At 34.9% G+C, this 280,840-nt stretch overlaps 7 protein-coding genes, 3 long non-coding RNA genes and 1 pseudogene across 11 annotated transcripts; 5 read left to right on the top strand and 6 right to left on the bottom strand.

Moving 5' to 3' along the window:
• The first annotated feature begins 438 nt into the window (after positions 1-438).
• On the top strand, positions 439-16,503 carry LOC149413159 (ubiquitin-conjugating enzyme E2 L3). Its single transcript, XM_089645476.1, has 4 exons — positions 439-688; positions 13,908-14,003; positions 14,207-14,393; positions 15,516-16,503. The coding sequence occupies exons 1-4, from the start codon at positions 662-664 to the stop codon at positions 15,668-15,670; spliced, it is 465 nt and encodes a 154-aa protein (XP_089501602.1). The 5' UTR covers positions 439-661; the 3' UTR covers positions 15,671-16,503.
• A 2,790-nt stretch (positions 16,504-19,293) lies between these two features.
• Sse (extra spindle pole bodies like 1, separase) lies at positions 19,294-41,257 on the top strand. Its single transcript, XM_089644929.1, has 13 exons — positions 19,294-19,461; positions 20,408-20,542; positions 21,313-21,394; positions 22,036-22,238; positions 25,429-25,602; positions 26,228-26,367; positions 28,639-28,766; positions 29,522-29,855; positions 30,753-30,921; positions 32,284-32,419; positions 35,199-35,366; positions 36,950-37,095; positions 39,822-41,257. Exons 1-13 carry the CDS (start codon positions 19,350-19,352, stop codon positions 39,974-39,976), a joined length of 2,082 nt encoding a protein of 693 aa, XP_089501055.1. The 5' UTR covers positions 19,294-19,349; the 3' UTR covers positions 39,977-41,257.
• Positions 41,258-56,066: 14,809 nt separating this feature from the next.
• Positions 56,067-60,447, bottom strand: egl (Egl_like_exo domain-containing protein). The gene has a single exon (XM_089644928.1). It carries the CDS (start codon positions 60,369-60,371, stop codon positions 57,729-57,731), a length of 2,643 nt encoding a protein of 880 aa, XP_089501054.1. The 5' UTR covers positions 60,372-60,447; the 3' UTR covers positions 56,067-57,728.
• Positions 60,448-61,373: 926 nt separating this feature from the next.
• LOC149413155 (uncharacterized) lies at positions 61,374-93,965 on the top strand. The gene is made up of 9 exons (XM_089645415.1): positions 61,374-61,652; positions 68,737-68,799; positions 69,485-69,651; positions 74,039-74,159; positions 76,394-76,515; positions 83,145-83,371; positions 84,476-84,734; positions 85,702-85,873; positions 86,737-93,965. Exons 1-9 carry the CDS (start codon positions 61,482-61,484, stop codon positions 86,914-86,916), a joined length of 1,482 nt encoding a protein of 493 aa, XP_089501541.1. The 5' UTR covers positions 61,374-61,481; the 3' UTR covers positions 86,917-93,965.
• LOC149413156 (uncharacterized) lies at positions 79,429-81,016 on the bottom strand. Its single transcript, XR_016304271.1, has 3 exons — positions 80,926-81,016; positions 79,995-80,064; positions 79,429-79,893 (listed from the first exon to the last, which is right to left on the bottom strand). It is a non-coding gene; the product is annotated as an uncharacterized LOC149413156 (long non-coding RNA).
• A 3,598-nt stretch (positions 93,966-97,563) lies between the features above and the next one.
• On the top strand, positions 97,564-101,369 carry LOC149413154 (GPN-loop GTPase 3). Its single transcript, XM_089645616.1, has 5 exons — positions 97,564-97,754; positions 98,676-98,872; positions 99,523-99,737; positions 100,352-100,457; positions 100,971-101,369. Exons 1-5 carry the CDS (start codon positions 97,710-97,712, stop codon positions 101,242-101,244), a joined length of 837 nt encoding a protein of 278 aa, XP_089501742.1. The 5' UTR covers positions 97,564-97,709; the 3' UTR covers positions 101,245-101,369.
• Positions 101,370-104,954: 3,585 nt separating this feature from the next.
• POLDIP2 (DNA polymerase delta interacting protein 2) lies at positions 104,955-126,112 on the bottom strand. Of its 2 annotated transcripts, XM_089645321.1 has the most exons (6): positions 125,946-126,112; positions 125,536-125,803; positions 111,389-111,566; positions 110,263-110,426; positions 109,503-109,708; positions 104,955-106,774 (listed from the first exon to the last, which is right to left on the bottom strand). In XM_089645321.1, the coding sequence occupies exons 1-6, from the start codon at positions 126,032-126,034 to the stop codon at positions 106,660-106,662; spliced, it is 1,020 nt and encodes a 339-aa protein (XP_089501447.1). In that variant the 5' UTR covers positions 126,035-126,112; the 3' UTR covers positions 104,955-106,659. The 2 variants fall into 2 exon arrangements, with proteins under 2 accessions (XP_089501447.1, XP_089501448.1); XM_089645322.1 differs by lacking the exons at positions 125,536-125,803; positions 125,946-126,112 and adding an exon at positions 123,556-123,585.
• On the top strand, positions 119,673-122,148 carry LOC149413153 (uncharacterized; annotated as a pseudogene).
• A 2,219-nt stretch (positions 126,113-128,331) lies between the features above and the next one.
• Positions 128,332-265,837, bottom strand: LOC149413150 (dynein axonemal heavy chain 1-like). Its single transcript, XM_089645421.1, has 78 exons — positions 265,754-265,837; positions 244,307-244,417; positions 242,861-242,983; positions 236,675-236,820; positions 235,158-235,311; positions 233,874-234,028; positions 232,552-232,696; positions 230,905-231,057; positions 227,660-227,739; positions 227,485-227,572; positions 224,477-224,696; positions 221,893-222,037; positions 221,667-221,777; positions 221,331-221,472; positions 219,485-219,712; positions 218,336-218,434; positions 206,827-206,970; positions 205,457-205,637; positions 204,687-204,847; positions 203,419-203,518; positions 202,381-202,572; positions 201,769-201,946; positions 193,212-193,344; positions 192,861-193,088; positions 191,768-191,906; positions 189,478-189,656; positions 188,489-188,652; positions 185,903-186,079; positions 183,613-183,736; positions 183,084-183,372; positions 181,740-181,918; positions 180,956-181,121; positions 180,566-180,676; positions 180,388-180,479; positions 174,149-174,303; positions 171,296-171,413; positions 170,502-170,705; positions 169,178-169,391; positions 168,050-168,212; positions 166,459-166,577; positions 165,751-165,956; positions 164,521-164,683; positions 164,246-164,406; positions 162,345-162,560; positions 162,015-162,109; positions 161,790-161,928; positions 161,063-161,225; positions 160,672-160,841; positions 160,155-160,376; positions 159,215-159,376; positions 158,947-159,124; positions 157,619-157,749; positions 156,367-156,472; positions 155,384-155,542; positions 154,646-154,830; positions 152,602-152,879; positions 151,531-151,634; positions 150,778-150,922; positions 150,360-150,489; positions 149,084-149,227; positions 148,590-148,756; positions 148,226-148,451; positions 145,846-146,041; positions 144,363-144,556; positions 143,290-143,444; positions 142,943-143,175; positions 142,577-142,710; positions 142,259-142,400; positions 141,277-141,401; positions 140,395-140,559; positions 138,845-138,997; positions 137,513-137,648; positions 136,621-136,753; positions 131,806-131,901; positions 130,849-130,979; positions 129,568-129,749; positions 128,969-129,098; positions 128,332-128,519 (listed from the first exon to the last, which is right to left on the bottom strand). The coding sequence occupies exons 1-78, from the start codon at positions 265,835-265,837 to the stop codon at positions 128,332-128,334; spliced, it is 12,237 nt and encodes a 4,078-aa protein (XP_089501547.1).
• On the bottom strand, positions 212,369-213,819 carry LOC149413151 (uncharacterized). The gene is made up of 3 exons (XR_016304291.1): positions 213,694-213,819; positions 213,345-213,532; positions 212,369-213,249 (listed from the first exon to the last, which is right to left on the bottom strand). It is a non-coding gene; the product is annotated as an uncharacterized LOC149413151 (long non-coding RNA).
• An 11,742-nt stretch (positions 265,838-277,579) lies between the features above and the next one.
• Positions 277,580-279,707, bottom strand: LOC149413149 (uncharacterized). Its single transcript, XR_016304267.1, has 2 exons — positions 279,488-279,707; positions 277,580-278,280 (listed from the first exon to the last, which is right to left on the bottom strand). It is a non-coding gene; the product is annotated as an uncharacterized LOC149413149 (long non-coding RNA).
• Positions 279,708-280,840: the final 1,133 nt, after the last annotated feature.

Genomic DNA, 280,840 nt, shown 5'->3' with positions numbered 1-280,840 from the left:
ATCGAAATATTTCAATTCATTGTCATTCTGTCGATTCTGTCAAAAATCATCACACAGTTTGAGACAATCGTTTTGAAACGTCATCGAACAAGGAATCGAGTCTGTCAAAAATCAGTCGCAACCACAGCCGTCAGGTCATTGGTCAGAATTCATCGATATATTCGATAATAAATTTAATCCTCTTAGATTTCCCCCTCCTCGCGAAGGCTTGCGAGCACACGAACATAAATGACGATTAGAGCGATGCCGGTGGGGTTTGCGCAAGGATTGACATGTGTTTAAAGGTAATGACATGTATGAAATTGCCTCTGTCCGCAGCTACTGTTTCCACTCCGAGCGATTAAATCGATTAATCACTCGATTCATTTTATGTTTCGATCCTGTCCATCACTAGTTCATGTTTCTTGTCAGCAAGTTATTCTATGGACTTCTACGAAATCCATGGCATTTCCATAAACAAATTATTTTCATTAGAGATTTTCTTGTAGTTTGTCGGCCGAGGCGTCGGTTTTTATTTTCACTGGTGAAAATTATAATACTAATTTACCACATCCGTTACATTAAACTGATTCGCCGATGAACATTTTATGAAATTGTAATTAAAAATTGGTGACTCGGAGGTGATTCATTTTTACCGAATAACGTGACAGTTAACTTCAAGATGGCAGCGACTAGAAGACTCCAGAAAGTAAAATATTTTTTATTACAAATAATAATTCTCGTGACTTATGTGATTTCAATATTGAGGAAATTAAACGCTATGTCCGAATTCCCTTAATTTTTTTGCTGGTAGTATTGAGCCTGCATTAACTTATGACGATTCATTCAATCTGGCTTTACAATTTGTGCAATTTCAGTCGAATGGGCGAATTGTGTTTTCCTCTATTGTTTCTTGCCGGTTCATGTTTTATCGTAAGAATTTCAAAATGTTCACCCAATCAATGTAATGCGTGCACAAATAATTGTGCACTTCTCATCATGACAATGTACATTCGTAATTTTCTGGAAATTATATTACGTTTTTACCAAATAATCAGGTTTTAAACATTTTGTAATTTGTGTTACACTACCCACAAAATAATGCTCGTTATCTTGTTTTCAACTGAAATTGCGTGATTTTAAAAGACAAAGACTGATATTGTTATAAATTAATGTAATTTAGTTTCTGATCTGTTAAATCTAATTGTTACACAAACAGAGATCTTCTTACTAGCGATGAGCCCTTCAAGAGTGAGCTGCACAATTGAGCTATCTAGCCCTATCCATACGATACCTGGACTGTCGGACATCGTTCCTACACCTACTAACTACCTAGCATATTATTTTTCTCGTGGTACGAGGCGGCTTACCGGTACTAAGAGTCGTACGATCATTCATACGCTAGGAGCCGTTTCTAGAGAGGCGTAGCGGGATAACCCTATCGGGCGAGTGCTGTATTCTCAATGTTCATACGCCTGAGCCTGCGGCTCCCGTTCAATTGTGTTTTCTTTGAGCAGAATGAAAATAATGAGCTGGTACCGTGGCTCCTGCTCTTAATAAAATGCGTCTTGATCTATAGCTACTTCTTACGTTATATTTAGTATTGGTTTCAATGATACAATAGAATAACTAACATGTAAATATTGACATAAACATCCCATTGAAGATTTAGCCAATTTTCGACGGATATTGATTAAGTACATGTAAACTGGTTGGTTAAGGCCATTCGTATTTTCTCGAGTTATGTTCGCCCTCGAGATTATCTGCCATACTATTTTGCTAGTGCTCATAAATAACGTGACTCGTTGACTACAGGTTTTATGTTGCACGCTACTCTTTTGACAGAAATGGCGTCCGTAAATGATTTGAATGTTTTTTTATTCCGAAGGTGGGAAAGTATCCATGTTTATATATATATATATATATATATATACTATAATTTACCAGAATGCGTAATAAAGGATTTAGCGGAGAAAGTGTGGATTGAGGTTGGAAAAAAAGGTAAAAGTGAAAAAATTAACAAGTTCAGTACGCTTCAGGAAGCGCCGTGTACTGAAACTAAGAGTAGCATATCAATAGGCGATTTGTCATCACCGTAAGGATCTTTGTGTATGAAGGGCTTAATCCTTTGCATTCAAAAAATATTTTAAATTACTTGAGATATTCAGGAAAAATTAAAGGTCTGGGTAATACTTGTCATTAACTGTTGTGTTGTAAGCCTAAGACAGATGCTATATTTGGGAGTGGCTTAAGCAGATTATATGTTGAGGTGTCACACTCTGCTATAATCTTCCTTAGGAGAGGGGGTCAGATCAACTGGGGAGGTACCGCGGAATATCATTTCTTAGTATCTGTCTGTGTGGCAGATGACAGCTGCATGATCATGGCACTCCGTAAATTGATCTGACCCTCTCTCCTGCTGTAGGTACAATAAATATATCGCCTGGCTAGCAGATCATGGCTTATTCTTGTCGCCATGTCCACACTTATAACATGTGTAAGGGATTGTACGGGATTGTATGGCGAGCGATATGGAGTTATATAAAACTCTTTTTTGTGTATAAAGTAATCTGTCCCCCCATGAACTTAATCTAATCTATAGCATCTAATATTTGGAGAGACAAAGGGATTAACTTATTTAAATTTAAAACAACTCAATTACTGTTAACTTATTGTGAAATCAGATATGAGTGCATCAGCAGAATGCTGCCTGCTCATTAAATGATAATAATAATGACCGTTTTTATCATTTTGTAACTTCTACCATTCAGACTATTTTCAAACGCTCAAACTGCTTGTTCAAATAGTATTGCTCGGAAGTAGATAAACTTCTTCTTTATTTTGTTTTATTTCTCACATTATTCAATGTAAATAGGTACTACATAATATTATTGTAAATAAGGCAAGGCCAGTGTCAACCTTAATATTATCTATTTTATTAAATTTATGTGACTAAGAGAAACTTGATCTTGGAAACGGCCTTCCAGTTGTTTTTAAGCTATTATGTATAATATGACCTCCATAGCATAATTGACTACACATTATTTTTTCACTAAAATAATAGACAGATAGTCAAAACTATAGTATTTTATTCTGATTGATAATATTATTAATATTGTAAAATATTTACCCAACCCTGCATTTTTAATGGGCACAGATTATAGAAATTACACTTCGTTTCAACTTAAAATAGTCAAAGTTAAAATCTAAATATGCACAAATAATTTAAGAAATCTAAACTAAAAACCTAATCTATGTTGTGCATGTAAATAGTTGTTTCTTGTGTAATTAAGTTGAAATGAAATGAAGTTGAAGTGTAATTTCCACAATCTGTGCCTAAAAGTTTGGCGGTTAGGTAAATATTTACCTTATTATTTTACATGTTTTGCTGATGTCATTATTTATATGTCGCAATTACGAAAATCATTTATTCTTGGCCAGTCATCTTAACCTAGATATTTTTATATTTTAATTTATTTACATTATAGCCTCCTTTTGTACTGAGTCCGTGACCTGAATCATCGGTGCGTGAATTGGTTGAACTTTCTGTTGAAATACAATATTATTGTTTAGGACTTCTTAATCTTTTGTTCTGAAAGATGGTGGGCGACATAAGTGCACTTATTCTTTATGCATGTGGGAATAAGTGCTTTCTTCACGCAGTCAAAATCTGCTCCATCTACCTAATCATCTGCTCCGTCTGCCTCTAGACATTTGCAATGGTGCACCCGCTATGTTATGATTTTCGGTCTTATGATGTCCTTTCATCTGTTATTCTTTCCCATTGAAGTCTTTGATAGTACATTACAATACTTTTATGCTTATCCCCTAAAGTGCGGCAGGCTACATTTGAAGTCCTGTAAAATAATGAATACCTTTAGGTGCACTGCAGTTTGCAGCTTGTAGAGATAGATTTTTAGAAGTTCTGATGTATTTTGTTACTGTTCATGAAAATTCCCAAATTAAAAAAGTTGATATTGTAGAATTATTTCAAATATAATTTAACTGGAGTTCATGGTTCGTATAAAAAAAATATAATGTAATACTTGACCAAAATTACGAAAAGATCTCGTTCGTTTCGGTATATATATCTGTAATGCACAATCTGCCGCTTAACTTAACGTAGACTGTTTTATCTCCTCTCCTGCAGGATTAAATTGCCAATGTCGTACTGGTGGAGAGATATCTTCCTGTTAAATATAAAATCACATTGGATATTGGGTCAATCCGCACCAAATCATCCAGAAAATTTTGGATTTGTCACCCACCATCTCAGATTTTGATGAAACTTTAAATTTTTAATCCTTCCATATAGATAAGAAAATATACCAAATTTTACCTTCCTACCTCAACTCGTTTTTTTTTTATGGGCAGTTGAAGTTTGGGCAAAATAAGCGTTTTTACATATTCCGAGCACTCCGGAAGAGCTTGTACCTTCAATGAAAAAAAATTGTATCTTTGTCATTTATAGTGCAAATGCAATGAAAATTTTCAATATTATCAAGAAAACTATGCTGATTGCAGAAAAAAATAAATAAACCCTTTACATTTATCTACTTGACTTTAAAAAATTACCAAAAGTAATTTTTTAAGTAATTTTTGGGACGGAAAAGGTAGTTTACAAAAAAGCAATATCTCGGGAAGGTACAGTGTTAATGAAGTAATTTTTTTTTTATTCATATCTACAAATAGCATAGAATCACATACAAAAATAAAATTCATGGCATTTTACTTGCTTCAATAAATAAAATCCATTTTAAACTTTTTTCAAACTTTTTGTAATTTTTTTTTTATTCTTATCTACAATAAACATAGTACAACCTAAAAAAATAAAACTCCTGGTATTTTGTGTGCTTCACAGTGTAGAAACGTTTTTAAAATGAGAAATCTTAATCATACAGAATTGTTCCAAGTTTTTTAAAATCTAGATACTGTATTTGCAAATAAAAAAAGTCAAACTTATTCGGTCCTTTACAACATGCTGGTAAGCTTGCAATGTAAGCTTAAGGCACCAACAAAATAATGTACAGTGAAACCTCTATCTATCGTTCCTCGAATAATCGTTTTCCCGGATGTATCATTTATTTCTTCTAGTCCGAATTCATTTCATACAAAAATAGATCGCATCGATCGTTTCTATGTCCACCATTTTCCCGCATTCATCGTAGGAATTACGCCGTGTATTTGATATATTTTGTCTGTGTTAAAACGCGTCGATATATCCAAGCGTTTAGGAATCGCGGGATCCATGTTAAATTCTATTTTCTTGAAAAAAAAACGAAATTCGGGAGCAAATTCAAAAGTGCGGAAAATCTTCGAAAACTAGAAAAACCAGTAAAGAATCAAAGTTTAGCGAACTGGAGAAAATTCTTATCTCTTGGTACCAAATTTGACAAATTTTAACAATTTTGTTACTTTCGACGACAATATTCCAACTTGTTGGATAGAAACTATCGAAAGCTTGTGTGACGCAAGATTGACGGAGACAACAAAAGAGGTCGATATTGATGAAGAGGAGCCGCTGCCTGTACCTTCATTTTCAGAAGCATGCACACTCTTTGAAAGATTGAAAACTTTCTACTTCGCACACTCAATATCTGATGCCGAAAACAATATCATTTGCAAAGCTGAAAATATACTGTTGCTGTAATAGACTTGCGGAAATAAAACTGTAAAAAAACAAATGTCCATGAAAAATTATGTATTTACAATGCAATAAACTTTTAAAAAAATTGATTCTGTTTAGCTTTGTATTTTTTAAAATAAATACATTTATTTACATCTAAAACTTATTTTCTTCTTATAATTTTAATCTACCAACGGTTATGCAGATTGGGAGGAAGGTATCTTTACTGGATCGTATCTCCTTGTGTTTTGTCCTCTTAATCCCGCATTCATTGTTTTCCCGCATTCATCGTTTATTTCAATAGGTCCCTTTAAAACCAATAGATAGAGGTTTCACTGTACCTTGTTCCTTACCCTGAATGCATACACCATAGCAATATTTTATAACAAGATCAACTTTTTAACTCTTTTCAATACAAAGTTAACTCTTTAAAAAATAAATACAATAAAAATAAAACAGGCAATGTAGGATTAGGTTAAATGAAAGTACATTACAATAATATTGTTTACAAATAAATGTTCAAGTTCATTTTTTACTTTTATTCTTGATCTGACCCATAAGATGGTTGAACTTTTGATCAGCATGATGAACGTCTTTTTCAAGAAAGTAGTAAGCTCTTCCTGAACCTTTTGTTGTGGGAGGGTCAACGATATTAAAAATATTTTGTAGTGGAACAAAACAAATATCTTCTTTTTGATGTGGCCAGTAAAAGGATGGAGCTGGGCCAAAAGGATGCATAAACTTGATTGATACATCACACTCGTCTTCATCTTTGGAAACCACAAGTCCAAAAAACCAATGGTTGTCATATACGCAAGCTACATAAGAGTTTGTACAAATTTGTACCATACTTAGTTGCTCAGAGCGATTTCGTTCCCCACTGAAGTTAAAAATCAAAGCATAATCTGAATCTGAACTTATCCTTTTTGTGCCAACTTCATTTTCAGACAGAGGAACAAAGCAGTGGAAACCTCGAGTGCCTGGTATTGTTTTAGCTTGTGAAAAACGCTGCTGTAATTGTTGCCTGCAAGTGAATAAGCTTTCTTTTCTCAGCAAGTAAAAATATATATTTTCTACTCTCGACTGACAAAACTTAAAAGTTTTGTCTACAGTTGTGATAGTATTGCCAGGGCCAAGTTGCAAACTTTCTCTAGTTAGAAGACGTTTTACTGTTCCACCTATTCCATCACAGGGAGATTTCCCATGACTCGTAGCAAAAAGCGACCAACATGCTTTCAAGTTGAAGTCTTTTTGATGGTGACACAGATTTAAAAAGTTTTTGCAGTTTTTATATTGCGCTGCGCAACCATCAGTAAAATAATGAACACTTTGAATTTCGGGAAATTTTTGATTTAAAAATTGAGCAACAATTTTTTGAGTTTCGTAAACGAAACTTACATCATGTTCCAAGTCATCTGAAATTACACACAAGCTTGACACTGTGAGATCTTTGCCAGGCTCTTCACAAGTGTAAATTACCACTGGGTGGAGTGAACAACTGTCTTGCGTCCAGTGGTAACCCTGGACTTCATTCTGGATAACATAGGAGAAGTTTTCACTGAAGTCTAATAACACAACAGCTTCATTTATCTGAAGCTGTGCTTTTAGGGACTCTTTGAGATATTTTGATTGAGACTTTGTTATAAAAGAATGAGGAAGAAGTTTTACAAGACTCTTCACAAGATGTTCTACATATTCATGAAAGGGAACTGTAACTGAAACCTGCTGTGTTCTATCAGTAGTTACCCATGCACTGTATGTAATTTCATCTTCTTGGTCCCATTCTTCAAATTTTTCTAACAAATGTTTCTTAAGATTTTCACTAGATGTTGAACACTTATCGCAATGTCGAAGCATACAGTCTCTATTGTTCTTTGAGCACACTAAGTAGTCCATTAAATCATTGTACGTTTCTTCACTGTCACAAGCATTAAGAAGCAACACTACATTTTGATGAATTGCACAAACGCAGACAGAATGAGAGCCTGGAGAACCTACTGGCACACACCATTTGGGACGCAACCAACAAAATTTCGAAATCCCAATTTTTGAAGCAGGGTATTCAAACTTGAAGGTAGCATAAAGTTCATTCAGGTTACAAAGCAATAGTCTTTTTTGTTCATAAACATTTTTGGTTATGCTAACTTTATCTTTTTCCCCTGGCATAACACGAGAAAATTCATCGTTTTGGTAGAAATTTTTAACCAAAGTAACTGTTCCTTGGTCTAATGGTTTTCCTTTTTTTGGATCAGGTAAAGCAATGATACCATTTTCATTTAGTAGCTCTCGTGCTTTACGAACTGAGTATTCACCAACACTGAATTCTTCAGCAAACTTTTTTCTACTCCACGAAGTTGGAGCGAGAGTTAGAAGCTGAATTCTCTCACGGCGTGTAACTTGTGTTTCCAATTTTTTTTTAACCAACTCAACAAGCCTGTCCATGTCATTAGCTTTTTCTTGAATACATCTTGGTATTTTTGCATCACATTTTACTGGGGAAAATTCTTTTTCTAAAACTTTACTTACTTTTTTCTTTAAGGTTGAACAAGCAGAATCTAACTTCCGTTTAGCGTAACTAGACTTACTGTAGGATGGTATTGCATGTAGTTTAAATGGAGATTCTCCAATGTCAGTTAAAGAAGTGTTGATTTCTTGTAAAAAAATTTCTTTGTTTAAAACATTTTCAACTTCACTTATGTCTTCTTGAAAAGTGTTAAGCTCTTCAATTTCATTGTTCAGGTTTTGGCTCTTACTAATTTTTGCTCTGCATGCATTACAAATTTTTTGTCCAGGGATTGCTTTATTAGTTACTTTTAGAATGGTATTAATGTTCTCTGAAAATTCCAAGGATACTGTTCTTAAAGTTTTTGTAATTTTCCTTTTGTGGCTTTGGAACGGGTCAAAACAAGCTTTTTGAAATGTTTCATATTTATTTAAGTTAAATATTCTGTGGTGCTCACAAATGTTGAAAACCAAGTCTGTAGATACAAAACTTCTTTGTTGAATAAGCTTTTTTTCAAATTCACTTAACAAATCCACACTCTTTAATTTCTCTGACTTAGTATAACTTTTTTTGTGACATTCAGTACCATTATGTTGTCCCACACTACATTTAACTAAACTTGTTTCGATTAGAGACATTTTAACAACGTACACCATAACATGAAACAACTACTGTATTTATATAGATGATCACTGCTTTGAAGCTGACTCAGAACTAAGCATGTCAGAGGAAACAAAGCATGTAGTATCCTGCAAACTTAGTGATGAGGCAGATAGTAATTTTCATGTTCTGTCTTGTTCTTGTTGCAGATACATCATTTCCATGTAGTGACTTGTCTCTAGGACTGTTTGTTTGATATTAGTCCATTCATTCAACCTATATTACTAGCTATATACCTAAACTATAACTTGCCCAATTACAAACTAAAAATAGATATATAAAAAAATCACAAAAAGTTTGAAAAAAGTTTAAAATGGATTTTATTTATTTTTGTATCTAGATTAAAAAAAACCTAGAACAATTCTGTATGATGAAGATTTCTTATTTTAAAAACGTTTCTACACTGTGAAGCACACAAAATACCAGGAGTTTTATTTTTTTAGGTTGTACTATGTTTATTGTAGATAAGAATAAAAAAAAATTACAAAAAGTTTGAAAAAAGTTTAAAATGGATTTTATTTATTGAAGCAAGTAAAATGCCATGAATTTTATTTTTGTATGTGATTCTATGCTATTTGTAGATATGAATAAAAAAAAAAATTACTTCATTAACACTGTACCTTCCCGAGATATTGCTTTTTTGTAAAGTACCTTTTCCGTCCCAAAAATTACTTAAAAAATTACTTTTGGTAATTTTTTAAAGTCAAGTAGATAAATGTAAAGGGTTTATTTTTTTTTTCTGCAATCAGCATAGTTTTCTTGATAATATTGAAAATTTTCATTGCATTTGCACTATAAATGACAAAGATACAATTTTTTTTCATTGAAGGTACAAGCTCTTCCGGAGTGCTCGGAATATGTAAAAACGCTTATTTTGCCCAAACTTCAACTGCCCATAAAAAAAAAACGAGTTGAGGTAGGAAGGTAAAATTTGGTATATTTTCTTATCTATATGGAAGGATTAAAAATTTAAAGTTTCATCAAAATCTGAGATGGTGGGTGACAAATCCAAAATTTTCTGGATGATTTGGTGCGGATTGACCCAATAAACTAATTTGTCAGGAACCCAAAATAATCTCTATTTTAAAGAATTTAAAATTTTTAATGAATTACCGACAGATATTAAAGAAGCTAAAAGCCTTGCTGCTTTTCATGGGTTATGCCTAAAAACTATAAAGAATAAGTTTGAAATGTTTTGTAAAGTATCCTTAATGTCGTAGAAATAAGTTGTTAAAAGGTTTATACAAGATAAAAAAAAAAAAACTTTTTATAACGAAATAAAAACATACAAAAAAAAATAACAACAGTATCTACCATGAGTACAAAAAAACCTAGAACTGTGATTGTGTTTATGTTTCAGAGTGATTGTTTTATTTATTGGAAATGGAGTGTATTAAATGCTTTAAGAGCCTTTTGTTTCAAGAAATCTATTTAATAGTCACCGACCTGCTCTAAATAAAAATATAATCGGTACATTTACAACAGTGCACATTTTAACATTTTGGACAGTAGTCAATTTGTGCATTTTCCCATTGTTACATTATTTGCAGCTGCAAGTGTATAAAATTGATTAGTATACATTGTTTTATGAATAGCTTCCGGGTAGAACTAATAACATGCGTATATCTTTAAATAGACTGCACCTGCACTTCAAGAAGTACCAAACCATTGTAGGAGCAAATCTCTTTGCGCTTTAAAAACTTTTGATATTTCATTTAGCAAAATGGGTCACAATTAATCCAATCAATATAATAATTTAAAAAACATTACAAAATACAATTTTATTATTTAATGAGCAGGCACCATACTGCTGATGCGCTCATATCTAATTTCACAATAAGTTTAACAGTAATTATTAGTCATATTTGTCGATGTCATTTTCCCCATATTTTTGGCATCTACCTTTTTAAATGAAAACAAAGTTTCTAATGAAATTGGTTTGTAACCTAGGTATTGTCTCGGAAAAACATATCTGATTTTTATTTATATTTTTGTTGGCGGTGAAGATTTCTTGGTTGCCAGGGCAACTATAATGTTCAGATAAAATTTTGAAAGTCTTAATCAAGTCACTAGTTTATCTTGATTCCTTTAACGTTGGTAATCCTAGTACCTTGAGACTATCTTCATATTGCCGGTCTTTCAAAGGTCTTGGAATATTGGAAATCATCCATACTCTCTCAATTAGATCTATATCTTTCGAAAATATGGACTCAATATTTGGAGAGTATATTCCAGGAGAGGTCACACTCCGGGGTTAGTTCAAGGAAGGCTTTTCTGATTAAATATGTTATTGAATTGATCAGTGTAAGTAAGAAAAACAAATAGACATATAAAAGCAAGTTTTATGCGAGCAGCAACAAATGCCGTCTACACTCTGCTTCTTTTTTTTATTTTTAATAAATTTAAAATAAATCAAATTTAATAATGTTATAGTAATTATTAAGTTTGATTTATTTTAAATTTATTTAAAAAAATTAAATGGAGTTCTACGAATTAAACACCAAAACAATAAATACACTCTGCTTCATTGATATAAAATATGTCAATAGGGTCAATCCGCACCAAATCATCCAGGCCATGTCACCCACCATCTCAGATTTTGATGAAACTTTAAATTTTTAATCCTTCCATATAGATAAGAAAATATACCAAATTTTACCTTCCTACCTCAACTCGTTTTTTTTTTATGGGCAGTTGAAGTTTGGGCAAAATAAGCGTTTTTACATATTCCGAGCACTCCGGAAGAGCTTGTACCTTCAATGAAAAAAAATTGTATCTTTGTCATTTATAGTGCAAATGCAATGAAAATTTTCAATATTATCAAGAAAACTATGCTGATTGCAGAAAAAAATAAATAAACCCTTTACATTTATCTACTTGACTTTAAAAAATTACCAAAAGTAATTTTTTAAGTAATTTTTGGGACGGAAAAGGTACTTTACAAAAAAGCAATATCTCGGGAAGGTACAGTGTTAATGAAGTAATTTTTTTTTTATTCATATCTACAAATAGCATAGAATCACATACAAAAATAAAATTCATGGCATTTTACTTGCTTCAATAAATAAAATCCATTTTAAACTTTTTTCAAACTTTTTGTAATTTTTTTTTTATTCTTATCTACAATAAACATAGTACAACCTAAAAAAATAAAACTCCTGGTATTTTGTGTGCTTCACAGTGTAGAAACGTTTTTAAAATGAGAAATCTTAATCATACAGAATTGTTCCAAGTTTTTTTAAATCTAGATACAAAAATAAATAAAATCCATTTTAAACTTTTTTCAAACTTTTTTTATATCTATTTTTAGTTTGTAATTGGGCAAGTTATAGTTTAGGTATATAGCTAGTAATATAGGTTGAATGAATGGACTAATATCAAAGAAACAGTCCTAGAGACAAGTCACTACATGGAAATGATGTATCCTTTTGGCCCAGCTCCATCCTTTTACTGGCCACATCAAAAAGAAGATATTTGTTTTGTTCCACTACAAAATATTTTTAATATCGTTGACCCTCCCACAACAAAAGGTTCAGGAAGAGCTTACTACTTTCTTGAAAAAGACGTTCATCATGCTGATCAAAAGTTCAACCATCTTATGGGTCAGATCAAGAATAAAAGTAAAAAATGAACTTGAATATTTATTTGTAAACAATATTATTGTAATGTACTTTCATTTAACCTAATCCTACATTGCCTGTTTTATTTTTATTGTATTTGTTTTTTAAAGAGTTAACTTTGTATTGAAAAGAGTTAAAAAGTTGATCTTGTTATAAAATATTGCTATGGTGTATGCATTCAGGGTAAGGAACAAGGTACATTATTTTGTTGGTGCCTTAAGCTTACATTGCAAGCTTACCAGCATGTTGTAAAGGACCGAATAAGTTTGACTTTTTTTATTTGCAAATACAGTATCTAGATTTTAAAAAACTTGGAACAATTCTGTATGATTAAGATTTCTCATTTTAAAAACGTTTCTACACTGTGAAGCACATAAAATACCAGGAGTTTTATTTTTTTAGGTTGTACTATGTTTATTGTAGATAAGAATAAAAAAAAAATTACAAAAAGTTTGAAAAAAGTTTAAAATGGATTTTATTTATTGAAGCAAGTAAAATGCCATGAATTTTATTTTTGTATGTGATTCTATGCTATTTGTAGATATGAATTAAAAAAAAAATTACTTCATTAACACTGTACCTTCCCGAGATATTGCTTTTTTGTAAAGTACCTTTTCCGTCCCAAAAATTACTTAAAAAATTACTTTTGGTAATTTTTTAAAGTCAAGTAGATAAATGTAAAGGGTTTATTTATTTTTTTCTGCAATCAGCATAGTTTTCTTGATAATATTGAAAATTTTCATTGCATTTGCACTATAAATGACAAAGATACAATTTTTTTTCATTGAAGGTACAAGCTCTTCCGGAGTGCTCGGAATATGTAAAAACGCTTATTTTGCCCAAACTTCAACTGCCCATAAAAAAAACGAGTTGAGGTAGGAAGGTAAAATTTGGTATATTTTCTTATCTATATGGAAGGATTAAAAATTTAAAGTTTCATCAAAATCTGAGATGGTGGGTGACATGGCCTGGATGATTTGGTGCGGATTGACCCTTTGTAAGTCTAAAATCTTCACAGCTTCTCGTGGGGTAGCCATGTATTCCGGAATTAAAATTTACATCCTTAAACATGTATTTCGGGAACATCTTATTTTTTAGGTTAAATATAAAAATTAGGGTATTGTAAATTATTCGCTGTCTCACACTTAACATTCCTAGTTTTTTCTGCATAATAATTATTTTAGAATTCCTAGGTATTAATTTTTAATAGGTATTGCTCTGGTGAAAGCCACCATTCGGAATCAAACATTGCGTGAAATGGCTTTAGCCGTGATTTGTGATCAAATCTGAACACCCAGGCACAGTCTCCACCTTCCTATTCCCAATCTCCTTTTCCGCTCTTCAATAAGCCTGATGACATACTCCAATTGGGGTTGCCACAATCCTAAAACATAATATGCACCAAATGAGTAATCGGGATGACTAGTTTCTGTGGGTCTGAAGGAGCTCAGTCGTTAAAGCAGCGGAAGAAGTATTACATGGTTAGTGTCTATAATCTCGTGTATTTTGTATTTTCCAGGAGCTGGGAGACATAAAACAATCTGGCCTGAAATCCTTTAGAGACATTCAAGTGGATGAGACGAATATTCTCACATGGCAAGGACTCATAGTACCAGTTAGTATAATTCTTAAACTACGGCCGATTAAGTTACCCTAAACTGGTCTTTTAGAAATCAAAAATTGCTACCGATTTACAACCTGGGCAAGTGTCCAAAGAAGAAAAAAACTATTAACAACTTATTAAAAAATCCTTATTTTTTTTGTATGATTGTAATTAATTTTAATTTGCACAAATAATAAGTAATTTATTGCTTTTAGGACAACCCTCCGTACAACAAAGGCGCCTTCCGCATTGAGATCAACTTTCCGGCCGAGTACCCCTTCAAGCCGCCCAAGATTAGCTTTAAGACCAAGATATACCACCCCAACATCGACGAGAAGGGCCAGGTGTGCCTGCCCATTATCAGCGCAGAGAACTGGAAGCCTGCCACTAAGACTGACCAAGGTTTGTACCAATTTCTTGCTGAGTCATGTGATCCCCACTTCAATTGCTTTGATGAACCAGACTCCTGCAATCCTCACAGTCCTGCGTTGCATGAATTGCCACAGACACAAAAATTCCAACTTATCATTTCCTTGCTTTCCCACTTTGCCAGAAATATATGAAAAATATATTTGAAAGCGACACTCAACAATCCAACTGCCTGTAGCCTGGAATGATGACCACCCCCCTTACTTCTTTTTTTATTTGGGTATGGTTCTGAGGGTTCAATGACAAAATTAACAGGGACAAAACAGAACATTGAAGAAAAAGAACAACCAAACAGCAAACCTATTCTTTTATCATGTTCTGTAACTATTATTTTTTTTAATCCGGCTGCCGGTTGTGAGTATGTTGAAATTGTTGGTAGAAGAAGGAAAAAGGGAAGTGGGGTGTTGCTATACAGATCTGGTCACTTTCTTCTTAACCCCCATTGTGCGGCAACATTAGCAGTCCAGTGAAATTGTGACTACCTTGGGGTGGACCGCAGGTCTATCTCATTACTGTCCATGAAAATTCCAAAGTAAAGAAGTTGATATTGTAGAAGCGTACATATTATTTCAATATTATATTTGGCTTTGATATATTTACTACATTTTACATTAGAAAAGATAGACTGAGATTCTTTACCCATTCAATGTTATCCGTCGTTGTTATGTACAGCATCCCTGGGGAACTGGTAGTGGACAGTATTCTACAATGTGCTCTGTGGTTTAATCTGTACATCTAGTCACTAAACAAAGCTAAAGCCATTTCAACCAACATTTCCATTCTGAATGGTGGTCTTTCACCAGGGCAGTACTAAAAGTTTCTTTCAATCTGAAACAAGGTGGAAATATACATAATTTTATTTGCTGTGTAATGTTTTTCTATTTGAGATTTACATAATATCAAATTATTACTATTTATTGACCACACAGAGATATAAACCCACAACCTTTGGTTCCAGAGGAAAAGAACTTACCGCTCTGCCACCGAGATCATTGCTTTCTCCTCTTATAAAGATAATTCACTCATTTCTAGCCTCAACCCAGTGTACATAACTCATGCGTGTGCCAAAACTTATTGATATTGTTTTATTTGCAGTTATTCAAGCGTTGGTTGCCCTCGTAAACGACCCCGAACCAGAGCATCCCCTCCGCGCAGACATAGCCGAAGAATACCAGAAGGACCGCAAAAAGTTCACAAAGAATGCCGAGGAGTTTACCAAGAAAAATAGCGAGAAGAGGCCCACAGATTAAAACTACTAGATCCTCCTTGCCCTCACATTATGCATATAAAATTCAAATCCAAAGCTAACTAGCTCTCCCTTGCACAGAGCTTATCTATATTCTTTATCTATTGTCTTTGTTCGAATCTATTCTATATTAATTATCTATGGTCTTTCTCAGAACTGAACCATATTATTTTCTATGGTCTATGTTCTATATCATTTGAAATGATTCGACTTTCATTTTTGCGGTAATATTAATAATATCTTTCAGCGACAGCATTTCGCATTGTGATGCATATTTGCTAAATGTTGTTGATAATCAGAATTTTTTTTGCGTGAAAAGACACCACACCATGTTATATTTGCCTTTATCATTTTTCTTGCACTTTTCTAAGGGAAGGAATGTGATATGTCATTGCAAGTCGGCCGATAAAATATTTATTTTATTATGTCTAGTATGCCTAGTAATATTATTGCAAAAAGTAGTTTGAATTGTGAGAATCTCTGATTTTCATTCACGAGTTCTGTATAAAAATTGCCTGTTTTACTTGTGGATTAACAATAAAATGTTGTTAAAATCCAATGTGATAATATAACAAGATGGAACTTTTTAACACCGTGATGAATAAACTCTAGTATGTATAGACTACAGTATAACCAAGTTTTTTTTTTAATATACTGTGTTATGGAGCTATCATATTTAAAATTGATTGCTATTAATACTTCAAGCCGATGTCATATTTTGAGGTTAAAAAATGAGATATTTTACAGTATTATTTTCAATTTGATTGCTTCCAAGTGAAGGGTTCATTGAATGTATTTTATATTGATGGATTATTATGATTTTTCTATGCAAATCCACCACCAAAAAAATTACCACATCCATGTTCCAATGAAAACTTTATTTTTGTTTCTTAGCTTTTTAATACTTAAATAGCCAATAAATTACGTAGACTTCCATTAAGGTCAGCACCGTTCATTGTCTAGAATTTGTTTTATCCGTGGAATAAGCGTTTTTTACCAAGTACTTTATTATGAATTCCATTTATAAAATGGGACTCACAGTTTATTTCAAGCGAGCTTTTTGCTACTTTTGAGTAAAAAATTTAAAAAAAGCAAAAAATATATTGGGCGCAATTGTTTTTAGTTGATTTGTATTTAAGGTTTTTTGAACAATTAGGGAAAATTGTTACAATAATGTTTTTGCTTTGCACTCGAGAAAATAGCCTCATCCTACCACCACAGAGTTCAGTTGGCCTCATTTTAAAACACACAACATATTTGTGAATTTGAAAAAATAATGGTAGATAAGCCAATTATTTTCACACCTACCCACAAAGTAAATAGCTGGTATTTCAGTTTTTGAAATGGCATCGAGTCCCAGTGGAAAGACTAATGGTGGGTGACTACTTTGCTGCAAATAGGAATAATCTGTGATCTCTCGTACTATCTAAATTTGGGATGCTTAGTTGACTATTTAATGTTTATATTATGATACCTACACCGGGAGTTAATGTTTAAACCAAGTTACTATAATAAAACTGTTTTTAAATGGAAAATATATGTTTTATTTATGTTTTTTTTAAATTTTTAATGTTGAATTACAGGATACTATGAACAAATCTAAATAAATATTTTGTGCCGGCAGGCGCCTCTAAATTTACAATTTGTACAGTGAAAAAAAAAAAAGTATGGTTTTCAAGCGTTCAGAAAAAACTTCCTAAGTGGGAACCGTATACTTTCACTGCAGCGATAAGTATGATTTACTTCTGTGAGTAAATATTAAATTACTAAGGATGGATTGTTTCATAGAATTTTAACAATTCATCAAATTTCATCGTTTATTTTTGGGTTTTGTGAATGTCCTATTCAAGTTCTGTTATTATATCATTATAGGCCAGTTTTTTGACAGAACTGAAATAATGGCAGAACTTGAAAATTAACTTTGAAATTTGAAGAATTGTTCAAATTAAAAAAGTATAAACTTAAACTAGGTGGTCGGCGAAGAAGTGTGTGTAACCCATGATAGTGCTTAAATGAAGTTGGCAATGATGGCCTTTTTTTAAACTTTTAACTTGGTTTTGTGGGTTAGACGGTTGCGCCACATCCATGCTGATCACCTAAAATACTGTCAGTCTTGACCAAGTGCGTGCCCCAGTGGAAGCGGGTTAGATGATAAGGTAAACTGTCTGGGTGGAAGAAGGTTGGAGTAGGGTGTGAAGGCCTGAAGACTGAAGAAGAATGGCTAGGTGGAAAACTGGTGAAAGTTTTTAAATGTTAATTTAATCTCATTCTGGCATTTAGCAGTTTGATGATGATGAAAATTTTGTACTTTCCTGTTGTACAAACACATTGTAATAAAATAAAAACATATTTTCCTAACCAAACACTTCATCTAACATGCGAATATATAAAAACATGTGCAAGAATTCATGGTTGGCTTGACTACACGAGCCCGGTCAACACACCCTGCGGCTCCCTTTTTGCGGTACCCAAGCATCAACCCCATTTAAACTTGTGGACATTGTCTTGATGGGACCATAACCCATGACCGCCAGTAGGAAACGATGCGTATTGGTGGTCACGGATCTCTTAACTAGATGGGTTGAAGCCTTTCCAATTCGATCGAGAAAGGCCCCGCAGCTAATAACGCTGTTAGAGATAGGTTTTCAATCGATTCGGCTACCCGCGAGCCATGATCATGGACAACGGCCCCCAGTACAGAAACACCTTGTGTGGAACACAAGTGGAGCCAAGTAATTGAGCGCTGGCGATGCCTTCATTGGACTACAGCGGTATACCACATCCAAGCTAACGTCACGGAATGACTCAATCAATAAATAAATAAAAGTTATGGATCTATCTTCAAGGTCAGGCTCATGTGCAATGGGACACCCATTTACCTACATTCCAGGATAACACCTCGCCAAGCCATTTTAGGTTACAACTGGTTACAACCTCCCCCGACCCAGAGATATGAGCACCATCCGAGTGGATGGTGCTCATGTCTCACGAATTTACGGACCCGGCCAGTACCGCACACGAACGCGCAGGACGAGACCAAGAAACATTGAAAAAAAAAACAAGTTAATTAAATTATTATTATTTTTTAATTAATGTAAGAGGTTTTTTATTGTAATATAATGGGCAGGGCCTGCCCTGACCCAAACGGCGCCTGGCGCTGTAAAACTTTAGGAGCAATGTGTTAGGTATTATTAGCGCCTTGGCTCTTTGGCATAAATTAACCACTCACCTCCTTGGCAAGTCGGCGCCTGGAGCGAATAGTTTCAATTGCACCTGCCCTGATGATGTGGCCATATAACAATAAAATGTCGAAAGTTTTGAATCACACCACATTTTGAGGGGAGAGCATCTAGATTTTAATATTATGACGTACCCAGAATAATTTAATTTTCTTTATTTATAAATAGTAGAATTTAAAATCAAGATTTATAACGTCTCCTGGGGAAACGATATTTGTTCATTCCGTGTGTGTAACCTTTTATATTTTGAAAATACTATTTGTTGTTTATGGTTTAAATGCATAGTTTAACGGTTATGTGAATTGCCTAATACAAAAAAAAAAAAACGTTGTCGTTGATATTTGAATTTTATTTCGAGGTTATGTATTTTGTTATTGTGACAGTTGTAATTTACAAATTTATAAAAAGTTTCTATTATTTACGTTCACTAAAATAATAAGCGAAATGTCATTAAAGAAGAAAGATTGTCTTGATTATGACTTGGATCGCCTCACGAAGGAGTTGAAGGAAGTTTTGCAAATAAAATACAGCGACCCGAATGGACCAACTTATCAAAGTTTGTTTACCTGTTTATTTTTTTAATTTGTGCAATAATATAATATAATAGTATCTAACCAGATATGAAATTCAGATTGTCTCTAACCCATCTGTTTGATAATAATATTTACAACAAATATAGAATAGACTAATTATTATTTCCAATGAAATATTATAAGTATGTTATCAATAATGGAAAAGTATGTAAGAATGTATCATCAAAAGTTTAGTTGTTCTTCTTTCACTTTCAAATCCGTTGAGCAAACTCGCATTAAAAGTGAAAAAAATATATTTTCAATTCTATGACCGGACTGATCACAGATATAATGCTGTTCCTAATCCCATTTCTAAACATGCATAATTGTCCTGGCCGTCTACATAGTAAACGCTTCGTCTCCTATTATTTCCCTTCCTTCAGTTTTATTGACAGCCCTTCAAACTATTTTTTTGGCTCATCCATCAGACATACATTTCTTTTATGGCTCCAAAGAACCATTCTAGGACCATGCACTTTGTGACTGTGGATAACAAAGAACCGTTCTGGGAACATGCAGCTCTATGACTGTGGATAGCAAAGAACCGTTCCAGGACCATGCACTCTATCACTGTGAATAGCAAAGAACTGTTCTAGAACCATGCACTCTTATGATAGTGGATCACAAACAATCGTTCTAGGAGTATGCACTCTATCACTGTGGATAACAAAGAACCGTTCTAGGACCATTCACTCTATGACTGGATAACAAAGAACCTTTCTAGGACCATGTACTCTATGACTATGGATAGCACGCTTTTAATCACAGACTATGAATTTATTAATCTTGAAAACAAATATTACAATGTTTTTTCTAATAAGATAAACGCTTAGGTTGCCGGCATTGAAATTGGAAAAAAAATAATTTTGCTATGCCGGGAGGGAGGAGTTCCCGTGTTTTGACAGACATTATTTATTTGTTTTATTGTAGGTTTGAGGAAGCTCCATGCCAAGTGCCTGCTGGCAGCGCACCGGGAATACGAAGCGGCTTTCAATCTGGTGGAGGCTCTGGGACCCTCCGTCAGGACTATGGCCACCTACCGGGCCGAGAGGAAACTATGCCAAAGTAAGAACTGTTACTTCTTTTTATTTATTGTTAATAAGGAGATGGTCCACATAATTTCTTTCACATAGCATTTGATCACTAAAATCAATGCATATATTATAGTATATTTGCGGCACGTTCCGGAGTGGTAGATACTTTCAGTATGGTACTGATGAAAGACCATCATTCAAAATCTTCAATGGCTTTAGCCATTTTTGGTGACCAGATCTGAATAGCTCTTTATTTCCCCTCCTTCACCTCCCCATCTCCTTCCCCTCCCCGCTACATTTGGCCTCCCAATATACCCCAATGATTGGGATACGTTGTGATTTTGATATCCCCAATTTTTGGGGACATTGTGTTGCCTGCGGTGGCAGTATCCTGTTGATTAATAGTAATACTACTTTCCTCAGCGAGATTCTATCCTTATTTGGATTCAATACAATGTGCACTCGCTAACTGTTATATCTCTGCCTTTACTTGCAGATTTAGTGTGTTGGGAACTCTTGATTAAGTAAAAGGTTCTTTACAATAATTTCGTGTATTTACGTTACAATAAATATAAGTCTGGATTTTACTATACTGTTCATTACCCGAGGGTTGGTAATTCTCTGTTTCTGCAAGCTTGAAGTCTGACAAGGATACCCCACAGGCAATTGCTACACACTAGCGACATCTGTCGGACTCTGGAGTAAGCTTTATGGCTGGTGCCATCTATCGTTTGAATATCCAACTTTTTACCATACATTACACTAACTAATTATAATAAGCTGTTAAAATCTTTTTTTTAGGTGACCCCAAGAAGAAACTGGAATTATTTTCATCCCAAAGCAAAGGAAGGATACCGTACGATAAAAAAGAAGACGTTCTTATGTAAGAAATAAATCTTGTAGAAGCTTACACTTCATAAATTCGTTGCCAATCCTCGTCATTCTTGAAAGACTGAGGTTTTAATGCTATCGCTAGACTTTTCCATCTCAATACAGTGCTCTTTCTCTAATTTGCCACCCCAAAAACCGGGCAAGTGTCCAACTAGTGAAAAAAATGAAAACAGGTATTTTGTATTGAAATGTCCTAAAAAAACAATAATTAATCCTGGCGGCTGATAAAATAGTCTGCAAGATCTGGACGTCGGTATAGTAACTGAGTGTGTGAGAATAAGATAACCCAACCCGTCTGTGAACAAGGCTTGGCGTTCGAGTATGGGCCCTCGTCGGACTATTGAATTTGAATACCGGCGAATTATGGAGCTTGATTTTGTGCTTTCAACTAGTAAAAATAACGATGGAATATAGTATGTAGTTGTCGAGTATTCGATTGGCAGATTACTGAGAGAATGCTTCACCGAGATATATTTTCTACTAATTAGGTCACTGCCTTGATGATAGACACTGCAAGTCTGTCCGAAATGTTGGCTCAAGAAAGAGCCATTTCCTGGAGGCAGTACTCCAAGAGTTGTAACACCGATGATGTATGTAAAATATTACTGATTTGAAATTAATCTCATTTTCCAGTGATGATTCGGACGGTTTACTAGATTACTTAGAAAGCTCCAACGATAAATTGATCGAGAGAATGAGCAAGGAAAAAGCCGACGAAGAAGTTAAAAATGATCCAGCTCCTTGTGAAGGATACTTGGACAAGAGTTATGTAAAGCACGTCAATGATAACGAGGAATTGCCAAGGATGAGGGAAAAGCTGAATGAACTGCCAGATGGTAAGACAATTCAATTATTTATTTTTATTGCCGCTTGACTGTTGAAACCTCCAACGTAAATAAATTGAAATGTGTGAGAACGAAATTAACTGAAATTTCGTTAGGAGATAAATTGCTAACGATCAAATTCATTTAAAAGTACTGTTATATCTCTGCTTTACTTGCAGATTTAGTGTTGGGAACTCTTGTGAAAAGTAAAAGGTTCTTTTACTAAAATTGCGTTTATTTACTTTACAATAATTAGGTCTGGATTTAGCTACACTATTCATTACCCGAGGGTTGGTAATTCTCTGTTGTTTCTAGAAGCTTGTTGTCTGGCAATAATATCCCACAGGCAATTGCTACACTCTAGCGACATCTGTTGGACTCTGGAGTAAGCTTAATGACTGGTGCCATCTATCGCTTGAAAACCCAACTTATTACCAAACATCACAGTTTCTAAATGAAGAGTAAGTTTTTATGGCCTCCGTGGTCGAGGAATAAGGTCCTCAAATACCAATCCGAAGGTCACGGGTTCAATCCAGGCGTGCGCAACAAAATTTTATTTAACTCAGTAAAATTATTAGAGACAACGAAGAAATGGAGAAAATAGAGGAAATCAAATACTTGGGCATTATAATAGACAATCGACTGAAATTTAACTCGATCTTAGAATTATTAGCTAATAAAATGGCAAAAAGGTAAATTTTTTAAGAATAATGAAATACAAGTAAATTAGTTTACAATAGTATAGTAGCATCGCATTCAAATTACTGTTCCAGTGTCCCTTTCTTGTGCAATCAAACACAGTTAAAGAAATCGCAAATAATTCAAAATAGAGGCATGCAAGCAGTATTGAACTGTAGTAGGTATTCTAAGATAATTACATATTATGCAGAAAAAACTAGGAATGAAGTGTGAGACAGCGAATAATTTACAATACCCTAATTTTTATATTTAAGCTAAAAAATAATAAATTCCAATTTTAATCCAACAATTCCATTATTTCTGGAGCCTCTTTTTTGGATCCCCGTTTTAAGCAAAAGGATTTCCTCGACACAGCTGCAATCACCAGAATTAAAGACCTGCTGACACCCTACGTGACAAAAATTATTGACCAAATCAGTGAGGAAATACCATCCGAACCCCTGTGCGCAAATTTGATGAAGAAGTTACTGCAGATGACGATATTTGGAAACATCTAGATTTCCTAACCTAAGCAATGGTAGAGTTGAGAAAGTGCACTGAAGAGGATTCAGTGTAATGAAGGAGTAATGTAATAAATAATCGTCCGTTATTTGTCATATAAACATAAAGAAAACTCTTCAAAACATTCGAAGTACCTATCTCAATCTAACCTAACCGATATTATATGTAGAATCCTAATAATTCATGATCGAAGTACCTAGTACACGTTAACAAAATAAACAAATGTCAAAATGTAACCAGTAACGATTTGTATCTATTACAAAAGTGTCCATCGGTACCCAGAACCGAAAGTAGTCAAATGTAATCAAAGTAACCAAAGTAAGCAAAGCATTCAATAACGATTTTTATTCTGGTAGTAGGTTCTCACTACCCGATAGCGATGTAACAAAAGTATCAAGTAACAATTATACGAGGGTGGGTCAATAAGTCCTTAGAAAAAAGCATTAAAACAGTTTGTATTTTTTTTTTATTTCTCAACATAATCTCCTTGGAGCTCAATACACTTGGTTAGACGTTTCTCAATTTTTTTTAAACCGTCAGAAAAATAAGTTTTCGGAAGGTCCTCAAAATAAGCATTTGTCCGATCGATGACTTCTTCATTTGAAAAAAAACGTTGTCCACTTAGCCATTTTTTTAAGTTTGGGAAAAGGAAAAAGTCACTGGGGGCTAAATCTGGCGAATACGGTGGGTGGTCGACCAATTCGAACTTCAATTCTTCAATTTTAGCCATTGATCGTAAACATGTGTGAACACGGGCATTGTCCTGATGAAAGAGGATTTTTTTCCTGTTTAAATGAGGCCGTTTTTCTTCAATTTTGTTTTTTAGCTGGTCCAATAAAGATGCATAATAATCCCCTGTTATTGTTTTTCCTTTTTCCAAATAGTCAACTATAGACAAAATACAGTAGCCATAACCTTACCAGCTGATTTTACGGTTTTCGCCTTCTTTGGACATGGTTCGCCTTTCGCAATCCACTGCTTTGACTGTTCTTTCGTCTCGGGAGTATAGTGGTGTATCCATGTTTCATCTACAGTCACAAAGCGACGAAAAAATTCATCCGGATTGCGTTGCACGAGCGACAACAGGGCTTTAGAGGCCACCACACTATTTCGTTTATTGTCGACTGTGAGCAAACGCGGCACCCATCTTGCAGAAATTTTTTTCATGCCCAATTTGTCATGTAAAATAGAAATGACGCTACCTTTTGAGATCCCTGTAACCTCAATTATCTCACTCAACTTTAATCTTCGGTCACTTAACACCATATCGTGGATTTTAATGATCATTTCTGGTGTAGTCACCTCTACAGGTTGTCCTGCGCGTGGTTCATCCTTTGTTGATGTACGACCACGTTTAAATTCATTTAACCTGTTATAAATAGTTGCAAGTGAAGGAGCAGATGTGCCGTGAACTAAATCCAACTCATTTTTTATTTCCTTTGCTGTTAACCCTTTTATATTAAAATGTTTAATAACAGCTCTAAACTCAATTTTCTCCATTTTTGTAAACAAGCAAATTTTTTTTTTTTAAATGTACGAGAAACACACAACAACCCGACCAATCTGCTTGAAACTTCGCAGCATACTGAATCGGTAGTGCCGCTGCATGAAAACAAACCGCTTACAGTACTAGTCGCATCACCTGTCGGCCTTTCCAAGGACTTATTGACCCACCCTCGTATATTAAGGACTACTTTATGTCAAAGTAATGATTGCCAACGGTTAGTAAATGTACCGATTATGGACACTACTACTCCGGACGGTTAGGAGCAATTAGGACTCTAGTGAGGTATTATGTAATAGAAAAAAAAATATCAGGAGAAAAATTACTATGTAATCATGTATTGATTATCTACATGAAGAGTAAGTATGTGTGGGCCAAGAAATAATGTAGCGTACACTCCTCTCTACTACCCTATGGAGAAATAGCATTATGTTTAGTTTTTATATGCTGATAAGTGTTAAACAAATTATGTATTGAAAATTATAAATTATTTTTCAGAGTGGACGATAATTCAGCTCACAGCGGGATACGAGCCCAGCGAGCAGTGGCAAAATCAGAAATACATCCGCTCTGCAGTAAAAGAGTATTACCTCACGGTGCTGAAGAATGAATTCCTTACATCTCAAAAGCAGGATCCCTTTACTATCAAAATTACTCCGGAGAAAGTTAAATGTAAGTCGTTTTCATCTTTTACTGTGTATTTGCATGTAAGTACTTAAATATTGTAGATTTTTTACTTTTTAAGAGAGAGGTCATCTTAAATGGTTGCTGACAGATTCTCTTCCTCACATTCAATTAATTCTGGAGTCGGTGGAGTCCCACAGGGACCGTTTTTGACTCCTCCATTATTTTTGGTATATATTTTTTATTAAATACATCTATTTGAATTTCACTTTTGTTTTCGTGAATGAATGCAAATCTTAAATCTTATCTCAAAGTGGAAATTAACCCACATCCCGACATCAGATCAAGCTAAAACTTTTGGTGGCAATCGTGCACGCACATGCTGACATTTTTCTCTGAAATTCAATGACATTACAGCATTACATTACGCAATAAATGTAACCAAATATGTCTTATCCAATTGGGATTTAAACCAAATTATTATTATTTTTAATTTTTAAAAGACATTTGAATTATAGATGAATAATATTTGATGTTAATAAAAACATTGTTTGTTTGCCATATTGGCAACTGTTTTAATTTCATTGAATTGAAAGAACTTAAGTATTCTTTTAGTTATTTCTATGGAGGATTTTCAGTAATTAATTAATAATAATTGTGACTTATTTTCAAGATGGAGAACGTCCCCTGTTTGAGGAACTGCATTCAACACTGGAGGAGAACTTATTTGTTATCGAAAATAATGTCAGACTTACTGATAATTGTATCAAGAAATATTGGGAGAAGAGAGCTGATTGTGATTTGAGAATGAAGGTAAAATTCTTTCCCCCTTACTAATAAATGTGTTTTAAATTTTACACAACTAATAAACAACCCTTACCCTACATTAATGGTTGGATAAATTTGTCGAATTCCGCTGCACGCTTAATATGCAAAAATATTATAAATAGCTCTTGTTTTCAACTTTATTACTACAATAAATAACTATTTATACTGTGGGAGATGGTAAAAGATGCATTAAAATTCTGTTTTTTCTCAATCAAAGTTAAGTTTGAAGGTTAGGAAATACGAATATATATACGGAAATACCAGAGCTATATTGCGCATCTCGATATATCGACGACACGCAATTTATCATAGATATTCGTTCGTCGAAATATCGACTGTACGCATTCAAACGGTTAAACCCCCCCACTTAAATAGTTGTCTCAATTAGATATTTAAGTTGAAATGAAGTGTTGTTTTTTTAAAGAGCCTTTGTATGCAGCAGAATTTACCAATGGTTTTTTTACCAGTTGTGTAAAACTTAAAACACATTTATTTGTAAGGCCCTTTTAATATTTTATATAACCATAACCATGAGACAGAAATTATAATCGGTCCTTCTTTGGATTAAATTTTTCTTGATAAACTAGCTGTACCCCGCCACGCGTTGCTGTGGCTCAGTCTGTCTGTGCAGATAGAGAAACAATAGCGTGTGTTGCTTTAAAGCCCTACAGATGGCGCTGTTTTTTTCATGTCACAGGTGACATCTATGTAGACAATGTAGGTATATAAAAACACATGCGTATTCGAATGCAACGTTGTGTCAAAATTTCAAACCAATCGCAGAAGAACTGTCGGATATTTAAGATTTTTAACAAACGAACAATTACATTTTTTTAAATAAATGCCGCCTACGGGAATTGAAACTGCACCTTCTGATGTTTTTACTTGGGAGATATTTTCAATTTGTATGGATATTTCAGGCGACTAATTATTGCTTGTAATAATTTGTTATCCTCTGTGCTATGCATAAGAAACCTTGTCTTATAAACATCAGTTTATCATTAAAAAATAATAATAATTATATTTGACAAGCCAAAATATTTCACCAACAAATGTAGATATAATGTGTCTCGACGCCATCTAGTGAGAAATTTAGCACTAACAAAGCCTTTCCTACAAAAATAAAGTTGGTTGTTTATAGGTGAAAAAATATAATAAGCAGTAATTGTTGATTGAAGTACTGCAAAAACTTTTTATTCTTTAGCCGAATGGAAGCACAGGGTTTTCCAATAAGAGGTGTTATTTTGATATTCAAAGAAAAATGCCATTTTTTTAAATATAAATGATCAAATGTTTATTTCATTATAAAGAGGAAGGTATGCCGTTAATAGTGAAAAATAACATCAGTCAAATGACCACCACGACCATGCCTATAGGACCATATCCTTTTCATGAAATTTTCTCACTCACGAATTTCATCTTTGAGGTCTTGAATCGACGCTGGGCTGTTGGCGTAGACCTTCTCTTTCACGTGGCCCCAAAGGAAGAAGTCGCAAGGTGTTAAATCACAAGATCTCATCTATCACCTCTTCGAGAGATAACACGGTCCGGAAACTTTTCCCGTAAAAGATTAATGGTTTTGTTGCTTGTGTGGCACGTAGCGCCGTCTTGTTGAAAGTAAACGTTGTTCAGATCAATACCATCAAATTCCGGCCATAAAAAATCATTAATCATCTCTCGATAGCGCAATCCATTCACCGTAACTGTTGCTCCAGCCTCATTTTCGAAAAAGTAAGGTTCAATGACTCCGCCGGACCATAAACTGCACCAAACAGGCACACGTTGAGGATAGAGAGGCTTTTCAACAATAACTCTTGGGTTTTCCGAGCCCCAGATGCGACAATTTTGCTTGTTGCCGAAGCCACCGACGTGGAAATGGGCCTCATCACTCAAGATGATTTGCATTTGATTCACTCAAGTGAATTTTAATAATTTCAATGCGTTGTTGAAGCGTGTATCTTTCCATTTTTATTAATGGCGTAGTTTCTACTTGTCAAATGTCAAAAAATGACAGCTTCAAATGTAACATCTACCGAAATAGCAGGCTATTAAAAATAACACCTCTTATTGGAAAACCCTTTAGTACATATTGAATTAAGCCGACGTAGCTCAGTGGTCCAGAGCACCTGACCAGACATCAGAAGGTACGGGTTCAATTCCCATCGGCGGCATTTATTTTTACTTGGGAGATATTTTCAATTTGGTTGAATATTTCAGGGGACTAATTATTGCTTATAAACTGATAAATTATTTCAGGGAATTATTAGCACAATGGACAAGAAGTGGCTTGGCGCATGGAGATCTTTATTTGCAGGGAATATTTTATCCAAAGATTTGAATGAGAAAGTAAAACAACATGTGGATCAAGCTTGCATCAAAATCAGGTAAGCAGCTGCAATTAATTTTATTATTATTAACCTGTGGATAGCCGGAACAGAACATTCACGGTATACAGTCGATTGCCGGACGAAAATATAGCGAAAATTACCTTGACGATTTTTGATCAAAAATATACAGAAAAAACTGAATTTTTTTCTTCCGGTTGTTTTCTGTTTACCAGATAACATATCTTATTATTAAAATATATTTCATCTTTATATCGTAACACATTTCCTCAGAATAGCTAACTTTATCTAAAAAAAGAAGCTCCCATTTAAAGACTGACGATTGTAATTATTTTTACACAAATATAAAGTGATTTTATTATTTCTACATAAACCTGAATACATATTCTACATGAAAACCATTAATCAAAAGGTGTATTAAAAGAAATAATGATCTTTATAATACTTTGAAAATTCAAATATTTCCATTTTTGCTACGCCGTTTTAAGTATAGAATTTTGTCAATCATAAACAATTTATTTCCTGAGCTTTCGTGGAGGCTACATTCATGAAATAAAAAGTAGAATCGACAGTGTTATTAGCGCAAACGATTTTCATTTTCTCCTCTACAGTTTTCAAAGCATAAAGGTCAAAATTGCATCTCAAAAAATACCCGCGTCGATGATGTTAGAACAGGTCTCTGGAGCACCATCGGCACTCCACTCTTTAAAGCAGAATGCATTTTTTCGTGTGCCGCCATTTTGAACAATATTTCATTGAAATCTAACAAGCTTTTGTTTTCTGTTTATATTTAGAATTACATTGTCGCCAATGCAGAAAGTTCTTCTATACAGTCTTGCCAGTGCATCGCATTACACTAGTCCCAGCGAAGTGTCTTTGTTGATACGCAAAATATACATGGAGTATTCTGAGTCTGCTGATATTTTGAAGCCTTGCAAAATGTGTAGAGAAACTAAAAAAATAACAAACCTCTGCATAAAATGCGAACAAGTTTCAATTGCATCAGCAGAAGAATTCAAATTGTTCCGGAGAACTTTTATCGATGTCATAGAAAAAGTAAAGTATGACGATACTATGAAGGATTTGAGACATGCGAAAAGGGGGCCAATTGTTCTCTTTATAGATGAGGTAAATTTTTTTGGCACTTACTCCTTTTATTGGAAAAACAATCAATAATTCAATAACTGACATAATGACCCCTTGAAATAACAAGGTTTCACCTATCATGCGATAATGGACTCTAGAGAAAGACATTTTAGAGTTTTTTTAAATTGTCAAATGGAATCTTGCAAGAAGTGATGAGTTAAGTCAAGTACTTTAAATGAGTTATTTCACATTTACCCCCTTAAATGCGGTGTAAATATTACACGGCGCGTAACTTCAGAACAGTGAAGAACTTGACTTATTACCATGGTGTTTTTAAAAAGGTCCTAAACCAGGCTCAAGGCCGTCTTTACCACACCAATGTTGAATGTGCGTGTAAGAATCTAATTAGTCAGACCGTTAGAATTTGATCGCCGATGCAAAATTTATGTCAGTTGATTCTATTTTCGTCATAACTTGCCTGTTGCGAAATTATGTTTTTCTAAATTGTACCGCCTTAAAACTGTAAAATAGTAGGTATATAATCTTCCTTAGTTTCCCCAGAATAGCTGTTATATTCAGAGAAATGATTTTTTAATCGTAACCTTAAGGATACTCTGGCGAACAAGAGGTTAATAGAGTTTCACTGTAGTTACAATCTGCACCACATTTCAGAGGGAAGATGGTCTCAGTATCGCCATGGTGAGAGTCCACCATTTAGAATCGAAACGTTGTTCAAAATAGTTTTACCTATGTTAAGTGACCAGATCTGATTACTAACCTCATCCCCTTCTCACTCCATTCCCTGCTATTCCAGCCTTACAGCATTCTCCAAATGGGGATGGCCTAGTTCCACTTATTCCGGGCAGTTGAAAATCTTAACAGTATAACATTGTTTAAATAAATTGATATATATTTATGTATTGCTTATTATTTATGTAGAAATTAGACACATTCCCCTGGGAAGTTTTGCCAGTGCTTTACAACCACCCTGTAACGCGAATGGAGTGCCTGAGCTTCACGTACGCCCTGTACAAGGCGCACGAGAAGGACATTGTGAACGGGCAGTATCTGCTTAGGCCGACCAAGGGGAGGTACCTGATCAATCCAGGTATCGTAGTGATTCAATATGTTGCGATTTTTACACACACTAACGAGGGGCTATTGTCAGACAATATTATCTATAAAAAAGGTGCTAAGAATTCTAGAGCTTAGAGTCAAACAACGTCATCTACAAAAAAAACATACTAGCAATTCGAGGACTTAAATAATAATAATAATTTGATGACTAAAAATGCAAGAATCAGTCATTTTAAATACATGTAGGATAACGAAAGATTTTTTAAATATTTATGCTGAGGGATCAGTAGGATTTATAGGCCCTGTTAGGAGTTCTACTGAGCCGAACCCTCTGATATGAAAATATCTGGAGTCGGTGAATTATTTTCCCATTTGATCTCTGGTGAGTTGACGTGTTGTTCTTGTATTGTTTTGTATTTATTTTGCTTATATAATGCACTTGCATAATGTTGATTGACTAGATGATCATTTGCGGAAAAGTGTGTGGAAGGGTTTAGTTTTTCCTATGGGGAAGATTTAACCCGAACATAAAATCGGAAAAAATAAGTCAAACAACGACATCAAAAAGACATACCGATTATTATTCCTATGTTTTATTGTTTCTATGTTTTAGTTGATAATGTTTTTGAACATTAAGCCCTTGAATTGGGATATACACGTTGAAAGATTGGTTATGAAAAAAAGATTAACTGAGCTTTTTTCACAAAATATTATGTGTGCTATAGAAATTTTCACAAATTTATTTTATGTCCCAAAATAGATTTAACTAGTGGAATGCCAAGCTCCCGCCAAATACAAACCTCCCTCGTGTGCCGGCGGTAAAATGATAATTTGCTCGCCGAGTACTAACTAACACTAATTTAGTAATTAATAACCGTTGCTTTGCAAAGTGATTTTTTTGTAAACTGTACTTTCTTACCAGATAAATACAAGGGTGTAAAATTTAAACCATGTTTATTAGTATGGGGGTTAATATATATATATATATATATATATATGTAAATCTAGTATATTATTTTATTTTCATCAAATTGAACATCTACCTAGAATTATTTTTAACTAGCCATTTCGAATAAGGGTGCCCGTTGACTGCCAATTCTCAGCCCGTGAGTGTTTGGTCAGATTTTACATTGGGATCTTTGATCAGCTATTAAGCAAAACGGTCGTGAACATTTGACCAAGGCTGACTTGAGCCAAGAATCGATAGTTAATGGGAACCGTTCAAATGTGAAAAATTCAATTTGTAATCCTAATTGCTTGTTCTTGCACCGTTTAAAGTCATTGAATAAAATAACATTGAATTCTGATACTTGATGAATGAAAAATAATCTGTCGTGATCATTTATACTTTTTATTATTAACTAAACATACTGTGATAATTTTACCTTTCAAGGCGGAGACTTGAACAGAATGGAGAAGAGGATGAGCGCCTTCATCGAGTACTGGTGCCCTGAGTGGGAGGGGGACAGAAACACCCAGCCGCCTCCCGACTTATTCCACAAATACCTGCAGGACTCTGATATCTTCCTGTGAGAACATAATTTTTTTTTTCTTTCGGTTTCAATAATGCTTGCATCCCCACAATGATGTCAATGGCAGATAAGGTGTCCTGGATAACATACTCTGGATGCCGGTAGAGCGACGTCCAGTTGTCTGCCCAAACTAAGTAGGGGAAAACTGTTGCAGAGGTTGCGCAAGGATATCCTGGGCCTGCACAGGCTGAGCACAGGATAGAGAAGAAATGTGAAGAGAATGATGAAGTGTCGACTCACCTATGGCGCAAATTTCTGTGATGATGGAAAGATACCTGGGAAGCAACGTTAATCGGAAACACCCTATGACAAACCTGGTTAATTTCATTAAAGAGACTAAGCTATGGTCAAGGGAATTAAACTTTGTGAAACTTTGGAGATCGCAGTAAAAAAATAATCCCGGTTAAAATGTTCCCAACTTAACCTTTTAATAACATTATTTATTGTTATGGTGTTATCTATTTGAGTTCTTTCCACTGTGTGACTATTAACTAGGAACATTTTGGCAGGGAACATTTTGACAGGGGACATTTTGACAGAGAACATTTTATTTATTGTGATTTAAATTCTTTAATACATTCAATAATACTATTATTCAATTTATAAAAATCATTTTATTTATAAACAAGTTCGGCTTTGTAATTATTATCACGCATGACAGCTGTTCCACCTTCTGAAAGCATTATCAAACTGTCTGGGAACATTTTGGGTAAACTTCAGTTTATGGGCGAAATTCCTAAAAAATAAAACTAGCTATTTTTATACTAACTTTGGGCCGGGGAATCCGAATCTGGAAGAATTAGGTTGCGGCAAGCAATATTAACTGAATTACACGACTTTAAAATTTCGACGCACAAACAATTTAACTGGCCATTTTGAACGCTTTCTGACAATAAAACTAGTTATCTTTATACATCTTTATACTAACTTTGGGCCGGGGAATCCGAATCCGAAAGAATTAGGTGGGGGTCGGTACTATTAACTGAGTTATAGGGTTTTGAAATTTTGTACGCGATACATAGAAACCATGTTTTATTTATCAACAATCAACTATGACTTAAGAAAATCAAATTAATAACTATTTTAATTTCAGTAGTGCCAACCAAAAAAAGAAAAGTGTTGAAAAGTGTCCAAACCAAAAACTAATTGAAAACTGGGATGTTTTTCTTGCCTTGACGCGAGCAGGCGGTATAAAAGGGACACTTTCTTTTGAATCACAAACCATGTTACACAAACCCAGCGTAGCCGCTAAACTAATTGAAAACTGGGATGTTTTTCTTGCCTTGACGCTAGCAGGCGGTATAAAGGGGGCATTTTCTTTTGTATTACAAACTTAGCGTAGCCGCTCAACATCGCAGAAATAGTTAACTTAAAAAAAATTTGAACGTATTTGACGGAATTATTTAACATTAAAAAAGACGCCCGCGCGATTGTCTCTAACTACTTCTAGCCGTTCGTTTCGTCCTATAGTAACAGAAATACCAACAAAACAAAATGACATTTGACAATAAACAAATAAAGTTTGAAAATGGACGGTCTCGTTTCACAAAACGAAAGCTAATTTTAATTTTACGTAATTGAAATTTTTATTGCAATATTTTCCACCGCCCCGAATGCAAAAAGTTGTGTCGTACAGTAATTAAGGTGAATCTAAAGGTTTTATCTAAAAAATATTCATAATAAGCGAGGCCAGCGGGATCGAAATTTTACCATAATAATTAAGTAATACTGTCTAAGTTTGCAATTTATTATTAATAAAACGGAGACGGTTTACGTAGTTCTCGTGAGCACTCCGGCCATGGGCCCATTTTGCTATTTCCCATTTCACCTCAATCCTTCATCCTTCAATAGACAGTAACCCGGTCTCTTTGATAAAGTTCACCAGGGTTGTCATTTCGTATTCGGCTATATTATGTCACCTGGTTCCACAATGTGTCTTCCTAGGTAGCTGAGTCTTGTTACATTTCCTGCATCTATTGGTGTTTTCCACTCTTAACAACTGCGTGTGTCTGCTGAGGTGGCATTGTCCCATAGTAGTCCTACCAGTGCACTTGTTTGACTTGTGCATTGAGTAGTTGCCTGGTTCATGTAGGGTCTGATCCGTTTATAAGCTTGCAATTTAGTTCGGCTTGAATCTTTGCTTGCAAAAGTAAAGATGGATGCCTCTCAAGAAACAATGTTAGCCCCAAAATACTTTGTTATGATTGACAATCCATTGTTGACAGACTGATTGCCATCTTTAATACACAGATGCAATGTAGGCACACTGAGTCTGTTCTACAGGCATTTTAAAGGATCCTTCTTGAAGGAGCTAATAGTATTGATTCCCTGTGCACCGGTGCATGTACGTACGACAGACACGAGCGAAACACCCGTTCACAATTGATGTTGGCTTCATGAGAACGGATCATTTTTATGCATATCGGCTCGTATGTGGAACAAGCTACCAGTATCTCTTTTCCTCTTTCTTATAAGCCTTTTCAAGACCCGCCTTAATAAATCCCCTACTTTGGACCCACCCCACAACTCTGCCTAATCGGGTGGCGATGTAGTTCCCCTATCTTTACACTGAGACAGGGGTGCTATTGTGAGGTGTCATATAAAAATAAAAAGTCATTTTCGAGCTTACGCCCGGCCACCAGAAAGTTTCTGAATTCAATTCTCAGTCACATACAAATCTATTTTCTTTTCGGTATATTTTTCTAAATCACATTGTTTGTATTTTATTAATATAGTTTCAATAATGAACATAATAAATGTTTTGTGTTATTTTCAGTTACTGTGGTCACAATGACGGCTCGCAGTACATCGGAGGAGGGGCGGAACGCTTGGAGAGGGCCCGTGCTGTGACCACCTTGAGCGGCTGCGGCAGTGTAAGGCTGCGCCCCCCGGGAACCCGGCTGCTGCCCCTACCCGTGCACTCCAACTACCACACAGCCACCTGGTGAGATCCGCAAACTTTTTATTAATCACAAAAATAGCTAGAAAGTCTAAAATTATAATGATATCCTCAGTGGGATCTTCAATGCTGAAAATTACATTTACATATTAAAATTTAATAGTATGAACAATATGAAGTATTTATAAATACAGGGTGCGGCAGAGAGGACGGACGGTTTTAAAAAAATCATAAAATAGTTAATTTTTACTCAAAAACAAATTTATTGATGGAATCAGGTTCGCGAGGAAATAGCATTTGAGACAGTCAAGTGTGGAAAATCACATATCAGGCATGTGGTGGCCGAAATCGTTGATGCAGTGCTGAAGGCGTTCTTGGAAGTTCGCGTAGACTCTCTCCAACATCGCTCTATATCATAGGGGTGAAAGCGGAGATCCATATGCAAAATTCGCCTTACCGAACGATCACTGAGGCGAAGTGCAGCAGCATGTTTCCGGGCAGATCGAGTCGGACTGCGAAGAAAGGCTTGTCGAACGCATTCAACATTTTCAGGAGTTTGAACTGTTCGCGGAGCTCCTCTTGGTCTTCTGTTGATCAGTTCACCACGCCTGCGAAGTGATTCAACCCAACGAAGGATGGTGTTTCGAGAGGGAACAGCTCTATTCCGATGAATATTGAAGTGGCGACGAAACTCACACTGACTCATTATTTCGGACGAAACAATCATAGGCGAAAACGCGGTGCTCCACCGTCCACGGCTCCATGACGACAACTGGTAAAACAATGCTAGGAACTAACGAGTCAAGCGGCACCCCCCCACCTCTCTCGTAGACGGAGGGGGAGAGTACTACCCATCTCAAAAACGTCCGTCCTTTCTGCCGCACCCTGTATATTTGTAGTGTTTTTTAGTGGAGTTGAGTGGTTTTAGTTTCATTCTGTATTTGGTGTCAGTATATTTTCTATTTCTGATCTCCCCATGTTTTGTATCTAGCTTTTTATTTGAGATTTAAATGTTATAATGGTGGGATTTTATTGTAGAGTTTAGTATCATAGTATAAGAAACTTTTTTTTGTCCAAATGTTGTACATATTTATGGTTGCTTGTTGGATATGTTTTTGACCGTACTTTTTACCATGCCTATATCGTGTTGAACTCAATGCACTTTACTGCTAGCCGGGTGTCCTCACTGGACTATCGACGACCTCAAATGCAAGTCTTGCTAATCCTCGTACACAAACCAATATTGCTGCCGTAATTTTGGGGGAGAATTTAAACCATTGGCTAATTTCTTTTCAAAATTATATTTATCCATGTAGAATCTTCCCTCATGGCCACAAACAAAATCAATATCAATCATTGTGTTCTAAAAAATCCTGCGACTTTCCATATTCCTTTCCAAAGAACCAACTTAACCTTCTCTCAACCTCTTGTGTAAATGTGTTGATTATATCGAGAGTTCAATGTCAAAAAATGTTATCTACAAACAACATTCCATTTATATTTGTGTTCACTAGTTTCTGCTTGTACTACGAGCATTTTCTCGAGATTGGATTATATTCATCTCGATAGAAGTCTGAAATAATGTCTTTGTATTATGTATATCATTTTTATTTTTTTTTTTTTTTCAGTCCCTCGGTAATTGGCATGCTGTGGGAGGTGACTGATCTGGAGGTGGACAAGGTGACCTCCATGCTTCTGGGCCTCTTCCTCCCCACCCAGGGCCGCCCCCACTGGGGGGATGTCAACAAGGCGCACTGGACACAGGGAAAGATAGGTGAGACACAACAGTGGAAACAAGGCCGTCATCATTCCTTGAATGACCAAAATGGTTGAAATTGCTCCAACATCTTAGTCACATCATGAGGAACAAGCACAAGATTATCCAAGTGATCCAGTAGAAGATTGATGGACGATGTAGTAAAGAAAGTTGTCACTTCATTGGGTTTGAGTAACTAGTGCGATTCCGCTCATTGTTCTAGGCTGCAGTCTAAAGGGTGAATGTTGTCCTGATGATAGCTAACTTCCGATAGGAGAAGACACCAGAAGATAAAGTGACCTGTAAAAAATAGGCCGTGGCAAATCAGTTCCAATTTTTAAAATATTATTATATTATTAGCTAGACTGAGATGAATTAAAAATGCCAAGAAATCCACCGTGGATTTGCTAGTAATTCACCGCACTTGCCCCAATTTTATGGTATTTTGAACCCTAAAAAATGCTCCTAGCATACTAAAATAAATTTTATTTGTTTGGCGATGAAATAATATATCTTACTTTTAGCTTGTCATTTCGTCACTTGCAAACATTGATTTTTTATTTGTGAAAAAGGTCATCGCAAATTCCATGTGAAATGTCACCTGGCACAGGGTGTGGCATTTTAGCTACTTGATAGAGTGAAGAAACGTTACTGAGACAATGTGCGTGGTTGCGTGGTTTCACTGAACCAGGTCCAGTGGACATTCTTTAGCTGGCCATTCATATAACTATTTTATTCGTACATACATATTCTTTGAATGGCTATCCTTTTCATAAGTGGTACTACATTTTATACAACATATTACTATTTTTTACATTTTTAAAATGACATTTGACCATTGACATAAATACAAAGATGCATTATGTTCAAATTAATCGAACAAAAAATATAGCACGTTCCAGTTTCTAGATTCATAGCGAATAACGAAACGCTTTATAAAAGAATAACCAATAACGATGTGTGAATAGATGAAATAGCTACATATAACAGCCTGCTTAGCATATAACTGAAAGCATTAGAAAGGGATAACCATTCAAAGATGTGTTTACAGGTTAAACAGCTATATTATTATGAACGCGTTTCTGTGTGTGTATCTCGACACAAGCTGCGAGCGTATGCTTGTGGTGAACATGATGTCACAGGCGAGCAAGGAGCATTTTTGTATGGATGTCCGCTGGACAATTGGTCATGTCATACTCGGACTGCTCGCCACGGACTTGTTCGCCCGTCCACTTTAAGCCGAACGAGAAGAGTAGTAGAATATGACGTACTGTCACTAGGCTATCCTTCATGCACTTTCTCTGTTTCTGCATTTGCTGTCTCACTTTATTTTATTCGATTTATTGAAGTAATAAGTCATTTTTAAGTACATATGAATGGAAATAAACCCCATTAGATTTGGTTTTTGCTTGAGAATGATTTGTGCACCTATCAATAGCGCAGGAAGTCATTTTTTTCACAAAAAAGAGCCTAGTGTGTGGTGTTTGTGGCAGCCGGTGACAGCTTGTTTGACCAACGAACTTATGTGCAATACTAAATGCAGTACATCTCAAGTATGTCGACTGGACCTAGTGACCTTTTCTCAGTGACCTATCTTCTCTTTTTATTCATCTAACCTTAGAACTAGTTGTTTCACAGAAATTGAACAAATTATCAAATTTCAAAGTCAATATTCAAGTTCTATTCAAGTACTGTGAAACAACTGTCCAATAATGTAATAATAACAGAACTTTCACAAAACTTAAATTTTTTATTTATTTATTAACAAACTAGAGTTACGCAGGATGCACAGACAACCGAAATTAGTATTTTTGATGATATGTACATGGTTGTGCCAAATTTAAACTTTTGTTCAAGGTAGGTATATTTTAGCCTGTATTAGAATGAACTTTTGCCACATAATTTAACCCCTCAAGGCCTCTGTTTAACACCAATAACACCAATTAATTAATATTTCTAACTATGACGGTAAGGAAGACAACAATTTCTATGAGACCATACAAGCTGTTCCTAAAAGCGAACAAATTGATGACTATGGTAATAGCTGTTTGTTCTCAAAACCTAACAGAGTAAAAATATTAATTAATGTTTGTGGAAGAAGTTCAGACTAAGGGGGTATTTCACTATCTCTGATTATGTTCTGACTAAGCACTAATCTGCGGATTAGTCATTTTTTCGTTTTCACTATATCTGAATAACGCTAACGCTCGGGTTAAAGTTCGAACTTCACGTTAGGCGCTATTCCTCGAATCAAAGATGGCGTCAAAACATTCCGAGTTTGACAGCTGAGAAGTGAGTCGAATTTTGTTGAATGAATTTGAATGCTTGTATGATCCATCCTGAATTATTTGATTGTGTTCAAAATAAGAAACAATGTATTAATTCGACACGAATCTATCTAAAATGACCTGATAATCAACATAACATAACCAAAAAAAATGCACACTTCGCGGTGTGCGGACTGTGACGCATGACAGCCGTGGCAGTAGATGGAGTAACTGCAAACATTTTGCGATGTTGCCAGACTATTTCGAGTGTTATCTATCCGGAAGCTCGAAACAATGGTGAAACGGTCGCCGTTGAATAACGAAGTTATTCTGATCTTTAAAGCCAGCCAACGGATAGCTAGTCAGATATTTAGCCCGACATAGTGAAATACCCCCTAATTATGGAGGAGGTCAAATCTCATTTTGAGATGTAGCGCCATGGTGATGAATAATAATTGATATTCCTATCTTCAACAGATGTGACAAACACGGAATCGGAGAAGTTCAAGTGGGAGCCAGACCTCCTCAGAGCCTTGGCTACAGCTCGGAGGTCCAGTTCCTATGTGATGATTGCAGCCAGCATCGTGGCCAGGGGAATACCAGTGCAGATACATCCTGAATACCAACAATAATAAAGGCATACTGCTGATAAATCTGCTGTAACCTGTCTCATACACAAAGCACACAAAAAACTAATAACAGAAAAAGAGCTGACAATAGAGTTCTCAGTGGCAGGACCATTCATACTGTTTGGCTTGTATTTAACTGAGCATCACATTAATAGTGACTTAATGTCCAATTATTTGCTTTTTTCCAAACAAATATTTAATACCTGGGCACCCAAAGTTGTTCGGTAATTAATAGTTTAGATTTACACAAAAAAATTGTTATAAATTTAGGGTGATTTAGGGCGGGGAAGTGAGAGAGATTTGGGAGATTGTTGGGAAATTCTTATATTTAAATCTAAAATCTATACAGAAAACACGGAAAGCGATTACCAAGCACCATTTCGATTTTGAACCGTGATGTTTCACCGAGGCGATACTGGGAGTTGTAATGAGAGGGAATGCTCGGATTTTTGTTATACTACATCAATGTATATAACATGGGAATATCTGGGAGACTATGTTACCCTTGGTTCGGCATACACAAGTATTATGTAAGATACTTGCATCTGAGGAAGTGATCAGTCTTCCAGCTTCGTCGGGCTACTTATCTTCGGCTACCATAAAAACAGAGCATGTGGGCACGGGGGATTGACTGGTTTTCTTAATGATATTTGTTACCATGTTACAAACAAAAGAGGGTATTAACTGGCCGGCCTCATGCGGGCGCAGTTGTAACAGTTTACTCCTGGCGCCGAATTGCCAAGGCGCTGATAATATCTGCCTAGTGTGAATGCCCTACTTTGGGATATCTCTTTGAAAACAATAGCAACAGAGTGGATGCCATTATTCGGCTCCAGCAACAGAGAAATGCCATACTACGGCTTCACAGGAACCAGAGGGTAACACTTGCCAGCTGGGTTTTTTGGTGCAACTTTTCGATTGTCGAATAAGACAACTTGGGCGGTGTCAAGCCATGTGCCAAACATTTTCAACGGCATCAATAATACAATAATACACAAACAGTCCACCGACAAAAGGCCTTCGTGCGGCTCGCAGCGGACGAAGCTGTTTACTATGTTTACCAAACGGCGATCGCTTGCTTTGCCGCAACTGCGTTCCATTTTAGGTGGTTCCGGTTCTGTTGTGGAAACGATTGCAGAGATTATAATTGCATAAGGACAAATCCCAACTATAACCGAGTATCTACCACTCTGGAATGTACCGCAAATATATTTGTATATATTATAGTGCTTTAATTATTTATAAAATGTCACACAAATAAATAAAATAAAAGTTATTCGCACAAGCCATGTTACGTGTGACTTCTGCTGAATAAATTATTTTTATATTATAATAAAGGGTGATCCAAAAATTTAAATGCATCCATTAGTTTTGTTATAACAATAATTTATTTACAATAACAATGTTACACTTGTGTAAAGAAAAGCTGTAAAAACATTTTTTGATTTTTATCCTTTTATTTTTACGAAAAGAAAACATTCCCATCAACGAAAAAAGATTTCCATATTCGATACAATAATACCAACCTTATATGCTAGATATATTTTTATCGTTAAATCGACTATGATAAGTTGATAATTATTATTATACTTAATATTAGTTTTGTTATGCGGAAAACCAGTTCTTGCTCCGATTAAATTTTAAAATGTCTGAAAACTATAATGGTCCCTACAATGATTCGGCAACACTAATAAAATTTGAAATTAGAATTTTATATGAAATAATCTACATTCTTAAAAAATTATAATTTGTCTCTAATATTTTTTTTTAGGCAGAGTAGGTACTTAATTGTAAAATAATAATGACTTCATAAATTGAATAACGAAATGTTAACTGTCAATTAATTTTAATTATATTTGCAACTAATTGAGATTTTCCCACAAAGCTGTAAGCAAAGATGTGTTGTGTGCATTTTGCTGCAGATTATTGTGAAATTATTATGTGGGAAATTAATAGACCATGTCATATTCCTACTGGTAGCATGCCCATTGTAATTAATTATGGAATAAATTAAGAATCTCGGTGGGATTCATAATAAATTTGAAAATTGTTTTGCAATTGTGAATGAGATAAAATATTTATAATTTTTTAATGTGAAGACAAACTTCATCTTAAATATTTATTGTAGTTTTTGGAATGCTAACTTCAAATTTTTATTTGTGTTGCCCTAGTCGATACTCAATTGACTATAAATTAATAAGTCTAAAATATTATGAATTTTAGTAAATAACTTACGTTTTATCGACTTTAAAATAATATCTACAAAATTTTCTCTTTTCAACATAAAATTAATATTTCCAGTCTTTTGAGACAAAAAATTATAACAATTTGATTTAATATTCTTTATCCGTACCTAATTTATTGCTGAGAATGTCCATTTCATGTAACATGTGTAAATAAATAATCATTTATGTAAAGTTAGTAATTATTGTACAATATTATGCTGTGAGATATAAGAATTAATAATATATTTATTATATCGGGGATTATTAAAAATCAAAGACTGTTGACTCAGACCTATGACGTTTATTGACACTCCGCACAATCGTTATAATCTCCCACGTGACGCATCAGGACTGCCAACATGGCCATACATAACATCCTTTCCTCCTTTATTTTTTTTTTATTTTCAAACAATTTACAATACCAAATAAAACTTAAACATAATCACTATGACTAAATCTGACAGGAGGTTTCACCAATCTGCCAGCCCTAGTTACTACATCAGTTTTCCCACTAGTGCTGGGTAAAGGCTCACTATCATTTTTATTTTCTTGACTTCCCAAGTCATACCATTTATCGGGATTTTCATAATTTGATTTTAACTTAATGCAACTTTTTTTCATTTGGTTAACATGGACCTTTTTTACCTCTCCTCCGATTAAAAGAATTAAATACACCCATGAACTTAATTTTAACTTAATAGTTCCCTGAACCCATTTCATAGGACCTTTCAAATGTCTTAAGTATACAAATACATTATCATTTTCCTCATACTCTGTCAATGCATTTTTACTTGATTGCTTACTTTTATTTACATTATTTTCTTCTGTCAAAACATGAAGAGGTGTACGTGGCTCATACGAAAATATTTTAGCCATAGGAGACAAACCCGTGACAGAAGTAGGGGTGGAACGATAAGTATACAAACAATCTATTAGACGTTGAGCTGGTGACAAAAATTTAGAATTTTTTGAAAACATAAATTTAATTAAAATCTTTTTGAATGTTTGAACAGATCGTTCTGCTAATCCATTTGACTCGGGATTATATGGTGGAGAAAATAATAATTTAATAGATTTTTCTTTACAAAAAATAGAAAATTCTTTACATGAAAATGGAGGACCGTTATCACAAACAATAGTTTTCGGAAACGCAAATCTGGAAAAAACTTCACTTAATTTTGATAACAAATCCGAATATTTATTATTTTTCATATAAAAACATTCTATCCACTTTGAATATGAATCACAAACTAACAAGTATTTGGAACCTTTTAAGTCAAAAAAATCCAAATGGACTCTTTCCCATGGACTTTCAGCAATAGGCCAATTATGACGCACATTTTTGTTAGCTTTTTGTACCGACTGACACATTTCACATCTAGAAATAATATCTTCAATATTTTGATTCATACCTAACCACCAAACATAAGAACGAGCAAGAATTTTTGATCTGACTATACCAGGATGACCATAATGTATTAAATTTAAGACTTTAGACTTAAGAGATTCTGGTATTACAATTCTGTCACCAAATAAAAGACATTTTCCCTTGACCGACAGTAAATTTTTGAACTTGAAATATTTTTTAATTTCTGGACTTGACAAGTTTTCAATCCAACCGATTGAAACATACTTAATGACTTTAGATAACATTTCATCTTTTTCAGAATGACTTTCAACTTCTGAAAATGGAATTAAGGGTGTTGACATGTATACAAAATTACATTCCTCTACATTAAATTGTTGTTCACTTGGCAAACGTGACATCACATCAGCTTGAGGAATTTTCAGTCCATTTTTAAAAACTAATTTATAATTGTACGCGGACAATATTATAGACCATCTTATGAGACGTGATGCAGCTAAAACGGGGACTTTTTATCTTCGGCAAATAAAGACAACAATGGAGCATGATCAGTATATATAGTAAAATGACGACCAATTAAATATTTATGAAATTTCTTGATTCCAAAAATAACAGCAAGGGCTTCCTTGTGCAATTGGCTATAATTTCTTTGAGCTGAATTTAACGTTGCAGACTCAAAAGCTATAGGAAATTCTTGATTCTTTACGACATGACTTAAGACACATCCGACACCGTATGCACTGGAGTCGACTGTAAGACACAATGGTTTTGACGGATCAAATAAAACTAACATAGTTTTATCTGACAAGAGAGACTTACTATTTATAAATGCTTTTTCGCATTCATCAGACCAACACTATTCTACATTATTTCTTAATAAATTATGGAGTGGTTCTAGTACAGTAGGACACATAGGAATAAAATTCCTATAAAAATTCAACATTGACAAATACGATTTTAGTTGAGTAACATTTTCTGGACACCCAGTAGACTTAATTTTCTCAACTTTCGACAAAGACGGACTTTTGCCTTGACCTGACAAAGTAAAACCTAAAAATTCAAAAGAAGATACAAAAAATTCACTTTTTGACACATTAATTTTTATATTAAACTCATTTAACTTTGACAAAACTTTTTCTAAAGTATTACAACACTCCGTTTCATCTTTACCACCTACACAAATATCATCAATGTATGCAGCACAGTTTTTTATGCCTCCCAAGACTGTATCAATGACCATTTGAAATGTGGCAGGAGCCGATGACAACCCAAAAGGTAAACGATTGTAAACATATAAACCATTACATGTATTAATTGTAAGTAATTCTTTACTAGAATCTGACACAGACAACTGTAAATATGCATTTGTTAAGTCTAATTTACAAAATACTTGACAACCTGAAAATTTATTAAAAATATCCTCTGGACGTGGAATAGGATATTGATCAATTCTCAATTGTGGATTGACTGTAGATTTTAAATCTGCACATAAACGTATTTTTCCATTTTGTTTTGGTACACAAACTATTGGAGAAGACCAAGTACTATATTTAACTTTAGAAATTATGCCTTCGCTTTCAAGACGATCTAGCTCTTGGCATACTTCTGCACGCAGTGCATAAGGGACCTCATATGCTTTGTGGAAAACAGGAGTTGAATTATTTTTTAAACTTAAATTTACCGAAAATTCTTTAATTGGTATGTCGTTATTCGTTTTAGAAAAAGAATTTAAATATTTTTGTGACAATTTTTCGACAATGTTTGATTTATTTTTTCCACTGACAGACACTGAATTTACAGTATTATCATTACCAATATTTGACATAAAAGAATTTATAAATGTATTTTCCCAAGACGGATTCAAAACATTTATCCAATTCCTACCAAGAATAGCTTCAGACGATAGATTTTTAATAACTAATACTGGTAAATCCACGACCAATTTAGAATCATCTTTTACACTTACTTTTGCAATAAAAAATCCAAAACAATATAAATTTTGACTATTTGCTGTAAACAAATTACCATAGAACTGACTTAATTTACAAGTTTTGAAAATTTTTATGTACATTTTGTGACTTATCAAGGTCGATGAACTCCCTGTGTCAATCATGAAGGACATTTTCCTACCGTTTACAAACAAATCAATATTAGCTGTTTCAGACACGGACATATTTAAAACATTTATATTACCCACACATTTTACATGATTAATAACAATTGATTTTACACTAGAACAAAATTTTGACGTATGACCGTATGTATTACACTTGTAACATTTCCAATTCCTTGACGGACATGACTCTGGTTGATGACTGATAAAACACCTCTCGCATCTTTTTCTGGGATTTCCACGTGATGGAGATGAAAGACGACTTGATGACATTGAACTCCTTTGACCTTGTTGCGGACTAGTACTCCTTTGACGTGACGTTTTCGGCTTTACTTCGAAAACTCCCGATGAAAGATCTTCTTTGTGTAATATTTCTGCAGAACAACTTACTGTCTCCATATTCTTCACAATTTTTTTTGCTTTTTCGAAACTCAGCGATTCATCTTCAGACAGTAATCTTATAGTCATGGCTTCATTTTTCACACCGCACACCAATTTATCCCTCAAGGCTTCATCCAGAAATGCTCCAAAATTACATGATATTGACAGACTTTTTATTTCTGAAATGTAATCATCAATTCCCTCGTTCGACTGTTGCTGACGATTATAAAATTTATATCTTTGGGCGATCGTACATTTTTTTTCTTCTTATTTATTTTGAAGTGTTGTTACAATCTCGTTATAAGTTAACTCTTCAATATTTTTCGGATGAACTGTTTCTTTTAAAATTTTATATTTTTCCGCACCAATAATCATACAAAGATATCCAATTTTCTCTTTGTCAGTAATATTAATTACTTTTAAATAAATTTGAACACGTTCTAAAAACATTCCGAAGGTTTCACAACTCGACTCGTATTGCGGCACTGGCAAAGTACTCGTAGACATGTTAAAATGATTGAAAAAACAAAGACGAAATCACTGTTTTACACTGGACTTAATATTACTCGTTATTAATTTAACTTTTTCGATTATCCTCGTCGCCAATTATTATATCGGGGATTATTAAAAATCAAAGACTGTTGACTCAGACCTATGACGTTTATTGACACTCCGCACAATCGTTATAATCTCCCACGTGACGCATCAGGACTGCCAACATGGCCATACATAACAATATTCTAAAATAATAATAAAATAAAGAAAAATCGAATATATATATATTTTATTTTATATAGGTGTAAAGATTGTGCATTGAAGCAGATTAATAATATTATGCGAGATGCTTTCTACGTCCTATTTTCTAAATGGAAGTTCGATTTGAGGTAGTGTATTGCCAATGTGCAATAAGAAAGATAATTAACAATATTTCCAAAAGAATAATGTGTAATATAAATATATTATGTGACCCGCCATTTTTATTTGTAACAGCTTATTATTTGATCCTTGAACTTACAATCCTTTTGCAAATTAATTAAAAATCAGACATTTTTAATTAATAAAAACGATCAGACTTCTACCAATTTAGCTGAAGATTTTTAATTTCAAATAATCAGATTCAAAGTATAAAAATGTTATTAATATGTAACCTTTTTGACTTCTATGTAATATTATTACAAATATAATTCCATGACAACATTAATTAAAACAAGGATAATTTGAATTAAAATTAGATGTGGTTATTATCGTACTAGTACCTACTCCTTACCACCAGGATTGCTATTTGACATCTTTAAGTCATGCTTCATGCAAATTGAAAATGTTTATTTTTATGTTACATTTCACAAGAACTCCCCTGGGCACATACAGGGTGTATCGGCACGTACCCGACAAACTTTAACCAGCTATTCCTTAGCATATTTGGAGTAAAAAATCTTATGTGCACTTTGCTGTCCGGTAACGTTTTTTTTTAATAAAAAAATTATTATTCATATTTTCACCACATGTCACCACTGTTTTATCCTTTGTCAAAGTTTGAAATCCCATCTGGCAAATATTTTATTCGAATTCCGTTGAATAATGCACGTGTGTACCTATATTGGCGCACACTTACAATCACAACGAAATGGCACGGCACCATTCGTCTCATTTTTAACTATTATTATTTAGTGTGTGCGAAAGAGCGAAGACGCTTTTCGACATACTTGCTTATAACAGCTGTTGAACACGAAACGCAATGCCAATGACAGTGATGTAGTGTGGAAATTTTAATTTTTTTTGTTTTTAATTGAAAAAAAAATGCTACCGGACAGCAAAGTGCCCATAACATTTTTTACTCCAAATGTGCTAAGGAATAGCTGGTTAAAGTTTGTCGGGTACGTGCCGATACACCCTGTATAGCAGACTGTATCACCACCCAGTTGGGAAACTTTGAGAGGCAGATAGAAGGGATTAAAATGTGGGACAAAGACAATAATAAAGCCGGTAGCTTATTTTTGCATGCTGTTTTAAATAAGAACTAGTCTGAGAAACATCTCATTCATATTGCCGACATTATCTCTAATTGCGTGGTATGATCTAATTTAATTTTTTCCAAAATTACTCATAGCAGCTTCTTTGCCGATGTATTGGAACCTAACAACGTTTAAGAAAAGGCAGTAGAATCATTTTAAATGCTTCAAGTCGCAATTAATTTACAAATTAGGATTTTATCAGACTTGAATTCATTAATCCAAGGCTGAAGCCAAAGAATGTCAATAAATAATTAGTATTCAGTCACCACTTTCATCAGCTGGTTTATTATGCTAATGAATTTTGTTCGTCCATTTGAAACAGCTGGTTGATCAGTTCTGGGTAAATATTTAAATTATGGTCTCCACAAATCTAAAAGGCACTTTTGATGTGAAGAATAATACATACAAAAACCTTTTAGTTAAATGTTTCAAAACTCAAATGATAATTTTTGTATCGAATGTCAAGTGAATACAAGGAGTCAAGGCCAAAGAAAAAGCTGTGGAAAAAAGATGCAGAAATAGTACGACGAGACAGTCTATAATAACTGCACATGAATGAAGACCATGGAAAAAGTGCAAGATAGATTTTTGTGATCGATGCCTAAAGATAATTCTATAATGGAGGACTGCAGTTGAGTTTAAATCAAAAAGATTTAAAAACCAAACTAAAACAAAGGATTTGTGAACTCATGTTTCTAGCAATAATTAATCACTTTCTGTAGTTGAAAAACTTGAATGCATTACATATTTGAGACATATTCGGTATAATATCGATTGTAGCTGTTAGATATAAATTACAAAGCCTTGTCCTTCAAAAAATATTGTAATTTTTTTTAACACTAAATAAAAAATACATTAGTAAATTAAGAGATTTACACACAGTATTGGGTTCAAGAACTGTTTTCCATTAGCTTAATATAAGATTAATTGGATTCATTTACAAGCTAGTGTTAATTTATTGATGATAATCTATGATTATTATGTTTGAGTACATTTTTTTCTTCTCTTTATTATTATATCAATTTAAGATGAATACAACTATATATTATACTATAAGCAAAAGGCTATTGGCTAAGGCATTATGTGCTGTACAGTTGCTTTGTGATTTGGGGTCCTAAAAATCAAAATGAACCAGTTCAATTTGAGAAAAAAAACACGAATTTTACATTGTAAAAAGGTTTTTGTCATCAAGTATGTTGATAGCATTGATATATCAAATGAACTAGCTAGCAGTGAACTAATTAATTTCCCCCATATGCAATATTTTAAATGTCCCTTCTTTTAGAGATGCTATTCTAGTGTAAATGTAGCACATTTATATCACAATGGCGCGTGTGGTGCAAAATTGTCAAGTTGGAACATATGCATATATACATTTGCAACAGTGTTGCCAGCAGAAAAAAATTAAAGGTAGGTACTATGATAGTAATTTTTCAGTCGTTTAATTTAATAGGTATCTTCCCACGTCAATTGAATGGTTGATTAGTGAATGAATTTGACAAGAAAAATTAATATTGCAGACTTTACTCTATATTACTTCTGAATTTATTATGATCTGTTGAAAAATCTAATTATTTACCCTTTGACTGCATATCCCAACTCAACTTTTTAAGGCTCTGGTAAAAACTTACTCGTTTCCCAGAGCCTTCAGTGCATAATACAAATTAATATAGTCCCAACATCGAAATCATTGCGAAGCAGACTAATAAATAGAAGCTTTTTACATTTGCTAATGAGTCAAAAATTACCTTCTACGCTTAACTTCATAAAAGTTAACTGATTAACGGATGATGTAAATATGTAATAATTATTGAGCAAACTTGTTATATCTTTGAATGTTTATTCACTGATAACGGTACTAAGAAAACGTACCAAATTAGCCAAACTCATTGCATCTTAAAACTGTATTCAAAACATCGTAATTTAACATAATTAGTTTTAAACTTCAGAATTGAAAATAAGATTGGAAGACTTTGAAGTTTTTTGAATTAACGCCATTTCAATAAATACATTTCATAAAAAAAATGAAAACAACACTATAAAGCCTTTTTACAAATGATGGCATTTCTTAAAAATCTATTTTCAAAATATAAATGTGAAAAAAAAAAATGTGTAAAATACAAAGCACATTTATTAATACTTGATATATTATTTTTTTATCAGACTGATTCTAAATATTTATATTATAGAACTCAACTACATTTCTATATTGCAATAAATAAGGCCAGAAGTTTTTAGATATTCAGTACTTACTTTCAAATTTAAGGCCATTTATTCCTTTTTTAAAAAACAACATATTTCCTACAATTTTCTCAGTCGTAGATATGTAAACAGATTCTCTACAAATTTCCATTGGGAAACACATTATCATAACCTTTTCGCAATATCGTTCTATTTACCAATGGACACCGGCCAACACTTCCTCGTCTAAATAGTGGATCAGATAATGTCAAAGAATTATTTATATCTTCCACCTTTGCAAAATGGTTACTTGAGATTGCAAATGGCGACACTGTTCTATGATTTTCATTACATTAATGTGCAGTTAATAAGTTATTAAAGACAATTTATTGATGTATATAATAATTATTAATGATTTAGAATTAATTAATGACTGGTCAACCTAGATTGAATGAAATGCTATCTCATAACTTATTATTGTATGTATTTAACATTATTTTGCTTTGCGGACAAAAGTGCGCCATTTTGATTAATTAGAAATGTTTATTATACAGATTAGAGTTTATAGGATTTAATTATGCATTGCATTGGTTTAAAGTTTATACTGAAAAATGAATATTTAAGAGGTTTAGAAAGTAGATGTTGTTTGGTTATTGTCAAAGAGAGAAAGAGTTATATATTATAGCTGCCGGCAAACTCTTAATTAAATACTACATAATCAATACTTGTTTTCATTTAAACTTTAAATTGAAAAAAGCAATAATATTTTTACAATAGTAATACAAATACAACCGCCATAAATAGAAACGCATTGATTCAATTCATCTAATTCCATCTCATGATAACTTTAATACAATTAAAGCGACAGAAATGTAAGACACTTTCACAACGTTGAAAAGCAATAGTTCCTAACTAACAAAAAAACCAATAGGAAATCTTTTCATACAGTCAATAAATAAAAAATATATTTCAATAAATAAACCACAACAGCTGGATTTTATTTGGAAATTATTCTAGAATCAACAAAATACTGCCAATGTTTTTACTGTATAATTTTTCTATCACAGCAAAATTTACACAGAACATAGAAAGCTATAGAAATATGTTTTTTCTTGCCTAAATATATAATGCTCCTCTACTAAGATGGTAAACAATAGAGCAATAATATGTTATGGTTATGACCACTTTCCAAAAAAATGACCTCTGTAAGCAATAAAACATTCCTGATAAAACTTGAAATAATTTTAAGAAAAACACCATATGTATTAGAGAAACATGGCAGGTCTAAAGGTTGGCGCGGAAGCCCAAATAGAGTAAGGTGGCGAGTTCAAACCCTGGTTAAGGCAATAATCTATTTTCTTTTGTGTTTTTCGAATACATCGGATTATTAATATTGTGGCAATATTTAATATAAACATTCAAAAAGTTTTGAATAACCAAACAGTATCATTAAAAAGGTGTAGCTTATGATATGATGGAGGACAGGGAATTGAACCCCCAACTCTTGGGTGCAAACTGAATGCTTTAAACCACTCGGCCATTAATCGGTCAGCATATAAACATGTAGGTACATAATAATATAACAATAGTTCTTTAACTATCAATGTTCTGTGGAAAAGATTGAATTTAAATATTTTTTATCATACTTCTTATTAGTTGTATATTTATGTAAATAGCAATGAACATTCAAATATCAAATACCATAAATATATATTTTAATCTAAGTAATACTGTAATTTTGAAAATGTTATTATTTTATTATTGTTGCAGCACTGCAATATTTTTTTTATGACACAAAGCAAAGGAAAAAATATCTTCAAAGATATTTGTATAAGTTGCACTACAAAAAAATTCAAATGCCTATCCACAACAGTCTATCAAAAACATATTTTTCAAAGCCATTTTGTCCAAAAGCAACAGACTCGAATTTTCAAGTAGTTCTAATAATAATAATAATGATTGGATTATTTATATAGCGCCGTTTTCGTGAGAAAATCACCTCAAGGGCCTAACAAACAATGTCCGATGTACATTAGTACTTTTGCATTAAAGTTTCATTTTAAGATGTTTAAAGTTGTACAATGGTCTACAATAGGGTATTTTCAAAAAAAATTACGATATTGAAGGTATTTATTTATGTTGATGAATAAATTTTGTGCAAAGATTAAAAAAGTGCCATTTTCAATTTGCTGCCAAAATGATATGTTCGTTTTATTTTGTGAATTCAGCGGGATCGACATTGGTGGCGTTTTCTAGGTCATAATGACGTTGTAGCCAGTTGGAACCGTTTCGGAATGTTCAGTTTTTAGATTGTTGAAAATACAGGGTTTTCCAATAAGAGGTGATTTTGATATTCAATCGTAAAAGATCAATGGTTTCGTTGCTTGTGTGACACGTAGCGCCGTCTTGTTGAAAGTAAACATTGTCCAGATCAATACCATCCAATTCCAGCCATAAAAAATCATTAATCATCTCTCGATAGCGTAATCCATTCACCGTAACTGTTGCTCCAGCATCATTTTCGAAAAAGTAAGGTCCAATGACTCCGCCGGACCATAAACCGCACCAAAAAATCACACGTTGAGGATAGAGAGGCTTTTAAACAATAACTCTTGGGTTTTCCGAGCCCCAGATGCGACAATTTTGCTTGTCGACGAAGCCACCGAGGTGGAAATGGGCCTCAAAACTCAAGATGATTTGCATTTGATTCACTCAAGTGAATTTTAATAATTTCAATGCGTTGTTGAAGCGTGTATCGTTCCATTTTTATTAATGGCGTAGTTTCTACTTGTCAAATGTCAAAAAATGACAGCTTCAAAAGTAACATCTACCGAAATAGCGGGCTATTCAAAATAACACCTCTTATTGGAAAACCCTGTATTAAAATTACACATTTTTAGTATAATGATCAGAATCATAAAAATACATTTATCTTCCACACATTTTTAACAGCATTTATAGTTTGTGAAAATACCCCATTTATATTGATTTTGAGAGTAAGAAATACATATAATTTCTTTTGATATTTGCATAAACCCTTATTTATTTCATCGGAAAAAACGTATTATGGCAAATTTAAAGAACCTTATGCAAAGTTACCAATTTGCACATTGTTTGTTGAGAATATCGATTTATTAGTTTAAAAAATACTTTTTTTTAAAACTAACAAGTTTAATTACGGTTGGGTGCAAATATTTAAATAACGTTACTTTTGAACAAAGGGTGTTTAGATAATAAGTTTTTAGATAAACAGTCTTGGAACTGAGCGTAAGTTTAATAAGTGAAAGTGTATAGAAAAACAGTATGATATTAGATTGTATTCTATTCTAGATTTAAGCTAGAGAAGGTTTGTATAGGTTCAAGGCGTTGATATCACATTGGATAAATACTGAATTCACATCTTACAACACTAATTTAAAAGCACACAGATAAAAGGCAAACCTAATTTTTTGCTCATAACATGCTTGGGAAGCATTTATTATAAGTTTAAATACGGGTTAGTGAAGATTCCGTTGCATGTATTTTAAATTTAAATATGGGTTGGTGCAAGATTCTATTGCATGTATTTTAAATACGGGTTGGTGCAAGATTCTATTGCATGTATTTTAAATACGGGTTGGTGCAAGATTCTATTGCATGTATTTTAAATACGGGTTGGTGCAAGATTCTATTGCATGTATTTTAAATACGGGTTGGTGCAAGATTCTATTGCATGTATTTTAAATATGGCTTGGTGCATGATTCTATTGCGTGTATTTTTTAATTTAAATATGGGTTGGTGCAAGATTTTATTGCATGTATTTTTAAATTTAAATACAGGTTGGATGAAGATTCTATTAATTATATTACTTTGCTCTCTATCTATTGGCTTTCTATAAAAGTGATATGCTTCTGTTGTTAAATGCTTTACCATTCCAAAAAAGTTATTGTCTGAATTGAGCAAAGGTTGAAATATCTACTGCGAGTTGTCTTAAATAATATAAATTAAGATCAACTGGTTTTTATCTAGAATGTTTAGTTAAAGATCGTCAGTTAAGAACTTTTTCATTTCTTCTTCAAAGTTGTATTTTTATAGCCAGAATTAAAATCCATAGATAATCGTTTGAATTGATTGAAAATCTTTGATAGAATAATAAAATGAACTTTACTCTTCTTGAAAGAAAAAAACAACCGTTCAACTTCTGTCTAGTCACCCATCGGAAGGGTCAATGCACCATTGTTGGCTTGAGTCAAAAAAGAGCTTTTTTTATGGCGGCAAAGATTTGACACAAATGATTGTCACTGAGAAGGAAACTATTTAAACCAATAGATTGTCAATTTATACGAATTTTCAAACATGTCGTGCGTAACATGTTTATGACACAAAGAAAAAGTGTTTTGTTTAGGGCAATATTTCATTTGGTAAAATTTCGATCGCGCTGGCCTCGCTTATTATGAATATTTTTTAGATAAAACCTTTAGATTCACCTTAATTACTGTACGACACAACTTTTAACCTTCGGGGAGGTGGAAAATATTGCAATAAAAATTTCAATTACGTAAAACTAAAATTAGCTTTCGTTTTGTGAAACGAGACCGTCCATTTTCAAACTTTTATTTGTTTATTGTCAAATGTCATTTTGTTTTGTTGGTATTTCTGTTACTATAGGACAAAACGAACGGCTAGAAGTAGCTAGAGACAATCGCGCGGGCGTTTTTTTTTAATGTTAAAAATTCCGTCAAATTAGTATTTACCTAATATGCATGCATTATGTGCGTTGTGATTGAAATTTATTAGCTGGATTTTATTTTTTTACGTTCAAATTTTATTTAAGTAAACTATATCTGCGATGTTGAGCGGCTACGCTAAGTTTGTAATACAAAAGAAAGTGCCCCTTTTATAGCGCCTGCTCGCGTCAAGGCAAGAAAAACATCCCAGTTTTCAAGTAGTTTAGCGGCTACGCTAGGTTTGTGTAACATGGTTTGTGATTCAAAAGAAAGTGTCCCCTTAATACCGCCTGCTCGCGTCAGGGCAAGAAAAACATCCCAGTTTTCAATTAGTTTAGCGGCTACGCTAGGTTTGTTGTAGTTTTATATATATATATAGATATATATTTTATATAGATATAGATATATATATATATCTCAAAAACCATGTTACACAAACCTAGCGTAGCCGCTAAACTATTTTAAAACTGGGATGTTTTTCTTGCCTTGACGCGAGCAGGCGGTATAAAAGGGACACTTTCTTTTGAATCACAAACCATGTTACACAAACCTAGCGTAGCCGCTAAACTAATTGAAAACTGGGATGTTTTTCTTGCATTGACGCGAGCAGGCGGTATAAAGGGGCATTTTCTTTTTCATCATAAACCATGTTACAAAAACTTAGCGTAGCCGCTCAACATCGCAGAAATAGTTTACTTAAATAAAATTTGAACGTAAAAAAATAAAATCCAGCTAATAAAATTCAATCACAACGCACACAATGCATGCATATTAGGTAAATACTAATTTGACGGAACTTTTTAACATAAAAAAAAACGCCCGCGCGATTATGTTTCTAGCCACTTCTAGCCGTTCGTTTCGTCCCATAGTAACAGAAATACCAACAAAACAAAATGACGTTTGACAGTAAAGTTTGAAAATGGACGGTCTCGTTTCACAAAACGAAAGCTAATTTTAATTTTACGTAATTGAAATTTTTATTGCAATATTTTCCACCTCCCCTAAGGTTAAAAGTTGTGTCGTACAGTAATTAAGGTGAATCTAAAGGTTTTATCTAAAAAATATTCATAATAAGCGAGGCCAGCGCGATCGAAATTTTACCTTTCATTTAAAGCATTCATTAAAAAAAGACAAAAGTTTAAAAAGGGCAAGTTAATTAATTTATAAGCTCAGTGGTCATTTACTGCCCAGAAAGCGGTAGGTTTGTAATATTTTAGCAAATTAGGACATTTTTAAAACAGCATTAGGTTTGTAATGAGTTTTTAAGTGTCAATTATTATTATTGGTTTGCGGTTGTCTGCAAGTTTTTAAATAGTATAGTGAAGTTAATAGTTAAGTAAACAGAATAATATATACATATAAGCAATAAATAATGTATGTAGTTTGTAAACAGTTGATTGCATATGAACGGAATATGAAAACAGTTGTCAGAGCTTGACAGAGTTGTTGATTTGACTTGTTAACTTGAGAACAGTTGTCAGAGTTGTTAGAGCAGTTGGTCAGAGCTGTCGACCGGAAATCGAAGGGACACGGGTTCGAGTCCCGTTGGCGTCATGTATCTTTCATCAGGAGATTTTTCAATGTGGATGAGTGTTTCAGGCGAATAATTATTGCTTGTAAAATAGTTTATAAACAGTTGATTGCATATGAACGGAATATGTAAACAGTTGATTGCATATGAACAGTGTAGTTTATAAACAGTTGATTGCATATGAACGGTCTATATGTAGATAGTAAACTTATTATGTATTGTAGATATAAAACAGTAATTAAAGGTAAATATCAAAGAGGTTATCATAGTTAAACATTGTTTGATTGAAGTCTTAGAAGATATGATTGCAGATGTAAATATTTAACTATAGTTTTAAGACAAATGGTTATTTAATAAGTATTAAATTATTTCAAACTGAAGCAAAAGAGATTGCTGACTAGGATCTTAGTTCACGTGTGAAAGAAATGAGCAGAGATTCCAATCATTGTACGAGACAAACATTAATCTGCCTATAGCTACTCTACTTATAATAATAATGTATAAATATAGATTTATTAAAAAAAATATGCTAAAATTTCTCAAAAAAAAAAAAACATCTAAATTAATTTTAGTAGCAACGCAAAATTTTTAAGGCACAATGTTTACTTTCGTGAAATTAATTATAAAACTTATCGACTCTTTGAAATATTATATGTATTAAAAACAGGAGTCAACGACACTTTAATGATTATTCCCCTTGTTCAATAAAAGTCGGCTCCTAATTATGTAGTTAAACGTCCAACAATTACGGATGAACGAGTAATACTACAATAGCAGAAATATTTGTGCGGGCAAAGAATTTATCATTCTTTCCTGCGGGGAATGTTTTAAAATTCAATTGAAACTGTTACACCTACGTAATGCTTTGGCAGCAATTTATTAATTTATGCAAAATCGAGCATATAATATAACAGCCGCCTGTTTCAATATCGCGTTTCGTTTACCGTTCCCAGTGGAAAATATAATGCTCGTCTAAAGCTTAATAAGTAATATAAAAAGCAAAAAAAACAATAAAAATGTACAAAAGAAATGGCTGTTTACCAAAGTAAACAATGTAAATACTAGAAAGTAAAAAAATCTTATATGTATTACTTACTGAACATGATTATACCATCACCGTGATGAAAATTACGATTAAATTTTAACGTATGGAACAACACAGCTTCAACTCTCGTAGCTTCGACAGTTCAACATCCTTCGTAGAAATTTAATGGCACTTGTTGATAAAGGAATCATGTATTATGTTTTGATAGTTTGAACCGGCCGCGGTCGTTTTGCTGCAGGAGAAGCTTCGAGAATTCTCTCCGATGCCTTATCCTCCTCCCTGAAGTGTATCCTCGTGATGACTATGTCTCCCGTACTCAGCGTCTGGGATCCGTTATTCACTTTATCCATAGCGCTGACTTCGTCCTTGACGTAATTCTTATCATTGACGCACAGTTTCTCTCTTTCAGACGGAGAACTTTGGTGATTGGAATCGTTGTGGCATTTGCAGGAGCAGCATGAACTTGCTGACTCCTTCTTGCTCAACTTCTCCGACAGATTCGAAAGATCTTTGGCCTCTAAGAGTGGAAGAGTTTTCTCCATGGTTTGCGAGAAGCGCATGTCAAGTTCACCGCTCAGGGGTGCCACAGAAGAGAGTATCTCCTCGAGTCTGTTTATCTTGGCAACACGATCCATGGTAGAGTCGGAAAGGATTTCATCCATCAGCTGCATGGATTCTGTGAGACTCGGGGGTTGTGTGGACTGCGGGGAAGAGATGCTATCAGATTGAATAGAATCCAAGGAAGTCATTTCTTTACCATCAGTATCATCTTCTGAATCACTCAAGTCTTTGTCCTGTCCGCTAGATTCTAGTTTCTCCAACTTCTTGCAAATCTTTTGAGACACTTTCAATTTCTCCTTTTCTTCCTCGGTCAATTCGATATAACGCAACAGGCGAATCTCTCTGTTCGACAAAACCACATTTTTGCTGCACTGCGACAACTTTTGTCGAAGCTCGTAAACTTCCGTGTTGATTTTTCGCTGACGTTTTCTCATTCTCACTTCTGTGGGCTGAATGTGCATAAAAATCTGTTCACTGCAAACGTCTTCAAAGAGTTGTTGGAATTCAACAGCAATAGCGCCGGAGATATATCCAAATAGAGAAGGGTGAATCAGGGAGAGAACGTCGGAAGCGGAGTAGAGAAGCATCTCTTTAGTCAGCGGTCTCCTGGCCCAGTAACGCTGGTCCTTGCGATACATGTTCTTCAGTTGTTCCTTCATGGGGTTCGTGGGGGCATTGTACAACTCACAGAGCGCATTTAGCGACACATTCTTCACTTTGTAAATGGGGATAGCGTGCACCTGTTGCTGCAGAACTGCGTGGGCAGCCTGCGTATCAAACACTGCTTTTAGCATGATGCCATACTGATTATACAAGTTAACGGAGTCGTTGCGACAATCGTGAATCACTTTAAGAACGTCACTTTCCAACAAGTCTTTTAACCCGCCCTCAGTGACCATGTTGGGACACGAAATTAGGTCAAACACAAACGCTTCATTGTTGAGAGTTCCGATCTGGAACATGGTGATCTGTCCTTTGAGTCCGAGGTTGATGCCCTCACAATCAAAGGAAATAGCTGCCGGTTTTCCGCCGCGCACTTTAGGGCTCATGATTCTATCAACAATGGTGGCACACTCTTTCACGCTTGTGATGACCACGGTGCTTTGCAGTATCCTCTGTCTCCAGGCTTCGCTCAAGTAATGAGAGTTGAGCGAACTCCTGGGGGTGGTTGCAGCCGGTGTCTCTTCAGCAATTTTCTGAGTAGTGTTTATTTTGTCCCTCACCATGTTCTCTGCCAAGTTCTTGATCACGATAGAATTAATTCTTTGCTTCAAGGTTTGGTTCACGATGCTCATCTGAGTGCGGGGGGAGTCGGAGGGACTGAGGACTCGTCCGGCCGGAGTGCGACCTCCGTCTGAAGTGGTGGGGCTGTTGTCTGTCGAAGAGATTTCTATCGGAGAGCCGTGATTCAATGACATTGGAGGAGTCAGCGTCGGACTAACACAATTTTTCTGATCCTGCTCAGAGAGGTAGGCGTTGGTGAACCTCGGCCGGCTGATTAGAGTCACCAGGTTCGACTGTACATGAAAACTATCCGAAAACATCTTTAAAAATGTGGTAAGATCATCCGGTGTCTTAAACATTTCGAACCAATACTCCTGAGGAAACTGCGCGATCACAAGATGGAAGAGCTGATCCACCAATACAGGCCCCTTGGCTTCGATGCACTGAGCGAAGTAATCCAATAACTGTTGGGTTTGCTGTGCGTCGATATTGGCATCGGGAAGATTGTGGAACTGTTCCATGTTATGAGACTTTAAGTATTCATCTTGCTTATCGGACATAAGAACAACATTGTCTTCTATAACTGTAAAAGTGTCGGGATGTTTGAGTAGAAAGTCCTTGAACTCTTTCATTCTCTGCCCGGAGATGTGCCTCACTTGGGGAGATGCCTGACTCCTATGGCCCAGGAGACTCTTGATGGGCACTTCGGTACCCTCGCCGTACTGAACCATCTTCATCGCGAAATATTGTTTTGCTTCTTCGATGTAATCACTGTTGCCCGCCATTCCGAGGCCGGACCCAGTTCGCAGCTGAAATGTGTTCATGTCTACATAGTCCCCGTCTATACTGAATAACGAAGGGTACTGCCCCAGGAACTTCTTGAGGCCCGACTGCGAGCCGCCAGCTATTTGACGCATCTCTTTGGTGAAGCCCTTGGCACCGAACTGGCAGGAAAGGTCGTGTAACGTCCGAGGCTCTCCCTTGTCCAGGAGGCGTTCTATGAAGAATAAAAGGGTCAAGTTACGCGTCAGTTCATATTCCATCGACTCCATTTCTCTGCAGCTGGTGCCAATTCGATGTTACACCCCGACTTTCGATATTTGTCTCCTATGTGTCAAAGAATCCCATTGGGACATCTGACAGAATAATAGACAATGTACACATTCCATAAATAACTTTTGGTGACGCAACAAAATGTACCAAATAATTTGATGCTGGCGTAGGGTTCATTAGGAAAAATATCTCGCTGGTTTCAAGATCAATTCACGGAATTTTAATTATGAATAGGTGATCACGTTCTTTCAATATTCAACACTACTCAAATTCATTGAAAGATTGTTAGTGGAATTATGACATTCCTACCAAATTTCTCATGTCGCGGGGTATGAGAAAAGGAAGTATGGGACATAAGAAGCTGTTCAAATCTAGTTACAAATCGTAATGCAAAATGGAGGTTACAGTAATATCTTTCATGGGACTCTTATCTAAATAATCCAACTAAATATAGGGGTTCGAACTCGTGGGCAAAGAGCCTCTTTGTATCGCAAATACAACTCGTCAAATAAAATAAAAAATTTAAAAACATTTTCATTTTTTTCATGAATTTTGTCAGTTTTTATATGAATGCCGTGCAAATAAATATTCAGCCTTTTTGGTGATCTTACGACTACGTCACTCATTTTTTTGGGTAAAAATATTATAGTAAGAGCGGTACCTGACAGAAGATTTTAATATTCAAATAACTTGAAGCAAATAGAAGTCAATCATTAAGCCCGAAACTAGTCATTTTTTTAGGAGTATCACGAGATGATATGGGTTTATAAAATATTTATTTATTCACATTTTCGCGAATAATTTATTCAACCCTGTTATCGAGAATTCAATTCAACGTTACTACTTTTCCCACATTCAATATAAAATTAAAAAACTAAACCAAACAACCCCGGTTTCTAACAATTAAAAGTTCCTACTGCCAAATAATACAATGCGCCCACTGTCCATATAAATTTAAAGACGACAATAATTTTGAAATCAGTATGTGTCATTTGATACGGAAATAACCCCCATTGTTCATAAATGTCATACGCTGTGTTTTTAAAAATAGTGAAGATTCAGAGTCGAAGCTTCGATAACATGTGTGTGGGATTTATTTAACAAAAACAATGGGCAACCACCACGGCCATCCTTCCTCGAGTGACGAGAAGTCACAAGCAGGCTCCGGGACCACAACTCCCCGCGGGGGCTCCAGGAAAGGATTGTCAACTTCTTCGTCTGGCGTCGATATCCAAGAGAAGCCAGTTACGCAGCTGATGCCGCTTGACAAACTCGCAAAAGTTAGATTCCTCCTTCAGTTACAATGTCTAATGTATTCTTCCTCCATTGCGCAAGGTGACAAAACCTTGAAAGCCTTGAAGGCTGACATTTATCAATTCCTAACCTTACCTGCGGCACTTGAGTAGAGCGATAAGGGGCTACGTAACTCATTGTTTTATGATAAATTATTATTTTTATGGCTAAACCAATATCATTGTAAACTTGTGTCAAAAGATCTGTTTTCAATGGTTGAATGGTAATTGTTTTTCTTGTGAAGATAATGTTTATATTGGCCAACATGGGCTGAATTGTGTATTGGCAGCTGTATTCCTATTGAGGTGTTCATTAGCCACATAGGTGACAGAATTCCTGTCTTATTTAATTAATAATATTGGTTCTAACATATCTGAATTGAAATCAAAACAGAAAATTGCACATTGAATTTGTTTTTATGATTCAAATTCCAGAAAATTATTCTTAGCCTGTAACATCAACGATTAACACTAAAAAATTCAGTATAAATATTCGTAAATATTTTCCTAACTGCCTCACTTTAATAGGCACAGAATATGAAATTACACTTCGTTTCAACTTAATTACTACAAGAAACAATGATTTAATTCTGGATATATAGTAAAAGATGCATTCGAATTCCATTTTTATTCAATCAAAGTTCAAAATTTACATTATAAAACAATCCCTTTACCGCCATTTTGAACTTTTTTGTATTTAATTATTTTTACACTTGCGAAAGTTTCATTTCAATATAAATAAGCATTAATTTCTTAATTAACCCAAACTAAGAACCTAATATATTTATCTAATACAAGCATATTTGCTAAATAAATAGTTGTTTCTCATAGTAATTATTGAAACAAAGTGTAAATTCCATAATCTGTGCCTAAAAGTACGGCGGTTAAGGAAATAATTACCAGAATATTAAATTATACCGTAAGTTCCTACATTTTTACAAATAGATTTGGTAAATATTCGGAATCGCTGGCCACGACTAATACGAAATATTTTTTAATAAAACCTTTTGATTTACCTTAATTACAATAAAATGAAAATGACTGCATTTGGGAAATTTTTAATTTTAACATTTTATTTTTATTTACGTAAAATAAAAATTTGCTTTCGTTGTTTAGGATGACAACCAGAATAATTTATGTTGATGACATTTTCTTATGTTGGTATTCGTGAGATTTTTTAATTGCTAGAATTTTCACCATTTATTCTATGCAAATACTAGGTAGGTACTATTTTGGCCGAACTCGACAAATAAAATAAAGGTATTTAGGCATGTTTTATAAATTAAGAAATTTAAAAAAAGGTTATGTTAGGTTAAAAATTTACCAAATGCAGTCTGTTTCCTTTTATAGTAATTAAGGTAAATCAAAAGGTTTTATTTAAAAATGTTTCGTATTATCCATTTCCAGCGATCCCGAATAATTACCATAGATTTTTTCAAATCATTTGTGAATACCTAATTGGAATATTGTGATTTACACTTCAGTCACTTAACTCGTTTTTGGTGTAATATATTATTTATGAAATAAATGCAAATGATGGCACATATAAGACTCAATAATATAATGTACATTGCACAACGATGTATGAACTATTTGGCGTACAAGCTATGTTGTTTTAATTGAAATTAATTTATTAATAGCTGCAGAGTAATTCTTTTTTTAATTGCAGTTAAAAAACTTATGAAGATGGTTCTCATGTTTTTCTTGTGTACCTAACTCTCTTTTTTTTATTATTTCTTTCTATTATCTCGCAAGATTCTAAACTGGCCTGTCAGTGGAACTATAGCATGCCTAATTAGTGATATTTTGTGAGGCTAAGGAATCTAAGGTGAGGGGAACGAAAAGAGATTTGATGCCCAATCATAGAGTGGTAATTATACTCTTCAGCGGTCCGTAACTATTTTGGAGCTGCGACCCCAAAATCAAATAAGGTTTTTTGAGCTACCCCATAAATATAGTAAAAATTGGCAAATTTACAGGTGCACAAAGGTTGGTTCAGGTGGATGTCAAGGTAACAGCTGGTCCTAGCTGTTTATCATTCTTTTATTTACAATTTTTCTAAAATAATGGGACAGGGGACAAGAAAATACACATTTTAAACATTTTCGTAAGCATTGAATAAATTAAGCAATTAATTTAACATTTTGTTCAATAAATTAAATTAGGTACAAAATTAGTGTGAATCTTTTAAAATGGTTTTTTTCATGTGTATACAGCACAAAAGTCCCAACTGTCTGGAGCTAGTGAAACAATGGCATCCCCAATTGCGGTATATTGTGGGGCTGAAGGTAGTGGGGAGGGGAAGGAGATAAAGAAAATAAAGGTGGGGTGTTTCTGGCTATTCAGATCTGGTCACCAAACACAGCTAAAGCCATTTCAAGCAACGTTTCAATTCGGAATGGTGGTCTTACACCAGAACGATACTGAGAGTATCTTCCACTTTGAAATCTGCTGCAAGTACAGTGGACCCTCTCATAACGAGCTTAATTTGTTCCAGAATCTTACTTGTTATATGAAACACTCGTTAAGCAAAACAATTTTTCCCATATAAATCAATGTAAAATACTATAATGCATTCTATGTCAAAGAAATACTCTTTTTACTTATAAATTGTTAAGGTGCGTAACAATCTGGAATACAATTTCGATTATCAAAAACAATAAATCGAAATAACCAGTTTATTATTTATGAATTTATGACAAATAATTCGTTCTTTTTTTTTTTACTAGAAAGCTGTCTAGAGACATTTGTTTTTGCTGACGCATGAAAAATTTGGTGAAAATGTGACACGGCATTATCATCGAATAACTTTGTAGAGCTCATAGCCACCTAGTTATTAGGGTAATGCTTCTCAATGTACGATGCAACAGTTTCCTATTTCTCTTATATTATTCCAGAAGATTGTTGCTCTGCTACTTCCATTTCATTAATTTTTTAATAATATATAAAAATCCAATTTTCAAAAAAAAACAAGAAATCGTTTTGGACTAAACAACATAAATAATGGTGAGTTTTTCAAACTCAGTACTCTATCACACTCAAAAGTCACGAGCCGCCACTGCTTGTCGGTGAAAATAACTCCGAGTAGTACAAAATCTTGTTTACTTTTTTGACAACCCCATTATTATGACTGGGGTCGTGAGCCCGGGTTGCGGGCCACTGCTCTAAGTATCACCAGCAGCATTGATGAAAGACCACCGTTAGGATCCAAACGTTGCTGCGTTTGGTGACCAGATATGAAGAGCCGAGGACTTCCTAACCTTCCTCTTCTTCATTTCCTTCCACCCCCCGCTCCCTTTCAGCCTCACAATGTACCACTACTAATGCTATAGTACCACTGACTAGCTAGTTGGAATACTACTGTGCAGTATTCAGATAAAAAATAAATAAATCTAAAAAAATTTCAATCAACATTTCTATTCTAATGGTCTAGGTATGATATCTTCCGCTCTGGAACAAGGTACAAATATACTTTATTTTAAGTTAAGTGTGGGTCAAATCCCAGCACCGCAAAGAATGGGAGAGGGCACCTGGAATGAGACAACCCAAAGTACTCATAAAAGGACCAGACCCTACACGAACCAAGAAACTACTCGATATGGACAGAAACTCGCTGAGGGAACTGGTAGGACTACTAACAGGACACTGCCATCTTAGGAGACACATGCAGATATTGGGAGTGGAAAACACCAATAGATGCAGAAAATGTGAAGAGGATGAAGAGACTCCAATTCACCTATGGTGCCAATGTCCTGCCCTGGTGGGAACTAGGCTCAGATACCTGGGGAGACATACAGTAGAACCAGAAGACATAGCCACATACACAATAACAACCCTGGGGAACTTTATTAAAGGGACTGGGTTGTTGTTAAAGGAATGAGGTAAAATGGGAGACAGCACAATGGGCCTATGGCCTAAGTGCTCACGGGAACTACGTGTAAACCGTCTCCGCTTTAAACAAAAAAAAAAAAAAATGTATGAAACATCCCAAATAAATTAGCTTCCCAACCTTCCTCTTCACCATCTTCTTCCCTTCCCCATTCCCTTCAGCCACGACATGTCCCATTTGGGGACACCATAATCCCACTGCCTCCAAACAGTTGGGAGCAATTCGGATTCTCGAATGACTCTTTATTCTCTTGAAAAAAAATTTTTTTGCACAAGCTGGGATTTCTCATGAACTCCTGACCAGTCTGCTCTCTAATTAATTATCGGTGGCTAAATTCACTGTTACAAAAATGTTTTTTTTCTTCATAAATTAAGTTAGGTAATTGACCAGGGATTAAAATGTCAATAAAGATTGATGATAATAATGCCTGATTGATATATCGTTTTACAACAGACATACCTGTCAATATTGTTAGTATTTTTATCAATGTTTTCTGCATTCTTCAGAGTAACTTAAATATTTTTCTCATATTATTTCCTGTTATCAATAAATTGGAATAGCAATGCTCAACAAATATTTATAGTGGGATTTTTGTAGAACATCACCTCAAGGGCATTTGTTAGTTATAAATACCTCACGGTGCATGCCTCTTACACGGATTCCAAATACAATTGAAAATAAAACTGCTAGTTTTTACACGTTTGTCATTGCATTGTTAACCCAACCTACAGGTCATTTTTTAATCATGGCACTGATTGTATTTTGCGTTTGTATTCTCTACACCTCAAGTATCTATCAAAAATAATACGTAGTAATTGTACCTAGATTGAATGCAGTTGGCAATACTTTAGAAATAGTAGATGTGTTCAAGTGCATGGAATTTAGGTACAAGAAGGCTATAAACTATGAATGTGGTAAAACAATAGATGCTGGAATGTAGAAGCTGCATTCATACTTAAATGTTTAATAGGTACAAAAAGATACATATTTCAAATATAAATGAACGTGTTGAAATAAAAATTTGATATTTATAAACGCTTGGCCATGTTAATGCATTTTTCAGTGGGATTTTTCCTTTTCTTTGATAATTTTTAATCTTTTCTGAGAAGTATGCGCTTTTCACCAGACGGTTCATTTTTAAGGTTTAAATGCCCCACGTTCGCACTGTTATGTTAGAATGTCTTAACGACTACTAATGTCAGAAGCGCCCGCCGCAAGCAAACATTCATTCGAGGAACGATCGATCGAGATTTTAATGTATTATTATTGTAGCAGTCCGTGTATTCCTGGCCTAAGTCCTCAATCAGTGTTTGATTGTCTCTTCCGCAAGGAAGAGATCAATGTCACCTTCCATTGAAATACTGATAAAACAAGCACAGCATTCACACCTGTTTTTCAACGAGTGCAAGTGTCCATTAAGGCGTCAGCGGCCGAGAATTCAAATTTCGTGAAAAGACGGTCTCGCGATTGGCAGTTTTTTTAGAACGAGACAGAAATAATAATTTTTAAGACCATAAATAAATAGTCAAATTGAGGGTTTTTCGTCACAAAACGCGTGCTCGGATTTATTTATTAGTTATTTTATTTGAAATAAAAACAAAATTCTTATACATACTTTTGGTAGATAATTTATTGATTTGTTATACTTAACCCCTCCGACTTTTCGCGAACTTGAAGCTAAGATGTCTTTACCGAAATGTCAATTTCACGAAAACGTTGTGTTATTACCGCCTCACAATCAAAGCTCTATAAATGAAACATTACTGAACGGAGCCGAATAGTAAAAACTGTTTTAGAAAGGTTACAAAATAGGCTTTCAAATTGTTGTATCATAAATAAATATTAACATTTGTAAATATTTAAATTTAGAATGGAAACATGAAAAAATTGTAAAAATGACTCACCTGTAATGTTTTATGTAAAAACGATACTAAAATCACGGATAATGTAAAAAAAAAACACTTATTTCATCGTACAAATGTACAATAAACAATTCTGTCACTTCACTTTTTGACCATTTCATACAAAATATATTTTTAAAAAAATAATTAAACTTGCGAGGCGGGTCGGCACGTCAAACGGCTTTCTTGGCGTCGTTTTACGATTTGGCGGGTAAAATTTGCTTCCACTGAGTAGGTCTTTTTACGGGTTTCTATGGATAACTTTGAATAGAGATGTGAAGCTTCATTCAATACGAATATTCTACTTTTTGTTTTAGGGATGTCACTAGAAGAATAACGGAGTTATGACGATTTTTGTGGAAACACACGCGTTGACGTGTAAACACGCTTATTGTACTTGACTGCTATCGTTATTTTATCGTGTATATCTGCTTACGTTGCTGACCGGTTAATAATTATATAATTTGAAATATTTGAATACAAATTCACCTTTGAAAATGCAACAAATCTGTGCATCGACCAACGGTAACACTATATTATGATATTAAAATTACATTATTTTTCAAAATTTAATGTCTTGCTTTACTAGATAAAATAACGATCTTTCGAAATCAATTTGTGTTTTTTTGAAGAAAAGTGTCCATACGTCTAAAATTGGCCTAAAAAATTACAAATTTTAGGTAAAGTCTACCTATTTCGCCTTAAGATAGAGGAATCTATTAGATAGATTGCCTGTTTTCGCACAGTCTAGGGTTATTTTAATATATTTAGGGACTTCAGAGCAGAGGTGGCTACCAAACCCAACAGTAGGGCGTTGTGGAAAAGTACATATCAAATAGTGTATACGAGTAATTTGTCACTCTCTTGAAAAAAAAAATTTTTTTAACTTTTCACTTCACTTTTATCACGAGGTATTGTTTTTTTACCCCTGAAAGAGTTTTTTGTTTTTATAGCTAACTAATATCGTCAATATGTGGATATCTTAATATCTGCTAAACCCTTTATAAATATGATGTGGTGATAAAATAAATTAATATTATTTAGTATTCGAGGAAAGCATTTAATTTGTGCCTTGTCATAATTACAATTACAATATAAACATTTAAATTTGTTTGAAACTATTTCCTTTTTCAATATTCTCCCGATGGGGGCAGGTCACTTTTGAAACCCATAGATAAATAATTATTATAATAAAGTGGTTTCAAACATATTTTTTATTTATAAAATGCATTTTAAATTACATTTGTAAGAATGTAGAGATTAACAGTTATTTTCTTTATAGATTTTGGTTAAGAAAACACAGGATGAAGATGGACTCAACGGTATCACTGAGAAATGTTTCACGGTAAGAATTTCATTGATAGTTATACGTACTGCTCTGTTTCAACCATCAACACACTTTTTTCTTATTGAATGATTGAAAAATTAGGAACAAAAAAAAAATATATATTTATGTTACACCTTACAAGAGCGCCCCTGTCTGCACAGTGTAATGACCATAAACGTAAAAAGCCCTGGAGCCCACAGTGCGATTTTGTGAACATTTAAAGCCAAATTTTGGGAAATTTCCTGGCAGCCATCTTGTATGAGAAAGTTTTGAAATGATTTGTTTGCAAAGTTGTATAAAATTAACTATTTTATTCTTAACGCAATTATAATGACTTATGCATTTTGGTAGAGTTGCCGAATTCTGCCTCATTAACCAAAAAAATAACACTTGATTTCAACTTAATTACTACTGGAAACAACTATTTAAGCTGGGGCAGATGTAAAACAAGCAAAAAATAGGTTCTTAGATTCTTAGTTTGGGTTATTTAAATAATTTATACGCATTTCCTAACCTTCAAACTTAACTTTGATTGAGAAAAAATGGAACTTTAATACATCTTTTACCATCTCCCCCAACATAAATAGTTGTTTCTTGTAGTAATTAAGTTGAAACCAAGTGCTATTTATAGTTTTTTTTCATTATTAAGCGTGAAAATGTACCACGTGATGGGGTAGATTGACGAATTCCTCGTCTGTTTCAGTATCATCTGTTCCCCAAGTACCCGGAGCTCGGCGAGCGACTATTCCACTACCTGCTGATGCAGTCCAAGCCCAAACACCAGCACATCAGCGCCACCAACTTTAAGCAGCAGGCAGAGCGCTTCCTCGGCATACTGGATGACCGGGCCATACTAGAGGTCTATGTCAAGTGAGTTGCTACAATATGTTATATTATTAATATACCCGGAGCTTGACGAACATTGTGCTGAGGGTGGTCCACCACTATATCGCAAATAAAGTACTTAGCAATCCGCCGCTCAATTATCTGACAACTACCTCCATCATTTTTACTAGTTAAAAGCACAAAATCAAGCTCTAGGATGTGCCGGTATTTGTGTATCAAATTCAGTAGACTAGACTCGAGCACCAAGCTTTGTACACCGACACAACGGGTTGAGTTATCTTTCTCTATGGACGGGTTGTTTCTGTATATTTCATCATGGGCGGGTTGTTTTACAGTGCTCTGATAATAACAGCACTTAAATACGAACAAAGACTTACATACTTCAAATTAGAGAGTCTAGTTAAAAGACGAAACATAAATGACCACTTAATGCTTTACAAAATTGTGAATAATCAAGTAGATAGTAACATAGTCCATCAAATCAAGTTAAACACCAGGCCCAAATTCACTAGAAACCTTAACCCATTCATGACGAAGGTGCCATATGGACCTCGAAAAAGTGTTGGACCTCAATTAGTCACATCATGCCGATATATTAAAATGGCGATGCGAAATTCAGTTTTATGTAGTCTACAAGCATGTACGAACACGTTTGTCTTAGAGGCGCTCAGTTCGTTTGCATGTGCCGGCGTGGACAGACGTGTATAAACGGAGTTTGAAAAAAAGTGCAAATTTTTCAAAATGTCAAAGCGAGTGAAGTAAGTAATCCAATAAACTTATGTGTAGATTTGATTTTTTTTTTCCAAAACCGTTTATGATCCGTAAAGAATGAAATTTACTAACTATTTATAGACATATTGTTACAAAAATAATCCTTATTGTATCAAAGAGAGTACTTTGAATTGAAGGTTTTGATTTTTGGCTCCATATGGACCTTTCGGCAGATCTCACTATACATAAATTGTAATTTTTCGCAGATTTCATTGTTTTTTCGTGTTTTTTAGGGGTCTGACTGTTGAAGAAGTGATGTTACTGCTTGAAGAACAATCGGATACGAATTTGGAGGATGATGAGGTAGTGGATGTGGATGTGTATGTGGAGCCGCCAAATGAGAGTGATTTGTCCGGAGCAGATTCAGCTGATGAAGATGACGGTGGAATAATTGCCAATATTTCTCGAGCGCAATTGTTTTCTAATTGCCAAATCGTAAATCGCCGTCGACACAAAAAGGGACAAGATACGCCCGATTATGATTCAGATCAAGAGAACCCTAATCTAGAGCATTTCGGAGACGAGCGTTTGGATTCAACTTTCAGTGACTTCGACATAAATTTATTCGACGCTTCAGCATCACACGGTCAAGCGTCTGCAAGCACTTCTTTCGAGCCTCCTTTGAAACGATGCCGTGTTAGTACTGGAGACAGAGTGAATGATCCCGCTGAACCACCTTATCGCATTCCAAAACGTATGCCTGGTCCGAAAACTATGTTTCAATGGAAGTCTAACGATGTGACGCCAATTGTTTCTAGCATATTTCCCGAAGGAAATTATACCGACGTAGCTGCTTTATCACCGGTGGAATTATTTGAACTAAATTTTGACAACGAAATGTACGAATTCATCGTTACAGAATCCAACAAATATCAGACCAAGCAAGACCCTGAAAATAGTCATAAAGTATCACCTTTAACCGTCGGGGATATCAAAGCGTACATGGGTATACTTATAACATCGGGATTATGCCCGATTCCATCAACTCGATTGTACTGGAGCAGCTCTCGCCCTTTCTACAATAAGCAGATTGTGTCCACCATGTCTCGTGATAGATTTGAACAGATACACAAAATGATACACTTTGCTTCACCAAATCAGTTCAATAGTGCAGACCGTATGTGGAAGTTACGTCCATTTACAGATAGGCTTATTGAACGGTTTATGCGAAACTTCCACCCAGAAGAAAATTTAAGTTATGATGAATCGATGATTCCATACTATGGCCGCCATGGATGTAAGCAATACATAAAAGGCAAACCCATTCGATTCGGATATAAAGTGTGGAGCCTAAATACACCCTCCGGTTACTTGATCAATTTTGAGATCTACCAAGGCAGCAATCCCCGGATTCCAAAGGAGTATGGTGTTGTAGGCTTGAATGCTTCACCACTACTTATGTTGGTCGATCAATTGCCAGTGGAAAAGCGCGAATTGCCATATCACTTCTACTTTGATAATCTTTTTACGGGTATGCCATTGCTGTACTATTTGCATTTTTATGGATACAATGGCACAGGTACAATTCGAGACAATCGGATTCCCAGTTCATCTCCTATCCCCAAGAAGAAGGCAACAATGTCAAAATACAACAAAGGTGTGCTTTCTCGAGGACATACTGAAAGTGCGCAGACATCATTTGGCAAGACCCCCATCTACGTTACTCAATGGGTTGATAACGCTGTTTGTTCTGTAGCTTCAACAAAATACGGAAAGAATCCATTGGATCTAGCAAGCCGTTACTCACGGAAGGAGCAAAAAAAGATCAGTATACAGAGGCCATATGCAATTCATCAATATAACACGAATATGGGCGGAACTGACAGAATGGACCAAAACGTTGCATGTTATCGCATTACTTTTCGCCAACAGAAATGGTGGTGGTCCATTTTTACCTGGGCCATTGATGTAACCATTCAGAATTGCTGGCTTCTGAAGCGCAAAGCCACGGGCAATTTTAAATTGGGGCAGTTAGAATTCCGTGAAGAAATATCAAAGCATTACTGCGAGAAGTATTCTATCAAGAAATACTTCAAGGCACCCGACAAACTCACCAAAATAGGTCAAACGGCGATGCAGTATGATACCTCCGTCCCCCATTATCCTGGGCCAATACCGATAACTGAGACTAATAAGGGAGGAAAACTGTCTTGTGCATCTTGTAAAAGCAAGCAGCGCATCCGTTGCATCACATGTAAGGTCGGACTATGCGTGAAATGCTTTGAGGGCTATCACACTAAATAATGTTGTTGAAAATTACACTTTTTGAACAATAAAGATGAAAAAATGAAATTTCTGACTAGTTATTTGCCGAAAGATCCATATGGACCTCATCCTTCTCGAGGCTCCTGGGGGATGAGGAGACGATTTTTTCAAATTCCGAAAAAAACGTTCTTATTCTACTTTCAAAACCAACCACTCTGTGAATTTTCTGCGCGAAATTCGAAAAAAAAATAGTTCGTCATGAATGGGTTAACATATTTTGGACCGAAATTTTTGCCAATAACACTACATATTTTAATCCTAGTCTAGAATGTCTCGATCATACAACGATATTGCTAAAACACATGCTTGCATAGATATTTTCGTAAATAATATATGTAACTTGTTTCAGGAGATATCTCCACGATATCTGTACCTAAAATATAAAAAAAAATAAAAAATAAAAACAATTATTGTTTGTTGATTTTTGATGGTTTGACATTTTCTATTTTATGCCTAATACATATTTTCAAAATCATTATGTCTTGTAATTTTAAGCTTTGTATAAAAAAAATACTAATATTGTAGGGTTAATTATTGCTGTTTTAGGATATTTCGGTTAGTCCTCTGTGTATTCTAGAAAATGTCTCATGTGTTTCTGCATGTTTCATTCTGCCACGTCTTTTGTTTGAATAAGTTTAGAAAATGAAGTCTTCTCACAAGTGTAAACATTACATCACGTAATCGTAAACTTATCTTTAAACCAAACAATGGAAATTTTACGAAATATCAATAGCGGTGTTTGTTTGTTTTAAAGAAACCTATTTTAATTTTCAGCCTATATTGTATTTATGCACTATTTTATTTATTTTTTCATTTTTGGGAAATTGACAGTTTACATTTAATCAGTTTGTACACAAGTGTCATTTAGTAAAATAAAACCAATTATGGATTTCCTCCTTGTGACTTTAACTGAGACAGCATAATTTAAATTTCTGAGAAAGGAATATAATTAAAAAAATTATACAAAGCAAAAGATTATATAAAACGAAAAATTTACAAAACAATACATTTATAGACACGGAGAGAGGTTGTAGATATAAATGAAATCATAATAGAGATATAAACCGAGACATAAACATTATTCACAAACCTTCAGAAAAATATTCTTTTATGGACCTCTTGTATTTGGTAAGTTCGCAACTGAAAATATCAACCTTAGATAATACGCTGTTGTAATTATTGCATAGTCTGCTTTGATCAACCCTGAACAGGACACAAGAGCGTGTTGAACGCTAAATATAATCCACTGTTTTCACTAATTGGACACTTGCCCGGTTTTTTAGGTGGTGCATTAGGGAGGTAGTACTGTATGGAATATACCCCTACCTGATTTGAATCTACGAAGATATTGAATGACTAATCTTTGTGTTTCCAGGATGTTCTGCGAGGAGGAGCACGAGGGTATGATGGAGACGAAGGGAATGGAGACCATGCTGATGACCTGCTACAAGCTGTCCATGGACCACTACTCCGAAGGGCCGCAGATGTGTCTTAGTGTAAGTAAGGAACCCTGCTTCACTTTACCAAATTATAATTGGAGATCATTTTTTATAGATGAAAATACATTATGATGTTCCCCTAGGTGACCTGTTTTAAGGTGAACAAAAATACGTAATGTATTTTTCAAATGGAGGGATAACTTTATAATTTTTTCTAATCAATCTAAAATTTATTTCATTAATGTATTGCTTTTTTTTAAAAGAAAGGCTAAGGCCTGGTTGTTTCACAGAATTTTAACAATTAATCAAATTTATAAGCTAATATTCTGGTTCTGTGAAAGTCTTATTAAGTTCTGTGAAACAATCGCAATATATATTATCTATATATAAATAACAATGTAAATGTTCTTTTGTTCAAAATCTTAAATCTTCAAAAGTTCTTCACCAATTGCTTTGAAATTTGGCACAACGTCGCATTCGAATACGCACGTGTTTTTATATACCTATATTATATAGATGTCACCTGTGACAGGTAAAAAAAAAAAAAAAAAACATCGCCATCTGTTGGACGTAAAAGCAACAAGCGCTATTATTTATGCTCTATCTGCACAAACAGACAGACCACAGCATCACGTGGCGGGGTACAGCTAGTTAAATAATAATATAATAAGCACCTCGGTCTCTAGACCCTCTATAAAATTTTATATTATTGACAGGAAACTACTCATAAGTATTGGATTTGTGGTGAAAGTTTTAGATACATAATAATATTTAAAACAAAGGATGTTATGAATAAATATTTGTGTTGTAGAACTACATTTCAATTAGTGCTAGTGAGCAAAGTGCTAATTGATGTTTGCTTTCTTTTTTTCAACTTGCTTTGGCAATAAATACATCCGATGCAGCACTTTCTATAAGCAGCGTAATCATTCGCTTTCACCTCACCGAATTCCTTTTATTTAGTTACCCATCAATGTACTTTTGTTATCTTACTCGTCCTATGCCGCAATAACTGCTATATCTTATTCCACTGAAGAGGTAAACCGATAGAAATGTTTATGAATGAAATGATTTTTTTGTATTTCAGTGATAGTCTTTTTTTTCAAATTGGCTTTGTTGACAGTTCTAGGGTTTATGTATTATTTGTCTTATTTCCACTTTTAGAGTGTAGAGCTAGCAGCCAAAATCGCGTCGGTGATAAAGTAATTTTTGAGATTTCTCTACATGAGGGGAGTATAGCTACTACCCTGACTCTATCCTACTGATTTTCTTTTGGGTATGCTCAGAATGAACCATCGTAGACATTGCTATATATTTCTTACTGATTTGTGGATAGTTTGAAAACTCGGTTATCATGGAGAGGGTTCATTTCTATGTTCCCGACGGTTATCTCCGTCACCGACAGCATAGACTGTACTATCTTCTAGCCTCCCGTACTAACTTGCTAATGGTCGTGCCGATGGGTAGAGCAATCTTGCTGTTGGAACAGAATCAATTCGGATGTCGACATTTTTTCAATCAATGAAGCTGCCTTTAAAAGGCGAGCTTTGTTTTTACTAGTATAGTTGATATACCCACAGTCTATATTTATGTAATAATTCTTTACAAAAAACCATTTTTTTATTTTTTATTTTTTTATTAATAATTTTCTTTTGTTACATGCATAAAAATATAATTACATAAATCAAGTATTACAAAAACAAGTATTACATTATTAAAATTATTATAGTATTACAAAAAGCATTTCATTAACAGGTAAAGAAGGTACTATAAAAAATTTAAAAAAAAAGGTAGCTTTAAGATAAGAAAAATAAAATGATACAATTAAATAAAAAATATAATAGAATAGTATGCATATATACCAAAAAAATAATCCCACATAGGCATCACCAGTTCGTGGGTATACTTATTTTGTTTAGTGCAGTTTATAAAACAAATAATGATCATTAAAAAACAATTTTGTAATGTTTCTTAAATGAATAAATTGAATTGAATTGATCCATCTTGGTATGAGACTTGCTGCCAAGGTAGTAGAAATCGAGAAAGGTTGACGGCGGCCCTTGTTGGAGAGAAGCGTTCACCAGATAATAAGCCCATCATTATTATTTCATAAACATGTGTAGGGCGCAGCCAAGTGTATGTTTGTATCCAGGCCGCCGATCTTAGAATCGTAATTAAATTAAAATCTAAAGCGACTTACTTACCTACCTATACATTTTAATTTTTCCGCTCTTGCGCACAGGCGGCGATACCTAACGTGGTTTATTAGTAAGACTGTTTGTATCTTTCAGATCCACAAAACTCTGAAGACAGTGGTCCAGTCTTGCTTCCACACCAAGCAGGTGCTCAGCGCGGGCTACATATCCCGCTGGCTGGATGAAAACTGCCACAGACTTGTGTTGCCCATGCACAGGTTGGTATTTATTGTAATCTGTTGTTGAACCATTTACCCACATCGTGCGGCACTCTCTGACATTGGTGTTTTGCAAGTCAATAAAACTCACTATCACTTATACAAGTATTCACGTTGTTACTCAAATAGACAGTTTACATTCTACTACAATACACTAGTTTCTGTGAACAGTGAACTTCGTGCCCAAAATTTCTCTTATTATTAAATCAAAACCAAAAATTCCTCTGAAATCATAATATTTGGAAATATGTACTTAAATATCTACTCAATTATAAACCATATAATATTTTTTGGAACCTTTTTTTTGTATTTCAAATAAGGGTTTGCACAATTTGTCCAAAGAAACGTAACTATCTAAAATGACTTGTTTTTCCAACCTTTCTTCAGGCAGGTAGGTACCATAAATATTGAAAAAATGCATATAAGTAAGTTCAAATAAACCCGTAAGTCAAGTAAATATATAAAAAAAACACTTAACACCATAGACATATGAATTTTAGTAGACCTGCCCTAAGTGATTAAAAGCGTATTATTCCCCACTCCCCATACCGGTTCCATTGGAGCCGGCTGGGCTCGCGTATGGCTTCCCGTGAATCTTGAGAATGTGACGTCATCATTCTTGTTCGAACTAGCGTCGAGCTATGGTGGAGGCATTTTACGAAATAACACGGCAAAATGGTGGCTTAGCTATGAAAACTTGTAAAAATAGATGTGAAAAAGAGAATAAACCCAATTGTCGTATTACATTCCATATGTAAGCATTATTTTAAGCATAATTACATCGTATAATATGGATCAGTTTGTAGAAACATATACTATCACATCGAGATATATTTGTACGCATCGTTGGTTACTGGAAACTAAATTATGAACACTTATAAAAGTGTCTTAACTAAATACGTTAACAAAATATTCGACTCTGAAAATAGAAGAAATTTTTTTTTTGCCGAATTTGGACTTCGCAAATTTGTTCATAACGTGGCGAGTAATTTGCGCTCCCATGTAAAAATGTCTATTCATTCAAAAGCAGATTTTACTTTTAAGAACTAAATGGTGATATTATAATGCGAGATGCCTATATACTGTCAGATTGATTTATTGACGAATCACAGTCAGATTTACCCCCTTCGTTCTTCAACAGTTGATTTTACCCCTCACCTTTAATTTCTAGTCTATATATTCATATGTCTGTGCTTAACACCCTGTATAGATCAACATTTTAAATGGAAAACACATATTTGTGAACTTGTCAAATGAATTGGGAAATGTATTCATATATTTACTAGCTGTTCCCTACCACGGGTTGTTATGGCTCAATCTGTCTGTGCAGATGTAGAAACAACAGCGGGTGTTGCTTTTACGTCTAACACAGTGTTCTTCAATCTGTGGGTCGCAAAGGGGTCCTAGGGGTCGCGAAGCCTTCCTCGGGGGGTCGCCGGCAAAAGGAAAAAGGCGAGGTTCTAACTACAATAAAAACACTATTTCAGTGAGGATGAGCTTGTTTATTTTTCAAATCGTTATTTAATCATGCTATTTTTGATATGTTAATAATGAAATCATTTTCTAAGTTTAGTTTTAATGTTCACCATTGAAGAGAATGTCAGTTCACATAATTATGAAGTGGCAAATTGCACTAATAATTTTAGAGCTTCCCTTGCCAGCTATAGATACTCTTCTTTTGTTTTCATCCAAAACACGTCAACCCTTTGGGGCGTCCAAGTCAAAGTCGCGCACAGCCTTACCAACTTACCTCGTATTTAATTTCAAAGCTCTCGCTGCTTCCTTGCAGAGTGTAGGCCGTAATAATGAATATAGGTACCAAAATAGAGAAAATAATTAATGTATTTAAATAACTAACTTTTGTCTGTATCTATGGCCAAAGGGGGTCGCCAAAATTTTTCAAACTGTAAAGGGGTCGCGTATTCAAAAACATTGAAAAACACTGGTCTAACAGATGGTTTCTGTTTAAAAAAAATGGCATGTTTTTACCTGTCACAGGAGACATCTACATAATATAGGTATATAAAAACTCATGCGTAGTCAAATGCAAAGTTGTGTCAAAATTTCAAAGCAATCGGTGAAAAACTTTCCATGATTAGATTTTGAACAAACGAACAGTAACATTTTTATTTATATACATATCTTAGACTAGAAAACCTAAAAATAATGTACTATCCATATTGGCTGGGGAGGATATTATTTTAAATATATACAGTGAAACTCTCTTAACCTGTTGAATGTGGGACGAAATTTCGGAAACGGCGCGAAAATTACCTCGATGTGTTCTGCTCAAATATCTTAATGAAAACTAAGTATTTGCTTTTTTTTCGATTGTTTTCTGTTTACCAGATAATGTAGCTAATTATTCATATATAGTTCATGATTATATCGTAAGACGTTTTCCCAGAATAGCTAACTTTATCTGAAAAATTAATAAAAAATTCCCCCGTTCGGGAAACAATTGTCAAAAAAATTATGTATATGAATATAAACGGATTTTATTATTTCTACACAAACCTGAATAAATAGCCTATATGAAAAAAAAACAAACCAAAAGTGTTTTCAAAGAAATAATGGCATTTACGTTGTTTTGAAAATGTAAAATATTTTAGGCTTTTCAAAAAAAAATGTCAAGCCAAGCGTGCACTTTAGAATTTTTTTGTGTCGTATTGTATAAAGTTATGAAAGCAATTCTTTGAGTTTTTGGTAGTTCATACTATTGTTGTTACTAATAATATTTTTTTATACTAGAAACCTGTAAATAAATAATGCTAAAAATATATTTATGCACTATGATGTAAATTTTCGCTGTCACTTTACTAACTTGGTTTTTGACACAATTATATTGCGAAATATTATAAAAATTACATCAAAATAAACTAGATAGAATTACCTTTCTAATGGAATCTCACACCTATTATTTCGATAATGAATTTATATCCAAAACAATGCTAATATATACAATATTTACCTCAGACAGTTGACCAACTTCAATACATCGATATCCAAAATGGCCGCCATTTTTGTATACAGATATTTATCGAAATACAGAGTGGTGCAAAGAATCATGATTCAATGAGAATAAAAATAAATTTTAGTGATATTTTTTTTCATAATATTTATTTCAATTTTATATAACATAAAATGCATTTTTTTCAATTTCAAGTAACTGGGTGGTTCAATAAAAATAAAAGTCGGAGATTTATGTTTCATCATATTTATTTCAATTTTATATTACATGAAATACATTTTTTTATTCAAGTGCTGTGGGGTTCAATAAAAAAATGTTTAGTAAAAAAAGTTTTTTTTCATCGTATTTATTTCAGTTCCTCTTATGTTATGTTCTCTTATGTTCCTCTTATGTGGCCGATTTGAAACCTGAAACAGTAAACATTTATTGTTACACTAATGTCTTTCAATTCTGGAAAAGATGAAGCGTACAATCAACCTAATATAACTACTACTAATACAAAACATACCGTCATGGCGATCGATGCGGTGTCTGTGGTGGTTCTGCCCCCTGCATCATGTTGTATTGTGGTCTCCATTCTGCAAAGCGATAGAAGCAATCAGACATATACTTGTATTTATATAATTTTAAAAAAGATATTTATAATTGCATACTGTTTTTTTTTATCATATATAAAAAAAAATCTTATAATTTTTTTTAGCACATCCTGTACACCTGATCTAATTTTGTGATATTTATTACGATTTTTCATAAAACAATAAATAACAAAAAAAATATTTCCGTAAATAAAACAATAGTTTTACATTTTCTAGTACACCCTGCAGTGGTTGTTTCTTTTGTATGGAGATTGCAATATTCACATATCACTACAGATGGCGACACTAGTCATTTTTCAAAGCTTTCGTAAAATTCCGTAAACACATACATTCAAACAAATTGGAAATCTTGATTGTATTGGTGTCAATTGCTGAGATGCAAAACTTATTTTTTTATAATATTTTAACTAAATATTGACTAAACAATGATTTTGAAACACAATGCCAATAGTTTTCCCTACATAATGACATATGAATCTCTACAAATAATATAATATTACGATGTCAATAATGATAAACAAAAATGAACTTTTTATAAGCAAGTTTTTTTTGACATTTTCGGCCAGTAATTCATTTTTCATAAAATAAACACTAAATATTGACAAAACAAAAGCTTTTATTTATTCTCTCAAATGGTTTTTCTACACAATAACATGTAAATCATTCCAAATAATGTAATATATGACATAAATAACTTGATTCAAACACAATAAATTTTCAGAGCGAAAAGACTTCCAGTTTTTGACAGGAATTTTACGTATTTGTCTTTTGCAAAAATGAATTATATTTATGAAAAACACATGACTTGTTCAATGAACTATGCATAAAATCATGTTTACTTACGTTTCTTTGGGAAATTCGTCGTATAATACAGTCTTTACTGTAGCAGTCCGTGCACCAGCGAACGTTGAAAAAGATGCACAAAAAATATGACAACGGCTTTTCATAGAGAAGTCAATTTGAAAGCTACCAAAGAGGCTACACTAATAAAATAAAAGGTATCTTCTAGACTGATATTAGCGCAAGCGATTTTGACCTTGTTCTTCATACAATTTCTCTATAGATAAGGGTTAAAATAGCACTTTAAAAAAAAAACAAGCAAAAATATTTCTCGGATGCCGGCGTCCGACTCACAGTCGAGAGGTTAAGAAGTTTTCCAAGGGACCGGGGAAAAAAAAACTTCTTAAGTGGGAAAACTTCTTAAGTGGGATTCAATTTTAGCCATTTAATAACTCGAGTCCGGGGCATACGTCATTCCTATGTCTACCTACGTTAAATTGTCGTGAAAACAAGCTCATATGATCCAAGCGGTCAAAAAAAATAATATATATATACATCTTCTAGTTATCATGCGTTTCAATCTACATTTTAAATTTATGCATATATGTATTTCCTAACCTTCAAACTTAATTTACGACAAATGTCAGATGAAACATGATGCACGGCAATTTTTGATGTTTGAATAAAAAAAACGTAATTATAATGCATATTTTACCATCTCCCCCGCCATATAATCATGTTGGTATGTATTTAAAGGTGAAATATTCCGTATTAACCGTGATCCGATAGATTATCAAAAGTTTTTCATGTTTTACAAATTCGATGGAATAAAAATTTTATACAATAATATTACGAAACATCTCTATGTTCATTATCAAAGGGAAGATTATTGAAGGAGGCGTCAAATGTATGCAAATGTAGATCTAGCCCACGTTGTCATTAAGGTTGAGTTTAGTATAATCTTTCATGTTATTTCGGCCTTAAAGACGCTTGCATATTTGTTACATAATTCTGCATTGTTTATTCGTTCCATTGCTATTTTACCTAGTTAGGGGATTAGGAGACGGGGTATTTGGTTTATTTATTGGTTACGGCAGGTTACGGCTTACGGCCCGGCGGCCGACAAAGGGTTTTATGGTCTCAGGTACTAGGTATGGGTTTCAGTCAACGTCTTTCAATTTATGACAAAAAGGTTCATTTTAGATATTTTGCGACACAATATTTCGTTTGTGTTGATTTTACCGCCGGATTTCTAAAACCTCTTAAGCGGGAAGCAGTTTTAGCTCTAAAACTTCTTATGTGGGAAAAAATCGTGTTTTTTGTATGGAATTTTCAAGGGACCAAAAATCAAAACTTCTTAAGCGTGAAAACTTCTTAAGTGGGAACTTCTTAAGCGAGTTTTACTGTAACATATGACAATATTATGATAATATTTTAAATCAAATAATTCAAAAATTGATAATAAAGGTAATATTGAAAGAAACCATCTACATTTTCGAATCAAACTTCTTTTTGCAATATTCAATGTACCTACAATAGGAAAAATGTATTAAAAATAATCATTAACACATTTCTCCGGGCGAAAATAAAGGTCCCGTGCGAATTTCTTTAATTTGTTTTAAATCACTATACCTTCGAAAATAATTGAAACATTTTAATAAAAATTTCTACATAGTAACTCAGCATACCCAAGGTATAAAAGTACTGAACGAAAATCGAATATTATTTGAAATGCAACTCAATTAACCTTGTAATATGTTTATTACTGTCCGCCTATCGGTATTTGCCCATGCCTGCTTTCTTTAAATACGCCCGACATCTCTCGCTCGCTTGCACATAGGAGTTGAGTGGGGCGGAACAGAGATAGAGATTCGAATTGGTTTTCACGGTCATAAAAACCCTCATTCCAGGAATTGAATTATTACAATAACAAATAATATACGATCCTTTTGTTGAAATACCGATGTAAACGAAAGGCACGATGATAAATATAAAAAGAAGACTTGCATACGATTCGATAATTATTTACATATAGTTGGGACCTTTACAAAGATATTGGTATATAATATTCATATAAAAACTTTTTGAATGAAATAAAGGTTAGTGAAATCGCACACATTCCATAGATAGCTTCCATTTCCTAATCTTACTCGGATTATTTGTGAATCTCCATATTTTCCACACATTCACACATACGCCTCGGGGATATCATCGCGTTCAGCGCTACAGCTCTCAATCTACTTTAATCCTTAAATAAATTATAATATAAATAATTTTTCCAGATACTGCGTCCACATCCTGTCTACCGCGTGGCGCCATGTCGGCAACATGTCCAATGACAACAGTGCGGGTCTGGAGCTGGCAACACCGGTGCTGGAGGCACCACCGCCAATAGCGCAAAAGGCGCCGTCCGCCCCGCTCATGCCCGTCTCTCGCGCCTGGCTACTGGCCGGCTCACTGCCCGCCCTGTACGCTCAGCCGCACAACGCTAGCAGTCCGGCCAGCTCAGGTACCAATTCAACAACTCTGTAGACATCCATTAAAAATATCTAGATACTGCATATGAATCAGAATAATGACCCTGTTACCCCGTTTAGTTTTTGAAACATTTATGAAAAAGAAAATGCATATTATTGCAGTAAAAAGATTCCACAAAGCATTGATTCTCTTAAGGCCTGTTAGTAATTCCCTTAAGTTCTGCTTAAGGCGATGCACTACGTCGTGTAATATTTTAAATTGAGCCGCTATCAATAACAACCCTTACATAGATGGCGATAAGGTTTAAATTCCCGCTTAACACCATCCGCCTGTTTTGATTTATGCAAGAAAAAAACATGGCCAAAAAGTGCCTTTTATTTTATTTTGTGGATGTTCAGGCATATATATTTAATTTATTTTCGATCATTTTATAAATAACTTAATTTGCCACATTGTACAATAAAATCATAACCGAAAATGGGTTCTTAAGTAGGAGATTTTGAACTTTAAAGCAGTTTTCATAGGCCTTTACATTATTTTTTTCTGGGCTTATAAAAAGACTTATCTAAAAAATACTCGATTATTTCAAAGGCCAAGATGTATTCTACTCGCAGTATTTAATTAAAGCATCTGAAACATTTCTAGGCGACCAAATTTTCAAACCAAAAACACACGATTTTGCATTACTACGTATGGCATCGCCTTAACTCTTGTTTTGCAAATTTGCTTCCAACTGACAAAAGAATGAAATTTTTATAGAGATTATTTTTCATACACAAAAGTTACACAGTTAGATAGGACCTACCACAGACTTTATCATAAAAATAATCTGAATTATATGTTCTTCTTTCTTACATAAATAACAATAAACCACCTAAGAAAGACTTTGAACTATGAAGCTAAATTAAATATGTTTCTTAGATGCAAGTCACTAGTTTTATGTCAGTAGTTTTAAGCCTTAGTCGTAAGTCACTAGGTATAAATCCTAGTTGTAAGCCAGTTATATCTATTATTCAATACATATATTTGTATTATTACATTTCTGTTTTTTTAAAACAGTTACATTCAATTACTTTTTATTATAATATATCTGCTTCCAGGGTGATGTTTTTTACCATTATTCTAACCATTTCAGGTGTAAATCTGGCATCTGCCCAGTTCCTAACCCGCCTAGTCTGCCTGCTACCCTCGCATTGGACCCTGCTGTACAGCTCTCGAGAGCACGGTCTGGGGGCCAACAGGTTCCTGCATCACGTGCTGGCCTACCGGGGGGCCACGCTGCTGCTGCTGAAGGGGGGGGCAGTCACCGTGTGTCTGGCGGCCCCCTCGGAGTGGCGGGAGTCCCATCTGTACCAGGGCGGGCAGCACTGCGCCCTGTTCCAGCTGGAGCCTAAGTAAGATATCTATCAATCTTAGTTGACTTCATCATAGTACTCGTACAGATGCATAAATTACATACAGCGTGTTTCGTTTAGATTTTAATAAAAATAAAAACAATTAATGATTATTTCACTATTCTGAGTTTGAAGCCAAAGCGTGTTGAAGTTGGTCATGTAAAATGTATTTTGGAATGCTGAATATTCTGCAGTGGCAAATAAAAACATAGTGTCTTCCTTGAGAGTCCCAAGGAAGACACTGTGTTTTTATTTACCGCGGCAGAATTGTTTTATTTCCTTGGTATTAAAATACTAAAGGTTATTAAAATACAGTTTATCTGAATGTGATAATATTCAGGACTGAATTCAAATGCGTATTAAACAATGACAAGGTATGCACAGTATACAGTGAACATATAAACTTGCTGTCCCTTTTCCGCTAGCTACAATAAGTGGGCGTAAACATAAAGCATAAACATAAATTTTAAATCATTAGGTTAATGGAAAAAAATATTCCTTTACAACGATCACTTGCTGTCCCGCTTCCGCTAGTGACTATTAGTAAGCATAAACAAGACAAAGGGCTGTTCCTCGTCGGTGGAAGCATATGCTGATGCACGAATACATTCAATGCAAAGCTTTTTTTATAGGAATCAACTCTCGCTGTGTTGCCTGTACCTACATTATTACCTATTGATATTTCAATTATGTTTCGTCAATCCTCCACAAAAATAAATAATATTTGCCTCAATATGTATGATATAAAAAATTACAAAATAGAAGAACCGATGGTTATTTTCCGAACAGCCATTTTATTAATACATCTAATTATAAAGCATCTACCACTTAAGAAATCTTTTGTCATCCAAATAAATTAATTTGTGAAATATTAATTATGGGTTAACTCCACATTTCTGCCTTGAGGAAACCCTGATGCAGTTTTGCGATTCTTTAGACATTTCTTTAACAATGAATTTTCTTCTAGGTTCTCTTTGCTGGAGTCTGCCCCTAAGATGCTGTACCTCAACACCTCCATCCGTGGCTACCCCAAAGGGCTGCGGGCCGGTTCCGACCCCAGGAAGCACCTGGTGGCCATCGACGAGGGCTTTGAGAACTTTGAATTCACGGGGATATCTTACCCCCTGGATGCCATGGAAGTAAGTACCACACTTATTAACAAGTTCGTGTTGAGAATGATTTAATGGTGAATGTAAGCGGGTCCAAAGTCACACTATTTGAAAGAGAGACTACAAAAACCCTGTGCAATTTAATGACGAATGTGAGCGGGTCCAAAGTCACAGTATTTGAAAGAGAGACTACTAAAACCCTGTGCAATTTAATGACGAATGTGAGCGGGTCCAAAGTCACAGTATTTGAAAGAGAGACTACAAAAACCCTGTGCAACTTAGTTGTGTATGATGTATTTGCCAAGTATGTTTACTAGAGATCGACGGGTTAATTGAATAGGAAGAAGGGTGAATGCAGGAACCTCCATTAATGAAGGAATGAATGCAGCAGTCCACAATGGAGTGCTGATACCAACACTGGAATAGCAGTGAGGCCTGGAATTTGTAGAGAAAGGACAAAAGTAGAAATCCCTTTGTATGTGTTGCTAAAACTGTATTTTACCGTGTTACAAATGTAAACTTCTGGAAAGAATGCAAGGCTGAAGAAAGCGTAGTGAACTAGATAAAGACTCTTAGATGGTTTGGACATATGGAGCAGATGAACGAAGACAGGAGTGCCAGGAGAAAGTAAAAGAAATCGAGGATTCCCGAGAAAGACATGGCACAGAAAACAGCAGAGTGATTATGTATGAATGTGAATGAAGCAAGAAATGTGTGCCAAGACACAGTTGTGTGGCAGTCCGTCTTCTCTGTCACCTTCAATACTTTTATTGTTAAAAAATTGGTATATGCCGGCATTTCCCAAGTTTAATCCCCCATTTTTTAAAATCTTTTAAGAATTCAGAACAAACAATACGTTGTCTGCAAATTATAAAATGTTCTTTCTTTCCAAGGTTTGGGGGTGCGGTGACCAAGCAAGCCGAGAGACACAGCTGGACATCAAGAAATGGCAGGTCAGAGAGGCGGAGAGACAGCGCCAGGTCAAATTATCCGCCGCCGATTGGATTGACCACCCTGACAGATATCTGCTCGAGCTGGCGGGCCGGCCCCAGTATAACAGCACGGCCAGCTAGTCAACAATTCAACAGTTCAACATTCAACACATCCACTGACCCAATCAATCAGTTGACTGGTCAGTACCAACCTTAGAAGATAGAGGGTGATACCAATTTTTGAAATAATGATTAATACCATTTTTTAGTACTTATTAGTTTAGTACTTAATTTTGAAACTTTTGTTGAGTGTACACATGTTCTTGAAAGAACATTATATTTTATCAGTAGACATGGGATAATATGCATTTTTAATTATGTATGCATAATTGAGCCTTTTTTATCGTTAAGTGTGTTTGAGCCATTTTTTATTCTACAAATATGAGTTGCTTAAATCAGAGTTAGTCGATATTTCTTTCCCACTTACTCTGTCCCGGTAACCTTGCTGTCACTCGATCTTCTGAGGAATGTGGTTGAGGTCTGGCATCATGAAATTTCCACAGTTTTTCGCTCTGAATGTTAGACCATAAAGCAGAAATTGATTTGTTTGTCTGAATTTGCAAATTCTCTTAAATGGAGACTGGCATCATGAAATTTGCGCAGATTTTTCTGTCTTGCATTTTTCTTGGCCAACTGAACTATTTTCAGCTCACAATGTCATTTCCTTCATGATCTGTGGAAATATGAAATATCCATTTAACTGTCTATGAAATAAAATGGGATGAGATTTACTGTTTGTCATAAAGCAAATATTCAACGAGTCTCGTGTCAGAAAGAGCATTCCTTAATAAATACATGTTTAAATAATTAAAATGGTTGAAATGGCAAATAGCGAGTTCAGACTTTTCAATTTTAGTTGTTCAACTTTTATTGAACAACAAGATTTCTAACTAAAACTTGATCAACTTTATTATTTTTAATGATAAACTAATGTTTATAAGACAAGGTTTTATGCATAGCAATAATTAGTCACCTGAAATATCAATATTTGACAAGTCAAAATATTTCACCGACAAATGTAGATATAATATGTCTCGACGCCATCTAGTGGGAAATTTAGCACTAACAAAGCCTTTCCTACAAAAATAAAGTTGGTTGTTTACAGGTGTAAAAATATAATAAGCAGTAATTTTTGATTGAGGTACTAGTACATATTGAATTATTTGGCGGGTTGGAAATAAGCTGACTTGGCTCATTGGTTCAGAGCACCTGACCGGACATCAGAAGGTACGGGTTCAATTCTCGTTGGCGGCATTTATTTTTACTGGGGAGATATTTTCAATTTGGATTGTTATTTCAGGCGTTTAATTATTGCTTATAATTATTTGATCAACTTTGTTGAAAGCAGGTTCACACTTGTCAATATGCTTTCAAGTGTGGAGCTGATCAACTAAAATCGAAACGTCTGAACCCGCTAATCTCTAAATAGTATGAAACAAAGTCATTATCCATGTTTGTGCGCATAGTTCTTCTATACTATGCAACGTAGCTTAATAGGGTTCTCACTATCATTTAGAGAATTTCTTCCGGAAGGTTTATATATACATATAATACATGGATATTATATTTATTGAAAGTAGAGAAAAGTCAAGCAACGCCGGGCTACACGTCAGCTAGTATATGTATATGTATGTATTTAAAACTTTACTGATAGAAGTTGTTCTTTCGCAATGCATTTTTAAGTGTATTTTACAGTGACCATACTGGAAAGGCCTTTGTATTTACAAATGTTAACTTGGATTAGAGATTAATAATTACTATATTTTATAATATTATTATGTAGGGTGAACACCAGTGATGTATCATAACATTCACAGAAACTATAGCATTTAAGCTTGTAGACAATTTTATTGATTCTTAAAAATTTAAAATATAAGTTGACCTTTACAACGCTGGCCGTTTCAACGTAAACTATCTTACTTTTTACACAGTGTATGTGTTTTAGAGAAACTTGGTGGATCACAAATGTGACGTATGCTTACGGGAATAGCCGCTGATGGATCGCATATATGCGATAGCTCAAACTGTAGGGGGTACATGATTATCTTTGCAGGCGGCCAAAGGATTAACCAATTAATGAATGAATTAACTACTATTATCTGTTAATTTTTGTACCAAAAATACATCACACAATCTGCACTAGCGGTGCCATTGAATGCAAAGATAACTTTATCAATTGAAATTGTAAAGAAAGACATTTTTTATACATTTTATATGTGTATGCTTTTTGTAAAAATTTTGTGTCTGTAAGTAATGTTTCGTCAAATTATAAGCTTTAAATGGTAATGTATTGAAAAGAAAAGACATTTTTTTTATCTAATGGCACATTCTCGCCTAATCTATTCTTTGAGAATCTATGGTTAATTTGTACAATGAAAGTTGTAGTCGATTCAACTTTGGGATTCTATTCCATAGAAAATAGCCTGTTGTCACTGATATATTTCATAGATTCTATGGAATAGATCAGGTATAATCCCGGCGTCATCTATAATATTTGGATACATATATGGTTTATGTAATGTTCTATGAAAAAATGCTTTATAGTGGCAAACATTATAAAAATGGTTAAGTTTATCTTTAGCTATTGGCATTTATTTTTTTTTGCTACCATGTCTCATTTTCAGAATTGTGCTTTTTGTCTAAACATTAAATATTGGATCAATTTGTCGGTCTGCAAACACAAGTCCTTATACCAAACTTTTCACATAATGTAATGATGGTATGAAATAGGGAGATTTCAAATGTTATTTGGCTATTGGTTATTAACCTATAAATAACCTAACCTAACCTGTGAATTTTTATCTTTCTGATTTTAATTATCTCACCTGCCTTTAAAATATTTAATTAATCTTTTCAACATGTTCCCGAGGTTTATAGGATAAAGGTTGTTCATGGATGGCATTTTTTGTTATATTCATACATTTTCTATGAAAATCGCACATACAGTAAAATTGTCCGTGCAGACATCACTCATATATTAAATATTGAAAAAACTTAAATCTTATCCAAGTCTAGATTGTACTTAATTCTTACGAAAATATTACATTTTTCAAGAAATTTTAAAAGGGCTGGACCCGTTTTAAGTAAACAACAAATGACCCATTGAATTTGCTCAAATCACTTGGAAGTTACTAAAATTTATTGAAATATGTACTTGCCTTAAATTGTTTCCCTATTAAGTAATTATTTTTATTATTATGGCGTAATTAAATAGCATATTGCCTTAATTTGATACTTATTTGTGTGCTGGACACTGATTTATGTTATATTGATGCCTGGTATCAGTTATTATTAATGGTGTACTTTCAAGTATTATTTTTAAAATTATTATTGTATTATCAAAATTTTTGATGAAATAAGATATTTCAGGTTAACAATTGCTATCATCCATTTTCTTAAATGCCGACTTATTATTCAGACAATAAACATTATATCATTAGAATTGTAAAATTGAATTCACTCCTTTGTATCTTGCCTATGTAAACCATTTATCTGTGAAATTCAATAAGTAAATTATTTGATATTGTGAAAACGTGCCGACCTAGATGCCTAATACAAATATAATAGAAACAATGGATATCGGCCATGAAATTGCACATACAAAAGTGTCTACAACATCGTTAGCTCATTAGTATGACAGTAGTCTGTGCCCTATCTTTGCGTTCGTGCAGTTTGATTGTAGCTTGGTGACATGCTCCCATGCCGTATCTCCCTTTGTTTCTATTATCTACAATCTTGACCCATCACTACTGAATGCATTCTGTTTTCATCCTCGACCCTTCAGGCTTAAAGAACTTTTTACATTGCAAGCCAGTTTGCCAAATTTATTTTTTATTTTAATAAATTTGCGACATATTTTTGTAATATACAAAGTGAGAATTTTTCTGGGTAGGTAATAGGTAACAATGTTATTACTTCTTGTAGGAATGCATAATAAATTCGTGAGAATGTTTATATATTTATAAACACATAGTAACTGATAATATAAAATATTCATCCTATACTTGCAGATAAAGTCAATAGATGTCGCACATTAAAATAAAAATAAAATATATTTATCTAAGACACTGTCTAGATTACATTTAGTTCGAGTTGAATCTTCCGATCATACATAAAGATAACAGCCAATAAAAATGTGCGGTGAGAAAAATGAAGGCAATGTTGGTAGTTCTTATTCGAAGTATGATACAGTCAAATATGGACCAAAGGAGATAGGGTCCCATTAGCTCAGTTGGTAGAGCGGTGCCCCGGTAGGGCAAGGGTTCTGGGTTCGAGTCCTAGATGTGACCGTATCTTTTTCTGTTTCAAATATTTGTTTAGGAATCGCTAATATTGTCTTCAGTAATTAAATATGATAATAATTAATAATCCTTACCATTATTTTGTTTTTGATCCAACCTGTGCAAGAAAAGTAACAGCCAATTCACATATTTCTAACAATTCTTGCACATTAACCTTTCATTATATCTATCTCATCATATCACATATATGCGATATTCGCATACGGGGATGTCTGCCTGTGGATCACATATGCGACAGTTGCGCAGATAAAGTTAAATAGAAATATTATTACATTTAAGACTTTTCGGTGTTTAAAATTTTTCTGATATGCAGCAGATAAATGAATTTGAATGAACTGATAATAATTTATTATGAAGAGTTTTGTAAACTCACTTGGAATAATACATTGTAACTTATTATTTTGTAATAAAAAAAAAGAGTGGAACCTAAACTAGTATTGTAGAAAGATTGTGGGTAAATATGCTAATGGAATGAAATGTTTATGCCATTTACAACAATTATTTGCGATTCATTAACTTTAATTTTGTTTTATTGAAAGAAATCTTTAGTCACTTTTACTTATTAGACAGAAAAAAATCACTTCCACATTTTCACCATTTTAAAAAAAGGAGTGTGTTGCCAGTAAAAAAATGTGTACATAAAAATTTTGTTGATTTAGTTCTATTTTGTCTTTGAAATACTCAAATTAATGGTTTAGTTTTAAATTTCGGTGTAGTGGGCATTGTGAAATGTTCTGAATTGCATAAATTAACTGTGCATTGTTCACATACAAGATAATGCATCTTTAAAAATTAATTTAGTCCGCTTTTTTAATTTGAACAATTTTGAAACGCACTCAACGCAATTGTTATATAACTGTAATGCTTTACGAGTTCACTGTTGTTTATTTTTTTAATTGCTGTAAGTGAATCACATAAAATCACCACTCGATGCAAAATGGATTCAGATCAATGAAGGGCCTTTTTTGTTATTTGTTTTTGGGGTGTTATGCCGTGTTGCGCTAACTCCTTCTTTAGCCAACGTTTCGGACAGCATTGCAGTGTCCATCATCAGGGCAGATGTGTCATCATCAACACATCTGCCCTGATGATGGACACTGCAATGTTGTCCGACACGTTGGCTAAAGAAGGAGTTAGGGGCCGTTCAAGTATTACGTAAGCAGATTTATTACAATTATTTACCCCCTCTTCCCCCTTGTCACCAAAAGTAAGCAAAGCTCTTACCCCCCCTCTCCCATGCTTACGTAAAAATTGGTACCTATATGCATTTTTCTGTTAATGTATTCTGTTTTTTAAGCGAGTACCTAAACGTATTAATTATTTGTGGGAATCCCCGAATATGTATTCGGTTTTCAAACATAGACAATGTGTAAAAAAAAATAACTACTGCTGAGCAGTGCTGACGTAATCACAATCTCGACCCCCCCACCCCCCATGTCATCAAAAATAAGCAAAGCAAAGACCCCCTGCCCCCCTATAGTGCTTACATAATACTTGAACGGCCCCTTAGCGCAACACGGCATAACACCCCAAAAACAAATAACAAAAATACTTTTGGCCGTGAAAATCTTAAATCATAATGAAGGGCCTTATTGAAGCAATGGGCTTTGAGCGGATAAAAATTATGAATAAAAATGTAATAGTCAATCCTTTTTTTGTTTACCATTTAAATTATTTATTTATTTTTTAGTATGGTGATGGTTTTTACTAATGATGGGTTGTTTTACAGAAAAAAATTATTTCATCAAATTACAAAGTTAAAATCCAAATACTGTGAACCAACTGGCCCATGATAAAATAAAAACAACTTGAATTTTAACTTTATAAAATTTTATAAATTTTTAAAATTCTGTGTAACAACCCGTCCTTAATGTTTTAATATAATGCCTACAGTTTTCTTATTTCTTTGAAGTTGTGTTTATCATCATAACTATGTTTGAATTACAGGGCTTAGTTTTTCTTTTCTTACATTATACGATGCACCCACCATTAGCTTGTTTTTCTTAATCAAATACTTAGTTAAATTATATAGTTTGAATACTTTGTACAATATTATGAAGTGTTACCATTATGTAAATGTTTCAATTTTCCAAAATTGAGTAAATTATTTATTTTCCCGCTGTATCATAAATTGTGCTTTTTTAAAAAACATGTACTTAATTGCCATGAAACTTAATATGGCCTGCGAGAAAAACTTGTTTTATCTTATAAATGACACACTTTTCTTCAAACTGTTGAAAAAATTGCATTTTAGTTCATTCATAAAATCTTTGGTCGTTGTAACCTTTTGTTTTTCTTCTTGTAGAATAATAATGATTAAATAATTGATAAGCGCTATTCTCTACTCATCAAACTGAAATTGGTCATTCCCTAAAATTTAAGTGCAAATAGTTGAAAATATCCGTTTTACATAAACAAACAGCTTGTATGTATATAATATTTGGATATAAACAGCTGGCATAATATTCTAGAAATTTATTCAATTGGTACAATTTTTTATTTTTATTCCTATGGCAACACCAAGCTACTCACTTTGTCTTTGAAATTTGTTCTTCACATTCAAATTTCTTTACATTCGAGTTTGTCAGTTCTTTTTAAACAAACGAGGGCAAACAATATAGAATTTTCAATTTATGTATAATTTTTATCCTCGAATCAGTTATTGTTTTATTTGACTTCTAATAAATAACTATTTGGAAAGATAAATTTAAAAAAATACAAAAAAGCACCTTTCCGTGTAACTAATTATCTTCCTTGCAAAACGTTAAATTAAAAAATGTAGAATGATCTCCTTTCGGAAAGTGCCACTAATTTCTGAACTCTGTTTGGTTAAAAGTAAAAAATACACTTGGACCATTGAGCTTTTACATTCATTTTCCTATGAGCCATCTCGGAGTTGCCATTCAAAACCTTTTAAATGATTGCAGCGCCATAAATTTTTATCTATTATTAAATGTCAGACTGTTTGAAAATCTATCCTTTTTTGTATACACTGTTGTTTGTTAAAATAAAAATGAATAAAAGGTGTTGAAAAAAGTTTTTTTTGCTTATTCCGATCACTGTTGGCTCGGTGAAATAAAAATGGCAGTTGCTTACACTTTACTACTGTCATCATTGACATTACAAACCTACAGACATGTAGAGATGTCTCAAAGTGGCAAGCTATAGATATGGTAATAACGTGGACCTAATAAGCCCTGGACGGAACTATTCGAGTCAAATTTGAAGGAGGGGGGAGATGTATGAAAAATGCCAAAAGCAACTTAAATTTTTTAATGACATCTCATTCCTTCAGTTCATTATTGCATACAAATCATTCCAAAAGATTGTCATACAAGATGGCTGCCAAACCACCCTAAATTTGGCTTCATTGCCACTAATATAATATCGCACTAATGCTCTGTCCAGGGCTTTTTAGGTTCATGGGTAATAAGGAACTCCAGTGAAAAATATTACTGCTAAAAAATATATATTCGTAAATGAAACAATAACGCTTAGTAAAGTAAACTTAACGCTTTAGGAAAGCAGTACATATAAAGATGGTTCTACAGTGTAAAAAAACCGATTCATAATACATAGCAGGGCATGTAGTTGGAAAATATATGAGAAAAGCAGTATAAAGATGGTTCTGCAGTGTAAAATAAACTGGTTCTTAACACATAGCAGGGCTTTAGGGATTATAATATTATGTAGGAAAATAATGTGGCATTTGAAGAAAAATCATCATTCTTACGGGCATAAATGCAAGGCTTGAGTTCGGAATTTGAAAGCCGTTTTCTCAGGATCTATGTCACCAAATGGATGGAAATTTTGGAAGTAGAATCAAAGACAAAATCTCAGTAAAGTGGCATATAAGGAAAAAATAAATCATTCCTACGGGCATAGGATCTGTGTCGCCGAACAGACTGAAATTTTGGATACGTACTACAATTTGTGGTCTGAATATGATCAATATAAAGCGGCATTTGTGTAAAAATCATCATTCTTACAAGCAGTCCCAATTCGGTATGTTGTGAGGCTGAAGGTATTGGGAGGGGAAGGAGATGAAGAAGAGGATGATGGGGTAGTTTCAGTGCCTTCAAAAATCATAAATAACGCTTAATATCCTTAACTTCATAAATGACCACTTAATATGAGACAAAGGAGAACAAAATAATTTTGTCCTAGACCGTCTACTGTGCGCGAACTTTATCATTAATAATTTAATCATCTATATGAACATTTAATAAAATGTATGGCTCATAGATTCAATTCAAATATATAGTTTGGAGGCGGCGTATACGGCACGAGTCTGTTGGTATCTATATATCAGCAAAAAGTGTGCTGAATAGCCAATTCACTATTCTGAGTTACGGTTGTTCTATATAGTTACTGTGATGAATTATCAAGTGATGAATAAAGTTTGTTCTGAAAATTCATGTCACGAATTCCCGTATTATGAGTTGTCATGGAACTGTTATTTTTATATTGTAGCCATTCCCCCCCCCCCTTTCTAGGATAGTGAATTTTCGGTCTAATTTAAGACTAGATTACGCCTAGATTAAGACTAACCTTTCGTTATACATTTTTTTAAATAAATTTTTTATAGTGTTTGTAACTAAGTAACTTCTTTTTTTTACTCGTTCTTCCCTTTCTTTTACACGCATAGTATTAATATTAAATTCCCTTAAGTTGTTATAACTATACATAAGTGAGTTTTAATATTAATACTATGCGTGTAAAAGAAAAGGAGGAATGAGTAAAAAAAGAAGTTATTTAGTTACAAACACTAATAAAAATTTATTTAAAAAAATATATAAAGTTAAGGGCTAGTCTTAATCTAGGCTTAATAATAGTCTTATATTTTAATTCTTATCTGGAACTGCGGATCTCCACGTTCGAACTATCACCAATAACACAAGCGGCAACTTCGGTTGGATTCGAAGGGCGGAATTAGTTCAGCCTGGGCCAAGGCTCCGAAGGGCGGAGTCGGCAGGCAGCGACTCCTGAGAGGGCAGCTTCCTGGGCGGAAGAGCCTCGGCGTCCGCTCCAAGGGGAAGGGTAGGAGGTTTCTCGGCGGAGGCGAGACGGTAACTCCTGAGAGGGCAGCTTCCTGGTCGGAAGAGCCTCGGCGTCCGCTCCAAGGGGGAGGGTAGGAGGTTTCTCGGCGGAGGCTAGACGGTAACTCCTGAGAGGGCAGCTTCCTGGTCGGAAGAGCCTCGGCGACCGCTCCAAGGGGGAGGGCAGGAAGTTTCTCGGTGGAGGCGAGACGGTAACTCCTGAGAGGGCAGCTTTCTGGTAGGAAGAGCCTCGGCGCCCGCTCCAAGGGGGAGGGCAGGATATTTCTCGGCGGAGGCGAGATGGTAACTGCCGAGAGGGCAGCTTCCTGGGCGGAAGCGCCTCGGCGACCGCTCCAGGAGGGGGCTAGATGATAACTCTCGAGTGCCAAAAAATCAAAATGTTGGTTGCGGAATCTGTCTTCAGCTGCGCGATCCGGCGACCGTAGCACGCCTGTGGTGGGGTGCTGGAACTAAAGTGGTTCCGCTTTACACCACTTCGGTACGTTGTCTGAGTCCGTGGCGCTGGCATCGCCATTCTCACCGCTAGAGTTATTATTATTTTAAAATATGTTAAAATTACATTTGTACAAAAGACCTTCAAACAATTGCAATATAGTCTAGCCTTGAGCGAAGGTTTTTATTGCCGGGTCGCTGGCTTAACGTTTCCCATTTCAGATTGACGACTTTATGGGTGTATTTCTAAGTTGGCTTTCTAAATTTTTATTGCGCTTGCCGGCCAGCACCGGCCAGGCTATTCACTAAATATTTAAGGTCAAATAATGCGAACTGCTGCCTCAATCCGCATGCAAAATTACAGAGACAGATGCGGGCGCACGTGTTCGCTTTGGTCTTTCTGTGAATTCAAGTCACGTAGATACCTAGGGACATACCAAAGTATAGTAATAACATGTTAATTAAAAAAAATTTTTTGGAGGTTCTCATACAAGTAGGAGGCTGATTTTATTCAGCGTCTAGTTCTTATGATCTAGGAGGTTTTGATTGACGTGACTGATTTTTATATCGATTCATTCTGACCAATGGCTGTGATTTCGAATGATTTTCAAAACGATTGTCTCGGACTGTGTGATGATTTTTGACAGAATCGATTCCTTGTTTGATGACGTTTCAAAACGATTGTTTCGGAATGTGTGATGATTTTTGACAGAATCGAGTCCTTGTTTGATGATATTTCAAAACGATTGTTTCGGACTGTATAACGATTTTTGACAGAATCGATTTGTCCGGGATAATGAATCGAAATATTTCGTTGTTCAAAAAGATCGAGTAAATCATCGATTGTGCCCATCGCTAGAAAGTGGTCTATCTATGACCATTTCTATGACTTTAACTGTCAAATCAGCTAAACATTTATCTGTAAATATCTATGCAGCTGAATCAGCGTGCGACAAATTACTGTCAAACAAACGGAACAAACTAAGCGTGATTAATAATTGTATACAGTAATCACATAAAATCGTTTTGTTTACAGAGAATCGCTGTTTCGAATTAATTTGGAATTTAAATAAAAAATATAATGCGCTACGCACAGCTTATCATGGGGCCCGCCGGCAGCGGGAAGGTGCGTAATAAGTTATAATCGTGAACTCCTATTATTTGTATGTTATTTTCATGGCATCGTCGTGAAGACACACAAACTCAATTAATGTTCTTAACATCACTACTATTAGGATACTATAATATTGCATACTTATCTTTATTGGTTCTTTCATGTTATGATTTTTCTAGTAAATGTTTAAAACTGGACACTTACAGCTTTATTTAGAAGGAGGAAGCTCCCGAAAACAATATTTGATCCAGGAGAATCTTTCTACATTTACAAACTGCCGAATTTTTATGTTTACACATTTCAAGCGGGCACAAGGGTTCCATTCGAGAAAATAGATTTTGTTTGAAACAGCTAAATCTTTGAAAATAATACATAACTAACTAACCGACGGACCGCCAAACAACTCGGTCTTGGCACATACTCCTTGCCTCAATCACATTCATACATACTCTTCTATTATTCTGACTCTTGACATGGCCCGACTCAAGTATCTGATTCACTTGGTTGTATTTTAATTACATCTTTTACATAGTACTCACGACACCTCAAATATAAAATGATTGTCCGAAATTAAAACCTACTTTTTTAATACTACTCCATAAACTGACGTTAAAGTCAGTGGTGGGCCATTTAGTGATTTTTATTTGTAAAAAATGTACATATTTTATCACATTACCAAAAAAAAGTTATTAAATACATTTTTTGCTTTTCTGGAGACTCAAATAGATGCTCCTCATTAAAATGAACTGATACAAAGTGTTTTTAAAATAATTTAAGAACGTCCAGCGTATCTGGATATTTACCAGATTGAACATTAAACTGCCTTTTGCATAATGGCCCTTTACATGAAGGTCTTTCTGTGATATTGTAATTTATTATTCAGAGATGTATTTACATAAAGTTCTTACTGTGATGTTGTAATGTATTATTCAGTCCACATACTGCTCGACCCTGGTTCGGCACGGCCAGGACTCCAACCGGACCATCGATGTGGTAAACCTGGATCCTGCCGCGGAGCACTTTGACTATGACCCCATTGTGGACATCCGGGAGCTGATCCACCTCGATGACGCAATGGAAGATGAGGAACTCCACTTTGGACCTAATGGAGGTCTAGTCTTTTGCATGGAGTAAGTTTTATTTCTATTCTATTATATTATAAACACAAGCATTTTATTAGACAAATGTATAAAACTAATAATAACTGTATAATCTAACTTTACTGTCACCTCATTTTTTTGTTGTTTCGTATAAAAATAATTAGTAAAAAAAATCACAAAGTTATGTAATCTTTTTAAAAAACCTTTGGTTTCATAAAGATTCACATTTTAATTCTCCTATGGTTAACTCCTAGATTTGTATATAAAGCGTGATGTTTTCTCTTTCTAACATGGTTTAGATCATATTCCTCAACTTGACCATAAGGGATATACGTTTTCTGAGACCATAGAAATGAGTTGTTCCCAAAAGCAAACTAATTAGCCTGAAGGATTAACTTTGAAATTTGATGAATTGTTCAAATAATGTGGAACAGCTGGACCTTATTATTATATATTTGAAGTACCAAATGACTTATTTATGTATGCTCCACAAAAATATAACATTATTTATTTTAACATAATTAGAAAATACCAAACAGTTTGTTAAAATATAATAAAATACTTGAGGTTTGTTTATCGGGGTTTTATAATATTTTTTATTAAAACATAATTTCAGAATACTTGTAGAAAATGCCCAGTGATTATGCCCTACAATATTCTTTATTTAAACTTACTTCCAGAACCCTTCTAGAAAACGCCGAGTGGCTAGAAGAGAAGTTAGGCGATGGGGACGATGACTACATCCTATTTGACTGCCCCGGACAGGTAGAACTGTACACACACCTGACGGTTATGAAGCGCCTCGTGGAACTGCTGGGCCGGTGGAACTTCAGGCTGGCAGCCGTGTTCCTCATCGACTCACAGTTCATGGTGGACGGGGCTAAGTTTCTATCGGGTAGGTAACTGCTTTTATTATAAAAGGACTTGACTTATGAAGTCATTATGGGTGAAAAATTCTTTGGTATCACCCTGGTGAAAGTTCAGAATCGTAACTTGATTAAAATAGTTTTAGCCATGTTTTGTGCCCAGATTGAATAGCCTTCCTTTCCCCATTTCCTTTAGGATTGTCATAGTTCCATTATCTCCAGACAGTTAGGTGCAGTTGCCACTCTTGTGGGTTATCCACATTGAAATTGTGGATTATTGAGATGTTTTTTCTACTGCTTAAAACAACAAAGTCAACTTTGAAATCTTATCATGCCTCTGGAGTATTTTCTACAATTTAACCTTCCCGCATCGGAGGGGGGTAATACCATCCCCCAAACGAGAGTTTTGTGCGATATCAAAGTTGTTTTTTTTTAAATCACATAGTTTAGGTAATCCTAGAAAAACTATCCAGTAAGCGATTGCATTTGAAAAAAAATATCCTATTTAATATTTTTTAAGATTATTAAATAATATCAATCTAATTCCCTGGGTTTGTGGACCTCTGTCCTCAATGCCGTATGTAGGCAATTTCATACTGTTGTTTGTTGGGTTTTATTTACTTAATAGTTAATATTTCTGCAGGAACAATGGCGGCTCTCAGTGTAATGGTCAACCTGGAACTGCCGCACATTAATATTTTAAGTAAAATGGACCTTCTCAGTAAATCTGCCAAAAACCAGATGGACAGGTAAAATAATTCAATGCACACATCCAACCAACCCCCCCAATTTATAGAACATAATATGAGAATGTCTAAGGTTAAGGTGTTTTAAACTTTTCTCACATTTGACGTCACAATTCAATGATTATCACCATTTTGCGTATTTTTTCATCTAAATGGTCCCCGTTAAACGCTGATTCTAGACACCCTTGAACTGCTTTGTTCAAATGCTAAAACTGGCCTAGATTCAGCGTTCATTGAATCGTGACAATGTCCACTGTGACAAAAGTTTGGAACACCTCAACCTTAAAGTATTGCATGCACATTCAAATTTCATATCCCTTAGGATAAGAGTGGTAGATGCTTTCAGCATCACCCTGGTAAATGATTTTAGTCGTGTTTGGTGACCAGAATATTGAATAGTCAGGTACTTTCCCTCACAACATACTTCAATTGGGAATTTCATAGTCCTACTGGCTCCACATAGTTGGGACTCTTGTCACCTTCTGTGAGCTAACCCCAAAACCTATCTGATTGCAGATTTCTTGAGCCAGATCCTCACAGTCTTCTGGCAGACATGGAGCAGAGAGACACCAAATGGTACGAGAAACACAGGAACCTCTCCGAAGCCATCGGCCGCCTGATCGAAGACTTCAGTCTGGTCCGATTCTATCCCCTCAACATCCAGGATGAAGAGAGCGTCACCGATCTCCTGGTAACCATAGATAATATTATCCAATACGGCGAGGATAATGACGTGAAAACCAAAGACTTCGAAGAACCCGATCCGGAAGATCAAGAAAATGACGATTGATTTATTAACCTGATCTACGCAACATGAAGTTTTGCTAAAACACTAAATTGTGTCCAAACGTGCCACGTGATGGGATAGAACATGTTGAAAAGGCCAGCGTTGTATAGGTTAATTGAAGGAGCTACTGTGATAATTTAATTTTACATGTTTTATTAAAAAGTTCAAAAAGTTGTTTAGCATTTTTATTTTCATTCCAAGCGGTTAAATTTTTTATGTTTGAACTAAGCTTTTTGTTAAAACAGAATAAAACACTTGATTCAGATTGCAGAAAATTACAAAAATAATCAATGTGACACGAAAAGAGAAGCAGGCACCGTAATCACTTCCCAAGAAAATACATTTTTATTTTAACCCGAAATAAAAAAAATTATAGTTTACATTCAGATTCATGAAAATAGGGAGATTTGCATATTTTTTTATAATACACAATCAAACCAGCACGTAGGATACCATATCCACAAAAAATTTCATCTTTAACCTTCGATTTTTCAAGATACAAAACAACACCTTTGTTACCTTGAGGGGTCACTGAGATACGCATGTTATCGTTATTTGAGTAAGGCTAAGTTTATAGGAATACAAAAAATACCAATGCAATAAATTCAATGTTCAACATTCAGGACAGTAATTTCAGAGATTTTGGTTAGTCCTGTTGATAATGGGAAGGTTAAGAAATTTTGTTTTTTGGAACCCTGAAAAAGTCTTATGAGAATGGCTCTAAAGCCTGTTTATCGGTTGAGATCCTTATTTTTGATAAATGTCACGAGCTGAACAGAGTTCTAAAAGTTTAGTCATTCTTGATACATTTTAACCTTTACATACCTGACGGTAAAAATCACGTATAACCAGAAGGGTCACTAGGGTCCCCCATATTAATATAGCATTGTATTGGTTCCATGATAAATCAACACATCGATAATTCAACACACCTTTAAAAAGTGTTAATAAAGTCATTAAAAATGATGAAAATTTTTTTTTTTTAACGTAACCTTACCTATTTAACCCAGTTAATAAAGTTTTTGTTTCATCACTATCCATGACTTTATATAACTTTTTAAAGATGTGATGAATTATCATTTTGATGATTTATCCGGTCACCCATTGTATATTATCTTCCAGTACAATTTCCCCCAGAATTCAAGTTATGCAAAATGGTAAAAGAGATGGTACTAAATCAAGCGCAGCTCAAATATATATATGATTGTTAATTGTTATTGGAATAACTTTTGAAGGTTATACCCATTGAACATATTATTGAAGAGAAAGATAATACAATAAATCTAAACAAAACAAAACGCAGACAAATCAAAAGGTAACGGTCTCAACTGGGAATCGAACCCAGGATCTGTCTTACTAAGACAATGTTTCAACGATGTAATGTAAAAAAGAATTTACAGATATTGCACATTTTTTTTTTTGATTTTATGGATTCTTTCGTAATCCTCTAACTAGCTAGGGCTTATAGCAATACCCTTTCATGTTTCTAACTGACTAGTACTGCGGCTCATTTAGCCTTATTACTATTACCATCTGATGGTTGTATTTACTTGATTGATTTTATGTTACATTAATGAGTTTTATTTTATGAGGAAAAATTCTTAACTGGATAAAAAACCTCATGAGATATTGCACAAAACTCTCATTTGGGAGATGTGTATTAACTCCCTTCAGTGAGGGAGGGTTAATTGAATTAGCTCAGAAGAAACTTTCCAACTCAAAGATGAATCGCTCACACACGACATACGAGCGACACACAAAGACGAGTTATTTGTCAGATTAACCTTATGTATGCGTATCATATGTGATCCACCGGCAGCTACCCCCATACACAAATGTCGCATATACAATCTATGAAGATTAAAACACACACATTCACAAAGAGGCCAACATTGAAAAGATGAATAAAACAAATACATATGTAATGTAACATTTAAATATTTAATTAAAAATTATAATAATGAGGATCAAAACAACACAATAGCTTTACACACATCTCTGAACAAACATGGATCCTTCACAGGCTTAAACAGTGGCTGTTTCATGCAGAAAAACTTGACTCAAACCATCTATGCCAACGCTAAACCTGCAAGAAAAGAAATCTACCAAGAAAGGGTTTATAGACTTGGAAATTATGTGTAGCATTTCATCCCATCTGTTCTGATATATGTAATTAAATTGAAGATTTACTATAAAATAAATACTATGCAAGGACAGACAGCAACAATATTCTTGAGGCTGGAACACATGAGGTAGGCACTATAATTCCTATAACTCCAAACTCATAAACAGTGAAACTACATTGATAAATTATTTATTTGTACAACAGGCCACCAGAATGTAGATGAAACAATTTGTCAAATAATTTGAAGTAGAATTATGCATATTTCATTTGCATTTTAAGCTCGGCTCAAGAGATATTTACCTTTGTTCTTGGGTGAAAGCCAGAAACATCGGGTAGGATTCCTGACAACATAATCTGACTCACAACATTCTTAAGTTTTATGGCAATGTAACTAACTAATCAGATGATAAATATGAAAGGGTGGTAAAGAAGTATTGTACCTATTTACCACCATTAGATTAACTACAAGGACATTTTTATTCACATTTTTTATACAACTTCTACAGGCCTAATGACAAATTAAAGCTTCTATAGAAAATAAACATAAAAAATATAACATATTAGTTATAGAAAATTAATATAATTGTACTTCTATAAACTGATTAATTTGAATAGAAAAATGACTTTGGCTGTCGTTTGTTGTGATTAAAATTGAAGAGAAACTGTAAAATAATTATGCATAATACAGTGAAACTTGTTTAAGAAGTTCCCTCTTAAGAAGTTTCGTTTTTTTCGGTCCCCTGAAGGCTAAATTTGAAAAATGGACCAATTTATACCCACAAAATAAGTTTTTTTCAAAACCGGTCCCTTAGAAAACCTTATAAGAGAGTTTCACTGTACTTGCGGGATAATAAATGGAAGTTGAAGACATGCAATGTAAATTTAATTGTGATACAAGGCGCAGAGCTCATTGCTGAATGTGCCCACTTAACCGGTTCTCCGAGGAAACATGGACAGTTACTGTAATGACCATGCGACGTCTAGTACAAAAGAGACATCTTGATAGAGTGAGAAGAAAGAACTGTAAAAGCTTGTCCAATGTCTTCTTCATCACCTGTTACTCGAGATAATACATTGTGTTACAGTCAATTACAGTCCGTTGATATTTATTACGCTGTCCCAAATCATAATTTAAATAATATTATAAAGACATTAAACGGACATTGCAATTACTAATCAGAACCCCCATGAAACTTGGATTTATTGTAGCTCAAATGACTTTTGAAACCTTTTGAATAATATCTTAGGTAGTCTCACTGCAATAATTGTTCTTAACATTAGTTAATTTCGTATAAAATATTTAAGCGTAGAATAATTGCTAACTAAACACAGTTTTTTTACTAGTTACATTAAAAATAATAATAACAAATAATAGATCTTGTCCTTGGAACAACAAGCTTCCATCAGACACAGCGAAGTCATGCGATAATGGGCTCTAGAGAGTACTACTCCAGAGTACATTATCCCACAACATTGCCAAGTCAGCTGGAACCTTGTTCCAAGTGCACGAGTTCTTGGGGCATCTATAAAATGTGTTTGTAAAATCACTCCATTATCTTTTGCAAGTAGTGTTCAAGTAGTGTTCGCAAGTAGTGTTCGGTTAGCGGAAAAGTGGCACAACCCACAAAAACATATATAAGTTAATACAGTGAAACCCACTTGTAAGGTTCCCATATATGTTTAAGAAGTTCTGTTTTTTCGTTCCCTTGAAGATGATTTTTTTTTTAAATGGCCCAATTTGTTTGTACATATACATAAAAGATTTTCTCACTTTTATCAAGTTTTTTTTATACGGTCCCTTGGAAAAACTTATTAAGAGAGTTTCACTGTAATAAGTTATGTTTCAACAAACAGAAGTGGCCAGATCAACCTATAATAAATGTTTCACTGGGATTTTCAATACAAAACATTGCATATTCTGACATTTATCAGATGCACCAATGTACTTGCTGAAATTTAATAGCCAACACAGAAATAGCTGTAACAGAAATTTCACAGGATTTTCACATTGGATTATGTTGAATTAACGCATCATTTGAATGATCTTTGTGTATTAAATCAAATTAAACTATTCTGTGAAACGCACTTACAAGGATCTCACAGTTTACATGCGTAATTTTTTTTAGTTTTTTACAATCCTGGAAGACTGAAACTGTAAAATGGCCTAATTTATCTAACATAGAAGAGTAAACCTACATATTTAGAAATTTCTTTTCCGATCCCTTGGAAAACCTTATAAGAGGGTTTCACTGTAATTGAATGTCATCTGAAACAGCCTAAAGATATACCCAAACAATCCCCATATACAAAAGACTTTTTTTGACCATTTCCAAACCACATTACAGATAAACAGCATAGATGGTTTGTGACTGAAAAAAGATACATTATTATATTTAATTACAAACATAAATTGCTTAACCCTTTCCCCCCGGGCCGCCATAATTTTATGCCTCTCGATAAAATGTTTATAGTAGTTATGGTTATTTATGCATTGCCATCTTACAGTATTTAAAAAAAAATTGTTTTACATTAAAAAGTAAATTTGTATTAAATAATTACAAAATCAATAAATTTTCGACAAGTTTGTACAAACATGAATTCAGTCACTGCGGTCAGTTTCAGTCAAAATAACTTTGATGGGAAGTTCAGGCTGAAGTGTGATCTAAAACGATTTGAAAGAAAAACTGATGTCACCAATTTACATAAAGGTTTTATCGATGATGTCGGTTAGTTGACATCTTTTCCGAGCATGACTGTATATCACTAACGTACAAACAGTTCACGTCAATTAAATCAAGAATACTTAGTCATTGTGAACTGTTGTTTGTTCATTGACAATCTGCAGTCATACTCGGGAACAATGACAAGTTACCGATTAAACATTATTGATCAACCGTGCCTGATAGGCTAATGAAATTGACTACAGTGAAACCCATTTAAAAAGTTTAGTTTTATCAGTCCCTTATCCCACTTATTACAAGGTTTTTCTGCATAATTAGTTTCTTTTCGGTACCCCTTGGGTAAGAGAGTTTCACTGTAAATCGATTTGAAAGAAAACTGATGCAAATTTGCACCTTTCAACTCTTCTCTCGGCCCTAGAGACACTAACAAAATCAATTTAATTTGTTGATTATAATCTTTTTCACCCGAATTTGGCCACACAGACCTATCAAGTATTACTCTCAAGTGGTTTGCAATGCTGCGCGTGTTCAGCAGTCAAATGATTTCAACAAATGTTACATAACTTAGAAGTAAATAATTAAATAATCCACTAATAACGTTACGGGCTAAAGTTAGATGGACTCCGGGGGGGTGACGGGTCCATCGTCGGGCTTGCTCTCGAGGGAGAAGGGGGGTATCCGGCAGTCGAAGGTGTATCCGTCTTCACGCTCCATTCTGAAGGTTCCCCTGCAAAATGAGAAAATAATACTGTTAATAAGATTTGAGAACCTTTCTGTTTTTAACCCCTCGTGCTTAGACAATATAAGTAGAGATGGCAAAATTAATTTTCAGATTTTTTAGCATTAACAATTGGAAATTTAGCATTTTATAGCATTTTGAGGCATAATTTAGCGTTTTGTAGCAAAATAGAAAAAAATGTATTTCCTGAATGTTTTTAGCGCATATTTTAAGTATTTTTGGTAAAATATATGTTTAACCTTCATTTGCAAGTATTTCCATGTGAAAGATTATAAATAATTAATTTTAATATTAAATTAATAAGGAAGGAAACTCTAAGTACGGGTCGAACACAAACACAACAAATGCAGATTGCGATTAACAACAATAGGCGTAATTTATTTCGCACAAATTGTGTAATGTCAAAAAGTAATTTTAGCCTACAGTACAAAAATATTAAATATTTACACATAAAATAGAAACAAAATTATAAAAAATCGTAATTTAAATATCGATTTTTTGAAATTCTCACATATTATTTTAATACCCGGTATTTTCGGAAAATTCGCGCCTATTTCGCTAAATAGAGTAATTTAGCTGAAATACGGCCAAAATCACGTTTTTCGCGTTAATTTGCGAAATAGAAATCACTGGAAACACTTTCAAATGCCTTGAAACGCATAGAAAACTTATAAATGCCCTATTTTCGAAACATAAATATTTTTTCGCGTTTTTAGTTAAAACGAAATTTTGCCATCTCTAAATATAAGATGAGGAAGTATCACTTGGTGGCAGATATGGAACAAAGGGCTAAAATTTCTTTAATAATGTATTTTTTTAATTTTATCATGTAAACACCACAAAAGAGTATGAACTGCTCCAAACTGCCTAGAGCCAGTGAGATTATGGCATTCCCAATTGGGGTATGTTGTGAGGCTGAAGGTAGTGGGGAGGGGAAGGAGATGTGGAAGAGGAAGGTGAGCAACGTGGCTACTCAGATCTAGTCACCAGACATGGCTAAAGCCATTTCAAGCAACGTGCCGCAAATATACTTAACATTATTTTTAATTGGGAAATAACACAAATCAATCAAATAAAATTTACTTTTTCACGCCGGGATTAGAACCTGCGACTACCAGATCGATAGTCGAGAGCCGTACCCCTCAACCACGTAGACCATCAATTGCCTGTTTTAATTGAATTATTGACCCCCACTGAGAGACAGTCCGGGTTTGCATTGCCTCGTAAATTCTGGTCCTTCATCAATAGGATAGGGTGCTCCTACAGAAGTAGTGGCCACACAATGCACAGTGGAACCCTAAAGAGTCGGTTCAGTGTGAATGCGATGTGGTGCAGACCACCGAACATGGATAACCCACAGGAATTGATGAGATCCCAGGGTGGAGACTGAAGCCCTATACTGGCTAACAAACCTACAAGTTCCCTTTCGGTCCCCAACCATTCAATAGAAGAATATTGTCTAAATTTAGTGGTAGCTGCAATAATGAAAATCTCCAAAGATTTATTTAACACCAAGACCGGGCTGGATAAACGAAAAGTTCGAATTTTTTTTTTTTAAATTTTTTTTTTTATAGTGAATACCTCACAAGAGTCCCAACTGCTCCCGTCTGGAGCCAGTGAGACTATGGCATCCCCAATTGGGGGATGTTGTGAGGCTGAAGGTAAGTGGGGAAGGGAAAGAGGAAGGTGGGGAAGTACCTGGCTATTCAGATTTAGTCACTAAACACGGCTAAAGCCATTTGGAGCAACGTTTCGATTCTGAATGGTGGTCTTACACCAGGGCTATACTGGTAGTATCTTCCACTCTGGAACGTGTCGCAAAATATACTATATATTATTTTAATTAATTAATTGTGAAATAACACAAATCAATCAAATAAAATTTATTTGCGCACGCCGGGTTCGAACCCGCGACCTTCGGAATGGCAGTCCAATGCGTTACCACTGGACTATGCCGGCCGTCAGATTAAACAGGGTTTTCCAATAAGAGGTGTTATTTTGATATTCAATCGTAAAAGATCAATGGTTTCATTGCTTGTGTGGCACATAGCGCCGTCTTGTTGAAAGTAAACGTTGTTCAGATCAATACCATCCAATTCCGGCCATAAAAAATCATTAATCATCTATAGATAGCGCAATCCATTCACCGTAACTGTTGCTCCAGCCTCATTTTCAAAAAAGTAAGGTCCAATGACTCCGCCGGACCATAAACCGCACCAAACAGTCACACGTTAAGGATAGAGAGTCTTTTCAACAATAACTCTTGGGTTTTCCGAGCCCCAGATGAGACAATTTTGCTTGTTGACGAAGCCACCGAGGTGGAAATGGGCCTCATCACTCAAGATGATTTGCATTTGATTCACTCAAGTGAATTTTAATAATTTCAATGCGTTGTTGAAGCGTGTATCGTTCCATTTTTATTAATGGCGTAGTTTCTACTTGTCAAATGTCAAAAAATGACAGCTTCAAAAGTAACATCTACCGAAATAGCGGGTTATTCAAAATAACACCTCTTATTGGAAAACCCTCTAGTAGACGGATTTATTTCACTGAGAGAGGGTTCAAATAATCGGTTGACAGCATTAAGATCTGTTGGCCTCAAGACAAGCTGTGTATCACCTAGGTCTTGTCAGACACATAGTTCCGATATATACACTGATGACATTCAAAATCTCTTCTAATACGTTCAAGGGTTTTCTCGTGAAAAGAAACTGACCACATATGTCCGCTGGGCGCCTGCAGGCTGACATGGGAGCTGTACTGGAAGGCGGGTTGCACGCGGGATAGGCGGGGCTCCTGCCCCACTACGCCGCGCCCTCGCACCGTCTCCAGCGTGCCCGACAGCGAGAAGATCCGCCAGTGCCGCTCACGCAGCTGGACTGACAGCGATCCCAGATTCTCCAACCGGATGCAGTAGCGCCACTGAAATAAAAATGGAAACAATCATATTTATATATAAAAAAAATATAATTCTGGATGTTAGCTACAAGAATGGTCCGATGCACTATAGAGAACCCGCTTGTATGGCGCAGGTGTAAACTGTGCGCCCTAAAGTTGTTTAGACTTACGGAATTCAATGCTTTATTTGTGTGAAAGCACTATGAAACAATATTTGGTGGAAGCTTATTCCAGATGACCAGGCCGGTTATAAGAAAAGCGCGATCATAGTAGACGGATTTATTTTGCTGAGTGATTCAACTAGTTGGTTAGCAGCATTAAGTTCTGTATTATATACACTGAAATCATTTGCTGCAGTGCTTTGAAAAGTAAATATTTTTATCCCAAAATATATAGGAATGAGTCAGGGCTTCTACAACTTGTTCAACAGGCGTATATAAGAATCAGCCGGAGAATTCAATCGGCCGACTTCAACTGAGAACAGGTATTCTGCTCTTGAGTTTCTCCAGCCAGGGGTGCTCAGTCCTTCTTCTGCCAGAGCGACATTTTCCCATGTTGATGTATTAGTGATGGATTACCCAATAAACGGCCGTGGTCTGTGACTCCCGGCAGCCCATATAGAAGGGGATGACGGTGACACGCACGCCCTCGGTGCTCTCACGGTGCACGTCGCTCAGCTCCAGCCAGGGGTGGTTCTTCTTCTGCCAAGCGCGCAGCGTCTCTTGGGCCGAGAAAGGAGGGTCTGAAAGGGTTACAAAAAGTATTGTGTTTATTTTTAAATGCACAAAAGTTTCCACCCCGTTTTACACAATTGTTTGATAGATTCCCCCATATGTCTCCTTGGCCCCTTGGTAAATCGGCGCCCGGAATGGATTGCTCCAATTGCGCCTACACAGGTCTGGCCCTGGATTTAGGGTGTCGAAAACAGGTTGGATTGGGTGAGTTGCAGTTTCAAAGAAGGTCCTCTGAAGATCTTGCGTTATTTCGACACCGGTAAATAGCCAATAGACAACTCAAACGCGTTGCATGGTTATCAAAATTAACCACATAAGAATAGGTAATTTTTCCAACATCTGTGCTCAACAGTTCAATGGTCGAATGATTTTTCAGATTTCATTTATTAATCATTGACCAGTTAAGAGCCGAGTTGACACACGTGCTGGGTTCCCACCCATGCATCGTGGGTTCGATTCTTCATAGCAAAGTCCTCCATTAGTGCACAAGCAAAATTTTCTAACTAAAATGATGGTAGTAGGAATATTTGAAATATTGTCAGGATATTCTATGTTTGTCTTTCTTTTAAAAAATAATACCATACTGTAACATGATTCAATTTCTTTCATCACGCAACATACAAAAGATATATTTTTTAAATATCGTAATATGAAGCAATTGTGCAGTGTTACAAAAAAAAATTGTGATCTATATATTTTCTTTTTCAATTATTTCTGGCTTTCAACCTTTAAGGGTGTTCTAAGCCATAATTTTAAATTATGGAGATACCTTTTAAAAACAGTTTTCAGATACAATCAGAATTGTACCAATTATTTGGATTTTATTGCAAAGCGGAAATGCTACAACCTTCTAAAAAAAATCGGCCTGATGAGTTAATTATTTATTTGCTAATTGGGAATGTGTGTTGTACATTGTGTAGACTCTCTGGATGAGGCTAATTGCCATTACATAAGATTTGTGTGGTCTCACCTTGTTCAGGACTGTGCGTGAGGAACTTGTCAAACAATTCATGCTGCACGGGCGAGCGCTCAGCGCTGACGTACGGCAGGATGTCCTCGTGGGCCACATAATCCAGACCGGGGATGGCGTACAGGCTGCGCGACGACTCCTGCCCGCCAAGGAAGGTCACCGCTTCCGTTTGCGCCCGCTGACAACAACATAATGCGTTAAGTTCATATTGTTATGTAGTGTAGACCTATTAAAGAGTTAGGCGAGTACACAGCTCTAGGTAATGGCTTTTCTTGTTTGTCATGCCTAAACATGAGATTACACGCTATAACAAAATGCCAAAATACGTACTAACAATGTCAAAAGTATACGATAAATACATTTCATGATTTCAAAAAAAATCAGTCCCATAAAATTAGACGATCCAGTGAGAACTAAGTCACGAGGACACGTAATCGGGGCATAAATATCGACCATTTCTTATTTGAAAAGTTAACAGCACTAACAACCAAAAAGACTAAAATATGCATTAAGCATTATACAAAATAATATAATACCAAGCCTAATCATGACCATAAAAATCAAGTGGAATGCACACTAGTAAAATGATTTGAACGCTGGTAATTTCCGCTAACTGGTCGACTGTTCGAAACCATTGACCTACTGCGACAACCTTCACTTCGGCTTGTGAAGGTTTTGTAAAAAATTAAATTATTAACAATTTTTCAAGTTTTATCTACAAGAAGAGACCTGTATTTATGGCAAATATCTCATTGCAAAGCTCAGTGGTTTAGAGCAGTTGTCAAGTTAGCAGAAGAACTCGGTATTCAAATAAACAATCAGGTAAAAAAAAAAATTATTCCAATATTTTGTATCACTGTTGTATATTTAAAAAAAATCTATACAAACAAAATGGGACTAAAACATGGGAAACTTATTGTTTAATCCATAGGAGTCGGCAAGAAAATTAATTTCATAAAAATTCATTTTTGTTAAGGCCAATATGTAGACGATATCATACTTGATCTAGCGACATTTTGATTTTTGCGTTCAATAAACCCAGTAGAAGTAATATCCAAAGGCATAATGAAAGTTTAAAAACTACAGGCCGCCCCAGAACAGGAAACCCTCGTGAGGAGGACTGTAAAAAGAATTGAATTTATACCTACATCTTGTACAAACTTTGCAATTGAAACTAATAAAAAAATAAATAACAATGCATAAGGTCGACACTGCAATTGCAGTGCTTCGTGACGTGTGCGTGGGGGTGACCGGATAACTCATCTCAATGACAATTCAACACACCTATAAAAAGTGTTATAAAGTTATGAAAAGTGATGAAACAAAAACTAGGTTCAATAAGTTACATATCTATTGAAAAGATTCAACATAAGTTCCTGAAGTATATAAACTATAAATTGCATATTCCTGTAGAAAACATTGATTATAACTACTTACTAGATAAATTGTCCCTATTAAAACTTTCAGAAAGAAGAATGAACACAGATTTAATAGTACTACATAAAATACTTCATTACAAAATTGACTGTCCTGAGTTACTCCAATTAATCAGCATCCATATACCCAAAAGATCTTGCCGAAATTTACTACCCTTTTATTTTTACAACACCAGGACACTGTCTTATCAAAATTCCCCAATTCCAAGACTTCACAGTCTCGGAAATAAATACTCTGATCTGGGAGATATATTTCATCTTAAAAATAATCAATATAAATATTGTTTATTTCAATTCTTTTATATATTGAGACACAAATAGACATCTATAATTTCCGCAATATATATATTTTTATTTTGAATATCTATTTATGTGAGACTTCTTATCATTTTTACTCATAGACATATGAATATTAGTAGACCTGCCTTAAGTGATTAAAAGCGTATTATCCCCACTCCCCATACCGGTTCCATTGAGCCGGCTGGGCTCGCATATGGCCTCAAGTGAAATTGGAAAACGTGACGTCATCATTCTTGTGCGAACTATGGTCGAGGCATCATCGGTTCATTTTACGAAATAACACGGCAAAATGTTGACTTGTGATATGAAAACTTGTAAAAATAGATGTGAAAAAGAGAATAAACCCAATTGTCGTATTACATTCCATAAGTAAGCATTATTTTACTTTATTTTAAGCTTATTCACACCGTATTATATGGATCAGTTTTAGAAACATATACTATCACATCACAATGTAGCGATTCTCAAGTGTGCTCATCGTTGTTTACTGGAAAACTAAATACTCTGAAACTAACTACGAAACTGAAAATAGAAGCTGCCTTACTTTGCCGAATTTGGACTTCGCAAATTAGTTCATAACGTGGCGAGTAATTTGCGCTCCCATGTAGAAATGTCTATTCATTCAAAAGCAGATTTTACTTTTAAGAACTAAATGGTGATATTATAATGCGAGATGCCTATTTACTGTCAGATTGATTTATTGACGAATCACAGTCAGCCTTACTCCCTTCGTTCTTCAACAGTTGATTTTACCCCTCGCCATTATCTTCTCGTCTATTAATTCCTATGTCTGTGTTTTTACTAATGTATCTTATTTTATTATATGCTTTTGTTGTAACATTTAATATTTTTTCTTTTTTCGTTGTATTATGTTTCCTTTATTGTTAAATTTGGTAGAATTTATAATAACTGTGATACTCTACTATTAAACTTTGTAGTGTGTAAAAGCCCATTAGGGCGTGTAATAATAAATAAATATCTAACTATTTAACATAGTTTTTGTTTCATCACTTTTAATGACTTTATCACCTTTTAATGGTGTGTTGAATTGTCATTTTGAGGAGTTATCATGGAACCGTGCGTGGTCACAACTCTTCAACACTGCAAATGCAGAGCTTTGGCTCCTAAGGGTTAAAATACTCAAAACCTTTGAAATTAGACACATTATTTAAATGAATAAATTGAAGTTATCCATGCTCTAGTGACATTAAATATTAATTTAATTATAAAAGCATTGCAATATCAGGATATTATCATTGTTCATGTTTCTTGGCGCAATTTCAAAAAAGTTTGGCACTAAAACGTGATACTTTAAACACTATTTATATTTTTGTTTTCAATAACAGATGTGCTAAACATAGACATATTAAATGGCATGATATACAAGAATGTTTTTGTTCAAAACAATTGCAGATTAACTAAAACAAAATATTGCAGAAGCAAGCTAGAAAAGCGCTAACCTAAAATATAATTATTTAATTTTACTGGAATAACTTTGAGGTTATATTCATCGATGTAATATATCTTTGAAGAAGAAGATACTACTAATAAATCTAAATGAAACGGAATAAGACACAGAAAAATAAAAAGGTGACGGTCTCAACTGGGAATCGAACACAGGATCTCTGTCTCAAATTTTTGGCCGCTATCATTTTGAATGATTACTAAATTTGCATAAATGTAATATACTTTAGTAGGTACAGAATTCATCAATGAATTCTTTAAAACATGTCACTAGAGGAGATGTGATACGACACAACATCTGTTGAAGTCGTTTTATCGGAGATTGTTTTAAAGGAGATGTGACACAACATCTATTGTCGTTACTAAAGGAGATGTGATATGACACAACATCTGTTGAAGTCGTTTTAGTGGAGATTGTTTTAAAGGAGATGTGACACAACATCTATTGTCGTTACTAGAGGAGATGTGATACGACACAACATCTGTTGAAGTCGTTTTGGTGGATATTGTTTTAAAGCTGAAGTGAAACAACATCTATTGTCCTTGTTTTAAAGGAGATGTGATATGACACAACATCTATTGATGTCGTTTTGGAGGAGATGTGATATGACACAACGTCTATTGAAAACGTTTTAGAAGAGAAGTGGTATGAAACAACGTCAATGAGACAAAAAACATGTGAAAGCATATTGTGTCGTATTACAAACCTCTGTTTTCTCGCGTTTCTTGAGTCAGAAAACATATTTTGAAACTGACTGTACACAAGCACTTACAGGAAAAATATCCATTTAAGAGGAAAAACAATTGAAAATTTGATAAATAACTACACATTTATACAATTATTATTGTATTCAAATAAATCACTAAGCACAATTTAGTATACATTAGAGACAATGAAAATGATTTCTGTTCACATTGGTTACAGTATGGAGTTACAATGTGCACTTATGAATTCATGGCAGATTAATATCATACATAACTACAAATTAAACATGGCGTGCAAAATGATAAAACATAAACAACAAACGTGAATAAAACACTTGTGGAATTTTGAGATGGTGCTTCCACAGCTTTGGACCCTAAATCTTGGAATAAGCTCCCACAAAAACTAAAGACAGTAAAAAACTCATTTAAAATTAAAAACATTTTCAGAGTTAGCCCATAGTACCCAAAATTTGATATTAATGTTTTTGTACTGATGCAAATTATCCTACAACCTGAACTTTCCACAGTTCAAAACATCCAAAAATATTAACCAAATTTCTTTAGTACAATCTATGTAAATTATTAATTATACTTTGAAGTCAATTTCTTAATTTGCGCAGCGCTCTTGAGGTGACACAATAAACATTTTCAGGTTACAAAGTTGATAATAATTTTCGAACAAAAAGCTCAAATAACAAAACAAAAAACCGGGCAGGTAATAACACAACTTCAATACAAAAAAAAAAAAGTGGGTGTGTCAAGCCTACGCAAGACAGAAGTGAAACTTCTAGTATTCCTCTCTCTCTATTTTCATTTCATCATCTCTATTTTCTCTCTTAGGTTAGTTTGAAAATTAGAGGTTAAATAATTCAACGACGAAGCATGGATTTGATAGGATATTTCCTCTTGTGCCACTGATGTGTTCATCACCTCTATCTCGTCACTACTCATTTTTAACACTGAAATTCTGTACCAAACCGTATGAACCACAATCAATTACGTATTTCACTCGTATTACACTCACGACGCAGTATACTAACCAAGCAGCTGATGCTTGGCGTGGCGCAGTTCGCTGGTGTCTGAGAGAGAGGAAAGAAGAGAAGAGAGAGAACGTTCGTGAGCGGCTCCCCCACCTCAACAAGCGCATATGGTGAGAGAGGGACAGTGAACGGTGAGCGGTGGTGGGGGTACCCGCATTTTCGTGTCGATCCTGACTCGGTTTTACTCCGTCCCCGAAAATCCATTACGCGCCTAAAGAAGTTTCACTTCAAAAATAACAAAGTGTAGTAACTTTCAATGAAAAGCTTATTACTGAAAACACACATTTAAAGAAAGTAGTAGTTTGTTTGTCTAAAAATAAAATTAAAATTAAAAGGAGCATTTCTTAGGAAATCTTTCTGTCTACTGTAATTATACACATCAATCTTAAAACCATGCAAACGTTTATCTATGGTAACTTGGTAAATTGTATGTACTACAACAAAACACAGACAATACTTATTTAAAAATATAATATACATTAAGAAATTAAGCATTATAACTAATAAGCAACTTATGCATATTTAGCGTAGGAAACAAAGTAAAGACGCAAATAAAATTGAAATATACGGATTTAAAGATAATTCCTACAGTATTTATTTATTTTTAAAAGCGTTGACGGTTTACACATAGTTCCCGTGAGCACTTAGGCCATAGGCCCATTGTGCTATCTACCATTTTACCTCAACCTTTAACAACAACCCAGTCTCTTTAATAAAGTTCACCAGGGTTGTTATTGGGTATGTGGCTATGTCTTCTGGTTCTACTGTATGTCTCCCCAGGTATCTGAGCCTAGTTCCCACCAGGGCAGGATATTGGCACCATAGGTGAATTGGAGTCTCTTCATCCTCTTCACATTTCCTGCATCTATTGGTGTTTTCCACTCCCAATATCTGCATGTGTCTCCTGAGATGGCAGTGTCCCGTTAGTAGTCCTACCAGTTCCCTCTACTGTTCAACATTTTCAATCAATCTACGAAATTACCAAAAGAATGTGAAACACTTTAATTCTGATATTCAACTCTATTAGTTTAATTATGCATCATAGCATTATTAACGGATGACTGTTGGAAATCCAATATTGACGGCTTCCTTGGTTGTGAAAGAGAAACAAAGGTTGCCTACTAAAGAATTGCTGGCTTCAGATAGGTCTGCCACGAATCGGCAAAACTGGAGACATTTAAGAGAGACCTAAGTTCAAAGCTGAAACACCAGAAGGATTATGAAGAAGAAATACGAACTTAAACTACACTAGATGTAAATTCCAGTGATTAGATTGTGAAAAGTGACCAATCACAATAGACTGATGTGAACCAATATTATTGGCCAACCACCAATGAAAATAATGCAATGAATTTTTATTAAATAATAATAAATAAATTATCACAGTTAATTTTGATTGGTTTGCGAGTGCTATAAAAATTGATTTAATGATTGGTGTATGGATGTTAAATTATTATTAATGATTTTAGACACTATGTATATCGATGGGTTCCGGGCTAATTGTATTAAGCGACACTCTGGGCGATATAGACTTTTATATATATTTGGAATCAGCGAATTTTTCTGCGTCGTTTGAGCTGTGTTTGGTGACAATCGGAGCACTTTTTTGTCGCTTAATACAACCACATTTTTGGGCCCATTTTGGACTGCAATGTATGAAGCGACACAAAATATTGACAAATTTATGAACTGTGTACTTAAGCTCACTACCAAATACTAGACAATCGCTTAAACTTTTTTTCCTGGAGCAACAATTTACAGGCAACGTACGTTAAAGCATTTAGCCTGACCTTATAAATATATAGAAATGTCGCTTCGTACAATTAGCCTCTTTGTTAAATTCTTATCCAGTGTCGCTTAATACAATTAGCTTTACCTTATAAATATACAAGAATGTCGTTTAATACATTTAGCCTCATTGTCAAATTCATACCTAGTGTCGGTCCATACATTTAGCTCTGTACATGAAATGTTAGATGTTGTCACTTCAACCATTTAACTTGCAGTAGATAATGATTATGTCGGTCGCATGAACTATTTAGGATTTCAACAGTAAACATTTAAAGAGTATGGTTAAACATATTTTGTTATTCAATATTTGATTTGCAGTGTCGTTTCAGTTATAACAAAAGTAAAGTTCTAGTACTTCAAACAGTTTATCTTAAACGGAATAAGAATAGTATACACATTAATACAATCAACATTTCATATGGATTGACTATTATGACGTTGGTTAAAACAATGATTTTGGCGCCATCGCGATAAACCGCGCGAGTTTAAATGCCCCCGCCACCCGACGCGGGCGCTTCAGGCGTATCCCACCTCGCCGCGCATCTCCCCGCGCCGGTCGCCTCGCGGTCGAACGATTTAGTTGACGCAAATCGTGAGCCAGTTCGTACGTGTTTTAATGTTTTTTGGGAGCTGCGCAGAGCATTTGTCGTCAATTTTGGATTTTATGGTGAGTTTATTACGTTTTATTATTTAAACATACATTTGTTTCACATTTTGAAGAAAAACATTGATTATTAAGTAACTAAGTAGGTAACTATATAACTGATATAGGCTAATACAATGAGGGATGTTTTTGTGGGTGACGATAAAATATTTTGGGATACTGTAATACTATTTGAGCATAAGTATATCTTTTTTGGAAACAGCAGAACGGCGACGACGAGGCTGTAACCACAGGTATTAGGGTGCTCCCACACAGCAATTAACCATTAGCCTTTGTTTTTTTTGTGAGCCCTTGGTTCGTTGCCCAACATAGTATTTTTGTCATCTTGATTAGGTTAATAGTCGCCTTTTTTAAATAAAATGTATGCCAAATTTTAAATGTTTTGTGTGCCCTAAGGTTGTCGCCCAAATAGATATTTGGTCACCCGTTCTGATAACTAGTTACTCAGTTTGTATTTTAAAGTCACCCATTTTCAATTCTTATATTCGCCCTCAGTCCGTCGCCCACTTAGTATTTATACCCAAAATGGGAATTTATTGTTACCCGATTAAATACTACCCATTTTATTTTAATAAATTTAATATTATCTTAACTATTTTACAGTTTGACACCTAATAATGGAAACAGAACGGAAAAATTGTTCGGAACCTGAAACACCAGAAAAAGTAAAAAGAATGAAAACGGTTGAGCGAAATCTGGATATTGATAGGACACAAAATAAAGAAGACACAAAAAATCTTTCTAAAACTGAAGTAGTGCGCTTTCAACAAGAAGAAAAATTACACAGTCAACCCAGTCGAGAAAAAGAAAGAGAAAAAGATGAATCTTTAGAAAATAGGGAACATCTCACACCTACGATAATGGAAATTATTCCTGATAAAGATATGGATAATAATATTATTAGAAAGTCTTTAGAAGAAGGAAATGTCCAAGATGAAGACTTACCAAGTTTTCCTGACAATGAAGAACCACAACCTAAAAAAAAGAAAAGTAAACAGGCTGTGATGAAGAATAGTTATGAGGATTTTTTATCTGATCAGGATGATTTCGTATGGTATTCCTCGCTGTGGATGGATATTGATAGGACACAAAATAAAGAAGACACAGAAAATCTTTCTAAAACTGAAGTAGTGCGCTTTCAACAAGAAGAAAAATTACACAATCAACTCAGTCAAGAAAAAGAAAGAGAAAAAAATGAATCTTTAGAAAATAGGGAACATCTCACACCTACGATAATGGAAATTATTCCTGATAAAGATATGGATAATAATATTATTAGAAAGTCTTTAGAAGAAGGAAATGCCCAAGATGAAGACTTATCAAGTTTTCCTGACAATGAAGAACCACAACCCAAAAAAAAGAAAAGTAAACAGGCTGCGATGAAGAAAAGTTATGTGGATTTTTTATCTGATCAGGAAGATTTCGTATGGGATTCCTCGTCGTGGAAAGAGACTGGTGACGAATCTTCTAGCGAAAGTGAACTTGATAATCCAACGAAAAGACAGAAGAAAAATAAGAAAAGATCACAAGAGACAACAGTTGGTGAAGATGGTATAAGAAAAAAGAGACAGAACAAAAAAAAACTTTATAACCAATTGAAAAAATCTGGCCAGCAATAATACAAAAAAAGATGGATCAATCGTTCAAGAAAAGAGACTACATGAAAACCCTTGCGTTGGAAAAAAATGTGGGAATAATTGTGGAGAGATTAGTGAAGAAAGAAGGAAAGGATTATTTGATCATTTTTGGGCCTTGTCCGCTGAAAGAAAAAAAGATTGGTTAGTAGGAATGTCATCAAAGGTAGAAATTAAAAGAAAAAGAACCAAAGAGAGTAATTCAAGAGACAATACTTTTAAATATTTTATTAACGATGGAGAGGGTCGACGCCCTGTATGTCAACAATTTTGGCTAAAAACTCTGGATATTACTCAGCGATACGTTTACTACACTCTCTCAAATGCATCTATGGGATCAGCAAAAACTGAATCAAGAGGAAGAGTTATTCCAAAAAATAAGACATCTGACACAGTCAAGGCCTCAGCTGTCAATTTTATAAAACAATTACCGGCACTTCCTTCACATTACTGTAGGAAGGATAGCACGAGATTATACCTGCCAGTAGAATTTAAAAACATAAAAAATCTCTACCGCATTTATAAAGAAAATCAAGCCAGCAAAGGGGTTGATTATGTAAGTGAGAGGATTTTCCGTGAAATTTTTACTGATGAGTTCAATATTGGATTCCATGTTCCGAAAAAAGACAAATGTCTTAAATGTTTACGTTTTGAAGGCAAAGATATAACTGAGAATGAAGAAATGAAGGAGCATTTGGAAGAGAAAGATGCCTCAAAGAAAAGGTTAGAATGTCATAGAGAACTTCCAAAAAAGAATAGTTCCATTATTTGTACCTCGTTTGACCTTCAAAAGGTATTGAATACCCCATATGGAAGCGGCATGACACTCTTTTATTCAAGAAAATACACAGTTTTTAACTTGTGTTTTTACGAAAGTGTCACCCGCAATGGTTTCTGCTATGTTTGGGGAGAAACGGAAGGCAAAAGAGGTGGTAATGAGATTTCCACTATTTTGCAAAAGTACATAGACAACGTTGATGAACGTGAAACCGTTAAAAGTTTAATTTTGTACTCGGATTCATGCCCTGGGCAAAATAAAAACAAGATCGTATTGGCAGCCATCCACAACGCTTTGTTGATGTCGAAAAATTTAGAAACTATACAGATGAATTATCTGCTGCCGGGACACACAGAGATGACAGTAGACAGTATTCACGCTACAATAGAAAATTCTGTTCGACACACAACGGTATGGGCGCCTTCACAGTGGCTGACAATTTGTCAGCTAGCTAGAAAGGATCCAGGACCCTATCAGGTGGAAGGCCTTACACATGAAGACTTCAAGAATTATGAGGAATTGTCCGAAAAATATTTCAAGGGAAACCTTGTCGGTAAAATAAGCAAGATTCGTGTAGCAACATTCAAGAAGTCTACGCCAAACGTGATGGTCGTCAAATATAGCATGCAAGATGATGTAAAAGAAGAGTACATACAAATTTATGCAAAACTGAAACAACTCAATGCAAAATATAAATCAAAGCTTCCTATCACAAAAGCAAAATATAATGACCTGAAAAAGCTATGTGACACTGGTGCTATCCCAAGAATATTTCATTTAGAATATATCAACCTACCATCCAGCAATACTGGCAAAGATACACTGATCGATACTGATATTGAAGACGAAACAGACCTGCCAAATTAAGCCATTATGTCTGATGGGAAAATAACAAGTGTTTAAGTATAAAGAAGAAGAAAAATAAATTAGAAAGTAAGAAGGAAAAGATTGGTTGAATATTAACTAAGATGTTATTTTTTATAATTTTGATTATTATAACAATTTTTTTGTTACTGTAGTGAACTACAATTATTGTCATAGGAGATAAAAATTATTTTTGTTATTGAAGAGAAACTAGGGATAGTATCTATAATAGATAAGAAAACTTCTAAACTTTTTTTTAACGAGTGATGTTTTTGATTTGATTACTGAGAAAGTTAGAAAAAAATATAGAAGAAATTATGTAAAGAAATGAAAACCAAAGAAACGCTCGTAAATATTTTCATTTTTATTGTGATTATTTTTAAAAGAAATTATTTTCGTTTGGTTCTATAGAACCTTTTTTTGTAATTGAAGAGATTTTTCTTTTGTTTTTTAAAAAGTAGGTACAGTTCTTAAATACTTAAATGTTAAAGTTTAGAAATGAAGAAGAATGAGAATAATTATTTCAGGTAATAAGACTGTAGGCTACGTGATAAAAAGACTGTTTAACTTCTGATTCCTATGCAATTGTGATAAAAACATTAGTTGTTACCTTGGTAAGCTAAGAAGTTACTGCTGTTCCTAGGTGATTGCCATTTTAAATAAAAAACTTATCTTTGAACAATTTATAATGTGTGTTTTATTTCTCATTTCATTATTATTAACAAGATAGGTACACCCTATGTATGTAGGTACCTTTTAATTTATCAATGTTTTAACCGCCAATTTCTACAAACTTCATTTTTCAAGTATGATTACAAACAATTTATTAAAAAAATATCAGTCGCATTAACTAATTAGCCATACATTAATAAGTTTAAGATATGGTATTTAAATCAGTTAGCTTAGGTTTGAAATATGACCAACTCTTCGATTAAAGCACTTAGCTTAGAGCCATTATTTGCATGCCTAGGCGGTTAAGTCATTTAGCTTGGAACAAGAAATAATAAACCTAGGCGGTTAAGTCATTTAGCTTGGAACAAGAAATAATAAACCTAGGCGGTTAAGTCATTTAGCATGGAACAAGAAATAATAAACCTAGGCGGTTTAGTCATTTAGCCTGGAACAAAAAAAAGTAAAATATAGGTCATTTTGTATTAAGCGACATTTATCTTCGTTAAAAATAGGAATATTAGAAAAAAAAATGAATCCGAATATGGGGAATATGTTATAAAAACAGTAATATCCTTCTTTTTAAAAAAATAATGTGATTTGCTAAAGTTATATTTTTTTTTCTAAAAATCGAAACTTTAAACTGCTCTTGTGTAAAGTTTAAAAAATGTCGGTTAATACAAATAGCCCGGAACCCGTCGATATGCATATTTAAAATGCAATATAAGTTAAATGAAAGCGTATAAAAATAAAAACTGATGCAGGACAAAAGCAAATCCATTTAAATTTTGTGAATTTGTGAGTGTATTTTTTTTAAATTACCTTTTTTTTCCAGTCAGGACGCATGTCCGCAGTGGCATGTGAGTTGAAAAATTCTATTAGACATCTTCAAAGGAATTGTTAAAATATTACAGGATTATTTCTTCCTTACTACAGTTGTAAGGACCTTTCTTAAAGGGTTTCAAACTTGAGAAAGGGAAATCACAACATAAAATACAATAACCACCGCAGTAAGGACGCCACCCAGAAACATATTTCAGTATATATAATAAGGGCGGAATGGGGAAATTGTATTGCTGTAACAATGTTAATATTGTTTACTACTGAGTTACCATTACAAATTGGTTTGTCCAAGGATGAGATTAGCCTTTCTAGAATTTCTGTATTGAAACAATGTGATACTGAAAATCCTTAATCTGACTAACATAATTGAAGCATGTATTATTGATTTTTTTTATGCTAGAAAAGAAATCAGTTATTTAATTTCATGAAAATGAGACATAAACACATTTTGTATTATCAAGTTACCATTGATAAACATACTACCAAACAAAAGCAAACATTACATAAAATACGAGATAAATCATTTTAAAAAAACAATGCGGTGCCTAAAGTGGTGCAGGCTGATGATGAATGAAAGTTTAAGAGCGCCGTGAAGTCCGAAAGTCACAAATACAAAATGCATTTAAATATACCTTTGTATTAACACATTTCAGCCAGGAAAGGTAGTTCTACCCGTTCAGTCGATTGATACTTAATGCCGGGAAGGGTAGTTTTACCTTTTGCGCCGGCCTCATTTCAATGGCAGAAAAGACGGAATTATTCAATGTTTTTATATGAATATTATATACCAATTTCTTTGTAAAGGTCCCAACTCTATATACATAATTATCAAATCGTAATGCAAGTTGTCTTTTTATATTTATCTTCGTGCCTTTTGTTTACATCGGTATTTCAACAAGAGGATAGTATATTATTGTAATAATTCAATTCCTGGAATAAGAGTTTTTATGACCCTGAAACCCGATTCGAATCTCTATCTCTGTTCTGCTCCACTTAACACCTATGTGCAAGCGAGCGAGAGATGTCGGGCGTATTTAAAGAAAGCAGGTATGGGCAAATACCGATAGGCGGACCGTAATAAACATATTACAAGGTTTATTGAGTTGCATTTCAAATAATATTCGATTTTCATTTAGTACTTTTATAGCTTGGGTATGCTGAGTTACTAAGTAAATTTTTTTTTAAATATTTTCGAAGATATAGCGATTTCCAACAAATTAAAGAAATTCGCGCGGGACCTTTATTTTCGCCCGGAGACAGCGTAGCTCCAGCTCAAAAAATATCTGCCAGAAATGTGTTAACGTGTTTCTCATATTTTGTTTCCAATCTAGCCTTGTTTACACTGGGAGTGAAAAAGAACTCGGCTTCTTTGATGCAGTGCAGAGTTTAAAAACATTGTGCATGAATAGATCTACAAGATGACTAACGTCTTCTTCTTACGTGTACTTACCAAAGGTTCCTATAAACTGGTGGTACGATGCAATAACTTATTTTAATGAAAGATTCGGTAAAATGACGCAGTATCATTATACAATATTTATAAATACAGAGAGCCCTTTTCAAACCATAAAAATGTTATTAGCTGTATTAATTTAGTATTTTATTGGATAATTACAATGAAAAAGCTGCCACGGCAGTCTACAGATAAAAGTCTAAGGTTAATACAAAAGGAAATGCTAATATCGCAATAATCCTTGATATTGTAGCTACATCATACATAGAATAGTAATCATATTTATATATTCGTAATCTACACGTGACATAATAACCAATAAGGAAAACATACCACAGTGACCCTCAATTAAAGTAATAATAGAAACCCTGACAAAAAAGCAACACAAAAGTCAAATAAAACCTGTAGATGTATGAAAGCTGAACTCTGGTGGTAATTTATAATGATATTGGAAGACAGAACAGTGAGTTGACATATTTAAATATATAGCAATTTGGTAAACTTACGATAAAGGGTCCATCTCTAGAATCTATGAGCACTTGGTAAAAGGTGTGAGTTCTTCCTTTGACCTCTTTACCCACATTTGAAAGGTTATCCTCGGCATTCTTCTCGTAGTTCGGTTCCTTTTTGTTGGATACATCTCTATCGTAGACTCTGGCTTGCCAAGGAAATAGCACCACCCCTCTGTAGCCGAATACTTTATGCAATATTAGCTGACCAGTCTCGTATTTACCAGAAACCTTAGGAGTTTCTAACTTCCCAACCTCCGCTAACCTACAGAACAACAAATATCTCAATAATTCCGCAAAGTAATAAGGTTTCGATGGACTTTTCTGTGAAAATGCGTTAATACGATTGAATTAAAACGTAAAATATTACGAATGTCACATTGCATTACGAGGGATTTGTTACTTACCGAGCATAATTAACTATCTGAGTGAAGAAAATCTTGGAAGATAATGACTTGGTAATACCACTATACAGACATTTTCCCAAAAGTTCCATATTTACATCGTTTTATAACTATTTCGGTATATTATCATAATCCCATTGCAGATGACAAAAATAACGAAAAGTCAAAAAATTCTTACTAGTTGCCAGTGTGAAAATTATAAGAGAATGGCTGTTGAATATTGAATTATTTTGTCTGAATAGGTCGGGGTATGTTGTTAAAAAAAAGTTTTAGAACACAGTAAACACACGTTTGAAAAAAAAAAACTAGTTTATAAACAGTGTTACCACAGAAAATAGATTACAAAATTAAATATATTTTATTTGACATAGGGGCATATCTTTTAAAATTTAATTCAGATACTTCTTTAGAAGTATTAATAATAATAATTTAGAATTTGAACAACAAAATTTCAAAATTGATTAAAGTTTTGTGAAAGTTCTATTCAAGTTCTGTTATTACATCATTACTGGCCAATTGTTTCACAAAACTGAAAAAAATAACAGAACTTGAATATAACTTCAAAATGTGATGAATTGTTCAAATTCTGTGAAACAACCCGTCCTTAGATGAGAAATCTCAATATCATAAAATTTGATTTAGCTACTTTATCTTGAATGCTTACGATATGGCAAAATAAATCTTGCAGTTATAGCTTATAAGTAACATACACTCAAAAATGAGAATGTTTTTCTTATTATTATTATTTTGTTGTTTATATAATTCTAAATTGAAAATAATTAATATTACATATTTCCTGTCTTATTTGTATAACAATAATAAGATATCTTGTATTAATAAAATCTTCAATTACAAACATCGACTACCATAATACGGACATGTGTCTAGTGTGGTAGTCGAAAAGCATGTAAAAAACTATATTCAAATATATTTTATGAATAAAGAAAAAAAAAAGGCCAGAACAGAATCAAAACATAAAATCTTTAATCGGAATTGAAACGTTGCTTGAAATGGCTTTAGCTGTGTTTGGTGACCATATCTGAATAGCCAGGTACTCTCTTCCCCTTCCCACTACCTTTAGCCTCACAACATACCCCAATTGGGGATGCCATAGTCTCACTGGCTCCAGATGGTTGGGGGCCGTTCAAGTATTACGTAAGCAGATTTATTACAATTATTTACCCCCTCTTCCCCTTTGTCACCAAAAGTAAGCAAAGCTCTTACCCCCCCCTCCCATGCTTACGTAAAAATTGGTACCTATATGCATTTTTCTATTAATGTATTTTGTTTTTTAAGCGAGTACCTAAACATATTAATTATTTGTGGGAATCCCCGAATATGTATTCGGTTTTCAAACATAGACAATGTGTGGGTTGCCAATGTGTAAAAATAAAATAATTACTGCTGAGTAGTGCTGACGTAATCACTATCTAGACCCCCCCACCCCCCATGTCATCAAAAATAAGCAAAGCAAAGACCCCCTGCCCCCCTATAGTGCTTACATAATACTTGAACGGCCCCTTGGGAGCAGTTGGGACTCTTGTGCGGTATTCACATAAAAACAGGAAAAAAAACTAAAAACAGAATAAGCTCCATAAAATAAGGCATGTCTCCTCTGACAAAAACACCTACACATTTTGTGGATGGTCAGGTCTGGGCCACGACATTTTTTGTTTTCGATTAGCCACGGAAAACAAAACCATTGTGGCCCTGCCTCAATGTTTTTGTTTTTGTCGGATGTTTTGTAAGACATTTTGTTGTTAGTGACCCGAATTTACTTGTCATGACAGATTTTATGTTATAATTTTATAAATAAACTATCCAACGTGTACTCGGCTAACTTTTGACTCGATCATTTGCATTTCATCTGACTGTAAATTTGTTTGTGCGTTTTGGTCAATCCTGTCAAGTTGGTAGCCGTGTTTGAAAGAACCTTTTTATTCCGCCAGGGCGCATGAGCATTGCGAGCTGTCAGGTCAGAGTAATCAACATTATGTAAAGTCTACTGCTGACAGAACTACTGGTTTAAATTGTTACTACTAATGGTTTGGATGTTTCATCTAGGCTAGTTCCATAGAACAACGAATAACACAAGAAATGCCTTGTGGGCGTGTTTCTTGATCCAAGTATTCACCTAATCGAGGCTTTAATTTCAATATAAAACTGTGTTTACGAAATTTAAATGGGATGGACATCTACGATATCAGGCGAGTGTAAGTCAGACTGAGTGCTAAGTTGTGGGGCTAAACGGAATATTTTTTACATTCAAATTTGTATGGAAGGCACTTCTAGTTGTTTTTTTTTATCCTATGCCTAGTTTGAAATAACCTAACCTAACACTGGAGGTGAAAGGAAAAATAATAAAAATCCATAAATCTTCATTTATTTATTAATAATCTAATTCATTGATAAGTGCAGTCCCTCTTTTGATCCAGTGAGAGGGGGGCTTTTTGCCGGGGCTGAGTTTGATGGCCAGCACAAAGTTTCTCCTAAGTCGGGTTCTGTACGAGGGACAGTCGTACATCTTGCTGAAGTCTCCCCCGCACAGTTCGGGGCGCAGGAATATGTACGGCATGCCTGGAGGAAAACCATAGATAAGATTAGTAAAATTAATTATAAGGAAGGGGTAAATAGGTACTCAACATATCGAGGGATAATTGCTACAAATAGGTGTGCCACAAACATACAACTTATGTTTATGGACTAAATGTATGCCCTTGCATGCAACAATACATATTATTACGTTACAAGGGCGGTTTTGAGTGTAACTCAAAAAAGCTTATTTCGGAGTTACCTAGTTGTTGTAATTACCCCACGGTATAATATAAAAAAACTTGTGAAAAAAAATATGTGAAAAACGATCAAACACTACATCAGTCACACGCTAATTGTCATAATTTTCATTCCCTTTCCCTGATATAGTATGGTTAGAGACCAATAATTGTTAAGATCAGGAGTCCTTGTCTTTTGCTGCATTGTTGCCCTCAGTTCATAACATAGTTTAATGTTATATATATATTTTTTACCAGTCAGCAATTCCTTTGGTCTTGACTCATCCAAGCATTGGAGGGCGTCATTCCATCGAGCCCCCTCTAGATACAGTCCCCTGATGCAGCAGCCCTCTACTGCGCGCACCTTCGGTGGATCATTCATCACCTAAGGGTATTGGAGGACCAACATTACATTCACAATGTATTATAATCATAGAATAAAGAATAACAAGAAGCGCTGTCCATGTCATTTTCAAAGCAACACAATGTAGCACTTGACTTAGTACCTTTTGATTCTAGCCCCGAGAGAGCCAATGAAAATACTGTATTTTATATGACCTTTATCTCTCTTATACTGCCTGACATTGTATATGACATTCGTTCTGACATTAGCATGTGATTAGCTACAAAACTGTTCAGCTGAGTATACAGTACAAGTGGTTGAATATATTATGAACTCTTTGGGAATAATATAATGTTATTATAAATAGTGTACCTACATTTTCTGCAATATATTAGTTTGAATAAATGAATAATTCAAAACATTTGTAGAAAAGATCACAATTTTTAATCAAAGATGAACTTCGATCGAATTGTATCGTTTAAGCCAAGCCAACACTTGTATTGCGACTTACAGAAAAGTAGTACTCAATGGTGTCGATAGATATGACGTGCTTGCGTGCAAAGTTCTGCAGCACGCCCGTGAGCAGCGCCTGCGGGGAGTAGAAGCCCGAGATCCAGAACACGGCCGGGATGCCCTGCTCGGCCCAGTCCCGGATGAATGCTATGCGCGCCACCAAGTCCGCTACCCACGAACCTGGACAAATTACAATTATAATATATTATGCCCAATGGGCCACTTGCATGTATTTTATAATGAAAAAATAATGTAGAAAGATTACAAGAATGTTAGTAACAAAAATTAGGAACTTGTTTTTTAATAATAAAATAAACAAATCCGTTTTTTTAGCTCGTGACTTCACTATATAAAAATTTCCAGTTTACGAATTTCTTTATTTATTTTTATAGAATTTCACACTGATTTTTTTTATTTTAATATAACAACACTGATACTTGACTTTTTGAATTTTTACAGATGGGTTTAGTTACATAAAGATGAGGGTGCAAACTTTAACAAAATCAAACTATATAAGACCAAGGGCGTATATAAGGGAGGGGGGTTTGAAACCCCCCCATCGGCCTCAGTATTGAGTAGGAAAAAAGAGAATAGTACTCGTAGATTACATTCCTGGAAAATAAGACAAAATATTTCCACACACCCCCCCCCCTTTTCCCTTGCCGCCCCACCAGGGACGACCCACCCCGTTAGGGTCGAACCCCCCTTATGTGAATGTTATATACACTACTGTATATAAATTTAAAAAGTTGGATAGTATTAAACATCAAACAAGAGGCACAAGGTTATGGAATGTTTATGAAAAAGAATATTCAGTTGTTCCGAATTCTGCATACCTTTTAATATAATGTCATCAAATCAAAAATCCTCCTTATTCCCCTCTGCCATTGGTGTGGAGAATTTTTTTTTTAAACTGATTTTTGTTATTAATTTTTTTTTCACAACCATAATTTTTGTCCGGTCCTTTCGGTTTATAAAAAAATGTTCTGATTTTGTGGAGAAATTAAAAAAAAAGTTACAATGGTTTAAAAAATACAATGAAAAAAAAATTATACAGCATGTCTCAGAATTTTTGCCAGAATCGATTATTAAACCTGATAATGTTTTTCTTGTATTATAATCTATAATATATATAGTCTGTGGTCTCATCTTACCTATCTGTCTTTATCTGTAAACACTCGGCCAGACTAATAATTTCGACAAAAAATATTTTTGTCAGGTCTTTACTTGCGTTTTATTAATAACACCTTAATAAAATAAACTTTATGATTGATTTTACCGAGAGGTTTGAGGGAAGAATAGGCTTTTTTGCTCCACAGCGCTGGGACCGTGTTTATATTCAAACTGTTGCCAACATCCTCCAGGACCTCAGACATCACCAGGAAACCCTTCATCGCCTTGAGGAGATCTCTACAAAAATAATCCAAGTTTTATCCATATGCATATTTGGCGACAGTCTAATAATATTACGATTGCAAAGGTTTTTGGTTTGATATAGCTTTTGAAAGATGAGGGACAGGAGGAAAAAAAGAGAACAAAATATAAAGTGCAGAGTTAGACGACCCTGTGCCAAATATCTGTTCAAAGTTAACAGAGACAATTATTTCTGTTCAAGGGGAGTATATCTTCCAAATGCTGCCGGTTGGCCCAAATGGATTTGAAGAACTACAGTTCGGTTAGAGATCAGCGAATGTATTATGTTTCTTAGCCTAACCACGATCAGACTAAAAAGAGCTTATCAAAATTTTTTTTAATGATGAACTAATGTTTATAAGACAAGGTTTTATGCATAGCATAAAGGATAGCAAATATCCTTTATGCTATGCATAAAACCTTGTCTTATAAACATTAGTTTATCATTAAAAAATAATAATATTTGATAAGTTAATAAGTCAAAAATATTTCACCAATAAATGAAGATATAATATGTCTCGACGCCATCTAGTGAGAAATTTAGCACTAACAAAGCCTTTCCTACAAAAATAAAGTTGGTTTTTTATAGGTGGAAAAAATATAATCAGTAATTGTTGATTGAGGTACTAGTTCATATTGAATCATTTGGCGGGTTGGAAATAAGCCGACATAGCTCATTGGTTTCAGAGCACCTGACCGGACATCAGAAGGCACGGGTTCGATTCCCGTTGGCGGCGTTTATTTTTACTCGGGAGATATTTTCAATTTGTGTTGATATTTCAGGCGACTAATTATTGTTTATAAATAATTTTTTATTAGTTACCTGATAGACGACTGAATGGTACTCAAAAGTTTATTGTAGCGCATTGCTTCTTGCACTACCACAGAATTCAAAGACTCCTCGTATAGGAGTGGATATCTGAAATATGGAATTACAATATTATGTAATATTGATTAATCAGAAAAATGATTGATATCTCAGGTTGTTTTTTTACAGAATTTGAACAATTCATCAAATTTCAAAGTTGATTTTCAAGTTCGGTGAAGGTTCTATTCAAATTCAAATATTATTTCAGTTTTGTGAAACAACCGGAAAATAATGATATAAAAACAGAACTTGAATAGAACCTTTATAGAACTTGAAAAACAGCTTTGAAATTTGATGAATCGTTCAAATTCTGTGAAACAACCCGTTCTTAGAATCTACAGCTATATGTAGGTACTGCTGAATATTAAAATGTTTTCTTTCCTTCTTAACTTCTCTCTGTATCTAATAAACATTGCTTAAGAGGAACGGCTGCGGTGCCTGTTTCATACAAAATTTAAATTTGGATTTACGGCTAAAATACTAGAGTAAACTGTTTTTTTTTTTTTTAGTTAAAAGACATGGTATATATAAAGTACGCATATGGATCAGATTTTCGATTTTTGCCTTAAATTATAGAATATAGGCCCCAGAAGATGACGATTTTACATGATTTTACGAGGCATCTTTGGCATTTTTTTGTGACCAAATGAAAGATATTTTTTGAAAAAATCTCACATATCCCGTCTCAGGCATATAATGAACTATACAATAAAATTTGAATCCTCACTGAAAAAAGTTTTATTTGCTTCAAAAGCCGAATTTGGTGGCCACAAATTCAACGTATATTTAACTAGCTTTTTTGTTATTGTCTCATTCGCACTTTCTTGAGTCGGGCTGGTGAGGGTAGGTAGGGGGGGCCGGGGGCAGGGGCTCGGGTGAGATCGCTCGCCTAACAAATACATGCATACGTCAATCGTCCTTCATTTTTATTATTATTGATAGTGTATGTATATGTGACATTCGCAGTCAGCCCGCGCGGACATATAATTGACGAATTTGTTACTTTGTTTACGAATAATATTATTTTTAAACTCCACAGTTTTTAACCGAAGCATCCCCAAATAATTTATTTCATTCAACATGGGTAAGTAATCATTATTTGAGCATTTTTAACAATGATAATTAGGTTATGAATTAGGGTACTTACGTTATTGATTTTTATAAAATGTTATTTGTGTTTTAGGTCGAAAGTAGATACATGGTAAACCACCCAGAATGCACCGGAAAAAAGAGGAAGTGCTATGTCAAAAAGACAGAAAGAACTCGGAACAGGTGAAAATTAAATGCAATATTTAAATCAATATTTATTATAAGTATTTATTTTTTACGGTAAAAATGTAATGTTTTTTTGTTGTTTTCAGTTCCGTAAATGATGTTGAAGATTGTCAGGCTAAATTTGCCAACAAGGATTTTTTCGATGCTAACATCGATGTGAATTGTGGGATTTTGAGCAAACGGTAAGCAAATAATTTTATTTTCACAAGAACAAACTCTCGAGAATGAACACAATAACATCAAGATACCATCTTTTGGTTAGTAGTGAGAGTTTCATTTTATTGCCGTTCAGCTTTTAGTTTTGATGACAGTGTTTTTACACATTGGTACAATTCAATATTACACCAACGATCTTTAATTAAAAGTGATTAAATTTAAGAATAAAAACCGTCCTCCATTTTTGCCTATAATTGCTTGTACTATTTTGTCGAATTTGTAAGTATAATCACCACACATATTGATCACCCGATATTGAATTCAACTGTTCATCCGATTCCAGTGACTCTTTTGAGTTAGAGGTTGAGGAAGAAGATGATCCGAACCACATCGTTACATCGAATTTAGTTGGCAGAAGAATTGTCAACATAGAATTTTTATTTGACTCTTTGTCCAAAATTGATCATTCTCCATTTGATTGCAATTTTTCACATTTTTGTTTTCAAAGGGAAATCAGGAATGGATTATACAGCGAATTTCATTTTTTATGTAAGCTTTGTGGAAAAATAGAAATTATAAAATCTGACATGCCTAAGCAAGTTGGCGGTATGCCTATCAATAATGCGATGGTTGAAGGTATCGTATGTACTGGCAACGGTTATTCCCAATTACGGGAAATATGCAGCACTATAAATATGCCTTGTATGTCGTCCTCCTTATTCTATAAACATCTGATTCAGTTGGGGGGACACTTGGAAAATTTTGCACTCGAAAAAATGATTGAAGCAGGAAAGGAAGAAAACCGATTAGCTGTGGAGAACAATGAAGTCGATGATGACGGTGTGCCACAAATCACCGTGGTTGCAGATGGTTCATGGGCAAAGCGATCGTACAAAACCAACTATAATTCGCATTCTGGTGCATTATTGGCTTCCGCACCAGAAAAGTCCTTTTCTGTGGTGTCCGTAATAAAATGGATAAGCCACTGGAGACATTTTATATGGAATGTATTTTGCCAGAATTGGTCGATCCAAGATATCATCGGAAGATTCCACTTCGCGAAAGATGTTCATATTCCGAGAAACAGCTAAAGTCATAGTTTTGTTTAGATATTAGTGTTAGTTTTGTTAGATTCTACACAGTATACATTTTGTAATAATTAGTCTATCTGACGGGGTATTAGGGTACTTCCCTACTATACAGCTTGTTCACAACTTATTGAGAGATTGCTAGTGAAATACGTCCTAATTATAATTTTATTATTATCTACCTGTGATTAATATCCACTTTAATTCCGTGATGTTTTAAAGATATTTTAAAGAAACTTGTATTATTTTGCTTGAACAGTTTGTGTCTTCGAAAATGCAATTTCTTTTAAACACATACGATGGTCCTCTTTGATTGTGTGATAATTTTCTGATATTTATGTAATTATTTATTTGCTTATTTATATTGGAGTCTGTTCTTACTATGCAACTACTACCTGTCCTACTTTTTTTTATTTTTCACCTTGTGCACATGTATTGTGTAGATTATAAAATAGGATTTTTTTCAGTATAAAAAATCTGGGACTAACTACCATAAATGTATTCCTCACTGCCTAGAATGGACGGAAATAATTATACCGATTCATTGAACATTTTTAATAAAATATGCTTGATGCTATTATTCTTGCTGTTATTGTTTTATTATTGTGCTGCTATTTTTATGGTTATTTTTATTTATAGTTGTATTACTTAATTTTGTTGTTCACATAATATTCTTCTTACACAACACTTAAAAATAATCTCGACCAAAATCCCAGTGATAAAGTCAGTGCGTGTTCGGAATTATATACACAGCGACACGACTTTATAACATTCTTCCAGATAAAATAAAAAAAAATGTGATTCACAAAAAAATTTCAAAGGTAATGTAAAAATTAAAAAAATAAAAGATTATGTCAACAGTAACGGTAAGGCCTTTACCGGTGCACTCACACAAATTTTAAGTAAGTGTATATTTCTATTCTCTACAATTATATTACTTACTGTTCATATATTATTTACTGCTGTTAATTCTATGTACTTATCTAATTTATAAACTTATACACCTATTATTACTATTATTATAATTTCGTCTGTGGCCAGCTGCCACATGTACAATGCACGTGTACAATTTCCGTATCTCCTACAATAATACACGTATCTGCTAATTTAAATGAACTAAACAAAAGGGTGATTCCCCGTTTTGATGCAAATATATTCACGCACAAAAGAAAAAAAGCATTTCTCTTCTTCAGTGCGTGATATTGTCAGTGCCTAACGTGTACATGCGCATATACCAATACTATTAAAGAATAGGTCGGAAGCCCTTGTATGCTGTGTCTGCTAATGGAATGAACTAAACGAAAGGGACATTTCACCGACTTCGTGCAAATATTCAAGCATTGAACTTAATTTCTTTTTTATTTAATCTCATATTATCTAACTTTTTTTGATCGCTTGCAACGTCAGCCGTACTAAAAGCCAGGTACTCCCTCTCCGTTCCCCGCTGCACGCTCCGTTAGAGAGGGACACAGGACAATAATTATTTTTGCGGGAGTCGAAATTTCGTCCGCGAAAACAACGCTCTTAACCCAACTTTTATTTTGAATATCAATGCACGTTTGCAGGCGCATGCATTCCATACGGGCAGTAAGCATTGCCCACTTTAAGAGGAAGCTACGAGCCAAAAATGTGTAAATTCTTGGTATACCTTTTATTGTAGGTAATAGGCATTAAAATCGCTTGACAAACAGACTCTAGAAACGTTCGATTTCAAGCCAAAAACTGGTTTTTATTTATTTTGTAAATAATTTTATAAGAAAGCAAAAAAGTTAATCAAGTGAAACTGTCACAAAAAAACTTAGCTATAAAACTGTATTTAAAAAAAATTGTTTCCTTTCCGCGTTCATACATTTCTATTGAAAAATGTTTTTTTTAGTATTTTACATTTATATTTTTTATTGAGTAATTTATTTTATTATTTGTATTCTACTCAAGCGAAGCGATAGTATAACCTTCAATTTATCTAGCATATTTTTTAGTATTCATAATGTACACCAATTCATTATAAAGATTAATAAAAATAGTGATTTAGCATTAAGCTTCGCCTTAACATTTCGCTTCTCAAATAATTTATGGTATAAAGTTGAATATTTTTTGAAAATTTAACCCGAAAAAACCTAAAGTGGGGGGGTTTACTGCGTATGTGGAATGCAAGCGCTTGTGAACTGATAATATTATGTACAAATCAAATAACTGGAAAAATTATGTATAGTCATCGTCAAAAAATAATGTAAAATGCAAGTATTCTAACTTCTCTGCAATCTGCTTCACGTTGAGCAGGGGCGGAGTGCGTGCCAGGATATCTTTAGCAAAGTTCTCAATGATAGTCTCGGCCGAACCTGCGTCTCCTGACACTTGGCGCCCCTGCAGGGTCTTTAGGGTGCCTGGAAAAGGTAAACATAATAAAGAACACTAATATACATCATAATCTACGTGTGCGAAGATGCTGGTATTGCATCACTGTAATTTGGGGAAGAAAAAGGCTTTATCCTATCTCTGTTCCAGGAGACATGTAATTTGAAAAGGAGATTGCGCTACCCCAACCAACACACCGATCTCTCCGGTCTTTTGTCGATGACGGTTGGTTTGTTACTTGCCGCACTTTTTATCGGTGCATGCCTGTTTCAAGTACAAAATCAAACGCAGAGTTTTCATTCCTGCTCTATGGTTGGTGGGAGCAGAACAAAGCTGATAATGTCAGAAAAATGACAAACGTCATAATGAAACATACCTCCCACCAAAATATAGTAAAGTGGATATTTTTTTTAATAACGATAAACTTAACCAAGTATGCAATGCTATGAAACGTTGCGTGAACAAAGAAAACTAAAACGAACTGAAACTAGATGATATGACTAAGTTAGGTTAAGTTAGACGTAACTACAAGGATGATATGGAAAGCGATGGCGATAATGATTAATCACATTGACTAGGCAATGGACTCAGTGTGGTTAATGGTCTCGTGAGAAGAGAGCCATTACATGTACAGACCGTAGCGATATGATGGAATTTTGGTTAAGATTTAAAATAGGAGAAAATTAGATATTTTTTGGACGCAAGGTCTACTGTTCACAGAACTACTAGTATGTATTAGATGTTGATAAACATTGTTAACTGCGTTTTACGGTGATGATATAACTTACTGAGACAAGCCAGGGACTCGGACTGAGCGTAACTGATGTTGGCATTGGCGTGAAGTCCAAATATAGCTGGGTCATCATTGATAGGGAGCGTTTTTATGTAGATCACGTAGTTCTCAAGGTTCGTGTTGGCAGGAAACTGAAAGTATTAAAACTTTACTTATTGGGAATTAAAATAAATGAGCCATTGTATGAGACGAAATGCTAGGTACAAAAAAAATGCAGAATGCTAAGGCGGCTCTCTAGCGACCGTTTCCACAAACATTGAAGCAAACATTAGCGCAAACATTGTTTGTTTTCGTCCACATTCCGTATCCTCCGTTTGTTGAAATATTGGGGAGCGGTGGGCGTGTAGTGGTCTGTGGTGTAGAAGTATAGACGCTATTTTTGACGTTTGACGTCTACGTATATAATTACTTAGATGTCAAAAAATGTTGAGATGAGTTCTGATGAGGAAGATTTGCTTACAGTTTTAGCAATAAGATTGTAGTTGCTAAATCAGAGAGAAAACACAGATTTCGAGTTAGACCGTACCTACTACCTTGAAATTTTAATAGATGTTAACAGAGGAAGTGGATTTGGCAATTCCTTCCGTGTTTCTGAAACAGATTTTGATGAACTAGTTAAATTCATAATTATTAAGCTCGTGCAGTGCACATAACCTCAAAAACTCCTGTGATTTATGCTCCGTGACTGACCGTACCACGCGCTTGTTATCAAGAAATTAAACAATTCCCTGCCCTGCCTTCCACTCTTCCCCTGCGCAGATAATGTTTTCTATCGGCCACTGGTTGCATAAACATTGCATCTGCAAACAAAATGGACAGCCACATTTGCATGTTTGAACCAAATGTTTGTGGATACGGTCACAGGAGACCCCGCTTTACAGTTACACAATGAAGGACTCTAATGCCTGAGTGATCGGCCGAGGCAGTGCATTCGGCTGATGTGATCAGTACAATCAGCGGGCGAGTGATTCAGGTTCGTTTGTTCATTCGTTCATTTCCCTATTCTGTGCTAAATCAAGTGACTCCCGGTGCCGTCGACTGGTTGGATATCCTCAGCATCCCACTTTGACGTTCAACAACTCACCTCCAATGTTATAGCTGTCATTTGTATTATGATGGTCTAAGAGGCAGGCAGGGTTCAAAATGAAGAAGGTGGCATGCAGATCGTTGATGAAGGCAAAGTGAGTGGTTGCAGCTGTGGTACACCCATATTTATATCTCTCTCGACTTGTGGGAGGTAAACCACATGGTACCATCCATTTTCGATACAATATTAGATTTTCTGTCACCGAACCACCGTTGAAATAATACCAGGATCTCTTTTTACCTGGTGGTAGACCCCCTCCTCGTCAAACTTGTGCTTCTCGTTCATGACCTTGACGTTGTAGTGGTCAGACAGCAGTGCCATGAGGCAGCGCCGGTCCCACTCGTCCGTCACACGACCGCCGTAGTTGATGTGGCCCGTCACATATGTTAACATCTGCAACAAGTTAATCAATATCCATCTGGCAAATCGCTATATCTTGACTGTTTTGGTCAAAGGAGTTATTCCACACGTTTTGGAAAGGAAACATGGAACTAGTCGATAGAACACCCGTCACTTTACACGCTGTGGGATTTTGATAGTCAGGCCATTTTTCCACAGGGATACGCAAGTATGCGAAACTCAACGATTCAAGTATTTTGTAACAATGCGTGTGCTTTAATCAATGCTAGGATCAGTCAACAAAAAATTACAGCTATAGTAAAGCATTCTAGTTTTGACGTTTCGAGAATTCAACAATGATTTGTGGCGATGCGGGTCTCGTGAATTCAGTAGCGACGTGTACAGATTCATGACAAGTTGCTTTCGACGTGAGTACACAACATGAGTATCATGTACTTGCATATCCCAGTGGAAGAAGGGATTTAAAGTGTCACCACTTAATAATCGCTCGAATTAACTGATTTATTGACCCGTATCAGTATTTAATCAAATTTTTATTAGTCCTTGGGTGATAGGGTAAAATTAGGCATAAATTTCCTTGTCAGAAAGTGTGGAATTACACCTGTAACCAAAATACATTTGCAATAACATAACAATGGATCATCAGGATAGTGAGTCTTCTTCTTATCAATATGGGACTTTGGAATCGTGGATGGGTGATTCTTTATCATCTTCTCATTTCAAACATTGGTGATTTCCATTCCAGTTAAAGGTAGAAACACACGGGGACGACTTACAATATGTAAGTAATGCATTAAGATATCTGGACTAATGACAATCCAAACATTTTCGATGGAAATAGATGCTTTAGAAAACACCCTTGTCACACGCAATGCAAACCCACGCTTCCATCGCTGCGCATATCTGGGCTGCCCAGATCTGGGCATGGGACGTGTAAAGATGGAGGGATGGGTGGCGCCACGCCTCCAACGAGTTGATTTCACGTCTATTATCTATTTTATTTTTATTTATGCATCTACTGTTTTGATTGGTATATCTATGGTTGTTTGTTTTGACAGTAAACTAAGTAAATTGTCCTCAAATTGACACGACAAAGCTACAAATTGCTTCTGCTGACAAGTAAAACACATAAACATAACCTACAAAATAAATGTCCAATCAACTGACACGCCCGCGCGCTGCATACTTAAGAACTAGAGATCACTTGTCACGTGGTCACACGCGTTGCGTGCTTAGAACCAGTGTGCCCGTTGAACAGGGAACGTAGTAATGCATACATCTACTCAGTGTGTTTCTACCTTAATAGTTCTATGTCCCACAGTGACTTATATCCATTTCAAGTAGTTGCCTGGCTTGTTTGGGGTGATCGTTTTTGGCCTTTAGATGGAGGCTATGAGAGGTTGTCTGTTTGCTAGGTAAGGTTGGGTTACCTTCAGAGGTATTTCCTCGTACTCCCAGATGAACATCTGCAGCTGCTGTATGCAGATGCGCAGGTCCCCGTCTGTGAATTCGTACGGGACGTTGAAGCCGAGGCGCCCAAACTTGTTCCTCTCCAAGATCACGGAGTGGAAGAGACACAGGCTGTAGGTTAGCCACTGAGGATCACAATAACTAAATAAATATTATGATTGGAAAAAATATTACATCACGGTTACGAGGCACCTTATGACGTGCAGAGTAAATCTATATAAATAACAAATATAAATGTTTGTTTGTTTAAAATCTTAAATCTCCAAAATTTCTTCACCGATTGCTTTGAAATTTTAAAACAATGTTACATTTGAATACGTGTGTGTTTTTATATACCTATATTATATAAATGTCACCTGTGACAGGTAAAAACATGCTTTTCTTGAAAAACACAGCAATCTGTTGGACGTAAAAGCAACACGCCCTATTGTTTCTCGATCTGCACAGACAGACTGAGCGACAGAAACGGTATAGTACCAGTACGTGGTGGGGTACAGCTAGTAAAGAAATAAATGTGGGCCTAAAAAAACAAAAAACTACAAAAAATAAAAATAATAATTTAATTATTTTTTATTGTAAATTAAAACTAAAAAAGCGCAACAGTAATAATCTTCATAATAAATAAATACCACCCATAATAATAACAATAATATTTGGAAGACTTATGCCCTGCCGTTTTAGTAAATTTTTTTTGAGCACCGTTCATTAGAATACCAGTAGAAGAAAACCAGCAGTTTTATCTGACTTAAAAGTTCTAATGATGCAATCCTTCCGATGTTGGAATACTACAGGGCTAATCCCTAATTTTACAAACTTAAATATATGAAAAAAATAATACCAACCTTGAATTTGAGGGTTTTGGGGTCTTCCCCAATAAAGCTTGCGGCAACATCAGCCACCTGACTTGCATACGCCTTTTGGATGTTGGCCTTAATGCCCCGAGGCGGCTCCATTGTCATTTTAGTTCCTAACAACCAATCAAACAACAAGATATACATTTAAATTATATATCTACATAATACATCGCCCATAATACGAAATTTTTTAGGAGAGACAAAACATATTTTTTTTTGCCGAATTCTTAATATTACACATGATTTTTTACACCATTAACGAAACATTTGTAAGCAATGTACATAATGTATGACAGGTCAGTGGCTGAGTTGACATCGCATTTGGATCCCACCCAGGCGTAGTGTGTTCAATTCCTCGGCTGGCTAAGTCCTCCATCACAACCCAAGAAACGTTTTCCGCTTACTGTGGTAGTAGTAGGAATTTTTCAAATATTGTCAGGTTACTCTTAACCCAAATGTTTGTCTTTCTTTAAAAAAAAAAATAAAAAGTGTAAAAGCATCCAGTTTTTTCCCTATCCTAAAAAATTTCCTAATACATATGAGATACACCTATTAGTGTTGTGGACAACGAAAGAAAGATGATTTTTGATTTTCACAGCTAAAAGTATTATCGTGTTTTTTTTTTGGATTAACATGCCATGTTGTGCTTCCTACTTCTTTAGTCAATGTATCCAGGGTAGACTCAATAATGTACTGACAAGAAAATGTGGACGGAATAAAAAAATCATAAATAAAAAATAAAACATTACATCAAGGGCAAAATCTATTGCTTTGAGTATAAAATAAATAAGTCATTCTCATGATGCAACTGATGCACAGACGGGAGAAATACTGGCAAAATAAAAATAGAATTCCCACCTGACGAATGTTTCAAAGATTGCAATCCGTCCGTTAAGTTAGAGAAAATCATCAAAGGGTTTTTTTCATCATAATATTACATATAAATTAGAGAAAGTGTTCTATATCTAACCATTCTGCAGCAGGGCTGAGGGAAACGCAGGTGACGGCATGGAAGTCAGCCAAATTCTAAAGTCCTTGTGGACATTTTCCACCACTATTTGCTCCACCATCAGCTCCAGGTTTGGCATCCAGCTCGGCGACAGGTGACAGTTCTGAACAAATAAAAACCAACATGTTATAATATCTATCACTAATATTCAATCAAGAACAAAAAACCGTTCCAAGCCACCAACGAATGCTAGCGAACTACTGATAAATCACATCCTTTCTGCCCATTGCAAGAAACGTGGGTCTAATGACTATTTAGTTATTTAATGAGGTATGTTACCTGGAAGAACACCCAATTGCCATCGTTGAGCGCCGTCTTGAACATGGCCTCAGCCCTCACGCCCTGCCCCTGGCCCAACGAGATGGCCTGCAGGCGCTTTGTCATCTTCATGCGCTCCGCAAACTTAAACAGCTCTGTAAATAAGGCATAACTTACTCGTACATTTAGGATAATGTCTTATATTAGTATAATAATAATATTTTTTGTTATTCTACGCTTTACACTTGTTACACACGTTGTGCCATACGTATTAAAATAAAAAAATAAGTACATATCAAGTAACTACACGAAGTTCCCTCTCAGGGAAGTTGTGTGGAGAAACTTTAAACCAAGGGAAGGGATGATAGTAATGTAATAAAGTAATACCTTCGGCCGGGTCAGTCCCCGTGCTCAGCACAAATATGAGGGGAGTGTTGACGCCAGCCTCGGCGTACATCGCCGACAGGTCTGAGGCCAACGGCTCCACGAACCTCTGGCCCAGCACCACCACGATGAAGTCTTGCATGCCGTTGGACAGCTTGTCCAGCCGGAGCACCTTCAGCACCAGCAGCTTTTGGAAGGGACTGAGGTTCTTGGCGTAGAGGGCGGGCAGGGGGACCCTGAGAAATTAAAAAAATAAACTTTTACCTACTTAGGAAGACATAGCTGGGGGGTAGCCAGGTGAAGTATGTCGTGCCACATCTTAAATAATATGTACAATAAGGAGAAATAACCTATGTGGATCATTGGAATCGTAGATCTTTTGATATTCTGTGAGGTGCATATGGAAGGATTCTACCAAGGACACATAGTTAGGGAGGGTGGCCAGGGATAGGATGTCTTGCCACATCTTAAAAGAAATCCAGTCAGGATCGGGGTTAGGAAGCTCCTGGAATAAATGGAAAGGAAAGTAAGGTTAAATTTAAGATTAAATTAAAATTAAATTGTAAGATCAAATAACACATCTGCCCTGATGATGGACACTGCAATGCTGTCCGAAAAGTTGGCTAAAGAAGGAGTTAGCGCAACACGGCATAACACCCCAAAAACAAATAACAAAAATATGGTTAAATTGTTTAATTTTTACAGCACAAAAAATATTAATTTGCTGGGTTCAGAGAACTATGGCATCCTCATTTTGAAAGTAAGAAAAAATGGAATGGATCGCTAAACTATGTAAAAATTATAATGCTATTTCAGTGCCCAGTATTTTCTAAATTCACTGATGAAGTTTGCTGAAGAAGACTGAAGTAGACGAAAAAAATAAATAGATTTTACATTTACACTCCGTACACATTTTCAAACATATATCTTTGGAGATACTGCGCAGGGGGTCTTTGAGAGGAGATGAAAGAGTGAACCTGGGTCTTAAAGAGGACAGCGTTTTGGAGGGAGGAAACACAAATGTCAGCATGTCATATTACAGCCTAGTTGTTGGAGCACAAGTACGGGTTTTAACCACTCGGGTTTTAATCAATGGCAAGTTTGTAAAAATGTTTTGAGCGATCGCTTGTCATAAAGCACCAAAGTTATAGAACCTAAAAATATGTGATAAATGGCGTAATCTAGGTAGATTCATTGGCTTTAAACCGCAGTAAGCAGTGCATATGCTTCTGTATTAATATTTTGAGGAATGGTATTAATTAAGTAATATGGTAAATGTAAATAAATATTTCCCTCGAGTGGATGTCTTATAAAACCCATTCTCATTTTGAAAATGTTAAGTTTAAAGTATCCCTTGAATGTGCCCCAATGCTGAATGGAAGAAGGGGGTAAACAAGTACAGTATTTGAAATATTTAACTGACACTCCTGGCCTGTGCCCCGTTGAGGAAGAAGAAGTACTCCATGGGGTCGATCTGCCCCTCCTGCAGCAGAATGCGGATGCACAGCAGGAAGGCAAAGTGCATCTTGTGGCGCTGGAAGAGGCCGCGGCACGCCTCCGCATACAGCGAGAAGGTTAGGTAGTTGATGATGGTCTCCAGGCGAATGGATATCTTATCTGAAACAATTAATTAAATGTGTTATATAAACCATGGATAAAAGTAGAACGCTGTTATTTTAGAAAGGACATTTGGCACAGTCCGGAACCGGTGTCCACAGTTACAAATCCACAGAAAGAAACATTAAATTTTTTTTTAGATATTTACACATCAGGGAGTGTGGCTACAATCCATGGCTAACTTCCTGCTGAGCGTGCTCGAATCTCACATCCTATGGTGCAAATGGTATAATGTACTGCCAGCTACTTCTTGCTGATGGATTCGTTCGAGAACTTGGCTCGAGTTACAGTGCCCTTGGGGTCATTTTTACCAAAAACGGCGCTGTGCAAATTATCAAATATTATTTATATCATTTGTTTTAGTGTTTATAGAAAGGTACAATGAAATATAGACTCCGTTAAATGGTATAATATTCAAAGTACAATCGATATGATGGAATAGTGAAATTTCACAATTATGTTAAAAAATGAAGAGAGCCTCGTACACGCAAACAGGCCTTTTATAACTTACGTTCAGATTGTATATTCATCAGAGACGTACTTCACTATTATACAGGGTGGGGAAAAAGTAATCACCCAATTGGAAAACGCTATAACTTTTGCAAATGCCACCAAAGGTCAATTCGGTTTTGACATTTGTGAAGTAAACAAACACAGAATACAAATCGACAAGACATGTGGAGCAAAAGTAATCACCCTATTGGAAAACGCTATAACTTTTGCAAATGGTACCAAATTTTCATTCGGTTTTGACATTTGTGAAGTAAATAAACGCAGAATACAAATCGACAAGACATGAATCGGTTTACTCTGCATGAATGCGGAATAACAAGCAGTACCAAAGTTTATCATAAAACAAAAAAAATTACAGCAATAGAACATCGGGTGATTACTTTTGCCCCACCCTGTACCATAGTCTCCGACCTACAATCATTACACCATCATTATCATTAACTCTTGTCATTTCGTAGGGCATAAAGAATTCTACGAACAGATAATATTTTGTTCATACGATTTGAAGGAAACATGCAGAAAGGGATCGGAAAATTGGTGCGCATTAAAGGAAGGACCGACGTTTCCTTCCGCCAAGACGGATGAAATGAGATTGTCAGTAGCTCCATAAGCCTCTATGTTACTGAAGACCTTCCAAGACCAGTGTTAGTATAGATTGTGTTATCTTCCTGCCCGTAGAACTGACTAGGCAATGATTCTGTCAGTAGGGAAGGGGGTAATATTATTGATAAATAGAATTAACTCCCTGACACTGTACGGGGGATAAGGTCACTCACTGTTGGGCTCCGTGTTGGTCATGCTCTTGATGAAGATCCTGATGAACCAGGCCAGGGAGTGCTGGTACATGGGGTCGATGGTGGACAGGTCCGCCACGCAGAAGAACAGCACCCGGCCCCTCTCGGCCACCGGGATGTACACCTGCCGGGCCACGTCTATGTCCTTCTCAGTTTCCTCGGACTCTTTCACTTTTATCTAAAAACAAACAGAAACAAGAACCAATTATATTTACATAAATGGAGTTAATTGTAATGAGAATTGTAACGATTTTATAAGAGATATATTATGATTAGTTATACCCAAGAGCAACACTAATAAAATGTAAATCAAATATGGATTGCGTGTATTCTGAAATAAAACATATTCAATCAACTGTAAATTAAAGAAGGATGAGTTTAACAAATAATCGTTTATTCAGAATGGAAGCTAGTACAATATAAGGTTAATTAAATAAATGAAGTAGCAAAGGAGACTCTATTTTTTTTAAACTAAAGGATTCTCAGGGCCGTGTGCAGGACTCGAAGAGCATCTGCATGTTGAATTTTATAAATGAAAGTCATCATAAAAGTTAACAGGTTAATTATATAAAGGGCGCCATTTATTTCTTCTAGAAATAAAAAGATTTAAAAGGATAAAGATAAGCCGAAAAACTATCTAAAGTTAAATGATGATTTACGTGAAAGTTTCTTCCAACCCGCCATGTTGTGGTACTGGTTGCCGATGGTTCCGCAAGTCACAAGTAGTCTGCTCCGCTCCCAAAATCTGACTGGCTGGAGAAATTAATGATTCTCCTCTTCTCTGCGCAATCTACTGCGCAGCTCACGGGTAGCAATAAAGATGTCTCTCATCGATCGATATCTTGAAGAATCGATCTCAGTCCGGGGTTTGTAGTTTTCTCCGTTACAGAATGTGTCAATATTCATCTTCATATAATATATTGAAAGTTGTCTATTACGAGCCAATTATCTGAACAATCTTCACTCCGCAGGTTGAATATATATTGTTGCCCGGAATATGTCAGCAGAAATGCACTTGTACCAGACACATGGATTAATTTTCGGGAAATCGACAGTTTACATTTATTTCAGTTTGTACAAAGTAGGTATTATATAGCCAAAATACAACTAATTATGGATTTCCTCCTTGTGACTTTACCTCTTCTGAGATAGCATAATAAGGAATAAGTAAATTAAATTTGTAAGAAATTATTATAAAGTGAAAAATTTACAAAACAAAACATTTATCAATACATTTATAGCCATGGAGAGAGATTGTAGATATAAATTAAATCATAATAGAAATATAAACAATAGAGACATAAAATTATTCACAAACCATCAGAGAAATATTCTTTTATGGACCTCTTGTATTTGGTAAGTTTGCAACTGAAAATATCCACCTTGGAAAATATGCTACCTAATTATTGCATAGTCTGTTTAGGCAAGAATTCTGCTTAGAGTTCGTTTTGCATTGATCCACCCTGAACATGACAGAAGATTATGAAGCCATGAAGTGTAACGACTTCTTCTCCTATGTCTTCCATCAATCTTCCCCTGAATTATCAATTGGGCCTACACATAAACCATTTTATTCCATTTGCAGGTCCGGTTCAGGGGGCCAATTTGAGAGTGCGAGTGAGATCTCTTTGGGATCTGGTTTGGTTTAGGGATTGTTTAGGGAAAGTTAAGGTAGCAAGCATAACTATTATCGGTTAAGATGGCATGTTACATATTGGTTAATTTAGGTGTTACCTTTTCAGTTTATTTGTTAGACGAAGTTCGGGGGGTTTCATAAAAAATTAAGATGTAACATTGCTATCAAATGGTCAATCATTGCCATTTTCTTTTTTGAAAGGTTCTCGTTAAACGCAGAATCTAGGTCCGTTGCACCTTTTTATTTAATAAGCCAGAAAGCATAACAATTCGACCGCTTTTGGTAAGTAAGGTTCAGGTTAGATATTGATCTTGATGGTCTCCAGTGTTTCGATGAGCTCCACTGTCATCAAATAGTCAATCAGCGCCATTTTATTTTTTTGACATTTGAAATGTCCTCGTTACCCCCGATTCTAAGGATGGGTTGTTTTGGAGAATTTGAACAATTCATCAAATTTCAACGTTCATTTACGGGTTCTGTGAAAGTCCTATTCAAGTTCTGTTACTATATCATTGCAGGCTAGTTGATTAACAAAACTGAAATAAAAACAGAACTTGAAAAAAATCTTCCACAGAACCCGTAAATGAACGTTGAAATTTGATGAATTGTTCAAATCCTCCGAAACAACCCGTACTAAGTCTGTTTAAGCTTTTTATCTAATTGTGATCAGCTGACAAGCATAACTACACGACAGCGTTTCTAAGTTAGGCTCAGTTTAAAACTCACTGAGATCTCGGCGCTCTTGATCTTGATGGCCTCCAGCGTCTCTATGAGCTCCACGTCGTCCACAGGCGAGCCCACGCTCTCGCATAGGCCCACGAGGATGCGGCTCTGCATGGAGGCTGCCTGCGCCGCCATCTGTGCGCTGTTCGCCACCAGCATAACGCGCTGTTCTTCCAGCTCTGCACGCTCTTCCGCGACGGCTATGGAGAGGAGCTGCTCTTGAAGACCTCTGGTTTGGGCAAACAATAAAATAAAACAAATGATTTATTTTTATTTTTCTAGTAGATTAACTTGTTGATTGAGTAAAATCTTAAATTTTAATATTTAATCATTGAAGACAATATTAACATAAGTAATGCTGACTAACGTCTGAACCAGTGCGAAGTTGACAATCTGCAGTTTGACAGAAACTTCTGGGCTATAGTGCGGGTTGGCCAGCTTTGTGGTGATGAACAACTTGAAGTCTTCCGCGTACGGAATCACCGAGTCTCCCACCTTCATCACCAGCTGCCCTGCTTGGGAGTAGGTTTGTTTCTGAAATAAACCATCAAATCTTTTTAAAAATGATTTGTTCGGCACAAAATTGACCTCTTCTTTAGTCGTTTCCTCATTACCGAAGATCATGACCGCAGACTTTTATCGAACTCATGTCTATCCGATCTGGGATTTGGAGGCCTGTGGCAGTGTCAATCAGTCTCCAGGTTCCAGTTTCCAGGTTGGCATGTAGGCAGACAGTTGACAGCCTAGTTTTGGATGCCTATCTCTTCCAGAATGGATAGATTGGTGTGCCTGACTGTCCTCGTTTACCCTACATTCTTCTTCAGCACTAATGATATTACACATTTAATGGATGAAGTGTACCTTTAAGATAGGATCGAGAGAATTATCCAGAGTCTCTCCAATATTTTCCAAGAGAATTGGTTTTCCGAATCGAATCGCCGTCTCGAAAACGCGCAGCAGATCTCTATCATTCTGCTTACAAATTAGGAGACCGTCTTGTTTGCACTGGAAATAAAGATTAAAGAGTCTATAGCAGTCTACAGATTAGAATGTTCGATTTGAAGGAAACATGTGGAAAGGGATCGAGAAATGCGTGGCTAAACGTATTTACGTACGTAATATAAACGTACTAAAAATGTATTTCATTCGCTTGGAAAGGAAACAATACATCCTAATATTATTCTAGCTTGTCGCTTCGTCACCTGCCAATAAATTTAATTTATCTGTGAAAAAGTGCAGCGCAGTAGTGGAAACATCATCAACCTTGCAACGGATTTCTTGTGCTTGTTTATGTCATTTTACATTCATTACGATTCATTGTGAAGGATACTAAGGACGGATTGTTTCACAGAATTTTAACAATTCATCAAATTTCAAAGTTGATTTACAAGTTCTGTGGAGGTTCTATTCAAGTTCTATTATTATATCATTATTGGCCAGTCGCTTCACAAAACTGAAATAATAACAGAGCTTGAATAGAACCTTCACAGAACTTGAAAATCAACATAGAAATTTGATGAATTGTTTAAATTTGTGAAACAACCCTTTCTAACAAAATATAATCTTCAAAATATCTTGGAATTTTTATATTCAACTTTTTAAAATATAAAATGAAGGAAAAAAAATCATTTCTCTGAATATAAGTAGCTATTCTAGAGAAACTACTTATCCAATAAATATAAAATTTTGAAAAACACATTATATGATTAAACAGTTAAATTGACAGAACATCATTTTGCCAAATAGTGAGTAATAAATTACTGTCAGCTGTCTGGCAAACGACGCCTGCAAAACGTCATTTTGCAGCCGCGAGGGTGTATTTGGGGGGCTCTCGGCAACCCACCGGTTAAGGAAGAGACTGAAAATAACTGTTTCCTTTGGCACAGATGTAATCCTTAGTACGGATGAAATCAGAGTCTGCTTATGGATGCAACATTGACAAAATTTACAGTTAAACCTGAGTGAAGTGGTTAAAAGACCCCGAGATACAGAAATCATTCAGAATCACCCAGAAGCAATTGATTCATGAGAAATAGTTTGGGATACAGTTGAATTCTCCCTCATTATCATTTTTCTATACTATTTCATTGTCTGTATCTACCAGGTGTTGGTAAGGGAGTCAGGGTCTGCGTATTACCATGGCTTTGATCCAGTTGTTAGCCTGCCCCTGCGGGTCGATGAAGAGCGGCCACCGCCGGGAGTTCATCACGAGGATGGCGCTCTCAGTGGACATGGTGTCCTGAGGAAGGCTGTTCAGCTGCCAAGATCTGAAAAATTATGTTGACATCATTTTCCAAACATACTTTTGCAATGTCGGTTGAAATGAACAAGACCATGTTTGCGCCGATTAGCAAAATCTATTTTTTTAATAGCCATCTAAAACGAGATTTAGAGAGCTGTGACGGCTCTGCTTGGCAGGACATGTAGCAAGGACGCAAGATAGTTGACTATTATATTAAACCCGGAAGAAGAGAAGAAGGAAAAGGTTGGGAAGAATCTGGCTTAGATGTAGGTATCACATATGACCTAAAGTCATTTTTAGAATATCCAAGCACCTTATGACAACGGGCTCTCCAAGAGTGCTGATGGGACCGCAGCCGGGCGTATGAGGAACTTTACACTCCTTTATCTTCTCACTCCACTTTTGAAGCAGATTCCGCCGGAAGTTGTCAGTGAAAGGGGTGATATATGCCACAGCACCTAGTCAGAAAAGCTCATCAAATTATATATTCAGAGACAAAACAGAGAAAGACAGGGTTTTTAATCTTCTGATTTCTTTTAACCCCCAGAGCAATTTTGGGAGATATATCTCCCAGACGTCAAACATTAGTAGAATCTTTTTGGGTGATATTTCTCCCAGCCTGACGCGGACTCATAAAAGTCATGCTGTATCATTTTGTATTATAGTGACATATACAACTTAAACAGTAATAGAAAGAGAGAACACCGCGCTTATTATTTCCATTTAAAAGGTTACCATAGATTCTCCTAAAAAAGTTGAAATTATTCTATGAAACAAAATTTAGCATTTGGAAAATGTTTTCTCCCCACCTATGCCAGAAAATCTAAGTGCGGCCGGCGGGTGTTACTACAAAAATCCAAATGGCCCCTGATTGCAAAAAGGTTCCCTACCCTTGATCTAGGGGTTAACACTGTCAATCTTTAGGGCCTACAGAATTTTACAATGGTTCCGTAGTTAATTTAATATGAGTATTAAGTCATTTATATGAGTTTGTGGTCCATTTCCATTCTGTTGATTCCATTAGACTTTTTAAAATCATAATTATTGGTGTTAAAGAGAGGCTCACATGCGCTGATAAGGATGTCACCCGTCACATTCAGTAGGTCGTTCTCCAGTTTGGCGATGGTGCTGATCCAACGGATTTTTTCACTGCCGAGACCGCTGATTAACCTATGAAATATATATATAAAAGCATTATATTATGTAATATCCATACAGATAATTTTAACTACATATTTGAATATTACCGCCACAGACGTTTGGTTCGCTAATCCGCTGCCAAAGGTGCTGTTCTCACTTCTGTCGTCAAAGTCGGTAACTACTCCTGCTGTTCCTGCTAAGTCGGCAAGGAAGGAATGTACTAGACCTGCTTGACACGCGTGGGCAGGCTATTCAAATGCCTGGATTCGAATGGAACTACTTAACATAACCTCGCTGGTTATTGTTGTATTTTTTAAATCATCCTTTTGATAATTATAATTAGTAAATGAAAATAATTGAAGTAAATGAATATAATTGTAAGCCGCCAAGTCAGAAGCCGAAGAAACTAACAAACTTCACTTCATAATATCTTTCAAATTTCTGAGAGGGAGCAGATTCTATTTTATTTTTAAATATACATAGATTCATTAACCACTGTAGAGTCAGAGATTGTAAAAATTACTAAAGACATTTTATAATTTTTTGGTGTAAAAATGCTTCTGCTATCTTATGCTACTTCTGAGAACCGAAGCTGTCCGAAATGCAAAATTTCTAAGTCAACCGAACTTTCAGTGTTGCTATATAAAAAATCATTGTGGAATTTTATAAAAAATGAATAAAGAAATTCGTCGATTGGACATTTTTATATAGTTATGTCGCAAGCAAAAAAAAAAGACTTGTTCATTTTATTATTAAAAAGCTATACGTTTCTAATTTCCAAAAAAACATTCTCAAAATCTTAGTAGAAAGTCATTATAAAATGCATGCAAGTGGCATACATAATAATACGTTGAATTGAATAGCAAAATGAATGCTGCAATCTTCAGTTTATATACATCATGTGAGAATGCTGTTTTTTCTACCAGTGGTGTAATAGAACATACATTTTTGATCCGCTGAATGTTAAATGAATCCGTTGATGCAAATAATAGTTTACCTCACAGCCCTGTCCATCCTTGCCAAGCACTGGTCAATCTCCTCCTCCGTCTTGGCCTTCTCGGCCTCCTTCTGCTTGAGATAGAGGTTGAGGCGGTCGAGCCCATCAATGAGGCGCTGCATCTTGTCCTGCGCGGCCTGCAGCACTCGCTCAGTCTCCTCAAGCTCGGCCTTGGCCTGCGCCAGCGCCGCCTTCTTCGGCTCTACCGACTTATTCACATGGTAGAACTTGTACATGGCGTGTACCCACTGGCAGAGAGACTGGCAGGCTTTGGACACCTATGAAAATTAATTAAGATAGTGCAAAAAAACTGACAGTCCAGAGGTATTTTAAGATAGAGTAGCCAGCCTTACTTCATTTTATTTTTATTTTTTACATTATGTCGATATATTTATTTATAAGGCAAATAACATGAAAGGAAGTACTTAATATTGTGTAATAGTTAACACACTTCGGCCAGGAAAGGCAGTTCTAACCGTTGTGTTGATTGATGCTTAATGGCGATGGGAAAGGTAGTTCAACCTATTGCGCCGGCCTCATTTCAATGTCTGAAAAAGTTTTACCTTACGATAAAACTTATATTATGTACTTAGAGCTTTATTTGAAACCTATAAAGTGAGATAAACATTACCATTTTGCAGCCAAATCGACGTTTCTCACCAATTTCGTGTGTAATTCTTAGTTTAAATCTCCCACCAATGTCACCTGGCAGTCCCAAAGATGTATTTAATGTTTTAACACGAATATTATATACCAATCTCTTTGCAATCAATCGTAATGCAAGTCTTCCTTTTATATTTATCTTCGTGCTTTTCGTTTCCATCGGTATTTCAACAAAAGGATAGTATATTATTTATTATTGTAATAATTCAATTCCTGGAATGAGGATTTTTATGACCGTGAAACCCGATTCGAATCTCTATCTCTGTTCTGCCCCACTTAACTTTTATGTGAAAGCGAGCGAGAGATGTCGGACGTATTTAAAGAAAGGGAAAATGGGCAAATACAGATAGGCGGACCGTAATAAACATATTACAAGGTTAATTGAGTTGCATTTCAAATAATATTCGATTTTCGTTTGGTACTTTTATAGCTTGGGTATGTTGAGTTACTAAATTTTTATTAAAATATTTTAATTATTTTCGAAGATATAGCGATTTAAAACAAATTAAAGAAAATCACTCGGGACCTTTACTTTCGCCTGGAGACAGCTTAGCGCCAGGGCAAAAAATACCTGGCTTAAATGTGTTAATAACAATTGAGATTATTCAAAACTGAAAAAATGTACAAGGATTTTGAGTATGCACTTAAAAATGTTTTTAGTTTGATTTTTAGGAGGTTTGTGGTGCAGAGAGAGGACTCTTGCGTTCAATGCCGACATTAGCCGAATGTACTAGATGTGGCAACGCAATATGACAGCTGTTCTTTCTTAGGGAAAGCAACCACGTTGGCTATACCAAACTTTTTGTTTTACAGTGACACACTACACACACTGGCATTTCGATATAGACATACGCCAAACAACAAAACAAAGTCGACTAAAGTGTTTGGATGGTGGTAGGTGGATGTACCAATCTTCATCAAAGTGGAGGCACTCATCTTAATAGTGAAGTATCTTAACCGCTCGACCACGGAGGTTGTCAAAGAGCAATGCATAAACTGGCCAACTATGATCCCCACCACCATATGATAGAAAAAGGATCTTGATTTCCAACTATGATCCCCACCACCATATGATAGAAAAAGGATCTTGATTTCCAACTATGATCCCCACCACCATATGATAGAAAAAGGATCTTGATTTCCAACTATGATCCCCACCACCATATGATAGAAAATGGATCTTGATTTCCAACTATGATCCCCACCACCATATGATAGAAAAAGGATCTAGATTTCCAACTATGATCCCCACCACCATATGATAGAAAAAGGATCTTGATTTCCAACTATGATCCCCACCACCATATGATAGAAAAAGGATCTTGATTTCCAACTATGATCCCCACCACCATATGATAGAAAAAGAAGAATGCTTTGGTACTTTCTTAATCTTCTCCGGCTCGTAGTTGGGGTCCAGCACGTACTTCTTGAGGTTCTTGATCATGGTTTCTGTGATGGACTCCTTGTCGAAGTTCATGAGGCTGTCGAGGAAGCCACCGGGGTCCGACAGCATCTGGGAGCCGGGCTTCCAGTAGTCCAGCTTCTTCTCACCAGGCTTATCTCCGGCTATCTGGATTTAAAAAAAATATATATGCATTAATATAATATGGTCAAGTATTAAGAATTCCAGAAGACCAAATCATCCACTTTCCAAATTTTCCACTGAAAATACTGAGAGCGATTCCACAGGGAAGTCTTCCAGTAGGCCATACCCCAGAACAAAGATGAGAAAAAACTGGGCCGGCTCCGCTGGGTATGCAATGTAGGAAGGATGGTAAATAATAACGAAATGGTAGACACTCTCAGTATCTCTCTGTTGAAAGACCGCCATTCAGAATCCAAATAATCCTTGAAATGTTGAAATTAACCGTGTTTGGGACAAGATCTGAATAGCTAGGCATTTCCAACCCTTACTCTTTCCCATATTTTCCCTCTCCCCGCTCTCTTCAGAATCTGCTATTCCCCAGACTGAAAGAATCCTGAAAATCTTCAAATTTTTATTTATTTATTTATTTTATGCAAAAAATAAATTGTACAGTAGATAAATTTTTTAGTATTATTTCTTCTTGTATAAAATAACACATGTAAAAAAAAAATAATAATAAAAAAAACAGGGCACCTACCTTAATGGGGGCAATATTGAAAACCATGCACAAGGACTCGATGACCATCACCACACCGGCAGGGGGGCTCTTCATTGCTTTTACTTCAACCACATCATTCTTGTTCAGGGACTTCAAACTGTTCTCTGCCGCTATCAGGGCTGGGATGGCCTCATCTATTACGGAAATAAAACAAGTATTTATCAACTTATTATGTTACTAGCGTAGACACGTAAAAATCTCGGTTAGTCTGACTTTTCGACAAATACAGATTCAAACAGATTGGAACAGTCCAGTTTGGAAATTAAAATATTTTTCTGTTTAAAATATTATGTAGCTTTTCAACAAACCTGGGATGCGTGGTCCCTAAAACTAGAACCACATTCGCTCAACGACGATTCTGGTTCATCGCTCTTAACCTTTTAAATGCCAGTAGGTAGAAGTGTAGCTGTGCACAGCAGGCCAAGAATGCGAGTTAACTCGCTCTTGGCACAGAAGCGGTTAAAATATACAATGCTTTAAACACAGATATAAAGTCAATTAATTCTATATCCCTTTTTACTACCCGTGTAACTGTAAGTTTTATCTTTATTTCTATTTCTATTATGATGTGTATTTTTTAGTTTTTGTTTTACCATATCAATTTGCTTTTCCGTTATATTTTATTATTATTATTCTTACATGAATCATGTGCGACCGCCATAATAGTGTGGTAGTTAAGAAAGTCACCAAAATGGTAAACTTTTTAATATTTATAAAATAAAATAAACAATAAGTAGGTACTTTATTGCTAGTCTGAATTCTCAAAACAACACTTTCAATTTTGAAAATGATACATAAATTCACAGCAAATCCAAGTTCCATAGGTCATTGAACGGTAGTTACAGACAGATAGACGGAGTCACAAGTGAAATGAGTATTTTTAATGTTAGGAGGATATACAACAGTGTGCAAAAAGATAGAGCAAAGAAACAGATAAGAATATTCTGTGAAGACTTACCAAGGTCCCTCTGGGCATCAGCGGCCAACAGTTCTGTGTTGTTTTTGATCACTTCAGCAGCTTCTTGCTCTCTCTCCACCTGACCTCTGGCTTCCTCCGCAATGGCCTGCGAATACAAACAAAACATTAACCTCTTGAAACCCAGATTTTCGGTCGACAAATAGCTAAAATCAGAAGAGTTTGCCACAACGTGCGCCACATATGTGACAAATGAGATGCGAGAACTTTTTAAATGTTAAATCGGTGCCATAGTGTCCGTTTGGCGTTAAACAGAATAATATGGATGAGAATATAGTGTGTTGGCGATCCACAGGTTAAACAATGCACTCAGCCACCATCCACGGAAGCCACTATTCATTTCCCTGATATTGATGGTTCACAAACTATTTTAACCCTTTCAGACCGTGTGTATGTTTGAAAGATTTCGTTTTTTTTTCTCACTATCTAGAGTGAATAAAAATTTGCAGTTTTCATTTTCCAATTGCTGGTATAACTAGCCTTTTATTTTTTATTTCTTACTAGAGCAATCCCGATGAGTTACAAAACTCACTGTAGGACGAGAGGAACTTACAATAATATACATATAGATGGAGTTAATGTTTTGAGTGCTGTTTTTTTTTAATTCGATTTTAGTAGCTAGTTCAGGCGGTAGCAATTTTTAAATTTTGAAAGGTGATTTTTGTGTTTAATGTGAAATGAATTTTTTCTCTGATTTTTTGTGATGTAAGTTTTGAAGGTATTTTTTCAATGTTTTATTTTTATGTACTTTTGAAAATTTTTAATAACATGTTCTATATTTGGTATACAATGAACGATTTGTCATTTTATATAAAATTCGCCCTCTGAGACCTAAGATTCTTTAAAATGAAACTAGCAACTTCTACTGTTGAAAAACTAAAACTAAACAAAAAAACACTGACAATTTTCAATATCAAGCATAAAATATGTTCTATCGCTGTCAGTTTTAATTAATGTCTGAAAAGGTTATTTAATTTTGAAATCTGTCCTGATGATTTGTACTGCTCGGCTGACCAAAACTTTGGTTTGAGAAGGGAGAGGAAGTGTAACGTAGGTTATTACCCTAAAATTCAAACAATATGCGCCTTGCAAAACTTAGATCATATCTCAGTTACAACAGCCGTCTTAGGAAATCTGCTAAATAAATACATACCTAGGTGAAACTGATCCTCTATTGAGGACAAGTTGCGGCTAGGATTGGTTTATATACATGTCAAGTGGAGGTCGTACTTACAGTATCAATTGAGATCTGCTTAATGACCTTAGCCATCTCCACGGCGGCCACTTCCATGATGGGCTTCAGCTTGGCCAGTTCTATCTGCAGTATCCTCACATCTCCCTCTGTCTCGTACAGCTTGTCCAGTCCTAAGGAACCAAAGAGGGAACAGATTCTAAATTATGTGGCAGTTCCCACTCTCAACATGCATTTATGTTTTTGAATGCTGGCAACTCCGAAGCGTGACCTGTTGGCTATTTCAGAAACTGCCCACTATACATTCGGTTCTAGGCTCCTCTCAAGCCAACATCTTTACTTTAGTATCCTGGTAATTATTGCCATCCTTCTGATAATATAATAAGTACATGGTAGTTCTGTGAACATTAGACCTCGTGTTTAAAAAACTATCGTACTAGTTTTCTCTTATTTAATAAATTAAAAACAAAATTTCCTCTAAAATTATGAGATTTACAAGTAGGTACATAAATACCTATTTACTTAATTATAAACCATAAATATTTTATGTACCTGATATTCTTTTAATTTCAAATAAGGAATTATACAATTTATCCAAAGAAAAGTCAGCAACTCAATAAATATTTTTTTCAAACTTTCTTAGGTATGATAATATTGATTATTCCGATTTGACAGCTACAGTAGTTGTTCCGTCACGCCGTTTGCTTTGATAGGCCGTGTGCTAACCAATCGTATCGTCAGAATTTGAACTATGTAGTTTAAATTCGCACACGTCAGCTATAACCACGGAGGGCCATGAGCCGAACTGTCGCACAAAAACCGTTCGTCCTGTCAAAACACCATCGCCGGTTCTTTATCGGAATAATCACCTTACATATTTTATCGCAATTTAATTTAAAATAACGAGTGCTAATGAACCACGATCACCGTCCCAGTGCTGACAGATGAGTCTCACCATGCAGATTCCATCCACCACCCGGTAAGTTGATTGTGAATTAACGTTACGCATTGTGTTTTCGCATTCGCCTGTCACAAGCCATAGACTTCATTTATGCTTTATCTGTGTGGAATAGCCCTTTAATGTGCGGCTATTCCAACCTTTGTTCGTTCCTCGAACAGTAGTAGAAACCACAATAATGTGAACTCTGACGGGATGAAAAAGTAGTATCCAACAATGCCATCATCTTGAACCGGAACGTAACATTGTAAACGTAACTAATTTACAGACCGAATGCCAAATGGTCGAGTTAAAACAGGACTTCATTGCGCTCAGACTACAAAACTGCAATACATAAATAAACTGTTATTATTATCACATTGATTACATGAGTTCCAAGAGTGGTCATCACTACTAGGAGGGTTTTGCTCACCAATTTTGAGTGCCTTGTACTGCTTGTTGATGGCGCCCTTCTTCTTGCCAAAGAGGTCGGCAAAGCTGCCGAGTAGGCCGAGGTAGGAAGCTGGCGTCACGTAATTATTACGCCCTAACTGCTGAAGGAACTGCTCGCTGGCCTGCGTCACACTCTGGTGCGCAAACTGGCACATGGTCTGCAAGCAACACAGAAGGATTAGGGACAAAATAGAATGACACAGATTAAAAAGAAACAGTCCGCCGTGGCATTAAAGCATGGGACATACCACCACTCCATGGAACTGTTCATTTGTCATGACGAGGTCCGGCATGCTCTCCAGGGTGCTGCGGGCCACCCCCTGCAGGGCCGAGTCGGGCCACTCGGAGAACCAGTCCACCGTGCAGCAGTTGATCAGGGAAGGGAACTGCCGTAGGCGAGATCGGAATATCTGGAACAGACGCCGTCATATTAATTCCCACTGCATTAACCTCTCGAACGCTGAGCTTCTGCAACCTAATACCTCCGTGGTGGGCTATCTATATATATAATAGCTACATACAATCAGAAAAATGTTTTTTCTCTCGAATTTTATAAAAAAATATGTAGTAAAGAATTACAAAAATAATAAATAAAGTTTTATTATATTTTCCATTAAGATTCTAGAAGTTTTATTATATTTTCCATTAAGATAAATATTCTAGAAGTATTATTATATTTTTCATTAAGATAAATATTCTAGAAGTTTTTTTATATTTCCTATTGATAAATAAGTTAAAAATACATGAACTGTGCTTTAGCCGGGCGCATTGAAGAATAATGTAGTATTAATCTTGTTATTATTTTTAAATGGCTGCTCTTTACAAAACGAAAAGAAAGAACTCTCACTTCATTGTTTATTTTGTTTCCAATTGAATAAGATTGATTTTAGTAAGCTATAAGCATTTTTGTGTGTTTTGAGCCATCTTTAAGGATATGTCGGCCTTCATAAAACATGGGTACAAATTTACATTACGAAACTAATTGCACAAAAATTTTTTCATGACATTACGTGTAAACACATTAATTTTATGAAATAAAATAAAGCGTGCATTAATTTTATGAAATCAAATTAGTTTCGCGCCACACTGGAATTTTTGTCTTGTCCAGCTTGTCCGCCTGGTTCCAGCTAAAGTTGGTGTGCCCAACATCTACCTTAAGCTGGAACAGAAGAATTAGTGTGGTCTTACCTCCCCGATGGGTGACATGCATATGACCATGTGCAGGTTGCAGCGGATGCGCTTCTGGTAGTAGGAGAACAGGTTGGACTTGGTAACGGGCAGGCCCGCTTCCATGACGGGGTGACGCAGCGCCATGTAGATCTTGTCCAGCTCGTCCGCCTGGTAGATGTTAGGCACATCTCCGGCGCTGAGGATGTTGTTGATATCCTCGAGGAACGACTCCAATTTTATCTGGAATCAAATTAACAGTCAGTTATTCGTGTTGACGTGCTGAAAATAGTATTTTACGTCCTGGGTTCAATTCCTAGATGCTACCGAATCCTTTTCTCACCCGCCATGTTAAGGGTGTCACTGAGTTATGGCGGACCAATAAAGGAGTATCCTAGAGTACACAATGACATAATGCAGTCTAATGGAATAGTACCTGAGTAACTCAGAATACACAATGATATGATACAGCCTAATATAATAGAATCTGAGTATCCCAGACTACACAATAACGTAAAACAGCCTAATGGAATAGTACCTGAGTATCGGAGAATAGAAACATGACAGATCTGTTCTCCAGTCCGGACTTCATCATGGCCTTCTTGATATCGTCTCTCCAGTCCGTGTTGCTGTAGGACTTGGTCACCTCAATCTGGAAGAAGATCATCTCCGCCATGTGGCAGGTCAGGCGAGACAAACTTTGACGTCCTGGAAAAATACAAATTATGCGACCCTTAGCTCAAATAAAATATGGATTGACGAAGATACTCCCATTAACTTCTTGGTTAGAGACCACTATTCAGAATCAAAAAGATGCTTGAAATGGTTTGAGCTATGTTTAGTAACTTCCTTCAGCCTCACAATATTGCTCTTCAACAACATAGATACTGTTGTGCAGTATCTCAAAAAACAAATGACAAGTATCTTACCCGAACCGCCCATGCCCAGCAATAAGGCGTTCCCCATGGGCTGGCGGATGACGCGCGAGATGCGGCAGATGTGCGCAATAGCGTCACTGAACAGCACCAGGTTCATGGGGGCCGTGGTCATGCTGTTGTACTCGCCCATGTACGTCATGAGCACTTCCTCTAACTAAAAACACACACAAAAAAATATATCCATAACATAATATTATAATCCAAGAAATGAAACACAGATGTGCGAAGGAGATTATTATTGACATTGTGGTAATAAAATAACATCTAATTGCAATTAATGCTTCACATTTCGCTAATGATAATGCGCAAAAATACATCCAAACACACGCGTGCCACACAACCAGAACCATGCTGCCTAGAATAGAACAGAAGCAGCATTTCGGAAGGCGGGTACGGGTACTGCAGCGCCGGAAATCATTTATTGGATAAACAACAACTCTACCATAGGTCATCCTGAGTGATTTGTCCAGGTTTTGGCGTTGCATGTGTCTGCCCACCAACTGCGTGGCAGACCGTGTTGGGAAAGGCCTTCCCATAACTTCCTCTCCTTCCTTAAAAAGACTTTCCACACGGCGTCCCCAAAGATGACATAGTATTCTGTGTGGAGTGATTGTAAAACAAAAACTTTTTAAAAAGTACGCCATTCTCGTCTCTGGCTACAGTTTGTCTGCAGCTTTTCATCCTCCCTATCCTCGTTAACGAGTAAAAACAGCTTTACCTGTTCAACGTCTGTAATACGAATGTATTTCTTCTCATCACTCATCACATCCATAAAGTCCCCGTAGAGCAGCGACTCATTCCCAATAGTCTCGTCAGGATCCAGATTAAAGAAAGTTTTGATTTTGGTTCGCAGTAAACTGAAAAGCATACACAAATCGAAATAGTTATTAATGAAAAAAAATGTAATACAATAATTTTCATTAGTCACAGGAACATAACTCACGTAGCAAACCATTGTCGGTCAGCATTATTGACGAGCCTATCCTGATATACTCGGCAGTTCTCATGGTACCACAGACGAGCTATTTGTCCCCAGTTCTAAAAAAAAGATACAGAAATAAATTAAAGCAAAAAGCAATAAATTTAATATATATAAGTTAAAATAATCTATATAAATAAATATTTGTAATAGAAGTGAATGGTATAAAAAGTCAGAGACGCCCTACACATCCAGGCATTGTGGGTTCGATTCCTATACTAGCTAAGTTCAGTTATTCAAAACTTGGGAATGTTTATGTCGTTCTTTTATAAAGATAAGAGAAAATGCACCTACATTGACAGTTCCTGGCTCCAGCATCAGCAGTCCCTGGAATACCTTGGCCAGGTCGCGCAGGTTGAAGGTGTAGTGGGACTTGGCCGGCGTGGGCAGCAGGTCCCGCATGATGGTGGAGAACACCTCCAGTGTGGCCGTCAGCAGCGGTTCCAGCACGTCGGAGCAGTTCACTGTCTTCTGCGACCATGCCATGAAGATGGTTCCGAAGATCTCGCGCTGGGGTTAATAGTTTTCAAACAATTAGAATCAATATTGTAATGAATGTGCGACCAATATCTTGTGAGATCGCATGAGTGCAAGACGACTGGAGATATAAAAGGAGTATGGAGTAGGAGTACTTATAAGTATAAGATTATCCAGTGTTTCTTTATTATCATCTGTAATCCGAAATACATTGTATTTATCCCATCAAAAAAAAAAGTTAAATATTAAAACACCTCAGTGGAACAGTTATATCTTACGCAGATGATACAATTATCATAATTAAGGGTAATGACTGGAAAATTGTAAATGAAAATGCAAATAATGACATCCAAATCCTAAAAAACTGGTTCGATACAAATCTACTTACAATTAACGCAAAAAAAACGGTTTATATACCATTCACAATAAATAAATTCAAAACTTACCCCAACATTCATATAATAATACACAAAAAAAAATGTAACAAAGATGTTTGTAATAAATCATGTACCATACTAAACCAAACAACTGAAATAAAGTACCTCGGTGTAATTGTAGACCAACATATGAAATGGAACAGACACATATGTGAACTTGTTAAGCGCATTAGAAAATGTATCTATATATTCATTAGATTAAGAAATGTTCTCAAGCTAAACAACCTGAAAAAAGTCTATTACGCACTAGTCCAATCATTACTTCAGTATGGAATCATTGGGTGGGGAGGTGCATATGAAAAAATTTTAATCTCTGTAATAGTGGTACAAAAACTAATTATTAAAGTAATTTTGAAAAAACAACCAACATTCTCTTCAGCATCATTGTTCAAAATTTTCGAAGTACCAAAAATTGAAGACCTCTATAAAAAAGATGCGATATTACAAATATATAAAGAAACTGTAATAAAAAAACTTAAATTTAACTCATCCTTAAGGCATAATTTTAACATCCAAATTCCTCTATTTTCAACTCAACAAATGCACAATAATTACATTTACAAAGGCATAAGATATTTTAATAGTCTTCCCGAAGAAGTGAAAAAAATACCAGATTTTATTTTATTAAAAAAAAAGGTCAAATTTATATTTAAAAAAAATTAATATCACCTTTCAAATGTTATAACTTCAATTCATGTTACAACCAAAATTAACGTTACAATCCTCTTTTAAGTTTATATTTATTGTACTGTATTTATGTTAATTACCGATATAAACATGAAATAATTGTAAAATAACTCCTACGCCAAGCTCAAGAGCTAGCACTCTTCATTGGAGTAGAAATTAAAAAAAAATATGTTTTCACTATTACCTATTATTACCTAATTTTATGTACAATGTAACAATGTTATAAGTTAAACAATAAAAAAAAAATAAAAAATAAAAAAAAAATAGTTAAAAATTTTACAAAAAATGTAAAATAGCAGAAATACACAATTTCCTTTTTAGCAAGACAAAGACGATTCTGAAAGTACAAAATCAAATTGTGAGTGAAATACTGGAGTTCACTGATCAGTTAAAGCCCTAAAAGTGTGTTGTGGGCGTGTCTGTGCGCCCATAGTGTCAGTATTATCTTACGAGTACCTTGGACACAATTGATCAAACACTTTGATCATTGCACAATTGATCATTGCACAAATAAATATGGACGACATGGACGGTTTGCCCTGTCTAGGTTACAGCAATGAGCATATAACTTCATAACATCATAATCTGACCTACCTTGCTGTCGTCTTCCATGTCCGTGAAGCCGATGTAGTGGAAATGTCTCAGTAGCCTCATGCTGACGGGGTTCCTTCCCCCACCGGGGGGCCCCATGGCTCCCACGAAGCTCATGTCCACCATTAAACGGAAGTCACCCACGTTTTTTCTGTCATACCAGCCTGAAACAGATATACATAATATGTGTTGTGAACATATTATACATGGAACACATTGCACATACATTAGTTGCAGTTTTTGACATTGTTAAGTAGTAGCTTGAATGAAAAAATAACCTTGAAAGTCCATCCATTGGCGTAGGATTTCAATGGGCGGTTGAGCGCCGTACACCTCGAGGGCCGGCATATTGAGGTCGTCTATGAAGAACACCTGCTTCTTGCCCACAGGGGGGCCCAGCACCCCCCGTCTGCGCTTCTCCAGCTTCAGCTCTATGAGATCCTACATGATAAATGAAAAATTAGTGACATAGTAAAATATGAACAATCTTTATAAATTGTCAATATTATAGTCAATACTTCGTCCAGGAGCGACGAACGACCTAGACAAGTGTAAACAAGCAATAGTTGCACACTAATGAAAAATATTATTTTGAAAAATTGTCATAATTAATATTTTATTTTTAATACCCCACAAGTGAAGTCCCAACTGCTCCCAACAGTCTGGAGCAAGTGAGACTATGGCATCCCCAATTTGGGTATATTGTGGGGCCGAAGGTAGGGAGAGGGGAAGGATATGGGGAAGAGGAAGGTGGAGTATCTGATTATGTATTCAGATCTGGTCGCTAAACACGGCCAAAGCCATTTAGTTTCAATTCTGAATAGTGGTCTTGCACCAGGGCGATACTGAGAGTATCTTCCACTCTAGATTATTATTTGAAATGAGTAATTTGTGATAATAAATCGCCGTTTAATGGTGGATTCCGTTTAGTGGTGCAAATTAATGAAATAAAATTTTTTATTCATATGAAGCGGTTACTTTGTGATGTGACATTATAATTTAAAATTAAACAATAACTTTGTAAACATCACTTATAGGTAAATACTTAATGCCGACCGGGTTTCACTACAACCGTAGCTTCATCAGGGCAGTATAATATAAGTGATGTTTACAAAGTTATTGTTTAATTTGAAATAAAATTTACTTGCTCATGCCGGGATTTGAATTTGCGACCTCCAGCTTGTCGAGAGCCGTACCCCTCGACCATGAAGGCCGTCAAATAGTTACAAATGATTTCATACTTTATGTTGCCCTTTTGATGGATTCGTTATTTATTTTCTAGTTGGGTAAGTGTGTTTTGCATTGTTTGGACAAAATATTTACGGTAATATTGATCGTATTATTGGTACTTTAGTTAGATTACGGACATCATACCGATCCTGATTTGATCAAAACTTAAATGGGAGGAGAATCGGTGTTTAATGGGGACGGTTCTAGTTTCAACTAATTGTCAATCAATTGCGATGGGGTTTGAAACACACCAACTTTAAAAAGAAAATCGTACATACCTGGGTCTCATTAGCAGAAGTCCTGGCAGAAAACACAATGAAGTCACAGATGAGGTTGGGCGGGGGGTTGCGCTGCAGCTTGGAGCGCGCGGCCAGGGTCTTCCCGGAGCCCGGGGGGCCCACGCACAGTGCCGCCTCGCTGTTTACCAGCTTGCAACCTAGCACGTAGGTGCTGCGTATGGTGTCGATGGTTGGCACCTCCATGTCTGATTGTAAAAAATATATCCCAAACATAATTTTTCTTTTAAAAAGAAAGACAACTTTGAGGTTACTTTTGGTAAATGTAATATTAGTTACTTTGCAATAAGAATTTTCAATATTATTGGAGATAGCATGAAGAAGATCCGAACAAACCTCATTCGATCTTCTCAAATCCTCGAACCACTTGGGGTGACCTATGACACAGGTGTTGGTTATCTAACAAATTAATTACAAATAACCATTTACAAAAATATCTCTCCATTCTTCCACTTTGGATCAGATGGTGATAATAATAATAGTTTCAGTGCCGTTTTCTCATCACCTCAAGCGAATCCTTGATAATTCTCAGTTTACCCGGTCTGTGTCTGTCTTGTAAGACGATAACGGTAGGCATGATACCAGTACTGCCGTCATAAGCAAAAAGGCAGCTAGGAATTCACAAAAATAATTGGTTGCACGTTACTGGGTAATATTGTTTTGTGGTAATAAGTGGAAATGTTTGTTAACCTGTGAAGTTCATCTCCAAATTGACCACCAGTTTAGTGGTGCCTTCCATCCAGTTCCTCCAGGTGGGAGGAATGGGCTCTCCGTCGTCCGTCAGATCGGTAAAACCACCGTCGTTTAGTCTGAAAATTCAATAATCCTTTTTAAGTTTGCCCTTAACACATTGGGATTTTGCGCCTTTTAGTACATGGTACATTGATAGCAATATTATTTATTTTTGTAAGTAGAATAGTTTTTTTTTTTAATAAATATTTATCAAAGGATTATTTAAAGTCCACATCCGCTTGAAGATGCCATACCATGAAGAATCTTTTCTCCGTGAGCCATACTGCCCCACTCGATGTCTGAATTCATACTAAGCGGATTTTGGCTCGGGGATTGCTAGCGAGTCATTGGCTCAGGGCTTTGCCACATACGGCCAAGCCAAGCTATCGCTTTTTGGCTTGGCTCTGTGGATTTTGGACTCGCTGAATTTCAAGGGGAGGTTGCCGAGTCAAGCCAAGCCACCTGAGTTTCCCCACCACGGCGCAGGGCTATTTGACTCGCTGGCTGTGCCACATATATCCAGCTTTTTTTTTATTTTATTTTTTTATTTGTATAAAGATTACATACAATATTATTTATACCCGCTAAGCTACTGCAAGTAGCTTGTCAGCAGGAGATTAGTTGCACCTATAATAATAGTATAGTACATAAAATTAAAATAATCATCAACGCTTTAGCGTAGTAATACATACATTTCTTTATTTTGTATGAAACGTGTATTGTGTACATGATCCACCATTGTTTTATACATTGTTTTAAATACATAATTTAAGCAGTGTTAGAAAGTGACAACACCATGTTTTGTATTTATATTTAAGGCGATGCTATACGTAGTAATTCAAAATCATGTGTTTTTGGTTTGAAAATTTGGTCGCCTAGAAATGTTTCAGATGCTTTAATTAAATACTGCGAGTAGAATACATCTTGGCCTTTGAAATAATTGAGTATTTTTTAGATAAGTATTTTTATAAGCCCAGAAAAAAATAATGTATAAGGCCTATGAAAACTGCTTTAAAGTTCAAAATTTCCTACTTACGAACCCATTTTCGGTTATGATTTTATTGTATAATGTGGAAAAATTAAGTTATTTATAAAATGATCGGAAATTTTTTAAATATTTATGCCTGAACATCCACAAAATAAAATAAAAGGTACTTTTGGCCATGTTTTTTTCTTGCATAAATCAAAACAGGCGGATGGTGTTAAGCGGGAATTTAAACCTTATCGCCATCTACGTAAGGGTTGTTATTGATAGCTGCTCAATTTAAAATACTACACCACGTAGTGCATCGCCTTAAAAGATATCCATAGACGCTTTCAAATAATTGTCATATATTCCAAAAAGTCATTAACCCCCATTGCTCACGTGTTTGCGAAAGAAGCGACAATAACCTTTGTAATATGTGTAAGTAATTTTTTTTTCTAGTTTCGTATAAAATGGTAGACATCATTTAAAGTAACTTGACGATAAAATACCCCCAATCGTCTGCTTTAGCAAATTGAGATATGTATTACAAAACACATTATTATATTTACAGTTTAAGAATACCTGTAGTCGTAGACTGTACCCTCATTGGGGAAGGGGCACTTCTCGGCGCGTGCCTTCATGGCTTCCCTCAGGTGCTGCGAGAACTTGAAGCGCGAGTCCGTGTCGCAGGTGGCCCCCACCGACCACACTAGGCACCACACCACCCAGCAGGGCGCCAGGTTCACTGTAAACAAGACAGTACAAATCAGTGTTAACCGGTTAACTACCAGCGTTGGAAAGTGAAGGTTTGGAAAACTCCGATATGTAAACTTGGAAAGCTCTGTCACCCATATTCAACACGCTATAACTTTCAAACGTAGGTAGTTAAAAACCGCACATGGACAACAATTTTTGATTCATTCAAGCACAACGCCAGCATAAAAACAACAATTCACGACAGTTGTCGGATGAATACTGAGCAATGAAAGTTATGTTGACGCACACGCCAATTGGCGGGTGCAGGGATCCTCAAAACATTAAAATAGTGCCAAATGGCGTTGGTAGTGAACCTGTTAAATACTGAAAGATACATAAAAATTAATACTACTTTCATAAATGGGTTTTAAAATAATATTAAATGAGAGAAAAATGGACATTAGCACTAAAATGGAAGGCGCTCCAGAGAACTAATATCTTTGACACCTTCAGAATCAGTGCACAGTTGGAAGATCTAAAATTTGTAAAAAAATTTTCACGTGAGAATTTAGAATTTACTGTGTTCGGTATCCCAGAGGATGAGGAATAAGGGAAAGGAAAGAAGTCTTTATGTTTCATAATCACCCCCAGATAAATGAGATTTCTGAGGCATATGGGTGGCACAACTTTGTAAAATCTTGAGATCCGGAATGAATGCAAGGCTGATGTAAGCGTAATGGTTAAGATTAAGAAATGGACGCTTAGATGGATTGGGAATGTAGAGCGGATGAATGAAGAAAGGAAGTCTAAGGAGAATATATGACGCGGAAGCGAATGGTGGAAGAAGTCTGGGGCGCCCGAGTAATACATGGCACAATCAAAGGAATCAAATACTTGAGACGGGGCATGTCAAGAGTCAAAATAACAGAAGAGTATGTATGTGACGATGTATGAATGTGAATGAAGCAAGGAGCCTTGCAGAGAAATGGTGTGATAGTTAGTTAGTTTAATCACCCATGTTCTTCTGGTGAAGCGGTCCGGGGGGAGCACGACCGTCCTTGCCGGTGAGCGGTCGCAGGCGCCAGGAAACCAGCTCCAGGAACTTGATGACCAGCGAGGGGTCGGTGGATCCCAGCAGCTCCCGCAGGCCTCCCCGCAGCACCCCCAGCGCGGGGAATAGGTAGTGGTTGAACAGGTTCTTCAAGTCGCTGCGCAGGAACTCGGCTAGCTAAAATTATTCATCTTTAAACATACGTTTTGTCCTTCGAAAATTTCAGGGTGTTTCGGCACATCTCCATACTCCACTTAGAAGGCTGGAGAGTGGCTCAGTTAATTAAAAACCTTACGAAGCAGGGTTCTTACTCTCTGATGCCAGTCAATAAGCTTGCATATAGTATGTATTCCTACGTATAATAATTGTATTATAAATGTAAGTAAATAAATAAACAAAGTATATATAAATACGGAATATGGAATTATTGCTTGGGGAGAAGCAACAAACTCGGCTATCAATTACATAGAAACCGCACAGAAAACGATCTTAAAGGTAATACTAAAAAAACATAGACTGACTGATACAGACCAAATATTCAACAGCTGTGACGTACTAGATATACGCCAATTATACGTTAAAACACTACTAAACTACATTTTTGACAAAAAAAATAAATTTCAACATACACAAAATAACACTAACAGACCAGTTAGACAAGCGTACAAAGAAAACATAAAAACTCCGACAGTAAATTCAAGCTTTGGACAAAGACACTACCAATACCATGCTATAAAAGCTTTCAACAGTGTAAAACTTGAAATTAAAATTGAGGAAAATAAAAATAAATTCACACACAAAATTACAAAATGGATTAAAGAACAAAAAAGACAATACATATTACCAAAATGTCATAGCATAAAATAAAAATAAAACCTACACGTAACACACAAAACCAATATAAACACACATCACTCACAAACACACAAGATAATTTTCAATGTATTTTTTTTAAATTTTAAATATATTATTATGTACTATGTATTTTTAATTTTAAATGTATTGTTTTCTCTTTAAATGTATTATGTAGATTATATTTTCATATTATAAAATGAAGGCCTCAGCACGGGCAAGCCACCCAGTGAGGCCTACATTACTGGAAAACTTAAAATGTAAAAAAATATTGTACCAAATTAAAAAAAAAAAAAAAAAAAAAAATACTCAGGGTCAGATCAACCCTTAGCATCACTAGGCTGAAGCCTAGGGGGCATCTTGGGTGATCGGCCATAGGCCTGGGCCCTTTTCAAAACTTCTTCTTTCTCAGTGAATGGATAGCTTCTATAATACCGGTGGCAGTTGCGTCTTCAGCCATATGTTGACCAGCGGCTGGAGGCCCACCACAGTGGTGTCCATATAGACCATACCGCAGCGGGACACGGTGGCCGGGGACGCCACAGCCAGGTCCTCCACCTCGAAGATCATGCGCTGCGTCTCTGTCATCTTCATTATCTCTCCGCTGGCCAGGCACAGCTTCTTGTTGTCGTCCAACACCTGCAGTTTACAAACATTGTGTCTATTGGAATTCGAATTAGATTCCTATAATTACTGTTGTTTGAGTTTTTATTTTATGATAGAGAGGATATTCGAAAAAGGGGGGCACTTCGTCACATAGTTGTTACACTTTCTTTCTTCATGTACCCTCATTCTATGTATAGCATTTCAAACTTTAACTCTTTATTGTCAACTGAACTATAACAATTCAGAAGGAAGTGAGGTAGCAAGAGGTAATGATGTCGAAAGAGGTACTAAAGTAACAGGAAATGATGAGGTAAGAAAAGGTAATAGGTAAATATGAGGTAATAAGATAACAGAACAGACGAAGTAAGAAGAGGCAATGATAAGTATTAAGATTAAAGAAAGAGATGGGCAACAGAAGATAATGAAATTACACAGTAAGTTGTGAGGTAACAGTAAGCAATGGAATATTAGGAACTGATGGGTTAACAGGGGGCGATGGGGTGAAAGTAGGTAGAAAGATGACAGGGAGTAATGGGGCAGCGGGAAGTTAAATGGAGGTAAACAGGACGTGATGAGCCAAGTGATGATGATGGTTTAACGGAAGGTGAGTCGAAATTTCTTACCGTGTTCATGTTTTCAATCCAGACAGCGTCCACAGGTCCATCAAACACGTACCAGCGCTTGTCCTTATCTTCAGCAGCGATGCCCCCCCTCACCAGACTAGACAGTATTCCATCAGTCCTGACATACACAAATAAAAACACAATGGAAAAAAAATTTGAAGGATTATTGGACATAGGGAATTGGATCGCCATCATCCAATTCTTCATGTCCAAGGGCGCGGTTTTGGCCTTAGCACTGTCCAGCCACCTAAGTTTAGGTCTCTCTTGAATACTTCTTCGTCCCATTCTTCTTCTTATCAAGAAACTTCTTTTGCTCCATTGACTGCTGAAGTGCCGTATTAGTGAGATTCTATAGTATATGTGACGTCAAAAGAGATATTTATTTATTATATTAAAACACAAATAACTTTGTTTACATCACTTTAATATATACAACCTCTACATGTTTCATGAACGAAGTTCACCTCATCAGGAGTAAGTTTACTGTTACAAAATATTCGATTTTGGGAACAAGTCAAAATTTTGTTTAACAGATTTGGGATTTGCAGTTAAGATTTTTACGCAATCAGCAATAAGGAACGGATTGAAAAATATTAGCACTTAAAAAGCATATATTCATTTTGATCTACAAAATCATCAAAACAACGATTGTGAACACATAAATTGTTTTATATATAAAATTAAACATAGCATTAATAATTCGTAATTTAAAAATGATTAAAACCGTGAGAAACTCAAACGCCCTGTGATCGGTCGGCGAGTTCTGAAAGCACTCAAACCGGAGTGCCAAGAATGTGGACAATTTGTGTGCCATGTTGCGCAGTACACTGCACATTATTTCAATGAAAATTTAAGGTATTTTTTGTTTTTATAGTGAACCTTGTGGGATTTAACTTACTGTTAACCAACAAAACCGAGCTACGTATGACCCTGTCAGATTTCAATCGTTTTGGTGGGCTTTGCAAAATGAAAACTTTGAGAATTATTTTAACTATGAAATCGACATTTGTAAAGACTAGATAGTGATTCATTTACTAACAAATCACATAAAGCGAGACGGTCACGCTACCTCCCCGCTCACCGCAATTTGGTTTGTTCCCCTTCACCTTATGGGTAAGTACAGTAGAACCCCGTTAATTCGAACCCCGATAATTCGAAAAAACGCGTAATTCGAAATTTTCGCAAAAAAAAATTCCGCTGAAAATTTTTTTCATACAAATTTTTTTTTAATTCGAAATTCGTTAATTCGTAATTCGAAATTTATTTTTGTCCGCGCGCGAAAATTTGTTCGTGTAATTCGAAAAAATTTGATTTTTGCGAAAATAAATCATAATATTTCGTAAATCTGAATCTAAAAGTCAGCCGTGGCGGTAAAACGCCGAAAAATGTATTTTTACGTGGTTATACATCGTCCTAATTAGTATTATTATTTTGTAAATCTGAATCGATTTACACTGCAATGTCGTATTTATTTCGAATATCCGAGTTTAAAAGGCCGAGAAAATACATTTTACGCGGATATATGTCGTAGTTTTACGAGTTTATGCCAAATATCTGAATTTAAAGGGCCGGCCGCGACGAAACTCGGCCGCGTAATTTCGATTTACGCGTAAATATATCGTATTTCATCACCGCGACGGAAATTGGACGCGAAATTTCAATTTACGCGGAAATATATCGTATTTTTACTAACTTTACTTCGAATATCCGAGTTGAAAAAATACGGCGCGACGGAAATCGGCCGAAAAATTTCGATCCATGCCGAAATATGACATATTTTTACGAATTTACTTCAAATATCTGAACTTAAAAGGCCGGCCGCGACGAAAAACTGCCGACAAAATTCGATTTACGCGGAAATATATCATATTTTTACGAATTTATTTCGAATATCTGAATTTGAAGAGCCGGCCGCGACGGAATACGGCCGCGAATTCTCGTTTTACGCGGAAATATATCGTATTTTTACGAATTCAAATTCAGATATTTGAAATAAAGGGCCGGCCGCGACAGAAAATTACCGCGAAATCTCGATTTACGCGGAAATATATCGTATTTTTACGAATATCTCAATTTAAAGGGTAGACCGCGACCGAAATCGCTAGCGAAATCTCGATTTACGCGTAAATATATAGCATTTTTATGAATTTATTTCGAATATCTGAATTTGAAGAGCCGGCCGCGACGGAATACGGCCGCGAATCCTCGTTTTACGCGGAAATATATGGTATTTTTACGAATTCAAATTCAGATATTTGAAATAAAGGGCCGGCCGCGACGGAAAATTACCGCGAAATCTCGATTTCCGCGGAAAAATATCGTATTTTTGCGAATATCTCAATTTAAAGGGTAGGCCGCGACCGAAATCGGCAGCAAAATCTCGATTTACGCGTAAATATATAGCATTTTTACGAATTTATTGCGAATATCTGAATTTAAAGGGCCGGCTGCTACGGTAATCGACCGCGAAAATAAAGAAATAATTGGTATTAATACGAATTTACAGCTAAAATACCACCCGGATTTGAAGAGGCGGCCGAGAAAATCGATTTTCGGAGTATTTTTTTTTTTTTTTTTTTCATAAAATTTCGAATTACGTGGGAATTCGTTAATTCGAAATTTGATTTTTGATGTCCGCTGGATTTCGAATTAACGAGGTTCTACTGTATAGGTTTTTTATATCTACGTCTATGGTATCCACATTCAGTCTGAGGGCTCCCCCGTCCAGGCTTAATGGGTTCAATCTTAGCTAAGTCTGCCATCATGAACATGAACCCACTTATAATGGTGGCAGTTAGACGAATTAAAAATATTGTCAGGTTATTCGTAACCTGGGAAATTATTATTACTTACCATTCGTGGGTCTGCAAGTCAAATTCCCCGTAGAGTTGTCCCATTGTGATGGACTTGGGGTTGAGGGCGAACGTGTGAACGGTGGTGAAGGGAGTGCCGTCGGGGCAGGGCTTGCCCTTCAGGGCCGTGATGGCGTTCCTCAGTATCTGGTAGCACTGAAAATTATTCAACAATTGTTAATGAACATATTATAATATGGTTCCGAGACAAAATAAAAGAGCGACAAAACAGAACATTGAAGAAAACAAATAACCAAACCTAACCTAACATAAAATAAAGTAACCTAACCTAACCTGTCATTTTATAATGCTCTTTTATCCGGTTACCATTATTGTATACCTGCATATGTACATAACTTTTTGTAATTATTACATCCTATTGGTTTTTAAACCTGAAAACAGTTTGATAATGCCTTCGAAGGAAGAGGGACTTGTAAAAATAATTGACTAGGTGTAGCGAAGCCCTGTTTTAACTCAACCATTTGGCATTTCACCTGTCTGCAAATTTGTTTATTATGTTGCGGTTCCAGTTCAAGATGGTGGCCATATTGGATAATACCTTTTTATCCCACCAGAGTTTATATTTATTTATTTTTAGTTATTACATAGTTGTAGTACCTATTACGTATGTCCATAAAATATCATTACGTAATTTCGCCTGAGATTGTTATAAAAGGAAGAAAGTGTGTGGATAATAATAAAAATAATAAATAATAAATGAATTGAAAACAAGAATTATAATAAGCTCACGAATAATTGACTGTTAATAAATAGGAGTTTTGAAAAATGATATAAAATATTTTTGAAATATGTCATGCTAAGAAATTTAATAAGTTAGTTTTGTATGTTAGAAAGGAATCATGAAAGATGTCTAAATGTAGTAATTTTTCGTAATGGGTGTATGTTGTGATTGCGCGAGTAATAACTGAATTGTTTGCTGCATTGGTATTGTTGGCTTCAATATGAAATAGTGTAGTGTGCCTGGTACGCCTCGTTGGAACATTTAAACCAATGACGGATAGCAATTCGGGACTATCTATTTTATTATTTAGCAGATTATGTAGAAACAACAGGTCTGACAATGTGCGTCTTTTTTGTAAAGTTAACATATTATTTGTAGTATTGTTGTATTTCTTGAGTAAATGTTTCGAAAATTTATTCTGTATACTTTCTACTAAATCTATGTATACCTTATACATATTGAGGATTCCATATTGTGGAAGCATACTCCAGTGGACTTCTGACCAATGAACAAAACAACATTTTCAGAGTCTTAGCACTTTTGAAAACTTTGCATATTCTTAATAAGAAACCTAGCATTCTGTAGGATTTTGAAATAATGTGTTCATGTGCTTGTCAAAAATTAATTTGCTATCTAAGTAAACACCTAGATCTTTACACGTAGACATAGGTTGTAAAGGTTTGTTATTCAAGTTGTATGGATAGATGATTTTGTTTTTATTTCTAGTAAATGTAATCGAGTGACACTTAGATATGTTTAAGGACAATAAATTTGATTCACAATATATGCACAAATTATCAAGATCGCTTTGCAATTCCATACAATCGGATAAACACTGTATAGCTTTATAAATTTTCATGTCATCCGCGTATAAAACAAAGTAACTATTTTTAAAGCAAACGCAAATGTCATTTATATAAATATTAAATAAGAGTGGTCCAAGATGCGACCCCTGGGGCACACCTGAGACGATTTCCGTTAAGCAAGATGCAAAACCATTGACAACCGTGATTTGGTGCCGATTATTGACGTATGATGCGATCCATCTATAGAGGTCACCGTGAATTCCTAGACCTAATAACTTTTGTAAAAGAATATAATGATTAACACGGTCAAATGCTTTAGAATAATCCGTATAAATGGCATCTACCTGGCATCGCATATCCATTTGAGCATGAAGAAAATTTGTAAAAAATGCAAGATTTGAAGTTGTGGAGCGATTTTTCATGAAGCCGTGTTGATTATTTAAGAGTGAGGGTGAGATAGTAGAATATAATTGATCGTAAACAATTTTTTCCAATACTTTACTTAGTATTGGTAATTTGGATATAGGTCGATAGTTCGAGACATCATTTTTACTGCCATTTTTATATATTGGGGTAATCAAGGCTGTTTTCCACTTGTCGGGAAATGTTCCTTCAGATAGCGATAGTTTGAAAATAACAAAAATGGGGGGTGTCAATTGTTTACTACAATAATTTATGAAGATCCCTGGAAGTTGATCATCCCCTGGCCCCTTTTTGATATCAATGGACTTAAGGTATTTGAATGTGATGCCTTCATTGATCTCGATTGAGTTGATTATGCTATTTGAATTAGAGCAAAGACTGGCATTGCTTGTATGTGCAGGTTGAGCATTCGAAAATACAGATCCAAAATACTCAGAAAATAAGTTGGCTACTCCTCTACTGTCATTAGCAGTTTTTTCACCGTAATTCATATGATCAGGGATGGCAGGAGATTTTCTTTGAGAATTGACGTAGGACCATATTTTTTTAACATTATGCTGTATACCGGATTCTATTGTAGAAATGTAGGTTTTGTAAGCTGCTGAAGCGACTGTTTTTTGCCTTTTGCGAAGCAATGAAAATGAGAGATAATCAAGGGGGTTCCGATAACGCTTCCATTTTCTAAAGAATTTTAATTTTTCTTTTGTTATTTTTATTAAGGCTGCCGTGTACCATAGTGGATATTTTCCAGATTTCACAACTTTCTTAGGAATAAACGTTTCGATAATCTGTTCAATTATAACATAAAACGAATTTAACGGTGTATTTACATCCGGTGCATTTATAACGGTTGACCAGTCGGTTTCTTTCAGTCTCTCATTGATCTCTGCATAATCTGCTTTATGGAATAATTTTATTGTTCGAGGAGTTGAGAGGGTTGCAATAGTGGATGGAAATTCTAGTTCTACAATCAATGATTTATGATGAGCATCTTCTTTAACTAATGGGTGGTCGGCAAGCGACACATTAACTGAAGTGTTACAGAAGACGAGGTCCAAAATTCGACCGTATTTGTTAGGTAAATGGTTAAATTGGGTTAAATTTGCAAAAGATAAGCAGTTAAGTAACGCGAGTGCGCATTGATCTCTATTACTTGGCATTTGTTGATTATTCCATTCGATATTGGGCATGTTATAGTCGCCAATGATTAAAAACTTGTCTTTGGGAAAACGGATTGTTAAGTCAGAAATAGTATTGGTATGACTAGTAAATAATGCTAATCTTTCTGATGATGTTAATTTTGGACCGACGCTAGGTAAATACACACAGCACATATGAATATTATAACAATGACGATTTGATTTTGATGTATTGACAGTTATCCAGATATCCTCAGCGTCTGATTTCCAAGAGCGAGGGGTAATAAAAAATTCTTTTTTAATTCCTATGAGTACGCCTCCGCCAGTTGATTTACTAGTGCGGTGTATATCCCTATCATTTCTGTAAACAGAATAGCGATTATATTTTGATGAAATTCCAGTGTTTTCGAGCGCAAACCTCTTGAATTTTGATAAAAAATTATTAATGAATCATGCATTGTGAATTTTCGGTAATTACATTATTATGTTCGGTTTCTGTAGAATATATTTGAAGAATATTATATTCTAGAGTTATGTTATTAGTCATGAGTCCACTGGGCTTAGCAAAGCACAACATACTATTATTATCAATAAAAGTGAGTGAGTATATTATAGAATGTAGTAGTGAGTAGTTAGTGTAATTATTAGCATGTGGGGTTAATGTAAAAAGGGTGATATTGAAAAAATTATGAAAAAAAATACGAAAAAAATAGTAGTTGTTAGAGGATAGGTGGTTTAACATTGAAATGGTAGTTAGATAAGGTTTTTTAGCTGTAATTCGCATGAGACGTGTATGGGTGTTGATGTTTCGTTTTTCCGTAGGTAGATTTTTGCACTTCTTATCCATAAAAACTGATAGTTGTGTTCGTTTTTGAAGGCTTTAGCGCACCTCAATATAGATTTATTCTTCCGCGTGAGATGGTCGTTGACGAAGATCCTCTGGTCAGCTCCAACCATCCCGATGGCCTTGGTAGTGATTCCTTTTCTTTTTTTGATGGCTGCGACAAATTCGTCCTTCTTCTTGCGGGAGGTGAATTTGGCGATTACGTTACCAGGACGTCCATCTGTCGTGGCTTGTGTACGATGGCGCTTACTGATTCTGCTAACGTATTCAATGTCGCTTTGATGGAGAGGACATCCAATGACTGTTGCGATATTCGACATCATGGTAGGTAGATTCTCGTTGGTGGTCTCAGGCATTCCATGTATTTCTATATTGTTGGATAGTAGTTCCTGGTCCCTTTCGTTGTTTCCCCTCTCTAACATGTAAACTGTTTGTTTTAATTCTGAGACCTCCATTTCTAGCTTATCAACTTTAGCTAATTTTTCGTTTATAGATTTCATATTACTTGAAAAATCTTCCATGACATTATTATTATAAATGATGACTTTTTCGAATTCCGCCATTTTACTGCTCATTTTTTCTATTTGTAGCGCCATTTTTCTAATCTCAACAGTTAGGAGTACGTTGCTTTGATCTTCGGAGCAGGATTGGGTATCTAAATTGTCCAGGGTTTGGGTACAATTATTGCACTTCCACGCATCCTTTTTACCTTGCGACATACGTTTAAAAACACTTGCCGGAATATCAGCACATTCGAAATGGATGGTGCATTTGCAGGTTGAACACTTTATACACTCAGCCACTTTCAGCTGCTTAACGCAATATTTGCATGTTGTATCCATCTTATGTTTGGCTTGTGGCTGCAATAGGTTACAATACTGTGGGTAGCTTGAAGATTTTTGAAAAATAACTAAAACTCTAGATTTAGCACTTTTGACACTCCAGACAAGCACTCACTTTCGTATTTTAATTCACTTCTACGAATATTATCAGCTGGTATAAAAATTGTAGGATATATGTCGATGTTTTTAGAAGAAAATATAAGATTATTAGGGAGCGAAATGACAAACGTCAGACTTGTGATGATTGTTATTGTTATATGATGTACTATGAGCTGTCAAATCGGAATAATCAATATTATGGTACCTACCGGCCTAAAGAATGATTGAAAAAAGAATTGTCATTGAGATGGTGCACCGCCATCGTTTATTTCAACAGTTAAAGAGACCTGTTTTCGGACTCTTGCACCGGGTTAGTATTTATATTAGTATAGTTAGAATAGGTTAGTAGCAGGGATTAGTACCAAAGCCTGCTAAACCCAGTGCAAAAGTCCGAAAACAGGTCTCTTTAACTGTTAGTGCATTTTCTACAGCACGGAATAAAAGATGGCGGTGGATGGAGACATTTCATTGGACAAATTGTAACATTCCCTATTTGAAAAAAAAAAATTAAGTAAAATATTTACAGTTTATAATTGAGTAGGTAGGTATTTAGGTACCTATTTACAAATGTAGGGGGAAATTTCGGTTTTGATTTATTAAATAAGATAAAATTAGGAACATACTGTTCAGAGAAAGAATGTTCATACTTACTTACTGTTCATACATACTGTTCATACTTACTTACTGTTCATACATACTGTTCAGAGAAAGTTATACTGTTCAGAGAAAGAATGTTCATACTGTTTAGAAAGAAAGTTCATACTGTTCAGAGAAAGAATGTTCACCAAACATAACTAAACCATAAAAAGTATATAATAAATAAACACGTTTTTCGAGATTTTACCAACTATACTCACACTTACAATACAATATATTAACATATTTTTTTACATATTTATTATGAATATTCTTTTTACAAAAACCATAAAAATTAAAAAATTAAAACTAAAACTTATAAATAATAAAAACTTTCTTCTACAACACATAAATACTTGTCACACCTATACATAACCACATAAACACCTCAGCACAGGTTCTCCTAGTGAGGTGTTCACGAAACATACAATATTACTCACATACAGTATCGCCTTCTCAAACCTACCTTACACACAACATATTTTAGTTATAAGTTTGAAATATACCAAATACAAATATAAATAATTATGTGAAACTATAAATTATATATAGAAATAAAAAAAATAAATAAAAAAAGAGAACTAGTAGTAGTGAAATATAAGCTAGTAAAGCCATTTAAAACAATGCTTTTATTCTGATCAGTGGTCTTCCACTATAAGACTATATATGTGCTGTTTACGGGGCTATACAGAGGTTATCTACCACTCACCTTAGTTTTACCTGAGCCTGCAGGTCCCACCAGCATGAGCCCGTGTCGCACCACCGTTGTTTCATACAACTGAATGGTTTTGTGTACATAAGCTGGAATAAATGAAAATATTACAAGACCATAAGTACAACAATCCTACAGCACTTTAATGCACTCAGAGTAAAATGACAATACATACTTTCCACTTCATCACAGCCGAGTTTGACCATCCACAGTCGGATGGACTTGTCCAATATTCCGTGGTCTACTGATGGGTTCTCCACCAGGGGGAATAAATCAGATATTATTCCTGCAAATGAAATCAATAACTTTTATCTTCGCAATCAATAATAATTATTATATTTGTAAGCTCTGGGTGTAAATATGCACCACATATTACTAATGTAAGCTACTCCTTCTACCAATCTTTCATCCTAATATTATGCTGGGCATACACACAAAAAAGGAACAAAGCAATCAGCAACAAAGAACATGGAACAGTGGCGTTTCGCGCCGTGTATGCAGCATAATATTAGGATGCGAAGATTGGTAGGAGTGGCTTAAATTGACAATATGTTGTGTGCGTTACCATTGAAGAGAATGAGGTCATCCTTCAGGAACTTGGGCACGTTGACGTCGCGAAGGGCCCGCAGCACCACCTGCCTCTCGTCCAGCGTGTCTTCCAGCTGCCGGATGAGGTTGCCCGCTACCGTTATCACCGTCTTCACCGCCCGCATGCCATAGTCGTAGTGGTCCTTGACAATTAAAACATGACAGCATCATTGAAGGTGTCCTCGGTTAGAAAAAGAAACCAATAGATGAAATGGGCTGAAATCTCAAAGAGAGCTACCGATTTGGGATGGGTATGGAAAAACAGGGTACACTTGGATGTACAAAGCTGGAAGGCTCAAGAATAACGAAAAACTAACATACATAGTGACTAACACACCATTTCTTTGCAAGGATAGGTAATACAGTCTTCCAGTTAGTGGAGGATCCCAATTACAAAAATAACTCATTTCCTAGCTGCTCTAATGCTCATGATTCGTTGTAATAATAATCACTAAAGTAATTGAACAGTTGAGAGGATCCACCACTTTCCCACCCTGTTGTAAGTAACATAATGGTTACTCCTTTAAGGCGCACTACAAGGGCTGTAATTTAAATTTTTTTTTAACAAAGTTACATTTATGTAAAAACGACTCAAGACTCTCAAGTGTCTTTGCACAGCAGGAATTAGTAACACGTGTGAGGATGATGGATTCGTTAATAGTTATATTCTATAAATTCAAAGGGAAACATAACGATAGTCAAAGGTCGTTGGAGCAGGGACGAAGATCTAAATATCATGAAGTAAATGAATAATAGAGAACCTGGGCGCTGAGTTGCTCGAAGCACAGCTTGAAGGTGGTGACCACCTTGATGGAAAGCGGCTTGGCGTTCATGAAGCCGTAGGAGAACAGGGAGATCTCCACGATCAGGGCGAAGTTGGGCACCATCATGGCCACGGGGCGGAACAGAGCCTTCAAGTTATCGGGCAGCTCGGATCTTCCTGGAATTATTACAACAAATATAATTTAACGTTTCTAATGCTGGCTTTTTCAATGCAATCTATACCATCACTTGGCATGTTTTGACAGTGTATGTGGATGAAACATCCGTCATCATCAAATAGCTGCCGATGTATCACAGTCTCATGATGGTTGCGTAAATCAGGTTGTATAAATTCAACTACAGTATAGCTAAGCGTTTGGTCTATAATACTCTAGCATTTATATACAAGTTAAAAAAATAAAATGTTACCAGATTATATGTTAAAAAGTGTTATTATTAATATACTCCAGACTATAATCCAGGACTATCCTACGAGAAACTGCAACGATTTTCGGCTTCCTGAGACAAATTTATCGGCAATACAAAACAATATTTATTATAAAGGTTTCAAAATTTTCAATGAACTCTCTTTAAATGTTAAGGAAGCCAGAAGTCTTGCAGTTTTTCGTGGGTTATGTCTCAATGTTGTGAAGTCCAAATATTGGTATGTATGTAATAGAATATTTTTATAGTAGTTTAAGAATAGATGTCCACTAGATATAAAACAATAAATTTTATAACTAAATAAAATATACTTAGAAAAAAGTATATATACTCCTTGTTCAATAGTGGAAGATACTCGAAGTACCTCTCGTTCTGATGACAGACCAGATCTTAATAGTCATGCACTTCATTTCCCTTCTTCTTTTCCGGTGGGAAGAGAAATAAGTCTGTTTTTAGCCTTCAAAGAGACATTTGAGATAGCACCCTGTACATCAAAGGGCAGCCTCATTCCAGAGATGTGATGTTTGAGCAGTGAATGATTTAAAGTAGTGTTCTGGGATATTGAGGGTTCGAGGGATATTAAGGGCTCAACACTTGAGCAAAAAGAGAGCTCGTCAAAGCCATCTCTACCCATCAATCAATCATACTCACTACGAACAACAATCAGGAGATTAATTTTAATAGTAATACTTAGAACAAAAACATCCCTTATTCAAAGACAATTTTAATTCCAAAAATATGTAATTAATATCAACTAAATTCGTAAATATGAGTATTCGAAGACGGCTTCCTATTTGGACAGTCAAAACTTTCTTACTTAAGCTGATCATAAATTACATATTGGCATGAACTGGCTTTGCAAATTGGGGCCATGAAAAGGTTAAAAAGGATGTAGGTACCAGCATATCCTGGGTTCATGGTGATGAACACGGCGCAAGACGGCTTGAGCCCGATCTCCGTGCCCTCAAACATGAAGCGGGACAGCTTCTGGATCTGCGCACGCTGTATGGACACCACCTGCTGGGCCACCACAGAGAGCACCTCCACATCGATGCGGTTGAACTCGTCGAAGCAAGCCCAGGCACCCGCGCTCGCCAGCCCCTTGAAGAACTTGCCCATGGCCATGAAGTCCAGCTGGTCGGAGCAGTTGAACACCACGCACTGCACGGCCAGGGCTTTTGCCAAATCCTAATCAAAAAAGAACTGAGATATGATTTAAAATTTTCACAGGCAATAGTGGACCTCACCTAACCTAACAAACTAAAAGACTTAGAGAATCTTCAGCTACCTCTTAGCCGGTATTGGCTTTCTCACCAAACCTAGCAAACATATAACCTTTCATAAACCTAGATAACCCATTTAATTAATTTCATTTGAGTGTTTTATAATCTTATGTTGGTAGTTTCTAACAAATTTTTATAATCATACCTTAGTAGTTTCCGTCTTGCCAGTCCCGGCGGGACCCGCTGGAGCACCCCCGAACTTGAGGTGCATTGCCCCCATCAGCGTTAGGTAGCAGCGGTCCGTCAGAGGTGTTATCACCAGGCGGGGACTACAAAACATCATTGATTTTGGTTTCTAATTCACCTAATATTGTTATTACATAATATTTGTAAGTGCACAGACCATCTAACAAATTATAACTTGCACTTAAGTAAATTGCAATCACTGAACTGTGCACCGGCTTCCACTCTAGAGACCTCATTTGAAAGGATTGAGTGTAGGTTTGTTGAAATAAAACCCTTCCCATAATATTATTAGAAGTTGGCATAGAACTGATTTGGTATACAATTTGTAAATTTATATTGAAGCGATATGTAATGAGATTTCAATGCGAAATTTAATTACGATACGGGCATGAGCCAATTTGATGTACAATGCATTATTGTCATTGCTACGGTTTACGTACTGTAGTAGGTTGGGAAAACACACCCTGCTACTTTTTTTTTCCACGAGAACTGCAGATCGTCATGCAATCACTGCTTGAAGATGCATGATTTTATATTAGGTTATAATTATTATACATATATGGCAGGTGTGGGTATCGCCGCCCCGGGAACGATTCATTGGGAAATCCAACACCTCTGCTATAGGTCACTCCAAGTGGTTCGCTATGTTTGGTGACTAATAGGGGTGCCCAGATTAATGCGGTGATGTTTGTCCAGTGCTTGGCGGCGGATGCATCCACCCACCAACTGCTTGCGGACCAGACGGGGAGAGACCAGTTGAGGGAGACCCTTTGACCTCTCCAGCTGGACTTTCTCGAAGGAAAGATGGATTCAAAAGTCTGTCACTCCAGGACACACTGAACCCCAAATTCCTACCAACCCCTCAAAATTTTCTACTTTGCAAAACTTTGTATCTTTCTTTCCATAAAAATACCTTCCACACAACCAGAGATGTGCAAAATGGGTACCCAAAACCATTTGAAATGCAAAATGGAAATGGGTCAAAAGTTTTCCATTTGAAAATGCAAAATGCAAAATGGTTTTTAGAAAAGCATTTCAAATGCAAAATACCTATTTTCAAAATGCATTGAAAATGCAAAATGGTTTCTCAGGTCAAACAATCAAAATAATTATAGAATTTTTAAACAATTTTGTCATTTAATAATGGACATCAATGTAGAACAAACATATTACTTGATGGTAAATCCAAATACACCACGACTACAGATTATGAAACCACAAAAAATTTGTGCGGGACTAATGTTGCCAACGTAAAAACATAGAAACTGCTATCTAACATTTAATATTACAGCGTCATGGCCCCATGTTCAGTATTTGAATCAGTATTTTTTGTAATGGTATCACTCAATTGCTAGGGCTCCTACCAGGGAGCAACTTGACAAATGTAAATTATCTCTCGTAGCGAGGTTGAGGACCGACTGATATTTGGGTCTTATGAAAAAAAGATGAGTGGAGATAATAGGAAGAATGTTGCAAAAAAGCATTTAAAATGGAAAATGCATTGAGAAAAGCATTTAAAATGCAAAATGGAAAATACCCATTTTGCATTTCCATTTGAAATGGATTTATTTGAAATAAAGCACATCTCTGCACACAACATACCCAGAGATGACATAGACAGGGCCTCCTGTGAGATGCTAATGTAAATATAAAATTTAAGTGTATAACAGCAAAAAAGAATTGAATATCAATGGCTTAGGATGGGTTGTTTCAGAGAATTTGAGCAATTCATAAAATTTCAAAGTTAAATAACAGAACTTGAATAGAACTTTCACAGAACTTTAAAATCAACTTCGCGATTTGATGAATTGTTCAAATTCTCCGAAACAACCCACCCTTTTGAGTTAAAATAGTGTATCACCAGTTTTAATTGAAAATGAGTCTAATACTAAAATTAGCCAAAATTTTTGTTGGTTCAAATAATGCATCTCTTAAATCTACCGTGCCAAAGATATAAACATATTAAAATATTGTAAATCCTCCAAGCAATGTTTTTATGAGCAAATATATTTTATCTCCTTAACAATTACATTTATCTTTGTGCTAAACCAAATTCAATGCCAAAATATTGTATTTACATGAGATACTTGTAATATGTAACTAAAAACTTGTACTTATATCACAAAATCTAATGTTTCCAAGTTTGCGAATCTTCAAACTCAGTTTTCTCAATATTATATTTTATGGAGATATAATATTTTAACTTTAAGCTATCGATATGATAGTTTTTTGACGTTTTACGCACTAACCTTGTACCCAAATACTCGTTGTAGTATGGGAAGCACGTGTTCAGAGCACGCACAAACATGGCTTGCATGCTGAACTGCTCGTAGTACATGGATGTGTCCAGGGTGTCATCTGTTTGTTCTATTTCATAGTTGATGGGACCCTCTAGCGGCGTGGGCTCCGGGCCCACTACGTAGTACCTGGAAATAAACTTATATAGGGTGGCTTTTCTAATAAAACACAAGATCGTAAAGAAAAACTGAACAGAGTGAAAGACCACCATTTATTTTATTATACTAATCTATTTGTTAATTTATTTAATATTTAGATTTCATAAATTTATTCAACTTTTAAAATTATCTTAATTTATTTAATTCTCTTAATTTTTTTTATTTTTTTTGAACTATTTTGTTGTTTATGATTAATTATCTAATTTTTTTAAATTACTTAAATATTTTGAACGATTTTGTTGTTTATTTATTTAACTCTTCTTAATCATTTGTTATTTTAAATTACTCAATTATTTCAAATGACTTACTTATCTTATATTATATAATTCTTTTAAAATATTCAACTATCTCAATTAATTTAATTCCTCACTCTGCATTGATTATCTTAAATATTACAGGATATCCAATTAATTTATTTTTCATAATAAAATTTTGTTATTTAGACTACCTAAATAACATTGCTCAAATAATAAATTTAATGTTCCTCATAATATTGATTTATCTGACTCTTTTAATTGCTTTCACTAATCTCTTTCTTGTAATTCTTTCAATTCTCTTAATATTCTTAATTCTAATTTTAAATCTCACAAATGTTTTACTTTTACTAGTTGTCTTTCTTCTCCAAATTGTCTATATGGGTGTAATCTCAATTCTTCTACTCATCTAATTATTTAAACTTTTCTATAATTATTTTAAATATCCCATATTCTTCAATTATTTGAATTTTATTAACTATTTTCATTGTTTTAATGACTTAAATATTTACAATATTTGTATTATTCTCTAACTCCTTTAACCAGTCCACTTGACTTAACTATTATGTATATTACTAAATTCTTCAATCTGTAAACTTCACCCGCCATAACACAGGGGTATCCCTAGCATGGCATAAAAAAATTTAAAAAATAGTATCGAAAAGTTACTTGAAATGGCTTTAACTATGTTTAGTGATCAGATCTGACTAGCATCTTTACCTTCCTTTTCCTATATCCTTTCCCTCCCCACTACCCCCTGCTTCACAACATATTCCAAATGGGGATTCCATAGTCCTACTGGTTCTAGACGGTTGGCAGCAGTTGGGCGTCTTGTGCGGTATTTACATTAAAAAAGAAAAAAATTCAAGATCGACTGTTTCAAGCCAAAAGGGTATAAGTGACAAACTGCTAATAATAATGATGATTGGATTATTTGTATAGCGCCATTTTCAGGAGAAAATCACCTCAAGGGTGCGAAAACTACTGCTACTTCTAAGCAGCTGATTGTGGTTTAATGCTTGGTAATTTTTTGATTTAAAATTTTACATCCCGTGATTTTTCACGAGTCTGCGCCAGCAGAGAATTAAAGAGTCAATAAAAATACAGTAAGCAATCAAGAAAGAATAAAAAAAAATAAACTTTCCTTATTGGTAATTAATTACTGCAAAGCTACCAACATGCCCAACATGACTAGTGGCGGCAATTGGGTGAGGGTAAGACTCTGGAACAATGTCTCGGTTAATTGTCTTCTCCTCCAAACTAGGACAATGGGTCTGGAGCTGGGACAAGACAGTATTGTACTGTCTTTGTGTGATCCCGGCATAACACTGAGATTATTGGGACTTTTGAGAGTCCATGAATGTCAAAACTTTGAGAATCATCCTTAGATTAAACCATTTCAATTATTTTTCTCTTATTCCGCTTCACTCTTAATACGCAATATTTCATGTTCAAATAAATGGATTTAGCTTTATTAATTCAAAACATGATTTATTATGTCGGAGGAGACGGAAAAATATGCACTTTTAATTTTAATTTCGTTTATTAAGTCACTTACGCGATATGTCAATTAGTATGCGGCGCCGTTATAGTCGCAGCCGACGGCGACTATGTTCATATCAAGAGTTGGATTATATTCATAATATCGTATTAGAATTAAATCACAAACCAGTCTATACAAACCTAGCGTAGCCCACAAACTACTTAAAAACTGGGATATAACTCTAAAGGGGATGCAAGCAGGCGTTATTAAAGGTTCCCCAACATTTATAGTAACTTTTAGTAATAATATAATTAAATTCAAGTATTAATTCAAAGTAAACATTCCATATTTACCGTGAAGCGGAATTCGTAACCTTTACCCCATTTCACCACAGAGGTGGTCGACAGCTGTGTGTGAAACAGATCTCTGACGGTTCTGATCAACAATGTCCCCTTGGCAACATAAAAGTGATGATTAATAATACTTGGTTGCTGCCAACTCTTGCCGCTAGAGGCGCTAGTAAAGCATGGCATAATTAGGCATAAAATCCATTAAAATATATGAAATTAAACCAAGACTGAATGGAAAATATCAGAAGTTGGGGGTATTATAATTATTATACAGTTTTTGGAAAAAACTAACCGTAACTGACAGATCCACTCAAAGTCATAGACACTTTTGACTTGAGCATTGACTAGGGACTGGGTGATGTCACGGGCATGGACCTCTATTACAATAAGGGCAGATAGAATTTCTCTGTGCAAATAGGCGAGATTCTCTCTCACAAGGCCTCGGAGACTATCCAACTGTAAGTAAACACGTATATAAGATGAACATGTTTTTCTATTTATTTTAGACAAATCATTACGAGATTATTTTTAAATGTTATGAATTTGGGGTAGGTACTTTTTTAGTAGATGTTCCTCAATATTTGAATATGTTCTATTTTTAAATGGTAATAAACAAAACAAAAAAATGGAGACGAGAATAAATTAATGGGGGGAAAACATAAATAGAAAACTTTAAAATCTTTGAGGTTAAGAGTAAAATTATACCATTTGAGGACAATAATATATAGATGTGTTGAGGTGAAGATGTGAATAAAACTACACTAAACACCAATACTGTCTTCGTTAGCTTATGAAATAATGGAGTTAAAAATACATTTTATATACATTTCAATGAAAAAATGGAAAACTAGTCTTATCTCGGCATGTTTTTCAATAGTAACCGGCCAACTAAGGACATTTGCAAGTCTACAAAATTATCAAAAGTGATTTAGGGTCAAGAAAAGTGAAGAAAAAAACAAGGTTACGTTAGATTAGGTTTAGAGGGATGATTTTTTTTTCATCACTTTTTGATTTTATATCATTTTTCAAAAGCGTGTTGATTGCCACTGTCCTGAGTTGTAGTGGAACCTTTTCAACATAGAAAATTTAAAAAATATTTATTTCAAAAATATACCCAATAGATAAAATTGAGGGTAACCGGATAAACCAAAACATGAAAAAATAATAGGTTAGGTTAGGTTGGTTGATTGGTTCATTTCTTCACTGTTCTGTTTTGTCATGGAACCTATTCAAAGGAATTAAATAAAAATAATATATATAGTATGGCAAAAATGTATTTACGTTCCTCAGCATGGTAGTGTTGCATTTTTCAAGGTGACGCGACACGATGGCTTCCTCCACCGAGGCAGTCCAGGCAGTCTGGGAGCACGCGATAACGGCTTGTCCAGGCCATAGCAGGACCCACTCCCGGCGCGGCTTTAGGTACAGGTCTTTCACGCAGTCAACCAACACGAGGCGCACTACAAAATAAATAATATTATCATGTGTTTTATCTAATGAATCATGTAATGTTATCCAAATTGTATGGACGGCACAAAATATCGACGCAAATCCTGTTTATTGACAAAACTCAACTGAAAAATATTATGACTTAAAAATTTATATATTCATATGTGTTAGGAAGTAAGAGCTTCATAGATGCACGCACAGATGGCAGTGCATAGGGCTTGCGTGGAAATCCGCAAGATGGAGCCAGTGGCCAGTTGTCGCCAGGGCCAGTGGGAAGGCTCTCAGGGAATCTCACTGTGGCAGATTCCAATTAGCAAGCTTCTAGTTAGGTCGACTATCGAGTCACCATTATAATACGTGGAGTATTAATAAATTGCCTTCTCTAATGCATAGACGCAATGTAGGCATGCTGTGTCTGTTCTACGGGTATTTCAATGGAGCCTGCTCCAAGGAGCTAGCAGCATTGATTCCTGATGCACCGGTGCACGTGCGCGAAACTCGACGGACACGAACTGAACACCCGTTCACGGTTGACGTTGGCTTCATGAGAACGGGCCGTTTTTACGACTCATTTTTGTGTAAGTCGGCTCGTATGTGGAACGAGCTACCGGCATCTGTTTTTCCTCCCTCCTATAATCCGAGCCTCTTCAAGGCCCGCATTAACAAATCCCTTCCTACAGCCCCTACCTTATTCCGCCTCACAACGCCGCCCAACCGGGTGGTGACATAGTTCCCCTGTCTGTACACTGCACAGGCAGGGACACTCTTGTGAGGTGTCACATAAAAAAAAAATAATTAAAAAAATCCCTGATTAATATAAAAGAACCATTTTATTATTAAACTCCTTCCAAGACGAGTTGGAGACCTGTTTGTACGAACACATCAATATGGAAATTATTATTTTTCGTGTATATAAAAAAAATACTTGATTGGGTTTCGAAATTTTATTACAATTAAAATTTACTGTGTTATTTGAATGCAATTATTGCTGCAATCTGTTTATTATTATGAAGTTCCTGAGATCGCCCCGGGGAGAAAGGGAATGGGGGTGGTTTTCAAAACCTCATAAAGACAGTGACCTTCCTCTTGTTTTGAAGGTAATGTTTGCAAAATCTCATCAATCTCGAATAAAACTGTAGATTTGTATTAAAACAAACCCACTCGGGGACACTTATATAATACTAGCTGAAGTCCCCGGGGTTTTCACAGAGTTTTTTGGAATCTAATGTAGACAGTGATCTTCCTTTTGTTTTGAAGGCCAAGTGCGCAAAATTTTATCAATCTCAGAACAAAAGATTTGTATGAAAATCAAATCCTCACCGCACGTCTCCGACACTCTCCTTTATATAAATAGACTATTGGATTCCTGCAATGCTTCGCTTTTGCTAATGTCTTTCTCGGGCACCTACGACTTCGTCCACCATTCACATCTGTATACCACAATGTTACTGTTAAAAAACTACATTACAGTGACTTTAATTCGAGCCCGTTTCTCATTACGGTTCACAGATATTACGTTAAGTATTCCTCAATTTTAACATCTCTAAACACTCCTGTCACTAATAACCAAAAACTTTTGAAATTTTCGGCGATATCGGTCGACTACTTATCTACGAGCAGGATAAATTAAAAAAAATACTATTATTAGAAACCAGTTAGAATTTAACTCAACCATTTGGAATGCATTTTATAATATAAGACGTTGTCCTGCCACAGACTGCCTTCTAAGTAGGGGAGTTAAAATTTGTAGTTGTATGTATTTTTGGATGAGATTCTGAGATTACGGAGATTAGCAGGTACGAACACAGTGACAAGTGATTTTTATATGTGTATTAAGATACAGATAGATGGATTAAATAATAATAAAAATACAAAAAGAAGGACAAATGCCGATTTCGAAGTTTTATTACGTATGTGTTTGTCATCATTGGATCTGCGGCTTCTGACTTCATGATAAATGAAATGACGAGATTGATTTCGGTTTTGTAAGAAAATGTTTGTGTTAGTTTTGTCTTGATATTAAATATGTATCTTTTTTAGGTTTGACGAGATTGACCAGTTCAATGCATCAGTTACCATCTGAGAGCAAGCATCAATAATAAGTACCCATTTAAAGGCTTACCAGTATTCTGCATGGTATCCTCCAACAGACTGAGCCAGTTCTCTACGTTGCCGACGGGGTAGAACTCCCGACGCAGTGCTACCACCTCCCCCTCGCACGAGTGCATAGCCGTGATCTTCTTGTCAGCCTCAAAGGTCAACTGGAACGTAGGCAGAACATAGGAGGCGGTATGAGAGAGAACAGAATAACAAATAATAATGCATATATAGGGAGTCAAACTCAACACAAAACATGAGGAAAACAAAAAAACATTTCACAAACAAAATTAAGAAACGGATTAAAAAACAAAAAAGGATATATTACAATTTTTTTTTCTTCAAAAATCTACCTACATAGTACACATATCATACACAACCGGACTAATAATTATATACACATTGCTTAGTTTTTATAACTACCTTAATTATTTTAATTTCCTTACTTTTACTTTATTTTGTTTAATTTATTTTATGTTATTCCTTAATATAACATTCCTTAATAGTCACAAAAAATTATAAAATGGGCAGCACGGGTAACCACCCAGTGAGGCTCATGTAAAAGTATCAATAAAAAATTATGGTTGCCACTTCTCTACGACCTGAAGGGCGATGAACAATTTAACAGGCAAGTTTTTTACTACACACATAATGAACACGATTATGTATATAACTTATTATTCTAATTAGAATTACGCCTTATATGTATAGTAAAATATCGAGGTCCCACTCTTGCAGTCGGTGAGATTGACCGCTGGTGAACCCAAGCGAATCGATTCCAAAGTTCAACGCTTTTGGATGAACCTGAGCGCTGCGTCATCAATTAGGTAAATACCTTCTCCAGGTAGCAACCAGCTGTCTATCGCCACCCAGCGATCCTGCTGCATCGGCATATCGTGGAACATTGGTCCCAAGAGCTTGGCGTGTGCTCTGATAATTTATTGACCTCCTCACATATGACATATAATCATTACTAAAGTGGCTTCAATAAACTCGTAATAAACCCACAGTACGAAGGAGTGTTAGGATACTTAACAAATTAGGTGGCTGGACTGAGTGGAGGCAAACGTTGCGGCCTCTAGAAGCCGCAGATCACTATTATACGCACTTATAATTACCATGGCAATACTCTCAAAGCACTTCCTGAGGTGGGGCTGCACGGCCAGGGGCTCCCGGGCACGCGACAGGATCTCCAGCAGTTCGTCGTCCGAGAGAAAGTAGAGGCGGGGGAAGCGGGAGCGCTTCAGCTCGATGTACTCGTTCAGCCCTTTGGCAGCCGCCTCTAGCAGATGGATGGCCTCCTGCAGGCTCTCCAGCAGCCGGATATTGGGGCAGATCACTATTATCTAATCAAATCGTGATTATACATGCTTTAGTAACAGGTCTTTAGAAGATACAGACAATTCTATATTTACAGTCAAATGTCACTTCTCAAGATGGCGTGGGGTTCCATACAAATACAAGCTTACCTTTGGCATCTCTAGTGCAGCCAGCATCACTCTTCTCCAAGTCCTCTCCATGGAACGATACTTTTTGGACTCCGCCGGGAGCTCCCTTACAATGTCCTCAGAGGTGAAGATAGGCTCCAAATACATCCATTGCCTGGAACACAATACAAAAGTAATGTCTTATAACTGTAGAGATGACGAACAAACCTTTTTGAATTTAGGATCAGTGCTGTGCGGAAGAGAGACAGGTGACAGGCCGGTGCATAGGAAGATAATTAAGCACACTAATTACAACTTTTGATGAGACATTGTTAGATCAAAAATTAACTATTATAAAAAACGGTGGCCGGGTATGTCATCAAAATGAGAAATTCAAAAACTAGGTTAAATAGGTTATATAGGTAATTAAACCAAGTTTATATTTATCACTTTTTAAAGTTGTGTTGATTTTTTTGATGAAATATCATGGAACCAATCTACTATAATACCCAGAGATGTGCAAAATGGGTACCCAAAACCATTTGAAATGCAAAATGGAAATGGGTCAAAACTTTTCCATTTGAAAATGCAAAATGCAAAATGGTTTTTAGAAAAGCATTTCAAATGCAAAATGCAAAATACCTATTTTCAAAATGCATTGAAAATGCAAAATGGTTTCTCAAGATTAAAATAATGATTGAAATTTTAAACAACTTTGTCATTTAATAATGGACATCAATGTAGAACAACTTGTGGAATAACAAATGATACATACTGATATGTACCGTGTAAAAAACAATTGAATTTGAGTGGAATATAATAGAATCTATTATTAACTAAATATTGTCATTTTTAATGATTTTTTCCTAGGGCCATCATCATTTGTGTAGTAACTCTCTAGTGAGGGGACATCCACCAGTGAAAAATAAAGAAATACAGGACAGTGAGACAATCAGACAATATAAAATGTTGTTTTCTAGTGCGCACCCATTATTTGACCATAGATTGTCACAGAAAACTCCAAGCAGGCGCACTAGAAAACCCACAGATAATATAATACAAATTTGAGGAAACCAATATATATTCTATATTATGTAGGTATTATGTAGCCTTAGCCATTATTAGATTTTAGAAGTACGACCTTATCAAAAAATCATCACTCATCTTTCTTCTATGAGGTCTCATGATTATACCTCCATTTGAAAAAAGACATTCAACTGGTGCTGAACTTGGAAGACAAGTATTGCATTTGATGAACATGTGCTTAACAGTAAGGTAGTCATGAAACCAAAGATATTAGAAGAACGAGATGTGCTATGAGCAGTTCATACTGCGTGGAATTGTTTTGCCCAGTGTCGCCGGTTTTGTTCACCAATACTACTGCACACCTTCGCTTACGCTAAGGTATCCGCACTAATACATAGAACAGATTTCTGTGCGTACACGTCCCGATAGTATTCAAAGTACCCTAATTAGGTAGAACTCCGCCTACGGTCCGGCGGCCAACATAGCATATCTCGTTCTTCTAATATCTTTGCATGAAACATTTCAAAATCGGTTCTTTTGTCTTGAAGGTATTGCAAGGCTTCTAAATCCGGAGTTCCTGCTGTTGCTGCGGAAGAATCAGATGAATCTTCATTATCTTCGAAAAAAATAAGATTCATCTTGTACAAGACTATTAGTTCCACCTTGTGGATTTACATAACATTTTTGGTACTTTCTTTTAATTTCCTTATTTGTAGTGAAAACACTGAACCATAGACATATGAATATTAGTAGACCTGCCCTAAGTGATTAAAAGCGTATTATCCCCACTCCCCATACCGGTTCCATTGGAGCCGGCTGGGCTCGCGTATGGCCTCAAGTGAAATTTGAAAACGTGACGTCATCATTCTTGTGCGAACTATGGTCGAGGCATCATCGGTTCATTTTATTTATTGTTTATTTGCAAAAACAGTATGAACCAGAACATTGCAATATCGATAATTAACATTTACAAAAAAGTGAATAACAAATAGGTACATTTACAAGTGGGACAAAGAAAAAAGTTTCAAATTTAGATTTACAATTTTAAGTATTGAATAATAATATTTCACGTTTAAATACGTTGTAGGACATGTGGAAAATATCCACATTTCCTGCGAGGCAGTTAATTAACCTAGTGATTCTTCCCAAGGGCATCACCATTGGTAAGTTAGTTCTGCACCTAGGAAGAATCAAAAGCCTGTGTTGGCGGCCTCGCGCGAAATTATCCGGGACATAAAATCCTATTTTAGCCAGAATGTCTGGTATTGATACTAAACCGTTTAGTAGCTTATACGCCATCAGGAGTAATGCAACATCCCTTCTGGAACTAAGGCTGCATATACCCAGCATCCCCGAGATAAATGCTGTTGGAAACAGCCATGGGTAATAACCAAACTCTCTCATGTAGAGGTATCGTAAAAACTTTTTTTGTATCTTCTCGACCATTAGTACATAGACAGTGTCCTCTGGCCCCCATACCTGAGATCCATTCTCGAGAATGCTACGCACTAAGCTAAAGTAAAGCAGCCTTATTACTGCAACATTTTACGAAATAACACGGCAAAATGTTGACTTGTGATATGAAAACTTGTAAAAATAGATGTGAAAAAGAGAATAAACCCAATTGTCGTATTACATTCCATAAGTAAGCATTATTTTACTTTATTTTAAGCTTATTCACACCGTATTATATGGATCAGTTTTAGAAACATATACTATCACATCACAATGTAGCGATTCTCAAGTGTGCTCATCGTTGTTTACTGGGGTAAGTAAATTATGAAACATTTGTAAAAGTGTCTTAACTAAATACTCTGAAACTAACTACGACTCTGCCAACAGAAGAAATTTACTTTGCCGAATTTGGACTTCGCAAATTAGTTCATAACGTGGCGAGTAATTTGCGCTCCCATGTAAAAATGTCTATTCATTCAAAAGCAGATTTTAGTTTTAAGAACTAAATGGTGATATTATAATGCGAGATGCCTATTTACTGTCAGATTGATTTATTGACGAATCACAGTCAGCTTAACCCCCTTCGTTCTTCAACAGTTGATTTTACCCCTCGCCATTATCTTCTCGTCTATTAATTCCTATGTCTGTGCACTGAACGGACTCTGTCCTTCTGTTTTTTAGGTGTCCACTTCATTTTAAAAAATGGATGCGACACTGTAGCGCATATTGTACTTGTAGTAGCGACCATGCTTCCTTTTAAAACCTTTGAACCAGTTGAGTAAGTGGCGGAAACATTTCCATTCTCAATGCTGCCAATGATGGTAACATCTTTGATGCAAATACTTCATATATTTATATAATGAAATAAGATAAGTAATGCCATACAAATTATCCATCTAAATTCATCTTCACTTGTATATTCTTAAACTACTGAATATACTAACATAGCATTCTACAATTCTAGAATAATATATTGGTTTTCTTTAGGAAGCGTGCATAGGTAGATAGTTCGATATGAGATATAATAATATTAATTACAGTACTTACATGATTTTAAATCCAAAAATACCACGACCACAGATTATGAAACCATTAAAAACAAAAAAAATTTGCTCGGGACTAATGTTGGCAACGTAAAAAAATAGAAACTGCTATCTAAAATTTAATATTACAGCGTCATGGTCCCGTATTCACTATTTGAATCTGTATTTTTGAAGTCAAACTTCTTTACGCGCGTTATGCATTTTTGTGGACCGGAGTAAAACCGACTCATGACCGTCACGAAAAACCGTGATCATTTCGCTATAGGAGCCTAGCTAATATTATATACCTAGTTTAGGTCACTCTCCAAACTCAGCTTCGCGGTCTAGAGGCAGAGCGCCCGACTCTCGTCGTGAAGAACCGAGGTTCGATCCCCGCTTTAAGTAATTTTTTTTTTCTTTTTGTGATTTTTTTAATACGAGGAAAAGTGATAAAATGCTCTCGTGCTGCGACTTTTAGATATTTTGACTATATGATATTTTGGTCGAAATATAGCTTACAAATCGAGCCGGTAGAGTCACTCGGTATTTTGATTAATTATTTTTATTTTGAATCATTAAAATTACTAATCAAGGCCGATAACGCAACTAATTACCCTCGCAGACGTGCGTGACTAGTCTTTTTTAGTAAAAAAACACAGCCGTAAGTGAGTTTTTCAAAATTTAGAAATGTTTTTCAAATTCAGACTCCATACGGGTATGAGACTGTTAAAACACGATAGATCTTTTCCAAAACGGACAAATATACGGAAATATTTTGAAAAACGACAGATATGACTTCACACTGCCGATATATCTTCGATTCAACCCTATATAAAGCGTTAACGAGACGTTATGTGATAGGAGTACACGTTGTATACGCGGTTTTCGTCGCGCGAGATACCTCTCCTCGCGGTCTAGAGGCAGAGCGTTCGACACTCGTTATGCAGGACCCGGGTTCGAATCCCATATTTTTATAACTTTTAATTTTTTTTTATCACATGCTACTTATAAATATGTCAATATTAGGAATCTAGTTAAACGTTCATTTGTTAACAACACGCCTATAAATAAATTTATGCTTTTTAAAACTATAATGTACAGTATTCTGAATAATAATAATATGAAATGAAAAGAGAGAGAGAGGAATACTAAAAGTTTCACTTCCGTCGTGCGTAGGCTTGCCACACACTGTATTTTTTTAATGGTATCACTTGATTGCCAGGGCTCCTACCAGGTAGCAACTTGACAGACGTAAATTATCTCTCATAGCGAGGTTGAGGACCGACTGATATACTTAGCCTATGATGAAAAGATGAATGGAGATAACAGGAAGAATGTTGCAAAAAAGTATTTAAAATGGAAAACGCATTGAGAAAAGCATTTAAAATGCAAAATGCAAAATGGTTTTTAGAAAAGCATTTAAAATGCAAAATGGAAAATACCCATTTTGCATTTTGCATTTCCATTTGAAATGGATTTATTTGAAATAAAGCACATCTCTGATAATACCCATGCACAGACTTTGCCTTTGTGGGATTGTTGCTACGTATTACAATGTATTTTTATGTGTATGTTATATAAAATCCAGTTTACATATATGTTTTTTTTTATTTTTTTTTTTTTTTTTATTTAGTTACTTTTTAAAATAATTAAGTACATTTTTGTATGGCACATGAAATAAAATATATATATATAATTAAAACAGATCATTGAAGTCCTCCTCACTAGGAGATCCTGTGCTGAGGGGGACTATATATGTTAGTATACGTTTTCAGCAACTAAGATGATGTTTTAAATATATTAGTTAGTTCTTCTTCCGATATTTCCTTAAGCCAAAATTTGATGTCCTTAATGTAGTTATTTTTCGTTTTCCTTTGTTTGATGTTGAGAGGGAGTTTATTATATAATTTAATTGCTAAAAATTCAGAGTTTCTTTGTCCAAAGGTAGAATTACATTTAGGAATATTTAGCATGTCTGTTTGCTTGGCTCTCGTTTTATGATCGTGAGAGGGGTTTGCCTCTGGTTTATTTTTTAAGTGATAAACTAGAATATTTTTAGCATAGATTTTTTGTAAACTTGGAACATCAAACAGATTAAAAATATCAGTAGTTGGCGTCCTTACGGGGAGCTTTAATATGGTCTTTATGATCCAATTTTGAGTTTTCTTTAGTAGTTTAATATGGTTTGATGATGCTGAGCCCCATCCTATTATTCCATATTCCAGTAGAGAGTGGCATAGCGCATAATATACTTTCTTTAGATCTGTAGTTGACAAGATATTTCGTAATTTTTTGAAGAAATAGATGAGTTTTGTTAGCTTTTTTGAGGTTCCTTCGATGTGTGCATCCCAATGAAGTTTGTCGTCAATTACGATCCCAAGATATTTAATTGTTTTAGTTTGGACTATATGCGGGCAAGAACATTGCGGATATTTATTTAGACATTCATGTAATTTGAGTGTATGCTCATTCGTTGGTTGACCTCTGTTGGTTTTAGAGAAAGTTAGATATTTAGTTTTACTCACATTTAATGTAAGGGAGTTTGCTTTTAACCAGTTTTGGAGTACAGTCAGACCTTGCTCCGCTTTTTTATGTGTGCTTGTCCAATTTTGTTCATAGAATATAATGACAGTGTCATCTGCAAAGCTCATTATGTCTCCTTCAATGGGAAGACTCATAAGGTCATTAATATAAATGAGAAATAGTATTGGACCCAATACGCTTCCTTGAGGGACACCGTACTTGATTGATAGAGTTTTGCTACTTTTATTACCAATTTGTACATACTGCTCTCTTCCAGTTAAGTAACTTTTAATTAGATTTAGAGTTGTTTGTGTTATTCCATTTTTTTTTAATTTATAAAATAGTATTTCATGTTCAATTGTATCAAAAGCTTTTTGAAGGTCAATAAAAACTGCCAAGCATTTTTTACCTTCATCCAGTTTTTTTATAATTGTATTTGTTACTTTAGCTATAGCATCACCAGTACCCAGGTTTTCCCTAAAACCGTATTGCGTCGTTGATAATATTTTATTTTCATCCAAAAATTTAACCATTTGTTTTTTTATTACTTTTTCCAATATTTTCGATAGTGTAGGTAATAGACTAATTGGTCGATAGTTAGATATATCATTTTTGGGACCGCTTTTGTATATTGGAATAATCGTAGCAACTTTAAGACGTGTGGGAAAAAAGCCTTTTCTTATTGAAAGATTTACAAGGTACGTCAGTGGGTAGATTAGCTCATTTAGTAGATATTTAATTGCTCTGTTTGATATCAGTTCATTTCCCGATGAGGTATTTGTATTTAGGGAGGCTATGGTATTTCTTATATCTTCACTTGTTATCTTGACTATGTTAAGGGAGTTTTCTTGATTGACATTTTCATTCCACACTGTTTTATCGGCAGTAGATGAAGATTGTTTGATTTTATTCGCTAAGTTCGAGCCTATATTGCAAAAATAGTTGTTTGTAAAGTTGAGAATTTTTTCTGGATGTTCTGCAAAAGATGTTGGTATCCTGTCAATGTTTAATTCTTTAATGTTTTTAACATTGTGCGAGGCTTTAGCGTTTGTAATTTCGTTTATAATCTGCCAGAATTTCCGGGAATCATTATTACATTCCTCGATTTTCTTTTTATAGAATGCTTCTTTAGCATAACGGATTACATTTTTACAAATGTTACGATATCTTTTGTAGAAGCGATGTAAATGGATATCATAGGGGTGGTTTCTTACTTTTCTGTGGAGTTCGTCTCTTTTCCTGATTGAGTTGATAATGTTCTGACTAATCCAGGGTTTAATTTGAATATTTTTATGAGATATCTTTTTTTCTGTCGTTATGGTGTTTAATAGAATAATGTTCTGAGTAAAGTCAATAAAATAATTCCAAGCAGCATCAGTATCATCATTGCCAAGAAGGTTTGACCAGTCAGCAATTTGTAGCTCGATTTTAACGTTTTCCCAATTTGTTTCAGACTTTGCTATGACAGATTTCTTTTTTTGATTTATAGATGTATTTTTATTATCAATAGATAGAAGTATTGTGTAGTGATCAGTCAGTGTAGAAGGGTAAATAATGGTTTGAGTTAATTTATCAGTTTTACTAAAAATATGATCAATGCATGATTTGCTTTCATTCCATACTCGTGTAGGTTCATCAACCAGGCTTTTAAAACCATGGTGAGCTAGTGTATGTATGTAATCATATTTTTTTGGATTTCCATTTTCCAGGATATCAATATTTATATCTCCGATAATAAAAACATTCTTAGTATTTTTGAGTAAGTTAAGCTCAAAATGTAAGGAGTTTAAGAATGGCTCCAGATTTTTTGTAGAAGGTGATCTATATATTGCGAGAACTGTTATATCCTTACCAATTGATATCCTTAGACAGTTTGCGTTATTAATATTGATCTCTTTGACTTCAACTTCAGTGTCTTCTTTAATGTATGCAATAACACCATCACTCTTTGTATTATTCATTAGTGTGGAGTAAGAGACATATTTATCAATTTGTAGAGGGTAGTGTTTATCAGTTAACCAACATTCAGTAAGTATAATTATGTCCCAGGTTAAATTTAAACTTTTAATTAATATTTGTAAATCAAAACTTTCAATAAAAAAAATATTTAAAAATTATGTAGATGCTTGAATTGAAGGCTACTAATGACAATGATGCACACTTAGAGCTAGTAAAACCAAACGGTTAGACATACTCCAAATTTGGTGCTGGAGAAAAATATTCAGGATAACGTGGACAGCCGGGTTAACCAAAATATCTGTAAGGAAGGACTTAGACATCGGAGAGAGGCTATCAACTCTCGTTCAAAGATACTTGGAAATATTTCTTGCCAAATTGAGAACTGGATCTTGGAGAATCTCACGGTCACTAGAAAAGTGGAAGAACGAAGAATCAGAGAAAAATCATTGATGCTTTGGACTGATGAAGTTTCACAGGCATCCAGAAGTAGGTGTCTCCAGTTTTCCATACAGCGCAGGACCAGAACCTGATTCATCAGAGCAATTGGAGTGAGGGTCACAATCCCCAGCAATGAGTCGACAATTCAAGGCTATTAATGATGATAAGATAGTTACTTCTGGCACTCGATCCACTCCTCACAGACGGACTGCGCCAGCCGCAGCTTTTCGTCCCAGTCGGAGATGCGCGCCTCGAAGGCGGCCTTGAAGGGGGAGAAGGTTAGCTGCTGTGTCAGCAGTAGGTGATCATCCATCATCTGGGCAGTCTCGTCGGCGATCTTCATTATATAGGTCCCTGGAATAAAAAAAATCAATCACATATCTTGGGAGAGTAGATCTGTACGAGATTACTTTAGGTAATGAAGCTTTGTGATCAAATTTTGAAGTTAGGCAATCTGTTAAATAGATTACTTATATATATTAACCTGATCTACAAGGCTGTCGCAAATGCGATCCATCGGCGGCAATCCAAATAAATGGATGTCACATATGTGGTCAATGAAATTTAACTAAAACACCTACATTGTGCATTATGTGATAGATTGTGTTGAAAAGGAGGGCATTGTAAAGGTTAACAGATGGATTGCAATATTTTGCAAAGTTCTACAACTGTTTCAATAAAAAGTGCTCCAAAGAACTAGAATATTGAGCTAGTCAGCCATTTTCTTCAAAATGAAAACGACATTACTTTTCCAAGAAGTTTATTGTATCTAATGTGAATTACAATACCTGAGTTCTTGTAGGGGGCAATCTCGAGGATCTTGTTGGCCCAGTCTGCCTGCATCTTGTCCAGGGCCTGCTCGATGGCAAACTCTTTGCCGGCTGCCTCACCGATGCTCTCGATCAGTTCGCCAAACTCCCCCATGCCCTGTTTCAGGCAGTTCTTGAAGGTCTGCCTCTCGTTCATAGTTACCGTTATACCTGTAAAATATAAACCAAAAATTACGCAATGATAAACTACATAATAATGTAGATATAACGAAAATAACAATAAGTGTCAAAGCTTAGACAAGAGCAATAAACAATAATGGGCCAGATTATAGATCAAAGAATGGAACAGATTGCAAAATTATCCAGTCGAACATGGCTACCCATAATTAGATATCATTGCTCTAGGCCCTGAGCCATTGCTACCTAAATTTAGGTAGATGGTGTTTGCCAATTTATTTATATTTATTTTTTAAATTTTATAAAACTTACAAATATGGGATAAATGATGAAATATAATTGGATTCATTGGCTTTAACACCCGGAAACCTCCAATCCCCAAGGCATTTTGTTTTGTAAATACGCAATCGCTCGAGTGGCTAAAAACATGACTGTAAAATAATTGATTAAGTATATGTATATTCAAAAAGATACGAAGATTGAAGACATAGAAATAATGAGTTTCCTCATCAAATTGGATGTTTTTTGAAAAATCCTATCCTGTCCTATTACGACTAAAAGAAACTGAAGGATAATCTAGTCTATGGAAGCAATGTTCCCATCAATCCAACCATAGACATGCTCAGTTAATTAAATGACTAACTCAGGCAAGGTAGGGGGGAGGGGGAGATGAATTTAAGTCTGAGATAAATTAACCTCTCAGTAGCTGGGTGTATTGCACAGACCCACAGATTTTATAATACATAGTACAATACTGTTAACCCACAAATAGCAAGTGTACCCTAATTTTTAGTTTGTTAGCCACCTCTGGTTGGGAACTAATAGATTCTTTAAAAAAATGAAATGATTTACAAGAATATTAGAAAACATTTGCTCTACCTGCTTTTTCCATAAACTCATTCCAATGTCTATCCTTCATTCCGGGATTCTTCACCGCCACTAATATTGGAATAAGTGGCTTGAAATCCTCTATATCTTGCTGGAAAAGGAACAAGCATTACATCAGATGAGTTTATTGAATGAATTGAATTATACTAATACTAGCTGATGTGTACTCGTGGTTGCTGGCGACTATCCTCAGAAGATAGACATTAAGATATAGAATTTAGTAGTACATTATTTTAATGCATCACATAAGGTTTAGCCAGCGTTGGAAATGTAGTGCCAGAAAAAATAAACCGTTATTAGCGCAAGCGATTCTGACCTTGTCCTTTGTACAGTTCCTTTATACATGAAGGTTAAAATCATCTAATAATAAAAAAAAGGATTTTAGTAGAATGTTCACAGGCGAACTAAACACGTTTGACAGTTTAACACTTTTTATAATACATACAATGAAATACAAACTAGCCAAACTGACTTTAAATTCTACACAAACTGTTCCGCTCCAATGGACAAAAATTAATGTTAACCCTTGGGACCTTCTAAGACCCAAACAGTCCCAAATGCCGTGCGCGCATTATACTCTCCTAAGACCATATTTGTGCCAGAACGACCGCACATTATTAAAATGCATATATCTCTCTTCCTCTCATCTAAAAATTTATTATTTCTTTTATGTCAGAAAGAGAACGAAATAGTGCTTGTTATTTTGTCTTTGAAAAAATGGAAGCTTGTAGAAGGTTCGATCCGTGCAAATCAACAATGTCTCAAGGGTTAACAAACGATTGCTTTAAAGGGAAGAGAAAGAAAATAGCAAAGTCATGGATTGTATGAACAATCATTTCTGCATGTAAAAGAGACAACAATATTAAAATATGCACATAGCGCTAACCTCTGTTGTAATATAAGAATAATCAATTATCTGTACTAAAATGACAAATATTTTAGAGTTTTAACCGCTTGTACGCCAGCATATCTTTATGGTTACGAAAAAATTGTACCCATTGAATTCCGACGTATCGTTCAGTACATACTTTCTTTTCACGGGGGTTTGCACTGTAAAAAATGCTTGTAGCTTACTAAAACAAATCTTATTCGATTGGCAACAAAATAAACAATGAGATAAGAGTTCTTGCTGTTCATTTCATAAAGAGCAGCCATTTAAAAATAATAACAAAGTTACAACTGGTTCATTCTTCAACATGCCTATTTTGCTGTATGATTTTTTAAGTACTTTTTTTAAATATTATAAATCACTTCCTCACCTTGGTCTGCAGGGCGACCTTCTGCACGAGAGGCAGTTCCGCGAATGTCCTCACGCACTTGATGATGGTCTTGAGGAAGTCATTGACTACAGTCTCTATCAGGTCCGAGTCAACTTGTCCCAAGGGATTGTCCATCCACACCTCACGCCAGTTGTAGAAATCTACAAACCATTGAATTGAAAAAAATATAAAAAACCAAAATTGAGTAGTAGGTGTATTCTAAAAGATGGCAAAGTTCACCCAACTTTGCAATATGTAAACTAAATTTTCAATAAGCATTTTTCATTTATTTATTTTTTCTATTTTTATTATAGCGACTATTTAAATATTGTATATACAAAATATGATAATGAATATATGTATAGTAAATTGTATTTCTTAGTCTTCTTCACTAGGGTGACCTGTGCTGAGCGGACTAAAGTTATTCATTTCTGTTATATTAGTTTTCTATGTCGGTTATGTCAGACTTATCAAAAACAGATGGCATTAATAGAAAGATGATTATTTTATATGAAAACAATGTTCACTTTGACTTAGCACGGGTTGTTTCGGAGAATTTGGACAATACACCAAATTTCAACTTTCATTTTCGGGAAGTCTTATTCAAGTTCTGTTATTATATCATTATAGGCTAGTTGCTTGACAGAATTGAAATAATAACAGAACTTGAAAAAATCTTTCACAGAACTTGAAAATTAACTTCGAAATTTGAAGAATTGTTCAAATTCTCCAAAACAACCTGTCCTTAGATAATAAGATCCGTTTGTTACCTGAAGCAGTGACCCACAGATTCTTGTAGGGCTCGAACTCTTTGACCAGCTTGTTGAGGTCATCGTACGGGGTGACGGGCACCGAGAACAGCTTCTGTCTCCGGTGCAGTTGCTGACCAAACTCCTGCTGCTCCTTGATGAACTTCCACGCCTTCTTTATGTCATTGGCAACTTCGTGCACCTACAAAGTACCATATTTAACAAACTAACAATCAAACTATATGTTTAGCCACTTATCTTCAGTAACTAGGTTTGTAAATCTGTATATCGATAACACTGTATCTTCACTTTCTGACTAAAATGAGTTGTAAATTAAACTCTACTAAGGAGAACCCAAAAATGTGTATTAAAAATTACGACAACTCTAACTGACACCATTCCAAAGATATTTATCCACTCGAGCGACAGAGATTCGGGGTGTTCGATTTTCGGATTCGGCCGTGTTCATTACGAAAACCATACCTCCAAATATTAATACTGAAACAAATGAACTGCTTACTGTGGTTTAAAGACATTGAATCCACCTAGATTTCACCGCTTATTCCATATTTTTAGGTTTTATAAAAACAAAATTGTTAAATTTATAAAAATCACCTGCGTAAAAGAATAGTTTTTTGTTAAAATATTATATTACGTATAGGTAGGCTACACTAACGCATGACTAAATTATCCTTCATACAAGCCGTTCCAATTTTGAAAATGACACAAATTCAAAGCAAATTTTAGTTCACTGAATGTGAATAGTTTCACACAGGAATAACGCACATCAGAGACAACCAAAATTAGTATGTTTGATTTAAAATCTCAATTTCCAAGGGATTCTAATTTTAACTTTGTTTATCTCGAACTAGTGGTTTGTGGAGATACAATATCTTGACATTGAGGCACAGATATCACGAAAGGCGTTTTTACACATAGAGCAAAATAAAATGTCTGCACCGTGTTAATATTTTCTGTTTTAATTCAATGATTACGGCTTGGTTATAAGAGGCTCCTTTTTCAAATTTTGAATGTTGCCATAAAACAAAATCTAAATCATGGAAGTAAAAAACACCGCATCATAACTATCTATTTTAATAGGTAAGTACAGGCAAATCGTTTGAATGTATTTGTCCACACTGATTGTGGTTCAAATTGGTTCGACATAGTTTGGAACACACAACTGAAGTCCTGTTTTACCCCCACAGTAGTCCTACGATACAATAGACTACTACACAAGCAAGAACCTCTTTAAAATGATTTTACTGTACCTATCTGTATCTGAATAAAAACAATGTTCACTATTTTGCTAAATCCCATGACAAGCAACAAAGAAGAAAAATAGATATGTGCCCAGTTTAGATATGGAGCCTTTGTCTTCAATATTTTACCTTGGTCATATCATTTTGCAGCGTGAGCCCCATACACTGGCCTGTGAACACATCAATCTTGTCAAGAAGCATTTGTTCATCATTCTGTTGAACTTTCCAAAACTTATCGGTTTCTTCTATCAAGGACTCTTCAGTTTCTTCAACCTGTTTACCGAAAAAAAACATTAAAAAACAATCTGATTTTAGAAGTGATTGAAAAAACGTACATTAATTAGTAACACTTATTACAGCAATTTTATTTTTTATAATTCTATTTTTGATCACTTTTCTTCTTGTTACTCAGGTGATGTTAAGGGTAAACGGAACAGAATTATAATCAATGCGTTCATACTAGATCTCATAGCCAAAAACATAAGCAACACAATATTTTCGCAAAAAAGCTTCCTATACTATAGTACTAAACTCTACAACATAATCCCACTCTCATTCAAAATTCACAACAATAGTTTAACATTTGAAACGCAAATAAAAATCTGGATACAAAACATAGGGAGATCAGAAATAGATAATTTACTGACACTAAATACAGACTGAAACTGAACAAAAAAAAAAACACCTTGTAATATATTTATAATTATTTCAGAAAAAACACTTTTCAATTACTTTATATTATCCATGCTACTAAATTTTAATAATATGTAAATGAAATCCTCAGCACGTGAGATCCCGGTAAGGATATCACTATATCCATTTGTTACAGCAACAAGAAAGATAATAAAAGTCTTATTATTATAATAATGGATGGCGCTAATTTAATTATTTTGGGAAAAAACACTTTTTGCATATGTTAATAAAGAAATACAAACATTCCCGGTTGCGAATAACCTGACAATATTTGAAAATCTCCTACTATGTACCACCATAGAAAGCAGAAAATGTTGCTTGTTGAATGATAAATGTTAAAAATGAATTATTTGTTTGCGCTCATACATATGCAATATGAATAAATAGTTTTCTCAATTTTCTCTTTTTACAAATACAAAATTGTATCAGTGATTCAATCCAATATTGTATTTTTAAGCCTTCCCGGAATGAATCGAGTTTGTATACTAACAAAAATATTTATTCAGATTCATATTGCGTGTGTACGGGGCAAACAAATAATTCATGTTAAGGGCCATCTCAAAACATTTTTCGAAACTTTACGCCGATAGATGGTGTTATTTTCAATATCGTCTAATAAAACACTTTTAACACGTTATGCTTTATAATATTGAGATGAATTATTGGTTTGCGAACGTATATAAGTAATATTAATCTGTATAAATTTTTTATGGTACCTATAATTACATAATCGTAGAAAACGGCTGAAAAATGCACAATTTCATTGCAAAAAATACGTGCAAAAGACATTTCACGCAGCTCCGCGCGCGTTGGTACAGGAAATTTTTATTTACCCAACCAAAACCATTTGCGAAAAAGACTCCATTTCAAAAAATTTACGATGTTTCGCATGAGTATGAAAGAGACACGAGATAGAGGTTTGTTCAATTCACTAAACTAAATCAATGCCTGGGAAGATTAAATAATTTATAAAAGGAGCCGGCTAGGAACAACGGTATGTGTGCCGGGAGCTGGCGTTAACTGGACCTTTTTTTTAAAGGCTGCTTTTGCTAAATGGACATAATCATACCAAGCGATGTAGGTATATACCTACATAGTAACCATGTATTCGCGCGGTTACTTGCTCACAAATATTTCGCGAATAAGTCAAAAGGTTACACTTTTTCTTACATTTCTATGGGGCGCATTCATCAAACCAACGAAGTGGTTAGAATTGCCAGACGGAGAAACAAATTTGTCATATGCACAAGCTCTCGTAACATCATCTCGCATATAAATAATATTATAGGCATTGTTTTGAAATCAGCTCGCCACGTGCGTCGTAATATTATGAGTGTCCACAAAGACGATGCCTACAGTGTGCATATGAAGTCGCCTTTTCACATTAAAAAACTTTTTGTATTTTGTAAATGGGTATATTTTATTTTCACAAATGACAAACATGTCATGTTAATAATAGTAAATCCTTTATAGGGCAGAAAGGTGATTGAAAAAAAAAAAACTTTTTGTACAAATATCTTATACACGGTGTCCATAAACTAGTTGTAAAACTGCCATCACAGTAAGCGGAAAGCGTTGCCTGGGTCGTGATGGAGGAATTAGCCAGCTGTGGAATTGAACTCACGATGCCTGGCGGGAACGACGATAGTAAAAGATTTTTTATTTACTTATTTATTTATTTTTTATTCTTTTCACATATTCTGTCCATATTTCTTTTTTTTTGTAAGATCCTTTTTCTTTCAATGTTTGTTTTAATATTTTGTCCGATAGCTTGAATTGGTCTACTTTGTCCAATTAATTCATCATCTTTCTCACAGAGAAGCAGTCCTGGATTTATCAATAGGCCTTATAGGCCGCGGCCTAGGGGCGGCAGAGTTCAGGGGGCGGCACTCGCTCGCTTTGGTAAGCCGTGTATGCGATTATAAACAAAAAAAGTCCCTGTGGATAGACAGAGTTTTATAACTATTAGATGATAAATATTATTTTTTAGAGGCGCTAATTCTTAGTACTTTAGTTAGATAGTTACTTATATTTATGCTACTGCCCGGGCGGCAAGGGTAAAGGGTGGCGGTGGATCGGGGGTGGGTGATGTAACAGTCACCCCCGCTACCCGCCCGTACGAACACATAATATATCAAAAAATTTATAAAAATCCCTACATAAGTATGTACTCTAACTAGATGCTGATTAACAAATGTATCATTTATTATTATTATTTATTATTTTCTATCTTCTTTTTCTTTTCTATCCATGGTCAAAAATTTTATAAAAATCCCTACATAAGTATGTACTCTAACTAGATGCTGATTAACAAATGTATCATTTATTATTATTATTTATTATTTTCTATCTTTTTCACAATGTCATTTAATGTAATGAAATATTTAATGTATCGAAAAATATGTAAACATTTTTAATGTATCAAATACGTCTGTCTCGACACAGGTTTATCCTAGTGAGACAGACATCGAAAAAAAAAACCTGTAAAAAAACTTTATATTGATAATAAAAAAAAAAAATAAAATAAAAATACCGTATCACGCGCGCGCCGGGCCGGCCGGCAGTGCAAAGCGGCAGTTTCGTGTGTATACTTGTGTCAATTTCGGAAACATCGCACTTGTCGCAACTCGAAACGTTTTCTTCGATTTGATATCCTACCAGATTGTAACGAGTCCGAATACATTTTACTTCTTGTACATTGTTTGTTGCAAATTTTAAGTTAAGTGGAAGTGCGTTCTTGATTACGCTCCAGTTTCTGTTCACAGGGGTGTGAAAGGTGAGTATGTTAACACAATAATAAATAATACTATTACATATTCTGGTTCTGCTGGGCTAGATAGATAACACTAAATAAATGATTTCGGCTCGCTAACAAAAAAAAGATTACTCAAGTTACAAGTTTCAAAAACATTAAAATTCAGAGTGTCTATGACCTTTATTACAGCGTCATCTAGTCCAGAACCTTTAAAAGTCGGCATTTTACATATATTTTTTTCTTTTAACAGATTTTTCAAAAAACTTCATATTCATACTGACGAAAAATGAGTGATGGAAGGAAGCGACTGAGTGGTGCTGAGTACAGAAAGATATCAAAATTAAAAAAGATGAACAACAACATGCTTTTCAGAAAATCAGGAAAATAGAAACTTTTTTAAAAAGTGAAAACAGCAACGATTCATTAAATATTTCACAAGAGAACTCGGGGAGTGGGAGTAGTAGTAATAAGGAAGATCAAGGTACTGGTATTCCAATTGAGCTCCGTATTCTGCGGACCCTGTTTGGCATTTGGATCTATTGAGAACAGGACCCAATTTGACCAGCAAGGTTTCAATGATTGGAAAAATGCAGAAATTCGAGTAGCTCAACACGAAAACTATCCAAATCATAAGTCCTGTATTCTCGCTTTAAGATCTAGAGGTTTGATTCACGGTTGTATTCAATCTTCACTAACTGCCCAACTAAACGAGGAAATTGCTTATTGGAAGAACATTTTAAAGAGGATCGTTGCTGTAATGAAAGGATTGGCATTAAGAGGTCTCGTTTTCAGAGGAAGTAATGAAAAATTTGGTGACCCGCACAGTGGGAATTACATTATGCTACTTGAACTAATAGCAGAGTTTGATCCATTTTTAGTCAAGTATATTGAAAGACATGTAAACCAAGGATCTGGAACTACTAGCTACCTATCAAAAACTGTCTGCGACGAAAAAAAAAACTGTCTGCGACGAGTTCATTTGCTTAATGGCTGAGAAAGTACTGAAATGCATTAGTGATGAGATAGAAGAAGCGAAATACTTTTCTTTAATTGTAGACTCTACACCGAATGCAGCACACGTAGATCAACTGACACTTGTGATTAGATATGTTTTAAATAATGGAGAGCCATGTGAGAGATTTCTTAAATATCTTACCTTCTTATTTCTTACCTTCTGTAGGAAACAAGGCTCAAGATATGTTTGATGCCATTATTTTAGAGCTAGAAAAGATGAACATAAATCTAGAAGACTGCCGGGGTCAGTCATATGATAATGCCTCGAACATGTCAGGAATTTATAATGGTTTACAAGCCAAAATTCAAGAACAAGCACCACTTGCCATGTTCGTCCCTTGTGCAGCTCATTCATTAAATTTGCTGGGAACCTCGGCCGCTGAGTCTTGCACAGAAGCCTGTCACTTCTTCATGTTGACGGAAGAGGTATATACTTTCTTTGTGAAGTCAACCGATCGTTGGAAAAAATTGGCTAATGAAATAGGAAAACGAAAGACGCTGAAGAGAGTAAACCTCACACGTTGGTCAGCAAGAGCAGATGCCTGTCAAAGTGTAAGAGATTCCTGGGATGAAGTACTTACGGTTTTAAAAATGATTGAAAATGACGCTACACAGAAACCCATCCCACGAATTGAAGCATAGGGAATTCGCCTTAAATTGGAAAAACTGGAAACGGCATTTATGATCGTATTTTGGAATGCTATTTTGGACAGATTAAATAAAGTGAGTGCTCAGATTCAGAACTCATCTGTTGATGTACTGACGGTATCTGATATTTATGGATCTCTTCTCGAATTTACAATAGCAGAGCGAGAAAACGTGCAAAATTTTTTTCGAAAAAAGTGCAATTGAAATGAGCGCACTTAAGCAATATCAGGGCGACAAGAGTAAGAGGAACCCTAAGAGAAAAAACTTCATAGATGAAGCATCAAATGAGGAAATTGAAACAACCTCCAGAGACTCTTTCAGAGTCAACACCTTTTTGGTAATTCTGGACAGACTGAAACCTGAATTAGAGAGAAGACATGGTGCATATGTAATCTTTAAAGAAAATTTTTCATTTTTAACAAGAATGAGTGAACTTTCAACACAAAGAGTCTCAGAAAAAGCTCAGTCTCTTGTGCAATATTACTGTAATGATTTAGAAGACGTATTAGTTCAGGAATGTGTACACTTTTGTAGTCACATTTCCTCCAATAAGACGGCGGAGAAACCTGAATCGACATCATTACTGAATCTTTTTAAGTTTTTGAGGAAACAATCTCTGTGTAATGTTTATCCAAACTTGGATATAGCTCTCCGCATTGCACTTTGCACCCCGGCCACAAATTGTTCTGGAGAAAGGAGTTTTTTCTGTTTGACCACTGGAAAGAAATCGGTCCGTTTTTGGACCGATTTTATTTTTCTAGGTTTGAAATCGGTCCATTTTTGGACCGATTTTCCTACCATTCGTAGAACATTTTTTTAAATTTTTTCAAATATTCCCGCGTTCCACAGTTAGCTTTGTTTGAAAAATGAAAGTATAGTTCTCATTACGGCCAAGAGATGTCACTGTTCCTATTTGTATTTAATAAATGATTTTGATTTTAAAACAGTTTGGAGAAATTTTATTGGTGAAATGTCAGCTGTCAAAGTCTTGCCGTTTTAAAATGTTGAATTTAAGTGTTTTTGTTGGTTTTTCTAATATATTTGTATACCAGTGTAATAATGATTGAAATATCAATGCTTTTAATGTATTTACTTGTCCAAATATTCAAAACTCAAGTTAATGTGATCAAATTAGTGATTAGTGGACGGTAACTGCGTAAATGACAGATCGAAATGGTGCGCTATTTGTTTCCTTTTGTCTTCTTCTCGTTAATGGCATTTAAGATTTGTGGTGGATCTAGGCAAATGTATCCTGCGGTATATCTGCCTAACACCAATTCCGGCAGGACGCAACTTCGGTAGAAGGAGATTAGTTTCTGCATCATGACATCGATGAAAGGCTCGTCTGCTTCTACTTCTACCACACAGATGTCCTCTGAGGCTTCAGATTGCGCCACATAGTAGCACTTATGAAAACGTGTTACGCGTAATTGTCCTTGAACCTGTTGGTTGAATATGTCATTGTAACAGAAAATAATAAAGAAGTTAATCGTATTACTGATTTAGTCATTTATATTGCAGACTGCACAGTACGCACCTGATAATAGTGATGGTGTTTTTTATTAAGTCGAAGAGTACCCATTTCATCCAACTTTATTGGAAAATCCTTCTTCTCTCTGATGGCGTGCTGCATGATATTAGAGGATATTTTACATTTTTCCGCCCATCTCTTTAATGATGGAAAACATTTTATTTCTACCAGTGAAGATTCTCCCTGCACTACGCCTGAAATAATAATGATAAAATAACACATAAAATAATACAACAATACGCCCCTTCCATGATCATGGTACATATAAGATAAAATAAAATAAAAATGTTAAAATAATAATATGATTATTTTTTTTAATAATAATACCATATTTTTATATAAAATATAATAATACCATCAGGACTTGCTGCTAAAAAGCCGTATTCCTGGTCAATGAAAAGGCCCGATTTCCTAACTTCCTTGCCGATTTTTTTTTCAAATAAATTTCTAATCACCGGCTCTTGCTTTTTCCCTTCAATGGAATCTTTTGTCGCAAAATCACGACCGTACAAAATGGTTTTAACGTGATTGTGGCATGGTGTTGTTGGTTTTCTTTTACATATCTGTAAGAATTAGAAATTCACCAGTGAAATATTACTTATATAATACGTAGATTATATTATATATACTTGAAAATAATGATCAAATGACCCTAAGTTAGCTACCATTCCAAATAGTGAAGCTGTAAGACGATTCGACCGCAGTGTTTTGTAAAGTTCACTGTCGAATTGCTCTCTTGTATTTGATTCGACAGAAAGTATTTCTTCTGCACTTAGCTGAAAAAAAATTATATATATATATATAAAAGTAAATTTATAATTTGAGCAACAAACCCCTTATCTCGGACCATCATTTTTACGTGTGCTTTTTTTGAAAATATAATAATGGGATAAAACGTATGTTTATTATAATGATAAAATACTTCCAGACCTAGTTTTGACCAAATTTAATGATTTACTAGTGCTAAATACCCGGAAATAAAATATATAAATAATAGTAATAATTACCCGGAATGTATTCAACTTTGCTTCGCACTCTTCTTTTAATTCTGCCTCGTTCATTTGAGGAGGAGGGTTTGTCGCTTTTGGACCGTAATCCTTGTCAGCATTTGCAACAGGTTTTTTAAATAACCTTCGACGAACATAGCCTTTCTGCCGAATTTGAGATTTTTCTAACCGCTGCAGATGTTTTTTAAAATTTAAACCAGGGCTACGTAAGGTGGCTTTTTTCCAAGCCTGTGTTTGCCACTTGCTTCCGCAGGATTGTGCAAGGCCTGTAATAATAAAGTGAACTATTTAGTAATAACATGTTTGCAATGGATTTTCATTTATAAAGATACAAGTGCATAAATACCTGCAAGTTGAGCTCTGCGTTGGAAAGATCCGCTTTTCGTCAAACAAATTCTCTTCCCACAATTGAATTTCGCCAGCAGACTCATCAAATTTTCGGCAACGTTAGTTGTTTCGGTCGATAGCCTATCCGATTTCATTATTATGGCCTCATTGGCTGCGCAAATTTGACTCCAGACTACGGCCTCTTTTTTTATCACCGGCAAAAGATTTGTGTCTTCCATGATACTTGCAGTATTGCCCTCTTCCTTTGCCTTTTGCCACCTACAGTAATAAGAAGCACAGTCACTATGTTCGCCAAAGATGTGAACAACACCATTTCTGAGATCTTTTCGCATCATTTGCGGGTTTTGGTGATTCTTTATTATGATCTTTCTTGCTAACATACTTAACTTACAAAGCCGAGGTTTCAATAATTTCCTTCCCGTTAATGGAAGTTTAGTATTAGCTAGAATCTAAAAAGAAAAACACATTATTATTCAAATTATTATATCGTAATAGAAATGGGTCTCGAAATTATCTTTGTGGTTTTTAGTTACCTTGTACAGAGCCTTTGTATAGTTCTTCACCACATGATTTTTACATTCAATTTTTTTTATTTTATCGCCGTAAGATACATTTTTACGCAGATTTGCATATACAGAGGAATCACCATCCCCAATATATGACAAATATTGCACACCATGCAATTCTTGACTGCGCCGGAAGCCTTCGACAACTATGTCGGTTTCCATTGCGGTAGAAGCCCCCGAGTAGTTACGGTAACAGTCGTGCTCTTTTGGAGTGATATTTTTTTTGTCATAGTAATGACACATGGAACAGTATTTATTTCTTATACCTAAGTAAAGGCACTTTTTTGTCTCCTTCCCGATGATACACGCCTGTAAAAAGTTAAAAGCAATCATTTCACGCAAGTAAATAAGTAGTGATAGGTTGATAGGTAATATTATGTATCGAAATTACAGAAAAATGAAATGCTCACCATTCCGGATGCAGCATTATAGTTATGGCCATACGACCTTTTGGACCAGCCTCCATCAACGTACACTGTGATGGATGGTATCCCGTCTGCATTGAAATTTCCTTTTTTAATAGCAATTTCCTTCTCCATTTTGCCAGCTTCACGCATTTGTTCTGCGAGATGCCCCTCCCATAATTTGCCCAAATTTCTCTCTATTTTACTAAATGTGTACCCGGACATTACTGGGACATCCATGGCACTAAGAATTTGAGCAGCTTGGGTGTAATAGCTGCCACTTGTAAGCGTACCCCACACAAAAGACTTATTGATAAGTTTTTCCGGTTCGGGTTCTGAGGTTTGCTTCCATGTGGTGTCACACATATTACATTGAAAAAAAAAAATAGAATGAAACCCAGTACGCAATTCTTTCACCAATTCAATTTTGGAGAACGTGCATTTCAAGTAATGCTGTGACATAGCGAACGCCCACTTCAGGACGTGCTGAATGTCCACAATTCTATTGCCTTTTATTGAATGTTCATTATCATCACTGTACGCCATCACCTCTTTAATAAGATTATGGTTTTCTAAATCGGGGTCCAGAGCAGGCCAGTTTACATCTATCGTGGCCGCTGTTTCGATTGTGGTATTTGGCTGGTCGGATATACTCGTAGATGGAAATGTAGCTTCAACACGCAACAGTTTTGAACAGCTTTTATACGTTTTCACTCCACGTTCCCCAGACGTAATGTTCGAGGATGGGATTTCTCCACAAAAATTAATTTTAGGGGTCTCGTCATTCGAACACTTGTTTTCTTTATTTCCGCGCCAGTGTTTGTGGGAACTAAAAGATATAATATAAAGGCATTAAAGGAGTATAATTTTTGAGCAACATTAAATATGAATCACCCTATACCAAACGAGCGACATGGGTCATAAAATAACAAGCGTGATGGTTAGTTAGTTAGGTAGGTACCGAGAAAATATTTAAAAAATAATAAAATATTTTGAAATAATTTCATAATACTTACCTGTATTCCGATTCGCCGTGCTGACGTTTCATCCCGTTCGCACTTAGTCTTGGATTCACTCTTTTCCCGGAATACTGATGATTCTTATAAAGGGCACGCCTCATTTTTATGGAATGCTGTACAAAATCGAAAAAAGTCACTTCAAACCGCGGCAGACAATGACTGTAGAATGAATGAATGAGAGAATGTGAATTGGCGGGCGTCTAGCTAGTGATAGTTACAGATTTAAGAAAGTTCTAAATAATTACAACCGCTCTCACTATAATTATTATACAGTTAATTTTGCCTTTTTTACTGCGTGCCAAAACCGCAAATGTTCCTTGCGACGAGTAATACTGGAACATTCGTAAAAAAGCAAAACGAACATTCTATCAGAATAACAAATCAAGCCGCGCAAATTGACATTTTTACTACAAATTTACTGACCACTTTAACACCGTAGGAATGGGCTAATAGCGTGCACGTGAAACATATGGCTCGCACATATGTTTGTCTCCTTCTAACACGGATTCGAGCATTTCGGTTGGCGGTGCCCGCATAAAATAATTACTTTTGTTAATTTAATTACTTGGTTATTATAAGTGATAGAACAGTGAAATTTTCGTTCGCGATAAACTCATTACGAGTTTTATTTTTCGGTACTAAAATAAATAAAATATTATCTGTAGTTTTCAAATGTGGCTGAAAAATAGATTGTATGGGAATTGTCACATCTGTTTCACCTTAATATTTTAAAGAATAACTTGCAAAAGTATTATTTCATAAAATAATTAAATTAGCGCCATCTGTGAAAGAGCAAATTATGAATTATGTTAAGTACTCCGTTAACCCTTATATTTTGATGATTAATAATATTTAAATGTTAAACATTACATATTCATTGAAAAACACACTTTATAATATACCACTTTTAATGAATCAATACATGACACCAACCAGGTTTTGCTTAGCACAAGCTTCATCAGGGCTATATGTCATATATCAGCTAATTATAATTATATACAGACCCGCATGTGAAGATAATACAATGACAGAAAGAGATACAAATAGAAAAGAGGGAGATAGCTTATTGTTTACTTATTTATTATCCTTCTATATTATTTGCATCTCTTTCTGTCATTGTATTTTTTTTGTATTTCTGTCTGTATTTAATTATAATTAGTTGATGTATATGATGATAACCCTTGGAACTAAGGAATCTTGAGATAGGCGACACCTGTTCGTCTGTCACATATTGATTCATTAAAAGTGATGGATTACAATATGTGTTTGTCATTTAATATATAATTTCACGACCTTCTTCGAAGAAAAGTTAAACATTACATTGAAATTTAATAAAATGAAATAACTTTTAAAGTTATACCCATCAATGATATATTTTATCATTGAAGAATGAGATAATATTAATAAATGTAAATAAAACATGATACAAAACAAGTTTGAACAAAATCTGATCAAATCTCAATGACCGAGCGGTCAAAGGCATTGTCCTGATAAGAAAGAGATCCTTGGTTCGATATTCCCAGTTGCGACCGTTACCTTTTTATTATCTGTGTCTTGTTCTGTACCAGCTATCTTCTTCTTCAATGATTAAATGTGAAATTGAAAGTTTATATTTCTCGGTTATTATACATATTAGCAAATAAAATACTTCACCAATTGAGCTATCCGTTGAGGCCAACCGATTGCTTCCCAAAACAATTTAAAATCATCCATCTCCAGCGGATAGTAGAAGTAATCCAAAACTGCATAGTCCTGGAGAATGTTATCACATATTATTATTATTTCGGAGACGCAAGAGGAAGACATGGCACGTTCAAGTGAATCAGATACTTGAGTCGGGCCGTATCAAGAGTCAGAATAATAGAAGAGTATGTATGAATATTTTCTAAATGTTTACGACGTGTAGTGCTTCATTGAAAATACTGGGCTTCGTCCTACGCACTGCGAGGAATTTTAGAGACACCCGGGTTCTCACAGTGCTATACCTTGCGTTGGTTAGGAGTAGGCTTGAGAGTGGGTCGGTGGTTTGGAGCCCACATCAGGTGAAGTATTCCCTCATGTTGGAGAGAGTGCAGAAGAAATTTCTGAGATTCCTCTACCTGAGGGAGTATGGCTACTACCCGTGGCTCTATCTACTGACTTTCTCTTGGGCATGCTCGGTATGAACCATCTACGGGTCAGAAGGGATGTGCACATTGTATCACACTTCTTCAAACTGATTTGTGGATGGTTTGAAAATCCGATTATCATGGAGAGTATTAGTCTCTATGTTCCTGATGGTTATCTCCGTCACCGACAGCATAGACTGTGCCATCTCCCGGCCTGCAGGACTAACTTGCCAATGGTCATGCCGGTGGGGAGAGCAGTCTTGCTGTAGAACAGAATCAATTCGGATATCGACATATTTAGCTGAAGGTGAAGCTGCCTTTAAAAGGCAAGCTCTATTGATGCTGGTATAGTTGATAAACCGCTTATTTATAATGTAATACCATTTTTAAAATGTACTTAAAAACAAATAAAAATTTTATTTTGTAATGTTTTTAAAGGAATAAACAAATTGAAACGGTGAAAAGGCGCGATGGTTAGTTAGTTAATTATTATTAATTCCACAGAATTAAGTTCAAGTTCTGTTTTAATATCTCTATAGGCTAGTTGCTTGACAGAACTGAAATAATAACAGAACTTGAAAAACTCTTCCACAGAACTGAAAAATTAACTTTGAAATTTGAAGAATTGTTCAAATTCTCTAAAACAACACATTTCATTATTAAAAGTACATAAAATGAGAAAGAAGTGACTCACATTCTTGACATTCCTGACCAGTTCCTCCGACTGCATGATGGTCAGGGGTATGGTGTCCATCCATTCCTTGATCTCGAAGATGTGCTCGATGGAGTTGGGGATCTCTCCCAGGTGGCGCTGCACCGCCTTGTATGTGTTAATCACGTCCTCCACAATCATCTTCTCATCAGACATCAGCATCTCAATCAACCCCTTAATGGCGTCGCTCCTCTTCCTTATCATGTCATACTGGGGGAAAATTAATCAATAGGCCACTTGCATGCATTTTATAATGACTTGGAAAAAATTGTGCGAGATATTTCTATTAAGATTACGAAAATTTACTAAAAAAATTAAAATTAATAATTATTTTAGTAGTAAAAAAAAAAAAAAAAAACGTTTTTTTGGCTTGTGACGTCAACACATAAAAACGTTAAGTCTGCAATTTGTCATTTAACATTAGTTCACTTGTATACATCGTTTTACGAAATTAGCAATCTTTTGTATTACACAATATCTATAATTATTTTCATGATCTAAAATCCTACGGTAGTTGTAGTTATCCATTTTGAAACAATAAAATGCAGCGTCTATATAATAATTAGAATTTTGACAGAAATGTTTACATATCTAAAATACCCACAACCATGTTCAAATTCCAAACATTTTTCCCACAAGTTCCTTTACCTCAAAATTAAATGAAAATTGAATGGAAATCAGCAATTTATTTTTTGTTATTCACTCTTTTTGGATTTTCTCTTTGTTCAGACTTAAAAAATAGAAATATGTTCGAAAATTTGCTGCAAAAGAAAACTAAATTATAGTTTATTTTCCTTGTAATTGTAAATATTATTTTTCAATATACAGGGGGGCAAAAGTAATCACCCGGTGTTCTTTTGCTGTATTTTTTTTTTTTATGATAAACTTTGGTACAAACGATTATTCCGCGTTCTTGCGGAGTAAACCGATTCATGTCTTGTCGATTTGTATTCTGCGTTTGTTTACTTCACAAATGTCAAAACCGAATTGACATTTGGCGCCATTTGCAAAAGTTATAGCGTTTTCCAATAGGGTGATTACTTTTGCCCCACCCTGTATATATATATATATAGAAATGCTCTTTTAATCGGAATTAAGATTTCCCGCATTTTCTCCATATCAAGGTTCTCCCCACAAAATACCCAGTTAGTTCAAATTCTTGAAAATTCCCCGCAATTTTGCAGATTGAAATTTTGAAAAAATCACCAATTTTCAAAAACATGATTAAAAAAGAAAACACGAAATGTCTTAAAATGGAATTTTTTAAATGTAATGCAAGTGGCCTATTATAATACGATACCTACCTACTCCCTTCAGAGTTACCAGATATTCCACTACCTCTGGTTGGTATGGGAGCTGTTGGGATTTTTATGCAGATTCGCATAGAAAAAAAAAAACTAACGCCTATTATATCCAATCTTTCCTTGACTGAGATTGGGGACATACTCACAATGCAAAAAAAAGCGGTAAGTAACATCTAGTATGGAATTTTTAGCATTTCAATAGTCCTCGTCAAATGCTGATTTTCCGACTGATTCAGCTTGTATCGAAACTGTGATCAACCGTTATGCATTACAGTTATTCTGCTATGCTTGATGGCGGCTTACAATTTGATAAACAGAAATGGGTTGAGAATCAGCATTTAATAGGGAACACGTTAAAATTATGCTATTGTGATGCGATGAATTTATTGTGACGAAGTTTGACACAACCCAACGTAAGCTAAGTGATGTACCAGACGTACATATAGATACGTCTTTATTAAAGCATTGCAGATTGACTTACGGCAGTCGAAATGGATATTAGTTAATAACCATACACTCCTTACCTTAAAAGTGTCCACGTTAATGATGAAGGGACCGATATATATAGTTTGTGGAAGTAGAATCATTAGTTTCTCCCTCTCATTGAAATGCACCTGAATCTCATCCTTAATCTCGATTATGGAGTGCTTCTCTTCGTGGAATTCTCTGCCAAAGAAACAATTTGTTCAAATTTATTGGTATGCATTGCCTTCAACAACCCATAGGCAGACTGAGGAAGACGTGGGTTGAGAAGTATTAGATGAGGACGGGAAGGGCTGAGGACTAATGGCGAGGATATCCAGCCAGCGGGATGTAGCGCTGCGATGATGATGATTTATGATGGTATAATTTGTACTCACTCTACATAGACTTCCAGGTCCAGATCACAAAATTCTTTATACATTTCAAACTGCCGTAGATAAGCTTTGAAGGGAATTATCGCTTTGTCGTAAGCGTGCTCCAATCTATTACTGCAAAAGGTAATCAACCATTACTATCTACTGCAAAACCAACCATTAATTTGATTTCCATAATGCTTCTGCTATTGTTGATATCATAAAAGAACAACTAGTACATTTAACTTACACATATTCAACCACATTGCTCTCAAGAAGTCCTATAGCTGTGAGATATAGCTCTTTTTCAAACCTCAAATTGGTCAAAATTTTGGGATGGATTTGATAAATGAAGTGGCACTTATAGAGAATTTCTCTGAACAGTTTCTGTATAACTTTCTGTAAAATACAATTTAAATACACTTTTCGGTAAAATACAAACAAAATATAACTTTCTGTAAAATAAGTATAAATAACATAAAATAAGAAGAGGATGGGTTGTTTCACAGAATTTGAATAATTCATCAAATTTCAAAGGTAATTTTCAGGTTCTGTGAAAATTCTATTCAAGTTCTATTATCATTTCAGTTATGTCAAACAACTGGCCAATAATGATATAATATTAGAACTTGAATGGAACCTTACAGAACTTGAAAATTAAAGAAAATTTGAACAATTCATCATTCAAGTTCTGTGAGGGTTCTATTCAAGTTCTGTTATTATTTCAGTTTTGTTAAACAACTGGCTAATTATGATATAATAACAGAATATGAATAGAACCTTTGCAGAACTTAAAAATCAACTTTGAAATTTGATGAAGTGTTAAAATTTTTTTAAGCAACCCATCCTTAAGCGGCCGCTACACTACTCGCTTCGGCGCTTCGACGAAGTCCTCGACGAAGTTAGCCGAAGTCCGAAGTGCGTGCCCACACACTCGTGCAACTTCGCGAGTAGCTCAGTCTCTCGGAGTCCGTGCACTAGGCAACATGGACGTTCAAGTGGCAAATAAAGGATGAAAGTAGATTAAATGCTGTTGAAATGAGATCCCTGAGGCGTATAATAATAATAATAATAATAATTGGATAATTTGTAAAGCGCCGTTTTTGTGAAAAATCACCTCAAGGGCGTATGTGTGGTAAAACCATGTTTGATCGTGTGAGGAATGTGGAGATCCGCAAAGAGTGCAAGGCTGATGTAAGCGTAATGAGTAAGATTAAGTAAGGGACGCTTAGATGGTTTGGGCATGTAGAGCGAATGAGCGAAGATAGGAGTGTGACGGCCGGCATAGTCCAGTGGTAACGCATTGGACTGCCATTCCGAAGGTCGCGGGTTCGAACCCGGCGTGCGCAAATAAATTTTATTTGATTAATTTGTGTTATTTCACAATTAATTAATTAAAATAATATATAGTATATTTGCGGCACGTTCCAGAGTGGAAGATACTACCAGTATCGCCCTGGTGTAAGACCACCATTCAGAATTGAAACGTTGCTCCAAATGGCTTTAGCCGTGTTTAGTGACTAGATCTGAATAGCCAGGTACTTCCCCACCTTCCTCTTTCCCTTCCCCACTTACCTTCAGCCTCACAACATCCCCCAATTGGGGATGCCATAGTCTCACTGGCTCCAGACGGGAGCAGTTGGGACTCTTGTGAGGTATTCACTATAAAAAAAATATAAAAAAAGGAGGATATATGATGCAAATGTGAATGGTAGCAGAAGTCGGGGACGCCCGAGGAAGACATGGCACGATCAAGTGAATCAGATACTCGAGTCGGGCCATGTCAAGAGTCAGAATAATAGAAGAGTATGTATGAGACGATGTATGAATGTGAATGAGGCAAGGAGTGTGTGCCAAGACCGAGTTGTTTGGCGGTCCGTCCTCTCTGCCTACCCCTGCGGGGAAACGGCGTGATGGTTAGTTAGTTATCTTTATAGTCCCTTTCAATTGGGTCCCAAATAACCGCCTCGGATTGGAGTGTTTCTAGAAACAAAAAAATTAGGTCCTGTGACCACAGTGTAGAAGCCATATTTTATTACGTATAGTCACTATGACTCTGCGCACGCACAACCACCAAACACGACGTCTCGAAGCGAACTGAAGTGAACCGAGTAGTGTGGGCAGACACTTCGTGTTCGAACTTCGAGTCCTTTGACTCGGGCGCATTTACCGACAACAATCGGAAGTCGGGCCAAGCGAAGCGAAGATGCCCGAAGCGAAGCGAAGTTCGTGCCCACACTATCGTATTAGGTCAATTTCGATCAACTTCGCGAGTAGTGTAGCTGGGCTTTTAGTCTAGCAACATACTCGAATGTTTGAATTTAAATTATCAGTTTTATTAACATGTTTATCATATATAACAAGCTTCATGGTAGAATGCCAAGCTCTTTGGCTCAGGTCCCACAGTTTGCGGGAACCAAGCTCGACGTGGGCTCACTTCACACATATAATTATTATTATAGTATTTGCACCTCGTTCCAGAGTTGGTGACCCTCTCATTATCACCATAGTGAAGTACCACCATTCAGAATCAAAAAGTTCTTGAAACGGCTATGTTTAGTGACCAGATTGGAATAGTCACTTCCTACGGTACAGTCGTTTTGCTCACTGTCTCCAAAGAATTGGGTCTGTTATGTAGTGTTGCAAAAATTAAATAAAAAGTAAAAAAATTTGGTTTCCTTAACACTTACGAAGTTATTCAACACTTAAAGGTTTACTTTGAATGCCTTAGTTTATTCAACACTGGGGTTGTTGACTTTGAACGCTTAAGTGTTCATTCAACACTTAAGAGTTTAGTTTATATTCTAAGTGAATAGTCTGAGTAGGAAATGAACTGACGTTGAACTTTTCTGGTGGAGTTGAGTACTTGGGTCCCTCGGTGCCCATGAGCAATGTGACGTGGAATAGCGCCGATACGGACACGAAGGGGGAGGTGATGAGGTCCTCAGGGTCCCACTCGTAGTCCTCTCCACAGCCGTAGGTCACCAGGCAAGGGGTCTCGCACATCTGTACGTACATGGCCATGGAGGACTCCAGGAGGTAGCGCAGGGAGTACTGGAATTATGAAATCATAACCTCAAATAGTTAGTCATTTTGAGTCAAACTAACTAACTAATTAACCGTTGTGCCGTTTCCCGCAGGGTGTGGGGTGGGTGGCAGAGAGAACGAACCGCCGAACAACTCGGTTTTAGCAAATGCTCCCTGCTTCATTCACGTTCATGCTTTAAGTGGCTCCACTAGAAGAGTTTTGGTATTTTAGATCTGTGAGGTAATATGTATTATGTATCGCCAGGTGTTTCTTGTATTTTTTTCTGGTTCCCTACCGAAATGGTGCGTGACAGTTTGTGTGCCGAGAGAGTTAACAACTTCAAGCGGCGGGATGGCAGTGATTTTGGAGGTATTATTGTGGAGTTATTGTGGGGCCACTTTAATTGATGAACTTTGTTCCTGCTCTGGCACAGGGCTAAAGTTTTGACACCTGCGCGACAATCTGAGATCACCCAACTACATACCTACCCACAACCGGAAACTTTGTGGGAAGATGGGGAAATCAACTGATTTTAGCGAGTCACATGATATGCACTCTCTTTCCAGGAGCATGGTAACAGACGAGGCAGAGCGCGTATCACGTGATCCCTTCGCGACATGTAGCAGTGTAATAAGTGGTGACATGTGATAAAAAAATATCATCGGACAGCAAAATATCTACATTTTTTACTCCAAATATGCTCAGGATCGCTGGTTAAAATCCTTCGGGTATGTGCAGTTACTCCCTGTATAAATTGGAACCTGCGGTGTTTAAAAAGGTAAATAATTTTTTTTTTATGTGTTTATTCAATAAAAGGAATGTTACATTGTTTACCAAAAAAAAGTTACAATCTAATAATAATTACATATAATATAATGTATTTATAAGTATTATAGTTGATATATTATAGTTAAATATTATAGTTGAGCTTGTGCATGGAGGGTGTGTTTTTTATATTATTGTAAATTGTTTATTTATATGCATAATATTTTAAATTTCTTTAGTAAGCTAAATCCAGTGATAGTCAAAAAAATAAAATAAGTGGAAAAAGTTTTAAATTGTTTCAAACTATGGTTTATATGTATATTCACTTTTAATTTTTTACGTGTTCTTAACCTTTCCTTATCTGTGGTGTGTATTTACTACACATTGCTTCTAATAACTTTAATAACTCTTAAGGTATTCCTCCGTTAATACATTTATGCATTGAATTAAAATAAAATATTTTACAGTTTTCAAATTCAATTAAAAAACAGGAACAAATACACCAATACAATCAACTATGTGACAATGCTACGTGAAGAGTGTGCGAGGACATGACACGCTATTGATGTTCCGCTTTAGTTCGCTATGCGGGAACATGAGAAATCCACACGTCCGCAGTTGTATTTTGATTTAGACCATCGATACCTACGACCGCATGTGTGTGTGCCAGCCGCCAGCCGAGTGGTTTATTTATGCGCCAGCCATTCGGTCGCGGACCATCGTTAGATGTAGACTCCTCGCATGTTTTTTTAGTATCTGCTGATGGTTTTTTCATTTTTTCAGCAATTAAATTACAATTGTTATCACTTTTGATATAATATATAATAAACATATGCGATTAGCTATGAATGTTCATATTTTTCTGATATTAAATCGCTTATTTTGAGATATGTATTGACTACGGTTCCATGATAACTCAACACATTGACATTTCATCACACTTTTAAAAAGTGATATAGTCATTAGAAACGATGCAAAATTATTTTTTTTTAACCTAACATAACCTAACCTACTTAACCCAGTTAATAAAGTTTTTGTTTCATCACTTTCCATGACTTTATATAACTTTTTAAAGATGTGATGTATTATCATTGTGATAATTTATCCGGTCACCATTGACTACACAGCACCGGAACGCGAGGATTTTTTTAGCACAGTAAGGTAAAGGTTAAGGTGAAATTTAAATACTTTGAAATTGTTATTTATATTTCTGAAACTGCCTGGTAATGAATTTAAAAAAAAAAAATACTCCAATATATTAATAATTGAATTGCCCTGTTGTTTTTTTTATATTTTGGGGATGGGAGAATCGACGTTTGTCTAAGATTTCTATTATTTTTAAACGGTGCAGTTTTATTTAGAATATTCTCTTTGTAAATTTGCAATGTTGCATGGTAGAAGTACAACGCATTTAGTTTTCTGACTTTAAATTCATTAAACAGAAGTTCCGATGTATGTGTATATGGTTGAAGAAGAATTGTTTTTAGTATTAATTTTTGTGCTACGTAAAGCAGTTTTGTGTGTTTTTTTATCAGATCCACCAAATTTTATAATGCCATATTGTATTATTGATTGGCAGAAGACAAAGTACGTCATTCTAAGGACCGGTTGTTTTGGAGAATTCGAACAATTCATCAAATTTCAACGTTAATTTGCGAGTTCTGTGAAAGTCCTATTCAAGTTCTGATATTATATTATTATAGGCTAGTTGCTTGACAGAACTGAAATAATAACAGACCTAGAAAATATCTTTCACAGAACTCGCAAATTAACGTTGAAATTTGAACAATTCATCAAATTTCAACGTTCATTTTCGGGTTCTGTGAAAGACTTATTCAAGTTCTGTTATTATATCATTGTAGGCTAGTTGCTTGAAAAAACTGAAATAAAAACAGAACTTGAAAAAATCTTTCACAGAACTTGAAAATGAACGTTGAAATTTGATGAATTTTTCAAATTCTCCGAAACAACCCGTCCTTAGTAAATCTTTATTCAGAATATGTCTTGAATAATAGTAATAATAATAATTGAATTGTATTTTTCACTTACTTGCATTCTAAATCTCACAAGTTGCATGAATCTGTATAGTTTGCTCACATCATATATTTCCCAGTTCTTTTCGTGAATATTATACCATCTGAAAACACCAAAGTACTTAATAACCTACAACAGTTTTGCAGGGGTGATTCAAGTTAACATAATATATATGTAGTAATTTTCGAACCCCTTTTTGATGTCTTGAAATGACATCCGTATTATATGACGAACACTGTCCAACCATCTAATGTTCAAGTATCTTAGAGTCTGCAAAAAAGAAAATAAACCTACTTTAATATACATACTAAGCCACTCATTTATAATTCTGCATACATTTTCTGTCTTGCTTGGAATTAATTTGTTTAATTGACTAATGTGATGTGCAGTGGCGTACACAGAATTTTTTAATCAGGGTAGGCAATAGGAAAAACCACAAATTGAACATATTTGTAATATATGTAGTAGTTTAGTTGCTCCGGGCTGCAGCCTTAGGGGTGAAAGATCGCCCTGATGACATTTAATTACTGTTTATTTATGTACATAATATTACAATACATATTACCTATTGGAAGGTCAAGATATTTATGATAAAATGCCTTGATCGCTGGAGATTTTTGTATGTTTGGTTTTGTATATAATATTACAATATTTCTACAAATTAGAGTAGTGTTGGTAATGCAGTTTTAATGATTTGTCTTATATGTAAGTATTATTCTAGTTTGTATAATATTTTACGTTACTGTTACATGTTTTACTAATATTATTTTATATTCACCAGCTTTAATTTTTTTTGTATGATTTTCGATAGATTACTAGATATATTCTCTTTTAAAATGCATGTAAAAGCTCGGCTGGGCGTGAAACCAAATAAAATTAAAATATTACCTACTAGAATGCCAAGAGAATAATGATAAAATGCCTTGAATGCTACAGATTTCTGTGTGTTAGTTTTGAATTCGCCTGCGTTCATTAAAAAAATCATACCTCCGAATATTGATAAGAAAACGAATACTGTTGACTGTCGTTTAAAGCCAATGAATTTATATTTTATTTCTCAATTTATCGTAAGTTTATTGGTTTATAAAGAAAAAAAATCATTAAAATTGAGAAGCATAAAATTCATCTGATTGTTAACAAGAATGGTACTTATTATGGGAAATTTTGTGAACATGTTTTAAAGTTCAATTGAACTAAAAACAAGGTTTAAAAATACAATCTTCTTCTTTCTTTTTTTATATTAACATTAAATTTTAACAACACGAAAAAACACAATGACAAAAATATCTCGCAACTGAAAATTTTTGTATGTATTAATGTATTGTATAGAGATGAGAGACATCTATTGATAAACGGAGAAACCATTTGTTGTGTAAAACTGTTAGCTCTGTGAATATCCAAGTTAAGACATGGGAAATTTTGAAATAATTCTCTTCTAAATTGGTCACGTTTTGGCCAGCGTAAGCTCGCAAGTGTTTTCAAACTGTCCGAAATGTGACCAAAAAATCTCCAGCGATTTCAGGTTAATGTAACATTACCTAATTTATTGTAAAAGTAATATTGATACATTTACAGCCTTACTAATAAAAAAACACTTCCAACTCGTTAAACGGAGTTTTAGTTACACATTGAATAAAGATTGTACAAGCTTGGTTTCAAATTGGATTTATATTATGCAAACAATGAGTCCAAAATGTCAGTTCACTATGTTATTTTGAGCAAAATTATTATAAACTTTTTTATTGTATAAACGAGATTAAAAGTGAAGTGATAGATGATTCTCTGAATCCCTAAATAAAAGGTATGTGTTTTCTAAATTTCGTATTCGGTAAAATTTTTCGACACTTACAAAACATATGTGTAAGCTGTTTGTTTTCAACTTTTTTAAATACATCTATGTATTTGAATTTCACTTTTTTCGACAGTTGTCGACTCCAGTTCCGGGTAGGAAAGGTCAATACTCAGTTTAAGTTTTAAAAATAGATAAGTAAGGCCGATTTTTTTCAGGTTTGAAACTAAAATTATAAATTATACAATATACAATTTACTTATCGTATACTAATACCTACCTGTGTTGTGCCTACTTATGTCTTTCATGTTCAGCTTATTATTTTATTTACTATGTTATACTTTTTATGATGCTATATACTTGTTATAATGCTCCTGTATGATTTACCTCGCATGTAAAAGCCGTCAAGGCGTGAAAAAACAAATAAATAAATTTTGTCATGTATCACATTTAGCCATTCACATGTAATTTTGTAATTGTTAACATACCTACTAGTTTATTTCTCTTTTATTGCAATGAATTAACTCTACCTTAACTTATCTTTCACCTACCTACCTTTCATATTATGTTTACTTTTATTTTTATTTTTATAGTCTATCTTTTTCCATTTAAAAATGTTTCTGTATGTTATGTTATGTAAAAGTTTGTTATGTAAAAAACTTGTTATGTAAAAGCCCACCAGGGCGTTGAAATTAATAAAATAAAAAATAAATAAAATATTCCAATTTATAAATATCAATACATATTTCAAATACAAGTCTAAAAGGTAATTTTATCTAGTTTCTAAAATGGTATTTTTTTTACAACAACTTCAAGAACAAGAAATTTATTACTGTACTCCCAAGATACAGATTACAGATACAAGATACAGATTTGAAAGACTTGCTCGACAATACAACGAGTTATGGCGACGTCCCGAGAGTGTTAGATATTTATAATAATAATAATATAAGCCAAAATCTGATAGAAGAGGGGACCAGAAGAAGAAGTTTGTTTTGATTATAATTATAATTTTCATATTTTTTGCAACATTGGAAAAAATTACCTATTTAAATTGTTAAAAAAACTATTACTTATATACTGCAAACATTGTAAACGTAGAAAACATAGGCAAAGCAATAAAACAACAAATTAATCACTTCAAAGACTGTTATTCTGGAATGCTAGACTTAATTGAGTTACAAAGAGCCAAAAGAGCCTATACCACGACATATTGAAATGAGTTATGGGAGTCAAAGTTTATTGGTAAATATATAAATCTTACATTATTTATTTTACCATTTATATTGTTTACTATAAATCAAATGTTAGATTCCTAATAAAGTTGAATATGCCTAAACAACATTGAAATAAAATCATAATAATGAATTTAAAACAAAACAAAAAACTATTTAATCAATGAACACTAACCGTCAGATTCAAAATCAACGGATTTCGGCGCTTAATCCTCTTCTTCAACACTATCATCTTTATCAGATTTGCCTTTATTGATAGGCATGTGTGGCGTAAAAGATTATTGAGTTAAGAACACTGTATGACTCAAATTTTGATTTATGCATAGCTTTGTTTTGTTGTATAGGCTAGTATCGTTTTGTTGTATACATACGCTCATTTGGCTCTTTGCCACTCAATTGGCTAAAACTTACAATATCAATGACATTTTGCTGCGCCCTATCAAACTCATCTAACCCCACGTTCCTGCCATAGTTGGCTGTGAAGAAGGACATTCCTTCCACTGTGAGGCACTCCGCTTGGACCAACAGCATTGCTGACAAGGCGTTGGACACGGAGTACAGATAGAACAGTTCAAACAACTTCTTGGCTTCCGGGAACTTCTCGTAATTACAGGGAAAACATGCTGAAAGGAAGTTCTCATAATTATTATCGAAAATAGAAGCTAAAAGGGAAGTTGATGGGGAAGTTCTCATAATTGCAGGGAAAACAAACTAAATGGGAAGTTCTCATCATTGCAGGGAAAACAAGCTAAATGGGATTTTCTCATAATTTCAGAGAAATCAAGCTAAATGAGAAGTTCTCATAATTGCAGGGAAAACAAACTAAATGGGAAGTTCTCATCATTGCAGGGAAAACAAGCTAAATGGGATGTTCTCATAATTACAGAGAAATCAAGCTAAATGAGAAGTTCTCATAATTGCAGGGAAAACAAACTAAATGGGAAGTTCTCATCATTGCAGGGAAAACAAGCTAAATGGGAAGTTCTCAAAATTGCAGGGCAAACAAACTAAATGGGAAGTTCTCATCATTGCAGGGAAAACAAGCTAAATGGGAAGTTCTCACAATTACAGGGAAAACAAGTTGAAGAGGTCAAAAGTCAACTTTTTACTGAAATAGTTTATCAAATCGTCTACTTTTTATTGATTGAATCATGTAAAAGAATGGAAAAAATTAGGAAAATTAAATTTGAGCACCATTCTCAGGTGTAGGATTGTGCCAGTTGGGCCGAGGAATTTGTACAAATCTGAACTTTGCAGGATTTTTGTTGATGTTGTGTTGAAAGTTCAAGTCTGCATCCGCTTTCTTGTAACTCAGTTTGATCTAAAACAAATACACAATAGTATTAAGTTAACTGCAGACACATAGATAATAGAAACAAGGGATGTGGGCCATGAACAATTTATTAGTGTGAAACTGTACACACAAAAATTTCACCAACATTGACATCCATACTCTTGACTCTGTGCAGAAACGGGCGGTCCGTTTGATAGATTCCCCAATCTTAATAAACGGACTGCAATCTTTAGAGCACAGGCGTCGGGTAGGTATGCTGTCCTTGTTCTATTGGTATTACAATGGAAGATGCTCTGAGGAACAAGCGTCATTGATCCCTTCGGCACCGGTGCGTAGTCGGGATACACGCCAAACGCGCGCCCAACATTTGTACACGGTTGACATTTGTCACATGAGAACGGGTCGCTTCTACGATTCGATAGTTCAACAGCTCGGTTGTGGAATGAACTGCCGGCCTCTGTGTTTCCTCCCTCCTACAACATGGGACTCTTTAAGACCCATTTTCACTCCTTACTCTCCACAAAAAGACCCTCCACACAGCATCCCCAAAGATGACATAGGCCCTGAGGGAAATTATTTTCTTCAGGGCCTCCTGTGTAGAGTTAATGTTAAAAAAAAATACTACCGCAAATCGCATCTATGTACATTGGCGTTCTGCCTATGTTTTTAACTACATCTTTATATTATCTATGTGAAGACATAATAACACTGTTTTATTTTGAATCCATATTATGAAAGTACAAGTAGTCCTGTGATAATGTTACCTCTTTCCTGAGTAAAGCCAATGATTCTGGATCGACTTCTCTTGGTAAACCAAGATGGGACACTTGCTTAAGTATTCTTGTGTAAATATATGTTGGGACAGTATAGAGGCCATTCAACAGGGTGAAATCAATATAGAAATAGTATCTGAAAATATACAAAACTCCATTTTTATGAAACACCGTGCAAAGTCCCAGTAGATGGAACTGTGGTATCATTTCACTGCAATCTTGCATGATATCTCAACAAGCTCAAGTTACCATACTATACCTTCTGATATGATAAATATTTTTCATAACAGAGCCCATGTATGTATGGTTCCATGCAAAGATATAAGAAGAACGAGATATGCTATGTTGGCCGCCGGACCGTAGGCGGAGTATTACCTAATTAGGGTACTTTGAATACTATTGGAACGTGTACGCACAGAAATCTGTTCTATGTATTAGTGCGGATACCTTAGCGTAAGCGAAGGTGTGCAGTAGTATTGGTGAACAAAACCGGTGACACTGGGCAAAATCACTTTCCATGACTTTATATAACTTTTTAAAGATGTGATGAATTATCATTTTGATGATTTATCCGGTCACCGTATGTATATATGTGTGCATAATTCAATTTCAAACTGCTTTTTTATAAGATAGACAAACATTCCAAAGTTAAGAATAACCTGATAATGTATTTTTTTAAAACCATCATTATAGACGTAGCCTAGCAGAGGAATTGAACATCAACATTTTTTAATTTTTTATTATCATTTTTATTTCTTGCTAGAGCAATCCGGATGAGTTACAAAACTCATTGTAGGACGAGAGGAACTTAAAATACATAGGTGGGAGTTAATGGGTACAATTTTACATTGGTATTCTGATATCAACATACGAAACATATTCACATACGAAACAGTACAAAAAAAGAAAAATATCATAATTATAAGTTTCACAAACAAAACAGTACACAAATAGAAAAGGGAAGTTAAGTAGAACAGGTAGGAATTTAGAAGAAGGTACTTACCCACTAATACATTGGTAAAAATAGATTATGTTCAATTACAAATACAGAGGATAGAAAATGAGAGAAAGAAACAAAACAAAGTACAACACAACAAGAATTGCGTATTTTCGTTTGTATATGTTTTCAAAAAATATTCTTTAAGGCCTTACTTTGAACCTGACACCTGGATGGCAACCCAATGCATTTGTCAACTCAGCTACTAACCATCTTGTAATAATGTATTTATTTAAAATTTAAAATCTATTTAACCACATGACCTGCAGCCCTCAAGAATAAATATAAGGAGATACAAAATAGGTAAATCACTCACTTTATATCGTTCTCCACTTCCCGTCTTAGTTTGACTGCCGCCCGTACTCTGTTAGCAAAGTTCCTCGGATCTTCTGCTTTGAATAGCAATCGTATCCGGGGTATCTCATAGTCTTCCATAGAGCCATAAAGGGCTGATACCTTCCAATTTCTCGTCTAAACAAATAAATAAATCGTTTTCGAATAAAGATATCTATAAATATATTAATTATTGGAACAACATTAATAACATTCTCAACGAATATGAAATAGAATAAGATACATAAATAAATAAAATTAAGACAGAGAAAGACACTCACAAAATCTACTCTACCTGGGAGTCATTTTTATCATCCCATATTTATTTGAGAATTATGATATTTTTTTATTATTGAAAGTTTTGATCCTGTCATTGGAAGAGTTAAAAAAAATACAAGATAATAATAATAATTGGATAATTTGTATAGCGCCATTTTTGTGAAAAATCACCGCAAGTAACAAAAATCCCACAAAAGCAAAGCATTTTCATGGATAATTATTTCACATTTCTATGAAATAAGAATTTAATATATTAAAATTAAGGTATTCACTTTCTTTTTAGATGATAAAATATATAAAACGAAGTTATAAAAAAGGGTATCCGGGGGAAAAGTGCACAAACTTCGGAAGGTGGTTCTTTCTACATAATAGTACAAATAAAAAAGATTAATTACCTTTTTCGAAATTTCAACATTTTAAGGTAGTTTTCAGGTAATTTTTTCTTCTAATTGTATATGTAATAATTCTGAATTGTTTGTATGAAAAATAAATATTCTTCTATGGAAAAATATTTTTGTGTGGGAAAATAAACATCGGAATTTCGAAAAAAGTTTTTGTCTTTTTTATTTCCACCATCATGTAGAATCACCTCCCGAAGTTAGCACACTTTACCCCCGGACCAATGTAAATAAAAATATATCAATTTTGAATTTTGGCCAAGATTTGAGATACTTTTATGAAAGTCAATGTTTCGACGCAACATAGTCCCTTCAAAGGATGAAAGAAGTGAATTTAGGAGAAAAAAAAATTATATGTTAATGTTAATATAATGTGTTTTTTTATCAATATGTATTATTTTTTCTTAATTTCTCATGGAGGCGGCCATCTTTGAATTAGTGAGCAAAGATGTATTCGAGTTTTCGAGTATTCCGTTATTATGTTACTTGTGGCACTGCTTTTGGTAAGCAGCATAAATATGTACTACAGTTCCCGCACTATTGAACCTTTTGACTGTTTAGAAAAGCAGGAATGTAAAATATTTGTTTACCTTTTCACTGTAGGCCGTAACAGACACCACAGCCCAGTCGTATATTTCCACCTGTTCGTTGCCCACCATCTTGGTTTGCGGCAGAAAGGCCATTGCGGGCAAGGGCCACCTGAAGTCATCCACGTCTCCCAGGGCCAACCACTCTTCTGGAGTTCTAAATCCACACAACTTAATAACCACTCGAGCGATAGCTACCCACATTTGGGTAGCTAGCTGTAGGTAGGTGATTTTAATGAATTAAATTGAATATATTTTGATCTTCCCACAGTCAACTGATATGTTTAGTCGTTAGCTTGGTTAAGTTTGTATTGAATATCAATAAACGTCATTAATGTTCCTCTCATGGAATATTCTGGTTAAGTTTTGTACCATGTAGTAAATGTCATTTTAGAAAATTGAGTTTTATGTCTGTGACCATAGACCACATATAGAAATAGGAATATTCAATATTATAATAAATCTCCAAAAGTGACAAATTTATGAGCTTTCAAAGTGAACTTGCGTAAAATGTATACAATCACGTCTCGTCACATCACAAGAGACACGATTCATAATTAAAATACGCTTACTGGCCTGCCGCAAATATCAACATTTTGACGGTTTCTATAGAGTTTTCCAATAAGAGGTGTTATGTGTATTTAATTCCGGCCATAAAAAATCATTTTACATTTTGGATGGTATTGATCTGGACGTTTACTTTCAACAAGACGGCGCTACGTGCCACACAAGCAACGAAACCATTGAGCTTTTACCGGAAAAGTTTCCGGACCGTGTTATCTCTCGAAGAGGTGATCACAATTGGCCACCGAGATCTTGTAATTTAACACCTTGCGACTTCTTCCTTTGGGGCCACGTGAAATAGAAGGTCTACGCCAACAGCCCAGCGTCGATTCAAGACCTCAAAGATGGAATTAGTGAGGCTATCGAGGACATAAGGCAGCCACTTTGCGATTTGGTTATGGAAAATTTCATGAAAAGAATATGGTCCTGTAGGCGTGGTCGTGGTGGTCATTTGACTGATGTTATTTTTCACTATTAACGGCATACCTTCCTCTTTATAATGAAATAAACATTCGATCTTTATATTAAAAAATGGCATTTTTCTTTGAATGTCAAAATAACACCTCTTATTGGAAAACCCTATACCTTCGGAACTGCATATTCAGTATTATCCAATAATTCTAAAAGTTCTGTCCTCAGCATGTTCCAATTAATAGGATACATTATTGTAAATAGCATGAAATTTCGTCACAGGACCCAACCTCATTGATTAGTCTTAGGATTTCACCATTTAGATGAAAATTACCGAAATATTCCCCAAAAATAAATTCCTGGGAATATACCCATCACTATGTGCCAGGGACGATGATATTTATTAAATCACTATCATCGAAGCAGTCACCCTAAGAGCTGCAGCCAGGAACAACTCAGTGGAAATGCACTCATTCCAGTCACATAGGTTTTTAAATCATGACACAGAGGATAGAAAGTGTATCTAAATATTTTAAGTTATTTACCTGGGGTCAAATTCAGTATTGTCAAAGTAAAATAGGTCTATGCGTGGATATTCATACATAAGCTCGATTCTTTCTTCATTGGAAAAATTGTACGTCGAAACTGGGTACATTTGTATGGGGGAGATTCCAATATCTTGAAGAAATTGCTGGTAAAATAAAACGGACAACAATTTATATAAATAAAAATTTAAATGTTTATTTGTTCAAAACCTAAAATCTACCAATTTTCTTCACCGATTGCTTTAAAATTATGACACACACATTTGAATATGCATGTGTTTTTATATACCTATATTATATAGATGTCATCTACGTAAAACATGATTTATTTTTAAACAGCGCCATCTGTTGGACAAACGTTATTTATTTTTAAAACAGTGCTATCTGTTGGACGTAAAAGCAACAAGCTCTATTGTTTCTCTATCTGCACAGACAGATTGAGCCACAGCAACGCGTGGCGGGGTACAGCTAGTATGAAATATAATTTTGCAAGATTTACCTTCTATTTTTTTTAATTAACCACCATGATATTACATATTTCCCAGAATGATATTCAATCTAAGTACCTAATCCATTTTACCTAGATTTCTTGCAGTCAGTCGATAACACATACCTACATAAAAGTGTTTGATTTATGTATTTAACTTCATGTAATGTAGATATAACACTCGAACGATACCCAAGTTTGGGAAGCACTATCTACACCTTGCGCAATAGCTACCCAAATTTTGGAAGCTGTGATTAGACGATTTTTACGAATTTATTTTGACAGCTAATATGTTTAGTCACCAGCTTCATTAACCCTTACATACTGTAGTCCAGTCAGCCTGTGTCGTAGAACACCATTTAGACCAACTAAATAGTATAAAGCTAATTTTTTCCCCATCGACTACTACCATTTAGACAAGTGTTTAGAAAAAAGTCCCCGCCCCTACCCCCCTTGCTTCCCCCCCTGTGCCCCCCCAAACATGAAAAGTGTAAGGGTTTCGTAAATCGCGTCTATCTCAATTATTAAACAACATATCGGATTGAATTTTTTTTTATTCTCTTTGCTGTAACATTTTCTACAAAAAAAGTTCTGTTAACTTTCGTCGTAACTTTTACCGTTTGTTTGTAATTTGTATGATAAGGTAAAAATTTGTATATTTTTTGGCACATAATTTTATATTTTGTCACAGAACTTTTCAGGCCGACATTTTATGAAAAAATATTTCCTACAAAAGTTGTAGCCCCTGTTATTACCTTTAAAATGATATATTTTAATGTGTACTTTATGACTAGAAAACGCCAAATATCAACCGTGAAAGTCGGGATGTGACATCAGAGTGTACTGGCCTTGAGGAGGGGGTTTCGGGTTGTTGCATGCAGAGTGACTGATGTCAAGGCCATAAATAGGTCAGTTACGGAGCAAGTTAGCTGGCCAGCCGTGTATTGTCACTTTTGACCAACCACTTTTCCTGAAAGCAGTAGACATTGTTCCAAGTTCTTCTACAGAAAGTGAAATATCTGGAGTAATCGTCAGACTAGGCGGATTCCATCTTCTAATGAGTTTCCTTGGTTGCTTAGGAAAGTTTATGGAAGGTAGTGGAATCGAAGAAATGTGGACCTCTGTTTATGGAAAATCAACGATTCCTCCTCACCTTATGTCAGGACATGCTTACGCAAGGTCTTATAGAGCTCACATGATGACCCAGGCAGCTTTGATGTTACTGCTATTCGAGGAATGTTCATCTCTTAAAGAAATGATTACAAACGACTTTAATGATATTCATATCCAAACAATTAACAAACAAACAACTGTTGAAGACGCCATGAGAGAGTGTAAAACAAATGAAATAATGACAAGACTAGAAGAAGTGTATGAAGATTTGGTTAAAACTAGTAGAACTTCAAAACTGTGGCTACAAGAGTTTAAATTGGTGAATTTGGCTCTAGATTTTATTCTGGCAGAGAGAATCGGCGATTGGAATTTGCACATTAATACAGTCAGGCAAATGATACCGTATTTCCATGCTGCTGGACATTTGCTCTACGCCAAATCCGCACATATATACTTACAACAAATGTTGAGTCTACAATCGAAGATGTCAAATGAAGACTTCGAAAGGTTCGTCAATAAAGGTTTTTTTACAGTTCGGCGTACAGATGGATTTTTTACCGGTATCTGGACGGACATGACCATAGAGCAGACATTAATGCGATCATCAAAATCCATAGGTGGCCTTACTCATGGACGAGGATTAAGCGAGAGGACGCTAACCAAGTTCATTGCTTGCGCTCCTGCATCCCTACAAATTTGTGAGGCTTTCGAGAAGTTCTCTGGCTGCTTGACTCAGTTTAACGAACAGCACACTGAACTTAGATGCAGTAGAAGAGAAAGGGACTTGCAAGATATTAATAAATTTCTCGGGTGGCTGCGTATCCATAATCCTTTGCGACAGAGCAACGATTTAATTTCTTTATCCTCTGGTCTAGTAGTGACAAGTTCGGGTGTAAACTGCGATGAAGCGTATGATGTAGGAATGAAATGCTTGAAAGACATCGAAGGAAATAATTTTGCAGATGTTAAATTGAAAAGAAAAAATAAAGTTAAAACTATAGGCTCCGTAGTAAGTGGTATAAATGTGAGATCTGAAGAAGTGCCAATTAATCCTGATCAGCTGTTTAATAGGGTTATATGTATGTCTCAAGGAACAAATAATCTCAAACAATACTTCAACTATGAACTTAGCCCATACCCTTTGTCTTTATTTGAAAACAATAAAATGATAAGAAAGGGAACTAAATCAAGTCTTATGAAAATATTTGAAAAGTGGACAGTTAGCAACGAAGTTTTTAAAAATTTGCCCCCAAAAATATATGTAGTAGATGGAGGGTATCTTTTGCACAGTGTTATTTGGCCTGACAAAGTAACATATAGCAGCATCATAGAGAAGTATGTTGATACTGTAATGAAACGGTATGGGAAAGATTGTCATGTTGTGTTCGATGGGTATCCTGACTATCCCACCACAAAAGGGGTCGAACATATGCGGAGAAGTAAAAAAACATCTCTAGAAATGAAATTCAACGTTAATATGGAATGCTCTGTGAAGCAAAATGAATTTTTGGCAAATCCAAAAAACAAAAGCCAGCTTATTGAACAGCTCTCTCAGAAGCTTAATGAAGCAAACATTCCAACCATTGTGGCGGAGGAAGATGCAGATACTAAAGTGGTCGGAAGAGCAATAGATGTCTCCCAGATTCAAAGTGGGAGGCCTGTAGTTGTTGTCGGACAGGATACTGATCTTTTCGTTCTATTGTTAGGGCTACCACAGTGTCAAAATGTGCAACTATTCTTTCACAAACCCTCTGGCACACCATCAACGTATGACATCAGCAAGATTCGTGAAGAGATTGGTGATATGAAGGATGTGGTATTATTTTTGCATGCTATCACAGGATGTGATACCACATCTTATTTATTCGGCAAAGGCAAAATTAACGCGTACAAATTGCTAAGTTCATCAAATGATCTCCACACAAAAGTTTTACAGTTTTATGAAAAACAGGCAGACCTAAATATTCTCAAAGAGGTAGGAGAGGCTTTTGTCTTGAAACTATATGGATGCACAAGGTCTGCAAGTCTGAATGACAGTAGATATTCAATGTACCTTAAAGCTGTTGCAAAAATGTCATTAAAATCCAAATTTAAAATGGCGTCCCTCCCTCCAACATCTGATGCTGCTGAACAACACGCCTATCGAACATACTATCAGATTCAAAAATGGATTGGAGATAAGGAAATCAGCGCTACGAACTGGGGATAGATTTTAACAGACAACATGCTGTACCCAGTGCACTCAAAAAAACCACCGGCACCTGAAGAAGTTATAAACTTAGTTTCCTGCAACTGCAAAAAGGCTTGCAAAAATAATTGTAGCTGCTTTAAAGCATCACTTGATTGCACAGAAATGTGCGGGAACTGTGGTGGATCATGCAGCAATGTAACTTTGGTTGAAGTCGAGGAAAATGAAGAACCTCTCATGGAAGTTTAGGATATGATCAAATTAAGATACCGCAATTATTTTGTTCTAAAATAACATCTTTAAAAAATATTACATGCATTTTCAAACCAAAAACTATTTAAAATACCTATTTTCGCTGTATACAAGGACTTATTATTATTTGAAACAAATTTAAAAAGTGGGGAATTTAGGTTTCACCGAGACTCGATTAGTTTTATTTATGGAAAATGCAATAGTGTACCTTGAAGATAAAAAACACTATCACTATACAACAATATCTGCATTGCAACGCCGCGCCGGCCGGCCCCACCTCGACCGAACCCGCCATGATAATCTCGCTGGATCTCCAACAAAGTAAGTACTATTTTATATCATTTTAAAGGTAATAATAGGAACTACAACTTTTGTAGGAAATATTTTTTCATAAAATGTCGGCCTGAAAAGTTCTGTGACAAAATGTAAAATTATGTGCCAAAAAATATACAAATTTTTACCTTATCATACGAATTACAAACAAACGGTAAAAGTTACGACGAAAGTTAACTGAATTTTTTTTGTAGAAAACGTTACAGCAAAGAGAATAAAAAAAATTGAAATCCGATATGTTGTTTAGTAATTGAGATAGACGCGATTTACGAAACCCTTACACTTTTCATGTTTGGGGGGGCACAGGGGGGGAGGCAAGAGGGGTAGGGGCGGGGACTTTTTGCTAAACACTTGTCTAGATGATAGTAGTCGATGGGGAAAAAATTAGCTTTATACTATTTAGTTACATATAAAAACACAGGCTGACTGGACTACTGTGTGAACATTTGAAAATACAGAGATTTCAAATTTTTTTTCTCACTATCTTGAGCGAATAAAAAATGGCGACTTTCGTTTTCCAATTGCTGGTATAACTGGTTTTGCATGCTATTTTTTTAAATCTAAATTTTAGCTACCATTTCAGGCGTTAAAGTAATTTTTGTGTTTTATCTCAACAGAATTTTTTCCCCCCATTTTTTTGCGATTAATGTTTTTAATGTATTTTGAAATTGTTTATAAATTTTGGGATTTTTTTTTTTAATAATATATCCTAAGAATATGGGATGAATGGTGAAATATAGATGGATTCATCGGCTTTAAACCACAATAAGCAGTTTATATATCAACACTCTTCAAGCGGGCGAAAATAGGGTATCCATTCAAGAAAATGGATTTTGCTTTAATCTCCCATATCTTTGAAAACAAAACATATATTGTAATTTATTTTTTTACATAGTACTCACCACACCCTAACCATAAAGGTACTGAAATTAAAGTTTACTTTGTAATACAACTACATAAGCTGAAATAAGGTCATTTTTGGGCCATTTAGTGAAGTTTTATGTCAAATCATTCCAAAAAAATTAAAATCATTTTCGCATCTCCAGTACAATAAGTTATTGGATTTATTACCTATTCTACAGGTTTGGTATAGTTTCCTTTTGAATAAATATTCTCACGCCATAATTAAATAACCATCACGCCGTTTCTCCGCAGGGGCAGGCAGAGAGGACAGATCGCCAAACAACTCAGTCTTGGCGCACATTTCTTGCCTCATTCACATTCATACATCGTCTCATACATACTCTTCTATTATTCTGACTCTTGACATGGCCCGACTCAAGTATCTGATTCACTTGATCGTGCCATGTCTTCCTCGGTCGTCCCCGACTTCTGCTACCATTATATACAACATATATATACAATATACACATACCCAAACCATCTAAGCGTCCCTTTCTTAATCTTGCTCAATACGCTTAGATCACCCTTGCACTCTTTGCGGATCTTATCATTACATACGTGGTTTTACAACACATACGCCTCAGAGATCTCATTTTTACAGCATTCAGTTTACTTTCATCCTTTCTCTGGCAGTTCCATGCCTTACTTCCATACATCAGGGTAGGTACCAGCACTCCATTGTGGACTGCTAGCTTCTTTTCTTTGGACAATTTTTTGATAGCGCCAACTGCGTTCAGTCCTCCATTAATGGAGTTACCTGCATTTACCCCTCTATCAATATCTCTGTCAGCCTTCCGAGAGATGTCAGCCTTATGAGAGATGGGAAGGCTGACAGAGATATTTATAAAAGCCCTAATATATAAAAGCCCATTTGGGAAAATACACATAAATAAAAGTAAGTCTAGATTACCTTAATGTCACAAGTGAGAAACTGTCTGCGCAACTTCTCAATCAAAACCAGACGTGTTATCTGTTTTGGTGGTACTACGCTCAAGTACTGGATTTTAGGCACAAAAACCTCAAAGGGATATTGCTGAAACAAAAAAATTAAACCTTTTATCTAATAGATTTTTCATCAAGATTATCATCATTTCAGATCAAGAAATTGTATCATGGCTTAAAAATAATCCAATAATTTTATCAACTGGAACTCGGATTTTAAGCTGACGAAGAATAAACTTAAAAGAAAAAAGTTATAAGTAGATATGTAGGTACATATTAGAAATGTAACGGAAGCAGAAATGGAAGCGAATATGTGGAGGCGGGTGTGTAATTCGTATTAGATATTCAACAAGGACGGATAGAATAGAAAGTCTTTGAACACTCTCATTGGATTAATTATGTTACACATATTTTAATTCCAAGTTTTCTAAGAAACGGTAAGTTATATTTATTTGACAAAAAGTATTTTTGCCACTTTAATGTGCGAAATGACATACACTTGGGGACCTCAGGATTACTAATCCGATAAATAAAACAAATAACACTTGACCCGCGACCCGCTTCCTGCCCACAGTCCGACGGCACGCACGCCCCGTCACTGTCAGTAAGGAAATCGTCCAGAAAAGATAAACTAAAAAAAAATAATTCTGTTATAATTTTGCAGAAGCGGAAGGCAGAAATGAAAAGTATGCAAAGATCTATTACATCTAGTGATGTAACAGATCTGATGTACTAGTGTACATATGTATGAACTCAAGGGTTGTAAAATGTCTTGTAAAAGGAGAAGAATATATTGTGTGGTAAAGAGCAAGGGAGGTAAAGTGGGATAAATTGATGCACTACTCATAACTAAAAAACATCCACCCTCCATGAACAAATGCATATTTTTGTTAAATGATATCACACACAACGCAAGAGGTTTGATTGACTAGAATAAGTGGAAGCACAGAATCCTCATTTAGGAAATGTTATGAGCTGAAGGAATTGGGGACGGGAAGGTAAGGAGCACCTGGCTATTGGTAAGTGTGATGTATGGTAATAAGGTTGAGTATTTAATCGATAGATGGGGCTAGTCATAAAGCTTACTCCAGAGTTCGTCAGTTGTCGCTAGGGTGTAACAGGTACTTGTGAGATTATATTGTCAGAGAGCAAGCTCCTCGGGAGCCAGAGAATTACCTACCCTCGGTAATGAACAGTGTAGTTTAATCCAGACCTTTTATTGTAACGTAAATAAACACAATTATTTTAAGAACCTTTTACTAATTTCAAAGAGTTCCCAACACCGAAGTCTGCACAGTAAAGACAGACATAACAGTAAGCAACTGGTCACCAAACAATTCTATTCCAGAGATAGATAAAATATCTTCCACTTGAAAAGAAAATTATGTACAATAGTAGTAATAATGATACGTACAGTTCTTTTTTGGTCATCGAGTACAGTCCATCTTCCAGAAGGCAGCAAAAAATTATGCTTTAGGGGAGTTGGCATCTTATCCAATCGGGATGCAAACTTACCGCTCCGAGCCTGAAAAAACAACAAAAAAACATTAAATTTATTAAATAATACAGTCATCAACAATGTTTCCTCTAAGGTGTGCGGCCGCAGACATGTTTTCGTCTTCCGAACACATATTTTAACATAACATATATCTTCCACACATTTAGTGGTACGCCACTACTTAAGTCGGATGTCATTCTAGAAGTTTCGGCCTTTGCCAGGCTAGCTTCTTGGTTTTTCGATTATTTTTTATATTTGTTACTGTAACTAACCAGGCGTGATGATTGATGAATGATGACTGGATTTGAACCCGCCACCGAAGATTGTTAGAAGAGAGCCTTACCCATCGACCATAGAGACTGTCATAGATGCATCAAAATTTCATTTTTATTCAAAGTTCAAAATTTCCCTTATAAAACAATTCTTTTGCCGCCATATTGAATTTTTAAGTATGGATCGAAGTTTGTGAATATTTCGTTTCAATCTAAAATACGCATAAATTACTTAATTAACCCAAACTACGAACCTAATAATCTATTATGTGCATGTTTGTTTCTTGCAGTAATTGTTGCAACGAAGTGTAATTTCCATAATATGTGGCCGAACGTGCGGCGATTCGGTAAATAACTACCGAAATGGCGAAATGGGGACGTTTACCGTAGGTGACCGGAGGCGACTGAGATCCTTCAAGTTCCAGGGTTAGTAGACGATGATGATTAAAATAAAGTATTTGCAAATAAATAAAATACAACAATGTTTTCTAGCGAGAAACTTACCATCAAAAACAGGCTTATCCGTTTGGAAACACTTGGAAGAAAATTGTCATCGAATAATCTCTCTGAACTTTTCAGTTGTGAGACAATCTCTGAATAATATCCTCTCTTTCCCGGGTCATGTATAATTTTAGGTTTCGGCTTTTTATTTAAAATTATCTTCTTTCGTCTGTACATCTTCGCTGTGTTTATTTCTTCTCAAAAGGTAATAGTAATGATCATGCAATGATTATTTAGATTAATTCGTTTATAAAATATTAACTGACAGTTCGTTCTAAATATCACAATTTTGTTTATTTTAAAAACGTCAATAATATTCGTTTTTTATTCCATTAATGCAGCATGCAACATGGTCGTTTTTTATTCCATTAATGCAGCATGCAGCATGGTCATTAAAAAAAATCCCCTTTAAAAATTAAAAGAACAACAAAAGTAGCCGGGCTTTCGACTTTAGTCGCTCAACTAAAAACCTGATCAACTCTATTCACACTTGTCGATAAGCTTTCAAGTGTCATTCAACACGAGTTGATCAACTAAAATTGCCCTGTCTGAAGGGGTAATACTATCCACTTGTTGTTTGAGACCAAGGGATTAAGATATGTAATTATTATAAATCATTAAATCACTTAAGGTAATTCCTGTAATGAAGCCTTTTCGTTAGGAACAATAAAAAACTATTAAAAAGTATTTAATTTATATATTATGTAAGCAACATTAATAGACAACAAAGAATATTGTGGGCGGAAGAAGTATTTATCGAAAATACTAATTCCGGTTGCCATTACAAAATATTCCTGCTTGAATTTATTCATGTTCAATGAACCCAAATTTACAACATTGGAACTGATTGTGTAACTACCTATAATCAGAAAGTTATTTTATTTTTATTGATGAATGTTTTATTCCGTATTTTAAATGTGTATATCTTTCGTTTAAATTTTACAATATAAAATTTTAAAAGACATTTCGTGATTTTTCAAGTTTACTAACGGTGTTCATTCGAAAGATAAATTTCTGATCGAATCTGATGAAAAAAATATGCCTACGTCCATCAATGCCTGAATATAATACCCAAGATACGGCCATCGAGAAACTAAAAATGCTTTTGTTGCCGTTTGTTTAAAGTGTCAAGTCTTAGATTTTCAAGATTCTTCAAGGTGTTTGTTGTTTGTTTTTAAATTTGCTCCAAACAGAAGGTCATCTTTGGGGATTCTCTGTGAACATTTTTCAAATTTCAGTATTTCAACAAATTCAGTCGGTGGCTGAATTGACATCGCGGTCCCTCCCAGGCGTAGTGTGTTCAATTCCTCGGCTGGCTAAGTCCTCCATCACAACACAAGTATGATTTTAAGCTTACTGTGGCGGTAGTAGGAGATTTTCTAATATTGTCAGGTTATTCGTAACCCGAGAATATTTATTTTCTTTTTAAAAATGAGTAGGAATCTGAGGATCCTGGAGTGTGTCCAGGAGTGACGAACGTATGAATCCATTCCACCGACTTCAGTGATACGTCAGTGATCGTGATTCGTGACGGATCGAGAGACTCCTGCTGGAGATGTAAACCCAGTCTCTCCAAATCCGGCCCGCCAAGTTTCCGCCGTCAAGACATAGGCAAACCTCACTCCATGAATCCGGGCACCCTCGCTAATTCACCAAACGTAGCCAACCACTTAGAGTGACTTATGGCTAGGGTTGCCAGACGTCCTTTATTTTAAATGACGTCCTCTATTTCAGACCCTAAAATTGATCTTGTCCTCTAATTTAAAATCTTCAATAGAGGACAATACTTTGTCATCATGGTATCAAAACTACAGATACCTAATATTAACCTTGATGCATTGTATGAAGAGTTCTGTATTTTAAAGCCTCTCCTGACGAAAATTATAGACGATAAGAAGTGTGAAAATGTTCTTGAAATTTGGATTCAGATTCTCAAATCTACAGATGAAAACAAGAATCTGCTAAAAATAATACAATACGTATTTTCCATCCCCGTTTCTAATGCCCAAGCCGAAAGGATTTTTTCCTTGTGTACGATACGTGGATCAAAAACCGAAATAAGATAAATATTGATACTGTAAAAGCAGAACTGCAAATAAAGTCAAACTTCAACATGAAATGCAAACAATTTCATTATAGAAAACGAAGAAGCTCTTAGAGCAGACAAAAGTAATACCAAGTTTTAACTTTATTTATTACTTTAAATGCAAAATGACTAATTAAGGTCGCACTACTTACTTGGCTTCGATTAACATTGTGCATATTGTTTTTTATTAATAAATGTAACTACTGATACCATAACAGCATTTTATTAAAAAAATATATTGATGTCCTTTATTTTCATCATTTGTCCTTTATTTAATCGTATCAAATCCTCTAATTCATAAAACGGGAGCTGGCAACCCTACTTATGGCAGAATTGTTGCCATCCAATAAATGGTTCCTGGGGTGGCGGTACCCATACCCGCCTCCAAAGAGATTCTGTGAGATTTATGATGTTCATAAGTCTCTTACCGGTGGCTCGGCCTAATATATAGAAATTGAATTATATTTCAACATAGAAATTTATTATTTTGAGCCGTTTGGAATGTTCATATTCAACTAATAAAACTTGTGCAAACCCTGCGATGGGTCGAAACAAAATATGTACAAGAAGTGATAGGTACAGATAGACCAACTTAATTGAATTAATAATTGAAAGCGAAGCGAATTGAAGTAATTGAAAATAGTGTGTTTTTGGTTTGATCTTTTGATCGTTTAGAAATATTTTATATGCTTTAATGAAACAAATTCAGCTGGCGATGGTGCGTGTTTTATCGCGTTTTTACGCACAACCATACTGATAACTCACTTGAACTTTGTTCGATTATATTAATTTTTATCTCAAATTATGGGTAAATACTTGATAAATAATTAGATTAAAGAAAAATAGCGACAACGAAATATGTTAATAATAAAAGTATATTTGCAAACACCTGGTTTGGAAGGTGGTGGAGAGGGGAAGGAGATGGGGGAGAGGAAGGTGGATAAGTACCTAGCTATTCAGATCTGTTCACCAAATACGCCTAAAACCATTTAAACTAACGTTTCAAAAACTTTTATTTTTTAATTTTTGTCAACAAGATATTAAGAATAAAATTTAGACCATAAAATTTTATTTGAATGTTTACATAACCGTTTAACCCTACTTTTTGATGACCTAAATTGGAAGTCCAATTTACAAACTGCAATTATTGTATAATTACTTGATTAAAACTGACGAAAAATTACACAAATAAGATGTTAATATATTGATTTATACGAATATAATAATGTCTACGGCTCTTCAACTAGCGCAAGAGGAATTTATCGAATTTTATTAAAATTTGTTGAAAATTTCTTAGTGAATACTTACCTTCCGCTTGACAAAAACAGCCTTAAACCCTTACATATAGAAGGAAAGGGCCTTAGATTAAATTCACTTAAACAATTGGAAATCAATAAGCTAACCAATGACCCTAATATAACATTATTTAATAAAGTAAGGAAAATTATTTATTCTCCACTTCTAAGTATGTTCACAAAACCTAAACAATTAAACGGTTTAACCGGTAATAAATCATTTTAGACATCATAAAATTTTAATTGGGAGGGGATAACATATAATCATATAAATAAGTCGTCTAAACGTGGTATGACCACAGTTTGATACAGCTGTAACAATAATAAAAACCAAAATACTTGCAGAACTTAATAATAAAATTTGATAATAACATTATCATGGCTAAAGGAGTTAGCGCAACACGGCATAACACCCCCAAAACAAATAACAAAAATGATTAAATATGATTTATATTAAATAATAAAATAAAAAAGAAATTTAGTTATATGTTACTTCAGCGGTTGCCTTCACATTGCGGTAAAGTGGCGTATCTGAAAGTATTGTAGAATCAAAGATACAGGCACTACCTTGATGGACATAATTATATTATTACCTCAAAATGATTGTAATTTTGTTACCACTAACAGCTCGGACTAGAAATACGCCCGTTAGTTCTGTACTTTTTTTAATCTATTATCGAATAAAATATTGTTTGTAAAATTCACTGGAGATCCGTAGTAACTCACCATTTTCGAATACCTTTATAAATCGCTAACTATTCTGTTGATTGACAATGATTTAGGAATAACGTATGTATCGAGCAGTTAAGAATCTCAACTACGAATCTACAGGTCGCGGGTATAATGTTATTAAAACTTCATTTCCACACAGGATGTCTTGAGGCAAATAATCTATAAAATAATAAATATATCCCTCGGGGCCTATGTCAAAAGGTATGAGGGATGGGTAGGAATGGAAGGACGTGTGAACTCATCCCTCCCACCGCGGTGCAATTGGTGGGCAGGCATTCGCTGCCAAGACCTGGAAAAACCTCACCCCGTGAACCCGGGCACTCCTGTCAAGTCACCAAATACAGCGACCTTTCAAATCTTGGCATCCGTAAACAAATTATGTGAACATTATGGCAAGCCACAAAGTATTTAAATGTTGAAAACAAAACTTGGTGAATAGTTCTTCCCAACCATCCTTTTCCCCACCTCTTTCCTCTCCCCTCTACATTCAGCCCCACAACATACCCCAATTGGGAGTGCCGTAGACCAACTGACTCCGGACAGATGGACGTTAAAAAGTAGTTTATTCTGGTAATTTTCGTTAGCATTCCAGATGTGTCAGGGACAGAGGACAGGACTTAGGTCCCCATCATAGATTTTAATTGTTCTACAGCTTACTTGTCCTCATAATACTATTATTATCATACTCGTGAGTAAATGCTTTGTTCAATTCGCTATTGCGTAATTTGTATTTATATTATTAAACGACAAATCATGTAACATTGTCAAACACAATAATAATAGGTTTAAATAAAATATTACACAATTAATATTCATTTACGTGTTATTTGACACGAAGCCAATGCAAAATTTTCCAAGTATTTACTTCACGTAAAATATAAATATTATCGATTTTATCTATCAGGTGATGTTTATTTATTATTGCAACTGATATCCACAGCCGAGCTGTTGAATTCAAGAACAAGTCGTGAAAAAACCCAGTTCTTTGTAACAAATGTCAACCGTATACAAATTTCAACCGTACACAAATGTCAAACGTATACAAATGTCAACCGTATACGAATGTCAAATTATACAAATTTCAACCGTATACAAATGTCAACCGTACACAAATATCAACAGTATACACATGTCAACCGTATATAAATGTCAACCGTATACAAATTTCAACCGTACACAAATGTCAAACGTATACAAATGTCAACCGTATACGAATGTCAAATTATACAAATTTCAACCGTATACAAATGTCAACCGTACACAAATATCAACAGTATACACATGTCAACCATATATAAATGTCAACCGTATACAAATTTCAACCGTACACAAATGTCAAACGTATACAAATGTCAACCGTATACGAATGTCAAATTATACAAATTTTAACCGTATACAAATGTCAACCGTACACAAATATCAATAGTATACACATGTCAACCATATATAAATGTCAACCGTATACAAATTTCAACCGTACACAAATTTCAAACGTATACAAATGTCAACCGTATACGAATGTCAAATTATATAAATTTCAACCGTATACAAATGTCAACCGTACACAAATATCAACAGTATACACATGTCAACCATATATAAATGTCAACCGTATACAAATTTCAACCGTACACAAATTTCAAACGTATACAAATGTCAACCGTATACGAATGTCAAATTATATAAATTTCAACCGTATACAAATGTCAACCGTACACAAATATCAACAGTATACACATGTCAACCATATATAAATGTCAACCGTATACAAATTTCAACCGTACACAAATTTCAAACGTATACAAATGTCAACCGTATACGAATGTCAAATTATACAAATTTCAACCGTATACAAATGTCAACCGTACACAAATATCAACAGTATACACATGTCAACCATATATAAATGTCAACCGTATACAAATTTCAACCGTACACAAATTTCAAACGTATACAAATGTCAACCGTATACGAATGTCAAATTATACAAATTTCAACCGTATACAAATGTCAACCGTACACAAATATCAACAGTATACACATGTCAACCATATATAAATGTCAACCGTATACAAATTTCAACCGTACACAAATTTCAAACGTATACAAATGTCAACCGTATACGAATGTCAAATTATATAAATTTCAACCGTATACAAATGTCAACCGTACACAAATATCAACAGTATACACATGTCAACCATATATAAATGTCAACCGTATACAAATTTCAACCGTACACAAATTTCAAACGTATACAAATGTCAACCGTATACGAATGTCAAATTATATAAATTTCAACCGTATACAAATGTCAACCGTACACAAATATCAACAGTATACACATGTCAACCATATATAAATGTCAACCGTATACAAATTTCAACCGTACACAAATTTCAAACGTATACAAATGTCAACCGTATACGAATGTCAAATTATACAAATTTCAACCGTATACAAATGTCAACCGTACACAAATATCAACAGTATACACATGTCAACCATATATAAATGTCAACCGTATACAAATTTCAACCGTACACAAATTTCAAACGTATACAAATGTCAACCGTATACGAATGTCAAATTATACAAATTTCAACCGTATACAAATGTCAACCGTACACAAATATCAACAGTATACACATGTCAACCGTATATAAATGTCAACCGTACACAAATATCAACAGTATACACATGTCAACCGTATATAAATGTCAACCGTATACAAATTTCAACCGTATACAAATGTCAACCGTACACAAATATCAACAGTATACACATGTCAACCGTATATAAATGTCAACCGTATACAAATTTCAACCGTATACAAATGTCAACCGTATACAAATGTCGGGCGCGCGTTTGGCGTGTTTCCCGACTATGCACCGGTGCCGAAGGTATCAATTGCGCTGGTTCTTCAGAGCATCTTCCATTAAAATACCGGTAGAACAAGGACAGTATGGCCGGTGCTCTAAAGATTGTAAAGGGGAATCTATCAAACGGACAGCCCGTTTCTGCACATACTCAATGGTAAATCTAAAATGAATCATGGCATAATCCCGAAAATCTTATTAGGTTTGATGTCATTAAAGAATCTTTAGGTTCCAAATAATGAGATGAGCTGGACACATTGACCAACTTTTTTTTACATTACCTCATACAGAAGGCCATGAGGAAAATAATAGGATGGTGTGTGGTGGTTTTTTTGTAAGGAAAGGAAGGATAAGTAGTTTTGAGAAGGTAAAAGGTGTGAGGATTGGGTAGGAATCTAGGGATCAGTGAATTCGTTTTAAATAAAATACTAATCGAGTGAAATAAAACTAAAAAATATATTATTTGGCTTTCACCCCTTATGGACGATCTTAGTACAAGTTCCTACAGATTTTTTCTTACAATGGAAGAACAAACTTATTTATAATAAATTCAGCAACTAGAGTAAATAAACAACAGAATACAAGTGCTCCTAAAATAGTTACTAACATAAACAGGAAAGAGCTGATAATAGTAATCACCAAATTGTAGGGTATAGGAACCTTAGAAAAGGAACCTGTATAAAATTATTAGAGTTACAAAACCATACAATAAAATGTGATTTTAAACCATAATAATTTGAATACCATTTTGGGCTTTAAAATTTAATTATTAGAAATAAACACATCATTTTTGAAACATAACTTTTTTAATTACTGGCCATAAGTTTTATACGCAGATTTTATTAGACATATAGACGCTTTGAGAATGTTAATGTCACCTCACTTATTTATCGTTTCATACAAAAACAATTAATAAAAAAATTCCGGAAATTTCATAATTTTTTCACAAATTGCGGTCGGAACTTTTGGTATCATAGAGGTGTAAATTTAAATTTTTCTGTAGTTAACATTTAGGTTAAAATATAAAGCTTGTGTTTTTCTCTTTCTACCACCATTTAGATCATATATCTTACCATAACAGTAACGGAGACAAAACGATTTCTATGAGACTGAATGATCTGTTACCAATAGTGAAAAAATTGGGGAGTTGAGAAATAAAAGTAATTAATTGTAAATATTAAGTTCAAATAATTGCATGTTTACGAAATTCGAATAGGGGCCTATCATTATTCAGCTTTACTTGGAGTTTTTAAAGTTTCGTGTGTGGTCGTGTATTCGATTTGTTTTTCTTATTTTAACTAAGTAAAATATATATATATATATATATATATATATATATATATATAGGTCCCACAACATTTATTGCGTCCGTGCGTAAATCCGTCTTTGGGCGTCCAGCACTTCTAGTTCTTTTTTTTTAGATTGTTTTTGTGAATATTGCACTATGTTTTACTCACGATAATCGCTAATATCATATTTTTTTAATATTCATAATAATGCAGGTTTTGATGTTTATTACACTCTCATACATTTCTAGCGTCACGTACATACTCACGTCCGGGTGTATATTTTTTGTATATTGAAGGTTCCTTTTAATATAGGTTTCACGTCCGTTCACTCTAATTTAATTGTTACGTCTGCCGTATATTGCTGACTATTCTAATAAAGGTTTCACGTCCATACTGAATAATATATTCTTGCCTCCGAGTGTATATTATTTGTTTGTTACATGGCGTTTTGAAGGTCGATTTAATTTTTACGTCTTCCGTATATAAGGCCCTTAAGACTCTTGGATTTGTTTTGAGAGTTTCAAAAGGTAAATTTAGGCCGTTGTTATGCCCCTTATATTATTAAACCCCTTAGGATTACATGACTTATTCTGATATGGGAGATATATTTCACCTTAAAAATAATCAATATAAATATTGTTTATTTTAATTCTTTTATATATCGAGACAAATAGACATCTATAATTTTTGCAATCTTTTCTTTATTTTGAATATCTACTTATGTGAGACTTCTTATCATTTTTACCAATGTATCTTATTTTATTATACGCTTTTGTTGTAACATTTTATTTTTTTTCATTCTATTTTGTTTTCTCTATTGTTTTAATTTTGAAGAATTTATAATAACTGCGATACTCAACTATAAAACTAGAATGTAAACGTCTATTAGGTGTAATGAATAAATTAACAAATAAATAAACAACACAAAATATTTCTTACTTTTCTAGTGAAGTTTTCACGTTCATAGTGAATTAATTAATTAATAACAGCATCTGTGATTGAGAGATAAGACTCTCGACTCGCAATCCGAAGCCCGTAATCTGACGGTCAAACCCGGCGTGCGCAAATAAATTTTTATTTGTTTGTGTTATTTCACAATTAATACATTAAACATGATATAAAGAGTGTTTGCAGCACGTTCCAGAGTGAAATATACTCTCAGTATCGCCCTGGTGTGTGACCACCATTCCGAATGGAAACGTTATTTCCAAGCTTTTGCCGTGTTTGGTGACCAGATATAAATAGCCAGGTACTTTTCTACATTTCTCATCCTCATCTTCTTCCCCTCCCCAATACCTTCACCTTAGTACTCAGATTGGGGATGCCACAGTCTCGCTGTTCCAGACGGGAGCGGTTGAGACTCTTGTGCGGTATATAAAAAATATATGTATATATATTTATGTTTTATTTTTTTGACATCCAGAAACACACCAGACCTGACAACAAACTGTCTATCGATAGTGAGAAGTTTGAATGAATATCTTGTTGCACCTTGTATACAAACGTACCTACTGGGCGCAGGCGTGCGACAATTTTTTTTACAACGATATCCTTAGTAAAAATGTATCATTTCATAACGCGCCAGTTCGCTCCATTGCAGAGGGCGGTCGGACATTTTTAGGTCGGGATATCAATTTACCGTCCACTGTAAACCATCTTACAAAAATGTCCACCCGCGCAAGGCGCTTTTTAGTTCTGAGTGCTAAGTGGCAACGTTGTAAATGAACTGAATGTTGCCCAATCTGGCGTTTTGCTTCACCAAGGACTCAAACAATACATAAAAAATGTACAAATTCGCCAACGGCCATGGGGACGCAATACTATCGACGAAATGCGTGGACGCAGCACGGCCGTCGTTATGTATACAAAATAATATCTACTCGTGATTGGTCACGAAGATACAATACCATCGACGCAGAACTTCTGTCGTTACGTATTCAATATAATAATATCTGTTTTTATATTTAACTTAATTAGTTCAACCTCAAATTGCAATATTTTAATTAATGAGTTAAACTTATTAATACCCTTAAGTTCAAAATAAAAATATTTTTTTTATTTTTATTTCTTAACATCTTTAGTGTTACAATATTTACAACATAATATTAAATAATATTTAAATCAATTTTCTGATAAGTAAGATGCTTGTGCTTAGGAGAGGACAACAATATATTCAAATATTATTACAAAAACTATTAATAGCCTTACAAGAAAATACAATAAAAGTAATAAAAACAGGTTAGTTATAAATAATACCAAGGAATGATAAGCAGAAACATAATATGTGGAGTTTATTAAGCAGAATTGATTTGAAAGTACCTACACGGCACACACGCTCATGTAATCTAGTAAAATAAAAATGCTTGTCTTAGAAGAATATGTTCAACATATGTATAGTAACATTCTCTCTGATTCTATCTTCAATGTAACCAAAATAAATATAAAAACTATATTAAAAATATATTAAACGTGTACCAAAGTGCATAAAATGTTATTATTTTATGTAATGACATATATTATGTAGTATTACGTTATAATAATCTTCTGTTTTAATAATCTCGTGTTATAATAATCTCCAGTTAAAATAATCTCATGTTATAATAATCTCCCTCTTGAATAACGTTATATTTTTTACAAAATGAAACAATACTATGTTTTAAACCACTTTATATTTATTTTATACAATATTTGGGTTCAATCCAAACCGGTCGACGAAATATAAATAAAAATAAAGTGGTTTAAAACAAAGTATTTGTTTCATTTTGTATAATGTCAAGCCACTAAGTGTTTGCTTTCTTCGATAAATTTAATATTTTTTAGTTCTTGTAAGTATAGTTTTTAAATTTTTACATACATAAGAGAATATAATATTGCGGAAATCTGCAATTGGTTTCTCAGTTAGGTAAATTACACGTGTATAAATGAACCACATTGTAAACTGTTGATTTCCCTGAAATAAAATAAATAAATTAAAACAATAAGAATATTTATTAGGTGGTATTAGAGAATTTTAAATTGTTTTTTTTTGTAACTGTCATAATTTTCCTCAGATATATCCAGGAGTAATTTATTGAATAATTTTATACCGTTAAATAAATAATGATGTTTTGCTGTTGTAGTTCGAACTAGTGGTACGGTTAGTCCTCCAATATAAATAATTATTTAGCTTAAAATTAATTATGGAATATTATTTTTATCAAATAAATCTTTATGTAATTGAAGTTCTTAATGTACGAGTATTTTTGTCGTAAATTTTTGTGAGAAGGGGAACCGGGAAACCTTGGAAAACATTTATTGTTGGATAGTTATATGGCTTTTTTAAATATGATTTTTATTAATATTTTTTGAATTGTCACAAGTGGACGTAGGTATGATTTATACGCACCCCCCCCCCCCGCAAACCACGATTTCATATTGTAGTAGTGTAGAATGTGCAAGTGCAAAATAAATACCTTTAAGTATTTTTAATGATACAGTATTTCTAAGTCTAAAAAACATAAAGATGAGTTTTCTCATTCTGTCTACTGTGGAGTATATTTGACTTTTCCATTTGATGTTATTATCGATAATTATTCCAAGTTGTTCACAGCCTAAGCACCCTGATCAAGTTTCTGAAGGAATCGTTTGGGTACCTACTGGACTATAAGGGTATAATAGAGCTATGTATTCGATACATGCGATTATATTAATTGGCTAATTATTTAGATTCATTAATTGACAAACAGTTTGCGTTACATATTGGTGTTTCGTTAACATTGATATCAGTAAATTTTTCTTTAGCATAGACTACAATTCCACTACTTTTATTTTTGTGATAATTTGTGACATATTGTTTGTAGTTTGGAATACTTGGTATATTTTTATGTATTGCATGCGAGTGTGCCTCGGATAGTATTAAAAAATCTGGTTGTGGACATAATGTTAAATACATAGGTCTACCAGAAGTTCGTCCATGTTTCAAATTATACTCCTTATGTTTAAGTGCAAGATTGTTAGTAGATTTATTATATTGTTCTAGATTTTAGTGCATTCGCTGTATGTTTCACATACGTATTCTTCTATATTTTGATTTTTTGTTGATTTTATTTAAGTTAAAGTTTTCATTGCATTTATGAAGGTGTGATAAAATATATAGTTATAATTCTATAAATATATTAATAATAATCCTCACAATTTGTGTTACGATATTCTTGCTAAATTTCAATTCATATCTTGAGGTTTTTATTTTATTCTATAAGATTTATTTTATATTCAGATAATATTCGGGAACTTATAAATTGTTTGTTTAATTGACAACAATATTTAATTAAAAATAAAACAATAACTTTGTAAACACCAATTTTATTTTTTATACTTTGTGCCGACCGGGTTTCGCTCCCAAAAAAAAAACGCTTTTTCTTTTAAAAAAAACAACAACGGACGCAATACTACCAACGTAATGCGTAAACGCATCACGATCGTCGTTATGCATTAAAAACTACGCAGGATGCTTCTTAGTTCTTAGTGTCAAGCGGCATCGTTGTAAATTAACCCAACGTTGCCAAATCTGATGATTTACTCAACCAAACGCTCAAATAATTTATAAAAATGTACTCGTGAATGGCCATGGGGACGCAGTACTATCAAAGTAATGCGTGGACGCAGCAAAATCGTCGTTATGCATTAAAAACCACGCAAGACGATTCTTAGTTCTGAGTATCAAGCGGTTGTAAATTAACCAAATGTTGCCAAATCTGATGATTTGCTCAACCAAACGCTCAAATAATATTTAACATTGTACTCCGAATGGCCACGAGGACGCAGTACTATCGACGTAATGCGTAGACGCAGCAAGACCGTCGTTATGTATTCATAATAATATTTCAACGTGATCGGCCAGGGGGACGCAATACTATCAAAGTAATGCGTGGATGCAGCATGACCGTCGTTGTATATTCAAAATAATATCTACTCGTGATCGTTCACTGGGACGCAATACTATCGACGTAATGCATGGAAGCATCATGATTGTCATTATGAGTTAAAAATAGTATATTCTCATGAGCGGCTACGGGGACGCAGTACTATCGACGTAATGCGTGGACGCAGCACGACCGTCGTTATGTATATAAAATAATATCTACTCGTAATCGGTCTTGAGGACGCAATACTAACGATGTAATATGTAGACGCAGCATGATCGTCGTTATGTATCGAAAATTATATTACTTCGTGGACGCGGCAAGATCGTAGAAATGAATAAAAACATACACTGCTCGATATATACATCGTGTAGCGAACCTGTCGGCAAAATGTCAAACGTTCAATATTCGTTTCCAGACATTCTGAGACATTTTTTGCTTCCACAAAAATTTTTGCCATACGATTCTACATGGGGTAAGCATCGTTCTGGCCAATTTTGAGGTCAAAACATTGTAGCGTCCGTATATCGGACGCTGTAAGTCGGTGGACGCTGCAATGCTATGGAGTTTTTAGGGGTTGGACGCAACAAATGTAGCGGGATATATATATATATATATATATATATATATATATATATATATATATTTATCCCCTCTCGTACTATGTTGATCTCGAGCGACGGTACGCCAGGTATATGTTGATCCGTTTGCATTTGTTGATCCACTCCGGATATGTTGATCCATTACCCAAGCTGGCATACATATGTAAATCCCTGCAGATCAACTTGTGTCATCGAGATTTAGCTGTAAGCCACGCCCATTTTTCGGTCGCATATACATTTTACACGATTTATTTTGTTGATCTATATATTTCTGACCAACTTGACGGCTTGCATGCATTGTAACTTGTATTTCGCGCGCGTTGTGGTACTTTTTAGATTCTGTTAGAACATCCATATTCTATGAAAATGACTTTGTACTTAAAGAGGATAGACTGCCTCACGCATATTTATATTGAAATGGAACTTTCGCAAACGTCAAATCCATGCTTAAAAATCTTTTGAACTTGATTAAACAAAAATATAACTTTAATGCTTCATTTACTACGTTTCGTGACTAAGCAGGGGTGCCCGGGTTCATGGGGTGAGGTTCATTGAGTCATTTTAAAAGAGAAATTTTGAACATTGATTGAATCAAATTTTATTTTAATGTATCTTTTACCATCTCTCCCGACGTAAGTTTCTTGTAATGATTAAGTTGAAACAAAGCGTAATATCCATAATTTGTGCCTATTAAAATTGCGGCGATTAGATTGGTGAGAATTTAATTTTTCAAATTTTAAATTAAAATTGCTGAAAAAATTATTCCAATTTGTTTTTTATTAAACATGGCTAAAGTCATTTCAAGCACCGATTCCAACCAACGATGTTTTAGTATATGTTCGTCAATCAACAGGAGCCATAATGTCTGTACATCAGAGCCCTCGAGAATTATTACAATTATGTATACCGCCGCCCCGGGAACCATTTATTAGATAACCAATACAATTTAGCGAGATAGTTGTTTATTTTTTGTATTTTTTTACATCGTCTCCACACAGGAGGCCCTTAGGAAAATCTTAACTCTCAAGGCCTATGTCATCTTTGTGAATGCTGTGTTGGGGTATTTTGAAAGAAAGGAAGGACAGTGAGTTCTGGGAAGGAAATAGGTATGATGGGTGGGTAGTAATCTGGGGGTCAGTGTGTTCGAGTGATAAACATAAAAATCCAACTCTCCTACTGCGTTGCAAGGCGATGCGTTGAAAGAGGATTAATCGATCCGGCCCACCACGCATTTGGTAGGCAAGCGCATCCGCCGCCAAGAACCGAACAAACCTCACCCTATAAACCCGGGCACTCCTGCTAAGTCACTAAACATATCAAACTACTTGAGGTGGCTCTCGACTAGCAATCCGAAGGTCGCGGGTTCAAATAAATTTTATTAAAATTAATTTACACTATTTTACAATTAGTGTTTGGTGACCATATCTGAATAGCCAGGTTCTCTCCCACCTTCCTCCTCCTCATCTCCTTCGAGGTCTCCTTTGAGGATGCCATAGTCTCACTGGCTCCAGACGGGAGCGTATAGGACTGTATGACTCTGGTGCGGTATTCACACAAGTTTTTATTTGTAAAAAATGAAACAAATATTATAATCAGATATCATATTTCCTACAAAAAGCCACAGCTGCTAACTTCGAGAAGTTGAATAAAGTATTTTTAGCACACAAATTGCAGAAGTAGAACTAACACGTGCAGTTTATAGTAATACCAACTAAAAGATAAGATAAAACACTTCAATATATTTTATTTAAATTTTGATAATTCCTTCATGCTTCATGCTTTAGTGTTTAATAAAAAAATACAAATCATATCACACTACATCTTAACTTAAAGGTGGATATGTTTTTATACACAAAAAAGGTTTATTTGTATATTCTCTGTATGAAAACTATTTTCGTTAAAAAAATAATACTGTATTGAAAATGTGATCAGACCAAAACTTCGTTGTTAAAACAATGCAGCTGCGGACTGCCGGGCTCAGAGTATTATTATTATTATTAATATTATTACTCTAAGCTGCCGGGATGTGACAACACCCTGATTATAATACATTTAACCCATATAATAATTATAATTTTATTTGTTTTGTCTTTGATAATCAACGGCTATGGAATTCTGCGTCTTGCCACCGCGATACTATTGATTACTAAACACGACGAAATATTTCAAAACGACTTATTAACGATTCCGGAATGTACTTTATTCATAATTGTTTTAAGAATTTATCTGTTTCTTTAGACAATTTATTTTTAAAAGTGCTTATAAAATACGTTTTATTACTTATCCACTGGAGCCATTTCTGCCATATTTTGCCAATATTGTGCAATATCTTAGTTTTACCTCTAGGTACACAATAGAGTGGGTACTTATGGAATCTAAAAATACGGGATTATTGATTAAATCTAGGTGGATTCGTTAGCTTTAAACCGCATTTAGTAGTTTATATGGTTTCTATGTTAATGTTTTTGGGGGATGATTATACCGGTACAATTGACCCCGTATTACAACTTTTGTTTATTTTTTTTTTTTTTTTTTTTTTTTTTTTTTTTTTTTTTTTTTTTTTTTTACTAAACTCCAGTTTCTGTGAGTACAGCTCCCAAGTTTTATAAGCTCAAGTGCATGTCCGTCCGTAACACTTAGTCAATGTACTTATTTGTTCGTTGTCCTCTCTTTCCTAATGTGAAGGTGCTATTATAATTTTAATCAATATATATACATGTTATTTGGGGGAAAGTTTTATCTCAATCATAAAAAAAAACTTTTTCTCTTTATTTTTTTATTGAGATTAAAGCAAACTATCATATTAACATTAATTTGTTTTGTTATTTTATTACATTAAATAGTTACGGTTCGTGATAAAACTGATTTACTTGAGGCCAGATAGTGTATTACGTTAAACATAATTGAAATTTTGAAAAGTAATTTTTTCAACTAATTAAAAAATATTATTTTCCTCGTCATTCCGTAAAAGCTGCAATGACCCCGGGGTCGGGATCATTGCAGCTTTTCACTCGATCGGTTTATGAGTATATAGCTTAATTTATATGAGATTAAAAAAATAAGAATTTGGTAGACAACTAGTTTTCTGCCGTTGATTATGAGTATTTTTATCGTAAGCCTAAGTTTTTATCGCAAGACGTAGAAAATGCTTAAAGTCAAATTGGTTCAATTGGCCCATTTTATAATATTCATTGGGCCACTGTGAAAACAACTTCACATAAAATATAATCGAACAAATTGATTAAATATAATTGCATTTGTAACCACCTTGTAGCTGTTTTTTTAGTTTATGCTTTATAGAAAGATGCCGACTTCCGGTCATATTGTTTTATAATATTAAATATGAGATGATTTTAAAAGAATCATCTTTAGAGCTATTCGAAACATTCGCAAAAATCAAATCCATAAAAAAATCATAACTTAGCAGGGGTACACTGTTGCGTTTGCTCAGCTACTGCGTGGCGGGCCGGATCGAAAGAGACTGGTTGAGGGATACCTTTTGGCCATAAAAATCTAAAATGGCGGCAAAAAGAATAATGTTATATGGTATATTTTGAACTTCTTACTACCTCTCCTGATTACGCTTCGTGACTTAGTAGGGGTGGCCGGGTTCTTGATTATAATGGGTAATTATTTAAAATGGGTAATCACCGGATGATTGAACGCGGTTGGAGATAGCAAAAACTGTCCAAAGAAGCGAAACTCCACAATGGAGTGCTGGTACCTACCCTAATATATGGAAGTGAGGCATGGAACTGGTAGAAGAAGGCTGAAAGTAGACTGAATACTGTAGAAATGAGATCCCTGATGCATATGTGCGGTAAAATCATGTATGACGAAATCTATTCTACAGGTATTTTATTAGAGCCTGTTAAAAGGAGCTAGCAGCATTGATCCCCGGACGGACACGAGCGGAACGCACGTTCAAAATAAAGTTGATGTTGTCTTTATGAGAAAGGGTCGTTTTTCCAACTCGTTTTTGAGTAAAGTCCGCTCGTGTGTGTGTTTTTTCCTCCATATAATACGGGCCTCTTTCAGATCCGCATTAATAAATTCATCCCTACAGCCCCTACCTTAACCCGCCTTATAACGCTGCCCAACTGGGTGGTGACATAGTTTCTCTGTATTTAAAGTGTGAAGACAGGGGCGCTCTTGTGATAGGTGTCACATAAAAAATCATACTTGCGAATTTGAATATAAAGACAAACAAAATGATCATTTTGATGATTTATCCGGTCATCTCCGGTAAGATGTAACAATCGTTTATACAGAATATTAATATTTGAAGTTGAGTTAGGTTGTGCGATTACATTTTGTAAGTCTCCATATTCAAATTCGGCGGTATGATTTTTTTATGTGACACCTTTCACTAGAGCGCCCCTGTCTTTACACTCTAAATACAGATAAACTATGTCGCCAACCGGTTGGGCAGCGTTATGAGGCGGGTTAAGGTAGGGGCTGTAGGAATGAATGTATTAATGCTGGTCTTAAAGAGGCGCGAATTATATTGAGGAGGAAAAACAGATGCTGATAGCTCGTTCCACATGCGAGCCGACTTACGGTAAAACGAGTCGGAGAAACGACCCGTTCATATATAGATAACATCAACTTTACTGTGAACCTGTGTTCCGCTCGTGTCCGTCGAGTATCACTGGGGATCAATGCTGCTAGCTCCTTTTAACAGGCTCTAATAAAATACCTGTAGAATAGATTTCGTCATACATGATTTTACCGCACATATGCATCAGGGATCTCATTTCTACAGTATTCTGTCTACTTTCAGCCTTCTTCTGCCAATTCTGTGCCTCATTTCCATATATTAGGGTAGGTACCAGCACTCCATTGTGGACTGCTAGCTTCGCTTCTTTGGACAGTTTTTAGTTAGCTCCAACCGCGTCCAATCATACATTAATTACCCATTATAATCAAGAACCCGGCCTCCCCTACTAAGTCACGAAGCGTAATCAGGAGAGATGGTAAAAGATACAGGTTCAAAATTTCCTACATAACATTATTCCTTTTGCGGCCATTTTGGATTTTTATGATCGAAAGGTATCCCTCAACCAGTTTCTTTCGATCCGGCCCGCCACGCAGTAAATGGGCAATCGCATCCGCCGCCAGGACCTAGACAAACCTCACCCAATGAACCCGTTTTTTTTGTTTTTGAATCTTTATTTAGATGTATGCAAATTTTTTCATACATCTAGTAGGAAAATGTAAAAAAATACAAGAAATAACAATTACATTTCAAAAGAAAAAGATAAATACACAAAATTATATTATATAAGATATCTAGGTGACTAAAATAATGTACCCCTGCTAAGTTATGATTTTTTTATGGATTTGTTTTTGCGAAATTTTCGTTTCAATCTAAATACGCATACATTTCTTATAAACAATTCAAGCAACAAACAGTCGAATGAACACGTCATTTTTATTTGAAACGGTACCATCTCACAGTCATTTCATGCGATATTCGACTCTAGAGACTAATACTTTGAGTTCAATATCACAAAAGATTACGGAATCACATAAAACCTTGTGATGAACAGTCCACCGATTGCCCCTTGATTGGTTCATTTAGTAAAACCATATATAGGGACACAGATCAACTTTGTCTAATAACTTCTTACCTGGATTAACATACTACGGGAATAGATCAATATATATGAGATCAACATAAGTATGCCAATTTGGGTAGATCAATATATATGAGATCAACATAAGTATGCCAATTTGGGTAGATCAACATAAATTATGCATCCGATTTCCATACAAATTTTGAAAATTTTATTAACAGTATATCAAATGGTTTTTCTGGCAAACTGGCAACATTGATAATTATTGTACCACTGTTGCCAATTCATTCAGATGTATTCCACAATAGCCAAGTTATATGGTGTTAAAGGTGGATCAACTTAGTCTAACAACTTCTTACTGGATCAACATACTACGGGAAGAGGTCAATATATATATATATATATATATATATATATATTGTACAGTACCCTTATAATATTACGTCCTTCAGAATGTGGATACCTGCGTGTAATTTATAAAGTGAAGCGGGACTTATCAGAGATTTAAAAAACGATATCGTTTTATTGCAAAATAATATGATATTCGAATCTATTTTTAATGCACACATCATCGACGTAACATTTGTTTTGGAAAGGAATAATCTTTTTTATTGATAAATTACATTTCTGTTATCATTAAGCATTTATTTATTGAACATGGTCGTAGAAAACCTCTTTTTAAGGCGAAGCTTAATGCCAAATCACTATTTCTATTAATCTTTATAACGAATTGGTGTACATTATGAATACCAAAAAATATGCTTTCATTAAATTGAAGGTTTTTCTATCTCTTCGATGAGTATAATACAAATAAAAAAATAAATTACTCAATAAAAAAATATAAATTCAAACTACTACAAAAAATATTTTTTCAATAGAAATATATGAACGCGTAAAGGAAACAACTTTTAAAAAATATAGTTTTATGGTTAAGATTATCTGTGACAGTTTCACTTGATTAACTTTTTTTCTTTTTTATAAAATTATTTACAAATTAAGTAAAAACCAGTTTTTTGCTTGAAATCGAACGTTTCTAGACTCCGTTTGTCAAGCGATTTTAATGCCTATTACCTACAATACAAGGTATACCGAGAATATACGCATTTATGGCTGCTCAGGAACGGGGGCTTCATCGAAGACAGATTCAAGCAGCCTCTCAGAAACTGGGCGTACTGTGCAGGGCCAGCTGATACAGTAATAGTACACAACTGCTGGCCCTGTACAAACCTGACTGTTGAATTTGGCAGTAACTTTGGTCTGGAATGACAAAATACTTGAGAAACCTTTGCTCTGTTTGACAGATTCCTCCATCTCAACAAATGGATTTCAATATTTAGAGCACAGGCATCAGGTGAATGCTGTCCTTATTCTACTAGTATTGCAATGGAAGATGTTCTGAAAAGCTAGCCATTGATCCCTTCAGCATAGTTGGAAAACAGGCACAACATTTGTACATGGTTTAAATTTGTCACATGAGAACGGGTCGTTTATTTTTTTTAATAATATTCATTACATTATATGCAAGGAAGCTTTTGACTGTCAAACTAGGAAAGTTTCCCGTTTTAGGACAGTAAAATTAACAGGTTTAGAATAGAGAAAATAAGTATGTAAAAGCGAAGATACAACTATAACTCGGTCCAAGATTAGAACAACCCGTGGACGCGCATGTCTCCGCCCCTTCTCCCCACTCCTAAAAGGACGAGCGTTAACACATTCAGACCCACTATTTTAATAAATTAATTATTTAATTTATTTTCCTACCGATAAATAAAATTAAAAATTAAAACATTTTAATATATTCAAATAATGATGATGATAGTATTACAATACATATTGTACTTTATTAGGCATCAGATTTATCAAATCGGCTAAGAAATCAATCCAAAGTTGAAAATATCATCATTGCCATTAAAAAAAAAAAAAATTCCTCAGATGATTCATTTGAAATTTCAAAAGCTAAGGAATTATCATTATTGTCCTCGAGTTCATCAACAATGTGATCGATATTCCAAATTTTTTTTTCGATACCAACAATATGTCGAACAAAGTTACTCCAATGTTCTGGTGTGACTTTTTCGATACCTTCTTGCATGAGTCGTCTTACGTCACTTATTTTGAAGGAGGTATTGTTAACTTTGACATGCTGTTTAACCATTGACCACACCAATTCGATCGGGTTTAACTCACAATGATAAGGAGGTAATCGGAGCACAGTTTTGTTGACTTCGCTCGCAGTAACATCTACCACATACTTATCATATAATCCCCTGTATGAACTGACAACCCGCAACAACTCCGCTTTAATCATACTTATATCGATATTTAGTTCTCCCTTTTCTTCAAGCCATTGAATGATGTCACCTTTTTTCCACTGTCTCGTTGGAAGCTTGTCCAATTTGACAGAATGATATGGGGCATTCCCCATATCATTCTGTCAAATTGTTGTAAATCGCATTGTTGAAATGAATAAATAATGAAAAATAAAAATGCATTGTTGTAAATCGAATAGTCATACAAATAACACATAAATAATGTTTACCTGTCCTTTTTTGTTTTTCGTAATTGGTGAAAATGAATTCGGACATATCGGCTGAACATCCATTTTATAGCAGCATTTTTTTAGCAGGGTCTGAATGGGTTAATTTCTCTAAGCGCGGGCACTAACGACTAACGAATTGTCAGCGAAGATTGCCGGAGATAGCCGAGCGATGGTGAAGGAAAGGAGCGGGGGGTGGTATGCGCAGAACGAACCTAATTTGGTACTCCAACAGGTCGTTCTTAAGTTGGACGGAGAATAGACGTTCGTGATAAATAACTATCAGTTAACATTTTTAGTAATATTTCGGAATCAGTCCTGCCTAGATCTAATAACCATTTTGTTACTTTTGGACCGAATGATGACAATTCACACAGTTTCAGCTGTGAGGGGATTTTGTTATATATTTTAGGACCGAGATATGAGAATAGTTTTTGAGAAGCCGCTCTGTTGCTTGTTGGTCGTTACCCATGGCAATACCCATGTTCACTCCTCCCTCTTCTAAAAAACCCTCCACACATCATCTCCAAAGATTACAGGCCCTAAGGTAAATTTTCTTGAGCTAATGTTAAAAAAAACCTTTCGAAGAGGCTCAACTTTTGATCCTCGTGTATATCGAGTTATTTTATAAAGTTATAATATATTTGCTATCGGACATCGATTTGTATTCAATATAATAAGATTGATAACGTCTTATTTGTAAAAATTCGATAACGCAATAATTTTGTAACTCGTAGCATTATAGCGATAGCCAGGTTTTTAATTTTATTATCTATATTTTTTGCACTCGCTGTTTGCATTGATAAATAAATGTTGATCCAATAATACATTATTGTAGATTATAGATACTGACACATAATAGAGTATCCTGATAAAGTTGACTTGCAGACAATTTGTAATATTCGATAACAAATTGGTATATATTTTTGGAAAACTTTGTGAAGGAATATAAAACATACTAATTTGGGTGCATGAAACTAAAAATAATGAAAATAATAAATCATATCAGACAAACGATAAAGTAGCTATAAAAATATTAAAATAATTAATAATATTTCTTTATACTGATGTCTATGTATTTGATAAAATATTTAACAGATCTAAATCTTAATCATTCGAAAGGTAATTCTGGTCGTCTCTCTAATTATTTGATACCAAAAAATATCTACTACAGAGAAAAAAATTGTTAGTATTTGTTTTTTATAGGAAATAATATTAAATCCTGATTCATAAATCCTTCACAATAATGAATTATATTAATTATAATATATGCGTTTGCGCTAGTAGGAAATAAGGCATATATACGGTAATCTAATAAATATACATTTTCAATTGATATGTCAAATAGTAGAGTGGAAGATACCCTAAGGACCGATTATTTCGCCGAAATTTAAATGCAAACAATGAAATTTAAATGCAAACAATGAAATTTAAATGCAAACTATGAAATTGAAATGCAAACAATGTAATTCAAATGCAAACTATGAAATTGAAATGCAAACAATGAAATTAAAATGCAAACAATGAAATTTAAATGCAAACAATGAAATTAGAATGCAAACATTGAAATTTAAATGCAATCAATGAAAATTTAAATGCAATAAACGAAATTTAAATGCAAACAATGAAATTGAAATGTAAACAATGTAATTCAAATGCAAACTATGAAATTGAAATGCAAACAATGAAATTTAAATGCAAACTATGAAATTGAAATGCAAACAATGTAATTCAAATGCAAACTATGAAATTTAAATGCAAACTATGAAATTGAAATGCAAACAATGTAATTCAAATGCATACTATGAAATTGAAATGCAAACAATGAAATTAAAATGCAAACACTGAAATTTAAATGCAACCAATGAAATTTAAATGCAATCAATGAAAATTTAAATGCAAACAATGAAATTTAAATGCAATCAATGAAAATTTAAATGCAACAAACGAAATTTAAATGCAAACAATGAAATTTAAATGCAACAAACGAAATTTAAATGGAAAATTTAAATGCAAACAATGAAATTTTAATGCAAACAATGAAATTGAAATGCAATCAATGAAATTTAAATGCAAACTATGAAATTGAAATGCAAACAATGTAATTCAAATGCAAACTATGAAATTTAAATGCAAACAATGAAATTTAAATGCAAACTATGAAATTGAAATGCAGACAATGTAATTCAAATGCAAACTATGAAATTGAAATGCAAACAATGAAATTAAAATGCAAACAATGAAATTTAAATGCAAACAATGAAATTAGAATGCAAACAATGAAATTTAAATGCAATCAATGAAAATTTAAATGCAATAAACGAAATTTAAATGCAAACAATGAAATTGAAATATAAACAATGTAATTCAAATGCAAACTTTGAAATTGAAATGCAAACAATGAAATTTAAATGCAAACTATGAAATTGAAATGCAAACAATGTAATTCAAATCAAACTATGAAATTTAAATGCAAACTATGAAATTGAAATGCAAACAATGTAATTCAAATGCAAACTATGAAATTGAAATGCAAACAATGAAATTAAAATGCAATCAATGAAAATTTAAATGCAAACAATGAAATTTAAATGCAATCAATGAAAATTTAAATGCAACAAACGAAATTTAAATGCAAACAATGAAATTTAAATGCAACAAACGAAATTTAAATGCAAACAATGAAACAAACAAACGAAACAAACGAAATTTAAATGGAAAATTTAAATGCAAACAATGAAATTTAAATGCAAACAATGAAATTTAAATGCAAACAATGAAATTTAAATGCAACAAACGAAATTTAAATGGAAAATTTAAATAAAACATTGTCGTCAATTGGCCATGCAGCGCCATTTGTTTTTTTGACGTTCGGAAGGTCCCCGCTAAACGCTGGTTCTAGGTGCGTATCAGCCAAAGATATTAGAAGAACGAGATGTGCTATGATCAGTTCATACTGTGTGGAATTGTTTTGCCCATTGTCGCCGGTTTTGTTCACCAATACTACTGTACACCTTCGCTTACGCTAAGGACGTATCGCTTCAGTTGGCACTAATACATAGAACAGATGTCTGTACGTACACGTCCCGATAGTATTCAAAGTACCCTAATTAGGTAGTACTCCGCCTACGGTCCGGCGGCCAACATAGCATATCTCGTTCTTCTAATATCTTTGGTATCAGCTCTATTAAATTGTAATAAGCTGACAAGCTTATAACATGATACCTAGTGTTGTCCTCTTTTGATAATCATAATTTTGTTCAAAAGCTGAGACTGACTTAAAATCGGCATTTAACAGGAACTTTTCAACTGTAAACAAAACAGAATGGCTCAGAATGTCCATTTGATCACAATGTTGCATTTGAATTTTTGCGAAACAACTGGGCATAAGTACCTATCTATCACCGTGCTTGAAACGTTGCTTGAAATTGTTTTGTTTAGTGATCAGATATGAACAGAAATATATCACCCATTTCTTTATCTTCTTCATCTCCCACTTCCTCCAGCCACGCAACTTATGAATCGAAGATTCCATGGTCTTACTGGATCCGGTCAATCTGGACTTAATTGGACTCACGTAAAACAATAAATAGATACCAACTTATTATAATTTGAAATCGCGGTCCAACATATTTATTCATATTTGAATATTAAAATAATGTTTAATGAGGTTATCTCCAATTTTTATTATTATTTTGATAAAAAATTATTATATAAAACAACGACAGTTAACTTAACTAAACTCAACATCAATTTCTCCAAAAAGTCAACAGTTTTAGTGAACATTGGTAGCAACGTTGCAAGTATATTCGATTATGTCTCGTGACGTCATCAACGTTTTGTCTACTCGTATCTTCGCTACTATTTGGAATTTTCCAAAAAATCAAACTGTTTTGTGTTCAACATGCTCTAATTATTATGATACGTCTGTAAATAAAATGATTTATCGTTGTAGGAGATAACCTTATTGGTCTAAACAAATTCCATGGGTTTATTTTGCACTGATGGTATTGCCAATGAAATATGACGCCATTGATTGCAAAGATACGCTTGTCAACTTCTTCACACAGTTGTGGTTGTGTTTCATTGGAAAATATTTAAAAAAAATTAAGATAATAGTTTTTATTATATCTGTATAAAAACCGATCAATCACATTATGGAAAATTGCTGCTATAAATAAATATTTATGAATCGTATCCTGTATACACGGTGTCCGGAAACTCGTAGTACAAGCGGGAAACTGGAGAATCTACACCACATGGGGAACCCAAATAAACATAAAGTTTTTTGATTTGAGCATTTTCACAAAAAAAAAAAAAACAAAAAAATATTTTTTTCGGCTATTTTAGGGTTAAAATTTTTTCTGGTGTTTAGGGTTGAACAACAGATGTTTTAACCCTGCAGAGCAGAAATATTTTATGATTACAACGGATTAAATGAAGGGTGATTTCAAAATAATGCTTCAAATCCGAGTTTCTTCATTTGTTTTACTTTCAAATAGTTTTAATTAGTTGGGTACTTTGATCTTCAGTAATAATTTATAAGAATTTGATTAAAAAAAAAAAAAATCAACTTCTAACTCGATTTACTCGATAACGAAAGCTCAAATCAAAAAAAAATATACCAAAAAATCGACTCCAAATGTGATGTAGATTCACCAGTTTCCCGCTTGTACTACGAGTTTCCGGACACCCTGTATATCCTTATCACAGTCGTCCAATAATACAATCTAATCATTCGCAAAACAACCTTTGGATTATTTTTTATAGAAATAGCACAAAGATAAGATATTCCAATGCAATATTAATCATGTACGCACCTACTTAGTATTCGTATTTCTCGCCGAAATATTTATTTATTATTTTTATTTTTTTATTTTTTATTTATTTATTTAGTACAGGTGACGATACAATGACACATGTATATATACATAAAAATACTTTGACTGCCCAACTAGGAGGAATTCCCGTTTTAGGACAGTCAAAATTGAGTTAGTATTCATGCACGCATACATATTTTGTAAGAACAAAAACAAAAAAGGAAAGGAAAAAAAAGAAAAGTAATATCATATATACATAACTAAAAGAAAAAAAATATAATATATATATATATATATATATAACTAAAAAATAATGATGCATAAAAAATATTATTATAAAAGATTAAAAGCAAAAAGTTATAAAGTTAACTGATGTTAAGTTGTTGTTTGTTTTTTTTTAGTTTTGTTTATTTTCTTGTTTTCTTAATGTGTTTGATATTTTGTTTGTTTTATTTTTGGAAAAGTGTGAGTTCACACTCTTTTCTCCCTAATTGGCGAAGCCAGACAGTGATCGATTTACGAAGAGCACCTATGCTTTCCTTTTTCCAAGCATCAGGTATAAAGTTGTAAAGTTTTGGGCCTAGGAATGAAAAATGTCTTTGCGCGAGTGAAGTTTTGGTTGTGGGTGGTACGATTGGATTCCTCCGTGAGTGTCGGGTGTCGTGAGAGTGGTCGATAGATGGGTAGAGATGACGTTTTTTATGAGTGTTCAAAATTATTTTCCTCATGTATAATTGTCTGACATCTAGAACTCGTAACTCTTCAAATAGTGAATCGCTGTGGTACCTAAAAGGTTTTTTCATGATTACCCTTAGTAAGGATTTTTGGGCCTTTGCTAATTGGTCTAAAACCATTTTTGCGCATCCACCCCAGCCTAATGATGCATAGTCTAATAGTGACCCACACATAGCGTTGTAAATGAGTCTTAAATCTTTTAGGCATAGGATATTTCTAATTGGCATAAAGATATGCGTCAGCTTTCTAACCTTAGTAGTCACAAGGTCTATATGTTCGTCCCATCTAAGATGTTTGTCGATAACAATACCGAGATATTTTATACTGTTCACGCATTCTAATTTATAGCAATTACAGATAGTTGATTCGTTGCATTTATGTATGAAAATATTGTATAATTCTTTGGGTTGGCCCGCTTCTGTCGCACTAAATCGTATAAATTTGTTTTTTTCTGAATTGAGAGTCAAAATATTATAATCTAACCAATATTTAAGCTGGTTAATACCGTCTTCTGCTTTGTTGTGTACAGCATTCCAGTTTCTTCCTTCAAATATTACGACAGTATCGTCCGCAAATGTTATGATGTGATTGGAGCGATTACTATTACACAAATCATTTATATAAATACTGAACAGAAGTGGTTCTAGGGTACTCCCTTGCGGTACACCAAATTCTGTAAGGGCGGGATCGCTAACAGTATCATTATTTTTTACTTTTTGGTATCTATTCGCTAAGTAACTATCCATCCATTTGAATAGCTGTCCCTGAATGCCGATGGCCTGTAGTTTTTTCAGAAGTATTTTATGGGAGATGGTATCAAAAGCTTTTGCCAGATCAAGGAAGAGAGCGATGGACTTAACTCCCTGGTCAATATTATTGGAAATAATATCAGTCAGCTTAGCAATAGCATCTTCTGTTCCTAAACCGGGTCGAAAGCCGAATTGGTTCTTAGATAGGATCTTGTGATTTTCTAGGTAGAGGGTAAGACGATTTTTGACGATTTTCTCAATAATTTTTGAGATTGAATTTAGTAGAGATATAGGCCGATAATTTTGTATATCCGATTTGTCTCCATTTTTGTGAATCAGTATGACAATTGATTCTTTTAAGTGGTTCGGAAATATGCCTGATTTGAAACTAAGATTACAGATAAATGCAATAGTACTAGCTATAAGTGGTTTCAACACTTTTAGCAAATTTGTTGACACTTTATCTGACCCACAAGCATTCGATGCCTTGAGTTCATCTATCATTTTCATTACTTCATTAGTCGTTGTTTGAATCTCATCTGCTTTACAATTATAAACAGTTGAAGGTATGTTGGCTAGATCGGATTCAGTTTTCTTACATTTATCGAGTATTTTGTTAGCGAGTGAAGCTCCTACGGAAGTAAAATAATGATTTGCAAAATTAGCCATCCCCTTGGGGTCAGCAGTGTTTGTGTTTTTAGTGTCTAATGAATGTATGAATGACGACTTATTATTTTTTGTTCTGGTGATTTTTCGAAATATATCCCAGAAACGTTTCGGAGTTAATGTTTTTTCGTATATATATTGTTTGTAGAATTTTTCTTTTGTTGTTTTAATTAATTTTTTGCACAAGTTCCTATATTTCTTATATTGTTCTTGTAGTAAAATATTACCTGGTTGCCTTTTCGCAATTTTGTGGAGTTGGTTTCGTCTGTGAATAGATTTGACAAGGCCAGGGGAGATCCATGGCATGAGTTTAAATTGTTTGTTTGGGATACATTTGTTGACAGTGTTATTAGATATGTAGAATTGCAATTTCTTAATAAATTCGTCCATTGCTTGGTTAGTGTCAGTCTGATCTAGTACGTTATATATGGCCATGTAAAAATAATTTTATTTTGAATAACGACTAACTCACCATTTTACGCCATTGGTTTGCAGAGACTTGGTATACATTCGTTGCCAAATTCTTATTCATACACACATACTTGACTTGACTCAAGTTCGAATGTTAATAAGACAGATGTTTTTTGGAATGTGTGATAGATATATCTATGTGTGTTTTTCAGAGATGTGCTTTATTTCAAATAAATCCATTTCAAATGGAAATGCAAAATGGGTATTTTCCATTTTGCATTTTAAATGCTTTTCTGAAAACCATTTTGCATTTTGCATTTTAAATGCTTTTCTCAATGCATTTTCCATTTTAAATGCTTTTTTACAACATTCTTCCTACTATCTCCTCTAATCTTTTTTCATAAGCCCCAAATATCAGTCGGTCCTCAAGCTCGCTATGAGAGATAATTTACATTTGTCAAGTTGCTCCCTGGTAGGAGCCCTGACAATTGAGTGATACCATTACAAAAAATACTGATTCAAATACTGAACATGGGGCCATGAAGCTGTAATATTAAATGTTAGATAGCAGTTTCTATGTTTTTACGTTGGCAACATTAGTCTCGCGCAAATTTTTTGTGGTTTCATAATCTGTAGTCGTGGTGTTTTTGGATTTACCATCATGTAATATGTTTGTTCTACATTGATGTCCATTATTAAATGACAAAATTGTTTAAAAATTTTATAATTATTTTGATTGTTTGACCTGAGAAACCATTTTGCATTTTCAATGCATTTTGAAAATAGGTATTTTGCATTTTGCATTTGAAATGCTTTTCTAAAAACCATTTTGCATTTTGCATTTTCAAATGGAAAAGTTTTGACCCATTTGCATTTTGCATTTCAAATGGTTTTGGGTACCCATTTTGCACATCTCTGGTGTTTTTTTGTAAAAAAATTTCATCCATTTGTATTAAGTTCCTACCTAACGTGTGTGCCCTAAAAACTTAATGTTTGTATTTCGCTGATAATTTTAAAGTTTGTTCTTATTAGTGCCAGGAGTGTTTTGAACGATATGAAAAGCCGGGTACGCTTAAGAAGACTTAACACCTTATACCTGCACTGGAATGAGATACGTAGTCGATATGGTGCAGATTTTAACAGTAACAATGTGGTACATATACTGAATAAATGGTAGAAACAGACGAGGACGCTAGAGAACACCATATATCTATTAATTATTTGTGGTAAAATGAGATGTACATAATGAACGAACACAGAGGTGTGAGGAGAATGGATGATGTGGAAGTGAAAGGTAGAAAAAGTTGGGGTCACCCAAGGAAGACATGGCACGATCGAGTGACACAAATACTTTAAAAAAATATTTTTTTCATTTCTTCAGAACAATATTATTTCCACCTTTAAAATGAATCCATTTTCCAGGTACTCTCGAATACTCAACCTCAAGACTTCTCAACCTCTTAAGCAAGGGTGGCCAAACCACATATAGTTCGTATCATATCTCGTTTATGGAAGATTCAACTATCATCTTTATTCAAATTCTTATAAATTATTACTGAAGATCAAAGTACCCAACTAATTAAAACTATTTGAAAGTAAAACAAATGAAGAAACTCGGATTTGAAGCATTATTTTGAAATCACCCTTCATTTAACTCGGTGTAATCATAAAATATTTCTGCTCTGCAGGGTTAAAACATCTGTTATTCAACCCTAAACACCAGAAAAAACTTTAACCCTAAAATAGCCGAAAAATATTTTTTTTTGTTTTTTTTTTTTTTTGAAAATGCTCAAATCAAAAAACTTTATGTTTTTTTGGGTTCCCCATGTGGTGTAGATTCTCCAGTTTCCCGCTTGTACTACGAGTTTCCGGACACCGTGTATATGAATGATAAATACCATTAAATATATACCATTACCCCCAATACCATTCATTCTTGTACCAGTTGTTCCAAGTATCAAGACGAGATAGTACTACTCACCTCTAGTACGGCCCGGTAGGAAATCGCATTTCTAAAATCTGGCCCGGCTGCTGAAAAGGTTGTCCACCCATGCTCAAAACCTAAAGCATTCTTAACCAGTGGCGGTTTTCTCTAAAGTGCGTTTGTGCGGCGAACCCCCATTAAAAATATGAGAAAATAAAACATCCTTGTTTTATAATAATATAAGCACATTATAGATAGCACGCTATTAAAATTTCGCCTTCAAAACCCGCGCCACCGAAAAGTACGATGCCTATTCCAAATTTGTGCGAGTTAAAATCCGCGCCAAACTCTCCATACAAAATAATCTTAGCCGGTACAGACCCTATGACGGTGATATATACAACATTTGGTCTTTCTTTGCAAAAATAAGACAAATTGTGTGCGCCGAACACGCGTTGTGATATCACGTGACCTCCGAACATTGACGAATGTAACCGAAGAAACCCGAGAACTTCGCGGCCGACGTTTAACCTTTGAACCATAGGGATGCAAGTTAAGTGTTATTTTTTTATGTTATATTATGGTATTTAACTTTGTAGTCATTTTTGTACATTTTTTTGTTTTCTTGTTTCTGCATTTCTCCAACCGTTTGCTTATGGCATTTGTAAATCTACTACCTATTTTTAAATTTATTTCGTGCCACCTTTATTTGTTTTTTTGATGTTTTAAAATATTTATTATATATTCTACGAAATTATTCTTCTCTAAAAAACAATAATAATTAGCAACGTACCTACATTGAGTGCTATAAAAACATTAAACAATTTAATTCCTATAAAACTTTTCTCATTATCTAATAATTGTGTCTAGGTAAAGTGATTTAAAAACAATAATATGTAGGTACCCCTCCCACTAACTTTATTTAAGTTGTGTGACTGCTGCCGTATTCGACTATTTGACGTAGGACAACAGTAAGTAAATTTTAATTAGATATGTTTATCTTCTCTTGAATTTCTGAACCCCCTGTTAAAAAAACCACGAACCGCCACTGTTCTTAACCCCGAGTAACTACCTAGATTGTATAAAAATGGAAGCACAACAATCTGTATACAGCTTTCATAAACCTTTGCTCCAGTGAAATTATTATAATTATTGTAACTTCTTCACATTTACCAGTTTTATTTCGGGAGGTGATTATAAATAAATAAACAGTTTGAGTAACAGAATTTAATATGATCGGTATCCAAAAGTGTTTTGTAATGTACATAATTTGAAGTTAATAAATTGATGTATAAGTGATGATTTGAAAATATTCGTCTGCTGAAGGAATATTTTCATTTCGGAGAGAAGTCGAGAAGTATTCAATAATATCTCGATTTTTTTGACTGCGCGAAGATTTCTTGCAAGCGTGACCCAATCCGTACAAATCCACGATACTAGCATCCAGGGAGCCCTTTGCTGGCTTATCGTACAACAAATGTGTCTTTTCATTGGCAATGCACGTAAATAACTATATTAAAATACACTCGACTCAGTGACGACCATACATATATATGTAGTGCGATTGCTCAATGAACGTTCCGTTGCCATTTGTGTATTTTTGGCCGTCGTGTGTTTCAGTTGTAACTTCATTGTCATAAATATTGTTTCTTCATCGTGTCTCAACGTGAATAAAACCTACCAAATTTTCGAGAGACTAGTGGCCCTCGGGCGATATTGTATTTGGTCAGCGATTTTGAAATAATAATCCATACTTATGGATTCACGTTTCTGTTGGTGTAATATTGATTATTTCGACATCAATGGGTTCCATGACGGGTTGATTTTTCTGTGTGCTAGTATCGATTTTGGATAATATGTAACGGATTTCACCCTCGGTGGGTTCAAATGGTTTGGCCATTGTTGAAAAGATTCTGAAAAAAATAAAATTAACGAAGATTAGATTTTTTTGTTTCCTTTGGGTTTCACTTTTGAAATACAAAAATGAACGATTTAAAATAAAGTTAAAAAAAAACGATTTACATAAAATTTCAATGCTTTTTTCAATTTATTTTTTGATAATCTCAAAACAAAACATAACAAATTTTTGATGTGTTTGAAAAATTAAATGCTTCAAACATATTTTTTGTAACATATATATTAATTTTTTTTTAATAACATAATGTAGTAATAGAAAAATGAATTATTAACGAAAATATACGTAAAAACATTTACGAATTAATTGAAAATGTGTGTGGAGTGATTGAAAATAAATGTGCTAATAATTTTAATTTAAAAATACAGTGTTGATACAATTTAAATGTAGAATTTCTTTGTTTAAACCAATTTATTTTACAAATTTATAAGTCAACTAGTTATGACCGGAACTGTAAAGCCACAAAGATACAAGTATTGTTTTCTTCGATAAAATTCACTTTCAAGTCACTTTCCTACTAAATTTCTGTAGTTTATCGCTTCCGTTACAATCAAAATCTAAAAAAGTTTTTTCGTTGCAACAGAAAATTTTAGGAAAAATTATATTAATATTATTATATTAGATTATTCACCATTCACTCATGATTGAAATGAATTAAAAAAAAATACAAGAAATTTTCAGGGGTTGCTCAACTTAATTATTAGATTTCTGTATAGAATTTCTATCAAAGTTCCCAGCAATATCTTTATACTAAAACCTTTTCAAACTTACATCTCAGTAAGAAAGATTTAATAAAAAAAAACTGCTAACGGAAAACAGGAAGAATTCTTGGCTAATTAAGTTTTCTTACGTAATATTAGTAATTTTTGTCTTTTAAAGAATCATAGACCCAACTCCTATAAAAACATTTTAGCACTTTTGTTGCCGAAAAAAATAAATAAAAAACAGATCGAAAAAAAAGTTTTTATTGGTTTTCTACTGATGTAGATAAACCAGTGTCCCGCTTGTACTAAGAATTTCCGGACACGGTATAAAGTTATTCTGTAATCTTGAAAATACTTATTTTACATTATTTCACGAAACATCGGAAAAAAACTTTAAAAAAATATTTTCTTGCTATTGAATATTTTACACGCACAAGGGCTACACAAAGAGATGACAATTTATATGGAATATATTACAATTTAAAAATATTTCACACTTACGGATATCGTATGGTCAGCCTTCCAAGAAATCTTCGTGCAGTAAAGAAATTGCGATAAACGCACGCCTTTATAGCTTTTTTACTATCTTGCATCAGATTGAAATGGCTGATAATGAATGGCTTGCAGTTCTGCACATCCCGCGGCCCGCGAGCCCTTTTCGTTCGGCTCACTTGGTTACGTATAATATTATAAGTACTAGTACGTTATCACATCTTTGCATAGGTTGGTGTTATTTTATTATTTTTAATTAATATTTGGTGTATATTTTTTATGAAAAAAACACTATTACAACTTTTTACAACGGTTTCTAAATAATATAATTTTGTAATTGTTGAAAAAGTAACATCATTTTTCCTATAAGACGTTAAATCAATCTACATATTTGTAAGGATGGGTTGTTTCATAGAATTTGAAAAATTCATCATATTTCAACGTTCATTTTCAGCTTCTGTGAATGTCCTATTGAAGTTCTGTTTTAATATCATTATAGGCCAGTTACTTGATCTGAAATAATAACAAATTTTGAAAAGAACTTTCACAGAACTAGGAAATAAATTTGAATTTGGAAGAATATACCCATATCATGGAGGAAAACGAGGGTAGTGTACATACCTCAAATTCATTCATCATTCCTGGGAGAACAGACTACGACCAACCAGGCGCATTCCGTCCAATTAGTCTCACCTCCTTCCTTCTGTAGACAATGAAGAGACCAATGGATAGGCACATAAGGGACGGGGCACTGAGGGTAAAACCCCTTCCACTAGTTACAATTTGCGTACCAGCCAGGCAAGTCGGTCGATGCGGCACTGCAGGCGACTGGGGAACTCGCGGTAGGACTCTTCCTGGATATAGAGGGAGCATTCAATTGCACCACTATTAAATCCATCGATGAATCGGCAGAAAAACACTACTGTACTACTGTACACCTAATAGAAAGGTTATCTTTGTGTTTTTTTTTAAATTTTTTTTTTTTTAATATTCACTCCACACAGGAGGCCCTGAAGAAAATAATTTCCCTCAGGGCCTATGTCATCTTTGGAGATGCTGCGTGGAGGGTATTTTTGTGGAGAGGAATGAGTGAACATGGGTCTTGAAGAGTCCCATGTTGTAGGAGGGAGGAAACACAGAGGCCGGCAGTTCGTTCCACAGCCGAGCTGTTGAACTTAAGAACGAATCGTAGAAGCGACCCGTTCTCATGTGACAAATGTCAACCGTGTACAAATGTTGGGCGCGCGTTTGGCGTGTATCTCGACTACGCACCGGTGCCTAAGGGATCAATGACGCTAGTTCCTCAGAGCATCTTCCATTGTGATACCGATAGAACAAGGACAGCATACCTACCTAACGCCT

Source organism: Hesperophylax consimilis, chromosome 22, assembly GCF_061612785.1.
Source record: "Hesperophylax consimilis isolate HC1 chromosome 22, BYU_Hcon_1.0, whole genome shotgun sequence".
Classification (NCBI taxonomy): Eukaryota; Metazoa; Arthropoda; class Insecta; order Trichoptera; family Limnephilidae; genus Hesperophylax; species Hesperophylax consimilis.
This window is presented reverse-complemented; position numbering and strand designations above follow the sequence as displayed.

What these genes read in the sequence shown, in the direction of transcription:
- egl (XM_089644928.1), bottom strand. Translation starts at nt 60,371, where the DNA reads ATGGAGTCGATGGAATATGAACTGACGCGTAACTTGACCCTTTTATTC.
- Sse (XM_089644929.1), top strand. Translation starts at nt 19,350, where the DNA reads ATGTCATTAAAGAAGAAAGATTGTCTTGATTATGACTTGGATCGCCTC. An exon ending in CAAGCTTGCATCAAAATCAG is followed by an intron (nt 28,767 to 29,521) that starts GTAAGCAGCTGC and finishes GTTTATATTTAG; the next exon opens with AATTACATTGTCGCCAATGC. An exon ending in AACTACCACACAGCCACCTG is followed by an intron (nt 35,367 to 36,949) that starts GTGAGATCCGCA and finishes TTTTTTTTTCAG; the next exon opens with TCCCTCGGTAATTGGCATGC.
- POLDIP2 (XM_089645321.1), bottom strand. Translation starts at nt 126,034, where the DNA reads ATGGAACTTTTGGGAAAATGTCTGTATAGTGGTATTACCAAGTCATTA. An exon ending in CACGCACAGTCCTGAACAAG is followed by an intron (nt 110,427 to 111,388) that starts GTGAGACCACAC and finishes TAACCCTTTCAG; the next exon opens with ACCCTCCTTTCTCGGCCCAA. An exon ending in AGACCACGGCCGTTTATTGG is followed by an intron (nt 109,709 to 110,262) that starts GTAATCCATCAC and finishes TTTTTATTTCAG; the next exon opens with TGGCGCTACTGCATCCGGTT.
- LOC149413155 (XM_089645415.1), top strand. Translation starts at nt 61,482, where the DNA reads ATGGGCAACCACCACGGCCATCCTTCCTCGAGTGACGAGAAGTCACAA. An exon ending in TCACTGAGAAATGTTTCACG is followed by an intron (nt 68,800 to 69,484) that starts GTAAGAATTTCA and finishes CGTCTGTTTCAG; the next exon opens with TATCATCTGTTCCCCAAGTA. An exon ending in GGCCGCAGATGTGTCTTAGT is followed by an intron (nt 74,160 to 76,393) that starts GTAAGTAAGGAA and finishes TGTATCTTTCAG; the next exon opens with ATCCACAAAACTCTGAAGAC.
- LOC149413159 (XM_089645476.1), top strand. Translation starts at nt 662, where the DNA reads ATGGCAGCGACTAGAAGACTCCAGAAA. An exon ending in CGACTAGAAGACTCCAGAAA is followed by an intron (nt 689 to 13,907) that starts GTAAAATATTTT and finishes TGTATTTTCCAG; the next exon opens with GAGCTGGGAGACATAAAACA. An exon ending in GGCAAGGACTCATAGTACCA is followed by an intron (nt 14,004 to 14,206) that starts GTTAGTATAATT and finishes TATTGCTTTTAG; the next exon opens with GACAACCCTCCGTACAACAA.
- LOC149413150 (XM_089645421.1), bottom strand. Translation starts at nt 265,837, where the DNA reads ATGGAGGAATCTGTCAAACAGAGCAAAGGTTTCTCAAGTATTTTGTCA. An exon ending in GGATTGAAAACATGAACACG is followed by an intron (nt 170,706 to 171,295) that starts GTAAGAAATTTC and finishes TGTAAACTGCAG; the next exon opens with GTGTTGGACGACAACAAGAA. An exon ending in GATTCCAATGATCCACATAG is followed by an intron (nt 143,176 to 143,289) that starts GTTATTTCTCCT and finishes TTAATTTCTCAG; the next exon opens with GGTCCCCCTGCCCGCCCTCT.
- LOC149413154 (XM_089645616.1), top strand. Translation starts at nt 97,710, where the DNA reads ATGCGCTACGCACAGCTTATCATGGGGCCCGCCGGCAGCGGGAAG. An exon ending in GGTCTAGTCTTTTGCATGGA is followed by an intron (nt 98,873 to 99,522) that starts GTAAGTTTTATT and finishes ACTTACTTCCAG; the next exon opens with AACCCTTCTAGAAAACGCCG. An exon ending in GCCAAAAACCAGATGGACAG is followed by an intron (nt 100,458 to 100,970) that starts GTAAAATAATTC and finishes ATCTGATTGCAG; the next exon opens with ATTTCTTGAGCCAGATCCTC.